The sequence below is a fragment of the Anolis sagrei genome, chromosome 2 (genome assembly GCF_037176765.1).
Source record: "Anolis sagrei isolate rAnoSag1 chromosome 2, rAnoSag1.mat, whole genome shotgun sequence".
Classification (NCBI taxonomy): domain Eukaryota; kingdom Metazoa; phylum Chordata; class Lepidosauria; order Squamata; family Dactyloidae; genus Anolis; species Anolis sagrei.
The window spans coordinates 63138216-63425441 of record NC_090022.1 but is presented as its reverse complement, the minus strand read 5'-3'; the positions used below and the strand labels follow the sequence as shown (position 1 = coordinate 63425441).

Sequence of the window (287226 nt, the reverse complement as noted above, 5' to 3'; positions counted from 1 at the left end):
CCACATTCTCTATAGATTTTTGATATATAGAAAAAGAATATAGTGATTAAGTGAAAGAAAAGTTGTATGCCATGGTAACCAAAGGGAATTCATATGTGCAAGTAGTATCTCTTTGAATATCAGAGGCAATGGACATCTTAATATGCTGTATGTCGAATAGCTGTTCCTAGAAAAAAAAGTTGGATTAGGTGGAACAAAAATGTAGTTTTATTAGAGCCTATTTCTTTTGAAAGTTTACTTACGCTATATACTATTGCACATCTGCCAACACTTTTTGGGGGATTAATTTTTACCAATATTCATTCCATTTGTTTCAGCTAGTATTCTAGACTTCTTTTCTCTTCTGAATGTATGAAGATTGAGAGCACTTTAAAGTAGTTCCAAGAGATGTTCAAAGGGCAGTCCTGATAGCAGACTGGGAAAACTGCTTATACCAGCCTTCCCCAACATGGTACCACTAAATATGTTGAAATACAACTCCAATTTTCAGCATAACCCATGGTTACTGAGGAATATTCAATACAGTTGGAGGGTGCCTGGTTGGGGAAAGTTCTTTAAAGAGATGTGCATTATAAAACAAAATTTCTTTAGTTGATACGTTTAGATGTTTCCATAGTATCTCTGCCCTTTCTAATGGATATAGATGCGTATTCAAGCCAAATGATTGGTTTTAGTAACACCCGCTAACCATCTGTGTTTCAGATGCTGTGTAAAAATGTGCTTTCTTGCAGATTTCTCCCCACATTTATTGACTCATAACTGCTGTGATGCCTAAAGGAGAGTCAGAAGGCCTAATGTTTTTGGTTCTTTTCCAGTGACATTTGCTGCTCCTTTACTGCCAATACATTAAACAATATAATATGTGAATTGCTTACTTTTTGAATCTCTTTGACTAGTATCTGAGATTAATGCCTGTTGATTAATATTTGCCTAAATGTATTAAAAACGAAAAGGGAAAAAAGCCTGCAGTTTTTTGTGATACTTCATTTGGTGTCTTCTCCATTCCAGGTATAAGGCAATAATGGTCATGGACAAAAGAAACTGAACAGCATTATCTGAAGCAAATATCCATGGGAACGCTGTACCCATGGAAATCATCATGTTCCATTCATTGGTATACCTCTGACTTCAAGGACAACATTTCTATGATTCTGTATATGTACAACTGTGACACCTAATAGAAGAGATAGCAAGAGAAAAACAGCTCAACATGAGTTCATTCTATGGTCTTCATTGCAATGACTGATAATGGGTTAGCATAAAAGTCAATGCTTTTGTAAATCCTGGTTTAGATAAAGTAACCATATGCTGTGCCAGGACCACTGAGGGATGAAGTCATGCCATGTTCTTCAGTGGATGCCAACAATTGCCTTTTATACAATTCTCTGAATCACCCTATTGTATAAATCTCACCCACTATAGTCTTCATTTGCAAAATACACAGTAGGGATGCAAAATGATAAAAAAGAGGCAAGAGAATACTCATTCCTCCCATCTCTGTGGCTCATTCATGTTGCGCATATGCCAGAGTGTATTGTCAAGAGGAAAATAGGTATCTGTGCGACATATTTGCCATTGAGAATATATTTTATTATCAAAAACTAAATGTATTGGCATTAGTAGGTAAACTGTGAGTTCAAATCCATTGTAGTTTGACACTTCTGACTTTATCATCCAGCTGGCTAGAAGGAAGACAGGAAGACACATTCTAAGAAGAACTGTTGTGTCAGTAATCCTATGAGTACAGTTGTATTCTCTTTTATAGTCTCCTTAGGCAATAGTGAATTACATGGTCTTGCTTGTGTGTTGTTGTTTATTCGTTCAGTCACTTTCAACTTATTGTGACTTCATGGACCAGTCCACACCAGAGCTCCCTGTCAGCCATGGCCACCCTTAGTTCCTTCAAAGTCAAGCCAGTCACTTCAAAGATATCATCCATTCATCTGGCAACTTGGTCTGCCCCTCTTCCTTTTCCCTTCCATTTTCCCCAGCGTCATTGTCTTCTCCAAGCTTTCCTGTTTTCTCATTATGTTACCAAATTACTTCATCTTTGCCTCTAATATCCTTCTCTCCAGTGAGCAGTTGGGCTTTATTTCCTGGAGTATGGACTGGTTTGATCTTTTTGTGGTCCAAGGCATTCTCAGTATTTTCTTTCAACACCACAGTTCAAAGGTGTCTATCTTCCTTCACTCAGCCTTCCTTATGGTCCAGCTCTCACATCCATAGGTTACTACTTGCTTGTGTATTCATCATGAAATTGGTAGTGTCCCCTCCTCAGGAGAGAAAGGTGTTCATGAATGTGGAACACAGAAAGGTTTATCGGTTTCTCTTTCTGTTGCTTGAGCGGAACTTTGTAAGAAGTGTTCAGATATTTTGCTCTGCTGTTACTATTAGCTCTAGGCAGCACTGCCAGCATTTATGAATTGGCAAGTTGAGGTGGAACAACCTCTGGAAGGCCATTCCTGCTCTAGATTCAGCAGTACATCAGTACTGTGTTGCATTACACAGTCATGTGTTTAGGTACTTCAAAATCAGTGGTAATTGTGTTGAAATTGCATATGTATCAGTATAGTCTACAAGAGCTGAGTTCTCCCTTGTGATTGCTCTTCAAAAGTGTCAAGCTATTATGGCTTAATTTCTACATCCAGGCCTATTGCTATACAAAACACACAGAGAAAGAAGAAAGTGAAATGACAGTTCTTTAATAGAACATTAAACACTTTTCTATTGTGCTGTCTCATTCAACAGAGTCTGGGAGTTCCTCTAATGCTCAACAACTAGTTTAAGAACAGGAAGCAGAGAGTGGGAATGAACTGATAACAAGATTGAGTTTCCTCAAGAATCTGCATTGGCATTGCAAGTTTTTAACATAAATGCTCTAGAATCACAATTAAACAGTCAAAAAGTTAAGTGTTTTGACATCTAATTACACAAGATGACAATAATAGAGTTGTGAAAGACCTCTCTTACAAAAGCATAGTAAATAACATGGTAAATGTAGGCCAGTATAACTGTAAAGTGAGATAGAGTGGTGGTGGTGGGAAGACAAGCGACAATATTTGGGGTTTGGATGGGGAGTGAGTGCACACGAAATGGAATTCATTTGCTCTGTTGAGATAGTAAACACAGTACAGAGAAAGTTACCTCTTCATGATAGCCCGGACTCACTAATGCAGTAGAAGGGAAGGAAACACAACACAGGAAAATAAAGCATACTTACACTGTACCAAGAAGAAGCAGAGATAGCAATCAACTTAGATGTCTATACAGTGCTATACATGTCTATACAACTTAGATGGCTATACAACTTTGCTATACATTGTTTGTTCTCCTCTTCAAAGGGATGAAAGGGAATTTGACAAATTGGTGAAGAATAAGACTTTTCAATGGTGACCACTAAATGCTGCTGCTCACCAGTTCCTGGAAAAATAACAGAAGGGGGCTTTTGTCCTCATTGTAGGTTCAGAGGTGCAACACTGCTTGGCTGCTGTGGGAAATGAGGTGCTGCTTCAGATAGGTCTCTGGTCTGATCCAGCAGGGCTCCTATATTCATTCCCTTGTGTTTTGAATAACTTGGCTAAAGAAAAAGCAGATTAGGAAAAATCAGTACTGATCAGCATATGCATTGTTGGAAAAGTGTTGTTCAGCTATCAGTTGGAGAGGATAGAAGAAACATGTTTGAAGGCTTTGTGAACTCTTGTAGCATGGATTATGAAGAATATTTCTTGTCTAAGTGAAGCTATATTTGCTTGCCAGCAAAAGGAAAACAAATACATGATACTGGACAGAAGAAAGGCTATGTGCATTTTCCTTTAAAAATTATATAACTTGATTAGCCAGTAATTAATTTAAATGGATACTTGAATTTTTTAAATAATGTTGGGCAAAGAAGCTAGAAACAATCACTCTAAAGCTGTGGGAACAATATCATTAATACTGTATATTTATCAGAGATGGGTGACATGTAAAAATTAAGGAACTATTGTGTTATTTACTGTTTTACCCACTAAGTCATTTAGGATGATTGGGAATTTGCCCTCATGTTATTTCTTCTTTGCGAGTGCCTTTTGAGCAAACAGTAACTTCAAAACCACAAAACAATCAGTTAAATATGTGTGGATAAGGATTTTTCTCCTTCTTGACTATTAAGAGCACCGTTTTATGTGAAAGATTGGAAGGGACATTGGCTATAATGTGGTTTGTTAGGTTATAACCTTTACTTGCTAAATCAAATATGGTAGACAGGAACAATCAGTTCTAAATATTTCTCTGCTTACTTCATGCTGCTCTAGAATAGAGTCAAGTACAATGTTATTGACTTATATTGATGTAAGACTGTTACTCTTTTACCACAATTATTTCAAAACTCATAATAAAACTTTCAACTTAATTTTCCCATCACAGAAATATGTGTGCTGCATGCTTCAATTTCCCCACTTGCAATACTGTGCCTTCATTGATAAATGATGCACAATTTATATATTTTAACTAATTGTTTTCATGATTTTAAATTATTGATATGCCTGAAGTTATAGCACACTTTCATTTGTTCACAAGAAATGTTTAAACACAATTAAACAGTCAAGGATCACTGAAGGGGAAATATAGACTAAGCACTTTGTGCAAGCCAAAAAATAATGCAGGATTTTGCTATACATTGTTTTGTTCTCCTCTTCTTCCACTGTAATTGGATCTTTTTCAGTTCTGCACCTGAATCGAATATGTAGTGGCAGCAGAAGAGTCTATTGTATTTTCCATTTTTTTGTTAATACCACAAATTGTTTCTCTCTAAACTTCTAAGACTTTTAAAAAACAGTTCTTCAGTTGAGGGTGCTTTTTTCAGTGTATTTCAGTGTCAATGTTGACTTTTGTGGAGATGTGGCTGCCAAGATAGTGGAAATGGTCAACATTTTCTAATGTTACACCATTAAGCTGTATTGCTGGCATTGCAGAGGGATTGGCTGGTGACTGCTGGAAAAGCACTTCAGTTTTCCCGATGTTTACTGAGAGGCCAAGCTTCTCGTATGCTTCTGCAAAGGTGTTTAGAATGGCTTGCAGGTCTTCTGAATGTGCACAGACTACAATATCATAGGCATATTGGAATTCTGTAACAGATGTTGTTGTGACCTTGTTTTGGCTTTCAGTCTGCTGAGGTTAAATAGCTTGCCATCTGTCTGATAGATGATTTCCACTCCAGTGGGAAGCTTCCCGTCAACAAGATGAAGTATCATAGCAATAACACATCCCTGTTTGACTCTAAGCAACTTCTGATACTAGAGAACATTTCCTCATGCCAGAGTAAACTTGCAGATACATGGAACATTGAATCAGCGTGGTTTAGAATGAACCAGTGATATTTTATAATTGATAAACAGATATCTTACTGAAGACATATGCCCTGTGTTCACTCTTCATTCTCTTCTCATAGGTTGCTAGGCATCAGAAATAATTTTATGTTTTGGAGAACAATAACGTTTTAGCATAAGTGGAAGCTGGAGTGCATTGGCAATTAGTAACTTGTTTACATTCATATATTTTGTAGAAAACAGCACTAAAATTTTCGAAAGGCTAAAACATTGACTGAAATAAATAAAACTGCAATAAATAAAAGCCACTCTTGTGGTACAAAAACAATCTTATTCCATTACTTTAGTATCATGAGATATTTGGTGATGACATTGGTGCTGTCATCACCAATTAGATTAGTATTTCCGTTCAGTAACTGAAGCATCTGTGTGAATTGTTAGCACAGGAGAATATGCTATACATTTGGAAATAATCCATTATTAACAACTTGATCTTTACATTCTTTCTCTATGTATTTCATCAGATGTGCAAGGTTGAAAATGCCTTCTCCCACCATTTATTTCTGATTCAGGCTGTTTCACCCTTATTCTTTGCTGAGAAATGCTGTCACACATCCTTGGCTAGGTATAGCATCCTGCTATACCTAGCCATAGTTATTAAGGCAGTCCCCTTGGATAACTATGACTTTATCTGTTATCTTTTAATAAACAACTATTTGTAATACAAAGTCTCCATCTGCTCCATTCTCTGTTGCTGAGAATCTTAGCAAGATCCCAGCATTATCCATGATGTAATTATCTGGAAAGGATGCAAGTTTTGGAACAGCTCTTCTGAACAGACAACAGGAATATTATAGAGTGAAGAAGCGCCTAATACATTCTTCCACAGATCAATTGGTCCTGAAGGGCTCAATTAATGAACATAACCTTCCAATCCACCCCCAATCCCACCCCACCCCCAAAAGTGAAGAAAATGATGCAGTCTTGAAAGGTTCTATGCTTTAAAGGCAAATCTCCATTTCTGATTCTATTTCAAGGAAGAGGTTAACAATGGCTTAACAATTGATACCAGGCAAGATTCTGGAAAAGATTGTTAAGGAAGTGGTCTGCAAACACTTAGAAACAAATGTGGTCATCGCTAATAGTCAACATAGATTTATCAAAAACAAGTCATGCCAGACTAATCTGATCTCTTTTTTCGATAGAGTCACAAGCTGGATAGATGCGGGGAATGCCGTGGATGTAGCGTACCTGGATTTCAGTAAGGCCTTCGACAAGGTCCCCCATGACCTTCTGGCAAACAAACTAGTCCAATGTGGGCTAGGTAAAACTACGGTGAGGTGGATCAGTAATTGGTTAAATGGACGAACGCAGAGGGTGCTCGCCAATGCTTCCTCTTCATCCTGGAAAGAAGTGACAAGTGGAGTGCTGCAGGGTTTCGTCCTGGGCCCGGTCCTGTTCAACGTCTTTATTAATGACTTAGATGAAGGGCTAGAAGGCATGATCATCAAGTTTGCAGACGACACCAAATTGGGAGGGATAGCCAATACTCCAGAGGACAGGAGCAGAATTCAAAATGATCTTGACAGATTAGAGAGATGGGCCAAAACTAACAAAATGAAGTTCAACAGTGACAAATGCAAGATACTTCACTTTGGCAGGAAAAAAGAAATGCAAAGATACAGAATAGGGGACAATGCCTGGCTCGAGAGCAGTACGTGTGAAAAAGATCTTGGAGTCCTCGTGGACAACAAGTTAAACATGAGCCAACAATGTGATGTGGCAGCAAAAAAAGCCAATGGGATTTTGGCCTGCATCAATAGGAACATAGTGTCTAGATCTAGGGAAGTAATGCTACCCTTCTATTCTGCTTTGGTTAGACCACACCTGGAATATTGTGTCCAATTCTGGGCACCACAATTCAAGAGAGATATTGACAAGCTGGAATGTGTCCAGAGGAGGGTGACAAAAATGATCAAGGGTCTGGAGAACAAGTCCTGTGAGGAGCGGCTTAAAGAGCTGGGCATGTTTAGCCTGAAGAAGAGAAGGCTGAGGGGAGATATGATAGCCATGTATAAATATGTGAGAGGAAGCCACAAGGAGGAGGGAGCAAGCTTGTTTTCTGCTTCCCTGGAGACTAGGATGCGAAACAATGGCTTCAAACTACAAGAAAGGAGATTCAATCTGAACATGAGGAAGAACTTCCTGACTGTGAGAACCGTTCAGCAGTGGAACTCTCTGCCCCGGAGTGTGGTGGAGGCCCCTTCTTTGGAAGCTTTTAAACAGAGGCTGGATGGCCATCTGTCAGGGGTGATTTGAATGTAATATTCCAGCTTCTTGGCAGGGGGTTGGACTGGATGGCCCATGAGGTCTTTGTAAACTAGATTACACAAATGTGTCTTTAGAAGCTTTTTCAAGGGGAGGAGAGAGGGGGCAATTTTTAGTTATTTCGGGAGGAAGTTCCAGAGGTGTGTGTGTGTGGGGGGGGGGGGGGGGAAGAGCGGCCACAGAGAAGGCCCCTCTCTCATTCCCATCAACTGTACTTCAGACAGGGGTATTTATTTTTTAAATAAAATAATATTTAATATTTAAATAAAAATTAAATTTGTATGAAGTGTGAACGCAGCACACCAGTCAAATACCATGTCTGCTGGGTGTCTGAGAGATCATTTGCTGCCTTGGATAAATAGCAAAACTGATATGTTTTTGAACACCTGATATATTGCTGCATGTGGTTGGTGTTATTGCAAGCACTGTTTTGTATCCTGCTGGAGTACACTGTATTCAGGACAATGTCATTTTTATAGTTTTCTCAACAGAAGACCCATGCATATATGGGTAGAAAAAATGTTAATATAATAATATCGAGGATAGTTTTGATGGCGTGGTGAGGGAATTAGAACCAGACATCCTGAGGAGTGAGGTTGAATGGGCCTTAAGAAGCATTGCTAACAACAAAGCAGCAGGAGACGACAGGATCCCAGCTGAACTGTTTAAAATCTTGAAAGATTTTGCTGTCAAGGTGATGCATGCCATATGCCAGCACATATGGAAAACACAAGAATGGCCATCAGACTGGAAAAAATCAACTTATATCCCCATACCAAAAAAGGGAAATGCTAAAGACTACTCAAACTTCCGTACAGTGGCCCTTATTTCTCATGCCAGTAAGGTAATGTTCAAGATTCTGCAAAGAAAACTTCAGCAATACATGGAGCGAGAGTTGCCAGATGTACAAGCTGGGTTTAGAAAAGGCAGAGGAACGAGAGACCAAATTGCCAATATCCGCTGGATAATGGATAAAAGCAGGGAGTTTCAGAAAAACATCTATTTCTGTTTTATTGACTATTTCAAAGCCTTTGACTGTATGGATCATAATAAATTGTGGCAGTCCTTGGTGGTATGGGCATACCAAATCACCTTATCTCTCTCCTGATGAATCTGTATAAGGACCAAGTAGCAACAGTAAGAAACGACCATGGAACAACAGACTGGTTCAAGATTGGGAAAGGCATACAGCAGGTTTGTATCTTCTCACCTGACCTATTCAACTTGTATGCAGAACACATCATGCGATATGCAGAGCTTGACAAATGCAAGGCTGGAGTGAAAATTGCTGGAAGAAACATTAACAACCTTAGATATGCAGATGACACCACTTTGATGGCCAAAAGTGAGGAGGAGCTGAGGAGCCTTCTAATCAAGGTGAAAGAAGAAAGCTCAAAAGCTGGGTTGCAGTTAAACATAAAATAAGCAAGATTATGGCAACAAGAATGATTGACAACTGGGAAATAGAGGGAGAAAACATGGAAGCAGTGACAGACTTTGTATTTCTAGGTGCAAAGAATACTGCAGATGCAGACTGCAGCCAGGAAATCACGAGACACTTACTTCTTGGGAGGAGAGCAATGTCCAATCTTGATAAAATAGTAAAGAGTAGAGACATCACACTGGCAACGAAGATCTGCATAGTTAAAGCAATGGTATTCCCCGTAGTCACCTACGCATGTGAGCGCTGGACAATAGGGAAGGCTAAGTGAAGGAAGATAGATGCTTTTGAACTGTGGGGCTGGAGGAAAGTTCTGAGAGTGCCTTGGACTGCCAGAAGATCCAACTAGTCCATACTTCAGGATATAAAGCCCGACAGCTCATTGGAGGGAAGGATAGTAGAGGCCAAGATGAAGTACTTTGGCCACATCATGAGAAGAAAGGAAAGCTTAGAGAAGATAATGATCATGGGGAAATTGGAAGGAAAAAGGAAGAGGGGCCAACTAAGGGCAAGATGGATGGATGGGAACCTTGAAGTGACTGGATTGACCTTGAAGGAGCTGTGGGGTGGTGACGACCAACAGGGAGCTCTGGCATGGGCTGGTCCACGAGGTCACAAAGAGTCGGAAATGACTGAACGAATGAACAACAAGAACAACATGTTTTTAAAAAACTCTTTACATTGGGATTTAAATAATGACTGCTTACTATTTTACTACTTGGTCCTGAGATATCATACAGAAGAATATAAATAGTCATCAGGCACAATCACTAGTTTTCACTTAAAGCTAATTGCTGGATCACCTCTAAATGCTTTATAGCCAACAATGCCATGTCCATGGTGCTTCTTATCCTAGTACAACATTGATTGATTCTAATGAATGAAAATTTCAGTTCGGTATCCTGGAGAGACATTATAGATTGGTGTGAAATATTTTACCAGCCTCAGTAACTTCTCCATAAATATCAGGAAGCTACTTCAGGAAAGGCATCACAGACTCTTCATATCATCTGTGGAAGGCTCGGTCTATGAACAGATAGATGTGCTGGGTTTGGGGAACAGGCCTTGGTGTATATCAGATGGGACACTATACTAGCAAGATAACTCTTATCAATTCACGATAACCCATAGTCACTAGTAGTCAATGAAAACAGAAAAAAGTGTTCTTCTAAACTGCATTGCTATAACTCTCCCTGTTTTGGGAGATTTTTGTGTATCTCAGAAATATATCACACTGTCAGGCTATGCAAGGCCATGGTGACAAAGCCTGTAAAAGTTGTTTCTTTGCATTCCAAATTTCATGCATTTTAACAACTGTCAAAGGATTGGTGATTCGTAGATTATTATGGGGGGGGGGGGAGGCAGTTTACATTGACTATAAACATTACCTCAGTGATATTTTGCTAGTATATTCTACAACATCTATTTTTATGTATATATTTGTGAGCATTCCTCATTTTTGAGCTGCCAAGGAATTATTAAGGGGCAGAGGAGCCCTATACTTTTTTCAGGGAATGTCAAGTATGTTCAGAGTTTATACAGAACAGCACAGTTGAATGCTGAACCTCATTCTGCATTGACACGTGCTTCTTTAGAATACTCTTTTTTCTGAGGCATTTGCCATGGAATTCACTTTATCATTTCTCAACTACAATATTACCATGCAATGCAGACAATAGGCATGTTGAATATGGCTCTTTTCCTCATTGTTTAGAATCATACCATTTTGAATTATTGACAACACATGAAATTGGCAGTAAAAAAATGTGACCCTCCATTCTTCTTTCTATTAACCAGACAGTATATCTTTAAAATAAATGAATGGAATCAAAACATTGCATCAATAAAAACATATTTTGGAATTGGAAGTATATAAGACAGATACATCTGTGATTCTCTCTAATGTAAAGCTCTAATCGCAATTCAAATGTTTATTCGGCTGAGCCCTTATAAAGTTTATTCCATACTAGTGTTATATAAACTTGGAGCAGCAGGCAAATTTAATCCCATTATACATTTTTCAGAGGTTTATGAGAGGCAATAATATGACAAAGAATACTGGCTGTGGGCAATATTGCAAAATGTTATTGCAGATGGATTCAGTACAAATTCTGCCAAGGCAAAATAACTTGAAGATTGCATTTTTTTATTTAGCCTTAATTTTCCACTGTATCAAGATATAGTTGTTGATATTTTTTGAATTCTTATATTTGGTTGTACTCTGAGTTTTTAAAACTCAGTTACTTCTAGAGAAACTGGTACTTTGGGGAATATTGCTTATGGTAAAACCGTATGCAAGGATTGTCTCATGTTTCTTATCCTGCTAACTGGCAGGCTGCCTTTTTTGTATTCTACCTCAAGAAAACTTGCTGCCAAAGTCAACTTTCTTCCTAACGGATTGGTAATTAAGGACACTAATAGCTATTTCATTATTTAAATCCATGGTCTAAATCATCTGTGGTGTAAAAACCGGCTCTTTGAAAATATACTGTGAATAAAAGTTGGTTTGTGCCTCAAGGATCTCAGGTCTATTGTTTCTATCTATCCTCAGATGTCTCCTACTTTAATCCTTCTCCCCAAGTAGAAAACCATGCATTGTATTTTGTGAAGGAATGTATATGTGTGGGATTCTCTGCTATGTAAGGCATATCTTGAAAAAAGCCTGAGCAGCATTGGTTCTGAAAGGAATGTTTTCTCTTTCTGCTCTGCTCTTAATGAAAATGGCTGGTTGCACTAGGAAGAAAACATCAATTGTTTCAAATGAAGGCTTCTCACCTGATTTAAACAGCAGCTGGGGGAGAGGAAGTTTTCCATTCTCCTATTGTAACACACCTGCTATTTACAGTTAACACAATGCCTGATTTGACCCTAAGACTAAAGGCAAATGGGACAATAAATGATCAACTAACTATCAGTCATGGCTGAGTTTTTCCTTAAAACATTTACCTAATGGGATTAAAGGCAAAAGGGACATTTCTTACCCCATTTGCCTTTATTCTTGGGGTCAAGTCAGGCATTATGTTAACCAAATGTTTTAGGGAAAAGCTCTATCCTGATAGATAGCCAGATAGTTCCCTGTCCTGCTCATCTATAATAATGAACCAATATCTACCATAAATAACCAGCTTCATTTCTAATTCCATCATTATCTATGCCCAACTGTGGGGGTGCCACTAAGCAATGATTCAGTTATGAATCCTATACAGAATTCTTCATCCAAAAATAATGTCTTGAAAAAGAAAAAAGTTTTTTTTTTGTGTTGGGACTATGTCCAGAAATTGACCATCTGAGCAGAGTGCTGAATCTTAATAGGCAAGGGAGCAATGTGTAGTTGATTCCTACCTCAGCAACTTCAATTGATCCACAATCAGATAAGTCAAATACCACTAGCTTGTAGCTTGTAACAAGTACCTAGGATATTATTTTGTACTTCTAATACCTCTAAATTTTCCTTTAGCATAATGGTTCTCAACCTGTGGCTCCCCAGGTATTTTAGCCTACAATTCCCAGAAATCCCTGCCAATTTATCAGTTGTTAGGATTTCTGGAACTTAAAGACCAAAACATCTGGGAACCCACAGGTTGAGAATCACTGTCCTAGTGCAACACTGATTGATTCTGATAAATGAAAATTTCAGTTCAGTATCCTGGAGAGACATTATAGATTGGTGTGAAATATTTTACCAGCCTCAGTGACTTTTTCATAAATATTAGGAAGCTACTTCAGGAAAGGCATCATAGACTCTTCATATCATCTGTGGAAGGCTCGGTCTATGAACAGATAGGTGTGCTGGGTTTGGGGGAACAGATCTTGGTGTATATCAGATGGGACACTATACTAGCAAGATAATTCTATCAATTTAGCACGTAGCTGCCTCCCTGTGGCCCATGGGGCTATTTTGGCCATGTAAGCACCACTATATTTAACTCTAAATATCAGCAACAGAAGGAATGGGGCTAAATTATTGCCACTTTTGTTTCTTGCACATACTCTGAAAATAGTGTCTCTCCATTTCCCCAATTAAAATACAGGTTTCAATCCATGATATTTACAAAGCCTTTTCTTCCAACCCAAAGTTAACAAATCAGTGTATCTAAAACTACCATAAGACATGTTCTTCAGGGCATTTCAGGTTTATCTTGTTGTTTCCCATTCACTTATCCATATATAGAGACTGAGACTGAGATATTTGTTTCTTTAGAGTACATTGCCACTTATTCATCCTCTGAAGCTGCAATCATCTGGGTCAGCATAATCATCTCCATGGCAACTAAACTGATGAAGATACATACGTCTTATCTTCCTGGTAGTGCAAAAAATATCCCAAGGAGAATTCATTCTGCACCCCCATTGTGTTCCTGTATTCTAAAAGTTTGTTATCCAACTACAGGGAAATGATATAGCTATTGCACACTGAAAAGGCAAGAATTAAGGGGTTTGTCAGTAAGTCAGGAGCTTTTTTGTGGGAAGGGTGGATGTGTCTACTTTATATGTGCCTTCAGGTTATCTGTTGACTTGTGGTCACCCAACAAATTTCATAAGGTTTTGCTAGGCAAGGAATACTCAAAGGTGGTCGACCAATTCATTCCTTTCTCTGAAATAGAGCACCCGGTATTTATTTGTAGTGTTCCATCCAATGCTAATCAGGGCTGACCTTGCTTAGCTTCCAAAATAAGACAAAACCTAGTGCCTTTAGGGTATTAACCTGTTTGTGTTTATATACATGGTAAAAATATGATAAAGCATTTGCGTGCATCAGGAATAATTAATGAACAGGCCTTAGTCTGGGGTGTAAATGAATCTTATCAGAACTGTTTGACTTATTGCAATTAGCAATCATTGTTGAACATCTGCTCCCCCGTTTATTTTCATCTGTTTACATTTCCAAATTGGTCTCAAGGTTCACAGCTGATCTGTTTGCACTAGTAGTCAGTAGCTAGATTACTTTTCTTTGCTAACAATTGAAGGAAGTTGGGAGTGGATATAGGGATGTTTTTCAGTGGCAGCCCAAAAGCATTCTGGAAATTCATGTCAGTCTATGAATTAAGTTAATGCACATCTGTTTTTCACAGTGGTGTTGTATTTTCTTTTCACTGTTCATTACTGGCATATTATAAAAATACAACAGCAAATGCTTTTATGTTCATCTTGAAATGCAAGCACGTATTTTGTGAAAATGCCTCATGTTTCTTATTAATAAGACAGAGTTGAAAACCTAAAGGCCATGCAAGAGTTATTTTATATGATATTGAAAGTATCAAGGATAATATACAGAACATGTGGAATTCAGAAAATGATTTTTTTTAGTGAGAAGAAGATCTGAGATGCCTTAATTGTTCAATGTATTAGAATCACAATTGGATCTTGAAACATGACATGAGACAATCTTCCACTTATGCAGATGATACCACTTTGATGGCTGAAAGCAAGGAGGAGCCGAGAAGCCTTCTGACCAAAGTGAAAGAAGAAAGTGCAAAAGCTGGGTTGCAGTTAAACATAAAAAAATCCAAGATTATGGCAACCAGACTGATTGATAACGGAAAATAGAGAGAAAATGTGGAGGCAGTGACAGACTTTGTATTTCTAGGCACAAAGATGACTGTTGATGCAGACTGCAGCCAGGAAATCAGAAGATGTTTACTAGGCTTGTTTTATCATGGAAAAAATAGTTCAAAACTCATTTTGGATGTAAGGGGTGCTGGTGATTCGATCAGTAAATTATTGCCAAAATTTCCTGGAAAAAAGTCGGAATTTTCTGAATTTTCTGAAATTTCCAAATCACTTTGTTAATGGTGGGTGCAATTGCCCAATACACGAAAAACTGCTTTCCCAAGGTAATTTTGAACAGATAAAAGCAGATTTGTAGTTCCCACTAGCACTGTGTGTCTCCCAAAGCAGGGACGCCTCAAGGCAAGTAGTGTTGGGTGGTTCACAAAGGTAATTTTGAACAGATAAAAGCAGATTTCTATCTCCCACAAGTAAAAAAAGTACAAAAAAGTACAAAAAATTCGTGTGCAACCCCAAGCAGGGATATTATTATTAGAAATTATTATTACAAATTATTTGAAATTGTTAGCAGATAAGGGTTATTCTGAAAGTCCAAAGGGACTTTCTGGGATCCCAGAATCCAAGGTCTCTAGAAAGTTGAATTCAATTGGCAGACAGTGGCAGACAAGAGAAGAACACTTCTCCTAGTTGCCCTTTTGTGCTGCCCTGCCCTTCTTCCCTTCCCAAGCAAGCCTCACAGGCAATGGGCCTGCTACCAGCTATCCTCTTCTCCCCAATTTGTTGTTCCCTTCCTTCCCTATCCATAAACCTGTTGCTTGACCACATCTTTCCCACCCAAGCTGCTTTCCTGACCCGACCCGTTCACATCCCCTGCTCGCAATGAGCCCACTAGGCACGCATGGCCCTTTTTTAAAGGGCAATGGCTACCATGCCATAGCCCCGCTCCTCCCCACATAGTTTCCCTTCATTGGCTGGAGGCAAGCATCCCAGCATGCAAACTGCTGCTTGCCTTGCTGTGTGCTTGCCTCCAAATGCTGAGTCATTTCCGATTCACTCTCTGACTCAGAACAAAGATGGCGACAGTGGCTTTGAAAGGGCAAGGATACTTCCAGGTTCCCAAATCACTTAGAAATCGCTTCAAAAAGGAATTTGATCCAAATTTAATCCAAATTCTGAGGATTCTGAACAGACCTAACCATGCCTAATGTTTACTAATAGGGAGGAGAGCAATGATAAAATAGTGAAGAGTAGAGACATCACACTGGCATCGAAGATCCACATAGTTAAAGCAATGGTATTCCTGCTAGTAACCTACAGATGTGAGAGCTGGACCTTAGGGAAGGCTGAGTGAAGGAAGATAGACGCTTTTGAACTGTGGTGATGGAGGAAAATTCTGAGAGTGCCTTGGACCGCAAGAAGATCAAACCAATCCATATTCCAGGAAATAAAGCCCAACTGCTCATTGGAGGGAAGGATATTAGAGGCAAAGATGAAGTACTTTGGCCACATCATGAGAAGACAGGAAAGCTTAGAGAAGACAATGGTACTGGGGGAAATGGAAGGAAAAAGGAAGAGTGGCCAACCAAGGGCAAGATGGATGGATGTTATCCTTGAAGTGATTGCCCTGCCTTTGAAGGAGCTGGGGGTGGTGATGGCCAACAGGGAGCTCTGGCATGGGCTGGTCCATGAAGTCCCAAAGAGTCGAAAGCAACTGAATGAATAAACAACAACAATCTTCCACTTTAACACACAGCATCTCACCTGTCCATTCTTGACAGTGTATATGCTAAGTAGGTCAAGGAGACCTAGTTACAAGGAGTATAAATAAGATTGCCTCGCTAGTCAAACATCAGCATTTTCTTTCTAGAAAAGACACAGGAATGTTGTCAGAAATAATAATAAAATAAAAAACAAAAAACAAATGTCAATTCATGCTTTCTCTATACTTTTTAAAATTTTGTTGGTGTCATAGTCTGCCTTCAAGTTGTTTCTGAGTTATGGTGACCCTTAGGTAAACCTACCAAGGAATTTTCCTGACAATATTTGTTTGGTGGAAGTTTGCCCTTGCTGCCTTCTGAGGCTGAGAGAGCATGATTTACACAAAGTCACCCAGTGGATGTCCATGGCTGGTGGGGATTTGAAGCCTGGTCTCCAGAATTGGAGTCTACACTCAAACCAGTAAACCATGTTGACTCTCATGAATTCAAAACTATTTAAAAAGTCCTAATTGCCAATATATATAATTACCCACCTCTACTTGAAATTAAATCATTAAAATGATTTTAAAATTTGTCTCTCTACAAAGTAATGTTAATACTCTTTCCATGGTTTAATACAATAAAATGGTTTGTGATTGAAAAGTTATATTTAGGAAGTCCTACATCAATTTTTCTTTGATTTAGAATTGAGAACTGGAATAGACACTCATGTTAGATTTACTCAAGTTATTTGATTTTCTGGTCGGGAAGATTTTACTGCACTCTTCTTTCAGACATGTGATTCTGACTTGAGTGTCATTTCATTATTTTCATGAACTTATCTGGCACTTATTTTCAGAGACCACTTGATGCATAAAGTTATCTGCCTTTCAGAATGTTGTATTTTACTCTGGTTATGCCAAATCCAATTCACAACAGCCGGTTTTCAATCTTTCTCTTTCAATATTTGCCCACAACACATATTTTTTTCTATAATTTGAGTACCCTGTTGACAAAACCGGTAGCCTATGAAAGGTGGCAAGATACTTCTATTTACTAAAAACATAAGATGAGAAAAAGGCTTGTTGGGTTTAGATATCATGGAACAATCGTTATTTAATATTTTCTTGCCCCTGGTGCATGGGACTTGTGTTACCAATTGAACTGCACAAATGCAACTTTCCTTTACACTGCACTATGCCAGGAAAAGCTGTAGCATTATTTTTCCCCATCCTGTAAAATGCATTGGCAGTTTATCTAATTTGTATGCCAAAATATATGTTGTGTGTCAAGAATGACTTTGGGTGTCACGAAGTCCTACTTGCATGTCAGATCAAATGTCAGAACATCTTAAAATTTTGCATACCTGTGTAAATGATTATCTCTATCCTCTGTTCCTTTTGCAAGCTCGTCCATTCCACATTTATGATGTAGATTTTTCACTCTGCTGGAAAACAGTTTTTCATACTCATTCTGCTCATAAAACTATACTAAAGTACCTGACCACAAATATTGTGTTCTATCAATGCATCTGAAGAAGTGGATTGAAATCTCCCCCAACCATGGTAACATAGATCAGTCTTAAAGATGCTGCAACATGCTTCATTCCTGAGTTACTACATTTATTATATTTGAAAGCAGATGAAACTGCAGTCCTAAGTAACCTGCAGATTCCTTTATGACATTCATATTGAAACCAACAATCTGCCATGATTTGCTTTGCTTTTCTGTTATGTACCATAATCAAAATAAACAGTTTTAACCAAAAAAAAAACAAAACAAAAAACCAAAAAAATCCAATAAGGCAAAATAAATAATAATAAAAAAACATAAACATAAATCTAGAAAACACACCCCCCCCAAAAAAAACCCCCCAACAATCTGAGGTGTAATACTTTTTTTAGACCACCCAAGAAATGGACAGTTCTCAACTTCTTAAGAATGTTTCATCAGGCTGGTGTTACACAACTTGGAGAAGCAGCAAGAAACAGACACCTAAAAATATTTGGATAAATATTGGAGTCATTGGGTCTGTAATTAGACTTGCCAATTCGGATGATGGAGATTGCAGGCTGGAAGAATAGGCTTCAGGAGCCATGTTATCAGGCTGCAAGTTCAGAGACATAGAGTTAATGGTTTCACATCATCTTTGTAAATGAAATACATTGGTTCTTGCTTTCAGGGTTGTGGATCATGCTACTTATGGGTTGCATGTGGGCTCTTGGAAATCAAGAGTGGAATTTGTCCCTAAAAGCTCTGGCACCCTCAAAAGGCTGGCAAACGTCTTCAAAAGAAAAAAAAATCCTTTGTAGAGATGTGACATGTTTCAGGGGTCTCCCTACCTCAATTCAGCCATAGCCCCACATCTCAAATGGCCCAGGAGGTAATTAAAACTGTGTAATGTTTTAGCTACTGGTATTAAATGTTTTCAACTAAAATATGCTGGTGCTGCTCACTTCCAGCTGGCAGAGTAGCACCCCGAATGATATATCTTTCCACACTGTGCCCATCCCTGCTATATTGTCTCAAAGGAATAGCAATTATGCAGCAAGTGATACCAGTACATAAAGAGTACACAGAGAGATTAAATATACAGATTTCTAAATGTTGTTGTTTTAAAAGTCAGTTGAAGCCAAATTATGAGTGTTACATGTCCCAATGGTGGCAACCTCTTAAAGGCCAAGCCTGGCTGAAATTTTAGAGAATAGTGTTCCAGTTGTGAATGGGCCAAATACAATCCCAAACGGGAGCACATTTAGCTTACCGTCATCATTGTGTATATTTCACCTCTGTCCCAGTTTGGGATTCAAGGAGCCTTCCGTCAGTGAAAACAAACTTAGTAAAATTTTAAGCATACTGTTTAATAAGTAATTAAAATTTAAAACATTAAATAAAAGCATGCTGTCCAAATAAAAGTTCATGCTATTCATGGACTTTGCATATCAAACAAGATCTGTTCCCCCTAAAAATCCAATTTTCAATAGCCTGCCAAAATAAAAAGGTCTTTACTTGTTTGCAAAAAGATAGTAAGAAGGTTGCCAGCCTAGCCTCTCTGTGAAGGGAATTTAGAGTTACACAACACATGGAGGTTAATAACATGTACTATGTTTCACTCAACTTTCCCATGAGTTTGACTTTAGGATAACATATAAAATATGAAGAAATATTTTCCTTCCTGCTACTAGAAGATGTGAAACTGATTTTGTCCAGATTAGTCCATTGGTGTCCCCAAACTTCAAACATCAAACTTGAAGCATAATGCAGTGAGATTTAAGTCCATCACTTGCTTTAAATAAACCTTTAATTAGCTGCAGCCAGCCAAAGACATGCAAGAAACAGATGGATCTCACCAACCAAGGCAAATTTTTCATTTGACAAAAATGATTATCATAATTGTAATATAATACACTGCTCAGTATAGTGCAGGAGAGTGCCATAATTGTTGTGTTTTTACTTGCTTTTGTCTCCCCTCTGAGCACATGAAGGACTGAAGGCAACACAGAATTACCATTTTCTTCCAGTTGAAAAAGAACAGATTGCATTCAACTATGAGGACATTTCAATTGTCATTACTGTCATTATTTTTAATGAGTTCTGTCTGAAACAAGCTAATGCAGCATTGTTGGGGGTGGCAGTGGCGGGGCATGCATGCTTTTCTGTTCCTCAAAGATTTGTTTGCTGCTGCTTTCCCAAACATCAACATTATCAGTTGTGAAAACTATTTGTTTACTGTACTAAAAAATTGCCTTAAGCTGTGGCATTTGGGTTTGGTGAAGGGGAATGGTGTCCTTCAAAAATATGAGTATATGTTTCTGTCTGAAAGTCTACCTGTAACAATGGAGTAAGGCAAAATTGGGACATCACTGGACTAAAAGAAAATATTTAATCAATGTGGGCTTTGCCATTTTACTCTTCATCCAGGTAGATGGGGAATTTATTTCCTCAGAATCACATTTTATTTAAAAAATAACATAAAACTTTTATTTTTTTCCCTTGAGGAATTTTAAACAATGTCTTCAAGCTTCAGCCACATATCATGCACAGATATTTTTATGAGGCAAAACCAATAGGATAAAAACATTCTACCAAATATATTGCATTAGTATTGGTTACAATCTTTATAACCTGGGAGGATTTGCAGCAATTTAAAATTCCACTTCATGAGTTTTTTTGGCTCTGTTTTTATATATATATATATATATATATATGTTTTAGAATAACCTTCATTATGGGTCCACAAACATTTCTGCAGACAAAGGAATTTTTATACTCCACCATATATATTTTAAACTGTAGAATTCTCATTGTAGTAAAAAAAAAATCCAAATTCAATTACTCAATAGATTTTTAAAAAGTACTCCAGAAAGGGTGAAAAGCAAACAATTAAAATGAACATATTCATTTATGGATGTATTTGCTGGAATCCTGAGAACTGAAAAAGGAAAGACATGATTAGATTTCAGGTCTGATCATATATCTTCCTTTACCTCCCACAATTCCTTTCATGAGGCTCCTGCTGCTCCTGAACAGCATGAGATAGGGCATAGGGAGGTGAGGGTGAGATAATGAATATAGGCAGAGGTTAACTTCTATTAGTAGAACTCCTTTTATGTGAGGTGCCTCTTCACCAATATTTGGGAGATGCTACCTAGACTCCATATCTCATGCTGCTCCAGAGGATCTCCAGCATGTTGTTAAATGCCTTCAAGTCATCTTTGACATATGGCAACTCTATGAATGGGAGGCCTTCAGGGCAATTTGCTATTAACAGCCCAGCTGACATCTTGCAAACACACAACCGTGCTTTACTTGAGTCTATATACCTGTAATGCAGCTGTTTTCTGCTTTCCACTTTACCAAACATTATTGTCTTTGCTAATGAGTCCCTAAGTAGTGGTGCAGCAATTTGAAGGCTTAATTATTTTACGAGTTGGGTGGAACACAGTCAGAAAAATGTGCATATTATTTCCATTGGGAAGCACAGAACTAACATTAGTATTTTCCCAGCATCTACAATTCTTTGCTTCACAGATAAATTCTATGTTTTATAAATATTAGAGCTAACAGAAAATAAGCATTTTTGAAAGACTAACTAAAAGATAAATATTATCAGCATGTTTGATTTTGTATTTTAGACTTATTTAAGCCTTCCTGACTACAGGGAATAAAATGAAATTTCCCTTTCTGCCCTAATAAAAAACATTTTTATTTGAATATATATATATATATATATATATATATATATATATATATATCAAAAGGGTTAATACATATTAAGATAAAAAAATAATTAGCAAAGTTTGTCATTTTTAAAATAAAATATTAAAATAAAAAAGAAAGAAGGTTTTGTCCCAAGTGATTTATGCTTCACAGTGAGTGATCCAGTCTGGATCAAACCAATAACTTACGCTAAAACATGAACAAGAAACAGAATTTGATATCCTCATTATCTAGCAGCATTGCCTGATCTGAAATCTCAAAGTGATGCTTTCTAATTTAAGGGCCACAAAACATGAAGGCCTTTCTTTGTCCTTGACTTTCTGGCTTGTGGAACTTTCTCTGTGCTTCCTTCTCACAGAGCCTTTTGGATTTCCTGAGCTTGATGTTTTCTCCCTAAGATTAAGCCTTTTACCCCTGTCAAACACACATACTCTCTCAGGCAATCTATCTCAGCCTTCCAACCCTTTATCAGGACTTTCTAAGCTATTTGTAGGTGAAAAGTCGTCTCCACCATTCACTGTATCTCCCTGTCTGTTGGACTCCAAAACAGTTTCATTTTCAAGCCCCATTTCACAGACAGAATCTTGATCTAAAATCCCTTCATTTCTCTCAGTGAAAGAACCATCCATCCACCACTTTCCAAGGCCCTCCAGGCTCTGGAATCACAATCCCCTCATCTTCATCTATTTGAACCACAACACAATTGATAGATCTGTGCAGGCACATATATGACTCGTGTGATGATGTAGATGACCACTAGAAAAATTACAGGTAAGTAACCTGTTCTTATGCTGTCTTAAATATTTAAAGAGTGAGAGGAAGATACTGAGTATTTTGCATGGTATAAACAAACCTTTAATCACCTCCTTTTCCATGAGATACCGCACTGTATGTTTAGTGTGAGAACTCAGCCAGCGCATTTATACCTGTGGTAGCACTAGCCTCCAGATGAATGGAAAGGCAGCTAAACTGCTCCTCCTTTAGCTCCAGAGGTTTCCCGGCAACATATTATAAAGTTCTTTGCCAGTCTACCTAGTGTCTGTCAGGTAGGGGGCAGAAATAGGCTCACCAATCTTCTAAGATGACTGCTCAGTAGTGTGATCTTCTTCACTGAGCTCTCACTTCTGTTGACTTTTGGATTAGTGACACTATCAAACTTATCCCAAGGCAGGGCCCAACTTTTTTCTAAACATTGTATGTAAATTACATTACAAGCCTTGTTTTCCCATCGTGAAATATTCAACTGAAATCTTAGTTATGTAAAGTTCTTTACTGAAAATGCCCTTTTATCAACTTTTCCATCTGGTGCTGTCACACATCTTAGTTGCCTACAAAGAAATTATTCTTGAGGAAAAGGTGATAAATAACACTTCGTCTACTGGAACGTTTAATAGGTAGCGGCTATGACAAGAACATTTCAAAATCCGATGGCAAGGTAAACAACTTTGTGTTGAGTTGCATTTAAGAAAGAGATGCCTTTGCAAAACATTCCTATTGAAAACAAACTATGGCAATTTGTCATGCATGGAGTGTTTAAAGTACAAACTAGATGTTAACACCAATTGTGAGGCAGGCAACAACAATACTGATAAATTGTCAGTTTAGAATCCTGCCAAATATCTTGTGTATTTTACTTCATTTTTGTGTGTGACATAACATTCTCTTTTGCCACTGCTGTTTCTGGTGGGAGCTTAGATACTAGGATGACTCAGTTAACTTTTGTTGGTGTCTATGGAGAGGGACAGAAACCTGGCAATTCTTGTTGACAGCCAGAATTTAAGAAGCATATTAAATATGACCTTAAGTGCTTTTTCTTTCCTGCACCCACTAGTTACCTCCTACAAAAGTCCATTTGGCTGTTTTCTCTCTCCATATGGGCTTATTATAGACTAGCTTGGGGAAAATGATAAAAAGAGTCAAGAGAAGGATTTGTGGAAACAAATTGGTTTGTGGAGGGGAGAATTGGTAAATTTCATCCACTTGTTGATTGTTCCCTATAAAGAAAGCAGGAATGGATAACATAATATCTGAATGCATTTTCATGATGTTGAATCAAACTTCCTGGGGCAACAAAGTTTATTTCCAACGTTTAGCCCTATAACTGGGAATCCATTCAAACTGCAAAGTTGTAGTACTAGAATCTCACTTTTAATGGCAATTGCAACATCCCATGGGATTGTGGGATTTGCAGCACTGTGGGGGGAATTTAGAATACTCAAACAGAGAGATCTAGTGCCTCATAAATCTACAAACCACAGCATGTCATGGAATGAAACCATGGAATAATAGTGTAGCAATTGTGTGGTATAAAATCTGTTGGCAGTTCTTTGTGGTTTTCCTGCATGGCAGGGGGTTGGACTATATGGCCATGTGGTTTCTTCCAACTCTATTATTATGTGATTCTATGAAATAGCCTGGTGTTTCTCTTCAAGCAAATTTTGGTATTCTGTTCATACAGATTGTTATAGTTTACTCTAGCTGTACAGATCTTGTAAAAACTGGGTTAATTACAATAGTAGCTATGATTTCTGAGATTGCTCAATTCTGGGTCAGCTAGGGAAATAGGCACTATATAAATATGTAATCAAAGAGGAAACTCTATTTTTCCTTTTGGATTTTTTTTGCTATCAATGAGACTCCCCTAATTCAATCAAGATGAAAATTTGGAAAATTAGATATCCCATTGCCATGCTGGTTGAGGGACACAGAAAGTTCTAGCCCAGAAAACTACATTTCTGAGATAGATACTCCAGTACTGTCTCTTGTTTCATCTGGTTCAACAGTATGAACTGTGGAGGAGGAAGGAATATAAGATGGAAGTTGAAAATGAAATATTTTCTTTTTCTTAAGATTTCCTACAAACTTTTAAGCTTTCATAATTGCAGTTGCCCTTATTGAAGAGGTTCCCGTGGATATTAAATGAACTACCAGCAAAGAGAAAATGCATCTGAGCAAAAGCTTCAGAACTTTAGGGCTTGTGGATTATGAAGTGCCTTTGGAAACTGAATATAGCATCTGATTATTTCAGAGATTGGTCGCCTGAGAGCTTCTCCCTTTAAAATGGCAAAATTATATCTTACATGTATGTATGAAGTGTGGGAGAAAGTTTAAAGTGGGATTAGCATATTACCCATAGAAGTGGGAGAATATAAACAAAGATTTTTAAGAACCATATCTGGTCCAATTTCAGTTCTCTTAAAGATAATCAGAAGGCATTTTGTTACCACTGAGAATGAAACTCTGAAATTTCACCAAAAGCAAAACCACTTTGCCTGTTCTCACTATCCCAAATCTTTCTGCTTATTGCTTAAGTTCCAGTATTAAGAAAGATAACAAAGTGGACCTTGGGCACATCTACACTGACCACTTCCTGCAAATGGCCCTGAATTAGCTCCTTGGAGGCCAAATGCTACAATTCCTCCTCTCATCCTCCCCCTCCAGTTGCTCCATTACCACAGAAGACATCGCTGCAGGTAATAGGCAACAAGCAGGACTCATGTTGTACCTGTAGACCACCATGATACAGAGAAGGGAAAAGATGGGAAGGGTGATCATCTAGCACCACCAAATGGGTTTCACATCATTGGGTAGTGAGGACTCCCTCCTGCCGCAGAGGTCGTGGTTGCATAAATCATTCCAGAGCTGATCCGGCTTACACTATGCTCAATAGGTCAGTGTAGATCTACCCCATAGTTTTAGATAATTCACATTTCCTTATTTTTTCCTTCATTGGTGCAGTTGTTGGAGATAAGAGACAGGTCCTTCTCAGTGGTGGCCCCTCGGTTGTGGAACTCCCTCCCTAGTGGAGTCCCATCAGCCCCCTCCCTCTTGATCTTCAGGGGGAAAAAAACGTGGATGTGGGACCAAGCTTTTGGATAGTAAACTCTTAGTGCAAGTGAATGTGGAATAGTGCAGCGACAACTGAAATGGCCTCAGACTATGATATTGGATTACATTATTTTAATAATTCATGTTAACATTTGACATGTTTTTAGCGGTTGGTTTTTAATGTATATGTTTATTTTGTTGGATGTATGTTTGTGTGGCATCAAATTGTGCCTTATATGTGAGCTGCTCTGAGTCCCCTTTGGGGTAAGAAAGGTGGGGTATAAATATGGCAAATAAAAAAATACATTTCTAAAATACATGAGTTGAAAAAAGTGATTATTCAAGTGGTAATAGAGGACTCAGCTGGGAGCACAAAACATTTGGAAGTCCGGTAGTCAAATGGAATAGTAAAATCACAGAATTGGGACTGCAAGGGCCATTTACTCCAATGCCATATCACACAGGAATATGTAATTAAAGCATTCTCAAAAGAGGGATATCCAACTTCTGTTGTTGCAATTGCTATTGCTGTTGCTATTGCTAGAAACTCTTTTCTTTTAATTTGAGTCTGTTGGTTTGTGTTGTAGAACTCTGGAGCAAGGAAAAACAAGCTGGCATCATCATACACATGAGATACCTTCTAGTATTTAAAAATGGTTATAATATCACCTCTCAATCTTTTCTTCTCCAAGCTAAACATGCCATTCTTCATAGGGAAAGTGTTAGTCTCATTTTTAAAAGAAACACTGCAGGATCCAATAGATTTGTATGAAAAAAACCTAGAACATGATCTGAGAAGAGAAGTAAGGATAACACTAATGTTGGTAACAAATTAAGGGGGAGGGTGAGCTTGTGAAGGGGCATTTCTGTGATCACTGCAGAACTTATTTCCAAAGCAGATGCTGCTACAAGAGAAACCACAGATTTGGAGGTCACCACTATAAGCTATTTTGTTAATACAAGCTCATGTGGAAGAACAAGGTCCCAACTCACAGAAAGAAGCATCGAGATCTGAGAAGAGGTTCAAAGTGAATGCCAGGTCTTTTCCTGTTTTATTTAGGGATATATCTTTTATATTGGCACATTCTTGCTTATTGTGTACACTGCAGGCAGGTGTATTTGATATTTGATTGAGTGTGTTTTGTTAGAATTAGGTAAGTGCATCCCACTGAGATTTCATCAGCAGGCTTTGATGATAAAGTTGAACCTTAGGCATTTTCATTGCCATGCAGAACAGTGTGAAGCTGCTCTGGTATTGAAATCATTTAGAAAAGATCTATAAACATTTGCTGTAAACATTTAGATCTGAATTCAAAGTCCTGTTGACTTTTTAGAACTTAAAGGATACTGCTTTCTCCATTTGCCATGTCTTATGTGAAAAGAGCATTTTTCTCTGTTGAAAAATAAAATAGATGCACATTTTGCAGGTCAGTTCTATGATTAAGTGCAATAAGGAAACCACTGCAACTTGTGGAATTTGCTCTGAATCTTATTGGTATTCCCAGGGAGAGTAAATCCATTCAACTGATGGGAATTATATAAGTATTGATTCAACTATTGATTCAACGGATCTCCTCTAATTGTGTCATGATAAAAATGTGGATGCGCTGTATGGTTTGAATGGAGTTTTATGAAACATGTATGAATGAGAATAATTTTGAAGATACCATCCTAAGATCTTCCGGGGAGGTCCTGCTCTCAACCCACTGATCTCACAGGTGCGGCTGGTGGGGATGAGGGACAGGGCTTTCTCAGGGGTGGCCCCACGGCTGTGGAATTCCCTCCCGAGTGAGATCAGGCCAGCCCCTTCAATCCTGACATTTAGGAGACAGCTAAAAACCTGGTTGTAGAACCAAGCATTCAGTCCATCACAGGAATATTTAAAGTTAAAGTTGAAGGTGCAGTGACCCAGGACTGTTTACAGACAATGGGTATAATGTTTAATGTTTTAATAGAGGAGGGTGAATTTTAATGTTTTATACCATTTTTATCAAGGGCATTGAATTGTTGCCAACACTGTGAACTGCCCTGAGCCCCCTTCGAAAATAAATAAATAAATAAATAAATAAGAAATGAGGCCTAGAAAACTACAAGAAGAGAGTGAAGAATTCATGGACTATAATTAAAAGTTGCTGATGAACTGTGACAATGATTAACTGTTGAACTTTTGGGGACATGTTTAAATTAATCAGAGATAATGGCTTATTAAGTTAAGGATGTTAAGAAGGAAGTCAACACAAGGCCCACACCAATTATGAAGACTCAACGTCTGCCAGGAAACTGAGATGAAGCCAGGGTGTCTCAGGATAGAACACATCTTATTATTAATTTACAACTTTGGGACAACATCAGTGGAATATTCCTATAAAAGACTCAATCTAAGAATTCTCTATTGTGACAGACAGGGGAGCTGTTCACCTGTCTCTCTGGTCCATGGGAAGGACAGAGATGGTCTATGGGGAGTGTCAGATTTGCTATGGGAAAGCAAGATTCTGTACACTTTGGGCTCTTTTTCTCAAGGAAAGAGAAAGAAGTGCGTTTTGGAGTCATGATACATTTGCAGGAAATCAGGTTCTACTGTATGGAAAACAGGGATCCAATCCTTGGCATTTTGGCATTTTAGAAGCAATTTGGCATTCTGGTAGTTTTGGAACTGAGCATTGACAGGCTGCAGGGAAACAGGGTCTTGTCTAAGAGGTGTTCTTCTCCAAGGAGGTAGAAAGGATATGGTAATATTTGTATGCTTGGTGATGGATGCATGTACATGTATGTGAATGTTGAGTAAAAATGTAATCCTTCCCTCCCTCCCTCCCTTTCTTTCTTTCTTTCTTTCTTTCTTTCTTTCCCAATGTAACTTAAATTGTTCATGGAATTTAACGTAGTTATATAGAATCTGTATGTCTGTATGTCCAGTGTCGTTCTTTGTGTAAAAGTGTAACAGTTCTGCAAAATCCTGATACCCTCTCTCTTACTGGAAAATTGCAATGAACCTATGCTTTAAAGTTATTGAAAAGTTATTCATAACAATTGTACTTATATTGAATTTTCTATCTCAAGTCTCTCTTAACATTGCCAGTTTTGGGCCCTAGACATTTCACTTTCACCTCAGGCAGCAAAATGACTTGGACCATCACTCCAATAAGGAAGACAGTCCTGATAGCCTGTGACTTGTAGTATAAATATGAATTTCTGGCAGCCAGTTTTTTTTTGTAATGGTTCCAACAGATATGCTTCTAATAATCCTGTCCATTTAAACTCACTCCTTTCTTTTCCTTGACTTTCTTCCACTGTTTTTCATCAAAAATCAATGTTATGCCAGTTTTGTTTGCCCTCAGTTACCACCTCTGCTCAGCTTGTTCTTTTCTCTGTTCTCTTATTGTTTGTCTTACTAAAATGTCAAATAATCAAAACAGAACATGCAGTAGAATGTAAAAGATACTGTGGAGAAACGGCAGACAATCAGGATAACAAATAGAAGCAAGACAATAATAGTCAGATGATTAGGAAGTGACTGAACTAGGCAGCAGCTGCATAACTGTTGTGAGGTTTTGTTTCAGTATTCTCCAGCTTCCAGACATATGTAATCATGGAAAACTAGACACTTTTGCAATTATCATATATTATGGAGTGCTTGTACACAGAGTTATCTTTCTCTAGAGGGCTGTTATTTGTCTTAAAAACTAGACTGGTCAGGCTAACAATAGAACTGTAAGAGCTTCAACATTCCCCAGACAGCTTAGCTGTATGACTTTTGCTGACGAGAGTATATTCTGAGAAGTCTAGCAATGTGATGTTTCCTGCATGGGACCTCTGTGGAAAAATAATTTCAACTCAACTTGATCATGATGAAGGCGCAAAACAAAACAAAACACAGAATCCCAGAAGACAAATGACTGATTCTGTTTTGTTTTCTTAAAATGTTGACTCGGCAAACTGCCCAAATGGTGCTGACTTTTGTTGGCTCAGGGCCACTATAATACCTGCAAATTTAACAATGTTCTGAAGTGTCTTTCTAGATGATGACCCTCAGTTAGCTAGAACTTTGGTAAAAGTAGGCCAAAGGGCAACTTCACCCTTAATATAAAGAGGAGGGGAGCAGTGGAGATGCAACTACCAGTATTCACTGTTGCATTTATCATGCTTTGGATGGAATCCTTTTATAATGACATATGTACACACAAGTGTGATTTGCCTGTCTGTATATCACCTTTTGGACAGTGTACAAGGAGGTATTCTGTAACCTTTTGTGCAACATCCAAAACTTCTCCCTTTCACAGCTGGACTGCTTCTAGAAGGAACTGTGGTGGCAATTCAGAAGTTGTAGCCCTGAGGCTAAAGAATAGGAGGATGCATGTTGTTTGTGTATGTCTTCCTCCTCTGTGTCAAGGCAACTTTGTAATTCTTCTGACTTGCATCCCTGCTGCAACTCTTATCAGCAGCCATGGAAGCAGCAGCCCCCATTAGGGCTTGACGACCATGAGATTTTAGAGGGATCACAAAGGGTTAAAGAATAGTTCCTTACACCCCATTCAAACTCATGCGATAAGTGGGCCTATATAGGTAAAAGGTTACAATCTACCTGCTTGATGTAGGATCTCAGCCCTTAGGAAAGTATGTAAGGGGAGAGGATTAAAGTAGAAATCAATTCACAGGTAAGTGATGTGAGAGGGCATGCTGGTCTCAGTCTGGATGGACTATCTGCCAGATTCTGGGTTATTGCTGTATTAAGACATAGGACTCTTCCATACAGCCCTATATCCCAGAATATCAAGGCAGAAATTCCCACATTATTTGAGCGTGGATTCAGATAACCCAATTCAAAGCAGATATTGTGGGATTTCCTGTCTTGATATTCTGGGATATAGGGCTGTGTGGAAGGGCCCATTGATACACAGCTTAAACGTGGCTGATGAGAGGAATTGTAACTTTCTATGGTAATATCTTTATATGGAAAAGGATTTTATGTCCAAAATATTTAACCCAAAGAAGTGATGTTTAGCTAGTCTTTTTTAGCTGCAGAATATGTTTTGACAGATCAACTTGTGTTGATACTGCAGGCATTTCCCCCTTCTTAATCATGCTTTGCTTTCAATAGATTTATCCACCAAAATAAATCCAGAGTTTTAATGTGAAATAAGTGCAAATTCTTTGAAGGTCACAGGCCACAAAAAGCTGATTTTACCCATGTTATTGGAGAATGGCATTTTTTTTTAGCCAGTCCATGTCCTGAGAAAAGAGAGCCAGCCAGAAGCTGGATCTAATTAAGCTTCAATTTTTCTTTTCCAGGTAAAATGGTAAGGCAGTGTTTTCTGGAAGATTTGCTGGATTATTCAAGACAAGAGTATTGGTCAGCATTCTGGAAGAAAATTTTATTAGGGGAAAATGTTTCGAAAAATAGGAGAGGGACAACATTTATTGACACTCCCTACTTCCTATTATAATGTTGTTCAGTACGTCCTGGTTCTTCTCTTGAGTCTGAACTTTCAAGGAGGTGAAACACCCATTTCACATTAATGTGCTCCTCTTCTTGGCTTTTGGTTATACTTTGCTTGACTGAGGTGCACTTACACTGTTGAATTAATGCAGGTTGAAACCACTTTAACAGTTGTGACTCAATACTATGAATGTTGTAATTGGTGGAGCATCTGCCCTCTTTGGCAGACAAGGATAAATGCCTTGTTAAAGCATAACCCATGATTCTATAGGATTGAGCAATGGCAGTTAAAGTAGTATCAAACTGCATTCATACTGCAGATGCACCCTAATGACAATATTTTGCTAATAGTAGGCTTGGTAGATTTGTCATGATGAGGACAAGCAAATATTATTTATTTGTTATTTGAGGTATTGATGGTTGAAAAACTACATGTATTACTCAACCTGTAAATATCTACTCAGAAGTTAGTCCTACTAAATCCAATCAGTAAATTAACTCAATGAATTGAGTCTTTACATTCTAAAAGCATTATATACATATATACAAACATATATAAAGGTGAATGTTTCCTCTTGAGATTGAATGTAGTTGAGTCTGATTCTGGGGGTGGTGCTAATCTCCATTTCTAAGGCAAAGAGTTGGCATTGTCCATAGACACCTCCTAGGTCATGTGGCCGAAATGACTGCATGTAACACCGTTACCTTCCTGCAGAAGCAGTACCTATTGATCTACTCACATTTGCATGTTTTTGAACTGCTGGGTTGCTGGGGCTAGCAACAGGAGCTCATCCAGTCTCACAGATTTGAACCGCTGACCTTCTGGTTAGCAAGTTCTGCAACTTAGTGGTTTAAGCTGCAGAACTTGTTAGCAGCCCCATAAAAACATCTAGACATACATAAAAACAACCTGATGTTGCTTATGAATTTCCTCATTTTCTATAAGTGGAATTTTTCAGAAGGTCTGATAAAAGTACTTGGAACTGTGTAGATTAACTGCCAGATATGGTTCAAAGAAAATGTGTTATAAGGCAGTCTGAATTTGCAGGAAAGCGGCAACACTCTTTCATCTACTGAAGCAGCAAAGTTGGTACAGACAACCTAACTTTTGCAGTTTGTTGTTCTATGTGTCTCCAAGTTGACTTGACTTACATTATCATGGAGTTTTTCTTATCAAGATTTATCCAGAGGAGGCTTGCTATTGCTTTCCTCTTATGCTGAAGGTGGTTCTACACAGCCATTTAAACTGAGTCAGGTGTGGTATAAAGTGAGTTGATTTGCTGTGAAGCATCTATATAAATGGTTCCCAACCTTTTGTCCTCCAGGTGTTTTGGACCAACTCTCTGAAATCCCAGCCAGCTTACCAGCTGTTAGGAATCATGGGAGCTGAAGTCCAAAACACCTGGAGGACAAAAGGTTGGGAACCACCGATCTACATAGACACTCCAGGTACCAGATGGAGACTGAGATGGTGGCCACAAAGATCTGTTAAATGTGATCAGTCTGAATCCATGTATATATTTTTGTATCTTGTCAGGTGGGATGTGCTGATGGGCATTGCCAAACCCAGTGCTGATGGGCAGCAGCATGTCCAATGGGATCTAGCATGTCCAATGGGGATCTTACTACCAACTGTACCCAGATTCAAATCCTAAGTAACTTTTTTTTTGTCGTGTCAGGAGTCGCTCCTGTTGTGAGAGAATTGGCCGTCTGCAAGGACGTTGCCCAGGGGATGCCTGGATGATTTGATGTTTTTATCATCCTTGTGGGAGGCTTCTCTCATGTCCCCGCATGAGGAGCTAGAGCTGATTAGAGGGAGCTCATCCGCCTCTCCCCGGATTCGAACCTGCGACCTGTCGGTCTTCAATCCTGCCGGCACAGGGCTTTAACCCACTGCGCCACCGGGGGCTCCTTCCTAAGTAACTTTAAGAATATGACTATACTCACAAATGTTTTTAGCTAGAACTGCAAGACACAATTACTGTAATTTTTAACATATCACACAGTAGATAGCTTAACATACCCAGCTGCCATGAAAAACAATGGCAATTTGTAAATATTAGACCCGTTTCAGAGTCACAGCTGAAGAGAACTATTTGCTTGTATTGCCTCTCTTGTATAAAATATTGCTGTATGTATAATTTCCCCTCATTTCTGCAACCTCCTGTCAGCATTTAACATGATTGGCTTCACCAGAGTGTTTCCGATGCTAACACAGTGTTTCTAAAAAAGTTTGGAAAAAATGTTACACATTTCCCGTCATTTATCAAGATAAATTTGTTCCATTGCTATGTGAGAAAGGCTCCATCCATTTATATGAAGTTGAAAAAGCAGGAGAGGAGGCACTTGCGATATAAGAATTATATAATAGCTTTTCTCAGTAAACTTTTATTTGCTTTTCTTCATTCTGTGTTTCTGTTTAGACAATCTGTTTCAGCCATGTCTCCCCCAACCTTATGAAATAGGGTTGGGCTTTTGTCAATTTGATGCCATGTGTAGTTTTGCTATTAACAACATTTATTTATTTATGGTGTCTTTCCTAACTTTTAGGTGATATAATACAAAAAGTAAAAAAGCAAGAGCTGACACATTTGAATAATTTATCTGACATTTCCAAACAACTGGGTTTACCATCCCTGAAAGAACATAGCACATATAATTTTCATCAATTGCTGTCCCCATGTCTTCTACAAGCAGTTAAAGCTTTGCTATTAAGAAAATGTCAGTACCCCCATCCTTGCCATCTACTATAAAAATAAAAATGTAAAGGAACTATTGATACCATGTGATAAAGACTTGGACCAATGGTGGGGGAGGGAGATAAATACATTGCTCAGTAATAGGACTCTTCTTTTATATAGTTAACCATTTAGATACATTTGTGGTTGATGCATTTTGCTTCAGCAGTTTTGCATCTTAGTGACCTTTTTGGTCATATTGTTCCATTTGTTTTTGAATTTCCATGTCTTGTATTTCAAAATTCAGTTGAAAGATGGGCAAGTAAGAGATAATTAGGTCAAGGAGAAAGCCAACATTTTGCAACAGTAATTCCTTTTCAGGAACTGGAAGCTGCTTTTAAAACTAACCAGTAGATTATCTTTTTAGGAGTGGAACCTGCTGCATTGAAAAGGTAAACAGTATGTGTCTGTCTTTGTTTCTCAGACTTGAGTGCACTTATACATGACACAATTACATCAGTTTGATGCCACTTTGAGCACAAAAGCCCCAGACTTTGTTCCTGTTTTCCTTTTGATATTGGATTAAAATAAACTAACATGGGAAGTTGGTATAAGAAGTTTCTGGTTGTACTGGGAGCTACAGGAATTATTGTAGCATAAACAAAATATATACGAATCTCCAGAAAAACAGGAACAAAATTTGAATTTTGGGTCTTTTGAATCAATTTGAATGTACCCTTTGAGTTCCATAGATCCATCTATAAGACAGAATCCCTTAGAATTCTCTGATGGCAAGCTCTCAAGGCCTTTCCAGACAGGCCAGCATCCCAGGAGGAACTGGGTTATTTTAACCCAGTTCCTACTGGGTTTGTGTCTCTACCCCCAGCCCAAAGCCTGGGCTTTCCCTTGAAGGGTGGCTAGATGCTATTCCTGGTCAACCAAAGCCCCCCTCCGCCCCCTCCATTTTCCTAAAATTGCTTATCCTCCACTGCAGCAGGCCCCTCTGCACAGGAATCCTGATGCAAGAAAATGTTGCATCAGGAGGTGGGGAGGGGAGGGATTTCTCTCCTCTGTAGAGAGGCCTACACTATTGCCAGGCTCCTTGGGTAAGTTTTTTGGGGGGAAATGGGGATGGGGGAGGATGTGAGCAGCCTCTGAGCCCAATGAACCAGGATGGCTGTGGGGATTGATCCCACAGTTTGCAGAAGCAGCCCTGGGAGTCAATCCCCACAGGGCCCTCGCCTGGAAAATTCTAGATCTTAGTTTAAGGTCCAGCTCATTCCAGATGTTTTATTAATCTAGAGCAAACTGGGAAATCCCAGATTTCTCCAGATTAATTTGTATTGATATGAAGCGTCATTGGAAAGCCTCAGGAAAACTGAGACAAGTCCCGTGTTTTGAGCTTATTTGGAAGGGCCCTCAGTAGTTGAGAATCCAGTTATTTATCAGAGATTTCTAAGGATCCTGCTACACTGAAAAATCTTCAGATTCCGTTGCATGGAGTTATGGTTGTTAGTGTTAAACTGCTATAACCGTCTAGCATTTTAATGAAGAAGAGATTCGGTAGGTCATTTGTGTAATATGAAATACCTGAGTCATCCAGAGAATAAATGCTGTCTGATTCTGCTCAGAAAGGTCAAAGTAATGAAAAAAAAATCTTCTTCTTCTACTAAGAGGTCTTACTGTGTTACACTATTCCTGATGGGCAATGAGCATAGTAATGTCTTCAGTTGAGCAAAATTTCAGCTTTGATTATTCAAAATGCCATAATTAAACACACTAATTCAACTGAAAAATAAAACAACACAGTATCATTCTCTGAGAACATTTGTACTGGCAGTGTTTCATTGACTGGATGTCTGTGGAACATTGCTCTCCAGAAGAATGAAAATAATGATATGTTCAAAATCTTCATAACTAAGAAGTATTAGGATGATGTTTTGGACATTGAAGTATAGCCCTATCACTATTTAGTTGTGGTTGGATTTAGCATGTGAAGCATACCAAATCTTTTTAAAAGTAACTTTTCAAGCTCTGAAATAGAGTTGTCATGTTATCGGCCCCATAATAATGAAATAATACTTTCCCCTTTTCTAATACCAAAGAAATTTGATGCCCAGCCACAATACTTGCTTCAAAGAAGAAACAAGCCCTTCTTCTTTTTTCTTTTGAAAGCTATACTATAATAAAACAAGCCATATTAAGAGTTTAGCAGAGGTACTACTACTGCACCAGGAACAGCATGTTAGAGTAAAGCAAAAGGAACAGAGCGTGTTCTTGACAGCTGGATTTATTTATAGCTTCTGGTCATTTAAATTATCAGCACAGCCTGAAATCCCCAAACTTATTGCACCTCACAGCCATATTGAATTTCATCCAGCTGAGACACACTGATGTCTAAGTGGCATAATAAAATTCCAATCATGTGCAGTATTATGTAGCACTAAACCTGGAATTCTATGGTCTACTATTGCCCTTTTGTCTCAGGCTGCATTCGCCTTAAAAATCTCTTCCAATAATTTTTGACATCACATTTCCCACCAGTTTAATGGCAGCACTTTAATCCCATTTTAAACGTATGCCTAGGTTTAACTATGTCTTAACTGTGACCAGGAGGATATTTATGGCGTTAACTCTTTTAGGCCTTTGCAGTTTAAACAACTTGTTAATTTGTTTCATGCTTTCACTTGCTTAAATTATTTTGTTGTTTCAAATTTGGAATTGTTCAAAACTGTTTATATTGCTCTACATTGCCTGACATTCCTTCAACTTTCTGTCATAGCATTACATAACTGTACACAAAAGCCAAGCCACCCTTCAGCACAAGATATTGTGGCATGCCATTCCACCTGGAAGGAACTGGAGATTCTAATAATAGTTGCACATTAAAAACAACAACAACAGAACTAAAATAGGGACAGTTTACAGTGTTATTTCAGAACCTCCGGATGACAGCTGCAGGAAGGTCAGATCAAAATTTTGGTGTCATTTCTGATGTTTATTGTCACACATAAAGTATAGTGCCTGTTGTTGAAACAGTCAGAAGAATACAACTTCTTCTCTATCTCTGTTGTCAATCCTAATAAAGTACACTTTTGATTCCCCCCCCCCCCTCTTTTATAAGAGCCATTTCCAGGCAAACCTCATTCCTTTGCTTGGCATACTGGGTTTTGCTTTATAATGTAAAAATTCTATTTCACATTTTTAATACACCCACATCTCATGGATCAATTATCTTTTAAAGCTGAAATATGTCAGTTTGTGGGTGCAATACAACATTTATCGCACATAAGGTTGCTTTTAAGTTTACATCAGGCATCACTATAAATATTAAAATGTTGCCTGCAGTGATTTTTTTAAAAGTACACTCCAAAGAAAGAAGCTATCAGACAAAAGGTAGAGAGATGTAGTGAACTCTCAAGCCACACAATTGTCTTCCCAGTGTTGTTAGAAGTGGCTTTCATTCTTTTCTTGACTTCAGTGTTTTAAGTAACTATTATTTATGCAAACCATTTCAATTCCCACTCTGTAGGGAAAAGTTCCCAGAGTCACTTTTACCACAAAATTTAAAACAAAAGTTTAAACCCAGAACAGTAAGATCAAATCAAATAAAATTCAAATTAAAAATACATCAAAAAGGCTAGGATCTTATTACCTGGCAGTGAAAAGATTACGGGTTTGATGCCAGGAAAACCAAACAAAGACATAGTCTGGAATATCACTATGCAAAGGGATTTTGTAGCATCTTTGAGACTAAAAACATTATCAAATGAAGCAGGCAACCCGGCATTGAAGCTGATGTGACTTATCCCACAATGCCATGACAGTTCCTATCACATGCCATGCACATCCTGTTGCTGGTTTTCCTCCTCCTCATGTTTATCCCATCCCTTGCTACTGACAAGCAAAATCTGTCAATAGCTTGCAATACCTCAATGTTCCCATCGTCCAACATGGTGTGTAGGGTTTGTTCTGCTTCTGTGGCAGCAATAAAGTGACATGAAGGGCAGGATTCGCTTCCTCTCCCACAGAAGTCCCCGGTGGTGCAGTGGGTTAAAGCACTGAGCTGCTGAGCTTGTTGATCGAAAGGTCGCAGGTTTGATTCCAGGGAGCGGCGTGAGCTTCCGCTGTCAGCCCTAGCTTCTGCCAACCTAGCAGTTCGAAAACATGCAAATGTGAGTAGATCAATAGGTACCGCTCTGGCGGGAAGGTAACGGTGCTCCATGCAGTCATGCCGGCCACATGACCTTGGAGGTGTCTACGGACAACGCTGGCTCTTTGGCTTAGAAATGGAGATGAGCACCACACCCCAGAGTCAGACATGACTAGACTTAATGTCAGGGGACTACCTTTACCTTTACCTACCCCACTTTGCCTCCTTTTCCAGGCTAGTCCCAAGATACATGTTTTCTGTTTAATTAATACTTAAAAGTTATATTTGCCAAAACTGTGAAATTGCTCCTAATAAATAAACAAAATATGAATGGAACTGCATAATGACAGGTTTATGAGGATATGCAGAAGTTTTATCACATGACCATGGATTGTTGAAATTGCACATTTATGCAAATCAGGAGAGATGCAATATTGAAGGTACTCATTCATATTTATGATCGTACGGCTGCAGTGGAATAGTAGCTTTGTGTGATAAAGTCCAAAATGAATGAAGTTGGTAGTATAGGAAGCAGACTTAGTTATGAAAGCTCATACTACCAATGTCATTCTTTCAATTAGTCTCAAAGGTGTAACAAAATCCCTTTGCATACTATCAACAGAAAAAAATCCAAAACGGAGGTGCTACCAACTAAATCAGTATATGTCTGGTTATGGCTTAGTTTACCTTTGAGAAGGTACTGCAGCTCTGTGTGCTCCCACAATCTTCTCTGGAGTGTTGGGGGCCCTTGCGAACTGGATGGGAGGATTCCTGGAGCCAGAAGAGGAGGAAGAATTGACAGATATCCTAAGACATCTATCCAATGGCACCCAATACTTCTGTCAACTTCTGTCAACGCTTATCTGCATGTGTGCATTATTCATCCAACTTATTCCTGCTTTATTGCTGTATCATGTTTGTTTTTAATACTGTGTTGATGCTTATTTTTACAATCCATTTATTTTTTATGTAAGAGAATTAAAACATTGTCTTGAGGGGACATTGAATGGATTATATGGATTATATACATTATTTTTATAGCACATGAGCCATGTCTTCAAAAAGCAGTAGGATCACTAAAATAAATCTAATTTGAAGTGTCCTCACTTGTTGTTTCTACATTCCTCCTCTTCCGCCCTTTCCTTCTGTTCTAGCAATCTGAGTCCAAGTCAGAATGCATTCACCCTTGGCTCCAAACTACGAGGCAAGAAATAGCTGTCCAGTCATTAGCCCTTTTCTTTCTGATCTGTTGCTGCCCCCTGCAAAATGCTTAAAAAGCCTCATAGGAGGTGGAATCAGTTCAAGGATGATGTGGAAATCCCTTGGACTTTGCACTGAACATATAGCCAGCCTTCTGTTTCTTTTTTGCTTACTTCCTACATTTCCTCTTTTAATATGCATAGAAGCTGACTAAGTATGAGTTTAGAACACTTACATTTTCACATTGCAACTCTGTGGATAAAACAATAACAACAACAACTACAAAATATAATACTATCAAATGTAGAAGGCACTTTACACTATAACATCAAAAAACACGGGGTCCTGTGAAAAGCATACAATCTAAAATATATATGTATACTCATACACACAGAGGGAAAAAGGAATAACAAATCACAAAACCGTACAGTGCAATTGCAAAACAAATAATCCAGATGAAATACATGCAAAGACCCCCAAAGCAAACTGACAAAAACATGCAATCCAAATATTCAAGACTACAAAACAACATCAAACTAAATATCCAAAGCTTTGGAAAATAAAGTTTCCAATTGAGATCTCTAAGCAAAGACGGAAGAAGCAGTCCACAAATATTAAGGGAGGCAGTTCAAAGAGTATGGGCACAACAATAAAACCAAAAGCCATTATAGATTCATAAACAATGGCAAAACAACAATAGAAGGGTGTAATTGAATCTAGTGGCAAAATAGAATGAAAGAAATATTTACAGCCAATGTAAAACAAACAAACAATTGTAATGAATGCAAAAATACACCATTAACAACATGAGGGCAAATGTATGTGAAGTACAAACTGTACAAAAAATTACTTTACTTGTGAATGTGCATGTAGAGTGTTAAAGAGAGCAAAATTGGCTTCCTCACCAAATGCATTTTTCATTCAGCACCTCCACTCCTTCTGCAGAGGAGCTGATTGCTAAAATCTATGGGCATGCAAGTACCTTGCAATGGCTATTTAAATGCTTGTTGTTGTTCATTCGTTCAGTCATCTCCGACTCTTCGTGACCTCATGGACCAGCCCACGCCAGAGCTCCCTGTCGGCCATCACCACCCCCAGCTCCTTCAAGGTCACTCCAGTCACTTCAAGCCACTTCATTTAAATGCTATTTGACTATAATCTTGATTCTGGAGAAGTGGGTGCATTCTTTATTTCAGTAACTAAGCTACCTGCTCAGAGAAGAAATTGCCCGCAGTCCTTCTCACACTCAGCTATTGTGCATCCGTGCACTTTCTAAATTTGAGAACACTTCTTAAAGTATTGATGAAGGTGTTCTGAAGAGGGCAGTCATTGTGCACAAACTTCAAGCAGTCAAGTCAGCTACTGAGAGTTACTCAAGAGCTATCTTTTGCCACAGCCCAATGTTCTCCATTCAAAGACCAGAGTGAAAAATCAGCCTTGAAAGCTTTGAAAGAAAATGAAAAATTATTTGATTTGTAGGATCTCTCCCTTTCCACTCCTGATACCAGAAGATACTGGTGCTTTCAGGTGGTCAGATTTCATGCTGCATTGATAACATTAGAAATGGGCAATCATATGTTGTTCAGCTCTTTTCTACTCCAAATTCATTCTACTTTAATAATGCAAAATGTGGTAATTCTGCTTATCCAATTGCTAAATAGCTTATGGGTAAAAAAACAGACAGATTGTCCTGAATCCTTTGTCATGGTGTATGTTATCTTTATGTATACATAGTAGAGAACCTCTGCTAGTGAACTGTGAAGATGTGTAATAGGTCACCGGGAAGTGTCCTGGTGCACATCAGGAATGCCAATACCAATACATATTGGCATTGGCTTTCCTTATCTGGTGTCCTGATGGACAACAGGGCTGATGCACATCAGAGTCAGTGGCCAATAACACTGACTTCTTTCATTAGTAAAGCTACAGAAGTCTTTTACAGGATATGGATGTTACAGACACGTCCAGTTCTAATTCTGCAGATATAAAGTCCACTTGCAAAGATGTATGTTGCCAACAGGATTCCAAAGTAATTATTTTACTAAAGGAAGATAGAAAATTTTTAAATGATGACATCAGGTTCCCAAAGCAAGTTTTTAATCCAAAGATCAGTCATTACCAATATCCAAAATACTGCTGTGACACATTTTATCCCAGGAGTCAATGTGAATTGTAATTGTTTTTGCTTTTTTTCTATAGGATATTCAATATACCTTAATGTGCTTAAGAAAGAAATTACCTCATGCATAATATTACACTGTTGCATAAGTATATGGTAATAATTTAATCAATCAGTTGAAGATTCCATGCATGATTCCATAATGGAACATCCCACCTGAGCAAATAACAATATAACTTAGTTACAATGAGGATTGTGATGATGCTGCCACCAATTAATATTGGTGATAAATGGGTCAAAGAGGAGAGGAGTGTGGTTGTGCACCTTTATATTATATATATTTGAGAAAGGCTTGACTTTTAAAATGCTTGTATGTGTCACTTTAATGTGTAACCCAGTACTGTAACCTGTATCCAGCTCCAATACGATCTTCAGTTGTCTTCCTGTAGAAATATCTTCAATTCAGTAACTTGACACAAGTCTTTATTGTAAGAATCGAACAAAGAAATGTTTATTTATGGATTCTCAGGCACATAAAGCGTAACAGTTACACAGTCTTTTCCATCACAGTACTTCCTAGATATTGCTACAATCGATCTTTATTATTATGAACGCATGAAACTGTTACTATATAACATTCAGAATGGTTTATCTTATGCCAACTTGGTTTAGTAACTTCCTTTTACTTTAAAATGTAATTCTTTCTCAGTCTCCTGACTGGGTATCTTAAATCTTGTAGTTTCTTCTTTTTATCAATTGTTTAACTGTAAATTTATTTCTCAAAGAACATTTTCCTCCTCAGTCCCACTGACTGATAACCTATGCACAGATTATCCTTTATATCACTTCAGTTTGCCACTGAAGACACAATATAATACTGGGAATTCTTTCCCTTAGCTCTCAGGCTAGATTCTATTTCAAAAATTGGTTCCTTTCACACTTTAAATATCAAGGTTGAAGAATTTAACCTAGAATAGGAACCTCCTTACTCCAGCTCTCACATAGCCAGAGACATCTTCCCTTTAGCTCACCCGGCTAAAGATTGGCTCATATTTTAAAATGTTCACTCTTCTGTTGTCAGTTAGCTCCACCCCTTTTTCATCCTAGCTTTTCTGAAATGGATACATTTCTACTGCAGGAACTTCATTACTACGGCAACGCATCAACCCATCAGCTAAGGCTGGCCTGTGCTTGCCATATACCAACATTAATAAAAAACATTCAAAACTTACACTATAATTACATATTCTGTTACAATTATGATAAATAATCTACAAATGTATAAAAAACAAAATAGCAAGGGGGTTTGAAAAAGTTGACTATGACTGGAGGAATATCAACAAGCTTAGATTTGAAGAGAATGTATCCATCTGGACTTTTGTTAGAAAGCAGTGATGACGTGCATTTTCAAAGAAGAAAGGCAAGTGTTATGTGGAAAAGGCTTTGCTCTCAGCAATCACATCAAAATAAATAAATAAATATGCATTTGGCAAGAGGCACCAGAAGACATTCAAGATCTAACAAAATTTAGATATTAATTTGGAAAGATTTGCTTGTTGCATTGTAAAGATTTCAGGTATTTATTTGTCAGCTTTTTAGAAATTAGGTACGGTCAATCAGCACTTTGTAGCTCTCAGCCAACAAACTCTTGTCTCAGTTTCCATATTTCTTCCTGCCTCTCTCTCTCTGAACCATCACACTAGTTTCACTTAAAAGAATAAGCAAAATTATTTACAGTGTAGTCCTATACATGTCTACTCAGATGTTAGTTCTGTTGACTTGGGATTTGCTCTGAGTTAAATCTGTATACTCTATCAGGGTGAGCAATTAATGGCCTCCTAGATGTTGCTGGGATGCATTTCTCATCAGCTGTATCCAAGTAAAGAATCTTGGGAGATGCAGTTGAATAACATCTGGAGGGACATATGTTTCCCATCCTTATTGTACAGGACCATGGCCACAATGCCCACCTACTTATTTACTAAGTCTTATCCAGTGCCATGGATATTTGGATATTGTGCCCAGAAAAGAAGTGACTTAAACTAGCAAATAATACCTCTCCTCATTTTTTTGTTTGGTTTTCATAAAAACCTATAGCTAGGTTAGTTGGCAGGATACAGCTTCTAAGTATAAATTATTTTTTAAGCCCACACCCATATATCCCTGATACTCCATTTCTTTTCATCTCTCTCATATCAAGTTTTTCTCACTTTCACTGTGAAATCTGGGACTTTTCACCTTATGGAGTGTTATACGATGGTATGAAGGAGAATGATGAAAGATGAAATTGTACTCAGAATTATATAATAATTTTATCTATCTTAAGCAGGAAAACTATCCTTATTTTGTTGTGGCATGGTTGATGAAACCACATCCAATCCCTGGTGAGACTCAAGAACACCCACTATGCTAAATTACACTGCATCCTTATATCTAAGCTACATGTGAAATGGGAAATTAAATTCATTATTTCAACCTAAATAAGTCTCCATGGCCAATATCTGTCAGCAGGATATTTTGAAGTTATCTTTATTTAAACAGACCTGAATGCTATAGTTAATCCTGAGTAGCTCCATTGAATCAATAAAATTTAGCTACATATTGACTCACAATACAAGTTCTTCAGTGGGTTTACTCTATTTCATGTTAATCAATAGGATTTAGGTGCATAGAAGATCCATTCATCTACTATGTGCTGTAATTATTTCTAAATGGACACAAGGGTTCTGACTTGTGTACTGATTTCATTTACACTATATCCAGTCTTTATCCTTGCCTTTCCATGTTATCTTTTAAAAACCATCTCATTCAGATAAGAGCAATGCACAAAACCCTTGCAAGATCCAAATATAGGTCAGACACATGTAAGAATTCATTAGGGTATTGATCTAAAAATGAAAAGACTGTAATCAGAGTCTTCAGTGAAGTACTTTCTTCAGATATTTAAAACTTGAAATAAATATGCATTTTCAACCAGTGTTCAAGGAAGTTTGACAGCAAACTGTATGTCAGCTGTTTTAAACTATCACTGAAATGAAGGGTGGCTGCCCGAGATATTTATAGCTACAGCTAATGGTTACTAAGAAGTGGCAGAACCATTTAACTACATTCATGTTCTGTCTGGAATAATTTTTTAAAAATGACCAACAGAACACTTATTACTTCTTAAAGTCAAATTATGTGTCTCGACACTGCATTTTATTTTATTTTTTTCTCAGCCCCCACAAACTATGTGATTCATTATGTTTTCCAAGAATGTAAAGAGTGGGTGAGAAAATGTAGCATTTTAAAAAAATCCACTCCAATGTGGAAAATGACATTAAATACAATTTACTTAAAGGAATATCATTATTTTTATTTTTAAAATCCATTGATTTTCTTTCACCAAATGATAATTCCAGGTACAGGAAGATTTCTGGAGCAGATAATTAAACAGACAATGGCTGTGCACCTAATAAGGAATGCCGTGATCACTAAAAGTCAACAATGATACCATGGTGACAATGCTGTGGTCATCTATGCTATCCTCAGATACATGGCAGGCATGAGTTCCATTCCTAAAAGTGGAGATGTGATCTCCAGATTGTATGTTGTATAATAAATATTATTATTTATATTATTATTATTATTACTTATCAGTTACTACACAAATATAGCACTATGCTTCCACTTTAAATATATGGGATTTTGGATTTGCAATTAGGAAGGGGAATTTAGAAATCCCAGCCAGAGAGTTCCTCCAGTGCATCTTACCAAACTATAAATCCTAGGATTCCATAGGATGGCTGATAAAGTCACTACCTCTGAGGATGCTTGCTATAGATGCAGGTGAAACGTCAGGAGAGAATGCCTCTAGAACATGGCCATATAGCCCGAAAAAACCTACAACAACCCAATTGTGTTATAATTGTGTACTATGAAAGGCCTGCTGCTCTGATTGCATTTGATCCCCACCTTCGCAGTGGTTTAAACTAGCAAAGAACAAAAAATAGCACAACTGGAATTTTTCTCTAAAACACCAAACAATTCCCAGCTCATTCAAGTTAACGCTTTAAAGTCCTTGCAGTGCACATTCTTTTCAAGATGTTATATATATGCTTTGTTTTGATTCATTTTTATGGATTCAAGGAAAACCATGTGGAAGGATACCTAGGAAAAACAAAACTTCTTAGTATCTGAAATGTTGCAGAGGGTTTGTAAAGGAGTAGACAGAAGAGGCTTTACTATTGTGCCAAATTTGTCTGACCTCATTACGGGAAAGAGCTTCTTTTTCAACAGAGTTAACTTTGCCTTGATCTTTTGTGGCTGATTGCTGATTATGGTGCAGACAAGCACTCTGTTGAAAACCACGTCAAAGTCAGATAAATTTTGTGATAAGAACAAAATCAATGTTTAACAAGGTCAGTTGCTAATGTATATCTAGAGCTGCAGGATACAATCCAAAAGCAAACTACAAATGCCTCCTTTTGCTGCTTAAGATTATTTCAGCCCCATATTTGTATATAAATCTTTCTAGTGCCTTTGTACATCTCACAACAGGCAGGACACAATAGTGCGTCTTTGTTGGCAAGAATTGGCAAAAGAAGTCAGGAGTGGTTGCTTCTCTTGACCGCATTCCCAATGGACCCCCAAAACTGGCTCTGAAGGGCTGGATTGGTGTCAGTTTTCAGGCTATACAAAGGGATGCAATGAGGAGAGGAAACACCTCAAGTGTTCTGACCGTGGAATGTCAGATGGAGCTCACGAGTGTATAAGAAACAAAGCACTAAATTGAAGCATGATAAATAAAGCATGTTAAAGTATTTCTCTCTGAGCTTTATCACACCAGCCTATTGCCACATCACAATCATGTTGTTTAAGCCAATGGAAAGTATACTGTTATTGCAACAGTATACCTTTATTGCAAAAAGTATACTTTTTTCACATCTTGGTCTAACTGTGCAATGCTGCCATTTGTTGATGTGAATTCCAGCAAACAGTCTTTGGCATAATCTTGCCTGCTATCTGTGCTTGCCCTACCTAGCACACGTGCACTGTGTTTTTTCTTTTCTCCTCAAATTTTATTGCAACTGCTTAGTCACACCGTTTCAGTATTCTCACAAGACCTTCATCTGCTTCTTAATACTGGGACTTGCAATTGATGGGTTTTTTTCCTGTCAATGAAAATCAGTGACCAGATCATGATTCAAGTTCAATGTGACTATGAGACAACCAAAACATTGAGGGGTATACCCCCTCCCTTAATTACATTTTAGCAGCCTTGTAGAATAAAGTTCTCTAGCCCTCCATCAAAATACATGTATGCTGCTGGAGCTTTCTGCTGCCTTCTTGGGGCTCTCTTTACTCTGGGACTGCCACTTAAAACAGGGAGTGGCATAGTAATGCATTGCTATTTCCTGCAAATATTGATGCATAAAACACAACATGGAAACAAAACAAAATCCTTGTCATGAGTGAATTCTTCTACCTTATGCAGTGCATAATCTACCATCACCCCATTTGGCGTATTTTCCATATAAGTGTATAAATACAAGGTCATGTGTTTGTGCAAGAGAAGACATGAAGAATGATCCTAGTAATACTGTGCATACATTGCTTTTTGTATTGTTATTCTAGATTATTTATTGTACATCTAGCCAGATACCTAGTAATAATAAGAAATGCCCTGCCCAAATCCTTAGAGTATAAAAGACACGACACACAAATGAAAACAGAATTTAAAGCTTATAAGGAGGTTGTTTTTACCCTTGTGTAGATGATGCTTAACAAAATCTAAACATGTATTTTTTTAAAAACCCTCATATATATAATCAGCCCTGAACGGTATTCTCAGAAGCTGCAGCATATGAAAATGTAACAGGGGAGATAAAAAGCTTATAGCACACAGTAGTTTTCCTCTGTGCCAGAGGCAAAGTGAAAATGAATGTTCATTATGGATCCTATAATGCACAATCGTAAACTCCAGTGCTCCTGGATAATGACGATATACACTTGAATCCAAGAGTAATGATGAGCCTTTTTACAATATATGGTGCTAAATATTTATTGGCCTGCCATAAATTGGAACAGAATTCTTTCAATTTCAAAATGCGATGTGCACATATACCATACATTGCTTTTCAAGAGGACAGATACTATACAAAAGAACACTTACATTACAATAGATTATGATTTTCAGATGGCTGTTGCTTAGCAAAGTTGAGATTTGCCAGGTGTTTTTCTGTTAGTGATGGAAAGAAGGGTTTAGGGTCAAATGAGACAGAAGAGAGATCCTTTCACTTACTACTTTAAGTAAAAAAAATCAAGGAAATGGATTCTAGTGATTATATCTGCAGACAGTATGTTGTTTAGCAGAGTGCTAACTTGAACCTTTTGAAACTGGTGGTGCATACATCTGTGGTCCATTCCTTCCTTCAGATCCATTGTGGGACATGTAGTCTCTAAAAGTAACTGTTCTGAGCTTTATCCAGCAGAGTCATATTTTCCTTGTTCTTTCTCCCCTCACTTTTCTGGCTTGTTTTCCTTGTACTCAGAACATGAACACATGAAGTCCTCACTGGATCATTGAAGAAACTGAGCAGAGTTGCTGGTCCCCTAAGTGCATTTTAATGCAGGAGGTACATCAAAGATTGCAAGATTTTAACATGCCCACTTAGACACTTTAGTTTGCATGAATTAAGGTCATGTTCTTCAAGGCAACTGGTTTCATTGCCAATGTGTTGAGTTGAATGGAACTGCCCATTGCCCATCATCAGGAATTAAAGGTTTTGGCAGGGCAAAATTCTATGTTTCATGACCTGCTGTTCTAGTGAGATTTTCTCCTTTGTCCCATGTAACTGCTCTACAGGCTCCCATGACCTTCAGAAGCAGAAGACGTGATCATTCCTTTCTATTCTGCTAAAGGAAACACCTCTATTAATGGGATGAATTATTTGGATATTTTGATTTTAAATAGGCCTGATTTCAGGTTATTGCTTAGTACTTGTCGAGGGCAGCATCTGTAAAAAGTATTTAGTTGTTCTTCCTTGTTATTTCCCTCCTCAGAACTCCATCCACTGCAGCAAACCTTACTTTGGATCCAGGTTTCAGTAGCTCTACTCCAGTCTGAATCCAGCTCTTCACCATTTTGCTAACATTAAGATAGGAAGGTATGTGTTCACTTTAATGTATTTTAAAATAATTCTTTGTACTTTGACAGCAGTTGTACAAAAAAAGGAGTCCTTCGTAGTGGCTTTTATTTTTTTTTCTTGTTAAAAAATAAGGAATGGTTAAGAAATGTGATGCTTTTTTAGTTTTGGAAGAAGATTAATAAGAGAGCACATGAAAAGAGATTTATCAAATTATGGGTAGAGTGGAGAACAGTAGATAGTGACAATTCCTTTCTCTTTCATAATGCAGCAATTCAGGGACATGTGGCGACATTGATTGATAATAGATGCTGGACGAACAAAAGAATGTACTTCTCCATACAGTTAATGTGCTGCCACAAAATGACTTAATAAAGACTAGACAAATTCATGGGAGAGGAATCTACAGACAGCAATTAGACAGGACAGCTGAATGAAATGTCCCAGGGGGAGTAACCTTCCTAATACTAAACAATTGGGACAAGAGCCAGGAGAAAACTTTCTGTCTTCATAACCATTTAAGATGTAGGCTGAGTATGCCATGGCTGGACCCAATGCTGAATTTCTTTTAGACATTTTTTTTGTCATGTCAGGAGTGACTCGAGAAACTGCGAGTCGCTTCTGGTGTGAAATAATTGGCCGTTTGCAAGGACGTTGCCCAGGGGAAACCTGGATATTTTGATGTTTTATCATCCTTGTGGGAGGCTTCTCTCATGTCCCTGCATGAGGAGCTGGAGTTGATAGAAGGAGCTCATCTGTGCTCTCCCCAGATTTGAACCTGTGACCTGTCAGTCTTCAGTCCTGCCAGCACAAGGGATTAACCCACTGCACCATTCTTGATATAATGGTTATGCTTTGGGAGGGTTTATGATAGACAACCTGGGGGAATGTCTTTAGCTTCATTTGTTATCCAGGAGGGTCATGTGTTACTGTCCACTGACTCAATCTAGTTACTTCCTTCCCTTCCCAAAAGGCCTTTAAGAGCATTCATTTCTCTAAACCAGGGGTTCTCAAACTTTTTCAGCCGCTGAGCCTTTTTGATGTAAAGGTTTCTCGTGGAGCCCCAATAAATGTTTATATATTATAGATTATAATATTATATATGATGTATATATAACCAGGCATGAGCAAATATTTCGATGCATTGTGTTTTAAAATTTTACAGATGGGCTAGGCTGGTGGCAGACGGATGGAGAATGAACTAAATCAGTGGTTCTCAACCTGGGGTCCCCTGATGTTTTTGGCCTACAATTCCCAGAAATCCCAGCCAGTTTACCAGCTGTTAGGATTTCTGGGAGTTGAAGGCCAAAAACATCTGGGGACCCCAGGTTGAGAACCACTGAACTAAATGAAAAAAATGAACAAATTCCTATGTACACTGCACGTATCTTGTTTGTAGTGCAAATATCTCATTTGTATGCAACATAAAGTTAATGGCATATCAGTGGATAACAGCAACAACAAGAACAAGAACAACAACAACAGGAGCAACAACAGGAGCAACCCCAGGGGACAGCCAGTCCAACCCTGCCCAACTCCTGAGTGGTGGGAGGGAAATAGGGGTTTGCTTTCACTTCATGGTATATGCAAAGGTAATGACAACAATCAAGAAAAATCCTCTTAACCATAGTTGTTTGATTAAAAAAAAAATTCCTTCAGTGCATCTGTGTGGCTTTATCTCCAGCTCAGATCCCACCTTCTGCAGATTGGAATCACATGACAGGCAGCATGTACTTCTAGAGATGGTGACATACAGTCACTCCGTGCATCTGTGCTGTAGAATGAATGTAATTTGGCACCACTTTAATTGCCATTAATCAATGTGATGGAACCATGAGAATTGTAGTTTTAGGCTGTTTTCTTTGCCAAAGAGTGCTGGTGTCTCACCAAACTACAAATTCAGGATTCCATATCATTGAGTCATGGCAGGTAAAGTGGACTCAAACTGCACTACTTGCTGGAGGCCCTACCTTTTAGTTGGATAATAGTAGCTCAAAGCAAAGAGCTCATGTGAAGTTCTCAATGATCTGGTAAATCAAAATCTAGGGGACGTGTTCAGAACATATACTCTGAATTCAGTTTCAGTTTCTGAGTTTTCAGCAAAGAGGAGAGAACCATTTTCTGTTCCCCAACCCTTTTCAGAACAGAACCAAATAAGCCTGCTCATCTCTGGGTAGCAGAGGGTCCTCTGGGAGAGGATTTATTAAACTATGATTTGCTGCAGCCTCTTTGTGCCTAATACATTTTTTCTGGAGTGTTGTACCAACCCAGGATTATGGAAACTCCTATCTTACTTCTGAGGGCACTTCACACAATACAGTACAGTAGAAGTCCTCATGCCTTTAAAATGTAACATATATTTCAGACATTTTGTGGATTAATTTAGATCAGCATGACTCCTCCAGTACAGAGTCTGTAATGAAGGAGATGTAGAATGACTGTAGACAAACACAGAAAAAGGCCGTACCAGGTATTAATAACAAGCCTTGGCTCCCATTTTCCATTAAAAGGGCAGTTTTCCAACTATACAAATGCTTTCTCTGATATCTCTCATATTTATAAAGACCAAATACAGGCTGCAATCCAATATCCTCAAAGCATAGCGTAAATATCCACTCATGGTGTCAGCCACTTTAAGTCTCAGGTGGTATATAAAGGGATGGATGGATGGATGGATGGATAGATAGATAGATAGATAGAGAGATAGATGATGATCTAAAATTAATCTAGTGTCTAGAACACATAGCACATTTTAATCTGCAAGTTCATATTTTGCATTGTGTTTCGTGAAGTTTATATTGTCTTTTCCCCAACCATGCCAATGTATTCCAAAACCCATCCTCATGAGCTGTATTTTAAAATGTTAAAAGAATGAAAGTCTCTGCTTGCATAAAATCAGCTCTTCTGTAGTCATGTGTATTATTCATTATAGAGGATTACAAAAGAAACAGGGATGTGGATAATCCCAGAATAAGTCTGAGAAAGTCCTAGCCAAAGTGGGGCAACCACCATGGAGCAAGCCTCCTCGCAGGGATGGGAATATCACAACAGAAAAGCTGAACATATTTACCATGTGATAGCTGGCAGAGAGTCAAGGCAGAGCAAGGCTAGATAGTAATTTAATGAATGGCTCTCAGAAAGGTGACAGTGGAGGCATAACCTGAGTGAAATTAACATAGAATAGCTTTCCCCCACATTTTCTCAATCTGTGGAAATGCCAATTTTGCCTAATTAAAGTTAACTTCAGGTTTTTACTGTGCTTTTCACGCACACATACCATGGCAGAATCAGTGTGCAGGATTTAATTCTAACCCCTTTGGCAAAATGGTTCAGATCTGTCGCTAAGGATTTATAGCCTGAACTAAACTGTGATACTACTTACTAGAGGCAATGTAGTTTCTGAAATGCACATTAAGCAGAACAACTTGAACTTCTCCTGCCTGATTCATACTCAGAAATGTAAAATGTGCGGAAGTGAAACAGCCAGATATTACCCACATGCCTACACCTTAACATGTTTTACTTGGGAAACAGATTATGCTTATGCAGTTACCAGTGTATTGTGTAAAAGCCAGTGTCGTGTAGTAGTTTGAGTACTCAAATAGGACTGAAAGTGATGGTCTTGAGTGTTGGACTAGGACTCTAGGAGACCAGGGTTTGACCCCCTATAAAAGATAGGGCTTTATTTGGAAAATAATAAAAATCCCAATGCTGTTCCACCAAATTAAAGAATTTATTTGATAATAAAAATCCCAAAAGCAGAACACGTTAGATTGGAATGAGGCTTCTGTAATTAAAAGCCCCAAAACATAAGCTGCAAGGAAAGCTAGAACTTTTTTCTGGCCGAAAACCCTTTTTGAAAGCCCACTGGCCGCCACCAATTTAAAAGCACTGATAAACCTTACTTTATAAAGCTTACTTGAGGTGCCCCCCCCCCCAACTCTGCCATGGAAATGCAGTGGGTGACCTTGGGCCAGTTACATTCTTTCTGCCTCAGAGGAAGGCAATGGCAAACCCCCTTTGATCAAACCTTGCCAAGAACATACAATGGTAGGTTCACCTTAGGGTCACCATAAGTTGGAAATGGCTTGAAGGCACATCAGATTACTGTGTTTTCAGTACAAGTATAACTCTGGCCGCTTCCACACAGGCCTAAAACCCGATAAAATCTGGCATTTAATATGCTGGTTTCTCTCAGATTTGTGGCCAAATAGCAGCCCCAAACCCCACCATTTTGGTGGGGTGGCAACTAGATATCTTCCTGGGTCGATCTGAGATTGACTCGGGGAGTATCACCACCAGCCACCTGTTTACCACCAAAACCTACTGCAGAAGCCTACCTCCATTTGCAGGCCTTTTGTAGTGGGCTATTGTCACATCAAAATTATGCACCAGGAGCTTTGGAGAGAGAAAAGGGAAAATCTGGAGCCCAGAAAGTGAGATGGCTGTGGGATTAATCTCCAGGATCGCAGATGGCAATCCTGAGGGTCAATCTCCACAGGTCCCATACCTGGGAAGGTGTAGGCCTCCCTGGAAAGTCTGCCACACACATTGCCAGGCATTTTTTTTAACTTGGAGTAAACCTAGATATCCATATTCCAGATTAAACTGGATTAGCCCGAGGCATCGTTTCAAATGTCTCAGGCTAATCCGTTGCCCAGCCTCCATTAAAGGGCTGTGTAGATTGGGCCTCAGTTAACAAAGCAGATGATTTCTGGGCATTACTATTTTAACAAAAACTTTGGTACCCGAGGCAGTAAAACAACAGAAAGAATAGGGATATGTTCCTAAACTACAAAAGTCAAGAGCAATTCAACAATTTTTGGAAAATGGCTTATCAATTTGCACATGTGAAATGAAACAATTAAGCCAGGGAGGTCTTGCATAACTTAAAAAACAGGTTTTGATTCTTGTAGAGACCACTTGCAAGTTTCTAGTATTATTTTCTCACTAGCCTCCACATTTTGTTACCACCTTATGTATGCCTTTTAGCATGCTGAGGATGGCTGTTCAGACAGGCATATCTATTTTCCCATTTTACTATTGATGCATCTGAAGGCAGTTGCTGCTTATCTTATCTGTTGTAGACAGGCACAAACTGCCATACTAGGATCTGCTACAGTAGAATACCGTTACCAGCTCAAACTTTATTGAATGGTTTACTGCAGACATGCTGCTGCTCTCTTGATCAAAAAGACTGTGCTTCCTCAGGGGTCCTTCACATTCTCCTAATGCTGATTCTGTTAAATACTTTTCCAGGTAGACAGAGGACAAGAAGGAAAAGTGAAAGCTGGGCAGATATAAAACACTTTGTAACCAGGAGCTTCATTGTCAGAGACTTTGTTAACTGAGGTATGTCTTTCTCCAAGTTTCCCTTCAAGTTGTAAAATATTTGGTCTGCAAGAGTTCACTCGAAAAAAAAAGATTACATTTCACCCTTTGTTTCTATGTTGTCCTTTCCCCTTTTATCTTCACTGTATGCATCCCTCCAGTTGTAATTATATTATGGAAAAATGGAATGATAAATGGTCACATTTACTTCAATGGAATGATTTTCAAAGAACTCTCATGTGTTTAAAGCACATCTTTATTACTCAAAAACCAGGGAAATTTAAATAGCACAACCAAAGTAAAAAAAACAAAAAACAACCTTGCTTTACAATATAAAAGTAAAATGTGTTCACAGGATTGTTTATGTGGTTTTCAAAAATTTCCACACATTCAGAAAGTTACTTTTGGGGTGGAGGGTGCGGAATGAAGTCACAGTTAAGCAGATAGTTCACAGTCAAATATTCATACAATTAGTCCTAACTACTCAATGATTTTAGGCAGATGGGTCTTTGTATTGGGGCCGCCATGGCAGTTCCTTAACAGTGAAAGGAAGCACTACTTCTGTGTATGTGGTGCAGTTGTCCTGGGGAGGAAGGCTACATACTCCATGTGAAGAATAGGGCCAGAATGGGATCTGTTGGAACCAGACGTATTCTGTTTCCAGGAGAAGGCCCCAATGATGTCCAATTTTATAACATAAATAACAATATTTATCAGTATGCATCTAACAATTGAACTGGCTGCATTTATAAATCCCTGAGTTACGTAGTCCCCTGGCAAAAAAAAATCGGCTGTTTGAAATCAGCAGTAGCTTTGCATTACCTCTAGTAATGCTAGAATAATACATAATCTTTAACATTACTGAAAACATTAAAAATGAAATATTAACCATTATATGAACTAGCTGGTGAGAACTGCGCCATACTTTTGTGTCTTTAATTCACATTCCAATGATATACAGATTTATTCAGTATTTTAAGCATCACTGCTAATCCTTGTCACAGGCACTGATCAGAAGATGTACATAGAGATTCAATTTTTGAGGTATTTAACATTCGCAAAAAACTAATTTTATATTAGCAATTTTCAAACATGTTTAAAATATTTTTTCTTAAAAAATAGTCTGCATCGTTATATAACAACGTATCATTTAAAAAGTTGAGAAACAAATGTGAGAGTCTTTGTGCTCCACCAGCAACTAGTGAAGTGGTAAAAGGCAATTATGTTCCAATTTCTATACAAAAAGGCACAACTATTCATAGTTATTATAAGCATAACTACTTTCTAAACTAGGAGATTCAAATGATTTGTAAGGCTAAATAGTGCAAAACTGTGTCAGTGCAGCATGTTCATTCCTGAGTCTCAAAATAAATTAATAAAATCTGAAGCTAAGCTAAAATTTAAATCCTTTAGGAGTGCACATACTTTCATGTTTTGGCTCATGTTTTAATTATTATGCCTCCATTCTTTGCTAGCCTCAAGCCTCATTACAAAACTATAAAAATATTATTTCCACAGGAAGTAATGGGCAAATGAAGTGTTGTATATCTATACTGACAAACAAAAGCTATATCGAAAATGAACTGAAGCATATAAATGGTGGGGAAATAGCCAAGCTCATTCAATCCAAATGCTGGACAGGACCTGAGTGATTTTCTGCTCTTCTCCTTCATTTTCAAGAATAATGAGAAGAATGGCAGATCATGAAGCAGGAAAAGCATGCATATTAAGATGTATGCCCTAATTATATTGCATTCTTGAAAATGAAATATATTCATATGCTTAGCAAAACACTTAAAGATTGGCAAATTCCATTTGATATTCAATTAGCTACTAGTAAAGGCACTAGCATTTTAAAATCAAAGTAGAAATCCTTGTGTAGAAAACCATCTTCTTTAATGTGAAGCATAACCTGGACTCCATAACCTAGTGAAAGAGACATTTTCATTGCTCGAAGATGTAGGACTGTTAGAACTTGAAGATGTGAGAGAAAATCCAGCATCTATAAATGAAGAAAAGAATGATTATTCATATACAGTACAGGAGAATGCTGTTAACAGTTTTGTGTAGGCTTGATGTTGTAGCATCATACATACTTGATTTGGTATTTAAAATATACCTAGCAGAAAAAGAAGTACTCTCTCTCTACAAACAAATGCTATACATTGACTTTTCCATCACAAGTAGTTTGGAAAATAAAGATATATCTGACTAAGAACAGATATTGGTAAACAAAGATACAACTCAAGCCCTGCATATGCTGCTTGACATCACTTTAACTATCATGACTCAATGCTATGGAATCTTGGGAGGTGTTGTTTGGTGAGGCACCAGCATTCTGTCCTAGAGAACAAGGCTAAAGATCTTGCAAAATGAAAACTCCTGTGATTCCATCGCATGGATCCATGGCCATTAAAGTGTCAAACAGCATTAATTCTGTAATGTAGATGTCTTCACAATCCAGGAGCACTTGTATATGAGGAAGCTATTTCAGTGACATTGTCTGTCTGCAGGTAGATAGGATGCCTTCCCACATAACTTGTTTTCCCAGCACTCCTAGATTTAGCTCAAATTCTTGCCTGTACTAGCACTGTGCTCTGTTCCATAACCTTGACTACCCTGAATGTTCTTGTTTTTGCCAGAAGTCTTTGCTGCTTCGGTATGGTGCTTTGCCATTTTTCACCTGGGGGCTCTCCCAGAGGATTGCTAACTGCAATCTGAGGGCTGTGCTGCTATCTCACCTTTTCTATGTTTGCATTTTCATTTTTATACACAGGTCACTCTGCCTTTGATTCTGTGGTTTTGGCCCTTTCTGTCAGGAAGCCAACTCAGACATGAGAATCGACTGATTATCCTGACATGGAAGGCCAAGGCTGGTGGAAAGGGAGGGAGAGACAAGGAGGAGAGTTGGAACAGAGATAAGGCTCATCTGGCTTGGTTGTTGTGGGAACCAGAGAGCTGAAGATGGTGGAATGTAACCTGGTTTAGGGAGGGTGACATTTTACTGGAGTATATAGTAGGTGGCATAGAATAGACTGGTAGAATTCGGACACGGAACAATGGCTTCAAACTACAAGAGAGGAGATTCCATCTGAACATTAGGAAGAACTTCCTGACTGTGAGAGCCGTTCAGCAGTGGAACTCTCTGCCCCGGAGTGTGGTGGAGGCTCCTTCTTTGGAAGCTTTTAAGCAGAGGCTGGATGGCCATTTGTCAGGGGTGATTTGAATGCAATATTCCTGCTTCTTGGCAGGGGGTTGGACTGGATGGCCCATGAGGTCTCTTCCAACTCTTTGATTCTATGATTCTATGAATTAGCTTTATTGAATTCTGGCAAGAAGGAAAATAAAGACTTGTTTCTAGTGATTGCATTGTGAGTGTCTTCATTCCAAGACCTTCCAGATCTTACACTTTTAGCTTCTGTAAGAAGTGTTTATCTTCTAGTAGAAAAACAAATGATGACAGCATCCCAAAGTGTATTGGGATACATGGTATATGGAATGAATTGTATTTGCTGGGGGAAAAACATGGGCAAGGATCCCCCACAAATATAAGGTTGTCGATATCACCTGCTACTAGAAGCATCATGGAATATGATCAATCAAAAGTTCAAATACAAGTAAAACTGAAGGTCCATCTGGATTTCCACACAGTTCAAGACGGTTCCGGAGCAGCAGTGGTCTACTGAACATGGATTCACACTTCCTCTAAACCTCTCTCTGGATTTATCTGACAACTTACCTTGCTGTGCAGCCTTCAAAACTGTTTCCAATTTACGGTGACCCAAAAGAAACCTATAACTAGTTTTCCTTGATGAGGTTTGTTAAGAGGGGACCTGCCTTTCCCTCTCTCTGAGAACGGGAAAGTGTGACTTGCCCAAGTTTATCCAGTGGGAGTTTCCATGGCCAACTCAAACCACTACAACACACTGACTCTATGGATTATTTTCTATGAAAAGTTTTCATTTTAGCTCTCAATGGAAGAAGATAGGGCAATTACTACTTGAAAGTGGGTGTCTGTGGAAGTGAAGGAGGTAGACAATGGATCAATGTCATTAAATTTAAAAAAGCAAGGAAACCTATTATTTTATTTTTTTAAATGTCAAGTTCTCTGTATAAGAGATATGTGAGGTTGTAGACTTGACTTTTTTGAAGTATGTTTTCATACAATATGAATTTGAGGGATTAGATTTAAAATATAAGTAGGACTCAAAATTTAAGACTACATAACTGCTTTGAGAACCATTATGACTGTAAACCGGCACAAGGAGCTTATGTGCAAAGTGTACTTCAATCAGTATGGGAGAATCTTTGCCATAACAAAAAAACCCCTTGTGCACATTGAATTTTGCACTGATAAATATAAGGAACCACCAGTATGCAGAGTAGCAGAAGATGAAATTTTACGTAATTCAGGATATTTTCTCTAAATTCTAGATGATGACTGATTTCAGGACTGACATGTGGTATTGACTTAAAACTCTCATCAGTCCCATCCAGCATAGTTAATGGTGAAGGATATTAAAAGGTGGTGAAGGATAAGGTTGCCCATTCCTCTCTCATTTGAATAAGAACCAGCACATTTATTCCATCAAACAGCTTTAGGGAACAGAAAACGCTCCAAGAATGGTAAAACGAAAAAGCAAGACACATGTATTTGTGCTTACATGAAAGCAGTAAGTTAATCTATTAAAGCTGAAGTAGGAATCCTCCAGATATTTTGGTGCACTGCAACTGCTTGGAGCTACAGTTCAACAACAACATGGTAATGATTACAAAACCCCCACTACTGGTCTGAAAGGGATTATTAAAGTTTTCAACTGGATTGAATCTGAGCTAAGCGTAGCCAACCTAATAACTATTTTTTACTTGAAATGCAGTGACAATGAACCAAAGTAAATCATGGCTGATCCAGTCCTTTCCCATCCTGGAGTTATTACAGAGTTTCACAATTCACAGACTGCAGCAGAGTACAGAACTCTCTTCAGTCCAAAGAAGACAGAGAAAGGCAGGCAACGGGAATAAGGAAGAAACAGCATTAAACAGCTTGTGTTTGAATGGAACTGATAGGATTTTTAAAAGATCATATCTTAGGAACATTAATCTGATGACAAATCACACTCACGATTTACGCTTGCACTTTTGAGATATCAGAAAATTGTGGATTGGTTTTTAAATATCAATATTATTCAGTGACTCACCAATCAAGGGAGTGGGTGGAAATTATGATGAACTATTTCTTTTAGAAAAATTGCACATATTAATCATCATCTTGTATTTATGCACTGTTGAAGAAAGGGTTCATTATGTGCTTATTGACTTAATATGAACCTCACATGAAAGCTGTATGATGAACCAAAAGAGAGGATTTGGTTTACTCATCCAACTCTCATTATATTGTTTTCTCAGCATGGACTGATCCTGGCAGCTAGCTCCAATGAAACTAGAGGAGCTGTATGTAAGTAACAAGGCAGTATATAGGGAGAAAGTGGGTAATACTGGTAGACTTAATGGCCAAATTAGTAGGCTTGCCCCCCCCCCCCCCAAAAAAACATGGTGGAAAATTATGCTGCCAAATTTTGGTGGCAAATGAAAGCAAGCTGTTCTAATCCAAGTAAAATTTTGTTTGCTTTATATGGCTGGTAGTGGTTCACATCCAAGCTTCAAGACACTCTAGTTAAAACAAAAAAAAGAGAGAGATTTAAATGAGTATTTCTTGACTTGCAAATGGCAACATGATTTGCACTGTATTTTGATGGTGTGGATACAAAACTGCTTGGGGGTTACATGTAGGCTGTGGACAGTACATTGAAGAAACAAATGATATGATACTATGTGTCCTACAAAAGTCCAGTAGTGCTAATTAACTCAGGGTATCATCTTTAAAAGAGAAACACACAATATCATTCAGTTATAAAACGTGAAAAGTTTTTTAACTGATTAACATCTGCTTACGTTGTCTGTGCTGAGGACTTGTCCTTGGGATGAAAGCTGGATGAACTTGCTGTTCTTTTGGTGAGAATACAGTGTAATGCACTGAAAGACATTATAGAACGAGTGATAGCATCAAAGTTCAATTAAAGCCACAATTAAACATTTTGAAAAATATAGGGAGAAATAATTCTCAATCATTTGAACCTCTTACCTATGATCATAACAGCCATCCCTGCTAACAGGGCAAAACAAGTGAAAAACATTGCTTGGTAAGAGTCAAGGAAATGTTGTAATAAACCTGGTCCATCTGAGAAAATGAAGAAATAAAATAGTGTCATCAATTATAGCAACGTACTTCAAATTCATAACCAAATGAAATGTAAGTAGAAAATTTTCTTCAATTATGTACTGTTAGTTGGGAATATTTATGTAAGCCACCATTTACATAGGTGTGGGTGTGTTAATCATTGAGTTGACTGTTGACTGTTGACTTATAGAGACCATGAATTTCATAGAGTTTTCTTACACAGGAAATACAAGGAAAGCTGCAACCTCTCTCTGTAACTTAGTCTTGTTCTTTGTAGTTCCCCCATCTAAGTAACCTACCATGCCTGATCCTGCAACCAACATGTTTTTAAAACAGCATGGAGCATGTCATTATGGTAGAAATTGTCTAAATTATATTCAGAAGAGCTGCACACATTACTTGAATGTGAATGCTATCCTAAAGATGTCAAAATGTGAAACAATAGTATAATATTATTAATAAAAGGATTCATATTTAATAAAGGGCACAGAGAAAGAGAAACTTACGTCTCACAGATGGAGTCCTGTCAGACACATGAATAATTGTTACTGGAATAGTAATAGACTGGTCAATCATTGTACTGGATATTATGAGCATGGTAGATAAGGGCCCTCTGCTTGTGAGTCTGGGGTCTGACAAGGCAACAGTGTATGTTACATAACTGGGCAGTCCATAGGATTTGTCTTTCTCAAAAGCCATTACCACCGGTGAACCAGGTTTTACCTGTAAAATAAAGTATGCATCTGAATTCTGTAGCAAAAACTTTGAATAGGTTTTTTGTTCTGAACACAGGCAAAAATGATTGATAAAAATGGGATTCAAGACTCCATTCCCTCTCTGGCCATTGTGAACTTCATGAATCCCTGTCTGACAGAGGATAAAATAATAAAGACAGATCTATCTTGATCCTTCAATGCAATTCTTCCTTTCTCCTGTGATGCCATATTTTCCTAATGAGAGAGCTGATTCACATGGCAATTAAACAACTCCTTGATAGCCACTCCTTCTTCAATACAACCTAATTATGTGGTATAGGGTAGTACACTGTCCCCCTGATTTAGTTCAGAGTCCAATTTCGGAATTCACACTTGAGCCTGATTTCATCTAGACTATGAATCCAAATAGAGATCCAGGAGATCCAGTTCTTCCCCAATGATTTGCACCACTTTAGTGTTTGTGTTGGAAACACACATTTTAGCCTTTCTCCTGCTAAAGTGCTTTTGACAGAGTCATTCCATGCCAGAAACAAAGGGGATCAATCCGATTTGAGATAGGCCTGGTATAAATTGGTTTGCATCAGCCTAATTTACTTTCTCATTTGGCCTAATTGGTTTCATAGTACAACTATAGCGATCAACATGTGTACATGTCTAGAATACAATGTAGGATTATATTTTCTCTCCTTCTCCTTTCTTTTTTCACAGCTTTATTATCATATCTCTGCTTTGTTCTAACCTGCTGAAGAAAAACTCACCTTTCTCTGTTACTGTGCAGCTCAAATAGCTCAGCTAAAATGGTAATGACAATTTCTACCAGGTACATGAAACTGAATAAATATCTGGGAAAGTTTGAGTGTATGTTCTATATCCACAGGAACAATTAAAGAGATTTTAACAAGAATTAATTAACTTCGCTTTTTAGCTAGCTAATTATAACTAATAGAAAACACATTTGTGGTAGGTGGCCAAAAATCATCCAATAACATGAAATAAAAATAGCAAGTTTGTGAGATATGTATGTAGATAAAAGCCCGAATCCACCCAACTTAATGGCTGCTTTGCCTTTATTTCACAGGCCTCTCTAGTGAATAGAATACATCTCAAAGTGCTTGCCATTTTATTTTAAACTTTATGTACAAGACTGGCAATATAACTAACATAATGTCTTTGTACTTTTGAACACATTTCTGTTCTTGGTAGAAATCCCATTCATTTTGATTTTCTCTTGTCTTGGCTCATATTGATTAGACTAGAGTATCAACATTTTCTAGTGACACATTTAGAGTAAATATTTGTTATTACTTACTTCAAGATTTTCAAGTACTTCAATGGCTCCAAAGATCTTCACATCAGAACTTGTGTGATGATTACTTAGGATAATTTCAGTCTGATTAGCAAAAAACCCTGGATTAAACGGCACTTCGGCACCAATCTGCTCCATGGAAAAATGATTGTCCTGGATTGAAGCTGAAACAATGATAGCTGTTTTGCTCATGCTGAGTTGCTTTAGCTGTTTGTCGCTAAGTCTCTGTACCACAATGGAACAAGTATAGTGTCCTAAAAAAAAGAAGAGCCAAATTGAATGGTAATAGCATTTTCCCAGCTTCTTTTTTGTGTGTATTATATGCCTGTTATGTGTTCTATACTCTAATCTGAGCATGGGTTATTCAGAAATGGATCCTATTAATGCCACCAGGAGAACCTCAGTGTCAAAACGTTATTTAGAACTACAAGATGTTGTATGGAACAATGCTGTGCTACTAAAATGTGGTGGTGTATGAACTGTTATTGGTTCCCAATCCATTGGCAGACAAACTCTGGAACCTTTGCAAGAAAGAAAAGGAAAATTTGTAGTCAACAGATAAAATAATGATACTGCTCCTGGGCACCAGACTCTGACCTCCCATATAATTTATTTGCTTTGCTTAAACTATGTCAAAGTAATTTGCTAGATAGATTTAACCTTTTCACTGTTTTTGTAACACTGAGATAGGAGGGTGACTGCTGATACTGAAAATCAAATTTGCAGCCTCCTGATGAGTTGTCTTTATTTAACATGGCAATTCAAGTCATCATCAAGCTTACTGGCTATACCTGCATTTATTTTATTTATTTATTTATTTCGAAGTTTTCTATACCGACCTTCTCAATCTCATTGAGGGACTCAGCCCAGTTTACAACCATAAAAACACATACAATCATTAAAATATCATAGTTCACAATTACAGTAACACATTGAAAATAACAATATATATAAAACTACGGTGGTCAGTCGTCATATTAAAATCAGATATACATCATCTTCCATCCAGAATCCTAGGGTGTTGTCTCATTCATTGAAAGCCTGTTTCCACAGCCACGTCTTCACCCATTTCCTAAATGTCAGGATAGACGGGGCGGTTCTGACCTCCAGTGGGAGAGAGTTCCAGAGTCGCGGGGCCACCACCAAGAAGGCCCTGTCCCTCGTCCCCACCAGACGCGCTTGCGAGGCCGGTGGGACCGAGAGCAGGGCCTCTCCAGACGATCTTAATAATCTTGATGGTTCGTAGGGGAGAATACGATCGGAGAGGTAAAAAGGGCCAGAGTCGTTTAGGGCTTTATAGGTTAACACCAGCACTTTGAATTCTGCTCGGAAGCTAATTGGCAGCCAGTGGAGCTGGTGTAACAGCGGAGTGGTGTGCTCCCTGTACCCAGCACCCGTTAGTAATCTGGCTGCCGCGTGTTGGACTTGCTGCAGCTTCCGGGCAGTCTTCAGAGGAAACCCCACGTAGAGAGCGTTGCAGTAATCTAAGCGGGATGTAACCAAAGCGTGGACCACCGTGGCCAAGTCAGACTTCCCAAGGTATGGGCGCAGCTGGCACACAAGTTTTAGTTGTGCAAAAGCTCCCCTGACCACCGCCGAAACCTAGGACTCCAGGCTCAGCGATGAGTCCAGGAGAACTCCCAGACTGTGAACCTGCGCCTTTAGGGGGAGTGTGACCCCGTCCAGCACAGGCTGTAACCCCATACCTTGTTCGGCCTTACGACTGACCAGGAGTACCTCTGTCTTGTCTGGATTTAGTTTCAATCTGTTGTCCCTCATCCAGTCCGTTACAGCGGCCAAGCACCGGTTCAGGACTTCAACGGCCTCCTTAGTAGCAGATGGAAAGGAGTGATAGAGTTGGACATCATCTGCGTACAGATGACACCGTACCCCAAAACTCCGGATGATCTCTCCCAACAGCTTCATGTATATGTTAAACAACATAGGGGACAGTACTGAACCCTGCGGGACCCCACAGTACAATGGCCGAGGAGTTGAGCAGGAGTCCCCTAGTGACACCTTCTGGGAGCGACCCTTGAGAAAGGACCGGAGCCACTGCAAAGCAGTAACCCCAAGACCCATTCCCGTGAGGCATCCCAGAAGGATACCGTGGTCGACGGTATCGAAGGCCGAAGAGAGGTCCAGTAGAACCAACAGGTTCCCGGCGAAGATCATCCACTAAGGCGACAAAGGCTGTCTCAGTACCATGCCCCGGCCTAAAGCCCAACTGCGCTGGATCTAGATAATCCGTGTCAACCAGGAACTCCTGGAGTTGCGAGGCCACCACATGTTCCAGGACTTTGCCCAAATAGGGGAGATTGGAAACTGGCCGAAAGTTGACGAATTGAGTGGGGTCCAGTGATGGTTTTTTCAACAGCGGTTTAATAACAGCTTGTTTTAAGCTGGCTGGAATATTGCCTTTACCCGCTCTGCCAAACCCCCTCTGGCTTCTTTTACCAGCCAGGAAGGACAGGGGTCTAGGATGCATGTGGTAGGCCTCACCTCCCCCAGAGCCCTGATGACCTCATCGAGTTGAACAGATCGAAACGAATCCAACAAAACTGGACAAGCAGATGCTTGTGTATCATTACATTACTACTTCCATACTGGATTAACATTTTTGTTTTCTTAGCTCATGTAACAGACTAAAGGATATCATAATGGACTTGGAAGTTGTTATGAAGGCCAAAGCCATTTTTCATTTCTATTACATGATTGTAAAACAAACTAAACAATTCAAACAACTTAAACCTCCTTTTAGCTATAGTTATAACAATATGATTATGCTTTAGGTACCATGGCTATTTCTTATGGAATTCCTGAATTGGTAATCTAGTGAAGCGCTAGATTTACCTGGCTGAGAATTCTAAACAATGCTCCCTAAACTGCAAATCCCAGGATTCTGTAGGATATTGCTATGACAGCTTAAGTGGAATCAGAGTTATATTAATGTGCAATATGAAAGAGCCCAGAACATACTTGCTTACAAGTAAGAACAAGTATGGAAATATGATCAGTTTAAATATAGAACTTAAATGGCAATGTTTCTCTGTTTTATACGTGTAGATGGTTACTTTCAGTGCTGAGTGTTTTAATTTGTATAGCACAAACACAAATTGCTCAGAAAACAGGAATTGCCTTATGAACTTTGAGAACACCAAAATCTTGATTTTACAAAAGCACAGACCTCAGTTCTTACATAATTATGATGAATGAGATTCAAGAAAGATTATTCATGTACTGTCTTTACTCGAATCTAACACTTATCTTTTTGGCAATGCACCTTGCCAAAATTAGGGTGTGCATTACATTTGAGTAATACAGTCATCTTTGTGCTGAGCCAAGCAATAGGGGAAGGTGCTTCAAGAGCACATGGAGCTCCTATTTGAGGGATGACATTTCTAATTTAATGGACAGGGATTCATGCTATGCTATCCTGGCATTTGGAGTTTAGTGAAGCACCAGCACTCTTTGGTGGAGAAGGCCCAAGACCTTGTAAAACTACTGTCCCTAAGATGCCACAGCATTGAACCAAGGCAGTTAAAGTGGATTCATTCTACAGCATAGATGCACCCCAAGGTTTTGAAAATTAAGGTGAGCATTAGATTCAATAACATATTAGACTCGAGTAAATATGGGTAAAACTTGGAGTGATCCAATGAACCTGATTGTCAATAGATTCAGAACAGATAAAAGGAAACAGATAAAAGGTGCGTGCAACTTGTTCAATACTAATCTTGAGAAAACATAGTGAACAGGAGAACTGAAGGATTTCTAGAAGGAGGACCACAGTTCAGTAAAAGCTCTTGTTTGGTAACCTGAGTCACCTGAATATGGAACAGGGGCAAGCTGTTCCAGTCATATGCAATGGCTGTGGGATATTCATCTTCTTGACAGATGAGCTACATCTGCAATGAATGCAAACAGCTCACTTTAATTGAAGAGAAGATCCAGCAATTTGAGACCCAGATCAAGACACTTATGGACCTTAAGGAACTCAAGTTTTTCTTAGACACAGCTCAACAGACTATTCTAGATACACAACCCACATCAAATGAACATTCAGAGCAAATGTGAAGAATGCTGATGCTTGGAAAAATGTGACATTTAGAAAGAGAAAGAGGACCAGGCATCATTCTGTTAATCCTTCTATTAATCTGGAGTTACACAATCACTTTAAAGTTATCTCATCAATAACAGATAATGAGAACATACAACACCCCCCGGGAGGAGGAGAGGTTCTTAGATACAACAGTGTGGACCATCCTTGATCAATGCATGGGGGATGTCTCTTGGGAGGACAGTTTACAAACATGGAATTTGCAGTCACAGAATGAAGCAGAGTCTCTTTCCCAAATCATAGATGAGATAGAGCATACTAGAGAGAATGAAGGGGTCTTGGGCACTTCTGACTGGATTCTCCTTGATGAATGCAGGGAACATGTCACTGAAAAGGAGGCCAGTTTAAAGTGACACAATCTGGTTTATCAACAGAGTCAGTTTTCAGGAGATCTGCAGAACACCTTACAACAGTGGTTCTCAACCTGTGGGTCCACAGCTGATTTGGCCTTCAACTCCCAGAAATCCTAACAGCTCATAAACTGGCTGGGATCTCTGGGAGTTATAGGCCAAAAAGCCTGGGGACCCACAGATTGAGAACCATTGTGTCACAGAAAAAGGACCATGTCAATCCTCAAATGAGATGGTTGTTGGTTGTAAGTGATACCCTCCTGAGAGGAACAGAAGGAGTGATTTGAAAACCTGATAGGATGTCTAGAGAAATATGCCACATAATCCACCACATAACTCAGCAGCTGACAAGGCTTATCAAGTCCACTGACCCTTCCCCTTTCATGTTGGTTCATGTAGGAACCAACTATACTGCAAAGCATAGTCTTCAAAAGATCAGAAAGGATTTTGAACCCCTTGGAAAAAAGCAAAAAGATCTTAATGTACAGGCGGTCTTTTCACCTCTTCTCCCCATTGTATGATGCAGTCCAGGAAGAGCAAGAAAAATAGTAGAGGTGAATAACTGGCTCTGCAGATGGTGCCAGGAAGAACAATTTGGCTTCCTGGACCATGGTGTGGTCTTCCAGGAAGATGGCTTACTGGCACAGGATGGGCTGCACCTCACCGAAGTAGTAAGGAATGTTTTACTCAGAAAAGGCTTAAAGAGAGGATTGGTAAAACACAACAAGTACCTAGCAGCGAGGGGACAATAATCTCAAATAAACAGCTAAGGGGGATGTCCCACAGGCTTAGATGTCTTTACACTAATGTCCAGAGCATGATAAATAAAGAAGATGACCTAGAACTCCTAGAACAACAAAACAGTTATGATGTAATAGGCATAACTGAAACCTGGTGGGGCAAATCCTATAATTGGAGGGGTATAATCTATTTCAGAGAAATAGGCCAAACAGGAGAGGGGATGGAGTAGCATTATATGTCCAAAATATTTACACCTGTGAAGAGATGCAAGACCTCAGTCCTGAAAACCAGGCTGAAAACATCTGGGTAAGAATTAAGGGAACAAGCCAGATGGAAGAAACCTTCCTTGACCAGATGACCAAAAATGCAGAAAGGGGAGACACAGTGGCAATAGGGACTTCAAGTACTCTTGTATTTGTTGGAAAACAAACTTTGCCAAGAGTACAAAGTCCAACAAATTCCTCACTTGCCTTGCAGACAATTTTATAGTTCAGAAGGTAGAAGAGGCAACAAGGGGGTCAGCTATTCTGGATCTGATCTTAACCAACACTGAGGATTCCACCGAGTGGAAATAGTGAGTTCCTTAGGTGGGAGTATTCAAGCAAGTTGTATCAGTATGGTGAAAGCATAACAATATCCAACATCCAGTAGATAGCATTAAAAGCAGATAAAAATAAAAAAAAGTGTGCGTGCAATATAGTATTAGTGTGCTCCAAAGGAACACTGTATGATTTGAGGTCCTGACACCACCAATATCTTGCAGGAGACTGTGTGTATATATGCAGCATTACACTTCCTCCCTTTCCTGCCTGCAAACTGTGCCCATTAGCTTGGACTTTCAGAAAGCTGAGTACCCTTAATACAGTGTGGTGTTTCCATCTTACCTGAAGCTACATCAAACCCAGGTTCTGCAGTAAATACCTCAGAAGCAGGGAAATCAAATATATCACTGTTGAAATTAACTTGGCAACTCATAATAGATTGAGGCTTCATTTCTTCAATTACGTCAATTTGAGCAGGGGAACATTCTCCTAAGGAAAATTGAATAATATTGATGAAATATCACCAAACACAAACATCAGGCTGATAAAGCACTATGGTAAGAAACATTGCATAAAAGTGTAGTTTTCTTTTGATTTTAAGCATCTAAAAACAAGAGCTGCTGATCAGAGTATGAGGACTTGCACAGTTGAATTTTTTCAGCTGCTGAAGTAACAGTGAAAACTACAACAATCATTACTGAGAATGAATACAGAATATAGTTGGGTGAGAGGTCATATTAAACTGCATGAGATTTCGCTTCATTTAAACTTCGGATCAAGGCCTTGCAACCCACTAAGCCTGGCATACTATGGAAGTCTCACTAATGTGTTTTCCAGAGATAGTCAAGAAGATAAATTGTGTCATTTATTACTGAATTGAAATGGGGCATTAGTTCCCTTGGAAATATTTTCAATACATCAGAAACTGCTGAGTGCTCTGAACTGCCTTGTTAAAATACACTTACATATAAATCATTAAAAATTTGTCCTACCACAAAAAACTATTACCGATGCCACAATAGAACACACGTTTTCAAACAACAACTTAAGGGACCACCCCTCCAAAGAAAAAATGAGAAAAAAATGATATGTTAAGAGGTCAGTTGAAAATACTGACCTAGAGATAAAAAAATGCCTTGCTATGGTAAAAAAGAATGAGTGTTTTTTTTCCCTCTCTACTGAATATTTAAATGAGGATATCTATGGTGGAAAAAGGATATAAAAACAAAAGAATCCCAATTTAATCATAGTCTTTCCTTAGATGGGCAAAATGAGTCATGAGGACAAATGCAATCCCAAATCATCTCAAAACTTCTCCCTGAATTGCTTCATTTCTGGTAAAGATATATGACTGCAAATGTAGAATAGGTGGGGATTAAGGGATCAATGGAATACATAAAATCAAAGTGTTAGAAGAGACCTTGTGGGCCATCCAGTCCAACCCCCTGCCAAGAAGCAGGAAAATCACATTCAAACCACCCCCGACTGATGGCCATCCAGCCTCTGCTTAAAAGCCTCCAAAGAAGGAGCCTCCACCACACTCAGGGGCAGAGTGTTCCATTGCTGAACAGCTCTCACAGTCAAGAAGTTCTTCCTAATATTCAGGTGGAATATACTTTCCTGCAGTTTGAAGCCATTGTTCCACATCCTAGTCTCCAGGGCAGCAGAAAACAAGCTTGCTCCCTCCACCCTATGACTTCCTCTCATGTATTTATACATGGCTATCATGTCTCCTCTCAACCTTCTCCTCTTCCGGCTAAACATGCCCAGCTCTTTAAGCTGCTCCTGATAGGGTTTGTTCTCCAGACCCTTGATCATTTTAGTTACCCTCCTTTGGACACATTCCAACTTGTCAATATCTCCTGTCAATTGTGGTACCCAGAATTGGACACAGTGTGATTCCAGGTGTGGTCTGACCAAAGCAGAATAGAGGGGTAGCATGTCTTCCATGGATCTAGTCACTAGACTTCTATTTATTTAGGCCAAAAATCCATTGGCTTTTTTTTTGCTGCCGCATGACATTGTTGGCTCATGTTTAACTTGTTTCCATGAGGACTCCAAGATCTTTTTCACACGTACTGCTCTCGAGCCAGGCATTGTCCCCCATTCTGTATCTTAGCATTTTGTTTTTTCTGCCTAAGTGGAGTATCTTGCATTGTTCACTGCTGAACTTCATTTTGTTAGTTTTGCCTCATCTCTCTAATCTGTTAAGATTGTTTTGAATTCTGCTCCTGTCTTCTGGAGCAATGGCTATCCCTCCCCATTTTGTGTCATCTGTAAACTTGATGATCATTCCTTCTAACTCTTCATGTATGTCATTAATAAAGATGTTGAACAGAACCGGGCCCAGGAACAAAGCCTGCGGCACTCCACTTGCACTTCTTTCCAGGACAAAGAGAAAGCATTGGTGAGCACCCTCTGGGTTCATTTGCTCAACCAATTACAGATCCACCTAACTGTAGTTTTGCCTAGCCCACATTTGACTAGTTTGCTTGCCAGAAGGACATGGGGAGCTTGTAGAAGGCCATACTGAAATCCAGATACTGTATGCTACATCCATGGCATTCCCCCCATCTACCCAGCTTGTAACATGCTTCAGCTGTGGCAGAATAAAATGCTTTTATTTTTCTACAAGATACACATGTTCCACTAAAATCTATTCCATTAAAATCTTCATTGATCTAGCTAAAGAAAATTGGATATATACTAAAAATAATTCCTTGGGCAACTTCCCATAGTTAAACTTAACAAGATGAAGACAGCTATTTTATTGCAATATTTATTTACACCAAAATTAATGTTACATAAAAAGCTCTAGAGAAGATAATCATTTTTCTATTAGTTCATGCTTGCACAACTAAATATAAAGTAAGTAAGCCAGTATACCTTTCATATTTTTACTTCTCTGTCCAACTTTAATGAAAACTTTAGAAGATGATGTGTCTTTCAAATTTGTTTTTATCCCACTCGCATGTGTTGCTACAATCCTTTCGGGTACATTAATCGACATCTTAAAAGGAAAATATTACAGTATCACTTATTTAAGATTGCATGCATGCTTACTTGGACAAGAAACTCCTTCCAACAAGACAAACCTGCATATCAGGTAAACATAAGTGTAAATGAAAAATATAACAATTAAACCAGGTGACATTGTGTTTTTGACAATAATATTGGCTGGAATGCAAAAAGTGCATGATGATAACTTTGTGAAAGTACTGTCCATTTTCAGTATTATATTTAACAATGGAATTTGGCTTGTATTTGTGTTGGTATACATGTTTGTGGAATATCCAAAAAAGATCTCAATACACTTGTTAAACATACAGAACTTCACAAAGAACATGGAGGTTCTGAAGCTAATGAGCACAATATAGAAGGAGCATGCTACACAGAATATCAACTTCTCAAACAGATTTCAGATGTTTCTCACCTCCCTGTATGTCTTTAGTAGTCCAGGAATCTCATAATATATTGTCACAGTTCCAAAACTCCTTGCTACTGCTACTCCTGTTTTTGGATCAATTTGAAGAATGTTGTTCAAAGAAGAACTCCATATGCCTGACAAACCTGTAAAAAAGTCAATTTTAAAATGTTATATTTACTTTATTGCAAGGCTTGCTTTTATTGCTAAATCATTACCCTTAAAAACAACAATGGAGAACAAAAAGCAAAAGAAGCAGCACTATAATTATAATTGCTTCTAAGGAGAGTCAAGAAGGAGGAAATTATAGAACAAATAAAACATGCAGGAGACTTCAAGCCTCCTATAGTATAATATTTCACAGTAGCATTTGCACATTGCAAAGATTGGAGGAGTGGGGAAATGAGGTTTTTAACTTTGGTGGTATCATGGAGAAATTCCTTCCTCCATCGACATCAGCCACATCTCTGACAGGAACAGAACACAGGAGCCATAGGACTGTCACTTTTTCTAGACTAGGTAACGTAAAAGGCAGCTTCCCATTAAAATGACAACTTTTTAAAGATAGCATTTTAGTCTCACATGCACACACATCCTTTTCTGATATAAGGGACTTATTTAGTACAGGTCAATTTGCACCAGCTTTAACTGGTACACCAGCCATAGTAGTTCATACACTGGCAAATCTCTGATTAGACTATTGTAATATTCTGTGTGAGGCTGCCCTTGAAGTGCACGTGGAAGCCACAGCAATCGCAAAATGCAACAGCTTGACTGCTGACTTGAATACCATACAGACATAATATAATTTCACATATAATTCCAATCTTTAGAGAATTACTTTGTCTACCACTACACTCCTATTCTGAATTCAAAGTGCTTGTGGTGACATTCAAAGTCCTAAACTGTTTGGAACTCTACATGTGCCTGTCTAGCAACTTGGTTTGCTAGTGGACCTCTCCTCTATGCTCTGACAGTGAGGTCAATACAGTATGAGAGGACATGAGAAAGAGCCTTTTCAGCTGTGGTATCTTGACTGTAGAATTATCTCCTTTTTGAGGTCCAACTGGCACCAGCCTTGGTTCCAATCATGATGAAGTAAAAATATGACCATGTATGACCATGGCCTTTGAACCTTCTGATTACAGCAAATGCTTTACACAAGTATTTTAAACTTTTCAAATATTTTAAGCTGTTTTGTTCAATATGTATTTTTTATTGATTATCCTGTTAGTATTGACTTTACATGTACTCCATCCTAAGATTTCTTGATACAGGGCAGGATGGAGATATTTCAGTATATAATACATAAAATTAGTGGCTAAATCACATATTCTGCCTTGTGACCTAGAGAGCATAAAACTGGCCAGTCTCTTCTTTTTCATTTGCATACAAGAAACTGCAAATATACTTAATGTACTATTTTAAAATATATAAAATATATTATTTTAGCTGTGAACAGAAACCACAATTCACAAGAAATGGTAGATTGTTTTGATATAATTAAATACAGAGGAGATTATTAAATCAGTTCATCTTGTCAGCAAGAACAGGGAGTTGACATTTGATAGTAACAACACAATGAATAATGCAGTTGGTTGTTTTGAAAATGCACCATGCATACAACAGTACTAAGTTTCCATGGCAATTTAATAGAGATGGAGACTCTTTTATTCAGTGTAAAGTCAATTGTCATTCAACAATGTCTTACCTTCTTGGTTTACCAGTGAGGAAGTTAAGCAAATGATATCACCTATGATAATATCTTTGAGATCTGGATAGATTACATGTTGTACAGGAAGTGGCACATAATCTGCCATACTGTTGTGCTCAATATCCCAAACCTTAAGCAAAGTGAGGCCAACATTCATTGTTCGCATTATCAAAGTGTTGTTAGAGGCTCCTTTCCCAACCTGTACGAAGTCATCTCTGTAGAAAAAAAATCCTTTTAAAAAAGTAGTGCCTAATTTTATTACGTCTCTGGATACAACATTTCATTGGCTCTCTGAATATCATGGCTCCTGAAAAGGTCATACCACAACAGGTCAAAATAACCATATATCTCACATATGTCTAACATTTCACAGTAAGATGTGTCAAGTTAAACTTTATAATGATTCTTTAACACCACTGTTCAGTTTTTTACATAAACTGCAACTCCCAGAATACTCCAAACCATATGTCCATGAGCAGACCTGCTGAGCATGACTGAAAACTGCAATTCTCAGAGCTTAATGATCATTTCTAAGTTCTGGGGTTGAGTGGATGATTTTTTTTAGAACAGCATAACTTTAAAGTAAGGATATTAAGGAATGCTTTTTCTACTTTCCAGCATACACAATTTTGTCAACCAGAAGAATCACACTGAATATGTTCCAGGCTATGCCATCACCAGCTCAAAACCACTCCCTTCATTTTCTCAGTCTGTTAATTTATGCCCACTGGAAACATCAGTTGTGGAGGTTCTAATTAACCAAAATATTGATTAATCTATAGCTCTTATAAAGTTAAGGTGACATAAATTACCTGTTGACTGCAAAGCCAAGCACAGAACTTTGTGAATGGAATGTATCTCCAAAGTTGTCATGGAAGTGGACTATCAAAGTAAATGTCATACCCAATGGCAATGCCATCAATGGCTCATAGTTTTGAGTGTGGAAAACTGGGTTCATGGATATTCGCAGGTAAGCAACAGGAGCCACCTGTATAATGTCGAACAAAACAGCAGAGAACAGAATATGCCATTGTTTTTCTTTTTGCAAGAGAAGCATATAAATGTTTAATCTTTTCCAAATATAAAATGGTATAAAATTTGATTATAAACTAAAAGTGGCATTTTGTCATCCTGATAAAACAGAATTAGTAGTTGCTCTTTACACTTCATGTTTTCCCAGGTGAAAACTTCCATTATTTTCTCCAGCTAGAATAATGGGAAATTACAATTTAGAACACCACAAATGACATTCTTCCTGATGACATTCTAAGCTCAGTGAAAAGAATTGAAAAATATCACCTTGACAGCGACAATAAGAGTCTGGTTGATTCCGAATGGCTCTTGTGAAATTACTTCCAGAGTTGACAGGCCTATCAGAGATCTAGATTTAAGAAGGCCACTCTCATCAACCTGGACCACAGGGACTGTATTTTGACCATTCAACACACGGTAACTCAGAGATGCAATTCTGTCCCTTGATAAAGCAAAGATGTAAATAAATAAAATCATAGTAAGACTCTTAAAATGCAAGCATCAATGTATGAAGCATATCATTATAAAAACTGCATTGCCATTTGTTTTCATACACTTTGCACCTTCACTTTTTTGTTACATATACCCCTAAAGGACTTTTATCTAAAATTCATAGATTCAGATTTTGAGTGAAGTCTCCTTGTAAATAGTCTTATCTGTGGTTGTGCATATAATACAATTTACAATACTTGCTTCCTGCAGTAGCAACATTAACTGATCTAAACTTGATTCAGAATGCTAATGGATAAAACTACAATGCTAATGGATAAGACTACATGCTGCCTTCAGAAATATTTTCTCTAAAGTATCTTCAAAATGAGATTAGTCTGCTAGGCTCAACGTAGGTGTCAGTGATAGAGACAGGGCCATGACGAAGCAGATCTCAGCTGCTTCCTGGAAATGATTTGATTTTTTAAAATAATGCCTCTCCACGGGACTGCTGTATTAACTACACACAAAACATAAGTAATAAACAAACTTGTGATATAAATGACACATAATCTATAAAACACATAATATTACTAGCTTTTTATTTAGCTAAAAATATAGATTTTCCTTATAAATGTAACTACCTGTCAACATGCATAACCTAAAAGCAGTGCAAAATAAAAACAAAAGAGCTTTTTGTTTAAGAAACATTGTTTTAAGAAGCACTATCATTCCTACAAAATATACAGGACCACTCTCCCCTCCCATGTCTAGAGAATATTCCCCAAGCAATGTCATATGTTCCATCTCATCAGAGTAACAAAGATTACATAGACACAATAAGGCTGTACTGGACCATTTGTCCTGTTTAGCAACGCAGACAATGGTTACATAAACTAGTAGCATAAATAAACACAGGTAATGGGCAATAATTCCCTCAAAACCATTGAAGAGGACTCAGAAGAGTTCTGTATACCTGTGCCTTGCACAAGATTGTCTCAATGGTTTTGTGGTAATTTGCAGTACATTCTGTTGGATTACTCAGTTGTCACTTACATTTCTTAGAACAATTTGGCTCTCCCCTTCCTTTTACACATTTCATTTATTTACTTATTTTATTTGCCCATGACCAATAATTCAGCTAAACAGAAAAGAATAAACTTATATATTGTTCTAAGTAGAAAAATATAATTTCTATTGGTTTTTAATTTCATATCAACAGAATTAAACAATGGATTGAGCTGAAAACTTAAAACTAAACCAGAGTTTCTCAGACACTCAATATATGGAGCAGTCTATCTTTTAAAAATGTGCTCATAAATTTATGCATGTTTAGTGAGTACATATACGTATATTAATTTTGTCATTAAAAATTTATGTTTTCCAAAATCCAGAAAGATTTATAGTAGATTATTTAACCTATTGGTCTATATGTGTGAATTTGGAAATCATATCACTCATTTATTTGTATGATATTCTTTTGGAATTGTTCTTTCTTACAATTCTATAGATAAGGACTGCTAGTGTACATTTTCTGGAACATTATATATACAAATACATCAGTTTTTCCATTGGTAGTATAACACTGTTTTCTAAACTTTTTTTTTTACTATGGATTAAGAATCAACAAATAATAATCTTGTGTTAATAATGGATGTTATTTACATTTATTAGTCATCCTCTATAGATATGCTCCAAATGATTTGAAAAAAAATATATAAAACCAATATACATAAAATGAATTATCTCAAAATCACATATCAAATGCAGGCATACATATCCAGAAATTGCTAGCAGGAATTGCTGCCAAAAAGGTGCCCATGCACCTATGAGCTCCCCATGGCCATCACATACAATATGATGCTCCTTGCTCCCCTCGGAAAATTGGGCTTTGTGAGGCAAGGTAGGTTCATTAAAATTGAGTGTTATCTTTTACAAGTAGGGTAATTCCAGGAGGCCAACCATGTTAGTCCTTCTGTGTTGCTACCATTACCACCATCAGGGTTGTCATCTGAATTCACATGTCTTATGTAGAATCTATTCCATTAAAGTTTACACAACAATAAATCTGTTAGGTGTCACAAGACTTCCAAGACTGATTTTGGCTGAACATGTTTCAACTCAATAGCGAAGAAGTTCTCCATTAACTATAGTTTCTCATTTTATCCCAAAGAAATGACAAACTGTAGTTTAATGGCTTTGTATAAGTCAAGATTATGAAGCCATGACCTTGGGAACATTTCATATCCTGGTTTCTTCTGATGCCATTAATCATAAACAGAATACTGCAGATAATTTTTGGTTTGTTAATTCTCCTTATGAACAGATGAGCAATTGGACAACACATTCACTCAGCAGACTTTTATTTCTCACCTTATTATAATTTTTTGATTTCCAACACCATCTTCAGGTAATATTTTGGTAGACTTGATATCAAACTAGTGAGACTTCATATTTATCTATAATGCCCTACTACAAAATTTTAATTTGAAATACATGGGCATCACTTACCTGTTGGTTTGGACTTTAAAAACAGAGTTGGGTGACATTAAGATCTGTCCTATTTCTACTCCCAGAATAATTAAATTTTCAAATACCTAGAAGATGAAATAATTTCATTTAGATTTTTCACTATACACAGTATAAAGCTACACAGAATATTTCACCTTCAAAAAGTTTGGCATGCTAAACAATAAAATAAAATATAGAAAGATGACTCATCTCTGTTGCCAAGCTTCAGTTCAGAAGGGAAATGCAAAGGACTGATGTATTTCTTAAATAAAAGTTAATCAATTCACATAATATCGGTTGACTGATTTGTATGATAAATATATGCACAGAACTTTGAAGAAAGCCCACCATAGATAATTCTTATAGGCACCTCCAAATGTTTAGGCACCCTTTTATATTATGCTCTCAACGAATATTTTTCTTTCCAAATATTTTCATTTACAGCCAAAATAATTAAAGGTTGAGGATTCTTTATCTAGGAATCTGAAATCCAAAATACTCCGAAATCCAAAAATATCCACATGGGTAGCTGAGAGAGTGGCATCTTTGTTTTCTGACATAAATCTTGTTTCATGTACAAAATTATTAAAAATAGTCTGTAACTTTACTTTCAAGTTTTCTTTATAAGGTATATATGAAACATAAATGAAGTTTGTATCTGGACTTGTATTCCAGCTCCAAGATATTTCATTGTGGACATATAAGTAAACACAAGGATTCCAAAATCGAAAAATTTTCAACATCCAAAACACTTCTGGTTCCAAGCATTTCAGAATAGGGATAACCCACTTGTAATTCTCTGTATAGCTTAAGAAGTGAGGTTTCCCCCTCTTGGTGAAATGAGTCACATTATGTTTGATGGCTATGGAGAAGAAAGAACTCTTTATACCCAGCATGACCAGCTGATAGCCATTAGAAACAATTGTAGTGAACAGATTGGATATGTGTGGAAATATATGGGAGCAGGCCAGTTAGTCACTAGTCAGTGAATCTACTATGGTGTTTAATATGATTTCCCGCGCATAGTTGCAGTGCTTCGGACAGATTCTTTACATTTTACACTAAAACCTGGAGAAGATTTACCACTCCATTTAAATTAGAGTCACCATGTGAGGGAAAAAAAAGATGTTTAAAGAAGGGAAAGTAGTATTTCTGTGCTGCCCTGTATCCTATTACTTCTGCTACCGTATTTATGACCTGGAAACTTTGGGCATGGAAATACACATATTTTTATTGAATCCATATTTTAAAAGGCTCCTATAAACCTCCTTGGGTCATTTTAAAGGGCATATTATAACAAATGATTCTGCATTGTTGTAGACACCATAAAGGTATTTCAATCAATAGGTTAGTGATTCTGACCCACATAATTTCCAAATATAATTTGCTGTCAGGATGTCAAAGTCCTCCCATGAGTTTTACATCAGTATTGTGGGACCCGCAATGCTTTTGATAATGCTTTTATCTACCAGTTTGATGCTTGATTTTTTTTTTTGTATGGGAGTTGAACTTCAAGTATAGCTGTGCCTGGTGAAGCCCGCTTCAAGGCCATTCCTGTTGCAAAGCTGTGATATGAGAGGAAGAGGGGCATGAGCTGGGAAGAGAATGTTCTGCTCTAATGGCAAATGAGAGGACAGACAATGAAAAGACTGCTTATGCTTAAGTAAGTGGTGCAACTGAAAAGCCTTTCAGTTCTGACATCTGTGAAGTGATCAAGTCTTGCTTCCTGGATAAAGTTCTCTGAACCTGCAGAAAATTTTGTTTATGAGCTGGATTTTGCCAGTACATTAGATGGCAACTCCAGAAAGGCAACTCTGGAAAGCTGGAGTCCAAATTTTAAGCACCTGTTCCCACTTTCAATTTTGATTTTTTTTTTTTTTTGGCTTTAGGTCTTTTTGGAAAAATGGAATTGTCTCTTAAAACTGGCCTAAGGGTCATTATTCACTGCAGCAAAAAGTCATAACTACATTCTTACCACCAAGATGAACTAAAGTGGTTGTTATTGAATATGTATGGTTTATTGCCATTACCTATAATTGTTTTTTTTTTAAAGATACCATGTTTAAAGTCAAAAGGTATTCTGAAGCCTCTCTGATTATTCGAAATGTGAATTGCCATAATTGAAAAACCAAGTGCATAGGATCTTGGAGAGCAAATCCTGAAGAACTGAAAGTGATTGTTTAAGGCTCGTCTAAGAATAGTTTCTGAATTGAAAAAGTATTCTCTCAATACAAAATGCAATTCAGGTATTTTCTCTTATCTCATGTTAACCTTTGTCTTGTTTTGTTCCTATAACTGGCTTCTAGGTTTTGTGGGTATCTTAATAGTATCTTAATACGACCTAAAGAATATATAGCACAAACAAGTACAACAGCCAGGCAAGGGAGAAATACAGAGATGCAAGTGAAACTCGACTGTCTTCATGCCCTCTGCTCAATGGAAAAGATATTTTTTCATACCCTTGTCTTCACTGAGCAGTTAATGGAATACTTGAATAACTTAATCAACATTCCCATAGGATAAAAATTGTAGTCTTCAAATATCTTCACTGGGGCAGTAGTTTATGTATATACATTTAATCACTAGATCTAGAGGCTGTTTCTACCCTTTCCCTCTACAGTTTGTAATTTCTGGTTTTTTGACAATACAATTTGGAGTCTTGGGGTGTTATGAACACAACGTAGAGGGTTCTGGAGGCCTTAGTGTTCATTTGTAAGCTGGGTTTTTTAAATGTAGGGAAACAGATGACAAGGTAATAATGTCAGGCAAAGTGGAAAGCAGCAGGAAAAGCGGAAGACTATATTACAGGTGAATGAACTGCCTGGGTCTTGCAAACCCTGAGTTTCGAAGACCCAAGCAGGGCTCTGAAAAACAGGTTGTCTTAGAAGTCACTCATTGATGGAGACATCATAAGTCAAATCCCAACAACAATGACAGTAGCAGCAACAGCAGCAACAACAGCAGCAGGGGAATGCACCAGAGGACTCCATGTTGTCCAAAGGCAGCACTTTCCCCAGCCCTGATTTAAAGGGACCCATTCCAGGATGCTATTCATACTCTTCAGGCGTACTTGCAGAAATTTGCTAATTTGGTACATATATATGAGGACAATCTCAGCCTTTTCATATAATGGACATGTACATTATTCAAAACTAAATCTGATAAATCTGTATTGGCCTTTAAGATGATGGCAACCATCCAGATTGCATTCACATTTCATAGCCAGCTTTAATTCTGCAAGTTATTTAGCACCTTGAAAATGCCATTGCAGCATCATTCATTTCACTACAATCCTAAGCACGCTTTCTTCAAATTAATATCCAATGAAATCAATGAGACTAAATTGCATTAATTGTGTTAAGACAGAGGTGCCAACTCACTGAAGAATTAGCTGCTGGATATAACTGAATTGTTATCCGAATAACCACAGAGCCACAGAATTAGTACTACATGTCAATTTGATATGGACTTAGAACGTTTTTGTCAAACATTGTAACTTTAAATGCAAATTAACATTTGAGAAATCTGAAAAACTGTTGTTATTTGGAGTCCCTTTTTGATGTGTACAGGATTACAGTGTGTACACTTCAAGTACATTTTTACTGCAATTTTCATTTCTCTACCTATTTGTTATTACAATAAAGTAGGGGTGAAAATGTATTGCCCTTCAAACGTTGCTGCAGTTTCCAGAGGATGTAGCCAGTACAGTCAATGGTGATGAATATGTAACAAACCTTGATATGATGCCTGCTGTCTAACTACTGTAATTATACAGTTAGAAGTGAAATGGGAATTCTGCTGAACTCAGTTTATATGTATGGATCAAGAAAAGACGAAATCTACAATTTCTGCTTATGCAGATTAAGTATACTGCCATAAATTTACTTTCTACAAGTATATTATAAATACTATTTTAGGGTACAGTGGAATATAAATAAAAAAAATAAAATCAATCAATCCACCTCTGATATTTGGGGTTGGACTGTTATATGATAGTTATGTCACATCCACCAACCAAGAGCTAATTGAAAATTTTAGCAGCTCCTTCTTTTATTATTTATTTATTTATTTATTTATTGCATTTCTATACCACTTTTCTCACCCCCGGGGAGACTCAAAGCAGTTTCAAACATAATAATGGCAAAATTCAATGCCAAACATACATATGAAAGCCAAAGCCTAATATCTAGACAATAACATATAGCTATGAATTAAAACCATTAACCATATTAAAACATGAGGCATAAACAAACATTTAGACATTAAAATATAGAATTTTCAGCTTATTCTCATAGACACAGTATAAACAAACAGCTTCAGATTCTCATGATGGCAAATGCTACGGCCTATGCCATTTTTCTCTGCAATAATGTATTTATCATTTTTATCAAGGACTAATCTTATGATATAGAATATGCACCCCAAGGTTATTGGGCTGGTAAATATAATAAAACAACACATTAAGTCAATTATAAAACCAATAAACATTACATAAGCATCCTCAAATTATGGCCCTGATTCTTTTTGGAGAATTCAACTCAATCCACAGCTAGCTGACTACCCCTACCCTGAGTAGGTTTACATCTCACCTTTACTATCTTAGTCTTTATTTTATTAGCTCTTCTGAAGTGTTCTATGGTAGCCAGGCATTTGGAATTGGGGGAGAGAGTATACTGAAATATATTTTAAAACATGTGACTATGTTCTGCTCCTCACATAACAAACTACAGGATTCCCCAGTATGAACTACAAAGATGATACCTGTATTTGGATTTCATCAGATAATTCTGTCATGTGGTAAAATTGTCCAGCTGAAGGATCGAGGATTTTGACAACAACCTTCAACCGTGTTCTCCCTTTACCTCTTCCATAAACATCCACAGAAAAGTTGTTTTGGATGGAGAGCTGAACAGAAGCCTGAAAGACAAAATATTAGTTTCAGCACTAAAGGTGTTCAGCATGAACTTCATATTTTTCATTACAAATTGTCTATAACTCTTCATAAAAGCAGTCTCTCTATACAGTCACAGATGTGAAATGATCCTAAATCAGTGGAATGACAAAAATCATCTTGTGCAAATCCCTGTCAACACAGTAGAAATGCTACTTTGCTGGCCATAGAGGTGGACATCTATCATGTGCTTGGAGTTGTTCAAATTCTTGCCATCAGTGGAATTAAAGAATTTACTGTGAGTACAATAGGTACTGCAACTCTCCTAGCAACAGTTAACAGGAGTGTTTCTATTTATACATGAATGTGATGGGCTCAATGAAAGGACACAAATCTCACAATGCTGCATATGTTCTCATGTAATAAGCAACCAAAGTAGCCAGTTCACAGGCAAAAAGACTTTTGTTATCCCTAATCAAGATCATGCTGGGTTGTTGTAGGGGTGTTTTGGGCTATATGGCCATGTTCTTGAAGCATTCTCTCCTGACGTTTCACCTGCATCTATGGCAGGCATCCTCAGAGGTTGTGAGTTTCCAAGAGACCTCACAACCTCTGAGGATGCCTGCCACAGATGCAGGTGAAACGTCAGGAGAGAATGCTTCTAGAACATGGCCATACAGTCCAAAAAACCTACAACAACCCAGTGATTCTAGCCATGAAAGCCTTCAACAATACAAGATCATTCTTTTAGGACACCACAACCTGCACAGAAACCTGAAGGTACAATTTCTTCTATATGCCAGGCAAGGTTATATTCCTATACTGTAGAGTGTGTATGATATCCAGTGACAGTATGCTATTAAGTTGGGAGACTGACACAGAGTGCATCTACACAGAAGGTAGTATCATAAAACTAAATGAAAAGTGTGCACCAGATATATTCTAGACAACAAAATATAAACAGGAGATTAACACAACTGTACTAGGACACAATGTCTGTAAGATTAAGAGCCAGACCATGTGCCAACATTAACAACTGACCGCTTTTGAAATGGAAAAATACCTGAAGGAAAATTATGTATTTTACAAACACAACAGAGTGGGGAGTCTGAAACACTAGAATTGGCTTGTGTTTCTGACATCTAGATCAGCTACCAGAAAACTGTACATCAAAGTAAATATACCCATGGGAAAAGAACACAAAATATGTGAGTCAAGTTTTCTTCTAATCTTACTCTAACAAATTTAGCATCTTGACAAAGTTTAGAAAACAAATCATAATGTGAAAAGTTTACCTCACTGAATCTTGATTTGACATCCAGGATATCTCTCTTACTGACAGACCAGAGAAAAGTTAACCCAGGCACTGCACTGCCAAATGAAAAAGGAGTTTGGTTGCTTGTAATTCCCATCACATACACTGGCATCTAGAAGAAAAGTATTCATTTACCTTGATTTTCAAGAGAATTCAAAATTAAGACTGAGTGCATCTTTATCAACAGGAAAAAGATAAAACAATAAGATGTAGTGTCATCACATATTATGTTAAATCAGCAGTCTGGTATTTGAATGTAACACTTGTTAAAAATCAGCTGAATCCAAAACAACAGTAATTTGCTTTACCTGTGTGCCAGTTTTCATTCTTGTAATGGGTGCATAGATTCTAACAGCCTCAAGCTGAATTACTTCAACTTCAACTTTATCCTAAAAAAAAAGCAGTATACCTTACTTTTATTGTGTTTTAGACATCTGCTCAGAAGACTCACAATTTTAAATATCAGAACTGCTGCAACGAACAGTATGTTTAGAGCAAAAAAAAATTAACCAGGTATGCACAATCATGAACAGAAGATATTAAAGAAGGGAAGCAGTCTCTTGAAAAATATTTTATAAATGAGACCTGCAAGAAAACCTATCACCAGTTTTTCCAGCTAGTCTGAAACAGGAACATTGTAGTCCTGCTCTGCCCTGATGGATGAGGGAGAAATTTCAGGAGAAGGTTTTCTGATACCTTCTCCTACGATTCTGTGTATTATTACAGAGCTCTGACTCCAGAGCTCTCCGTCCTAGATATGAGTGTTTTATATTTATGGGGGAGAGGGAAGGAAGAGTGAAAAAAAGGGAAATGCAAAAAAAAAAAGGAAACACTAAAGACTGTTCAAACTTTCGTATAGTGGCACTTATTTCTCATGCTAGTAAGGTAATGCTCAAGATCCTGCAAGGAAGACTTCAGCAATACACGAAGAGAGAGTTGCCAGATGTACAAGCTGTGTTTAGAAAAGGCAGAGAAATGAGAGACCAAATTGCCAATATCTGCTGGATAATGGAGAAAGGCAGGGAGTTTCAGAAAAACATCTATTTCTGTTTTATTGACTATTCCAATGCCTTTGACTGTGTGGACCATAACGTGGAGGCTGTGACAGACTGTATTTCTAGGTGCAAAGGTTACTGCAGATGCAGTCTGCAGCCAGGAAATCAGAAGACGCTTACTCCTTGGGAGGAGAGCAATGACCAACATGATCGATAAAGGAAGAAAAAGTCAGTACAAAAATATCACAAATTAGGTTCATACATTGGTTAGCAGATTATAAAATCAAGCAAAATTAAATGATAGAGTTAAAACCATAAGTGATAGAATTAAACAGTCCACAGCCATGTCCATTCACAAATCCATACAAAAGCATGACATATGTTCAGCATACTATACTTCCATTTTGGTTGGAAACTGGATGATTCAGTTTACCAAAAACACCATACATAAATATTTGCAGCAAAACCACAGTTTTGCTGCAAATCATGCATATACATATTCAAATACAATGATTTTCCAGATTTTTAAAAAAAATGTAAACAAGTTTTAAGAAGACTTAACTGAGTTATATCAATAGTGTATGAAACCACAGAAGTGATCTATAAATCACAATACTACAGAAACTCAATAACAGATCAAAGTCAGTTTAATATAATGTATGTTTCCATAAATCACACATCAGAATATAGCCAAAAGTAGCAATATATCAGTACAACAGGACTTAAGGTATTATAAAAGGAGACTTTAAAATGGGATATTAGATTCAGAGGCACAGATTTATATAGACAGTTAATTAGTGCTTACTATAAAAAGTAAGTAAGTACTATAAAAATAAGTATTTATGGGATTAAAGAGGGTCAAGAAGATATGTGATTCAGGATAGATTCTTAATCTGAGCCAAGATAAAAGTTATGTCAGGTGTTATGTTTGAATCAAGTCTTAGCCCAGCCATGAAATTAGTGGACAACTTCGTCTATATTAGTCAATAGTTGCTCCCTATTGGAGACAAGCTTATGATGTATTGCATACGTTTGTTCTTGAGATGAATGAAATAAGGATTGTATATTCACTAAATAAATATAGATTCTATGAATGAAAACACAGCAATTTACTGAAAATGTGTATCTTTTACCATGTGCAGCTTAAAATGTCAGCTATCATATATAATAATCTCGTACTGAGAATATATACAAAGGCCTAAAGGAGAAGCTTCTCTGCTGCAAGTCCATTGTCAAGATTTGTAGCTTAATTATTATGGCCCATAGAAGAAACCAGAGAAGCATCTTAAAATGCTCAACTGATGAATGTTTTATTGGAAAAAAGCCCGAAGTGTTTTGGCTTGAATCTTCTCTCAAAGGCCCTCTTCAAGGCCATATATAATCACAAAAATACATAATAAAAACATTATATGAAATCATTATTATATCTTTACATTGTCTATGGCCTTGAGAATATATATAGGGTGACATGTATTCAGGTTTTTTTACCAGTAAAAACACCCATCAATTGAACACTTTGACATATGTCTCTGGTTTCCTTCCATGCATTTTATTGTATTCTCCCTGGCTTTTGCTTACTAAATTATTATGGTGCCCGTTGAATCGTAGGCATAACAAGTGGTGAATGGCACTGAAAAAGGATATGATAAAGAGATTGTTCCTTTGAAAAGATGGGCAGGACAAAAAACTGAAACCCAGTGATTTATGCACCTGACATACAGTAACAACCATTCTTTATGTTCCCAACTATCCTTGTATTATCCTTTCCCTCTTTACGTTTTACAGCATTTTACTTCAGCATCAGGAGTAACCAGTGGTGACGCATTGTTGGAGAGGTAATCAAATACCTGAAGGCTCACATGTTGCCTCTCCTAATGGATTTATTCAAGTATTCTATAGACTATTCCACAAATACCACATTGTTATAGTTGTGATGTTTCCCATTTTATATTTGTCTCCAAGACTTAAAGTAATGCCATTAATTTTTCATAGGGCTTTCTTAGGCAAGAAATATGCGGAAATGGTTCACCAATTATTTCCTCTGCAATACAGTCATCATGAAAAGCCTCCCTCTATATTCCATTTTTCCTGGCTTGATCACCAATATCAAGAAACAATTTGGTTGCTTTCAAGGTTGTCACTTTGTGAAAAGATAGTTGTAATCTCAGAACTATCCCCTCAATGTGGCATTTGTTCCACAAGTAAAAATACTGGATAAATCTCACACATTTTTGGCTTCATCTTTCTAATTAAAACTGAAAAAAAAAAACATTTTCAGTTTGGCAATCTTGAGGAAATGTGACATATTTATTAAACACTTTGACTCTTCGAGCTCTATGTGTATGATACAGATTGACAGATCCATAACTTTCATAAAGTTGCAAGGTTCTCATTCTCATATGCCAGTCCAGATTTCTCCAACAGTTAAAAAGTCCAAAAGAAGGGAACTCTATTGGATTGTACAGCATATCTTGGACATGGAATTTACAAAGAGCTGGAAAAATAATTTGAAATATTTTTAAAAGGCCAAAAAGCATGTTTCTCAAGTGCCAGGAATCCCTGTTGAAGAGAATTCTGGATTGATGAAAAACTCCATCATTTGGGACATATTCTGAATAAAACTGGCAGAGGAAGCAGTATCTCCTGTATCTGAACCCATTTTAGCAGAAAAATACTGTTTTCTGTACAAATAACCATGTGTGACATTTGTGCAGAATACATCTCTAAGTAGAGCACTTCCTGTGAAAGAAACAATTGCTTTCTCTATAAAAGAGGCATGCACACATTTTGTGCCAAATAGGTCACAAATATAATTTTCTGCAGAAAAAAAAATGTTTCTTGCACACAAATACTATTTTCCACACCAAAAAACCCAACAGATACATTTTATGTGCAATATGTTCTGAACTGTAATTAGTTAGAGAATAGGACAGAACTATGGACCTTCTAGAAGCTGGAGAAAATTGATAGAAGTTCTTGTTGCTTCTTTCCAAAAAGATCGTAGAAAAGAACTACACTGATATCAGACACTGCCCAGTACATTTAGAAAGGAACTACGCTTTCCGCACTTGGAAGTATCAATAGTGCCAAAAGACTACACTGCTCTGTGACCTGTTGTGATGGTACTTCAGTGCAGAATTATGACCATTTTGAACTGCAATAATTCATTTTTTTGTTTTATAGAGCAGAGCCACCACTATGTTCAGAACAAGCCAGCTCTGTCTGCTTCCTAATACAAAGTGCCTTATATTCTGCGAAAACCATCACAATTCTTATTTGCAATTTTCAAGTGTAGTTATGTTTTAAAATGCTACATGTAAAATAAATATCTAAATGTCTTTGCTTTAAAATTGTAAGTGGGACTTACATATACAAGAGTAACAACAAGTTCTAGTTCTGGACTACAAACCACATCTTGAAGAATTCAGACTTACAGAGCTTTAACTTTGACATAGCCCCTTACGTTTTTCCAACAATGTTAGAACAACGAGCAACAACACATAGAATCATATTACACATATTTAATAGTTACCTGAGAAACAATCACAACTTGGCCAGTTTCAGCATTAGCAGCTTGTACCATCCCTGTTACAGTGCTGTTGCCAACCGATATGCCTGATATAAGGCCACTATTGTTCACAGAAGCAATACTGGTATCGCTGATAGAGAAGATTATGTTGGACTGAGGCTGTGGTCCCCCCGCAGAGGTAATCTGTTGTTGGTAATGTATAAAAAAGCAATTATTGACAGTTACTAATTATACAAGATACATTAGTTTTATCTTCTGCTTTTAAACTACAGAGGATCTGGGCAAAATGTAAACATCTCTCTTCACCAATCCATGCCCCTCCCCAAAATACTCCTAAAACTTCAATAAGCCATCATGATACAAAATTATTTGTGAGCTCCTTGTTTAAAGCAAGTTAAAGCAAGTAGATTATCAAGCAAAATATCCAAAGTGCTTTGGAGGTGAGTCTACACAGACGTGTGTTTTCCATTTTAAGACATCCTAAACTCTCCAAATCTTGAAAAAAGGGGGAATTAAATATTTTGCAAAATTTCTTTACATGGAATACTTAAAAGCAGTATGATTGCCAGATTTGTATTGTCGAAGGCTTTCATGGACAGAATCACTGGGTTGCTGTAAGTTTTTTGGGCTGTATGGCCATGTTCCAGAAGCATTCCCTCCTGATATTTTGCCTGCTTCTATGGCAGGCATCCTCAGAGTTTGTGAGGTGATCTCACAACCTCTGAGGATGGCTGCCATAGATGCAGGCAAAATATCAGGAGAGAATGCTTCTGGAACATGGCCTTACAGCCTGAAAAACTTGCAGAAACCCATTGCCAGATCTTTTTTTAAAGGATTATTCCTCAAATTCTAGCATGCTTGTTTCTGAAAATAGACAATGAGGACCCCTGGAACTGACTATCAGTGATTACCTACACATTTTTAGCTTTAATGCACTATATAAAGAAGAAGATAGTCAGAGGTTGTTTTTCAGTGGCAATTCAGTACATGACAGTGTACAGCCTGAGTGTAAAACCATATAGAAAGAAATGGATAATGTGCCTAAATCCAACATGATGTTTGCGAAGAAACATTCATTAACATAATTTGTTAGTTACACCAGCAGGGCATGTCTGTTTTTTATGGTTCCAACAAGTAAACAACTGGTTGTGTATTTGAAAGTGTGATTAAAATTACTGTGCTTAATCAAGAACAAGCCATCTACAAGGAGTAGCAGAATGAAATTGCTAGACACTGGTCATAACTATTATCTATTACATTTACAGTAGTTGTTTTCTTAGAAATAATTAGTTCACAACAATCTTAGAAATAGCTCACTTGAATCACTGCACCTATTAGTAAGGTGACTTTTCTTGGTGTCAGTCTAAAAGGTGGAAAAACCTATAAGTGAACGAACAAGAATAGAAAATAAAAGTAAAATTAGTTCTAGTGGATTACATAACAATTTTATTAAACAATGTATCTTGCTGTTCATTTACTTTTTTGTTATCTGCCTTCAAGTTGACTCTGTTTATTGCAACTCTATCCAAGGTTTTCCTCTGGAAGTTTAGTTATAGTCAATTACCATTTGCTTTCTCTTAGGCTAGAAGAGGAGAGTGAGTTGTCCAATGTGATTCAGTTGTTTTGCATTAAGAGAAAGGTACGGATCCTGGGAAACTATAACTTGAGCATTCATGCCATAATGTAAAAACACCAAAGAAGGATATGGACCCTGGGAAACTATAACTCCCAAGACTGCAAAGCATGGAGACATGGCATAATAATAGTAATAATCGGTCTCTCCCAGCTTTCCCATGCAACACAGGCACAGACATATCAAGGAAGGAAGGGAAGGAAAGGACCAAGAAAGTCTATTAAAACAAATTGTTCTGGCAAAGTAAAAACTTGGAGAGCAAAAGGCAATGCTTTCCCTAACAAGGGTGCTTTTGGCTCCTCCCACAAATTGGGGAAACGTTTCATTGTAAACCTAGGAGCAACTAATGTTACCACATTACAGAAATGGCCAAACATCCAGAAGATTTTTTAAAAAAAATCCACTTCCCCATCACCTCTTGAAATGTTTTAAAAGAATGCTGGCCCTCATGCTTAAAAAACACAAAGAATGCTCTATCCTACACTCGAAGCCAAACTAATGTGATGACAAAAGTGGCTTCCCGGATTTTAAGTGTAGCACTCAGTGGAATTTAGTAAATGTGATGAAGTGGCTGAACAAACCACTCACATTGCCTTCTCCTTTTCCATGTGTGCTCCTGATATCTGGCCTGCTCCTCTTGATGATGAGATTTTTACTTGTAGTGAAGAATGTAATGGTAGGGTGGATTACCTTCTCTATGATGCATATAATTCTCACTTCTCAGTCCCTCTGCTCTTCCTCTCCTTTGAAATGCAATTCTTTAGTTTTCTGCCTTTCTTTGTGACTGCAGGTCTGCCAATTCCACAGCCTATTTTCCTCTTTTCTTTCTTTTTTGAATTTACTTTCTGGCCTCTACCAATTTCATACTATTGTTAAGTTTCAGCATTGTTCACAGATTGTACCTTTTCAGTATTCATCTTCATATTACTATAGCTTTCATAATGCATGTCTTCTTTATCTTCCCAATTCTTCCTATATCTCCTGCTTTTGTCAACAAGATTATCCTCCCTTTGTCTTTCAGTCCTCATCAGTCTTAACAAACAAAATTGAAACAGATTCCTGAACTCAAACTATACTGTCTCTTTTCTTTACACAAGATCTAAGCTCCTATTGCTTCTACATTATTAATAAAATATAAGCTGAGTACTTGGAAAACTTCAATTCCCACATTTCTGCTTAATGTTGTTGTCATTTTGTTTTTTAAAAAATGATAATACTATTTTCAGGAATATTAGTCATTTTGAAGAATAAATTCTTTTATTCCATCATAGCATGCAACCCCAGAAATGATTATCTAATAACAATGAAAATGTTTACTTCAATCTGCTGTAGAGCTGAACTGATTTTCTCTCCATATTTGTCAGTGACGGTAGCAGTAAGACTGGTTTGACCTATGGCAACACCATGAACTAGAAAAGCAGCAGTGTATTCATCAGAAACCTCGCTGAGGGGTCTGCAGTAAGAAAATACATTAATTAGATGCATGAGTTAATGTAAAAAGGAATAACAAGAATTTTTTGTAGCAGGAGTCCTATCTTGCATCTCTAGGTGTTCCTGGGTAATGATTAAGTTCTAAGCATACAAAGGGTTCAGTTAAAAGGACAGATGATGCTGGCTGAATTTTAAGTTGATCTTTAACAAAGATAGGTCATTTATATATCAGTAAATAATATTATCAATCACAGTGTGCTTAACAGTGCCGCTATGATGTTTGATACATCAAATGTATTTTAAAAATTGAAAGATTTAGAATTTGAACAATGCAAGACAAGAAAAAAACTTGATGAGAAGGCATGATAATCTGAAATTATTAATTTTATACACATGTCTACAAGATTATTTTTATTACACTCATCCAATTGCCATGACAAGTCCCGATAGTTATTTCTTCTCAGAATTCAACAGTTAAGGGCAGAAGCTGCAATTAGGTGTATTCAAAGATACTAAATGATCACACTAGCATTTAATGAAATGTTTTTACAAAACAAAAGGCTTAAATGTGATGTTGACAGTCTTTAAAATGAAAAAAAAATCAAGTTCTTGAAAGAAGTTTCAGGTCTGGGAATTATAACAAATTTTGGGATGCTGTCACAGTAAGAAGTCAAGAAGTGGTGGGTGACTTGAAAGCTGAGCGATCCAGAAGAAAAACTATTCATATAAGAGAACTGTTGTGAGTTTCCAAGTTATTTCTCATTTATGGTAACCCTATTACAGGGTTTTCTGGACAAGAGATGTTCAGAGGTAGTTTTGTATATGCCTTCCTCTGACTCTGAGAGAGTAAGGCTTGCCCAAGATCACCCAGTAGTTTTTCATGGCAGAGAAGGGGTTTGAAATCTAGTCTCCAAAATAAAAATCCATTAAGTTATAAAACTAAAGTCCCTTGTTCTTGTGACTTCAACAAAATGTCTAAAATATGGTCCTACATGGCCAAAACGGGGGGGGGGGGGGGGGGAGTGCCTTCAACATTTTTTCTTTTAAAAAGTGAGCTCTGTGGGAACATGCGATAGGTATGCCTGCCCAGATCTATAAATCCCTCTATAAAGTCATTTTATTTTAAATCTGAACTATTTTTGCTGTCGTGTAAACAAGCAATTGTTTCACATAGCATTTTTCTAATCAACCCATCAGTATCTACAGACTTTTTAGAATGTTATTTCACTTTTATTAGTAGCATTCCAAGCGAATGCATTTTGCTCCTTTATAGTCCTGACCACAGCAAACATGTTAGAAAACACAGGAATGTAAAAATAAAATCAATGCAGATTATTATAATGAAATAATATACTATCCCTAACACATTATTTTATTAGATCATATTATAGTATTCATGATCTAGTATTAATGCATATATTACTACTTTTTATAATGAACACACACTATTATTATGACCCTTCTGCAAATTCCTTGTTATTTTTGTTTCTCCTGCATATAACAGGGTGCAACAAATTAAAATAGCACTTACTTTAAGGAAACAATCTGAGATGCTGCATGAAGGTTTAAGTTCATGAAAGAGAAGTATTTAGTTGGAAAGTACTTTTTGGAAGCATCCAAAACTCTGACAAAGGCTTTAACTTTTTTGCCAATTTCCACCTGCAATAAATTTGATCATAAGTAATTGATTTTCCTCAGAAAAAAAAGAATGTTCTGTTTATCAACAATTTTATCAATACTTTACAATGATCAAGTTACTAATGTTGGGATCAGAACTATATTATGGAATTTTAAAAAAGCCAAACTTGTTCCTCTCTAAAAAACCATATTTTCACAATGTAGTTTATGAACAACCAATCATCTTTGTTATAGGTGGGATATCTGAAGGGCTGAATTGTAGCTGAAGATTTTTGAGAAAGAAAAGAGTTTTTGTGCATTTTGAGACTAGCTCTGACTTAGTGAGAGCAACAGTTGAAAAGAGAAACAGCTGAAAAGAGAAACCTCGGAAATCTTCAACCTGTTAAATGAGAATGCTTGTCAGAGGTTTAGTTTGTCAGAGGTTGTGTCTGAAAACACTGGGAGCCCTTAGAAATGAAGACTTAGACCAATCTATGAATTTGCAATTGCGTGGCTGAATTCATGGTTCAGTTCTGTTTACAAGTTATGCTAACTTCCAAGTTTCTTCAACATTGGGGTGTATGTGTTTGTGTGCAGGTAAATTTGAACTCAAAGGCAGATAAAATATGGATTCTGACAATTCTTAAAGTCTTCCAGACCCCTGAAAAAAACGTATTTTGGAGGGGAATGAAAGTTATGTTGAAACTACACTCCGGGGGGGGGGGGGGGGGGGGTCAAGGCAGCCTGAGGTAGCAATTTGATGTCATAATTTAAAATAAACAATTACAATTTCAACCAAACAATTAAAACATGCATTATTAAAACTTTAATCAAAATCACACCATCCAGATCATAATCCAAGGCCGTTCCATTTGCCAATCACAAATCACCACTGAGAAGGCTCTGTCTCTCGTCCCCACCGATCGTGCTTGAGAAGGAGTTGGGACCGAGAGCAGGGCCTACCCAGACCATCTTAACCAACCCACTATCTGGGATGAACCCTACAGAGAACTACTCCTTGTGCAGAATGTCTCATACCTCCAATATAGTAAGAAATTATACTAACCTTGTCAACAACTCCCAGATGTACTTCATATATATCAGAAACATATATCTCAGCTTTAGCAACGGTAGTAGACGCAAGGCATAAGTCATGGATCATTACAGACACTGAACCTGGATATAATGGATGCACCTAAAACATACAGAATGTAATTCTTAACAGTTTGTTTTTCTCCTACTTAAAATGGAATCAATTGTTCTTAAGAGAAACCTACAAATGGGGCACTGAAAACTACAGACTGATGACTATGAAATGGTAGTGTAGGTCTTGCATTCATGTGGCAGCTCTGATCTGGCAATGAGAATCCAGGTTATGCTGTGATTTCCCAAAATATTTTCTCCTTTCCCCCTTGCACTGGAAGGCTGGAAGGAGAGAACTTTGCAGGAATGCACAGTATAAGCCTGGATGTGGAACTGGCAAAGTAATAGAATTAATATTTGAAGATATTCAAAAATCAGTTCAAAGTGAGTTTCCCTATGAGAGAGAATATGCAACTGACAAGAATCTTCAGTTTGGGAATTCTTCTGTGTAAAATTTGCACATGGCTTTTTTTTTTGCACTAAAAGCAGCATTTTTAATGTGGGACACAACACTTAACAGAAAGGTACCTAAAATGTATTAAAATGCAATTCTTAACCATTTGGATTTTGAATTCCTTAAAATAGAACATGCTTTTGTTAAGAGTGAAAACAAGAAATGGGGGACCAATACTGTATACTACGTACTGTTTTTCTGCTATAGATTAGCTGTCCTTGCCAAGTAAATCTATAAAATATATTTAAACAGTGAGAATTAGTGCAAAGGGCTGTAGCTAGCAATTGCACTAATGGATCTTTATGTAGTGGCTAGTCTCAAGTCCTGTATTCCTTCTCTGATTCTAGTCATACAAAAACAAAGCACAACTCATAGAGGGAAAAGTGCCATTATTTTGTAAAAAGACAATGCTAAGAAAGAACAATCAATCCTCCCACCTCCACATAACCAATCAGCAGTATTTTATTTTTAATGATTCCTCATGAATTAATAGCACCTTACCTTAATGATGAACCATTTAACATTTCAGTGAACAGTTAATCGCAATGATATTTTGATATACTTTGCAATGTAACAGAATTGTCTACAATGCCATGAAACTATTCTTTTAGTATCAGCTGCAACAATAGCTGAACTGTGAAAGCAGATATATTGTACTAAAATGTAACAATTGCTAAAAGCTTTTGTCTAATTCTACTACTGGAAGTCAAGAGAAAAATCAAAAGCAGTACAGCTCAAATTGGCCAATTATTTTTCTCTCTCTCACTTCTCAATTAAATACTAACTTCTAAAACAAACATTACTTTTCTTATTCTTTTTTTAAAGGGAGACAATAGGTATAGATAATGGACTGTCACTATCCCCAATATTTCCAAGGAGTAAAATTATTTATAATTTGGTTACCTACGCATACAACCTTTAACAAATACTCAGAGAAACAAAATTTTACAAAGGCTCTTTGTGCCTTTCCAAAACTCCTCCTTTCCTTCTCATCCTATTTCTACCCGTTTAGCCACATCTACATTGAAATGGATGGCAAAGAAGGGATGGAGAAACAAAAACATTTGGTGTCACATTTTGTAGCAGTTCATCTACAGTAAACAATGCAATAAAGCTTAAACTGGGAAAAAGAAAATTCTACACTGGATCTCATTGCAGTTATATAGCAGCTATCTCTCGAATTCCCCACTGATCATGTGAAAACAGCAACACAGAGAGAAAAGGTGAGTATGTGTTACACATTAATAAGCAAAGATTTGTAAGTTGATGACCAAACTGGAAAGCATAAGAAAAAAGAACAGAAAAGTTCATGGTTTGATTTTTTTCAGAAAAGTTTTCAAATTGGCTCGATTTACTTGAAAATATTTATGTCAATTTATGAAAAGCTTAGTTAACCTGGTTGTTTTATTTGTTAGTTCTAAACAAAAAAAGTTGAAACATTATGTGTGTGAAATACAGGAACCTATTACTTTTATTCCATGTGATTTCTGTCTCTGATATCAAATTTGCTGTTAAAGAAATACACATCGACATTGTTAACTGAGATACATATAGCTCGAGAAGTAAACCTCAGTGGGAAATCTAAGATTATTTGAATACAACATGGTTTAATGCTTCTCCAAATCTACTTTGCAGAAAACTCTGATGTTTAAATGATTATCCTCTGCACTGAGAAGAATATTTTTGCTTTTTGAGACTTACCGCAACACGAGCTCGAGCTTCCTCATAAGCCACTTTTACAATGTTGACAATGCTGGTATTAACTGAAAAATATCCAGAACCCTCCATGATGAGCAGTTCAGCCTGCCAAGAAAAGCATAGACCATATAATGTATATCACATTCACATTTCATTCTACTACAGAATATATAGGTTGGGGGGAGGGGGGTTGGACAGGGGAACAGTCTTTTACCTTTGTACCTTGGTGATTATAGATGGTCACTTCTTTAGGACTGACTTTTACATCTTCCACAAGTATTAGTTCAATAGTTGCAGATACAGGTGTAAGTGGTTCATACTGCAAGGAGTCATGCAGTGCAGATAATTAAAAATTAATATTTTGAATTTGACATGTGAGAAAACACTTTGTAACATGTATAGAGAGGCAAACAGACAATAAAAGAGGAAGAAACAGAAAGCTTCATTGAAACTAGATGCACAAATGATGACTAACTTGCCATCATTGACTACTTTATTTTCATAGAACATGTTTAAATATATCACATTTATGTATGCCTCTGTGTGTGCATATACTGTATGTGTCTGCATGTTGCCAGTTGACTTATGGTGACCCCTACTTTCATAGGTGACTTGAAGGCACACACACATACATATTCAATCAAACTGATTGCTGTCCTCTTTTCCATCCTCTCTTTCCATGGTCAAACTTCAGATCCGAAGTGTGAGCAGAGATAAATGAATGATGCCATAAAAAAATTATGTTTTGAAGCAAAAGCATAAAGTTCAGTAATGTCATTAGTAATACATAGGTAATTCAAATTGTCTTTTAATGAGGGCACACATGAATTGCAACTACAAAGTGCAACCTTCCAATCTTACAAAAGATTCAGTTTTCAAATATGTGACTAAATGTCGTACTGTATACATTCAAGCAGTAGGAAGGTTGCAACTAGGGAGTGGAAAACATTATTTTGAATACACATGTTCTAAGATTCATTTCCTGGAATCTCCAGGTTGGGAAAGGAAAGGCACCTACCTGTCACCTAAAGAGTGCTTCAGCAGTGTCAGCAATTTTGAGTTTGATGGAAAAATGACATATTGCTATCTTCCTACCCATGAGGAGCTAATTTATTCTAGCAGTGGGTCAGGGCTTGATGAATAAGGTGACAAGTGTGTGTGTGTGAGGGGTGTTTTTGGTATATATGAAAATAGACACTTTTGTATGTTTCTGATTTATTTTAAAATGTGTTATGAATTGATTTTAATTCCTTTTAAATTTTATTGAAAACATTTTTAACTTATTGGGCTTGAAAGTCACCTTGAGTCCTAGACTTGGGGCGCATCCAGACAGCCCCTTTAAAGCGGGATTTCCCACACTTTCAACTGGACTGTCTAGATGATAGTCCACAGAAAAATGAATTCATTCACCACAAACCAGGAAAATACTGGTTTGTCGCAAATTAATTTATTAGTGGGTTTATTCCGTGCCTTCTTGGAAGGCGTGGGACAAACCCACTACTTCTGCTGTCTGGACTGTCCCCTCTAAAGTTCTGGACTTTTGAGGGGGCAGTCCAGACAGTAGTCCTGCATTCTTCCAGGCTAAATTAGCCTGGAAAACAGCAAAGACACCAACCCTCTCCCCAAAAACTCTTTTAAAAATAAAAGAACTTACCCGGCCTCCATTAGTGTGGTGCCAGAGCTCTCCTGGCACATAGGAATGATGCACCAGGAGAAAGGGGGGGGGGAGGAGAAATCACTCCCCCCCCCCCCCCCCCATCACCTGCTACATCATTCCAATGAAGCAGGAGAGCTCCGGCACCAAGCTAATGGAGGCTGGGAAAGTTCTTTTATTTTTAAAAGAGGTTTTGGGGAGGAGGTTAGGGTGTCCAGGTGTTCTCCTAGAAGGTTCCAGGAGCATATCTGGACACCTGCCCCAGAAAGCATGCACTTTATGGGGCATATGTGGATGAGGACCTGGGAACGTTTGGGTTTTTAAAATGGGAATGATCCCTGTTTAAAGGACTGTCTGGATGTGCCCTCTGGGAATAGTGGTGTATCAAATAAATAATAAAACTATGGATAACATTATTTTAAATAGTGCACATGTAAAATCCACAGATTTTAGAGACCATCTTTAAAATGCATAATAATAATTTAAAGGTGAAACAACATCACAAACAATGAAGAAATAAATGACACGTTTGCCTTTGTTCCATAGATAATTTTTTGCTCAAAGTTCGAACCTGGGTGTTCCATCTGCATGCAGAAAGGCATCTAAATCCAGTTGTTCTGAGTTACTGTTTTGCTGTTAGCAACTTTTTACTTGAAACAATTAGCATTTTAATTATTGCAATAGTAATCTATCTTGAATGAACAATCATTTTACAAAACTGAGAACAATTTCAAAAACAGTTTACAGGAATGATTAGGTGGACAGGACAGGAGGTTAAAACGAAGTCGAAATTCTCACCGGAGTCAATAAAGAAGTTTGTTGGACTTATTACAGGCCTCTGGATAATCATCATTGAGTTTCATTTTGGACTAGTACCAACTGAAACCACTAATTTATTCCCCAATAAAATCAGAAATGCATTTCCTTTGCAATAACATCTGCATTAATTATTTTAATATGAAAGATAAAATTTTACTTTTTAGATAAGTGAAAGTGAAGACCAAAGACTTGTTTAGAATGAGCATTCAATGTATAATAATTTATTTAAAATATTGTAAGGAATGGGGTGGGAGTGGGGAGTAAAGCTCTAAAATTAGGTCCTCAAAAAAGTGTTATTTCTTGCCCACCTCTCCTTCTATTATGATGAACATTTTAAAACATTACTAAACTATATCAAATTATATTAAGGAAATGGCAATAGCAAATATACATCATTGCACTATTATATGAAAATCTTAAAGAAAATGTCATTACTGGTTTTTTCACTTCATTGGCAATGAGATGAAAGTGTTCATATCCTACTGCAGTGGCAGATATAGTCGTTGTTCCAGATTTATGATGAACTAAAACAGTTTGCAAACCTAAGAAAAAAAGGAGAGACAAAATTGGAAAAGCAGTACTTGTGGTATGGTTATTCATTGATTTACAGGAGCATGGAGGTCAACTTTTCAAATTTTACTCACCCCTCTACTTTTCATAGACTCTTGCACATTAAAAGCATTTTTTGAGACAAATATTTATTTCTTCCAAATTCTGACACTGTATAGCAGGAAAAGCTATGGTGGGGAGGTAGACCTAAATAATTTTTTGGACCTGGCACTAAACCCTCAAATTATAATAAATGCAAATAAACAAAATGATTATGTCACAGTGTACCTTGCATTTTCTTCTCACTGCTTCCATGATCTTTCGGAGTCATTTCTAGCATCATGCTGTCCTCTATGCTTGCTAATGAATATTTTGCAGATTCCCAGACAATATTAAGGGAAGTAAAATTATCAAATTTACGCCCCTGTTGATCATAAACCTCCAGCTCTAGTACTGGATTGCGATAAGTTGAGACAGGAACCTGCAACAGAAATAGTTTTCATTTATGTGTAGAATCAAAGGAAGTTATTGCGTATTCTAATCTAACAGTCTAAATCAGTGGTTCTCAACCTGTGGGTCCCCAGATGTTTTGGCTTTCAACTCCCAGAATTCCTAACAGCTGGTAAACTGGCTGGGATTTCTGGGAGTTGTAGACAAAAACACCTGGAGACCCACAGCTTGAGAACCACTGGTCTAAGGGTTTTTCTCCACTGTATTGTTAATGCAGTTTGAGACTAATTCTACTGTCATGGTTCGATGCTTCGGAATCCTGGGAATTGTAGTGTGGTGAGGCATCAAACTTTGGCAAAGAAGGCTAAACATAAAACTACAAAGCTTATGATTTAATAGGATAGAGTTAAAGTGGTATCGATCTGTATTAATTTAACAATGTACATGTACTCTTAGTTATGGTTTAAAAATGTTTTATAAGGATTATGGGATGAAACCATCAAAATTGCTATTGTAGTAGCTAAAGGATAGCTATGAAGTAAAGTCTACCTTCTTTCTTTACAAACTTACCCCTTGCTTGTTTTGGTGAAGAAAAGGACAGGAGAGACCTAGTTCAGGATTTGTATATATAGGTGACAAGGTGAATCGGGAAGGAGTGGCACAGATCAACCTCACAACAACAGATTCAACAGCTGGAAAAGGATTCATAACTGTGCGCTTGTTTCCGATTGTTAATGATATTATCTACATGAAAAATATGAGAAACCATTAAAAGAGCAAACAAAGGTTATGTTTAGAAATGTTTCTTTGATGGTAGTAAATAATGAAAGCCTCCTTTTTCATGCATAGTTCAAAGAAAAAAAATTAAGGCAACATGATGTTACATTAATAGCCTGCATTGCTAAAAAGATTAAATGCCAGTATGGTGCACCTTCCTTCAGAAGAAGTTCCAGTCCATTATCTTGACAAAAGTTCCATGCTTTTTCCTGTATTATCCAATTTAACATAGAAAAAAATCTTCTTTTGAAACAGATGGCAGAGCTCTCATTTTTCTTCAAGAAAAGCAAAAACCACAATAAACAACAATAAACAAAGTTTATTTCTGAGCACAATGTGAAGTGTCATAAAACTCACACAGGAAAGGTCCTCCTTTTGGTCCACAAGCTCTGTTGGTGGGAATACAAGAGAGGGCCTCCTTGGTGGCCGTACCTTGATTCTAGATCTCCTCCTCCTGCTTTTGCTCCTTATTTATACCCTGCTTTTCCTGTCCACAACAAAGACTCAAAGTAGCTCAGGAAGCCAGAATGGCCCCCTTTCTGCCTTCATTCCTGCTGCAAGCTAAAACCTTTCTTTTCAGACAAGCTTTTTAAGAATGCGCCAGAGGGTGCTGTTTATAGTGTTTTAATTACATTAATTGTTTTTACTGGTTTTATGTAATTTTGATTAATTTTAACAATTTTAGGGTTGGTTCTATTTTAATATTTATATGTTGTAGGTTTTAAATTGTATTGTCTTTTAACACTGCCCCTGACAAACTTTAAGAGTAGACTTCTTACTCAACCTCACTCTCCAGGAACAAGGACTTAAAGAAGCCATTCCAGAGCCCTATGCTGCACCAGAAGATACATGCTGCAGAATAGTTTTCCAGTGCATATAACACCAATTAATTATCAAGGGATTATTACTCAGAAATAAGGAATAATATTTAAACCCCTGGCCATGTATGAAGATAGAGACCTTCATTCTAGATAGAGGAATGAATGTATAGTCCTGCACTGCTTTTATTCGCCATCAGATTGACTGTGATTTATGGTGAGTCTATGAATGAGAGATCCCAAGTCATCACCTGCCTTCTTCAGGTCTTGCAAACTCAGGGCCATGTCTTCCTTCATTGAATGAATAACCTGTTGTACGTTTTTCGCCTTTTCCCATTGCCTTTTTTTTTTATCAAGCATCATTAGCTTTTCCAATGAATCAGGTTATCTCAGAATATGTCCGAAGTACAGAAACCTCGATTTAGACATTTTTTCTTCTAGTGAGAGTTCAGACTTCATTCATTTGTCTTTTTAGCAGCCCATGTATATCCATAGAACCTTTCTCCTTTACCCCATTTCAAATGTAGTGATTTCTATCTTGTTAGCTTTCCTGTCTGCTATTATACTGTCACACAGACCACTAAAATTTTGAACAATTCCTGTAAATAAGCATATTCAAAGAAACTTTTAATATTGCCGAACATTATTGGGCGAGTTGTCCAGATATATTAGCTAGCCATGAATGTTTTATTTTGCTATTGCATGAGATTATATTTATAATTGCATGCTCTATCTGTAAATTGTTGAAATGTCTAGAAGACACAACTTTGTCACCTCCCCGCCCTCCAATATATATGTAGAACTTTAGAGGGGAAAATCCAATAATTAAGTCAAATGGATAGAAAAGCAATGGATTGATTTCACAGTCTGGTGAAAATAAACAGTGGTCTTATATAATCCTTGTAATATTCTGAACTTTCTAATACTTTTTAATGACATTAGCATACTGTAAAAAATACTTGCAACTTTAGCGTAATTTAAGATTGTTTAATTCTCAACAGTCATTTCAGACTCATAAGAATACATAAAGAACAGAAACCAATGCATGCATTCAGGAATACTACTGGGTTACTATTTGCACTGCAAACTTCAAAGGTTAGCTGCCTACAACAATGGTTTTTCTCCATTACTGGGCCCTTATAATGATGTTAAACAACAGTTATCACATGAATTTGTCTCACTTACTTGTTCACCCAGGGCTCTGCAAGATGCCCTGACCCCGTGCTGGAAAGGGCTCCTAGGTATTGGTGGTTCTACCAAGGATAAGCCAGTATTCTCTGGAGGTTCAGCACTAACTTCCCTGAAAAACTTAGATGGTTCTTGAACCCAAGGTCTGGGTCCACCTTCAAACAGTATATCTTTGGAAGAACCCAAAGTTACCAAAGCAGAAGCAACAGGATCGATAGTCTAAAGGGGGGGAAAGCACTGATTAAAATATTACCGATAGAACTAATGAAATTTATTCATATCAAACCTTTCTCTCATGACAGCCTGTACGTTTCATCTATATAAACAGGAAGGCCTTATAGATATTTTCGCTGATGTAACATAGTGATTGTTTTAGCATTTCTTGTGTGGAGCTCCTGGTGACACAACAGGTGAAACCCTTGTGACGGCTAACCTGCTGACAGAAAGGTTGACGGTTTGAATCCAGGGAGTGGAGTGAGCTCCTTCCTGTCAGCTCCAGCTTTCTTTTCAGAAGCCTCCCACAGGATGGTAAAACATCTCAGCATCTCCTGGGCAAGGTCTTTGCAGACAGCCAATTCTCTCACATCAGAAGCAACTTGCAGTTTCTCAAGTTGCTCCTGACATGAAAAAAAAAGTATTTCTTGTTGCTTTTGTCATATTATTTACCCCTATTCAGTGTTTTGACCTCCTCAGGGAGGAATAGCTTGATAAAAATATTTTAAATGTTTTCATATCATAACAAATACCTTCAGTAAACAAGGAAATGTATGTATTAATAGCTTGAAAACGTAATGCAATAGTACAATTAAAAAGAATTCCAAAAGCAGGTATACTTAATCTAACTGAAAATATATTTAGCTGTCAAAATAAGCATCATGTATTGAACAGACTGCTGCAAGTACATATGCTTTACCATTTTAACACATCATCAAGTTAAATTCATTTTCCTACAATTGCTTTGGAATGAGGTATGAAAATGAGGTGATATCAGAAGCCTCTAATGGAATATTGGAACAAAACTTGCATTGATTTCCTAGCTATGGCACTAAAGAATCTTTCTGCAAGGCAGGTGAGCTATTTCATACTCACTTATCTGATAAGCTTCACCGATTAAATGAGGCTTACTTCTGAGTAGGGATGCAAGAGAATGTAGATTATTCATATTTTAAGTGTTCTAACTTTATTCGATTTTTCCCAATTTCATGTTAATTGCCTGGCTGTTTGAGTATTTCTGGCAGGTGATGATAAGAAAGCCCTCAAGCTTTAAAATATTTTGTAAAGATAGCATATTCCTATGTTGTTACAATCCATCCACAATATCAAGATGCATACTTTATTTTATTTAGACACCAATGGAAATAATTAGAAAGGCAGAACTTTTAAATATATGCCTTGACAGCATTTCTCTTGCACAATTAACTGTAAACTATTATTTTTTTAATGAAGTTTATGTATAACAGTTTAAATAAACCAGTTAATCCTTACTACACCCTCAGAATCAAACAGAAAATGGGGACACTGACATTTTGAAGGACTCTATTGTTTCAGTGGGGTATTCTTTTTAGATTTAGGCCTATGGACTTGCCTAAATGGCTAATATTTTCATGATTAAAGCTGAAAATATGAAAAATACATTTAGTAGTTCCCATATTACTGTACTTTCGATATATTCTTAAATTACCTAAACATTTTGTTATGACTTAAATTTTGCTTCTGATTAGATGCATGACTATTAATCAGTATAATATTTTCAATCATGAAAATCACTTTCAACATAGAGTTTAGAAAAGCAGATGGCCTATTGCATTCCCATTACTGGTCTTTATTTTTAACACGTTATCATGTACATAATAACAAAGCTTATGCAATCAATATAACAAGCATAATATCTGGAAATCTGTGTTCCTAATTTAAAACTTGTGTTACTTGAGTCTATTGGATATTTTTGGTCATTTGACTCTATGAAAAGGTCAGATTTTTAATAGTTATTAATTGTCTAAAGGCAAAACTTTTGGTATTAAACACCGTTCCCTGTGTGAGTAATGAAAAGGTTCATTAAAGACAAGACAACAGTGAAACAACCTTAAACCAGAAGACTGAGTCTGAAAATAAATCACCTTTGGAATGGAGATCTGTCTGCAATAACAACAGTAAGCTTTTGTTTATATATGTGGGTTGCAAGTGGAGAAAAAAAAATGACCAAAAGCAGAAGTTGCAATGCAGTAATTCACAAAAGAGTCGTAACCCTATTTCAGAGGGTTCTTTCCAAGTATATCCCAGTCTGAAACAACTACTTACAGTTCACAAAGATAATTGGGACTCATATAAGTACTAAAACATCATACCTAATTCCAAAGGAGTAAGAAGCACATCTGTTTATGAAAGAAACCAGAAAATCTTTGGCTGAGACTGAAGAGTTGTCAAAATACAGATATCAAGAGGGAAATAAAAGCACATGTATGTCTTGGAATGAGTGACAAAATCACTCCACTGGAGTGATTTCCCCCAGTCTACTTAGTTTTGGGTGAGCTAAGCATGACTGAAAAATTGAAATAAGAGAATAAACAAAAAGTATAGACTTATTACAAAAGAGACCAAATTTCAATTCCTGAGTATACTAAAGCCAACAAATATTAGAAAAATTAGGGAAGCAAATTCTTGCAGTATAGGATTTATTTCCACACATTGGTGGCACAGCGAGTTAAACCACCAAGTTGCTGAACTGCCAGACCGAAAGGTTGGCAGTTCGAATCCAGGCAGCGGGGTGAGCTCCCATTGTTAGCCCCAGCTTCTGCCAACCTAGCAGTCCAAAAACATGCAAATGTGAGTAAATCAATAGGTATTGCTTCTGAGGGAAGGTAATAGACCTCCATGTGGTCATGCCAGCCACGTGACCTTGGAGGTGTCTATGGACAACGCGGGCTCTTCAGTTTAGAAATGGAGATAAGCAATGGGGCCCCCACCCTCCAGAGTTGGACATGACTAAACTTAATGTTGGGGAAACCTTTACTAAGCATGACTAGGCTTACCTTAAGTGGTAGATAAGAAGCTATGGTGATACGTGCACTGAGGTGAACATGATCATGTGTATAACTGACTACAAGTTCAGTGTATCCTTGACCTTCAGCTTTAACTTTGACCCCACTGCAGAACTCAAGAGTAGGCTTCAACCTTCCTATCAATAAAAGTAAATATGGTGTTATATACAATATTTCTATTACAACTTTCTTTTAAGAAATTACATGTCAATAAAAAAGTATTTCAGTTTAATTTGGACAACCAAACCATAAATAGCAAGTTAAAAGAAAGTCAGAAGAAAAGCAGACAAAACTGTTCTTTACATAGTTTATAAAATAGTAGTATTCAAGATGGATATATGCCTTGTGACAAAACTGGAAAGACCTCAGGATTTTAATTTTTTCCCCATTGTTTTTTTTTATATATATATAGAAAGAGAGAGAGAGACTGAGTTCAATTTTTTTAAAACATAATTAGATCATAGCAAGATTGCCTCGCTGCTATATCAAAAAGATACATAAGTATATACATTGCCTGAATGAAAGGGAAAAGAAAATGCATACAAACAATCTATGCATTCAAGAGAAATTCCACTACATAGTATATGGGCCATTCCCAAGTTGTGAACAAGACAGGTTCTGAATGAAAAGTTGGAACAGGTACTTTAAAAAGTGCAGCCCCTGTGGTGTTTGTTTTGCTGTCTGTGCCTCTGTTCAGAAGATTTCACCTCACTTTCTGTCCCTGTGATACTTGGATTTTTTTAAAAAAAAGTTTGTTGTGGAAACAAGGATTGGCGAGAAAAATTCAGCTGAAACACCTATTTCCCATGATAACTCTTTCAGGAGTGAATTCCCCATTCCAGGGATAGATTTCTCTCACTTCATGTTGTGTCATCCCTGCTCTGATGAGTCAGATGGGACTGCCTGCATATTATGCACATACAGTTGATGGCAATGACTTTTGTGCTCAGGTTTTGTACATCAATAAAAAAAGGTTTTGTCTGGTATGAAAAAGGTTTTTTTTAATAAATTCTTAAGAATTTTTGAGGCCATAGTATATAAATAATTTATTGATAAAGAAGGTCTGACATGATAAATAAATAACCATATACTTTTGTTATGCAACTTCTAATTGTTCCTTGAGAGCCAGAGCCTTATCTTTTAAGGGATTTTTCTCCTTAACTGTACTAGAAAAATTAGGCTACAGCATGTGTTAATTTTAATAAGAAACATGTAAATATTTGCTATTGAGAAAATAAATGTTAATGTATCAGAAAATAGACCACACATTTGCCTTTGTTTATTTTGAAAGCTGAAGCAAATGAATTAATTGAAATTACCTTCCAATTGGCTAAACACACCATGGTTCTCAACATCAACCACTAAATCAAAATGTGAGCAGTCACTCAAGGTGACCATCTGACTGGTTTCCCCATTCATTAGGCCATTTATTCTCAGAGGCAGTTCCAGTATCTCACCCACACGAGCCTCAACTTGACATGGTGTGAATTCCATGCTACTGGGTTCTGTCACATAGACCTATGAAACAATAATGAGATCAGACACAGAGGCCAAGCAAGAGATAATAAACAAGATTTGAAGTAGAAAATCTGAAGACTGAAAAAATGTCATATTTTTACAGCATTAATTGCCCAAAGACAAAACTTTTGGAATTCATTTTTTAAAACTTGCATATCATAAAAAAATGTAGGAAACACTGTTATAGTCAGAAATTACTTTGATATATAAGTCTCTCAAAACTCTGGGGACACACTTTGGTCAAAACACTTCATGCATTACAAAAATGATTACAAAGAAGCAGATTCGTTCTTTTTTTTTTACTTCTCAGAAGACTAGAGCTTGGAAAATTATTAAGAGAAATAAATATAATAACATGCAGAAGACATCCACAACATATCAAAAGTGAGAGGATTTTCAGGTGGAGCACTTCAATATGTCATTATATTCATTTTAAATATGCAATTTTCCAAAAAGCAAATGTAGGAAATTTTGAGAAATATGTTTTTGTGAGCACCTAGGGAAAACACCTTAAACCACTAAGCAGACAGTGGAAGAATAAACAATTTTCCAGGAAAGGTCAAAAATAGTTCCTGGACCATCTATAGATTTCAGTTTTGACATACAAAGATGATAGATAACGTGTGTGTGTGTGTGTGTGTGAATTTATCCTTCTTTCTTTGATTCTTTGATTCTTCAAATCTCTGAAATTTAGACTGTTTTTTTTTTACTTTCTCATTTTGTGGAGGGGAGATACTTCCAAAGGTGTAAGATAACAGCCATGTTTTAATATTTGAAAGGATGTCACCCTGAGAAGGGTGACATCCTTGTTTTCTGCTGATCTAGAGACTAGGACATGGAGCAATGGATTCAAATCACAGGAAAAGAGATTCTATCTAAAAATTAGGAAAAGTTTTGTGATGCTAAGAGCTCTTTGACAGTGGAATATGCTGCTGCCTTGGAGTGTGGTGGTCTCTTTATCTGGAGGTTTTTAAACAGAGGCTGAATGGCAAACTGAAAGAAGTGCCTTGATTGTGTATTCCTTTATAGTAAGAGAAAGGACTTAGGACCTCTTCACACGGCCCGGGGTGGGGGTGGGGGTGCCATTGTGCTGGCAATTGCTGGCAAAAGGGAAGGCACGTAGGGTGCCTCATGGTGCCCGTGCACCCTCCTTTCCCTGTCATTTGGTGGGAATGGGAAAAGACACATTGACACCATATCCCTGTCCCCATCATATGGGAAAAAGGCATTACCCCCATCATATGGGGTAAAAGAGAGGAAAGTATGGGTAGCTTCACTTTCCTCTCAATGGTGCAGGAAGAAGCCCCTTTCCCCTCTACTTTGGGAGGAATGTGGGCAGGGCCTGCCATGCATCATCTGATGGTGCTCAGCAGTCCCCTTCCAGGCTGCGAAGAAAAGTGGCAAAACAGGGCTATTTAGCCCTGTATGAAGAAGTCCTAGATGGTCCTTGTGCTCTCTTCTAGCTCCATGATTCTATGGATCACTATTTCAATAAATAGGGATTTAAAACAGTGAAAGTGAATCATACGGACTGATGGTTGCATGCTGCTCACATAAGGTCTTTTCTTTCTACTAGAAAAGTGGAAGTTTCCTGCACACCATGGAACATATATGCGGTGCTGCCCTGCCCACTAATGACCTGCCTATTAAAATGAATGAGGATGCTTGAACATGCTGAAGGATTCAGGCATGCTTGTCAGATCATTATGGATTGCGGGGAAACCTCCTATGACATATTTTCTTTGTTTGGAACTGCAGTCTCAAGCTGAAGATTAGCAGATGCTTGAACTGTGTGTTTGCATTTTATTCTGAGCTATCATTAAAGACACCATCACAGATGGATAGCAACATTTCATAACAACTGCTTGATCAAAGATTTCATTTGGCGTGTCTAACTTTTAAAGCCATCTGTCTACTGCTTCAGGTTAAATTGCGGACCATATGGTATGGTGTTAAAAATGTAATCCTCATGAAACTTATAGACTACTTGCATAACCTGATAATCAAGGTCAGTAGACAGATGCTTGCTTCAAATGCAAGATGCAAAGCTTGAGCAGAGACAGTTAAAATCGTAACTTGAAGCCACATATTTCATGTAATGCTTGTTCCTGCGAGTTCAAATGGGATGAAAAGCACTCCTACTGCTATGTGCTCCGAATCATGAATCGGAGAGCAACATTTTAATTAAACACATCATTTCTGAGCCTCATGCAGGCAACTGTCATTTGCTAAAAAGAGACATCTTTGGGACACAACTATTGCACAATCATGTGAGATTGGAAACTAACCACTGCCTTGGTTTAATAACGATTTAACAGGCAGGAAAATATTTCAATTTCATATTTAACCACTGCACTAAATGTCCATTTAAACTACATTCGGTGGGATAGAAATACTGCTTAAAATAAAAGAAGAGTAAACTAATTTACATTTACAAGATATCAGGAATGTAATTTGTGCAGTAGTTATGGTGAGCTTACTCATTTAATTCTCTTAAATCCCAAGAATTTTGATGGCAATGCCTTAGGCCTCTTTTTTTTTTTTTTTTTTTGCCTGTAGCAAACTGAGCAGAAGTACTCTCCAGTTTTCTACCTAAATTTTGAGCATCACTACCATATTTTCTTGGATCTGGTACACCATCAAATGTAATGCGGACCTCAATTTTCAAAACCCTGAAACTCCCAAAAGTATTTGCTGGTGAATGTAATGTGCAGTGGCAAAAATACACTCTTTGTAATTTGGTCAAAAAGGTGTGCATTACAATTTTTGTCTGCTTAGAATATCTTAGGACACCAAATCTTCCAGTAATTGAAAGAAAAACCAGAGAAACAGAAAGCCCTCAAGGAGCCTCTACTGTTTTTTCAGTGTCAACTTCTTTGGGTAAACCTATGCTGTAGAATTAATGCAGTCTGACACCACTTTTACTGCCTTGGTGCAATGCTATGAAATCCTGGAAGTTGTAGTCCCATGAGCTCTTTAGCCTTCTCTGCCAAAGAGGGCTGGGGACTGATTTATGAATTTCAGAATTCCATACAGTGATGGTGTTCTAAGTGTTATCAAACAACATACATTGTTACAGTACTGGCGCATCACAGGTGATTCCAAAGTCCTTCGGTGAATCTACGTTGGAATTAATACAGTCTGACACCACTTTCATTGCTATGACTCAATGCTACGGAATCATGGAGGCAGTAGTTTATAAGGTGCCTTACCACACTGGTGCTGAAAGAGTAGGCAAAGAGTATGTATCCCATCTGAAATCCTGTGGCTGCCTCCAGCAAAATTCTGGGGCTTGTAGTTCAGTGAGATCCAGTACTGCTCTGTCTCAGCATTTTAAAGGCTACTCCTCTAAACTACAAGACCCAGTATTCTCTCCTTTCTCCCTCCTCTCCCACCCGGACTTCTTCCCCACCTGAAGCCAAGTCTTTTGTTTGGCTTCAGGAGCAGTCTAACTTTGGGGCATACTAATAAGATACTAATGCACACCCTAATTATATTTTTATTTATTTATTTATTCAACTTGTATACCTCTACTCCCAATTTGGCTCGGAGCGGTTTATGTTTTAGCGAAAAAAAGATGCACTTTGAACTCGAGAAAATAAGGTATTTGGGGCTCTACCAAATATCCTTTACAAAGTGTCCAAGGGGTCTCCAATTTTCTTATTTCCATTTCTCTACCCCAGAAATGTTGCCAGATGTACAGCAGAGTTTCCTCTGGTTTTTCTGACTCAGGAATTTTAGCTGTACCTCAGGGAACTCCCTTCTATTATCTAACATATTTTTATTGATGTTAGACACAACTCTCTTTTTTGCCTGTAGAAGCAAATATCTCTTTGGAATTTTGCCTTAGAGGTGGCTATAGGAACATGAAAAACAATCTGAAGCATTCATCATTATATATGATGAGTGATGGTTGGCATACTCTTTTGCTTCTAATTAGCCCCTTCCTTCAGAAGCTGGCAACTGGAGCTTAGGTAACATCCCAGAACAATTTTTTAAAAGGACTGTAGCATGATATCACAATGATTTATGGTTAGAGATGGAAAGTAGTGACTGCATAATGACTTCTCTGTGTTCAAGTAAGACTTCTGGGGAACTAATACTATAATAGAGATTGTTATAAAATCTAGGTTTTCCCGAGATTCAGGGAAATGTGAAGAAACTTCCTGAGATAGGACCATGATTAGAAACAAGAACATTCCTGTGTACACAGAAATATGTGTTCCTTAGGGATTGGTACAATGCATCTTTAACAAATGTTCATTTGCTTTTAGCCTTCTAGTGTGGCTACATGATAACTTTTTTCAAGGTAACAATACCGTGCAATCAGGGTTTTTTTCCCCCCCAGATAAACCCCTTCTCCTCTTGTACACTGCTCACACATTCAGCACCTTGTTTTGCATGCATGGTGATCCTTACTTAATTAGGTCTGCAATAAGGATGGTCTTCCTTGCTGTCTTTCCATTAGTAAGTGAATTTTTATTGAGATTTTTAGGAACAGACTATAAGGGTTTTAAATTGTGTGTTGTTATGCCACACACATCTTTTACTTTTTAAAAAAATGGTTGCAATTCTTTGGATAGTTTAATTACAATGTACCAACAGTCTTTTCTGTTTTAACTATGTCTTTATCTGTATTGCTTTTAAATTTTGTAAACTACCTAGAGTTGCAGTTTTGAAGAAAAGCAGGATTGAAATGAATGAATAGTAGTAGTAGTAGTAATAGTAATAATTGCACAGTGCTTCTAAGTAAATGTGCCGAGAATGGTGCTATAGTTTTGCATATGCATCTCTTCACTGATTTGAATCTCAGTCAAGGCCAATCATTTATTTAGAAAATTAGAAAAGATTGCAAGAGAGAGGAATCCAGTTTCTCAACAGGTGATAAGTGCACTTGACCATCTGTTTGGCATTTGAATATGCAGAAGGGTTTGTGCACAGCAAGGTGGATCAGTCATTATATATAAATGCAGCTGAGAACCAGGAAACTTGGCTCTGAAGAAGCTCTAAAAGTTTATGATTTAACTACGGGGGAAATATAGATCATTTGGTAAACCTATTTGGAAACCTGCTTCTTTTCTTTCTGACCAAAGAATGCTTCACATAAATCAATCTCTGTTTTTGTGCCTTTATTTTAACAATATGGGTTTTGCAAAGGCTGTAGAAAGAAAGCAATTATTTCAGCATCCATTCAAAATTTGTCTAGGATTTTAATCTTCTATACAGCCACCCATAACAAGGCTAGTAAACATGTGGCCCTCTGTAAGTCAAATTACCATTACATCCCTGGCCAATGATGAGTGCGGTAATTTATTTCTCAACATCTGGAGAACCACAGGCTTCCTTTCCCACATCAAGATGAACAATAACATGTAATATAGATACTAGCACATAAAATCTCTAATGAGAAAACTTAACATTATCTATCTGTATATTTATTGCTGGTTATATGAAGAATTTCCATGGTCTGTGATCTGCTAAGCTTTGAACTTTACCCTGCTTTTCTTGCTTTGTGGTATTTTATACAAAAAAAACTCAACTTCCATAATATTTTAAGTATAGTTTCAAGTTCTCATTCTAAAGTTGTAGCTGCTTCATAAACATAAAGAATGTAGGAAAGTCCCTCATGTGAAAATCCCAGTATGCGAGTAATCACAGCAAGATTAACAGCTTAGTAGCTTCTCCACTTCTTGACTAAGAACCCAGTACATCCTTTTTGCAACTCATGTAATGAAAAGTCTTGTTTACCTTCATTTCCCCATAATGTAATGGATTCTGAACATCAATAGCACGTATTGTACTGACACCAATCTCATTTCCAGTTGTCATTACTCCTTTGACTGTTACCGTTGCAATGCTTGGGTTAGATGTAGACCAGGTAAAGTTGCCACTTCCTCCATAAGCCTAGATGACAAACAAAAAAAACAAAGCAAATTACAATGTTGATTTTATTACTAAGGCTATCATTGCACTCAGGTATATCCTTAAATTAATCATGCAGCAAATTACTCTGACAAAGAGTATATTGTAAATTGCTAGTTAGACTTGCTGGTTAGAATTGCTATTAAGTTAGAATTATAGGGATCCAACCGACCATTGCATGTTAATTCTGCAATTCCCTAAACAGACATTTTGTTCATTACTACAAAAAAATCTTTGGACCTATGGTTGATTTTGATACTCAGAGATACTTCAGTGATTAATAGAGCCTGTAGTCAGCATATCATTTCACAAGTCAGCACATAAGAGCTGATATAACTGCTGTGTTTTTTTGGAACTCCGATTAATTTCCTTTTACTGAAAGCTAGAGACAGCCAACTGAATGTTTTAAGTCTCAGTGCAGCTAACCTGTGCACTATTGAAAGTTTTTCCGACCAATGGGAATTGCTAAGATGTATAAATGGCAAAGAGGAGCAGAGAAAAGGGAGAAATTGATTTCTTGCTGTCATCATGTCTTTATTTTTAGCCTTAAGGGAAGGTGAACTGCACATACTCGTGGCTCCAGGAATTCATCAAAAGTCAGTCACTAACAACAATGAAGAGCGCCTGTATTTACCATGACTCTCATAGAGGTCTGAACAATTTTGTACACAAAACCCTTTGTATCTCCAAGGATTCAGCAGTTATACAATCTGTGTCATCACATCTAAGTCCTTTCCTAAAAATAAAAGTTGTTTTACCGAAACCTTAGAAATCTAACACTTATTTCCTTTTGTGAGTTATGCAAGAAGATTCAATTTACACTGTTTTTACAGCCTGTGACTATGGAAAGATGAATGACCTTGCACATTAAGCAGCAAGGTAGCTCTGTATGCTATGGATACCAGAGATATATACCATCTGTTTCATAAAAATCCAGAAGCACAGAGCTTCTGTGCCACCACAAGTAGCATACTGCCAATGTCAATCAGATCTGCCTAATTAATTATGGCGAAGAGAAAAACAGTGAACATACAGTCCAGTATGTCCATTTTTCCTTAACAATTCCCTTCCCTTTCAATACAATGCTTTAGCATTTAGCATTGTTTCTAGCCAGCCCTATCTTCTTCCTGCCTGCAGAGAACTGAACATACTGCAGCGAAGGGGGAGGTTTGCACACATCAGGAAAACATACTTAACAATTATTCTGGAACAGCATTACATTGCAGAAAAAAGAAAAGGAGATTAAAGCCCAGGAAGTAATATAACTTTTCAAAATTTATTGTCCATATTTTCTTGGTCAAAATTCCCAAAAGAATTAAATTTACTTAAGACAATGAATACTATTTAAAGCATACCATACTGTGTACTGCAGGAAAACATGCATTATGCATTTGTCAGGACCCATGTCAGCCATTGTTTGTAGTATAATGAATTTATTTTTAAGTATGTAAAATCTGTTTTCTTGCAAACAATACTTCAGAGCCATGAACATAAAAACTAACCATGCAATCCAATTAAAAGAAATATACAATTCTAAATATTGGAACAATAACACTGGGGTGTACACAATGTAAAAAAGCTGGGATATATACATTAATTTGACCTTCAAATACTTAAGCAAGATGGGAAAAGGTGAATAATACCGTGGGTGGATAAATCTCTTCCAAGCATCTTGTACACATCTTAGCAACATAGTTATCTATAGATTAGCATACACTACCCCAGGTTTTGATTTTATTTTAAGAGGAATACATTACAGCCAGCACTCCATATTTGCTTTGATTGGGGTAGCAGATATTGACCACAGAGTTGCACTGCACGACCTAGAGATTCTTAGAGACCATATGATTCCAATTGGGGATAATCAAATGTATAGTGTCGACTCTAGAAGGTTGACTATAATACTTACACTGCAGAGTTAATGCAGTTTGACACCACTTTAATTGCCATGGCTCAATGCTATGATATTCTGGGATTCCTTGTTGGATGTGGGACCAGCACTTTTTGGCAGAGATCCCTGTACAACTGCCATGATCCCATAGCAATGAGTAATGGCAGCTAAAGTAGTGTCAAACTGCCGTAATTCTACAGTGTAGATGCACTCTCAGTTTTAAGCATACTGAAGTGCCACTTGATAACTATTTCTTCAGAAATATATTCATGGGGTGTACTCCAAGCTAGGTTTCCCACAGTATAAAATTAAAGATAATTTTGCTTGTTTCCAAAACTCTTTAACTTTATAGGTTGATCAGAATGAAGCTTCTGATTTCAGTATTTTAAGTCATTCCAAGCAAAACAACATTTTTTTCTAAGTTTGATCCATATTCATGTTTTTTTTGAAGGAACTAATTCTTATACACAAAGGATGAACAGCTTTGTAAAGAGTTTTAACAGACTTAATTAATTTACCTGCATTATGAAAAAAAGTGTGCATAACAAAATTTGCTTACCATGAGAAAGGACTATGAAAAGATGACTCTTGTAACTCTATGTACTCATGTTTAAGCCGAGAAAATTTAGTCAAAAAAATCAACTCCCCCCCCCCCAAAACCACGTCAAATTGACTACTGTACCTCAACTCGGTACATCAATATATATGAATTATTTCCCAGAGTGACTAAAGGCAAGAGCTTAGTCAATTCTGGGAGAACTTCTGCTGCTTCTGGATTGTTTTTTTTAAAATGCCTGAGTGGAGAAATGGCAGCAGGACCTGTCCCTCTGAAGTGACACTGGTGATTTCTCTTATCCGTGGAATGACCCCCAGCTTATCTATGGGTCATATCAAAATCCAATTTTGCTCCCAAAACCTGAAGTTGAATTATATACGACAATATACAGGGTTAGTCAAAATGCATAGGCCAATCTGCCATTCAATTGAATGGCAGATTGGCCTATGCATTTTGACTAACCCTGTATATATATGGTAGACTGGCACCACAAAGAATGTGTGAAAAGTCCCTGTTCCCCCAAAAGATAGCCTGGGCTGGATGATTATTACAAATAATACTGTGGCCTCTGTCTTCTGATAACAATGTTACTCCAACAGTGAATTAAGCAGACGAAGTGAAGTATGCCAGTGGCCAATGCTCCAGGTAGATACTAATTCTTCTCAGGATATCTTTGTGGCAGTCAATTGAGCTCCTGACTTATAGAATCCACTAAGCCACAGACATTTTTATCTGTTTTTCATTGTCACTTCGTACTATTGAAACTTATGTCCTGCAATCATACTTAGTTTAAAAGGAAGGCTCCTTAATAATAAGAGTCTGCCATTAAAAATGCAGTTTTTAAGAACAGAAGGTACCATATTATAGATGAATAGTAAGACAATCCCATTTCCCAATAGAAACAGTAATGTAGCTTCAAGTGTTAACAACATACACTACAATCATAAAATGCTCAGTAACTGGACTTTTTTTTCGCATTTAGATGGTATTCTTCAACACTTACCTTTATTGTATACTGATATGCTCCTGCATTTGGCTGCCATGGAAACGTCAAAATGCTTGGTAAAAGTGAAATGGGAACATAAATGTCTACTTCTTGTTCGTTTTGTATAGGAACTGGTAATGTGTGAACACCTCCATCCTATTAAAGCAAATATGCAATGTTTGTTTAAAAAAGAAGGAAAATATTGACTTGATGTTAAAATATATGATTTCAGAAGAAACTCAGGGCTGCTTAATCTTTACATTATATTTTTATGTATAGCTAAAATCCTCAAGTCTCTTTTGTACCCACTCACCCACCGATGTGTGTATGCTGCCATCATAGGTCTCCTCTAGACATGGGCTATTCAGATCAGGTGGGTGGCAACGGGAGAGACAGCCTTCTTGGCAGGGGCTATATCATTTGAGAATGAAGGGAGGATTCTTTGTTTGAATAGTACCACATGCATTTAAAGTTGTTGTGAGATGTTGTTGTTGTTACTATTATTATTATTATTATTATTATTATGCATCTCTTAACTATCCCTTTAGAGGACATCTGCAACCTAGCTTCTCCTAAATTGGATGTTTCAGTTTGTAATGATGAACAAGATAGGTTCTGTAGGTTTGTTCTTAAGTTGTAAGTTGCAACAGGCACATTTTAAAGTGCAACTCCATTCAAAAAGATAGATAGATAGATAGATAGATAGGGCACTTGGGGTAGCATAGGGGAGGGTTAACACCACTGTAGTGATTGTTTTGCTGTCTATGCCCCTGTTCAGAAGATTTCACCTCACTTTCTGACCCTGTGATAAGGATTTTGAAAAATTAGCTTGTTGTGGAAACAAGGATTGGTGATAAATCTTCAATGGAAACATCTTATTCCCATGATAACTCTTTCAGAAGTGAATTTTCCTACATGGGGGTAGCTTTCTTTTACTTTCTGTTGTCTCACCCCCATCCTTAAGTATGAATAGTTTGTAAGTCGGATGTTTGTAACTAGGTTACTGGCTGCACTTTTTCTTAAATCATCCACTTAGAAATAAATCCTAGTGATGCAAACAAAACTGTTACCACTTAGTCCTAAATTTATTTAACGTAAGTCTCATTGGCCAGAACCCGAACATTCATTTCTGGTGTATCTTGCTCTTTCTGCCACAATCACTCCTTCTCCTTCCCTTTTGCAGGCTTTTGCAAGGTGCCTTATAAAACTGCTCCAGAAGACTGGGAAATCCCTTGGAGGAGTTTTTTGGCACCACAAAGGGCTGAAATACAAAGATGAAGGGATGAAATAAAAGCCCAATTCTGCTGACATTGGATATGGAAGGACTCCATTGATTCTTGGCAACTGAATGCAGCTGGACTTCCAAGTAACATTTTTAGGAATATACTGCAAACACACAACGAGACAACTGAAAGCAAGTCCAATTTGACTTACTTTAAATAAATATGCTTAGAGTGGCAATGTAGAATGCTTTCTTATCTCCAGTACTTTAGGTTTATTTCTACATTGCTGAAACCTCAAATTATTTGATTTGTTATCTACTATAAACAGTGCAAGTATAAGGTTCAATATGAAATACATTCAATTCCAAGTTTTCCTCTTCATTTAAAGAGCTATACCTGATCTACAATAGAGATTAATGTAGCAGTAATAATGGTGTGTCCCTCCTTCATCACTTTCACGTAATGATATGAGCCATTCAAAGAGGACTGGAAAACCTTGAAGTATTCCCTTGAGAAGTGCACATCAATTCGTAGATTCTGGAATAAAGAAATATTGCAATATGCGCTGAATAAAATGACAACAATATATTATACAATTTTTCTGATTTCTTTGATACAAAATCATTAGAAGCACTTTAAAGTCATTAGAATTCACTTAATCAATATCTGTATCTTATGCACTACAATTTCCCTTCTTTTCTTGTTATACTTTTAAAACCTGATGAAATTTAATCAAGTTCAAGCAATGTATTAATATGATTACTGTTCTACACAAAAGGAAAATGCAAATATAACCTAGAATTTTAGTTGGCCACAGTAGTGTTTAAAATGATAGCACAAATTGGAATAGATGAAAACAGAAAGCTTTTTCTAATTTTCTTAAATGCCAATACTGTGAGGAAAGTAGCAGTAGAATAACACTGGCTAACACACATTTGGAGGTCTCAAATGATAGGTCTGATTCTGAGCGTATTTGCCCTGATTTCAAAAATGGGACCAGTTTTCTCCTATCGGCTCTAGTTTGATACAGAACTTATGTCACTCGTACTAGTCTTCATCTGCTTCTGCAGAGAAAACCATGATAAACATAACTAAGAACCTAGAGCTGATTCTGCCTATCCAATATAGTTTTCTCAATCAGTGTTGCAAATAACCCCAGGAAAAGGCATAAAAACTAAGACAACAATAAACTTTTTTTGCTGGACTGTGTAATGTCCTCTTCCTATTCAAGATGCCTATCACCATTACACAAATGGAAACCACCAGATCTAAAACACCCACTGTCTCTTTCAAAGGAGGAAATTAGTATCCTTTTGAGCTACAATAACCATACTAGTCCCCAAACTGTTTGGCACCCCATTTGAAAAATTGGAAGGCTGCTTATGAATCTGATTATTTTTCTGAGTTACAACTTTTTTTGGAGGTTTTCAGAAATTAAGACCAGCCATGGTTTCTTTGGGTCTTTCATACAGCACAATTAAACACATGTTGTTATGGCAATAAAATTGCCATAACAACATCCTATGGAATTGTGGGGTTTCACACTAGAGTTTTTTTTGCTCAGACTTCTAAATCCCTATTCCTATATGATTATTCCCAGGACTACATAGGATACAATCATGTACTTAAACTGTAACCATAGTGCCCCAATTGCATAGCACCAAGGGCCCTTTGTCCCTCAATAGATAGAACCTAGTATCTACACACATACCACTGATTCGTTCAGTCTCAAATTCTCATGCTGAAACTGAAATATTGATTAGAATCTTTCCTACACATTTGCAGTTCTTACTTTTGAGATTTTAACTATTCAAATTCTATTAAAATGTTCTCCTGGGGATCTCTGGGTCTTCCAGTGCAATTCTATGGATAGCTTCCAGTGGATGTTCACCAAACAGTCATACTGGAAGACCTAGACATTTCTAGAGAGGTGTTTTCTAAAGTAAAAATAACAACAATTTCTTTGTTCGTGGTTTTTCATTGTTATGGAGGTTCTGGACCCATAACGCCCAACAAATGTGGAGGGCTGACTGTACTCTCTTCCCTGATTGAAAAATATAGTGGAAATAATGTGGTTTGTATATTTGTTATAGTCATTTCATAGAAAATTACTGGTTTTATGTCTACATGTGATGCTTCTTATTCAGAAATGAATTAGTTGGTTCATTATTTATTTTTTTTAAAATCTAAAAAAAGATAATTATTTGCCATTATTTCTTTTCTCCTTTTTAGTTTTTTAAACCTTGCTGCCTTATTTTCTTTGATCCTTCCCTAGCCTCTGTTTTATATGTCCAGCTATAGTAATTTTTTTCCTTCCTTTTCCTCTTTCAGAGTTCGAGAAAGATGAGGAAGAGCATGCTTAAATATTCCTAATGGCACAACATTGGCCACAAAGGTCATGGTTTACAGAGATCCATCATTTAGCAGTATTCCAGCTACAGTTTCCTCCAAGCATCCTTCCTTGAGGGCCCAGTCCTGCATTCAATGCTGGCATTTTCATTAAACTTAGTTTTTAAACATAATGGACCACTGTATCTACAAAAGGATCAGGTGGTGTCAAGATTATATGTAGCAATGCAGGGGGAAAGAAACAATGGTGAATCTTAGGTTGCACCCACACTGTAGAAATAATACACTTTGATACACTTTAACTGCCATGACTCAATGCTATGGAATCTGGGAGTTGTAGATTGGTTAGGCACCACCATTCTTTAACAGAAAAGGCTAAACGTTACACCCCATGATTCCACAGCCTTGAGCCTTGGTTATTAAAGTTTATCAAACTGCATTCTATATATTCCTTCTCCTTCCATCCCTTGAATTGAATATAGTTATCTTCCCGTTTAAATAAGGAATGTTCTAAGAATGGACAGAGAGAGGAGTGATGGTGGAATCTTCCAAATTAAAACTGAAGGCAGAGGGAAAACCTAAAAGAACAGAGGGAGCAGGGAAGGAAGCAGACCTCAAGGTGGTAATTGAGATAGTAGGTTGATTGACATCTCAATCTGTGTGTGTTTGTGTTATGATTGCCTGTTTTTTCCCTCCTTTACTTTCTCTCTATGTCTTAACATTCTTTAATTCAATCACTTACGTTTCCCATTGTGTCAGACTGCTGCTAAAGGTTCAGAAAGCATAAAATATGTACTGAAATCTAGTATTATGATATTGTATATAATTTGCAACAAAATAAGTTAAAATTTAGAGAATAAAGAATAAAAAAGCCCACTTTTTCTATTGTTTTAAATTAAGTTTGAACATATAGACAAAACCACATTTATGAGAAAATATATACCTTAATTTACTTACATCAGATAAATACACCTTATTGCCTGATTTATCAAACACTTCGATAGTGATTTCATAAAATCTCTCTGTTTCCAAGACCCAACTGTCACCTGGATGAATTAAAAATCCTGGAAAGTACATTGAAAACCATAGGTTAAATCCTATTTCCTATATAGTACATATTTGATCAAAATAGGATAAGATAATAAGAATATTAACAATTATTCTATAATATGGTTTTCTATCAAAATAGATTTGGGCGTTCAAAAGATTTTTTTTAGGGATCTGTAATTTGTTAGCAGCTCAGGAGTCATCAAATTCTGAGACTGCTTTATATCTTTGTTATTTGTTTTAATGTTCATTACCATATTTATCAGTAATAAAGAGGAATATAGAAAACAAAGAATAAATGCTGACATCAATAAACTTTAAATAAATAAAACAATAAAGCATTAAAAGCAGAGAAAAATGATACCTCCAGAGTGACAAAGCTTTTAGCTTATTTATTTTGCTGTTTTTAAATTAGTTATTTTAATGTTATTTGAAAACCACCCTGAGATATTTTTTATATAGGGTGAGGTATAAATGTTTTAATAATTAACACAGGAGGAAATACTGTATAATGGCACAATACTAAAGTTACTCTGGATAAAAATTAATACCAAAGTGGGGCTACTAAAAGAGTGTATACAGCTATTTATTTTGTTGTTTTCAAAGAAAATCTGACAGAAAAACAATAAACATCCAATACCAACCTAAATATGCTGGGTGCACGACATAAATTGTGCCATTTGGTAACTTGGAAGCACCTTGCATTGAAATACTTATCCATTAGTAAAGGAAAAAGGAGTTATTTGAAGACTATGCACATACTAAATTAAAAACAGTATGAAAGAAAATGTATGAGGAGGAACCACACTTAGTACATTTGGTAATTTGGAAGTACCTTGCATTGAAATGCTTATGCATTAATAAATAAAAAGGAAGTTCTATAAAGATTTTATTACATTAAAATAGTAGAAATTAAGGGGAAACAACACTGTTAATAAAAAGTTCATTTACCCTGTCTTTTTCTGATGCACTAAAGTTTAACCAGTCAGTCAACTAATGGCGCTTTCCCCAAACAATTCCCATCACCCTTGCACAACCAATGGAAAGAGATAATGAGAGGTTTATTTTCACCTAATGTTTGAACAAACTAGTACCCAAACGACTAACCTAATGGGTGCTTCTGAAAGTTGTGACTTTGCAAGATTGAGGTTTTCCACGGCTTGTTCACATAGCAAACAATTCCATTATATCTGTATTAGACTTATATCTTAAATAGTAACATTTTTATCTGGAACACACACATAAAATATTGTGTGATAACATAACCAAACTATTATGTGGGTGTACAATTAACGGTAACTAGTTAAGGCTGAAAAACACTGGTGGTGCTGGACTTGCTACAATGTAGAATTAAATAGTTTAACAGGCAAAATGTCTTTATTCAAGCAGTGCAAAAATAGTATTATGACTCAGGAATAAATCCCTCTATTGTAGCATATTGATCTGCTGAGTCCCCTTTAACATCCTATGAATGACACTATAATCTGCCACATCTTGACTGCTCACCAGGACAACATCTTTTCTCATGGCAGAAAGGATCAAAGAAATCACAATAATGGAATATTATAGAAGCAATCCGTACTGTTGTTGGCAATTATGGTATTTACTGAATACTATAGATTGTATGAGGAAATCTGAGGTAAGGGGTTGTCTTTTGATTTTAACTTGCTTTTAACAGGTACTACAGTCACTTAGAGGCTTCTGGAGACATGGTAGCTAGTTCATTGACTGATGTGTGAACCAAGTCTCCATATTTTATCAAGCCTCTGGGCTGAAGGGAAATGTCCAGCTGGCCTGAGGAATGCAATGTGAAAAGGATATTTTTGTGGGAAAGTACAATATTAGACTGTCCTCGCTGAAGTGCAGTAACTGTGGATGTTGCCTGGTCTAACTTGGCAACAGGCCAGGCTGGGTCTCCATCAGGGCTGAACGAGTTGTTTTGAAGTTGTAGTTCATAGTGATCAGAAGGCATCATTAGTTCTGCACAATAAAAGAACAAGTTAGAAGAATCAATAAAAGCAAAAAGGGGTCAATATTTGGATCCTCCCACTACAAAAAATAGTTATAAATTAATATAATAATAATCTTTATTTCTACCTCTCCACCATCTCCCTAAAGGGACTTGGGGTGGCTCACAGAAGCATAATAATATGCACTTAGCATACCTTTAGCCAGTGGTTATTTAACAAAAATAAAATGCTTGTATCACACTATAAAAATGACTTAATTTAGTTCTTAGGAGAAACCGCAAATGCTAAATTGTAACAGTGTATATGAAACCTCAATAGCCGAACAATTTTATCATAATAATGCATATTATTCATAAGCACAATCAAAAGAATGTTTACTTATAAAGCAAGAGGCTCTTGAAAATGACGAAGTAGGAATAAAGAGATTCACATTCAATTTCTATTATTAAAATCTATGTGCCATAGCCAGGCTCTTAACAAGAGGGCATCTTGTACCCACTTTTTGGCCCGGCCCAGTTTTATTGTGCTTTAATGTATTGTGCTTTGCTTTATTTTGTTTTTAATTGTTTGATTTGCTTGATTGTATTGTTATGTTGTGTTGTTGAGGTCTTGGCCTGTGTGAGCCGCATTGAATCCTTTGGGAGATGCTAGCGGGGTACAAATAAAGTTTAATAATAATAATAATAATAATAATAATAATAATAATAATCTTATGTCTTCTCAAAACAGAAAACCTCATTCTTTTATACATCGGTGTCTTTCACTTTGCTTTTACTTTGCTTTATTTTGTTTTTAATTGTTTGATTTGCTTGATTGTATTGTTATGTTGTGTTGTTGAGGTCTTGGCCTGTGTGAGCCGCATCGAATCCTTTGGGAGATGCTAGCGGGGTACAAATAAAGTTTAATAATAATAATAATCTTATGTCTTCTCAAAACAGAAAACCTCATTCTTTTATACATCGGTGTCTTTCACTCTAAGTCTTTACAAGGCATATATAACAGTCTCTGCAGGTTATTAATGCTATCCAATTATCACAGCTTAGATTCTTTTAAAGGACAACCAGAATTTTTGAGTGCAGTATAGCTAATGCAATGGAAAAGTAGTCAGACACACCAATCAGGATGCTTTGCCTCTGCTACCGTGTTACATCATTAAAGTTATTAAAATATATCATAGGTAAGTTCTGCTGCTGAAAAACTTATTTTGCAGCAGCACACAGATACATGTTGTTCCTTCTAGTAATTCATTCAGATTCATCTGATATCATGTAATTGAAACCTTCTTTCCATCTAGAGAAGTTTTGGGATAGGTCTGCTCTACTGAGTAGGTCTGCTCTACTGAGTACCAAAGGACACATCAAAATCTGAGTCAGTGAACACCTCAAAGACTCTGTGGAAATCTTACTTGACTTAAATATGTCTATAGCCACACATCAGTCTATAAATACACATCATATAAAAGATGGAAATAAAACAAACCTGTCATTTTCCCTCTCCTTATTTTCTCAACTTTATATCGCACAGACATTCCTACCAAGAGGTAGACATCATAAGCTGGATTTAGAATGATGTTTTCCAAAATAAACAATCTGACTTCAGCAGCAGGAACATTCTGTTGATTAAAATTAAATTTTAAACATAACATCATACATGGAGTTCCAAATAAATAACTAGCTTTATCATAGATAATTAAACTTTGAGACCAAGAAAGAGTACACCTACTCTAACAAGTGTTTGATGGTAAAACTATCCTATAAAATTCTACCAACTTAATTGGTATGGAAGATATGACCCTTCCAGTCCTGTCTTTCCTTAAAGGCCTAGTTAGCTTGTAGACAGGTTATGACACCACATTCTTTTTTATTCAAACTGTTTTGTTTTCACCTCCCAGGTTTTTGACAGTATATATGGCCTAAAAACCTGGACCCTCTTAGGATATCCATCCAGTTCTAAAGGACATCTTCATATCCCTTCTCCGCTTAGGGACCAGATAGTAGCAATTTAAAAAGAAAATCTGAACTACAGAAGTCCTAATATAAAATTTGATCATGACTACTCTAATAGTAGGCAACAATATAAATTAGAGTGGTCCCTCCAGATCCATGGGCTCTGGGTCCGCAAATGTATATGTCCACTTTGCCACCATTTAATAATACAGCCCACATTTTTATCCATACAAGGTCCTGAACCAAGCCCCCACAAATCCAAAGGAAACAACACAACACTCCAAAGCCCAGAAACACACAACCCTCCAAAGCTCAGAAACCACACGATGCTCCAAATGATATATACACTCCAGTCTTTTGCAAATAAGTTCCAAGCCGCTCTGAGTCCCCTTTGGGGTGACAGAGGGTAGGGTATAAATATAGTGATATATTATATAATGAATAGATTTTAATATTGAAAATTATTATTGAAATAAATATTTCATATTTTTAATTTTTTATCAGGCAAGTGGTGACCCTAAAAGGCTTTTGCATGATGATCGTTCAATGGCTGTATAGCTCTCCTTTGACTTTTTATTATTATGTGCTATGAATTCAGTTTTGACATATGTTAGCCCTATCAATGAGAGATCCTATCAATTAATCCTACTATTATTAATTCTGTTTAGGTCTTGCAAATCAGGGTTATGGCTTTCCTTCTAGAATCAATCCATTTGTAATATGGTTTTCCTCTTTTCCTACTGCCATAAAATTTTGCCAGCTTTACTGTAATTTTCAGTAAGCTATATTTATCATAGTATATCCAAAGCAGAGTAGACATCATTTCATTATGTATTTATTTTTGCTTCTATTGGCATTTCAGTCTTGATTTGATTAAGATGCTTTTCTTTGTATTTTTGGTGAGTCCATCTCAATGTATTTGAAAGCCCTCTTTTTTGAGAAGCTGAATGGGGTGGATGACTCCCTACCTACCAACAATGATATATTGAAAAAATTAATGTATTTGCAATTTACAGAAAGAGGAAACGAATCTAGAATTCAAACAAATAGCCAACACCTGTAGGGAAAAGCTCCGCAAGGCTAAAGCAAAAAACGAGCTCAGACTTGCCAGGGACATTAAAAACAATAAAAAGGGCTTCTATTCTTATGTCAGTAGAAAAAGGAAAAACAAAGAGGCGATAGGACCTCTTCAAGGAGAAGATGGGGCAATGCTGACAGGGGATAGGGAAAAGGCAGAACTACTTAATGCCTTCTTTGCCTCGGTCTTCTCACAAAAAGAGAGTCTTCAACCTCAGCAAGATGGAGTGGATGAGGGATTGGAGGACATCCAACCCCAAATTGGAAAAGAAGTCGTCCAGGAATACCTGGCCGCTCTTAATGAGTTCAAGTCCCCAGGGCCAGATCAACTACACCCCAGAGTATTGAAGGAACTAGTGGAAGTCATTTCGGAACCATTGGCAACCATCTTTGAGAGTTCTTGGAGAACAGGAGAAGTTCCAGCAGATTGGAGGAGGGCCAATGTGGTCCCAATCTTCAAGAAGGGAAAAAATGATGACCCAAACAACTACCGTCCGGTCAGCCTCACGTCGATACCGGGCAAGATTCTGGAAAAGATTGTTAAGGAAGCGGTCTGCAAACACTTAGAAACAAATGCAGTCATCGCTAATAGTCAACATGGATTTATCAAAAACAAGTCATGCCAGACTAATCTGATCTCTTTCTTCGATAGAACTACAAGCTGGGTAGATGCGGGGAATGCCGTGGATGTAACGTACCTGGATTTCAGTAAGGCCTTCGACAAGGTCCCCCATGACCTTCTGGCAAGGAAACTAGTCCAATGTGGGCTAGGCAAAACTACGGTGAGGTGGATCTGTAATTGGTTAAATGGACGAACCCAGAGGGTGCTCACCAATGCTTCCTCTTCATCCTGGAAAGAAGTGACGAGCGGAGTGGCACAGGGTTCCGTCCTGGGCCCGGTCCTGTTCAACATCTTTACTAATGACTTAGATGAAGGGCTAGAAGGCATGATCATCAAGTTTGCAGACAACACCAAATTGGGGGGGATAGCCAATAGTCCAGAGGACAGGAGCAGAATTCAAAACGATCTTGACAGATTAGAGAGATGGGCCAAAACTAACAAAATGAAGTTCAACAGTGACAAATGCAAGATACTCCACTTTGGCAGAAAAAATGAAATGCAAAGATACAGAATGGGGGACGCCTGGCTCGAGAGCAGTACGTGTGAAAAAGATCTTGGAGTCCTCGTGGACAACAAGTTAAACATGAGCCAACAATGTGATGTGGCGGCAAAAAAAGCCAATGGGATTTTGGCCTGCATAGTGTCTAGATCTAAGGAAGTAATGCTACCCCTCTATTCTGTTTTGGTTAGACCACATCTGGAATATTGTGTCCAATTCTGGGCACCACAATTCAAGAGAGATATTGACAAGCTAGAATGTGTCCAGAGGAGGGCGACTAAAATGATCAAGGGTCTGGAGAACAAGCCCTATGAGGAGCGGCTTAGGGAACTGGGCATGTTTAGCCTGAAAAAGAGAAGGCTGAGAGGGGATATGATAGCCATGTATAAATATGTGAGAGGAAGCCACAGGGAGGAGGGAGCAAGCTTGTTTTCTGCTTCCTTGGAGACTAGGACGCGGAACAATGGCTTCAAACTACAAGAGAGGAGATTCCATCTGAACATTAGGAAGAACTTCCTGACTGTGAGAGCCGTTCAGCAGTGGAACTCTCTGCCCCGGAGTGTGGTGGAGGCTCCTTCTTTGGAAGCTTTTAAACAGAGGCTGGATGGCCATTTGTCAGGGGTGATTTGAATGCAATATTCCTGCTTCTTGGCAGGGGGTTGGACTGGATGGCCCATGAGGTCTCTTCCAACTCTTTGATTCCATGATTCTAGTTTTAAGCTTTGGAAAGCACCTTTTGGAGAGGCATCTCTAGGGAATCTGCTGCTTTGGATGAAAGCGCTACTACCTACTCCTTCCTACAGTTTTTGCAAATAAGTTCCAAGTTACATAAATTTTGCAAATGAGCTCCAAGTTACATAAGTTCTCCAGTGATTTGTCCTTTAAAGGAAACTAAACATGGTTCATAACTGGCCCATAACTTCTCCCAGAGTGAAGTGGAGTACGTGACAGTGTTTCCCCCACTATATTCTTCTGCCTTTAATAAATACAGATAGCTTAACACAAGGGAAAAAAGATATCTCAAATGCAAAAAATACTCGACTAAATATTTGAAAAATTCCCTTGCCTAATTTTTTAGAGAGGAGATAAGTTGCTAAATATTGTAGTTATAATTACATTTTTTCAAAGCAGAAGCTCTGGCACTTTGGGGAAAATAAATGGAAGCCAACTTGCACAAAAATAGATATAGTATATTGAGTGCTGCAAGTTAACTTAAGCAATAGTGTTCTGCATTATCACACTGGCATTTTGAATGAAATATTGTTTTCAAATTGCGCTGAGGTTACACATAGTTATGAAGCAGATAGTGAAAGGGTACTCTTTAACAACCCCTGTCAATTTTCCTCTACACTAGTAAACTCAGATAGGAAAGACATAGAAAACATGGGCTGGAAAGTGCTTCATTAAATGAAGGGTGGAAGAAGAGAAAATGACATACCAATGGTTAAAATGGTAATGAAAAAAGGCTTGCTAAATGGAAAACCAGATTTAAATTCACTTAACATTGTAATTGTCAAAACTTAATTAATCTTAAATTAATTAAATTTAATATATGCTAATTTTTAATTTGCCAATTTGATCAGCATTGAAGCTGAACATTTTTAAAAATGGCATGCGATTTTTGCATCTGGCCTTGTTATTCAAAATGCTAGCAAGAGTGATAGAGGAAGTTCCAGCAGCAAAATATCAATTTGGCTGCCTCCTCTGTGAATGAGAGGTATGGTAGAAAACCTTCCATCTGGGCTTCATGAAGTGAAGGAAATGAATGCCAACTTGCCTTGGAAAAATCAGCAAACACAATAATCTTAATGGGCTGAGAAAGTTGCTACACATCAGGAAGATAGTGCTAGTTATACTGGAACAAAAACTGGGTTCATAAACCCAGATTGGCATTCTCAAAGATTTAGGTGTCTGAGCACCTGTCTTGTCTTTTTCTTGGGAAATCAGGGATAGAGAAAGGGCCCTGAGTTTGGATAATAAAGATGCCTGTTACTGCTCTCCAAGATCTTGCCTTCTAAACCTACTACAGTCACCAGGTCTGCTGGAATAGATTCTATAGAGCATCTGCAATCTACAGAGCATGTTAGATTTTGCCAGGATCTAAAGACCTGTACAAGCAACCTGTTGGTTTAACAGTGTAATTTGAATAATTAAATGCCACAAACTCTCAGATTAGAGTCAGAGTATCTATAAGGTGACAACAACAACAACTTTATTTATATTCTGCCCTATCTCCCTGAGGGGACTCAGGACGGAAGGGTGCAGGCTAAAAGGTAGCTTGTACCCTTCAGGAAGGTGACCATGTGTGAAGAACTTCTCCTAAAGCTCTAGCAAGATGGAAGAGAAACAGTGATCTGCAATAAACAGATTGTTTCCTAATAAATACTGAATATGCTTTTTAAAAGTCTTAATACAAAATCACCCTGCCATTTTCTTCTTTTTTCTCCATTTTATAATCCCCTGCTCCACTATATATATATATAGAGAGAGAGAGAGAGAACAGAAGAAATATGCAGATACATATACATATATATCGACTAAGAGAGACCAATAGCAGTCACACATGTTTTGTATTATAGCAAAGCTACAGTTAAATTCTATTGCCATATACTAATAGAATTTTCCAAATACTGAACCAGTCTGTGCATTCAACCAACCAACGATGAGGTTAATTTAGTGGGAATAAGCAATTAATTAATAAAATATATTCTTTGATATAGAAATCTCATTCTGATTCAACTTCACATTATTGGAAAGCCTACATGAAAACAAGTTGAATGAAGAATTCTTTAGACAACTAATGGGAGCATGGGGCTAAAATAGTAGCAGGTGAACTGGTAAATCAGAGTAGAAAATGTTTGTTTTTTGTTCCATCACCTGATAAACTTAGAATCATAGAATCATAGAATCAAAGAGTTGGAAGAGACCTCATGGGCCATCCAGTCCAACCCCCTGCCAAGAAGCAGGAATATTGCATTCAAATCACCCCTGACAAATGGCCATCCAGCCTCTGCTTAAAAGCTTCCAAAGAAGGAGCCTCCACCACACTCCGGGGCAGAGAGTTCCACTGCTGAACGGCTCTCACAGTCAGGAAGTTCTTCCTAATGTTCAGATGGAATCTCCTCTCTTGTAGTTTGAAGCCATTGTTCCGCGTCCTAGTCTCCAAGGAAGCAGAAAACAAGCTTGCTCCCTCCTCCCTGTGGCTTCCTCTCACATATTTATACATGGCTATCATATCTCCTCTCAGCCTTCTCTTCTTCAGGCTAAACATGCCCAGTTCCCTAAGCCGCTCCTCATAGGGCTTGTTCTCCAGACCCTTGATCATTTTAGTCGCCCTCCTCTGGACACATTCCAGCTTGTCAATATCTCTCTTGAATTGTGGTGCCCAGAATTGGACACAATATTCCAGATGTGGTCTAACCAAAGCAGAATAGAGGGGTAGCATTACTTCCTTAGATCTAGACATTATGCTCCTATTGATGCAGGCCAAAATCCCATTGGCTTTTTTTGCCGCCACATCACATTGTTGGCTCATGTTTAACTTGTTGTCCACGAGGACTCCAAGATCTTTTTCACACGTACTGCTCTCGAGCCAGGCGTCCCCCATTCTGTATCTTTGCATTTCATTTTTTCTGCCAAAGTGGAGTATCTTGCATTTGTCACTGTTGAACTTCATTTTGTTAGTTTTGGCCCATCTCTCTAATCTGTCAAGATCGTTTTGAATTCTGCTCCTGTCCTCTGGACTATTGGCTATCCCTCCCAATTTGGTGTCGTCTGCAAACTTGATGATCATGCCTTCTAGCCCTTCATCTAAGTCATTAATAAAGATGTTGAACAGGACCGGGCCCAGGACGGAACCCTGCGGCACTCCACTTGTCACTTCTTTCCAAGATGAAGAGGAAGCATTAGTGAGCACTCTCTGTGTTCGTCCACTTAACCAATTACAGATCCACCTCACCGTAGTTTTGCCTAGCCCACATTGGACTAGTTTCCTTGCCAGAAGGTCATGGGGGACCTTGTCGAAGGCCTTACTGAAATCCAGGTACGCTACATCCACGGCATTCCCCGCATCTACCCAGCTTGTAGCTCTATCGAAGAAAGAGATCAGATTAGTCTGGCATGACTTGTTTTTGATAAATCCATGTTGACTATTAGCGATGACTGCATTTGTTTCTAAGTGTTTGCAGACCGCTTCCTTAACAATCTTTTCCAGAATCTTGCCCGGTATCGACGTGAGGCTGACATTGGATTACTTTTGAAGCAAGTTTTGAAATTCTCTCTCTCCCTCTCTCTCTGTAGGTGTATGAAACCCTTAATTCTTAACGCCTTTGGTAAAAGTACTTTTTAAAGATTTCTGATGACATTGTCCTCTGTTACTCCAAATACTTTCTTTTTATATGTATTTAATCTTTATTAGAAAGAAAAAGTATTTAAAATTGTGTCACAATAAAAACATCATATGGATAGATAAAGTGTAGAATAGAGATATAGGGTACGATAGAAAAGGATATAGCATGTTAGGGGGGTATATTAGGGAGACAGAGGGGGAAAGATAGCTGGAGTAGTGTATGGGAAGGGATGCGGGTCTTTAGAAAGAAAATGGTATTTAAAAGAGAGAAAAGTAGTGTTTCTTTCTTAAATATGACTGAAGAATAACTATAAAATGTCAGCATTGTACTGGTACTACTTTTGAAAAATCATGTAGATAATACAGAACATAAAGTGTAAGAAATAAAGGTTGCTCACCTGTAACCGTATTTCTTCGAGTGTCCATCCGTGAAATTCACACCTATGGGTTCTCCCTGCGCATGCGCAGCAATCCGGAACTTCTAGAATATTCAATGAATTTTTAAATGATTATTTTAATGAATAAACCCAAGCCCCGCCCACTCTCCGCCCCCCCCCCCCCCCCGGTATATAAGCCCTGGCGTGCGCCTGAGAGGTAGTTCCCATAGCGCCAAATAGATGGTAAAAAGAGGCATGACAGAGGGGAGGATGGGCGGGTTGTGTGAATTTCACGGATGGACACTCGAAGAAATACGGTTACAGGTGAGCAACCTTTATTTTTTCTTCGTGTCCTCCGTGAAATGCACACCTATGGGTGAATAGCAAGCTACTGACCTGGAGGTGGGTCATGCCACGCAGGAAAACAGTACGGCTCTGCCGAAGGCTGCATCCTTCTTGGCCAATACATCCAGCTTGTAATGTGATGCGAACGTGGATGGTGTAGACCACGTCGCTGCTCTACAGATCTGGTCCAATGGAACTCCATGCAAAAAAGCTTGGGAAGTGGAGAGAGATCTGGTTGAATGCGCCACCACACGAGGTGGTGGTTGCTTTCCCGCCAAATGGTAGGCTAGTCGGATCGTAGAGACGATCCAAGAGGCTATACCCTGGGAGGAGACAGGGTGCCCCATCATGTCTTTCCTGTATTTTAAAAAGAGCTTTGGAGATTTTCTATGAGTGGATGTTCTATGCAAATAGAACGAAATGGCTCTCTTGACATCCAAGGAGTGGAGGGCCACCTCAAGTGGAGAAGATGGATTTGGGAAAAAAGCTGGTAATATGATGTCCTGAGACATGTGGAAGTGGGAGACTACTTTAGGTAAGAAAGTGACATCGGTTCGCAGGACGACCTTGTCATCATGGAATCTCACGTACGGTGGGTCTGATCTGAGGGCCGTGAGTTCACTGGCCCTTCTGGCAGAGGTGATGGCCACCAGGAATGCTGTTTTCCAAGAGAGGTGAGAGATATCATTGGAGGCCATGGGCTCAAAGGGCGGCTTTGATAGCTGGGATAGTACCAGCTCTAGGCTCCATTGTGGGGGAGGGGGGGGGCAGGAGGGTGGACATTTTTGTATCCCTTTAGAAACAATTGAACCAAATGGTCCTGGAAAAGGGACGGCAAGCCACGTTTCCTTCTAAAGGATGATATAGCAGCTATATAGCACTTTACTGAGGAGAGGGAGAATCCCTTGTTGGAAAGGTGAACCAGGAAGTCTAGTACCACCGGGATGGGTGCCGTGGTTGGATTGTGTCCTATTGAATTAGTGTATGTTGTGAATAATGACCATTTGTAAGCATAAGATTTTGTAGTGGATGGTTTGTGAGCAGCAAGGAGTATGCGTGACACTTCATCTGATAGATTTAATGTGGTCTGATCCTCCATGCTGTTAAGCGGAGGGAGGGAAGGTCTGGGTGGAGAACGAGCCCGTCTTCCACCGAGAGAAGGTCTGGCAAGGGATTGAGGTGGAAGTATTCCTTGTTGGATATTAGTAGGAGTGTGGCAAACCAGTGCTGGCGTGGCCACCAGGGGGCAATCAGGATGCAATCTGTATTGTCCTGGATTATCTTGGCTATGACTGGGGATAGCAGGGGAAGGGGTGGAAAGATGTAGACGAGGTTCGGTGTCCATCGGAAGAGGAATGCGTCTCCGAGACAACCTGGGAATGCGTGAGGGCGGAGCCTTGCGCAATATGTTGGGCAGTGAGTGTTCGATGGGGACGCAAATAGGTCTATTGCAGGCATCCCCCATCTGTGTGTGATGATCTGGAATTGGGACGTGTGTAGGTGCCATTCGTGGTTGTTTTTTGTTGATCTGCTCAGTGAGTCTGCCAGTATGTTGTCTTGGCCTGGTAGATGAATGGCCGTGAGGAGGATGTTTCTCTGAATGCACCATTCCCAGATGCGGGTTGAGATTTATTATTTGTATTTTATTTGGTTTACTTTTACCCCGCCCTTCTCACCCCAAAGGGGACTCAGGGCGGCTTACACATCCAAGGCACAATTCGATGCCCATAGCATACATAATACACAATAATAAGCAATAAAACAAAATAACAAATTAGCAAACAACAACAACAACAATACATTGCATCTAAAACCGTTAAAACCAATAAAACCAGTAAGATTTCATACAAACCGATACAACCACTTCTTCCTTCTTGCCAGTCAGTGTTCGCTATCTCATGGTTCAGAGTTTTCTTCCACATTTATCAGTCCACATATATCAGTCCTGCCGGTCCTAATTGCCTGGTTGTCCTATCTAGTTAGCAGACTGCCCGAAGGCCTGGTCCCACAACCACGTCTTTGTCTTTCTCCTAAAGGACAGGAGTGATGTCGATGCCCTGATATCCACTGGGAGTGAGTTCCACAGGTGGGGGGCCACCACTGAGAAGGCCCTGCTCCTCGTCCCCACCAGCCTTGCTTGAGAAAGCGGTGGAGTCGAGAGCAGGGCCCCCTCAGATGATCTTAAATTCCGTGGTGGGACGTAGAGGGAGATACGTTCGGACAGATACGCTGGACCGGAACCGTACAGGGTTTTATAGGTCAAGACCAGCACCTTGAATTGGGCTCGGAACTGAACCGGCAGCCAGTGGAGCTGACACAGCAGAGGGGTGGTGTGCTCTCTGTATGTCGCCCCAGTGAGCAGCCTAGCTGCCGCTCGCTGTACCAGTTGAAGTTTCCGAACCGTCTTCAAGGGCAACCCCACGTAGAGCGCGTTGCAGTAGTCTATTCGGGATGTAACAAGAGCGTGGACCACTGTGGCCAGATCAGACTTCCCAAGGATTGATGTTAGTATTTGAGATCGAGTTCCTCCTTGTTTGTTGATGTAATATTTGACTGCAGTGTTGTCCGTTACTATTTGGACAACGTGGTTGGAGGTGATGCGGGTGAAGGCCCGAAGGGCCTTCTCCACCGCCATCATTTCTAGTGCATTTATGTGGAAGTGGAGTTCCTGCGGGAGCCAGTGGCCGCTGATTTTGAAGCCCTTGAGGTGTGCTCCCCAGCCTGAGTTGGAGGCATCTGTTGTCAGGGACATGGATGGGTGTGGCTGTATGAATGGCATGCCGAGGCGAACATTGCATGCTTTTGTCCACCATGTGAGGGAGTAGAGGACACTGAGTGGTGGGTGAAGGATCCGGGATTGTGGATCGTGGAGTGGGTCGAAGGTTCTGATGAACCAGTTTTGTAGAGGCCTCATCCGAAGCCGAGCGAAGGGGGTTACACTGGTGGTAGCTGCCATATGGCCAAGTATAGACTGGATAGCCCATGCTGAGGCCTGTTGTGAGAGGATGAGAGAGAGAATAGCCTGTTGAAGTTTCGTGAAGCGGTCTTCTGGGAGGAAGGCCCTTTGGAGTGTAGAATCTATGATGGCTCCTATGAATTGGATGCGTTGAGTTGGTTGAAGATGCGATTTTTCGTGATTTACCACTAGGCCGAGATCCTGTAAAAGAGATAAGGTGTAATGAATATCTGTGTATAATTGGGACTTTGAAGTACAGGCCAACATCCAGTCATCCAGGTACGGAAAGACTGTTATACCCTGTTGGCGAAGGTGCGCGGCTACGACCGCCATGCACTTTGTAAACACCCTTGGGGCAGAGGAAAGACCAAAAGGTAGAGAATTAAACGAGAAATGATAATTTTGAATCGAGAAGGCGAGGAACCTTCGGTGGGAATGTCTAATTGGGATGTGGAAGTATGCGTCTCGTAGGTCTATTGTTGCTAGCCAAGCGCCTTCGGGAATGAAGGGGAGTATGTTGGGAAGAGTGACCATACGAAATTTGCGTGGGGTGATGAAAGTGTTAAGTTTGCGGAGATCCAGAATGGGTCGTAGTCCGCCATCCTTTTTGTCTATGAGAAAATAACGAGAATAGAAGCAGGTGTTGGATGTGTGTGGGGGTATCTGAGAGATCGCCCCTTTAGCAAGTAGGGAATGGATTTCATCCCATATGGTCTGGGAGGGTTGTGTGATGATGATTCTACCCACGGGTGGGTAATCATGAAACTCAATTGCATATCCTCTGTCAATTATATCGAGGACCCAAGCATCTGTGGTGATGGCTTGCCACTGTGGAAGGAATGAGTGTAATCTATTGAGGTAAGTGAGTTGTTGAGTGGGTGGGGGGGAAGGGGAGGGAACGCTAAAAACGTCGTCTGTTGTTGTTTGAAGGTCTGGTACCACGGTACTGACCTCTTGAGGGAAGCGAAGGGCGTCTTGTAGCTGCGGTGGGCGTATACTGCCGTTGTCGTCCCCTGTAGAATGAGGTGTTATAGGGTTTATTGTAGTATTGAGGGCGATAATAGTAGGAGCCCCAGCGCTGTCGTTGATAAGTGTACGGTTGTTGGTCATATTTGTACACTGTCTGTTTCATCTCATGAGAGTGTTTCAGCTGTGAGTCAGTCTCAGGGTTGAAGAGGCCTGCCTCGTCCATAGGGAGGTCTTCAATAAGAGAGCGTTGTGATTGGGAGAGAATCGCAGCTCTAAGCCATGCGTGATGACGAAGGGCTACTGATCCTGCAATTAGTTTACCAGCAGTATCAGCTGTGTTTCTTGCTAAATCTTTTTGTAATTTGGCTAAGAGGATGGCTTCCTGTTGGAAGGCTTTAGCTAGTGGTTGGTCAGTTGGTGGCAATGACTCTAGGTATGGGGATATCCTGTTCCAGAGAACAGTCTGGTAGACACTCATGTAAACCCCATAATGAGCCATGCGTGCGAACAGGCATGCTGAGGAATAGAATTTTTTGGCCATAGTATCTAGTTTTCTCCCTTCTTTGTCAGAGGGGGATGCTTGGTTTCTTTGTACAGGTTTTGGTTGAGCATCGGTCACCACAGAGTTTGCCTTAGGCATCTTAGAGAGCCATGAGGCTGTGGAAAGATCAATACGGTACAAATTTTCTGCTCTTTTAGGAGTTGCTGGAACCAAGGCCGGGGCAACTCCTGTATTCTTAAGAATCTTTAAAAGGAATGGGAGCGTGGGCAATGTAGTAGATGTAGGTGTCTGTTGTTCAGTAGAGGTAAAGCATGGATCTGCAACAGTATCTGAAGGTTCAGGGGTGGCAAGATTTAGGGCTTTTGCAAGTCTTATCAACAGAGCTGAGAAATTTTTAAAATCTTCTAAGTGTTGGGGGGAAGGGTCAGGGTCTGGTTGGGGATCTTGAATCACTGGTGTGTCATCTGTGGATTGTAAATCGATAGTGTCTGTTTCCAGTTGGGGGGGCATGTTAGGATCTGTAGGAAAAGCCTGGGGATCCAGCTCCTCCTGGGGATCTGGAGGTCGAGATAGTGTGGCTGAGGGAGGTTCACGTGGGGGTTGGGGAAAATTTGGATCAGGATAGTGTGTAGGATGGGGTCCCCTGAATGAGTCAGGGGGGGGGTGGGTAGTAAAAGGGATAAACGGGGAAGGGGGGAGGGGGAGGGTACATATGGTAAGGGTACTCTGGGTACCCATAAGGGTGTTGATGCAACGGAGGCGCTGTGCGCATCTTCTTGGGCGGGGGAAAGGAGAGGGCTGTAGGCTGCCGCAGAACCGGGGATGGCGAGCGGCGGCGGCGCCCGGTGGATTGCGCCGAAGCGCTGGGCTGCCGAGGGGATGGTGATTCATCCGGTTCCGGGCTTTGGGGAGGGCTGGGTGAAGGAGGGGGTGAGTTTTGAGAGGGCGGGAGAGGAGGAGAGAGGGAGGGGTCAGCTGGAGGCTGCGGTTCCAGCTCCATGTGCTCTAAGAGTTCAAGGGGAGGAAGTTGGGAGGGATCCTCCATGTGGAGGAGAGTGGGAAGCGGTTCCTGGAGTTGCAGGGTGGAACCGGAGAGAAAAGGCACCTTTTGCAGTATAGGAGGACTCAAGGGCTGAACACCAGTGAGTTGCCGTCCCTTTTTCTGTTTGTTTTGTTTTTCCTTTGATTTAGCAGACTTCGAGGTCTGTTTAGGTGCTTTAGATTTCTTTTTAGGCGGCTCCCCAGTGGGAGTGTCTGCCTGATTCTTATCCCGCCTATCTCCAACATGTGGAGAGGGAGGCTGGGAGGTTTCTTGAACAGGGGAAGATTGGGAGGGGATAGGAGCCGTTTGCGGGGCCAAGGCCCGCTCGTAAAGCAGTGCTTTAAGTCTGGCGTCTCTGCCTTTACGCGCCCTGGAAGTAAAACCTTGGCAAATTTCACAAGTTTGGAGGTTGTGAGTTTCTCCCAAACATAATAGACATTTGGAATGTTTGTCTGCTTCGGGGAGGTTAGCCCCGCAAGCTGAGCAATTTTTAAAACATAGGGAAGACATCTAGCCTGAATGGAGAGTCGTCGGTCGGTCCGTGGTCGGGGAAGGAGAGGTCTGGTAGTCGAAAAAGCAGTCCTGAGTCAAAAGGTCCGAAAGAGTCTAAAGGCTAAGAGAAGTCCTGGCGATGCTGCCTGTTTGGCGCGGAAAAAGGAACTACCTCTCAGGCGCACGCCAGGGCTTATATACCGGGGGGGCGGAGAGTGGGCGGGGCTTGGGTTTATTCATTAAAATAATCATTTAAAAATTCATTGAATATTCTAGAAGTTCCGGATTGCTGCGCATGCGCAGGGAGAACCCATAGGTGTGCATTTCACGGAGGACACGAAGAAAAAATGTGTAACACAAATGAACAAAGGCATGTACCCACACATCTCAACCTATCATAGGTGATCCCTTGTGGCTGATCTACTTGCACGCATACAAATATGGAAGTATTAAACAATTAAGAAAGAATATATATATATTAAATGCTCACTATTTTGGAATTGCTCTGGAAAAGAAAACAATTAGTACCTAGTAACATCGCTGTTTACAACTAACACCCACTTTATTTACTTTTTCAAAAGACCAATTAATCCAAAAAGACCCACTGGTACTTTGTTCTATTATTCTATTATTATTGGATGCCGACATTTGCTGAAAGTGTTCCAAATTTGTTATTTTAAAAGTTATTCATGACTAATTCTTAGCAGGGATAAATGAAACAATTTTTCATTGATATTTCAGTCATGGTGATTTTTTACTACTGAAAAGGGGATGGTAGTAATGCAACAATACATCTAAGCAACCCACAGAAGCCTTCCATCTGGCCTGATGGTGCCCACGCTCATGGTACTGTGTGGGTTCCCAGCCTGCTGCCTCGCTGATTAATTATCACTTATGATGGGAATATCAGCATACCGAAAATAAGTCTCCCTTTGCACTTTCCTCTCATGCATAATTGCATTCTGTAGCAGCCATCAAACAATTGTTTACTGGGCTGTGCACCATTTAAATGGAGACCATATACAGAGAGACATCTTCACATACTTCTCTTCATTTAAAGGCTGCAACTTCCCCCACCACCTGAATGGTGTCACTAATATAATAATTCTTAGCACCATGCTTCTGGAGCAGGGGTGATGTTCAATGAGATCTCAATATACAGAGAACCAGGGGTTTAAACCTCTCTAGCCTATCATTTTGAGATAGTGTGTGTTGGGAGTAGATGAGGGATGAATGAGTATGTGTTTCTTTGTTTGCCCAATGGTGTCAGTGCCTCTGTATTATTGAGTCTCCAAATGCCTACAATGTTGCATGTAGGAACAAAGATCCCTGATATAAAATGATAACATGCCTCATTAAATGGCTAAAAATTAAATTTGAGAGTAAATCATATTCAGTTTTTCTTTTTTAACTATTGGTAACTCTGAAACTACTTTATACTACAACTGAAAAACTGTGTAGACTAGAATTCTGTGTAGACATGCATTTTACATTGGATTACTTTTGAAGCAAGTTTTGAAATTCCAGCTGATTCAAAATACAGCAGCCAGATTGGTTACAGGAACATCCAGGAGTTAACATATTACACCTATTCTAAAGTCACTCCACTTACCGCCAATTAGTTTCCAGACATAGTACAACGTGCTGATTTTGACCTTTAAAGCCCTACATGGTTTGGGCCCAGGTTACCTACAAAATCACCTTCTCCTGTACAATCTGTCCCGAACACTGAGGTCCTATGGGCAGGTAGTTACTCCAGCCCAATAGAACCCGGCTGGCAACCTTTTCATCGGCTTCCCCAAGACTGTGGAATGACCTGTCGAAAGAACTCCGACAGCTAAATAAGCTGTCAAAATTTAAAAACCAACGAAAGACCTATCTTTTCCAGCAGGTCTACTCAGCCAGTTTGAAGCATGAATTTTAAAGTCATGTCTTGTGTTTAATCTCTGTTCTTTATATTTTAATATGTATTTTATAGAAATACGGTTTAATATGTATATTTTATAGAAATAAATTTAAATATTTATATTTATATAATTTTTACAATGTTTATGTATTTTAATTAAGCTGTAACCTGCCTTGCGCAGTAAGGAAGAGCAGGTAAGAAAAAAATGTATTATTATACTGACACAAATACACAATATGTCACAGCAAACGATATATATATGCTGGATTTTGTAGTATTATTATTACTATTATTATTCGAAGAGCAAACAAATCTGGAAACTAAAGTGACCATATTACTTTTAATTATGGATTATTGAACCTCTACTGGTTTTCTTTTCACAAACAATTCGATAGGTCTTGGCTTTTTCCAAAAGAAAATCCTGCCACTAATCCCAGATGGCAGCCTCACAGGATAATACAGATCACTGACAATGAAGAAGTGTCAGTCAGATCTCCATATGCCACTGACTGAAAACCTGGAAATAGCTTGATATGGTTCTTTTTGTTGTACATCATACTGACATATTCTGGGATCTTACTCTCATTGAGTTTGTGGGATATAATGAACTTTCAAACACTTTGTCTTCTTTCCTGGGCTAAACTAAGAGTTCTCAAACTTTTTTAGCCACCGAGCTCTTTTTGAAACAAAAGTATCTTGTGGAGCCCCAATAAATGCTTATATATTACATATGGTATTATATATAATGTAAATATGTCAGCCATAGTCCGGGTCAGTGGCAGATATATGGAGAGTGTTTGTGTGAACTAACTGAAAAAAGAAACGAACAAATTCCTATGCACACCGCACACATATTGTTTGTAGTGCAAAAAAAAAAAAAAAAAGGAAAGAAAGAAAGAAAAATACAATATTTAAAACGAAGAACAATTTTAGCCAACACAAACTTAACAGTATTTCAGTGGAAGACTGCATAACTTTAAAATTAGTTAACATGAGAGGTCTTGGACCACATGGAAGAAATCAATACTAAGGCTTTTTTAGCAGTGCTGTGCATGACAGACCATGGACCATGCTTTTGGATTTATTTATTTTTCTCGTGTCAGGGCAGCCAGTCAATTATATTACATTTCTAACAGAACAAAGCAAACAAACAGAGAAAATACAGAATGTGTGAGTTTGGTAGTTGATTAGATGTCCTTTGACCAGTATCTGGCCACTTGGAGTGCTTCTGGTGTTGCTGCAAGAAGGTCCTCCATTGTGCATATGGCTGGGCTCAGGTTGGGCTCAGGTTGGGGGACATGAGAGAAGCCTCGCAGGATTGCAAGACATCCGGGCGTCCCCTGGGCAACGTCTTCGTAGACAGCTGATTCTCTCAATCCAGAAGCAACCAGCATGCTTTTGGATTATGTGATTTCAATGTTTATATTAATATTTTTAATCCCTTGTTTTAATGTTTTAATGTATACATTTTATGATTTAATTGACAGTTTTATGTTACTGTTGTTTTATGTTAGGTTTTCATGTTTTGTAAGGCATTGAATTTTGCCTTGAATATGTTGAAAACTGCTTTGAGACCCCCTCCCTCCCAGGGGTGAGAAAAGCAGTATATAAATGAAATAAATAAATAAACAGTGATGTTGTTGCTGAGAGAAGCTGTAACATGGGTGCAAGTGACCCAGATTTTAACTGCTCAAGAACTGCATGGGGAATGGTTCAAGAGAAGTGGGCAGAGCTCAGAAGAAGGAATGGGAATTGATAAAACATATCAAAATTAATATGTCAGGAATTTTTTTAAAGGTAAAGTATTTATTACAATAAATATGTTTAACATTAGGAAATAAAATTGTCTCAAATTTCTATAAGAATTAATTAATTACACTTGGCCCTCCATATTAATGGATTCTGAACCCACAAATTCAACCACCCATGGTTTGAAAATATTTTTTTAACAATTTTCAAAAAGTGAACATTGATTTTGTCATTTTGTAAAGGGGACACCATTTTATTATGCCACTTTATATAACAAGTATCTATGGGCGGATCTGGAACCAAACCCAGTAGATACCAAGGACCCACTGTAATTGCTATTTGACTAGATGTATTTGAATGAATTAAATGTGGCTGCATTAATTACAATTAATTTAGGATTAAAAGTAATTCAGGACAGAATACATTTAATTCATTTTGGAATGTTAGATAATTGCAAAATTAATTAATAAATCCTTAATCAACCTTGTAGAGCATGAACTCTGTGCAGAGTAGCACAAGAAGTAGTGACAGGAGAAGCAGCATCAACTGGCTGCTAACATTTGATATGTTTGCAGAACCAAGGTTTTATTGCAAATAAAACGTTTTCTGTTTGAATCAATGTAACTGAACACATCAATCAATTTCACTGGGTTGCAAAATTAAGGTTCCGAAATAAAAGACTTCCTATTTGAATTATGTAAGCTAATTGACTATGTTGACTATATTGGGAAAAACTAATGCCCCCCTCCATCAGTTCACCAATTGTGCTCTTTTAATGCTAGTCAATTACATTGTTAATGCATTTAGAAAGTTGTTACTGAATTGTAACACTGATTTTCCAGACAGGGGTGCTAATTTTTCCTAGTTTGCTTTGAGATCTTCAAAGAGGGCCGTTTGCCGGGCGAACATGGCAGTGGGTTCCTTTTATCTACCATTGTTTAGACTAAATGCCACTATTGCAAACATAAGGGAAGAAGAGGCTTTTTAAAAATAAAGGCATGTAACACTGAATTTCAAAAATCAGCATTACTAGAATTGCTTCTATTTCTTCCTCCATTTCAATATTGTGCTAGTCCTAAACTCTAGGGGAAAAGAGCCCTCTAATGCCCACTTTTTAGAATCCTCAGCAGTATTCTTACATGTTACACACATTCCATTTTTTACTATTTCATAATTTCCTGATATCACTGCCCCTTGATAACTCTCAGCATATTCAAATGATTGCTAATGGATGAGCACTATGAAAATTATCAAGTAGCCTAATAACTAAAAACATCAGACCCCAGCTTATCTTGGAAGCTAAGCAGGATCAGTTCTGGTTAGCCTTTGAGTGGGAGATGATGTACCCTATATCTGAGGAAGAAACTGTCAGAACTACCTCTGAATATTCCTCCCCCATATCAAAATCATAGAGTCATTGAAAGTTTACAGGCAACCCTAATCTGTAGCCCACTTGAAGGTGCACATACACAGACTCAGCTGTTTTATAAACTTTCAGTATTAATAAAGGAAACAAATAAGTGTATTTCCAGGCAAAGTCATACAAACATACATAAATCCACATTCTGCATGGTAGTCATTGCTGGGTTATGTAAAGTACACTTTAAAAATGTATTATGTTCATTCAACTTCCAGAAATAACACTTAGTAGACTTCCGATTTTAATGAATAGTGTATTCAAACTATGATATGAATAACTAAGTGTTTAATTTTTGGAACATATTCACCAGTAAGGAAAAAACACTATGTGATTTCAATTATGTATGCTATCAGTTTTCATTAAATGTGGAGTGATTTTTTTTAGTTCTACTTTATTATTATTAATTTTGTTTTTTACATATGTTGTTTAATGTTGTTTTAAATTGCTGTTTAATTGCTTTTTATTGTTGTTGTTTGGACATGGATAATGCCAGTTATGTAAGCCATCCTGAGTCCCCTTCAGGGTGAGAAAGGTGGATATAAAAGTCATAAATAAATAAATAAAACAGCATAAATACATATAGTTCTTCAAATCATATTCAACCAGAAGAGAATCCTTTAAAAATGTTAATGTTGGCATTGCAAAACTCACATTTGTTATTTGTGCTTATATTTATCTGCCTAGCATCTGAATATGCAGAGGGACTGTAACATGCAGAGAACAATGCATCATTTTACAGTTTTAATCTTTGTCAAGACAAAGCCTAGGGGTCTATAACCTTTACTAAGAAAAATGTATGCACTTCTTCTACAGGAGTTCCTCCGAAGCCTGGCAATCTGTAGAGAGAAAAATGATCATATCTGAGCACTGAAGGGAAGCCTGTAGTAAGCTACTTACCTTATAAACAGGTTCCTGGATCCTTGCTTTTAGTTTTGAACTCCCTGTTTTCATCCCAGATACTAACACAATGTCTCCTTGTCTGGCAACTTTTTCCATCTCTAATATATAGGAAGGTGGTATATATGTTGATTCTGAAAACTTCAGGATCCTATAGAAATGAGTAATAATATGACATCAGCTAGTCCTCCCTAGTTGAAAAAATGAGAAGCATTTAGTGCTGAGCTTAAAAGTGCTTTAGATTTGACACTATGACGAACATGCAGTTTAGGAAATGCAAAAGGGACTCACTTCAGATGAAGATGTCACTCCCCTTAAAGAGTTTCCCTTGGCTCTGAAATAGGCGATCCAAAGCATCTTGAACCATTTTAGCCACTGCACCACAGACATACACACCTTGGTAATGCCTAAATATTTTAGTATTCTATACAAAGAGCTGCCAGACAAATGTCTGAATGCTTTTTTTTTTCCAGAAAATGAAACAAAGCAATTTAGAAAACCACTGTTTCCTAAAGGTCCTAAAAAGCTTTGTTCCTGGATACTTGAAAGGGCTGCTCGCTTTAATATCAGCCTCCATATATGTCAAGAATTTCAGTAAGAACCTGTTCTGAGCATGTTCTCCTTCAAAAAGGTGGATGGAACAAAACGATTTTTGGACTTTCAAATAAAAGATAACATTTTATATAGAAAAGCGGCACAAAACATATGCATCTGAATTTTAAGATATGTTATTTTGTGTTGAGGATTAATCTGGAAGCTTTACTTTACCTACATTACACATGAGAAAGAATTCAACTGATTGGTCCCCAAAAATTATTCATCATGTCTGATTATTTTATATTTCATAATCTGCTGTTAGAAATTTTCTCAGCATACAATTCTGTCTTAACACGGCTCTGAAGAATTCCAGTAATCCCTTATAAAATGAGGTAACCTAAAGTTAGGCATCCATCTTACATAGCTGTGCCCATTGCAGAACACTCTTTCCTACAAGCATATCTGCTACGGGATTACTTCATTATTCTGTAACCACATGTCTTTGGTCCTAAAAGGTTTTTTTTTTTTTACAATACAATGCACCCATTTGAGATTATTTTTCCTCAGGCCTACTGAGCTCTGCATGTGCATATGTGCTTTCAAGTCACTTGCTGACTTATAGCAACCCCACAAATGGCCTATTAGTATGTATTTTTGTGGTTATTCATGTTTACCAATATACTCTTTGAAGTACTTGTTCATGAGCAACCCTGAAGACTGAATTTTAATGGAAAGGCAAGACAAAAATATCTTGAGAGCTGTTCAGCACTGGAACTCTCTGCCCCGGAGTGTGATGGAGGCTCCCTCTTTGGAGGCTTTTAAACAAAGGCTGTCGGGGGTGCTTTTAAGGCAATTTTCCTGCTTCTTAGCAAGGGGTTGGACTGGATGGCCCATGACATCTCTTCCAACTCTATGACTCTATAATTCATGCAAATGTAAATGGATTTAAGGTTTATTTATTTCAGTGTGGAAGAGATTGGTAAATGCTCAGCTTTCCTACTGTAAGTATTCAGACACAGGCTTTGTTTCAGCTGTTATCTTCCTCATTTTAAAACCAAATTGTGAACCTAAGTTGAACTTTGCATTTACTGTGCTTCTGCTTCTTTATGATCAATATACTTAATGTTCAACTTGGCCCTAATCAAGAACATCTGTTTATATGAGGGAAAAAATGATTCGGTGTTTTATGTACTTTTTTGATGTGGCCAGAAAGACTCAAATATATAGGAAAGGTAGTTTAGTGACTCAGTGAAAATTAAACAAATGAAATGCCTGTTGTTTCATTTATTATGATGGATAGTAAGCAAATTAGGATATACAAATACATTCAGGTTCATTGAAGATCCATTTTCAAAGTGTCAGTATCAATAACAGAGATATAGTAAGACATGAGAGGACTGATGTGAAAAATATTGAAAGAGATACTGCTTCTGGGAACCATTTCAAGCTGATGAATTTTAACCAAAATGGAAAATGATACACACCATTATATCTCAAAGCAGTGAAATATATATTTTTAAGAGTGGAAAGCACAAATGTATTTCTTCTTTTAACCATTTTGCATAGCTAGTACATGCAGTTTAACCTCATCCATGGTAAAGCATATGAACCAAACGGATCAGCTGGGCTTACAATTCTGGGGTTTACATGTTTTATAAATATGCTTCGATAACAATATCTGAGGGTCCTAAAAAAAACACCCCCTACATGCTTCAAAGCAATGAAAGGAAACAATTTCCATTCCTATTTTTCGACTTCTCATATGTTTCCTCTTAATGGAAATTGCTAAACTGATATAAGGTTAAATAAAGCTCCAACCAACACACTGAAGGAGTCAGGCATGAAAAGTTAATGTGGCTTAGACCCCGTGTGCCATAAAGGTTTCTGTACCCCTTATGTCTCACTGTGATTTCATGTCATCAGGCAATACAAATAAAATCAGTAAACTTTCAATTCACCTGTTACTTATACAATTGTAATATTCCTCATAAGATTTAAAGTTAGAGTTGGAAGACGAAAGGAAAGAAACAAATTTTTGAGACAAGTAAGGAGTGATTTTAGGAAAGAATTTTATGATGCATGCTCTGCAGAATTGGGGGGGGGGGGGGAATTACCAAGTTATTTTTCTCTCTCATTACAATAGATATGCCTGAGTAGGTTTATAGAAATAGCAGTACAGAAATATGGGAGAACAGATATTCTGTTCCTTTGTATTGTAGTATACAGCTTTATTATCTTAGTTTTCCTTCATTTGTTTTAATTTCTGTCAGAAGGGTTGCAGAGAACATGTATTACTGGGTGACATACCAACTCTGTAAATATAATTGCTCAGAAGTGGAACACAAGAAGAATGGTTGATGGAGATCTATAAAAAATCAAAATGAAGAAATTGACTACCTTGAAATCTCTGGCTAACTTTAAGAAAAAAATGGGACCTGTTCATTATCTTTTCACAACAATGGGGACTCTATTAATTCAGGAATTAATAGTCGGGTTTCAAGCAGAAGTGTAGTTATATTATTGTTTAAAGGGAGCGGACTAATAAGGGATAATAACCACCAGATATAAAGAAAGAAATTAATTAAAATAGCTGTTGTGTATAATATGTAGCTGTGTAGTAGTTTGTGTATTATTTGGTGTTTTTCTTCAATAGGTTCCCTCCCCCCACAAGAGTTTAAGTGCAAGTTGAATTTAGAAGGAAAATGTCAGTCAACATTAATTAATTAATTAATTAACTTATTTATCTTACAATATTAAAAGAATGTGAACACAAGCAAAACAATGTTTTGAAATTTTAATGAATTTTATTAGAATTATTCAGGCTGCATTATGCAGTGAAATTAGAACTATATCTTAATACGATTACTCCTCAAAAAGAGCCATTGGATCTCAGTTTTCATTACAATGATGCAAACCAGGGTGTCCTTCATTTCTAGAGTACATAATTATTCCCTGAATGACTTCAGTTAGCTAACAGCATGTAGAAGAAATAACCTTTAGTTTATGGTTACTTTGTGGATTAAAGTCATGGACTATGCTATTGTACTGATTCTATTTTAATTATGTTTGGTTTTTAATGGAATATGAGTGTGCTGAGAGTACTAAATTGAACATGCCATTCTTATAAATGTAAGTTAATTAACTCATGATCTGTACTTCAGGTGCTTCCAGTTTCAATGGAAAATCAGCAAGACAAAAGGTTATTTCCCACTATATAAGCATCTATAGTTCAAACTTGCACAACTTTTGATTCAATTAGCTGAAAACAGCTTACCAACCATCCATGAAATTCTATCAGCACTTAGCATTTAGACAATTTGTTCCTCAACTTTCCTGCAGATCACAACATCTTCTCTATTCACCTCCATTCTATTTTGAGCACGAGTTGACCCATGTACCATTGTACAACCATGTTCGTCTCTCACATTTTATGCCATATGGAATGAATCAGACCAATGGGTAGGAGGATGACCAAGAGATCTCATCCATCTCTGCAGGTACCTTTTTTTCATGCCAGGAGCAACTTGAGAAACTGGAAGTCACTTCTGGTGTGAGAGAATTGGCCATTTGCAAGGATGCCCAGATGTACCAGGTTGCTGTGACTGCAGCACAATCTACAAAGTTGTTTCAGACTACCTTCATCATTTGCATGTTCATCTTTAATCAAATTAACTGATTTCTGCTATAAAGATTACTAAGCATGCTGGACAACTATGTTGTGATTAAGTCTGCAATCATCAATGAGTATACATTTATCCAATCAATTACAGCCTCCTATTACAATTTCCAGAACAGCAGAAAAAAAGTTTAGGTGAGATGGGAACACCTTGGTGTACACCTTTCTCAAGAAGAATTAATGTTGTTGTACATCCATTATAGCATACTTGGATGATGTTGAGGTACTCTGCCTGTACGCCTTGCTCCCTCAGACAGTTCCATATGTACTCTGGTTGCCCATTGTTGGATGCCTTCTTGTTGACAAAACTGAGGATGAGTGGCATCTAGTATTTGTGGGAGGCTCCCAGTATTCTATTAATAGTAAGGATATGATTTTTTTTTGAGGAAATAATGTGCAAATGTGATTGCCTGAATTGGGGAATCAGAGTAGAGGAAAAGAACAGTGAAAGAAAAAGAAACTGGGAAAGGATAAAAAGAAACAGCATGAGAAGGGGATGGGAGAAGGCAGTCTGTAACCTAGGCAGGACTGATATAGATTGACTGGGTACCAGGGTCGAGAGAAAAGGGAAGAGATCAAGAAAAACAGAACATCAGCACAAAAGAAAAGAGGTAGAGGAAAAGGTCAGGACGAATAATAGGGTGAGATGTAGCACGTATTTTTAGTAATGCATAAAAGAAAAAAAAGTAACGTAAAAACAGACTTACCGGAGTGCATTGTGAGAATCTGAGAATTCATTCATTTCTGGACCTTTCATGACCATCCACTCAAAAGCAAGTCCTGCCAACGTGCTAAAAGTGTTTCCTTTAAATAATTCAAGAAACTAAGTATCAGAATTGCAATATATACTTTTCAAGCCTTGGAACTGTTGCATGCACCACATCTGAAAGGCTTGGAAATTACAAGGAGCAGGAAATAGAATAAGTATCTTACAAAACAAGAGGGATAAATTTAACCTACAGTCAAAGTAGGTTGCAATACTAACATTAATTGCGAAGGTGAAATGACTGAGATAAAGTAAAAAAACTGGTAACCTACCAAAAATAAGAAATCTACACAAGATGCTATGATACTAATATTGAAATTCAACCCCACACTGCCCAAGTCTCAAGTCCTCAATGAGGAGCAGTTAGTTAGTTTAGTATAGGCTGAGGGAATTTCCTTCCCCCATGAATGTCAGTTGAAATGTATTTATTTTGTTCTCTCTCTCTCTCTGTTTCTACTCTCATTCTGATTGGTCGTGTACAATGGATACTTTTTTACAGAAAGCCTTTTGAAAATCTGACTTATAATCTCTTACATCTGTGTATGTGCTGTGTGCCTTGAGATCTCTCTCTCCGTGTATGTCAGAGAGATGTAGTGATTGGTGTTTTTTCCTTCTCTTTGAAACCTCAGAAGACATAGGTGTCAGAGTAGCTCAGGCCCAGTTCTTGATTATCAAGAAATGCAATTATTGATCCTTATTATTGTAAATAAACCTTCTGTGATTTTTAAATATTGGACTCTGCATTTTTGCATGCCTAAGCTCTTAATTCTTTACAGCCACATCACAGGGTACATTCACACTCTGATTGCTAATGAGCTGGTGCTCAACTTTTGTATCCTGTTTGTTTTTGGATGCCTTGCTACATATTTTAGGGTAGTTTCCCCCAACAGCTAATACCTGTGAAGTTCAACCATGCACATATTGGGTATATTTGTCATGAAAATTAATATAAATTAATTAAGGAATTGAAATAGCAGTTATGCAAAATATCAATACACAATTCAACTGTAGGAAGTAAAATATGAAGTCTATGATCATTTAAACACAGGGGTTTTTTTTATTCAGCACTGATTTCAGAGTCTTACAATATGTGAAGTATGTGACAATTCAATTAAATTTAATATGCAGATGCTCTACATCTGATGTCTGGCTTTTAAAAGCCAAGTGCTCTTCCTTGCGCTCTTAAGTATGCAGTTAGTAAGAAACTATGCATGTCAAGGATGTTCTCATCTTTCTAGCTACTTTATAACTACTTGCAAGTACTTACTTTGTTTCCAGTTACTTATTGGAAACAAATTGGTTGTTTCAAGGATACACTTGCCCTGCAAAAGATGGTTGTACACCTGAACTCTCTTCCAAACCTTGCTATATAGATTACTACAGTTAAGTCTTGGTGCCTTCCCTGAAATCTGAGTTTCACTATCATATAAACATCAATAAAATCATCTAACACCAATCTCCATGTGGTTGAGAAATAGTATTTAAAAAAAAAAAAAGAATTATTCAGAACCAGCTTTTATCTTCACTCCCAATTCAGCTCCATGCAGTGTTAATTCGATCGAAAAGCTTTAATTGAAAGCATACATTACTTAGCAGTAATGAACTTTAAAAAGAGAAGAATGCAGTGGTGTCCTTTCCACTTCTGCACAAGACTGTTGTTAAAGTGTCTGTTTGGGAAGAGAGCATTTGCACTTGCCTTCCTCTAAGGCTGAGAGAATGTGGCTTGACCAATGTCATTCAGTAAGTTTCTATGGCCAAATGGACATTAAAACCCTAGGCCCCAGAATCCGAGTCAAATGTTCAACTACTACATTGTGCTGGATCTCTTTTTGAGACTTCCACATTACAATTTGAGATAAGAGCGAAAGGGAGAGCACGGTTGCCTGTGTCAGATTTGGAAAAGAATTGAAATGACTTGAAGAATGAAACTCAAATACTTGAGTGCATGAGTTGTGTGGCCTACAGAAATTGTGTGACTACAGTTCAAAGCATTCCTTCCAAGTGGCTACATTGACAAGGGCTCCAGAGATCTGCATGCAATCTAACATCCAAAGAGTTGCATGACTCCTGCTATATCCATACTCAGCTGAGAATAACCCACCAAACTTGGTGAGACTTACTTTTGAAGAGGCATGTAAAGAATTGTGTTGTTAATCTAAAATACCCTAAACTGAAACAATTTAGTAGGCAGGTTTGGTATATTCACAAATAGTTTGTCTATATTCTTTAACAACATTTTCTACATTATCCTGTTCATTAGTTTCTTCCAAAACAGAAATGGATGTTTCAATTACATGGTTTTATAATTAAGTGATCAGATACATTCAGGAATCTAGGAGACTTTTTCTTGGCCTGATAAAGTTACGTACTTTTAAAAAATTCTAGTTGTTTATTTCATCATTATTAAAATCTATGTGTTTACAGTTTAAACACTGTATTTTAATTTCATTGCCCAGCTGCTAGAATTAAGATGATAATAACATACAAAGACACATGTTAACCTTCCTGTAGTTCTTCTCAAAGAATGATGCATTCACATCTCCTTGGGGATTTTATACATTTTTTTAGTTGTAGATGTCTAAAACAGAGTGGAAAGTGCTGTGTGTTTCCCCTCCACCCTAAAATCTCATATTTTAAAATGCAGTGTACCACAAAAATAGATTTCAGTGCCCAAGGGTATTGTATACAAGATGTACAATCATAATTGGTCGTTTTCATGACACATGATGTCACACTCCAAGGCTAAAATAAATCTTCCCACAATGTTGCTGAAACAAAGGAAAAGCAAATAGAATATTTGTTGTTGTTTTTTTTAGAGGAGAGAAATGTAATAGCGCTGAAGCTGAAGGTTTACAGCCAGCACCATGCAAAACTTAAATTCCTGCTGTGACATTGGCCACAGCAGTCTCACAACACATGTACTACAAGAACACCATGTTCAGGTACCAGCTTGACTCCTTTTGAAATCAAAGCAAATATTCTTCAAAGCAGCTTTACTTACTGATATGAGGATATACTCATTAATCCAGTTAATGAACAAGAATCTCTTATTCATTATTGATTGGCTGTGCATATGCTATAATATTTGCTTCATCCCCACTCCTCATTTTAATCTTCAAGACAGTACACAGATGGAAGTGCTTTCTAACAGTTTTATCATCTATGTGAGCATTTTCGTTTCCTGGAAAAAGCCGGAGTTGGCTGGGATAATCTTACTTTGATCACTTCTGAGTTAATTATAGTGCACTTTACTTTCAGCTCTCAGAGAAGAGTCTTGAGGTGCTTCAATTGGTTCAAAATGTGATTGACAGGATTATGATTGGAACCATATGATCAAATCATGTTACATTAATCAGCAAACAGAGGTGAGGAATATGCCACCCACAACTTTTATGTAGTTTCTCAAGACTGTTTCAAGGCCTCCACCCCCTATTTTTTCAAATTTTCAAACTTTTTTTTACATTGGAATACCCTCATTAACACATGCAAAACCACAATCTGACTAGATAGAAATAAATGTATTTGAAGAATAACTAGCTTAAAATCACTTGACTAATGTTATCAATGATTTTGGATTTATAAAAGAAAATATATTAAGTATACATGAAATATAACTAAAGCTTGGGTTTCCTGTTCACCCTATCCATGGATGAATTCATAGAAGTGAAATGCTTTGTTGGATAGATCAGAATGACTCTTACCTTCAGAATCTAATGCTTGGATTTTCAATTGCAGTGGTGAATCCTCTAGATACAGTTCTTTTGTAGTTGACACAATGTGGATCTCATGAATGATATCAACTATAGCATCACAGCGAAGCACCTGGCCAGTGACTAGATAAGATATAAGAAAATAACAAATGAATTGACCCTGCTGGTCTCAAGAACCACTGCGTGGTATTCTTATGATGACTTCATGTCTCTTATAAATGTGTTCAGATAGCAGACAATTATCTTAAGCGATTAGTATCAAAGCATTTATTGAAAACAAAAACCAACATTGTTATAGCATCACACCAGAAAAAAAATAGGCAGAGGAATGGCATGATGTTCAATATATGTTCAGCAACAAGCAACCCTTGTTTTAATATTTTTTAATAAAAACATGAGACATTCTCCTTTTACTTACCACAGTGGGTCTCAACTTGTGGGTCCCCAGATGTTTTGGCCTCCAACTCCCAGAAATCCTAACAGCTGGTAAACCGGTTGGGATTTCTGGGAGTTGTAGGCCAAAACACCTGGAGACCCACAGGTTGAGAACTACTTGCTTGCAGGTTTAGATTCAGTGAGGCTCTGACAAAAATGATAGACTCAAAGTGACATTTCTACTCCTCATCACCTCAGCCTGTAAAATGCCTCTCATGAGGACTAAGAAATCTTTTTGACTGGGGTGCATTTTGTCTCAGGAGACTAAAGATGAAGAGAATGGTCCTCATGTTTAATTGAGGTACAACCTATGGCTTGTGGGGGGGGGGGGGGGGGGGTCTGATGCCTCTACCAGAATGTTGTCCTAAAAAATACAATGCGACACACCACTACATCTCTTGGTCCCGAGGAGAGACTTTTTGAAAAACTTGGGAAGTAGTAGGAGTTTGAAGTCACTGCTTATCTGGTTTTGCTCCAAATCCAGGTCACTTTGCTCAATTTTTAGGAGAGAAAATATCAGAGTGAACATACTAGTTATGCTCAATTCAATAATCAGCAAAATCCCTTTATGGTTTTTGTATTCACCTGAAAGTAAGTCATACTGTGGATGTGGGGTTTTTTTTTTTGGGGGGGGGGATATAATATATGAGTTTCAGGTGATGGTTTTCTGTACTACATACTTTTAAGCCAAAACGAGTAATCAGCATCTACCAATCTTGTTCTCTTCATATTTCATTACATTCCCAAAAAATAAATTAGTCCAAAATAAACTAGTTCATGCACAGATGAATTACTTGGGCTTTTCCAGCAATATAACATATGAGTAAATGAAAAATAGTTATATGGAAAATTTTAAACTGAACATATTTTCAATTTCATCTTTCTCCTATAATCTATTTTTTCATTTTGGTTTTCATTCACTCAGCTGACTTTATGTATTAAATTCCTTCCCTGTTTTCTACACTTTTTCTTTTAGCAGACAAAAGGCATTTTACTTCTTCCTGTTCCTTAGCAATACCTTGCTGCTTTTCTTTCCACTATGTGCATAGATCAAGTCACCTCTTCTTTTCCATCTCCATAGGAGGCATTTACCTGAAGTTACTAACTTATTATCTTGCTATCAAATAGTAGAAAACCTTGGGTTCAGAAGATTCTTTACAGAACACACACACACAATTGATATGGGAAAGAGGTCATACTTGTCAGTAGAAATGAACAGGAGGAACAGGTGAACTATATTTCATTTTGAATTCTATATTTTTCTCCTTAACAATTTAAAACTTCACACACACATGAAAAGTAAGAGCATATATTCTTATACTTCAGCAGCAATCCTGTATGTAGCTAGGAACAAACCCTATTGAACATTTCTTTAAAGAAAAACATGCACAGACTCACACTGTTAGTGTATCCATTAAGATTCTCATGGGAACTGGTATAAAATGTACAGATTCTACTATACCATAGAATTCTTTCAGGTAAAACCTTCTAAAACAGTGGTTCTCGACTTTTGCCGCCTAATGCCGCCATCCCTTAATACAGTTCCTAATGTTGTGGTGACCCGCAACCATAACATTATTTTCATTGCTACCTCATAACTGTAATTTTGCTACTGTTATGAATCATAATGTAAATATATACAGGATGTATTTTCATTCACTGGACCAAATTTAACACAAATACCCAATACACCCAAAATTGAATACTGGTGGGATTGGGGGCGGGCAGGGAGGAGTTGATTTTGTCATTTGGGAGTTGTGGTTGATGGGATTAATCATTCACTTACAATCAAAGAGCCTTCTGAACTCTGCCAATGATGGAATTGAACAAAACTTGGCGTACAGAACTCCCATGGCCAAAGGAAATTCTGGAAAGGCTTGGTGGGCATAGACCTTGACTTTTGGAGTTGTAGTTCACCTACATACAGAGAGAACTGTGGACTCAAATAATGATGGATCTGGACCAAACTTGACACAAATACTCACTACGCCCAAATGTGAACACTGGTGGAGTTTGAGGAAAATAGACCTTGACATTTGGGAGTTATAGTTGCTGGGATTTATAGTTTACCTATAATCAAAAGAACATTCTGAACCCCACAAATGATAGAATTATGCCAAACTTCTCACACAGAACCCGATATCTTGAAGAGACTTGCTGGCTTTCTGATGGTTTTCCGATGGTCTTTGGTCTAGGTTTTCTGACGGGCACAATTCAAAGTGCTGGTGTTAGCCTATAAAGCCCTAAACGGTTCTGGCCCTACTTACCTCGCCGAACGCATCTCCTCCTATGAACCAACTAGGACATTAAGATCATCTGGGGAGGCCCTGCTCTCAGTCCCGCCTGCATCACAGGTGCGCCTGGCGGGAACGGGAGACAGGGCCTTCTCAGTGGTAGCCCCTCGGCTGTGGAATGCCCTTCCTATAGATATCAGATCGGCCCCATCCCTATTGGCATTTCAGAGGAAAGTGAAGACCTGGCTGTTTGAACAAGCATTCGATTAAGCAGTGTAATGACTATAGGAACACGGATTAACGGATGATGAGATTGGATTCTGATTTTACTGATGAGACGCTAATGATTGTTATATTGATGTTTAATTGTTGATTATGCTATTGTTTTAACTGTCCCATAATCGTTTTATGATGTTTTGCATTGAATTTTGCTGTTGTTAACCGCTTTGAGTTGCCTGAGGGCTGAGAAAAGCAGTACATAAATGAAGTAAATAAATAAATAAATGGTCTTTGGCGATCCCTCTGAAAACCCCTTGTGACACCCAGGAGTCCCAACCCCCAGGCTGTTCCAAAACATTTCTGTACAAGAAGGGAGCAGAATATTGTACTCACAAATATCTTCAGCCAAAATAATACTTGTTAGACGTGCTACTTGGGATGATTTTGCCAGAACGATAGCCTTCTGTGAGCACTGGCGGTCATCTTTTTCTATAGCTTCTATGCTGGCAACCTCTGGTCTGGTAGAAGTCCTTTTTAAACAACAACAAATTTTAATTTTTTACAAGTACTGAAAGATAGCTTAAGTATGATTTCATTCCAATTGCTTGGTTTTCAAATGTTACAAAGCTTTTTTGTGCTTTTTAGAATTTTACAAAAGATTGCATAATGTCATGCGATTTTTGTTGCCACCTTGACCTTGTTCTCCATTTCTGTTCTGTTGTAGATATGTTTCTGCATCTCTCCTTGGTGCTCAGACCCTCCTTCATTCCTCTTTCTGCCACCCTGCATCTATTCACCCCCTTTCCAGTCATCCCCCCCCTCCAAAAACAAAGAGAGAACCAGTGAATACCACTGCTGCTGCTTCCTGTCTGTGCATCTTCACTAACTCACTGCAGAATGACTTCAGAGTTCATCTGTACTTTTTAAGGCATGAGTACTAGCAATTTAAGCGGTTACTCGTATAAAAAAACCCAACTATCCCCTCATTTTTTATTTTAACAACTGGAAGATTTCATGATTAAAATTACATAAATGAAAGAAAGACATTCACAAATAGCAAAATTGTTTAACATACAGGAAATTAGTGCAGTGCAGTGCTTTGAACATTAGACTACAACTATGGAGATTAGGGTCTACCTAATACAGAAACCCATTGGTTGAATTAGGACAAGTCACATTATGTCAGATATGTAACTAAGTCACTGTATAATTACATATTATGTCATTGATACAGGACCTCAATCATATTTGACAAGTTAAAATGGAAAAATTCAAAAACTCTCAGGTTATAGAATATTCTGCAAGTGTTTGTTCTTGAGATATGTATACCACTAAAACGTTTAGATATCAGTCAAAACAACGTGCACATATTAGATAAATGCACAGCTGCCAGATTGACAATAATGCAGGACTGAGGGGGGAAATGTACTTTTATCATTAAATGGAACCTGTAAGAGTTAAGTTACGTTATTACATTGACAATAAGTGATTAGGGTTCTGGGGCTAAAACCATGCTGAATATGGAAGGTGCAGGTGCCAGGTCATGTGGCAGACCTAAAACGCGTTGGCTCAAGCATTGAAACACGACATGGCTCACAATGAGAGACGTGATCAATAGGAACAAGTTGAGAACAAGAAGCAAACAAGCGTACTCTGCAAATTTGTGGGGCAAATGCTAGGAAGAAGAAGAGGAAGAAGAAGAGGAGGAAGAAGAAGAGGACAAAGATATCCACAGCATATTATTTGAGAACACAGAAATGCTGGACCACTCTAACAACTACCATGTCAGACTACACAAAGAAGCCACTGAAATCCACAAGCATGTGGAAAATTTCAACAGAAAGGAGGAAACCATAAAAATGAACAAAATTTGGCTACCCGTTTTAAAAAACTCTAAAATCAGGACAGTAAATAAAGAGCAACACTCAAAAAACGGGAAATCCAGACAAGAATCAAGCAGGGCCAGCTAACAACTCCAAACAATGGATTCCCCTGGCAGGAATCAGCCAGGCTTTGTAGCTGCAACGCCATTAAATGCCAATTAAGTTTCCAAAAGATTCTGCAACCTCTGTGGATGCCTGCCATAGATGTGGGCAAAATGTCAGGTGAGAATGCTTCTGGAACATGGCCATACTGCCTGGAAAGCTCACAACAAGCCACGAAGAATGCCACAGGAACGTAAAGCCAACATCAAAAACCCATGACACAGTTCTGCAAAGTATTCATATATTTTAATAGTTGTCCATGCATTCAGAGAAAGCAGTTGTGGAATGATAGGCTATTTTTCTTTCTTTGGAAATTAAGTCCAGAGGGGGGGGGGGGACTACTCTTTGATAGCCTGGGGGGGAAATGTGCTGCAGTTTACTAATGTTTCTGAAGTTGAGTTGACTACACACTTAAGCTGATAACCTCCACATGTATGAAGATGGTTTTAAACAGTTGATTTTAAAATCAATGTAAGTGATTTTAATGTTTGTGTCTATTTATAGTTTACGTCCCAGCATTGAATGTTTGTTGTATATATGTTGTGCTCCACCCTGAATCCCCTGCAGGGTGAGAAGGGCGGAATATAAATGTTTTAAATAAATTAATAATAAATAAGTAAACCCAAAACAATATGGCTTGTGCCACCATCATTATTTTTAAAATCCTGCCTTTTCCCCAAGACTAGGACACAAGGTGGCCTACACATTTATAAAGATTACAATTAAAACTACAATTACATGCTCAATCATGCCACATTGCTTTTCCAGCAATGACAGTTTTGGTTTAAAAGCAATAAATAAATAAAATCCATCAGGCAGGAGGCACATAGTAAAAGTGCTGTGGGCATGTGATTATTCTTTCCCATGCAGAAAGTAGCAGTGTGTCCCTGCTATGAAAGAGGGACAGATACAGTTGCCCCACATGCATCCAAGTATCCTGCAGGTCTCATCCTGAAAACAAAACACATTCCCCTGTTCTCTGGCAAATCTAAGTATGCACACATCTGTTTTCAAAACAGATGGTGCACAACTGTTTTTGCTCACAGCAGGAATGGCTCCATGGTTTGTTGGTCTGTTGTATCATGTGGCAGCATCCAGCTCCCCTTCTCATCTTTATTTCCTCTCAACAGACCAAAGAAGTAAGCCAAAAGCAAAAACCTGGAATCTTTCTTTGGTTTGTACTTGGATAGGACCAACCAGAAAAGGGAAGTTCCCTGCTGCAAGAGCCATGATAAGCTTACTACTCCGCACCACGGATTGTTCAGACCCTTCTGTTCCAAGTGCAAACAATTAAGTAGTATGCAGCTCATTTATAAGTCAAGGTTCCAATGGCACTCTCCCTTGTCATACAATGTAAATGTGCCCAGTCTTTCTTTCTCTCCCAAAGAAATGAATTCCAGGTGTTTGTTTCTTCCCTGCAGCAGCTTCTCCTCCCAACACTGTCTTTTAAATGTTTAATTAACCTGCAGAGGATAAAACAGTGGAAGAAGGGGGTTTTGGAGTTACAAATTCAAGTCCTTAAAACTTATTTTCCTCTTCCTTAAAAAAACCCTGCTTGAGCTTGAATGATATGTAACAGTAGCTAATTGCCTGACAGGTATATGTAAGAATACATTCTCAGGATGGGGCTGCCAAAGCTCTTTAGCTGCTCTGAGTTCAGGACAAGGATAGTTCTGGGAGAGAAAAGCAAAGGATTATATGGGGAAGCAGCTGTGCACACAGAGAGGAAAAGAAATAAATTGAACACTGCCCAACCTAATACTGAAAATGATGAAGCCAGCCCTCGTCTGCCAGCCCATCAATCAGACCTGAAGTATTTCCAAAGAGGCCAATAAGCTTTGCCAATGCCATTCAGAACTAGAGAACACACACTTTCACTCAAAATTTACTACAGGCTTTCTCAGCAATTCACTTTAGCTACTACACTCAATTTTCTTGAATAAGCAAGACTTTCTTAATTATAGCTTACTGAAACAAGCTTCAAAGTATGATTTTTAAAACCAAGTTATTTCAATAAACTAAAGCTAATAATAACCAAAATTTAAGGTTTGGACAAAATATTGAACTGTGATTAAATGAATGATAAAAAGAGATGACTGGGGTCATAATCAGAGAAGAATAGGAGGATGTGGTCATGAGTCCAACACTCAAAGGTCAAGTTGCCTGGGGATGATGGAAGATGCAATACAATCAATTTGTAAGATTATGTTAAACAGCGATAATCAACAATTATTAAAATGTTGACACCCTGCCCTAAATCATAAGATTTCAAAGCAGCATTCAAGTAAAATTGATGTAAACAGATTAAGACTTCTGGTAGCAATGGCAATGTACTGCCTGACCCTTCATTAAGCTCTCAAGGGAAAAGTTATCATGTGCAGAATACACCAATTTAGAGGTACTTCAAATTGATGAAAGTTGTTGCTCTAGTATTGTGAACTCTAAGGCAGTTTGCAGGGCTCTTCCACTCAACCATATAACCCAGAATAACAAGGCAGATAATCCACAATATCTATTTTGAACTGGGTTATCTGAGTCCACACTGTCATATAACCCAGTTTGGTGTGGATTTGATACAGCTGTGAGATTCAATTCCTGGATTTTGTGTTTTGCTGAGACATATCTCTTGGTGGCACACAAAAGCAGAGGGAACAGTGAACAAGACCTGCCACATCTAGTGGTTGCTTTTCACAGCAGAAGTGATGCCAGTTAGCCATTTTATTGAAGAGATTGGGAAGATTCATCATGTGACAAGCTCCTGAGTTGTTGTGAGTTTTCCAGGACATATGGCCATGATCCAGAAGCATTATCTCTTGATGTTTCGCCTACATCCTCAGAGGTTGTTAGGTCAATAGGTATGTGCACATCTACTGAGAAACACTTCTACTTACTGCCAAAAGAAAATTTGCATTAGTACCAACCAAGTATCTAAGGTGTTTCACAACCAAATTGTCACCATTGAAAGGGATCTACATGTCTTCATATAGTGTAATGGACTCACTGATGGGACCTGGAAAACATACTCTCCTGTAAACCTCTGCCTTCAGGTACATAGAGAGAACCTCTCTTTTCAATATTTCAATAATTTAGATCTTTAAATGTTACTGCAGTTATTTTTAATTGAGACCAGAAGTTTACTGACAGCCAATGCAATTCTTTTAAGCCAGTGATTTTGGTCAGCAATCTAGATAACCCTAAGTCATCTTCAAGGCAGACGCATGTTGAGCACATTACACTAATCTATTTATTTTTATTTACTTTGTTTTATATCCCACCCAATCTCCTTCACTGATGGACTCAGGGCAGCTAACACTCTGCAACGATTTGATGCCATTCAATATTAACCGAAAATACAAAAACCTGCAAACACAAAAATTAAAACAGCAATATATAAAACATGATAAACAGCATTACAACTATAGTAAAAACCAATTATATTAAAACCAATTGTATTAAAAGCCAATTCCATCCCTTTGCCATAATTCCATCTTATTGCTATAACAGTGAAGATATTGGGTTTATATGTTTTTAAAGGTCTTATTGTATGTACTTTTAAATTCTGTTTTAAATGTGGTTTAAAGTGTATATTGGTAAGGCATCAAATGTCTGCCTGATTGTAAGTTGCCTTGAGTCACCTTAGGGTTTGAGAAAGGTGGGATAAAAATATTGTATATAAAATAACTAAATAACTAAATAAATAAATCTAATTGGAGAGTTACCTACAAAAGAATGACTGTGACTAGACTATCACTGTCCAGAAACTGCTATCGCTGACAGACAATCTCCAGCTGACCCCAGGCCTTCTGAGTCACTAACTCCTCTTAAGAGTCAACTGACAAGGTTTTCTCTCAAATGTTTTCTCTCAAAGAGCCCAGTAAACAGAGCTAGAATGTTATGCAAAAAAAAATGTCCTGCAAAAAACAATTAAACCATAGGGCAAGTTGAAGGTATGGTATACTTCAGAAGGTATGGTATACTTTTAGCTCACATATAGTACTATATCAATTCCACTGCCCACAAAAATTGTAAAATTGACACTGAAACTGTAGGAGTTAGGAATCTTCACCAGAAAATTATGAACTAGCATCCCAGGATGCTCTGAAGAAAGGCTTAAAAGCTAAATGAAATAAAATAGATTTATATTTGTTGTGCAGATGTCACAGGAAGCTTAGAATTAATCATCCATATCCTCTGCACTTGTCTTAATTGCAAAATTATCCTTGTTTCTGTTAAAGAAAAAAATGGAAATGTGAAATTGCTGTTTGACATAAATTGCAATGCACAACAGTATGATTCACTTCTGAATCCACATGAATAGGATTGTGTTGTTGGTGCCCTCAAATCTTCCCACCTTTTATAATCAAAATACAATGCTGTCACCCACACATCCTGCCTGTGGTGCCTTAGAAATCAATCTGAAGACAGGACCAGAATACTTATCACATTGTGTATGAAAGAACAGCCTGCAGACTCAACTTCAAAGGACTAAAATGTGCTTGACTTGAAGATGGAAACACAAAGGACTAAAGAAACTAAAATGACTTCTGATAGATTTATGGCCGCTTGTAACTATCACTCTTCATTGCTATAAATGGGTTTTTGAACATCTGTTGGACTGAAGAACTTGAGAAAATAAATGATGTGATCAGCCCTACCACAATTTGACATCTTGATAAATATAAAGACCTACTTCTGCTTCCCTAACTGAAGGAACATGATACTTCTGAGATACTGACACACAGAAACATTCACTCTTCAAACTGCCTCTATTTTATTTTTGTTGGTGGTGGCATCTCTTAATTGCTGAAGCACATTACTTTGGCTACTGCAAAGCAGAAGCAAGCTACAAACCTAAATAAGTCTAGAGTGATTCAGTTCAAATACATGGCTAAATTTTGGTGGTAATCTAAGTATTATTATTATTATTAACTTTATTTTTTATCTTGCTTTTCTCCCTATAGGGACTCAAGGTGGCTAACAATAACATGACAGAATACAATAGAGTTTAAAAACAAGGCGGGTACATATACATATGAATATAAAAATTAAAAATAATTAAATTTTTGTGTCATTAGTGTAAAAGTTATAAGACAATTAAAATAATTAAAATATAATTAAAATAACAGTTAACAATTAGATAGCCTCCCAGAATCCCACTCACAGCATCCCCAGAAGCCTGCTCCTCATCAATATCTAAATGACTAATGGCAGAAATATGTCTTCACCTGCCTGCGAAATGCAAGCAGGGGTGGGACCATCCTGGTCTTTCTAGGGAGGGAGTTCTTAGGAGCCGCTGAAAAGGTCCTCTCCTTTGTTCCCATTAATGAGCTTGAGAGGCTGGTGGTACAGAGAGAAGGCCCTCTCTAGGTGACCTTAATGTTCTAACAGGCTCATACTGAGAGATGTCATGTCAAAATCATAGACGCCTTAAAGGGCCAGACTCAAAGTTAGTTTCTGAACAGAGTTTACTGCAACAAAGGAAAAGTAACACAGAGACACTTAAACTCTGTGCCTCTGGTCCAAACTCAAAAGTTAACCAAACCTGGTTCAAAAAAGTAAACAGGAATATAATCTGGATTAACCGGATAAAAGAACAAAATAAAACGCAGTGCTTCAAAACCAAACAAAATGTCACAGCATGCAACAGCTTAACAAAGAGGTGAAGCTGCAGGGAGAAAAAGCATAGTCAGCCGAAATCCAGGGTCGTAGACGGAGAAATCCGAAGTAGCATAATTCCAATATCCACAGAAGCAACATCTCAGTCAGGCCGGTCCAGGTCCAGGAAGGGAGAAATCCACACTCACAAGAATCCAATCAAAGTCGAAAGCACACACAATCAGGAACAGTAACCTGCAGATCCCAAACCAATGCTGAACACAAAGCAGGCAGAGACAAGTCCAGACAATACCCAATGCACAAACGTTCACCAACCCCTTGCCTTCTGCAAAGGTCCCCCATCCCTGAACCCACTTTTATCTACACATCATCATCGGAAGATGAACTGACCACCGCCCCATCATTATCCCTTGCAGCTGTTCCCAACTCTTCATGTGAATCCTTACGTCCATCTCTCCATCTTCTCCATCTCCTGTCAAGACTTAGATCCCCCCAAGACTCAGTTGGATCTCCCGATTGTCAGTCTTCACCCCCAGATAACCCCATAAACATATCACTAAATGTTGGCTCTGCACAAATAGCTTGCACTTCTTTTATCTTAGTCCAATCCAGTGTCATCCCCGTTTTCTCCACTCCGTGACCCATCATCCCCAGAGAATCCCTCAAATGAATCCTCATCTGTAGGTGCCATAAGTATATCCCAAATCCTCTTCCTCTGCTGCTCCTCATCAGATTCCTGCTCCTGAGTAACCCTCTTTCTTTCCCTATTCCAAGCCATGGTGTCTCCTTCTTCTCCTTCACTCATTGACCCTTCATCCCCAGAGAACCCCTCAAATGAATCCTCATCTGTAGGTGCCATAAGTATATCCCGGATCCTCTTCCTTTGCTGCTCTTCATCAGATTCCTGCTCCTGAGTAACCCTTTTTCTCCTTCTGGCACCCATACTACTGTTTGCAATGTTACTCACAGGCTCTACTACAACATGTGATACTTCAAATAACCTGGACCCAAGCCGCAAATGATGTAGGTCAAAAGTTTCTCTTAACTGTGATTCATGATTGATTCAACCAATTTTCTCCTTTTTAATTTTTTTTAAAAACGCACAATCGTGCTTAGGGGCTGTTACCAAATGTTGCTTTTAGCCCTTAATGTTGGTAGATCATAAAAACAGTGAGGAAATACCAAGCTTCTACACCTCTCAAGGTTGAGTCAACCTAAGGTCTTTCTTGCATGCACAATTTGAAGACGGTTTAAGTTCAAGGTCTATGTGAGTGTGGTCCAACCTAAACCAACTTTGTATGGCCTTTGCTCCTCATTTTGAGGACAGAAAATCCACCTTCTTGGACTGCTTAAACAAGCTTTAAGGGCAGAAGGTGCAAAAGCAGCAATGCGTCAGTAGCTACATACTCAACCAAAGGCATTTTTTGCTGAGGGCATTTAAAGTTGGTATTATGCTAGGAGAAATGCATCATAAAGGAAGCTGACAATGTAGAAAAAGTAATGTAATACATTTTTTAAAATTCTGAATACAAAAAGTGTGTAGAAGTGCAGAAACTTTGTGAAGAATAAGAAAAATATAAGGCTGTCAAAGCTGGACAGTGAAGAAAGCTGATAGGGAGAAAATCAACTCATTTGAAATGTTATGCTGGAGAATAGCTTACTTACTTACTTACTTACTATATTTATATACTGCCCCTCTCAGCCCACGGGCGACTCAGGGCGGTTTATAGTCAGCACCAAAACCATAAAATACAATTTAAAACATTGTTATAAATATAAAACCAAGTAAAATCAATAAAAACATGTAACATTAGGGTCTCCTTGTTCTATGGATATTATGAGTGGCTAAAAAAGCAATAAATAACTCTTAGAGCAAATTAAGTCCAAACCTTCCTTAAAAATTAAGATAAATAAATTGAGACTGTCATATTTTGAACACATCATAAGAAGACATGAGTCACTATAAAAGTCCTTTTGGAGAGAAAAAGTGGGGTGTAAATAAACATAACAACACTATGTAATACGATTTTTGTTCCTAGGTTATAAACATCATTTCATAATTGGTTCTGTCATAAAAACATGGAAAACTGCAAAAACTTTGTTTTTACGGGGCATCCTGCAGCACATTTTGCTAAAGTTTTTTAAATATTTCATCAAGTCTCAATCAATTCAACACAGTTTGTAGTAGACACAAAAGTGACGTTCCTGAAGTGTAACAACTACTTTCAAACTAAGTACTGTACAATTAAACAGGAAATAACACTTTCAATCCAGGAACAGATTTTCTTTTTTAAATTTTATTACATAGTGTAATAGACAATAAGATCTGGTAAGGTTAAAAGGGAAAGGAGAAGACTGCATTTCAGATGGACAGATTTAGTCAAGACCTGAACAGGGTTGTTGAAACAGGATAACTTGAAGGCCTCTTGATTATGGAGATGCTAGATGTCAACGGAGATACTAGATGTCAAAGACAATCAATAACAGTCTTTTCACTAGTGTAGCTTGGAGTAAACAGGTTGCTTCTGAGCGGATTGTACAAGATTGCACAATAAACAGCACAACGAAAAAGCAAACATGTCACTATTCTAAAGGAGCTCAGCGTGAAGCCACATTCATACTTTACTTGTTTTCTTTCCTACATATAGAATATAATACTAAAAGCACTTGTGAAACAACTGCGTTTCCTGTTGTTTTTATATGCAGCAAAACCTTTTTAGACAGCCTTATCAAACAGTAGAAACATACAAGACTAAGAAGCAGCAAACATCATTATAAGTCCAGTGCACAGAAATTTGTTGAGTGCCTTGAGTTTATTGACAAGAGTACAAATGTGCTCCTGGGAGACATCTTGTCATCAATAAGGGAATAAATACCCTAACAAAATAACTAGAGTTAGCTACAAAATCACACTGGAATAAATGCCAATACTATGATGAACACGTTTCAAGACTGTGGCTCTGCTAAGCAAACCTACATTTTCAAGGGATCAAAAAATACAATTTAAATGGAGATCATATATTTCAATACACAATCAGCTATTTATTCAACTGCACCTTTAAACTAAATTCGGAAAAAAGACCAGATTTATAGGTCTCTAGAGAAAGTTCTGAATCAAATTGACTTAACAAATTGGCTTGTCTATAGGCCAAAAGGCCTGGAGTAGCTAGGGCCCTTTTCTACATTGCAATATAAAATCCAGATTATCTGCTTTGAACTGGTTTATATCGCAGTGTAGACTCAGATAATCCAGTTCAAAGCAGATAATGTAGATTATCTGATTTGATAACCTGCATTACATGGCAGTTTCGAGGGGCCCTAGATCACTCTTAGATGTCTTTGGCTCCATCTACACTAACCATTTAATGCAGTTTGGAGATCACTTCAAATTGTGGTGGCCAGGTAACAAACTCCCACTAAAACTGCAAATGAAAGTTCTGTGGTTTGTGTAATCCCTACCCGGGCCTCAAACTACTTCCAGAATTTTGAATGTAATCACCTGCACAGTGAAACCACTGTTTCGATATCAGTTTGAAACTGCATTAAATGGTCAGTGTACATGGCCCCTATATAATGTCTAGGGACTTTCAGTCTTTAATGGAGGTCATGCTAAGGAAAGTCGGTTAATAATTTGCATGAAACCCTGTAGCAGCCCCACAGTTTGGGTAGAATGTTGACAGCTCAATAGGCTCCAATATACCTAGTCAGTGTAGATCAGGTAAGGGAAAGCTTCAGCCAATTGTGGGAGTAGAAGTTTAAAACACCTGGAAGGCCGAAGTTTGCCCATGCCTGGTACAGATCAACCCTTGGAAACCAGAAGTCGTGTGATTGTTTTTGTTTCTTTTATGGGCGGCTGTCTGGGTACACCCAAAAGGGTTACAAGGTTTCTTCAATTCTAGTCTCACATATATAATGGCTTCGATATATTTTTCACTATTCGTAGTCCTTAATCTCGACCCCTTTCCCCTAGATCTATTTTTAAAAAATGGAGATGAAAGAGGCCTGAATATGAAGCAGATTCATATCACATATGACTTACACAATTTATTGCAATGCTTATAGATCTAGATGTTCTAATTTCATATCTCTTTAAGTGTATTGTTCATATTAATGGTTATGCAAAATAAGATGCTTCTTTTTGAAAGCCCACACATGTTACATTGGGAATATTCATCTGCTATGAAAATCCTGACAGCCTGAAATAATACTAACATCTGTTCACATTTCTGAAGCCTGCCGAATTCACAGGGACTAATTATGCTTCTTGTATTCACTAAACATTGTCAGGTGGCAAATGTTGGGGGAACTGAGCACATGTTTAACTCTCTCTCATTGAATCAATGCCACCAAAGTTGCTTAGGCACCTTCTACATTGCCGTATAATCCTGATTATCAAAGCAGATAATTCATCTAATCTTCTTTGAACTGGATTATACGAGTCTACACAGCCATATAATCCAGTTCAAAGCAGATAATCAGGATTTTATACGGCAATTGAGGATGGACCTACATAGCCCTGTATCTCAGGATCTGATCCCAGATTACCTGTTTTTCCCATATTATCTGGCAGTGTAGACTCATATAATCCAGTTTATAGTAGATAATCTGGGATCGGATTCTGTGATATAGGGCAGTGTAGAAGGGGCCACAGAATGGGTCTTAGGCCCCTTCTACACTGCCACATAATCCAGATTATCTGATTTGAACTGGATTATATGAGTCTACACTGCCATATAATCCAGTTCAAATCAGATAATCTGGATTTTATATGGCAATGTAGAAGGGGCCTTAGAGATATCTGGGGTTTGAGATATGTTTTCATCAAATGATCAGACTTTGATTCTGACTGTTCTAGATTTACAAACATAAGATCATTTGGCAGTATGTATGTTTTCTTTGAAAGAGTTTGTTAAAAACACTATTGTGTCAATTGTCTTTCAAGGAATTGGCCCAATCACTCAATTATGTTGATTATGTAAGGCCTGCAACAACTGATCTTTATGCTACTGAGACCAATCCAGCATACAGTCACTCTTACACACATGCCAAATGCCTAACAGATTTTATAGGGGGACAACAGTCATTCTTGTTCATATTCTATTACTTGGCATTAAACATGTATGTGCAGAAGAAATCTAAGTATATCAGCCAGTTGTGCTTAAACATGAAAATGGTATTAGAATGGCCAGATGAAGTTGACTTACTTATTTAGATATCCTTTCAAGTTTCCTCTATATCCCATAGCTTAATTTCAGAAGTTCAATGAATTATTTAACCAAAAGTGACTCTGCTAAAAGATTATGCCATGCTCAGAGGGGGTAGAAATACATAACATAGAAGGCAAAGTAATAATGATGTTTTAAAATATTAACTTCATCAAATGACACTGAAGCCCTAGCTAAATACATGTAACATGCCAGTTTAATAGCAAACTTCTGTAGTATGGACAGTGGTACAATTCTCACCCACCTGTCTTGCAAAATAATTAGTTTTTTAAGACAAGCTTTGCATGTACATTTTTCAAAATATAGAACCGAACTATATGTAAAGTCTACAATGAAGAGATGCAGCAAGACATTAGATGTTTCTTATACAAACAAGGCACAATGATTCCACTTTATCAGGGCTGCATCCTCTGGAATTATGAGATTAGTAGTTTTGTGAAACACTATTTATTTATTTATTTATTTATTTATTTACTACTGTTGTTGTTCATTCGTTCAGTCGTCTCCGACTCTTCGTGACCTCATGGACCAGCCCACGCCAGAGCTCCCTGTCGGCCGTCACCACCCCCAGCTCCTTCAAGGTCAGTCCAGTCACTTCAAGGATGCCATCCATCCATCTTGCCCTTGGTCGGCCCCTCTTCCTTTTGCCTTCCACTTTCCCCAGCATAATTGTCTTCTCTAGGCTTTCCTGTCTCCTCATGATGTGGCCAAAGTACTTCAACTACTAGTCTCTAGTAGTATCTACTACTGCTATATTTATATACTGCACCTCTCAGCCTAGAGGCGACTCAGAGCTCATCCGACACTAGAGCTCATCTGAAAATTACAAATGTCCCTCCCTAAACTATAGCTGCCAAACTTTCATAGGATAAACCCATAGTACATAAAGTATGCCCTCTAATGTTTCACAAATGTAAACTGGAGCATGTGAGGTCAAATGACATCAGAGTGTGGTCAAGATGGCAAAAGTTTTTAACCAGGAAAACTAGGATGGGACTGCAGCAGTTATTTCTGCCTGACCTTCAGCTAAAGACAAAATTATGTCCCTTCCTCTCTTCACTCTCTTGCTGAAATACTAAATGAATTTTTCTTGCACTTTGGACTTGTTTTACAGTAACAGAGGGAAGCTGAGGGCAAATGCAGAAAGTGAAAGGAGAAGATATTAATTGGAGCATTTTAAAAGCAGCTAAAAAGTGAGACAACAGAACATTAATCAGGAGTGTCCCTACCATAGTGGGACAGTCAGAAGGCATAGTATCAAAGTGCTATAATTTTATAATGTGGAAGAAATATTAGTTAACTAAGTTCCATCAGACAAATTTCTATTTAGTAAATTAAGTTGCTATCAGACAAATGTGCAAGTACAATGCTTAATCTCTTTTCACGAAGGTGCAGAAAGCAGTCTCAGAAGAATGACTGCTTGCAAAACTGCAGCAGAGGAGGAAGTGGTTAACTTCTACCTTCCTGCCAGCCTCCCTACTATCGAAGCCTTCACAAGCTACCATTCATACTTCAAAGAGGCATATTACACAAGAAGATACAGTTTGGCCTTTAGTAATTCACATTCTATTATATTTTATGTATTTCACAATTCTTTTTGCTAGTCATCTTGCAGATAAATACTAATTGGTTATTTGTAGCACACAGGCAGTTTGAAGAGGAGGGACAGGAAAAAAAGAACCAGTTCTTTTTGCTTGAAAGCAGCCCCCCCCCCCCTAATTCCCTGCTGCCCTTCCAATGACGGACAAGCAATTTTTTTATTTATACAGGTTTTGGCAAGTCATTTTGGCAAGTCATTAGGTGCTGAGAAAAGGGCTTTTATCCACTATGCATTATATCATTTTTGCTGATGTGCTTTTTAAACTGCTTTGAATTTGGCTGGGTTTTTTTAATTACCTGGTTAATTGTAATTTAATGCTCTAAATTGTGTTTTTATCCATATCTTCTTTAATCTTTTTGTGAAGTGCCTTGAATCCCAATTTAATTGCCGAATCTAGATGATATAAGCTTGCAACCCTCCAGATGTTGTTTGATGGTACCCCCAGTCAATACTAGCTCATACAATAAAGGATCATAGGGCTTTCAGTCCAAATGTTTCTGGAGTTCTGTGCATAGGCTCTCTCTCCTTAAGGTGGCCTTTCTGTGCATAGGCTCTCTCTCCCAGTAAGGTGACCTTTTGCAGCTGGCAGATGGTAATTTTGTCAGCGGCGATTGTGTTTAAGTGCAGGCCAAGGTCTTTAGGTACTGCACGCAGTGTGCCAATTACCACTGGGACCACCTTGACTGGTTTGTGCCAGTCTTTGCAGTTCGATCTTTAAATCCTCATATCGTGTCAGCTTTTCCAGTTGTTTCTCTTCCTTCCTGCTGTCACCTGGGATTGCAACATTGACAACCCATACTTTGTTGTTGTTGTTGTTATTTGAAACACAACAAGATGAGTCCACAGCAAACATTCTGCTGGCTGTTGTATTGGATCACATGTCGGACACTTCCCAAGTGCCTAGGACTGTGTGATGTATCAGTGAATAATGTGTGCAGATCCCTGTAAGGTGGCCTTTTGCTTTTGGAAGATGGTAATTTTGTCAGTGCTGATTGTGTTTAAGTGCAGGTCAAGGGTGCAGGAGAATGCCTTCTCCTGCACCCAGTGTGCCAATCACCACCAGGATCACCTTATTATTATTATTATTATTATTATTGGGTATTTACAATGTTGGTTGATTAGAAGATTACTACCCTTTGTATAACTTTTATTTTAAATCCAAAGTGTTAAAAAACTGTCTTCTCTCGTGTTTTCCTATAACTGCTAGTAAACATTCCAGTGCCGGGGAAGAGATGATTTCTTGCTGTCTTTTATCACCCCCCTCTCTATAAAAATCAAAAATTGATGTGTCGCTTGACTGACTGTTGGTTTGTAAAGAGATAAGATAAAACCTTTCTCCCCCTTTATCTGAGTTTCTTTATGTAGTAGGATAAAAGCTTGTTTCATGATCTTCTGGAAAAAAACAAACCCTTGTTGATGGAATGCCTTCTCCTTTTCTTCCCCAAACTTCACTACTCCCTTGTTTGTCCCTTTTGTGCTTCAAAACCTGGCTTGGCTTTGCTCAGGGTGTGCTTTTCCCATTAGAGGAGATACTCTGCCATTCAAGGTGAGGAGTTGAGCTCCTCCTTGCCTTCAGAGACCACAGCAAGGGGCTGCTCACTTGGGAACTATCCCGTTTGGAAACGAGGCAAACTTTGAACGGCCCAATGGCAGGCCACTCCAGCTAATTCCGCCTGACCAGGAGATTGAAGGTGAAACTTTCCCGCCACAGATAAGGCCTGGGGACGCACGCGCACGCGCACTGGACGCTGACAGAGCAAAAGGAAAGACAGACATGGACAAACTTCGGCCCTCCAGGCGTTTTGGACTTCAACTCCCACAATTCCTAACAGCCGGTAGGAATTGTAGGTAGGCTGTTAGGAATTGTGGGAGTTGAAGTCCAAAACGCCTGGAGGGCCGAAGTTTGCCTATACGTGCTGAGTGTAGAGCCAGACTGTCTGCTGAGGGCCCAGTAAGGTTTTTGCCCCGCGTGGCTTTCCCACGTGCCAGAGCCGGGCGCCTGCCTGCACCTGCGCCCTTCCAGGACTCACCAGCGGTAACAGCCTTCGCTCGCCTCCAAGGTGAAGTTGACCTTAGTGCTGCGAGTGAACGGGAGCAGCACTTTGGGGATGTTGAGTTTGGAAGGCCCGACGGCTGAAGGCAGCAGCAGGAGGAGGAGGAGCGGGAGGCAGCGAAGAGGTGCCATGCTGCCCTGGCGCTGACCCCGGAGCCCAAGGAGAAGCAGGAAAGGCGCCTCCTGGCCCTGTGACACTGGCTCAAACCAGTGCGGCCAACCTCCTCTCCGGAATCGCCCGCCTCGGGCTCCTATTCGAGGGACGTCACCCAAAAAGAGGGCTTGGGAGGCGGGGAAGGAGACCACGGAGAGGGAGGAGCGGCAGCAACAGGTGCCCAGACGGGCCTCACGAGGGCAGAGCGCGCGCATGCACACACACGCGCGCGCGCGCCTGCTTGAATGCCCGCCCCTGGAAAGCGCCACCAAAGACGCATCTACACACTGTAAGATTAATGCAGTTTAACACCACTTGAGCCGGCATGGCTCAATGCTAAGGAATCCTGGCAGCTGTAACACTATGTAACGCGCTTTTTTGATCCTGGGTTATAAATGCCATTTCCTTTTTAAAAAAATCTTTTATTTGAGAAAAAATACAGTTATATACACGTCCTGTACATTTCCCTCTCTTTTATTTACATTCACCCCCGTGCTCCCCTTCTCCAGAGCCATCTTTTCTTCCAAAATCCCACCAAAAGTTCAAATCTTCATCTGGAGGTAAATTCCCATCTTCTTTTTCCAATACTTTTCTAGATTTTTTCTCCAAACACTTTAAGAGTCATTTTTTTTACACAGTCCTTTCTTTACTTTTAAGTTTGTAACACTATGTAACATGCTTTTTTGTTCCTGGGTTATAAATGCCATTTCCTAATCTAGTGTTTCTCAAATTTCCCAATGTTGCAACCCCTTAAAACAGTTTCTCATGTGATGACCCCCAAGCGTAAAATAATTTTGTTGCAACTTCATAACTGTAATTCTGCTACTGTTATGAATCCTACGTAATGTAAATTTCTGATATGCATGATATATTTTCATTCACTGGACCAAATTGGGCACAAATACCCCATACACCCAAATTTGAGTACTGATGGGGTTGGGGGGGGGGGGGGGCAGATTGATTTTGTCATTTGGGAGTTGTGGTTTGCTGGGATTAATAGTTAACCTACAATCAAAGAGTATTCTGAACTCCACCAACAATGGGATTGAACCAAACTTGGCACACAGAACTCCCATGAACAACAGAAAATATTGGAAGGGTTTTGTGGGCATTGACCTTGAGTATTGGAGTTGTAGTGCACCTACATCCAAAGAGCACTGTGGACTCAAACAGTGATGGATCTGGACCAAACTTGGCACAAATCATCAATATGCCCAAATGTGAAAACTGGTGGAGTTTGGGGAAAATAGACCTTGACATTTGGGAGTTGTGAATGCTGGGATTTCTAGTTCACCTGCAATCAAAGAGCATTCTGAAACCCACCAACAATAGAATTGGGCCAAACTTCCCATGCAGAACCCCCATGACCAAAAGAAAATACTGTGTTTTTTGATGGTCTTTGGTAACCCCTCTAACACTCTCCTCGCAACCCCTCCCCCCCCCGGCGTTCCAACCCCCAGGTTGAGAAACGCTGCTGTAGGATTAATACAGTTTAGCTGTCATGGCTCAACACTAAGGAATCCTGGCAGCTGTAACACAATGTAATACACTTTTTGTTCCTGGGTCATACATCAGTTCCATTATTTTTTTTAAAAAAATGAAAAAAAGTTTATTAAACTGCAGAAACTTTGTTTTTGCGGGACATCCTGCAGCACATTATGCTCTCATTCTTCAAGGGATATCTTTCAAAGCCCCCTTCGACATAGCTATATAAAATCCTACATTATCTGCTTTGAACTGGGTTATATGACAGTGTGGACTCAGATCAGGCATGTAACCGGGGGGGGGGGGGCTTGGGGGGCTTCAGCCCCCCCCCCAAATTCTCATGGTGGTCCGCGAGAAGGCCTTACTGGTACATTATTTAAACTGTTATGTTTATTCATATCATGATCTGATCACTGTGCTCAATACATCCCATATGCATGGGGGTATATATAATACAAAAGGTTTGATAGGGTAGACCCTCTTTCACTCAGACTCACCCCCCCCCCCGAACCAAACTCAGCCCCCCCCCCCCCAAAACAAAATCCTGGCTACGGGCCTGACTCAGATGACTCCATTCAAAGCAGATATTGTGGATTATCTGCCTTAATATTCAGGGTTTTATGGCTGTGTGGAAGGGCCTAAAGTCTCCACCAATTTAACATAGAATTCAACTCTTAGGCCCCTTCTACACTGCCATATGATCCAGATTATCAAAGCAGATAATCCACATTATCTGCTTTGAACTGGATTATATGAGTCTACACTGCCATATAATACAGTTCAAAGCATAATCTGGATTTTATATGTATAGAAGGGGCCTTAGTCTCCAGAGTCATAGTGCAGCACTCAAACCATCTATATAAATAAAAATGTAATGTTTGTTTGTGGTATTCACAGAACTCGAAAACCACTGGGGGAATTGACACCAAATTTGGACACAAGACACCTAACAACCCAATGTATGTCCTTCACTCAAAAAAATGATTTTGTCATTTGGGAGTTGTAGTTGCTGGGATTTATAGTTCACCTACAATCAAAGAACATTCTGAATTCAACCAATGATGGAATTGGCACACAGGACTCCCATGACCAACAGAAAACACTAGAAGGGTTTGGTGGGCATTGACGTTGAATTTGGGAGTTGTAGTTCACCTACATCCAGAGAGCACTGTGGACTCAAACAATGATGGATCTGGACCAAACTTGGCACAAGTATTCCATATGCCCAAGTATGAACAGAGTTGGAGTTTGGCAGAAATAGACCTTGAAATTTGGGAGTTGTAATTACTGGGATTTATAGTTCACCTGCAACCAAAGATCATTCTGAACCCCACAAACGACAGAATTGGGCCAAATTTCCCACACAGAACCTCCATGACAACATAAAATACTTAAGGCCATCCAGTCCAACTCTCTTCACCAGGGCAAGAAAATCTAATGAAAGCCCTCCCGACAAAGAGCCATCCAGCCATAGATATAGATAGATATATATGATACACACACACACAGATATAATATCATAGATTTGAAAGGGACCCCTAAAGAAGGAGAATGATATGTTGCATATTTTGGAGTAGGCAAACCAGACACTCTCCACATCAACACTGACAAAGGAACAACAAGAAATACTGTTTCTCACAAGCATAAAGAAATTACATAGATTAGAAACCATTACTTTATTTTCCAGATCGCCAGACTGGGCCACAGCAACGCGTGGCAGGGGACAGCTAGTTATACCATATTAATTGTTTGCTTGTTCACAAACAGTATTTGTTAGAATTATTCCCCCATCTTTCTGTCAGGGCTTCAGAGTCAGAACTTAAACTACTACACCATTTGGCTGGTGTTATTATAATATGCAGTGGTCTTACATTGACATGCCCTTACAACCTACAAAATGAACTAAAAGTTTCAAAAGTCCACAATGGCTTTGTGAAAGACAAATGCTTGGTGCACTCTGATAAGGATAAGTAGAAACCATTCATTTCAGTGAGTAACGGTGATATTGTTCAAGGGTTTAAGATTCCAGATTTAATGCTTGAACAATATAATGTTCATTTGTAGGAGCCTACACATTTATTCAAGTGCACACAGGCAAAGCCATAACTCTTAACCTCCTTCTGTTACAATTGTGTTCGGCCAGATCCCAGTCAATGCACAATTGTTTTGTGAATCTTGATCTTTTAAAGCTTTACATTCCATACCTTTCCTGTGAAACCAGAAAGTCTGCATTGCAATCTGATTGTCAAAATAGTGGAAGAATGAATGTTATTTCTTATTCACCTGAATAAGAAATAGCCAATCATGTCAAACTTGAAGGCAAATACTAATTTTAAGTGCTTTTGAGCAGTTGGAAACATTGTTGCTTCTTGTTGTGTGCCTTCAGATATGCCTTTTGTTGATCCTATCACGAGGTTTTCTTGGGAAACCTTGTTCAGAGGTACTTTGCTTTTGCCTTTCTCTGAGGCTGAGAGAGTGACTTACCCATGGTCACCCAGTAGGTTTCCATGCCCAAAAAAGGATTCAAAGTATATCTATAATATAAAAATCTTATATTAAATATATGCTTTATGTTATAGACCAGTGGTTTCCAACCTTTTTTTGACCAGGGATCACTTTAACAAGGGACCATTTGACTAGGGACTACTTGACAAGGGATCACTTTCACCATTAGTACCAAAAAGGTTATGGATCAGGTTTTGGTCAACTTTTGATTTGATTTGGGGTGCTGATTCAGAAAACTGCATTGGATAGACCACATCGACTCTAGTTTCTGATACAGAACATATGCCATGGTCAGCAACAGGGAAGGAGTGGCAGGTAATGTGAAAGGAGTGGAATAAAATTAATTAAATAAATAAATAAAGAGGAAGGAGTCTTGTGGCCCAGATTTTCATCCTTGCGGCCCACTGATGGCCTGTGGCCCACAGGTTAACAACCACTGCTATAGACAGTTAATGATCATAACATCAGTTATAGAAATGATGACTCAGTGGTAATTGAAAAGAAATATTAGCTTTTTAATAGCCATATTGTCATGTGCTAGTATTCCATGAGTTTTACTTATTGCCGTACAAGTCGAGCATTCCCTCATACATTTTGTAACAATAATACAATTACTCCACTATATTCTAAAATATTTTTCCATTTATTTTCATTTCCTGTGAAACACAGTGTAAAAATAAAACAAAATTACAGCAAAAGTTCAGTAAAACATCCAAGTGAAACTCTTTCCTTTCTCCTCTTTCCTCCCCCCTCCCCAGGCTAACTTGCATTTTCACGACATCACCAAAGAATACAATATAGATAGGTATGCTTTGAGAATGCCATAGAAAAATCCTGTTTAGGATCTATACACACAGGTAGTGTTACGATCCATAGGGAAAAAATAAATAAATGACAAGTCTTCAGCTATTTCCTACAAATAGTTAAATATGAACCAGAGCATTTTAAGGATTGTGTAGGTGTGATTCACCCATCCAGCCATTGCTTTATTTTTTGGTACCATACAACATTGTCAGTGGCTGAAACTGTTTCTATGTGACTTCTGTTGTTGTGTGCCTTCTGACTTACAGTAGACCATAAAGAAAAGCCATCATGGAGTTTTCTGCGTGTGTGTGACTTACCCAAGGTTACCTAGTGGAAATCCATGGCTGGGGAGCAAATCGAACTCTGGTTTCCGGAATTATAGTCCAACTCTGAAACCACTATGTCACATTGGCTCTTACCAACTGATAATATAGTTTAACTGGCTATTTTAAGACAATGGTTGACAGTGTGCTTATTCTCCTCTATACTAGGGAAAGGGAAGGATATGGACAATCAAAAAGAGCATGAATAACTCTGACTGTTTTCTTATATCCTTCAATTTTTTCTTTTAAAAATATTGTTTAATTTTAAAAAAAAATTAAAAAATTTTTTGATTGTGACTAACAGTCTTTTCAGTTGAAAGCACTAGAAAATGAACCATTGGATATCAGAGAAAATTTTTCTGGAAGCCATTTGAGCTATGCTTGGCTTGGGCCACTGATGTATTGAAGTATGTTTAAGCTATTAACACTTTGGTCCACATGGGAGAAATGAATGATATAAAAAATAATTAACAGGATGCAGCCAAATATTTGAGGGCATGGACTAACAAATGCCAGTTCCCAAATTACTGGTTATGGTTTTCTTATCATGGTACAGTATATGTGGATTAAGCATCTGCCCATTCTGCATGGTGAATGGGACTTGCTTCAGAGAGCAAGCCCCTAAGAATAGGGCTGAGGAAAAGCTATTATTTGCAAAAATATTTTGACCTACAGCTTAAAAATCCTGGAAACATAAAGTGCTGATGCCTTTTTTTAAACAACCCTACAGATTTCATTGAAAAGTGTAAGCAGAAAAGAGAACAAGCAATCGACTATTTTAGAACTTGATTACAGGCAAGGGACTATAATATTTCAGTGGAAAACATGGAACAAATAATAGATGTATATTTTTTGCTGTTTAAGGAAGAAACCAAATTAAGATAGATGCAATTCACCTAGGACTTTAAAAAGACAGATCTGTTTTAATCAAAGGTGCCAGATTAAAGGGAGCTGAACAGTCCTATGCAGAAACTCAGGAGCAACATACTACTTTTCATAGTATAATAAAGATACTTTCAAGTCAGAGGTGCTTTCTGATTATTTTTTCTGTCCAAACTCTTTACACATTTATGTGATAAAGCAGTGCCTCTCACGTTAACCGATATGTGGACAACTGACATATTTTATTTTCTAGTATGTCAGGCATATTTGTGCCACCCTCCTATTTGTTCCTTGGAAAATCACTACAGACTGACACCAATCTGGTAACTACAACTGGGAATAGCTTTGCACCAGAGGACACTACTACTTAGTGAGCCATTTAGGATTGCAACTCCCAGAATCCCTCTGCATTGGCTTTGCTGTTGGTTAGAGAGTTTGCCCTTTCACTGTTCAAGGAAGAACATCAGATTCCTAGCCCTGGAAAGGATTTCATTTGTGTAAAATCTGTAGAGGTGCTGCAGGCTGAAAATGATCTCTTGATAATCCTACAAGAGCTGGCAGGAAGATTTGTATTCAATTTTAATCAGAAATTTTGATCAGAAAGTCTTACATTCTGTATACATTTAAGGATAAATTTATCCACACAACCCATTTTTCATTTCTCCATGAAATCCTTACCACTTAATATGTATTATCACAAATAATATAACTCTCATGTAACTTAATTACAAACATGGGCAGAATGAATTACTCATGGGAAATATTTTTTTTTAAAAAAAGGAGTATTCCCAGGTATATCTGTCCCATGCCACATTTGAGCATGATGGGCATGTCTGAAGATTGCTTTTGTGAACCAAAACACAGTTGTCTAATTCCAGCATTGTGCATGGAAACATGTGTCAGTCCTCTTCCTGGATGGCATCTTAAGTGCAGAATAAAGTGCTAGATTGGTGAGCCCTATTTGGGGTATGTGTCTGTGAACTGAATCAAGATCTGTCTCAAGCTCACATTACTCATATATTGTTTAAAGGGTATGCGTGCCATTACTATACAAGTGAACCTTAGTAACAATCTCTTAAAATTCTATGATCATAGTATAATGGCCATTTATGCACTTACTTCTTGAACTAGTGAAAGTTAAGTCAGAATCCTGTGCCAGAATTCATAGCCAATCTGAAATCAAACTGTTACAAGTAACACTATAGATCTTTCCAATATAAACAAGCATGGTATAGTGGTTTGAGCATTGGGTCCTGATTTTGAATATTTGCTCAGCAATGGAAACTTATCAGGTGACAATAGTCAAGTCATATTCTCTCAGCCTCAGAGATAGTAAGGACAAACCCCCTTTGCACAATTTTTTTGTCAAGAATCCCCCATGGTAGATTTATTTTAGGGTTGCTATATGTTGGAAATAACTTGAAGACACTCAACCAATGAACAAGAAAGCATAGTCAGTATGTAAAAAAGAGCAAAATCCATGGAAGCTAGGGGTGTACGAAACGGCAGATATCTATGCTGTTTTTGGATGCCCCCTTTTTGTTTTCAGGAAAATTGTGGAAATTCGGGAGGGGGTTGGATCCATAATTTGGGATCTGGAGTTCTGTTTTCATTCCTGGAATATTTGGTCCATTGACACAAATGGGGGTACTTTAGAGACTCATCTCTCCATCATTTTTATAGTTATCAGGATGAAACTTGCTGTACTTGTAGAATACATTTACGTCTGCAAGCTCCCAAGTTTCAATTCATTTTGCTAATCCACTGATTTTTGAGAAATTTTAAAAGTTTTTACCAATAACAATTTAAAAAAACACAAAAGGGGTTTTGAGGATTTGAAGTCCAAACCAGCACCACAAAAGGGGAGGAGAATGGACCAAACCAGGCCTTTTATTGGCTGAGAAATGTGCTTACAGCTCAGCCCCATCACCCCCACCACAGAGAGATTGATGCTTGTGCTTGCAAAACAAACAAACGGTCAAAACAGTAATGTGAAATGTAAGTCTGAATCAACAAATCTTTCACGAATTTTTAGTTTTTTGATCTGGGAATCCTCCCTGGTCCGTTTCCAGTAGCTCACCTACTGGATCTCTGAAATGGTCAGAAATCTGTATGGAATTTCACACATCCCTAATGGAAGCCAGTTCCCTGTGTCCACAATTCAGAAGGATAAGACAACTTTGTGGCATAAAATTTGCATTTGAATTGTCTTGCTGAGAAATCCTATCTCATAATAACAGATTCATTGGTTCTGTGTGTTCTGGTAATGCTATTGGTGGATCAATGTGTCTAGTACAGAGTTTTCCAGAGTTTAGGAGCTGCCACTGAGAAGGTCCTTTCCTGTTTTACCACCAGATGTACCTGTGTGGATAGTGAGACAGGGAAGAGGAGTGGATCATGCACAGCCAGGCCCATGTCTTGAGGCTGTTATCTTTGTATAATTCTACTTTATGTATTTATAACATATGGACAGACCTACTAATTATTGCAATGTGTGCTCTACCAAATGGTAGAAGTCTGATTAGCCTCTGGGCTTTGGAAGGCAGTACAAAACTAACCAAATAAGGAACTTCATTCATAACTAACACTAGATTAAACTGACAAGTATTTTGTCAAGGTTCAGGGAAAGTGATTATCTTTATTGCCGTAGTTTCTTTGTATGGTACATCATTTCTTGATTCATTATTGGGATATTATTTGTACTTTCATCTAGACAAGGATGCTGTTGAAACAGTGTTTACTACTAGATATACTTAATCAAGTTTGAAATGGCAGTTCCTTTTCATAAACCACAGATACTCACCTTATTTCACATATAGCACTTTTTTTGACCCTACTCCATTACTGAAATAGAGCAATTTGTGACCAAGCCAAAGCTGAGAATGCTGTATTAACAGTACAGCCTTTCATGATTAACACCTTTTATTACTTCCAATATTTTTACTTACACCATTTTTCTTATGCTGGGCTGTTACAGTACCGTATAATCTGTTGTTATAATGTCACTTCAGGGAGAAACTGTCCTATTCTGCAACCTTCCCATAATCTCTCCCTCTCCTCTCTTTCTCTCTTTCTTTCCCCTTCTATATTATGTCTAAATTGAGACAATAACATGACTTGTATTATTTATATATGATTCCATTTATTGATATGCTCCTAGATACATTTCTGCTAACCTTTAAGGGGTAAATGCCCAGTTCTCTGCAAGATACCATCACTCCAGAAATATTTTTTTGTTATTATGACCAGGGGACCAGCAATATGACTTTTGTAATTTTACTTTCCTCACTGTCTTTCTTATTAAGTCGCATTCTTAATGATACTGCTGGTATTTTTTAGAGTCTACTTAAATATTTTAGTGTCTATAGTTTGTAAGAAGCTAGAATACTGGTTCAACTGAAACTTCTAGCAGTGTCTTCTGTACATTGTCTCCAAACATTTTTTTTTTCCTGAGGAGTAATAAGAGTTAGTAAACTCTCTCTAAATCAGTGGTTCTCAACCTGTGGTTCCCAGATGTTTTGGCCTACAACTCCCAGAAATCCCAGTCAGTTTACCAGCTGTTAGGATTTCTGGGACTTGAAGGCCAAAACATCTGAGGACCCACAGGTTTAAAACCACTGCTCTATATAGTTTATATATGTTTAAATTAATTTACTGATTTAATACCTCACAGGATTTAATCTAGCTGTTGTTCCTAACATGAATAGAACCCAGAATAAATGAAAACTGGAACGGCCCAGGATGATTATTTGGATGGCATGATGTTAATTGAGGTTTTAATAATTCATGTTTTAACTGTTTGGTTTTTAATTGTAATTGTTTATTTTATGGACATATGTATGCATGGTATCAAATTGATGCCTGTTGTCAAGCCACCTTGAGTCCCCTTCAGAGTGAGAAGTGCAGGGTACAAATGTGATAAATAAATAAATAAAACTTGGTAATGTATGTATTTATTGTTGATTCATTGGATATAGTTGGGACTAACAACGGAGTGTGTAAAGGCTACAGAAAAAAATAGAAAATATATTATCTTCTCAATTAGTAAACTCTTGAATGGACATAATGACATAATGACTACTTCACATCCAGTAGCTAAAAGATGGTATTTATTTCTCGTTTCAGGGCAGCCAGTCAATTATATTACATTTCTAACAGAACAAAGCAAACAAACAGAGAAAATACAAAATGTGTGAGTTTGGTAGTTGATTAAATGTCCTTTGACCAGTATCTGGCCACTTGGAGTACTTCTGGTGTTGCTGCAAGAAGGTCCTCCATTGTGCATGTGGCTGGACTCAGGTTGCATTGCAGCAGGTGGTCAGTGGTTTGCTCCTCTCCGCACTCGCATGTCGAGGATTCCACTTTGTAGCCCCATTTCTGAAGGTTGGCTCTGTATCTCGTGATGCCAGAGCGCAGTCTGTTCAGCACCTTCCAAGTCGCCCAGAACTCTGTGTGCCCAGGGGGGAGTCTCTCATTTGGTATCAGCCATTGGTTGAGGTTCTGGGTTTGAGCCTGCCACTTTTGGACTCTCGCTTGCTGAGGCGTTCCAGCGAGTGTCTCTGTAGATGGTTACTACCTTACAGCAACTCAGTATGCAATACTCATACTCAGAGCTTCAAAATCATTACGTTATCCCCAACACTTCTGTGCATCAGAAACTGAGCAGGAAGGAATATAATATAAGGGATTTTCAAGAAGGGCTAGGAAAGATATTTGCCTCAAAAAAGAGGGAGGGAAAGAGATGGATAGAGAAGGAGATGATGTGGGTGTTAGCACACCATGATGTTATATGTTGCAGCCAGAGGAAGTTCCCAAATCGGGACTGGAAAAGGAGGTGAGAGGCAATATTTAGGATTTTCTTGCAATCCCAAATTGGAAGTGGGGTTATATATAGAACAATAATATCATATATTAAATCCCAACTGAAGTTTTTATAATTATGATCTAATTATGATCTAATTGCTATTTCTCTGTTACATGCCATAAGATGCTGCATGTTACCCTTCTATGCAGCATACTGATCTATACTAACATAATTATGTCTAATTTCTCCTATGGAGTGTAACAGTACCAGCATCGCACCTCTTTGACCTTATAAATGCTGTGTGAAAAATTTACAATTGAATTCAACACGGCATAAATTGCACAATTACAATCACTCATCAATATGTTTAAAAGTGCAAATAAGAGCCAAGGGTAAGTCTGAAGCTTGGGACCCTCTCAGGCTGAGGCAAGGACAAAAATAGTTTTTCCAGAGCTGTTATTTGCATTTCAAAGGAATTGTCCCTTGGTGTCAGTTTTGGGAAGGTGGTTTTATTTGAAGCAGAATTGAAAGACATTGAAACTTAAACTCGTCTTTGCATCCTAAAGTTTTGAGCCTGTGCAGATATCCCCTTAATTGCTACATATGCAATTAAGAGCTGAACATTACCTGTAGTCACACAATTTATTTGACATCTAGCATGGCCTTTAGGATAGCTTAAACCTGCACAATTTGAAGTCCTTTTCTGTGGGGTGGAGCAAAAAGAGGTGCTTAGTTGTAATCTTAATTCAGAAAAGGCAAGATGATAAATAATAGGGTAGTTATTACTCTTCCCCAGATGAAGGAAGAAACAAATATCGTTCATGTCTTGTTAATTCTATAACTTCTTTGCTCTCCTTTGTTTGGAGTGAAGATGCCAAGTAAGTGTTCTTTAACTCTCTTGGACATATAACAAGATTGACGTTATGGTCTTATCATAGTCTGAACCCAGGGTTTCCACTGTAGAAAAAAAGTGACCTGCAATGCAAACGTTCCCTTTTCAACTGATTTTATTTAACAATCAAAAAGGCAATCTCATTCTCTTCATTCATCTTATCACAACAATGTTAATCACATGCTAGGTGAGCGATGTAATTTATTTTAAATTATTCCGATTAAAAGATAATTGCAATGTTGCTCGGTATAAATAGATATCTGAAATGCTAATTCATGGAAACAGGAATAAGGTTTCAAAGTTACTTGGCAGCATACAGTTTTCCTTTGTGATTTTTTTCTTTGTGTCCTTTATGCATTAATTTCACAAAATTAATTACAAGATGCTAGTTTCTGTTTGGCATTTGTAAAATGTAATCACATATAGGGTCCCCGGTGGAAAATGTGTTTTGTGTAAGTCTGATTCATAGAATAGTTTTGGCTTCTGAAAAAAAAATGAACATTACTTTTTATTAACAAATATGCTGATTTTCACAGCTGTAAGTGTTTGTAGTCCTTGATTATTTAAAGCAGTTAAAAAATCTATTTGCTTTTATGTTGTGCCTCTGATCTAAGATTAATGTAAATGCCTTAAATCAAAATACAGGAGTCAGTTACATTTGGTTTAATTATTTCCAAATAATTACACAAATAAATTACTTTTACACAAATAAATTACTTTTCAAAAATAAATTACTCTCAAACAAGCATCTTGGTGAGTATTTTACGAAAAATACATTTTTTCATTAAAAATATATTTTCTAGTTCTTTTGAAACCTCTTCCATATTGCAATTGGAACAAAGATTATATATTCTTTCTGCACTATTTCTTCTATGCAGATAAAGTTTGTTTGCATTTATTTTTATTGGGTGGAATTTCTAACAGGAAAAATACATTAAAATAATAGTGAACTGATAAAAGAATTAGCCAGCAGATAGCAGTTTTAACAGAAATCATTTGTGCACACACTTCCAGAAAAGATTATGAAATGCCAAGTTGAACATGACAATATATGCAAATATCAAAAACAATAAGTTATATGATCATGCATTGAAAATAGGCATGTGTGATCCATTAAAATGTTTCTAAACAGTGCTCAAAAGTAGGGGGCACTAGCACTTCTTCTTTCTGAATTTTTGGGGTAAAGGTTTCAGAACTCTAAAGAAACTTACGATTTGTAAGTACTTCATTAATGGCACTTGCGATAGTGCAATAGGGAAAACACTGGCCGTGGGGAAATTTCAGGGGCTCTTCTCTCCCTCATTTTTGGAGCTATCATGATGAAACTTGCTACAGTGGTAGAACACATTTACCACTGTTAACCCACTGAATTTCAGAATGTTTGACTTACCCAAGGATTTTTTTGTGATTTTCTTTTAAAAAAACAACATTAAAAAACTACAAGAGCTATCTATCTTCTTGAATTTTCTATCCAATGACACAACAGGGGATCAATCCCCCCAACTTTCAGAAATACTAATACATCTACTGATTTAAGAGATTTTTTAAAAGTTTTCAGAAAAACAAACTGTTTCGGGGGAGGGATAATTTTCTCTCTCCTCTCCTGATTAGCACATTCTGCTTCTGAGGCATACTAGGAAATGTAGTTATGCAGTCTCTACCATTGGGGGACTGGTATTCCCAAAATACAGTTAAGATGGCTGTGATTAGCCACGCCCACAGCACCTCCCTTATGGCAGTGCTGGCGAAGATGGGGCCAAAGGAATGAGTCAACTTTCGGCCAGTTTCCAATCTTCCCTACTTGGGCAAAGTCATGGAACATGTGGTGGCTTCACAACTCCAGGGGTTCTTGGTAGACACTGATTTTCTATATCTGGCACAGTCTGGCTTTAGACCAGGACATGGTACTGAAACAATCTTGGTCGCGTTAGTAGATGATCTACGCTGGGAGCTAGACAGGAGGAGTGAGTCCCTGTTGGTTCTGCTGGACCTCTCAGCGGCCTTCGATACCGTCGACCAAAGTATCCTTCTGATACGCCTCACAGAAATGGGACTTGGTGGTACTGCTTTGCAGTAGCTCCAGTCCTTCCTGGAGGGTCGGTCCCAGAGGGTGTTACTGGGTGACACCTGTTCGGCTCCACAACTATTGTCTTGTGGAGTCCCTCAGGGTTCAGTACTGTCCCCAATGTTATTTAACATCTACATGAAGCCGCTGGGGGAGATCATCTGGAGTTTCATCAGTCATCCAATGAGGTATTTCAGCTACAGAGAGGTTTTTCTTGCCATCTTCCCATATAATGCACGGTTTAAGTCCAGTGTTTTTCAATTCACAATTGACTTGGAATCATAGTTCAAATGTGTAAATTGTAGCAAACAAATATCTCTGTTAATATCCAGCTTGACCCTGAAACTGCACTTGTATACACACTTACCTGAGTACAATTGAATTCAGTTGGATTTACTTTTGAGTAGATTGCATAGGTTGCAGTCCAAAAAGGAATAAGTATCACTAGGATATGAAAACTAAAGCAGCTTCAGTACTATAAAAAGAACAGCTTTTTCCTGCACTGCTGGATTATAGAAATCAATAGTTGAACATTTTCCTCACACAGTAGAAATAGGTTTCTGATCTAAATCATGGCATCTTGTAAGAGATAAAGGCATTGAGGATCAAAGGGGTTTAAGCAGAGCAGGTTCCCTAATTAAAGATACCTTTGAGATTCATATAACGAAGCTCTACAGGGTAGCAGAGATAGGAAAGGAATATATTTTGTATATTGCAAGATTTCCCCCTTTTCTCCTTCCTTTAAATCCGTGTGCAGTTTATTGTTAACATGTTTGAAGGGAGAAACTTGCTCAGAGTAGCATCTCTAATTGGCAATGCAATTCTGCTTCAGATGTACAATAAATCATGTTATATATGATAAGGTCCCTATGCAGTCACCAATGAGTAGGTGGCCTTGTAGACGCCATTCTCCAAGGCTGTACAGCTTCTCCAACCCACAAACTAAGCATAGGGCATAGAGAACTATAGCTGTCAGGACTTTTCACGTAGTTCTCTGCATAGACAGGCAATCTAGGGGTCTTGGATCCTGATGTCTCAGGCAATTCTACATTCTTCTCTGCGGTTGTCACAAGTTTTTACTTTTCTGTTGCTACAACAAATTGGCTGTGAAGTGGAGGCCTCTTTTCTAGTGCACTTTGTGGGAGGGATTAATATCATTCCTACTCCCTTTGCTTGGCATTTTGTTTCAGACACATTCGTGAAGAAGAAGCCAAAATTTCTAAGTGGCAGAAGACAAGGTAGAAGCATGGAAGAATGACAGCAGCAGCAGAATAGAATAATTTTATTGTTGTTGTACATCATACAATGAAATTAAATGCCATCCCCAATCACATTTTATATGAACAAATTACAAAACAATGCACCCATCCTTCCACATTCTAATTGTACAGCCCCTAATGCAACATCAGTGTGAAACCCCAGAGTTAAGTCAAATCACAGCTTTAGGATAAAAGCTATCTCTCAGCCTATTTGTCCTTGTTTTTATCATCCTATACTGTCTGCCAGAATATCCAGAGTGACATGGATCCTTAAAAATATTTTGAGTTTCCTACACAACAGTGGCAGCTTGAATAGTATATGCCAGATATTGGAAAACCCCAGAGATACCTCCTCTTGAAGAATGGGAAAAATATATTACACATATAAAATAACTGTATTATTAAGAGGAGAACTATTAGATAACTTTGTTAATGAATTGCAACCAATGATTCAACACCTCAATGTAAAATAAAACTAAAAATGTATATAGAGGATCCTATAGGAGTGTAGACAAGGAGGAAGCAGATTTTAAACAAGAATCTATGATACTTTTATATGTTATTTATATGTCTACATATACATACACATACACATGTATGTATGCATGTATGTATATTAGACTGTGCCCCCTTAAAGGAAATATATTATCTGAGAAATGATTATGGAACACTAATAGATGGAAAGTATTGCACTGTACGCAACAAACACTTGCAAATGTTTGTCTATTTGGATCAGTAAATAAACAATAAAAACAAAAAAAAATACTTTGAGTTTCCTTAAGGCAGTAGGAATTGTGCAGTTTTTTCAGAGAGGGGAAGAGGGCAACCAATAATTCTCCAGGCAGTAATGATAGCCCTCTGTAGCTCCTTCCTATCTACCACTGTGCAATTAGCAAACCATATGGAGATACACAGTCTTTATAGCACAGGGTTAGAAGGTCACCAGGAGTTTCTTATTCAATTGTTGACTCCTTAAAAGTCTTAGATAATACAATCGCTGCTGCGCCCGCTTAAGTAATGCTGCAGTATGAATGCCCCAGATCAGGTCTTCCTTAACAGTAACACTCAGGAACTTAAAACTGGCCACCTGCTCCACTCAATCTCCATTTATAATCAAAGGATAAATTTCTGATTTGTTCTTTCTGTAATCTACTATCAGCTCCTTGGCCTTATTGATGTTAAGGACCAAATTATTGTCCCTGCACCAGGAGAGCAGCTGAACCACCCCATCCCGGTACGTAGACTCATCCCCTTCAGAAATGACCCCCACCACTGTTGTATCATTTGCAAATTTGGCAGTGATATTACTATAGTGAAGGGGGTGCAATCATATGTATAAAGAGTATAAAGTAGAGGATTCAACTCACAGCCCAGTGGTGTACCAGTGTTGAGGATAAGAACTGAAGAGATATGACTACCTAGTCTAATGCTTTGGGAACGTCCAGACATGTATCATTATGGCTGAATCATTCTCTTCTATGGACAGCTACCATCTAAAAGCACAAATCTTTTCCCTTTCCAGTAAAGCTCATAAGAGTATTTGATAACCACCTTGAGTTACGTGCACTCTTTTATTCTGACCTCCATTAGAAATCTAGGTACAGCTCTCTCTTCTGCCTGGATGATAGGGAGGTCTTTGGGACCAAGCTGATGGAAAAAGTGGCTGCCAGCATCCTTATTCTTAGTAATGGATAATTGTGAAATATTGTGTAGATAGCACAAAGATAAACTGGCACTGTAAATGTGTGTGTGTGTAGAAAACTGGAACTGCAAATGTTTATGTGCACACACACTAGCAGTTACAGCTCAAATAATACATACAATGCAATAATTTTCAGAAGGCTAGCAGTTGTTACTTCATTGAAGCAGAAACAAAGAATCAGAAATTAGGGAATATTAACATTTAACATGTAGTCCATGAAAGTTTACACCAGAGTTAAGGAGTTAGTCAGTAAAATGGCACAATGTCTGTGTGCATGTGCCTTCAAGTCACCTGATGACATGGCGACCCCATGAATTTCATAGGGTTGTCATAGGCAAGGAATCCTCAGAGGTGGTGTTGGCAGTTGTTTCCTCTTGAAAGATTGTCTACAGCACCTGGTATTTGTTCGTAGTCTCCCAACCAAGTATTAACCAGGGCTGACTCTTTGCTAATTGTAAAATAAATAAAATTAAACCCTAATTAGGAACCAAATTAAGCAACTAGCAGTAAAAACACACACAAACACTGCTGTCCCCAGAAATGAGCCACTGTTCTGAAGTACCAGCATTAAAAGTTGCCATAAAATGAGATGTTAATTAAAAGATAATGTCGAAGGAACAGAATATATTCCGAGGATAATTGCCCCCGTTGCCAAATAAATGCCAAGGTGAAGCCCAAACATCCATCAAAAGTAAACATTAACACAAAGGAAAGAGGTTTTAAATTGGAAACAATTTATCTGCGGATGTCATGGTAGGGCATCATTTACATTCTGAAAATAAAATGATAAAGCTTTCCCATCACTCCTTTGATGGATATTGTCACTGCTTGTTGTTAGTTGCATATTCACTGATTAGATGTGCTCACAGAAGAGAAGTTTCCTTCCTTTTAGTATATATGCGAGAAGGTTAAACAATGGCATTTAAACTCTTTAGGCTGCTGATGACACTGCAGCACTGAAAGAAATAAATGCTTTTCTGTACTTTATTTTGGAAGACAAACTTCATAACTACATGGTTCCAAAACTTTAATTTTCAGTTCCTCTGTTGGGTTATATTCACCAGCAAACTTAATTAAAATGTACAGTATCTGTTGATTAACACGAAATAATTTTAACCCTCATTCTTCAATACTCAGACTCTTCCATGGCCCCTGTACAAACACCAATATCAAAATATGTATTTCATACCGAAACATCTAATTTTATTTATTTACTTCATTTATACCCCACCCTTCTCACCCTAAAGGGGACTCAGCGCAGTTTACAAGTAGGCAACAATTCAGTGCCGCATAAACAGACATACAAATAAAAATATATACATTAAAAACACAAAAACTTAAAAACATTTAAACATTAAAACTACTAATTAAAACCACACAATCCAAAATCATTGTCCAGCATCCATTCTGGTTATAATTGAACTTGTTCCATAGCCAATTATTGCATTGAATTATTGTTCCACAGCTTGGTCCCACAGCCTCCGTGGCAAATCACCAGGGTGAGCCTGGCACCCTGTGCCCCATCCATCATGCAGCAATGCTTTCCCATCACATGTGAGGAAGCGTCACTGCATGGCCTGTCCCCATGGGAGCCCCATTGTTTCAAAAGGAATCCAGGGAGGCTTCTGTGTTGCTGGCACAGTGTCATACCATGCCGCCACCTCAGTTGTGCAATTAAGCCCTGCCAGAAGTGAGGCTACATCATGTGATGGGCAGCGTGGGGCTCCAGCACTTGACTAGGCTGTTGCATCTTAGGACACTAAGAAGTTATTGTGTGATGAGGCCAATTATCTACAGGATTCTATGGTATGATTCCAGTGGAAGTTACAGGAATTCTCAACCAGATCATTCTACTGCCTAAAGAAACTAAAATCCCCAGGATTCATTCAGATGCAGCCATGCCAGTTAAAGTGGAATCACAAAAGTATAACTGTGTAGTGTGACAAGACCCTTAGAGTTTGTGTGTAACTAACATGCATTAGACAAAAGGGGAAACATAAATGTGAAAAATGAACAACCATACTAAACATAGATTGAGATTAAACTTAGCCCCATGCCAAAAAAATAGAATACAAATATAGAAAAGGGAAATAAGGAGATATTACTACTACATGCTACTTTTCTTCAAAATTGCTACTGAAATAATATGGAGAATACATAGTGACTTACTTAGATGAACAAGAAATGTAGTCAAAGGAGCTCATCACATGGCTCAAAATAAGTGTCTCAGGATGCTTCTTTCTTTATGTACGACATTTCTGCCCCGCCTTTCTCTACCCCAGAGGGGACTCAAGGTGGCTTACATGTAGGCATCCATACGAAGCCATAGGATGTGTACAATTACAGATATTTAAATAGAGTTATACAATAAAACAGCTTAAAACATATAAAACAGTACATTAGAAGTTTATCACATGATCCTTAAATGTAAGTCCCCCCAGGGATGAGAAAGGCGGTATATAAATACTGTAAATAAATAAATAATCAGGCTGTTCCCATTAGTCAGTACACATCAACCATACCTGTCTATTTCTTAAGTTCTCCAAAAGCTTGGTCACAAAGCCAGGTGTTTACTTTCTTACAGAAGGTCAGGAGGGAGGGGGCTGATCTGATGTCCCTGGGGAGGGAATTCCACAGCTAAAGAAAGAAAGAAAGCTTAGAGCCTTCTTCATCAACATTCGAAAAGTTACTTTTTTTTCTGCGACCATACCTTGTGAAGTTTAACTTGACCATGGTGGTCCATGCATTAGTTACCTCTAGACTGGACTATTGCAATGCACTCTATGTGGGGCTTCCCTTGAAGATGGCACAGAAACTCCAATTGGTCCAACATTTGGCAGCCAGACTACTAACTGGGGCAAATTACAGGGAGCGGTCTACTCCTGTTTAAGGAGCTCCATTGGCTGCCATTCATCTTTCAGTCACTTTATCTCTGTGATATTAAAGCCTATTCAGGTTGCTATTACGACGATCTAGGAAGTAATCTTAGGCTGGCATGTCTTTATGCTGTTATGGATTCCTAAAGGCAGTGGAGATTTATTTACCTCACCTAATGATTCATATTAGCCACACTGTTATAGTATGATTATTCCACCCTAAATTCCACTCCTATAGAAGTATGGGATTTGTAATTTAGAGAAGGGCACTTTCAGCCAGAGAGCTCTTGGGTCTCACTAAACTATAATTCCCAGAATTTCATAGTGAATGTGGAATATAAATTGCCATAACAGCATAATGTGATGTGGATCTTAGTATAACTGTACTGGCAATTGGAATGGTGCCTAGAAATGTTTAAATCAGGACTAGAGAACCTGTGATCTTTCAGGTTTCATTTCAGATCCCATTAGCCATTGCTATCTTGGTCAGTAGTAAGGCATGATGGGAGTACTACTTCATAAATATCTGGAAGGATGAAGGGGCCTCAACCTGATTGTGAAGTTGCTTGACCCATACATGTTTCTGCTGTTGTGGGACTCAGGTATTTACAGAGATGCACCCCAGTGTATACAGCTAACAATATAATTCACATTTCTTTTTGCAGTAGACTCCTAATTGTAGTTCCACAAGTCTAATTGCATTTCAGTTACATATCTGTGTAACCAACTCTTCATATTACCCAGATGTTGTCCAGTGTTTATCGGCTTTACCGCCACCTGCTGTTCATACATTTCTATATTTCTAGCCTAATTCATAGCAGGAATTTCCAGGTCAGGGGGGGACGGGGGACGGGACACAACAGTTTTATTTTAACGTACATAATAATATAATGTGTTCTACATGAGAAAGTGTTTGAATGCTACAAGTCAAGTTAAATTTGGCAGGCGGATTATTGTCTGATGTGCCCTTTAAAGACTATGGGTGCATCTGCACTGTAGAATTAACACAGTTTGACACCACTTTAACTGCCATGGCTCTATGCTATGGAATCATAGGAGTCATAGTTTGCTGAGGCACCAGCACTCTTTGGCAGAGAAGGAAGAATATCTTGCAAAACTACAATTCCCAGGATTTCATAGCATGGAGCCATGGTAGTTAAAGTGGTGACAAACTCTAGTAATTCTGTTGTGTGGATGCACCATATATGCATTCCCATTTTTGTACTAACTCTGCTGCCCTATAGTTTGGTCCTCAGGTCAATTAAAGGTCTTAGTTTTGAACCATAAAGCAGGGGGCTAGCATATCAGAAAGACCATGTTCTTCCCATATGAGCTTGACTACAATTTTAGATACTCGGTGAATGTTTTTTTTGCTACCCAAGAAGCTATGTTGGTGAGGAGGCAAGACAGGACTTTTCCCTCTACTGGCCCTTCATTTCTGGAACTGCCTCCCAGGAGAAGCCAAGCTGGTTCAACCCCTGTTGAGCCTCTGGTTCTCTGCAAAAACAGCATGGCTTCATATGGCTTAAAAACCATATGGGGGCACTTTAAATTGGTTTTGTTCATAACTGGATTTTAAAAATTAAAACTTGTTCTAAAAGTGTTTTTATTTGCTGTGCAGCTCCTTTGGAACCCTTGTGGGTTGATGGCAATGCTTTCAGTCACTGCAATCAGCAACATCACCATCCTCATCCTAAAGCACTGGGTGCCTGGGCAGTCAGTCAAAATAGTAGTTCATGAATGAGGTAATCATAGAAAGACTGCACAAATGTAGGACCGATTGGGTCCATTGAGACCTACTTACAGGTGAGTGCAGACTTTCAGTCTAAATTACAGAGCAGTATAATCAGTTCTTGGCTCAACTCAAGTACTAAAAAGTACATTTCACTGAAATCAATGGAACATGCTGTTACACAAAATTATTTGTATTGGAAAGTGAGCTTTGTTATTGTGTAATATTCTTTCACATTTCACAGAAGAGAAATTCATCTAAATATAATTAGAGGAAGAATAAATCATTTTGGGTACTATGCTTATCTATCATGATTCTCTAGCTGCAGGGAGAACTATGGGAGAATGTCAGTGATATTAAGAGACTATGGTCTCTGCCATTTTAGTCCTTACCTCCATATGACACAGAGCTTCTGTCATTCTGATATTGTGTCTACTCTGTAGAAGAAAAGAAATAACCTTTTGACCAAATAAAATGTGGCAAGTCTTTAAAGCAGTGGTTCTCAACCTGTGGTTTTGACCAACAACTCCTAGAAATCCTAGCCAGTTTATCAGCTGTAAGGATTTCTGGGAGTTGAAGGCCATAACATCTGGGGACCCACAGGTTGAGAACCACTGCTTTAAATGGTTCAGTAAAATCACATAATACCGTGTATAGGTGCAGGAAATGCTATCTTGACAACTTAAATATCATGGTACATTTTAGTAAGTTGATACTGCAAAGTACAGAACCATTTGTCTTATCTCAAGTAAAAAGGGAACATTTCTCCTTCTAAAGAGAGAATGAGTCAGCAAGTATAGAGAAAAATAAAACTATAAGGAGCAAACAATGGACACCCCACTGAGCCAAGTCTCAGTAATGCAGATACTGGCAATCTGATTCTAAGCATTTTTACCTGGAATTAAATTGACATTGTTTGGAATTTATGCCCAAGAATGTGTGCATAGTAAGTAAGTAAACTTTATTGTGGTCGATGACCAGATCATAACGGGGACCCAGTCCCACATAGAATGACTGCCCCAGACAAATCATTCTCCTAGTCTAGATTTTAATCATTGTACAGGAGAAGGTATGATTTTATACTGATGAATAGCTCTAAAGTGGCTAAATGTCTTCTATAACAGGAGACAAACATCATGTTCTGTATAAGAGAGGCAAGGAGATGCTTTGTTTATGTTTTAGCTAATTCGAGGCTTGGAAAGAAAACACAGTTTGGAGTTGTTTAAACCTGATGTGGCTAGATGGAAACCTTATACTTTGGACTTCATCACATGTGTCTTCGCAAGCATCCTAGGATGCTTTCATCCCATGTAAGGAAGAATTCCATCTACAGTATATGGATGATGGAATTATCCCTCTGGCCTTCTGCCCAATAGCTGTACCTAGACAAAACCAGGACACAGATAAGGGCAAACAGAGTCAGGTACCTTTATTGGTATCTCAGCATTCTTAAGTGAACTGAAAATGCTTAGGCACTAGAAGGCATGAAAGCCTGAAATGGGAGTGGGAGTGGAAAGTCAGCTTTGGCATGAAGGGAGGAGAATGAACTGATGAATGTACTTGATTTCTAACAGGAGGGTTAAGGGCAATGCATGTAATAAGTAGAAGCAAAACAACAGACATTTAATAGATTTATTACTTCAGGTTGCTTCATCAGCTGCATGACTATTTCACCCTGAATTTGTATATATTCATATCTACATATTATGAGGGAAGGTTGTAAACACTTGGGGTCATTTAGCTATAAGATATATATGACAATTGCATTTAAATATATACAAGATAAAGACAAATCCACTTATAACCTCTCAGTGTGACACAAATTGTTCCAGACTGTCCTTTTTAAGAAAAAGAAAGATTGATGTCACGAAGGACAGAAAAGAGATACCCCCTTTAATAAGTAGGAAAGGCTTGGCTGTTAAGTCAGTGAACCAGCCTCATTCTGTTGTTGAAGAGAATGTTCCTAAGAGACATACAGTTTGAACTATAATAGCATAGATTGCAGCCATAACTATTTGAGCTAGTTGTTGGAAATATTCTTGTCCTCCACATGTAGAGAAATACTTCTTAAAGTATTTGAACTCAGCTAAAATGGATGAGTTAATGGAAACACTTGCCAAAAGAGCTAGAATACAACAATCAATCACTGTTCCAAATACATGGGTTAGTTCTATTGGTTATTGGGATATGCTTTATATGAACATAAAATAGAAGAATAGTCTGCTTTTTACAAAAAGTGTGGTTATTGTATTTAAAATTTACCATATATACTGAAAGCAGAAGTCCAAACATTTTGGTCAAAAAATTACCCCCAAAAGCCTGGCTTGACTTATCCATGGGTCAATGTGAATATTGAACCTGAACTCTTATTTAAAAAATAATCATCCTCTTATGTGAGTAGAGTAGCGAAAGGCAAGAGCTTAGTCCATCCTTAGAGAATCTAAAAGAAATACTAACCCACTCTGTTCTTTCCAGCCTGATGCTGTTTCTAGATTTTCTGAATGCCTGGGAGGTAAAATGGCAGTGGAGGCTAGGGACAGCTGGCCCCTGAGGTGGTGTTCATGCTTTCCCATTTCTTTGGTATGACTTTCAACTTATCCATAGATCATATCAAAATCCATAATTTTGGCCCTCAAAACCTGCCCTTGACTTATACAGGAGTATTTATGGTACTTGAATTTTTCTTTAAATATAGATGTACATATAAAACAGGAACCCATCTCCCTGGGCCCTTCAACACAGCCCTAAATCCCAAAATATCAAGGCAGAAAATCCCACAATATCTGCTTTGAACTGGGTTATCTGAGTCTACACTCAGATAATGTGGGATTTTCTGCCTTGATATTCTGGGATATAGGGCTGTGTGGAAGGGCTCCCAATCTAAAGAAAATAAGGAAATGAGCATGCAGGAATTGCATGAACCTGACCTCCAGAACATGCAATCAATCAAGTTTTAGAATCAAATTGTCCAGGCATGTAAAAGAAATATGTAAAAAGTCATGTAAAACTCCTAGGCTCAAGCTCCCAGCAATTCCCTTTAAATGTTTGGGAGAAAAGTAGGATAAAGATCAGAGTGATAATAATAAAACTTCCCTGAGTCCCTTCAGGGAGAGTGGGCAGGTTATAAGTATTATTATTATTATTATTATTATTATTATTATTAATGCCTGATCTGGTCATTGCCGTCATCATTGCTCTTGTTACATCCCGGGGTTGGGGTTGCCTTTGAAGACTGTTCGGAAACTTCAATTAGTCCAGCGGGCGGCAGCCAGAATACTCACCGGAGCGTCATACAGGGAGCATACCACCCCTCTGTTATGTCAGCTCCACTGGCTGCCGATCCAGTTCCGAGCACAATTCAAAGTGCTGGTTTTGATCTACAAAACCCTATACGGTTCTGCCCTAGCATATCTGTCCGAACGCATCTCCCTCTACGTCCCGCCTCAGAGTTTAGATCTTCTGGGGAGACCCTGCTCTTGGCCCCGCCTCTATCACAAGTGAGGTTGGTGGGGACGAGGAGCAGGGCCTTCTCGGTGATGGCCCCTCACCTGTGGAATTCACTCTCCAGGAAATTAGATCATCGACATCTCTCCTTTCCTTTAGAAGGAAATTAAAAACATGGATTTGGGACCAGGCGTTTGGGTAATCTGGCAGATAAATAAAGGACAATGACGACTGATATTAATTGACAATGTGGAATGAATTTATGGATTCTGAGCTGGCGAACGTTGAGCATGAGATTGGCTTTATTGACTGTGATATATAATTGATTGTTTTAACTGTTATAACTGTTTTAATTGCTGTTTATATATGTTTATCTGTATTATTGTGTAGGCATCGAATTGTGCCTTTTGTAAGCCGCCCTGAGTCCCCCCTCGGGGGTTGAGAAGGGCGGGGTAGAAATACGCAAAATAAATAAATAAATAAATAATTCATGACAGATGACAGAACTGAGAGAATCCTGCTCCTTGTAACATGCATGCGAGGTACAGCAGACAGTAATGAGCTCCATCTCTTATTTGTTATATTTATATCCTGCCCTTATTTCCAATGAGCTCAATGTGGCATCTATGCATCCCCACTCCCACAGCCTTTATCTTTATAACAACTCTGTGAGGCAGGGTAAAAATAGAGGAAAAAAGTAGCACATCAGTGTCTAGAACCCAGATCTCCTAAGTCCAATACAATACTATCACTATTTGCAGTGGTGTGACAAAACTTTATTGCACAAAGCCATACTGGCATGAACATTCTCGCTATCACCTGTCTCTGCATTTGTGAAACTGTGTCAATTAACACTTCTACTTTCTGCATAATCTCATAACTCCTCCATCCTTCTGCTCCATAACTTTAAAAAAAGTATTTTAACAAATGCGGGTATCGTAAATTTAAAAAATTGAATACATTTTAAAGCTTCCTTGATATTAATATTGGATGGTGAGGAGAGAGGAAGTGGAGGAATCTGATGTCACTTCTGTGCCGGTATGCTGATACAGAAGCAGAATGGCCACATCACACCAGATAGATGATGGGAGTGTGATGTGATCAATAGTTATAAATGGGGTTTGCCTGTCAATACTGGGGAATGGGTTTATCACTGGGAGAATGCAGGCCGACATCCAGATGCACACAGTTTCATTCTTCAATGCTGGTTTGCCTGCTTTGCAGGATAAAGTTTTTAGTATCATATGTATTCATATTTGAAATTTGAGTATACATCCAAGTATTCTTCTTATGTTCAGGCTTTGTGTTTATTTATGTATTTATTTACTGCATTTTTACCCCACTCTATCTCTACCCCAAAGGGGACTCAGAGTGACTTATACACAATCTTGCAGTAAGACCTATTGAAGTCACTGAGTTTCTGAGTCAGTTTGTGTCAGATTGCTCTGACGATCTATTTTGTGGGCAATCATTGTAAAAAACATGGGGCAGCATTTTTTTTAAGTTATGGGACAGGATAATAATTTGATTTCCCTAGGCTTGTAAGCAGATGAGCTGTCTTCTAGACAAATGCTGCTAGAAGCTTATGCAAGAGGAGATTACAAAAACAAAGCTAAAAATGCAGATGCATTGTGAAAGCATCTATTACAAAGGATATGGAAAAAGTGACAAATGTTCCTCTCCAATAATCCAAATTAAGGAAATCTCTTTGTTTAGGAAAGTAATGCTTTATACAAATAGATTTAACAGAAGTAATAAAAGCAGAAAGCCATGACCTTTCTCTTTGGCATTTGGCTTCCACCACATCATGCTTGTTCTTTCACTCTCTTGCATGTAACCTCATTCTTTTGGCCTCTGGTGTCCTAGAGGGCAAAGGCATAATCATATGGGAAATACAACAACTCAGCTTATTCCATCTGCAAATGATTTTTTTTCTTACATTTATAAATATTATGTACATGCTTTGGAAACATTGACATATCACATCATTTATTTCTTCATCAATAATTTAGGTCCATAGTGCCACATTTTTTATGAAATGGCTCAAGGCTCAAAGGATTGCACATTGTAATTTCTGAGACTGAAAAATTAAACCCATGAGATTTCATGCACTATGTCTACTTGATTCTAGACAGTGAGGGAAAGTAATACATAGCTTTGTGGTTAAAAAATAAAGCAGAATGTATTGATGTTTGTGGAGAATGAACCTAGGCTTGTGCTCTCTATGAAGATAACTTCCAAGAAATCACTTCATAAGTTCTGATCTCTTGCTCTTGTTGTCTATAATACAGATTTATAACTTCATCACACTAGAGAATGAATCCACTTTAAATCTGGTTTCTGCCTCTTGCAGAATTCTGGGGTTTGTAGTTTAGAGATGCTATTAAAAGTTCCTCCCTAAACTACAAACCACAGAATTCTGCAGGGAACAGCAACCGGATTTAAAGTGGATTCATTCTCTAGTGTGATGAGGTCCTTAACTAGATACTTACTAGGGTATCTTTAAACTATATGGTTCTTAATTGGCAAATACTTCATTTTCCATTAGACTTGTAATTATAGTAGTATCAAAACTCAAAATGAAAAGTGAAATTGTAATGATACTTATTAGCATTCCAGAGTCACGCTTGTCCTTGATGCTTTGGTGTCCAGGAAAAAAAAGAAGACAATGTAGGAGATCATTCTGAGGTTACCTTTGCACTGAATATGTCTGGCTGACTGTCACTGTAGAAGAATGACAGTATTATAGTGACAGGCAACATATACCACCAACAGTAGCATATAGGACTGACTTAGTTCTTATCCATGGCTTTAATAAAATATCTTTCTCAGCCCTGAGCTATCTTTTCATAGATAAGCTCTGGGGAAGAGCAGAACTGCAGTATTAAGTCTTTCCCCAATATGCTTCTTGATGTTTTTCTCTAGATTATAGCACAAATTTCCTACAAGTTCAAGCCTCGGTTTATTTATTTATTTATTTATATTTCTTGCATTTATTAACCGCCGCTCTCAGCCCTAGGGCGACTCGCGGCGGTGTACAGTACAAAAAGACACTTTACAAAGAAATCAGAAACAACAACTAACATCACTAGTACATAACATCTAATTTACACTAAAACATCCGCTCCGTCATATTATGGAATCATAGTCAATTTATGGGGCAAACTACATGTTACAATGAATGTGATTTTACCAAATCTATCCTTTTTTGTCTGTTTTGTCTGAACAGACTGTGCTCTGGCACTATGAGATGCAGAGCCAACCTTAAGAAATGGGGCCACAAAGTGGAGTCCACAACATGTGAGTGTAGAGAAAAGCAAACCACAGACCACCTACTACAATGCACAATGGAGGACCTCCATATAGGAACACCAGAGGCACTCCATGTGTCCAGCTACTGGTCAAAAGACATTTAGTATAATGCCAAGTTTTTTAAACTTTGTGTTTTTAAAACACATTACAACTGTACCCTCGATTCGCTTCTGATGCAATTACAAATTAAATCATTTTTGCATGGTATGTTGAACATAAGAATCAGGTTATAGCAACACATAATTAAACATAAATACAGGGTAGTTGGTTCATATATTTGTCAGCTAGCCAGTTTAATAGACAAGTTAATATGTTTTTGAAGCCATAGTGATATACTATTTTTGCTGAAAGGTAACTTTTAGGAGTCTGTTGTTCTTTCCCAATTGAAACTTTGTTTCATTTCCACTGTTAATTTTTCCTGGAAAATTGGCAGAAAAGACAAAATATACTCAACAGGTGTTTAACAACTTCAACAATGAGCTCAATCACGTTTACTTCTCTGTTTTTTTAAAGGGAGGTATAGACAGAAAAACCACATGATTCAAACCAGTAGTAGTTTTGTGGATCGATGCAACTGAAAGAACGAGGGGAAACACACCTCAAAATTGAACTTTGCTGGAGAACTGTGCCAGATAATTTTCAATGTCTGTCTCTATATCTTTCAAACAGATCTCATGAACACATAGGAAATATTTGATTCTTATTGTTATCCTCAGTGTCCTTTGTTGTTCCAGAGCTTGTAAGATTATTTTTATACTGAAGCTCCCATTATAAACACTCCATTCTTTATGACCAATGAGATTCTGAGAAGTTTCATTCATAGAAGTAGTTCTTCCAAGCTGACATTATTAATCCAGCTTTTAAAAACTCATATTTTTTATAACTCCTTTTTCCATTTTGTTTTTAAATGCAGAAAAAACAAACGCTCCCTTTCCCACTTTACACTCCAAAAATATAATTAAAATTGTCGTTAGAATGTTTTGAAACTTTTTCAGAATCACGCTAGCACTTCAACATTTTTCCTCAAGATTTTTCAAGAGCCAGAAAGAAATAGGAACATTAACATAAAAGATTAATGACTCTAGTTAATCATTAATAATATTCAAAATAAAGTTCAAATTATTTATCATTTATCTTTTACATTATTTGCATTAAAGGGGTGATTAGTCATTTTAATTTTGAATGGCAATTTAAATCTCAGTTACATTTCTTCGCTACAAACTTTGCTGGAATGAAGTTGAAAAATTTCATCTGTGATTTTATTGCCACTCCCACACATCTTTCATTTTTGTTTTGAGCTTGGTAGAGAAGGAAACAGCTGTGTGAAAGGTGAAAACCCAGTTTTTCATCCATCTTACTAAAAGCTCTTTTTCCAGCTTCCCTCCCTCCCTTCCAATCTCATCTCCTTACCCTCGCCTTTTTATCTTGTGAGCTAAATTTTGTAATGCCCCAGACCAAGGAACTCATAAAAAGAGAAGTGCCGGGCCCCGGGGGGGGGGGGTAGTTTTGTAAAAATCCAAGAGAACATAGGTGAAAGGTCTTCTGGGAAATGTAAAATCTATTGGTCTTTTAGGCACTACCTCACTCTCTCTCATATAACTGGTGAATAATTTAATAACGTTATTCTGGAATTAAGTTAATTATGAAAGTCAATCACTTTAGTTACAAAATAAATTATATTAATTTACTCTTTTTACAATTTAATAGATTTATTTCAACTTATTAGTTCCTATCTCACATTCAAGCATTTTCCCCTTGAAAGTCACTGCCTATATTTGGGACCCCATCCCTGATTTCATCTCCATATTTAAGCTCCACATTCTTTTTTTTTTTTTTAAAAAAAATCTTTATTAAAAAGTTTTTAAAGTTACATTAAAAGTAAAAAAGTGAATCAAGAAAAGAAATACAGAACAGAAACACAAAAAAATCAAGGGGAAAAAAAGAAAAAAAATAGAAGACCCCTGACCTATCCTTTCCTGGCCAATCTTGTTATTACTGTGTTTGATTTATTGGGAGATTTCAACGTGTATGTTTTTAAAGCTGTGATTATGTGTTTGTAAAAGCTGCCTAGCATGCGTAGAGTTAGACCACATAAGTTTGAGTTTTTCCTAGAAGGACAAATGTGAAATGATTTTCCTACTTCCTCTGATGATGACTTTGGTCATCAGAAAACTATTTGAGAGGTGTGCCGTTACTGATTCGAGAAGGTTGTGATCGCCATCTTGCCAAGGTGACTTTGCCAGAGCAGACGTGCTTGCTCTGTGCTGCGATGTTCTTTGTGTAAATAATGTAAATAAAGCTAATTACTTTATAGCTGCAATCCATCAAAGTTTTATTACTGCATTGACAAATCTTTCCTTACTTTTCAATAAATTTTCTCCATACATCATCGAAATTATTTTGTTTCTATATTCCTCTTTTAACTTTTAATTTACATGTCAGCTTATTATTTATCGTCAATTTCCATACTTCCTTATACCATTATTTGTATATTTTTTCCCTTTACAGTTCCTTACTATAAACAGTCTTGCTATTGTCAACAAATTAGATATTGCATCTTTTACCTCTTTTTTCAACTGTTTATTATTATATAATGATAATAAAGCTATACTAGGACTTCTTTCTATTTTGATATTCATTATATCCTCTATCTCTTTAAATATCTTTCCCCAAAACTTACTTACATATTTACATTGCCACCACATATGTATATATATATACCCACTTCTTGACATACTCTCCAACAGTTTGTCTCCATTCCTTTCTTCTACATTATCTCACTTCACACAATTCTGCATTTCTCTCCCTTGGACTCTGCCGCTAGCCCTGTATTCCTTCCTTACCTAACCTCTTGTCAGTGCCATCTCTTCCTTGTACCTCTTACCTTGCCTGCCACTATGACTCCAGAGGGATGTGCTTTTTTAAAAAAATGTTAGGAATTTGGGTAAATTAATAACATGTAAGGGTATCAGGTGGCATCTAAACTCAGGGTAAAACCTGACCAACTAAACAACATGACAAGCTATTTAAAACTCTTTGAAAACCCATCATCTGTACCCAGCCCTAGTTGCAGCCCAAGAGGAAATGCTAGAAATTATGTTTAGACAGAAACTGTTCTATGTTTAATAGAGTGACAAAGGTACAAAATCCCCAGAAATTCATGATATTTCATCATACAATCCTCTGGATATCTACTCAAATCTGTTAAAGGAGTGGGCAAAATTGCAGTCTGAACTGTGCAGACTTTATTATGTGAAATCCCAATTTTTCATAGTTATTCTAGTCCCATTTTATGGTGTGTTTTTTTTTGTGGATCTTGTGCTATCCTTCTCTGTGCCTAAACGGCTGTATTTTATCTGCTTCCTAAAATATGTGTTCACAAGATGGCTTCCTATCTCAGGAAATAATCTGGTACATTCTTCAGATATGTGGTTGTGCATTTATTTCTCTCTCTTGTTCTTGGGATGTTTTGTTGTTGTTTTTTAAAGAATGATTTCTTAGTGTTTCTTATCCTTTCTGTGAGGATCACTTTCATTTCCATTATTGCTCTCACATTTCTCAGATTTTCCTCTGTTCTGTGTAGATTTTATGTCATGAAATGTTGCTAAGAGCCAAAAAATATTTAAGGAAAATGCAAAGATGTGCTATATGGCTATGTGCTACATGAACAAACTACAAGTACATAACACTGTACAACTTTGGCTGCAACCCTGGAAGAATTATTCTGGAAATATTTAAATAATGTAACACCCTTCCTAGTGTCTTCCAAAGAAACTGGTATCTTTCTTTACAACTTTATTCTCATGCCTTCAAAACAGACCTGTTGCATTTTTGTAAGTTCAGTGGAAACCCATGGATGGACAATTGTGTGATTGCTTGTGCCATTTAAATGTGATAGCACTATATCAATGCCCTTCCATTATCTTTTCTTCAAATAACATACACTTTTTAAAAGGTCAGTCAAATCGATGTTACTATTAGTGTGAAATGTAGAAATACTTACATGAACCATAAGTTTCTTGAACTATGGTAATGCATAAATAACAATTAGTAGAGAAAATACATCAATGCTAATGCTACATGGCCACCTTAGCAGTATAAGGTGTCAAGCCAAGACTAGAATTAACCAGGAGAAAATCACAACTAAGTCATTATGTTTCCTAGATTATTCTGCCACAAGGTTATAATCTAGTTTTTCGTAATCACTTTTAAAATCTAAAACTAATGTTTCTAAGCCCCCTTCCACACAGTTTAATAAAATCACACATTTTCTGTTTTGAACTGGAATATATGACAATGTGGACCCAGTTCAAAACAGATAACACAGTTCAAAGCAGATATTGTGGGATTTTCTGCCTTGATATTCTGGGTTATATTGCTGTGTGGAAGGGCCCTGTAATAGACACACATCATATCCCTTGAAATATCTTGATACATTATAATATAGTATGTTGGTTCAAAGATGTTGAACTTGTCTTTTAAATCCCAAATAGTAAAACTTAGTGGGCATATCATAACAGAGGTAACACATTACTTATATGTCTTGTACTTTACCGTATACTTTCTAATTCTCCTGCAAAGAATCATGGAGAGGAATCCTATTTGATACTCAAATAGGACTTTGAAATAGAAGTTGGAAAATGTGACATTTGGAGATTTTCTTTGGCTACAAAATATTAAACACTTCTGATTTTTTTAAAAAAAATGTTTACAGAAGCATGCATAGTAGCCTCTTGGTTTGATTCAAGGACTCCTAAACTGTGTTCCTCATGCTTGACTGAAGTTTTAAGTTACTCTATTGTTGGAAATTTAGGGATTGACTGAAAATTTGAGTATCCTATATATTCATATATATACGTCTAGAAATTTTAGTTAAAAAAATCAATTTAAAAACCTGAGTTGACATCTGTGGATTAATATGAGTAGGGTACCTTAAATTATACAAAAAGGAACCATTCTATTTTCTGAATTCAGCAGTAAAATGAGAATCAACCCTGGGAGAAAACAAAAGAACCTCCTCCTCTACTCTCTCTACATCTGGCCTTTTTGAATGCCTGGATGGGGAAAATGGTGGCAATTGGTAGGGTTGGTCCCCTGAGTGGCATTCCTGCTTTCTCCTTTCTATGTTCTCCTCTTTGAAATCTTCAGTTCAGAGCAAAATCCATAATTTTGACCCAAAAACTTGCTCTTGACTTATACATGAAGTCAATTTATACAGGAATATATATATTAGATAGAACTCTTTTTTAAAGGGGCATTGGCCTCACTTATCTACACATCTGGAGGAGGCACTCCTTTTCCTTCTCTTCAGACCTCTCACTATTCCCCAAAACTGCTTTGGAAGATTGAGTCTTGCCTCCTGCTTCTTTTTGATGAAAATAAGGGAGAGATAAAAGGGAAAAAATTCTGTCACACTGTTGCTGCATAACCAAGCACATTAGATTTAGACCATTATCTTGTTTTCCTCTCACAGTGGTACTAATTGCCTTAAATTTACAAGGGTAATGGAATCTCACCCTTATTAGTTGTATCATAAATGCCAATTGACCTATACATTAAGAAAGGGCAATTCCTCTCTTGATCATGGTAGGAATGAATTGATTTTCTGTCTTGCCAAATGTGTCATCTGCCAATCCACTCAAATGTGAATGTCAATATTTGTTGGGCATGTCCTCCAATTGGCTGTTGTAAGATGGTTGTTGATGTGAAAGAGTGATAAAAGAATCATTAATATCTATTCAATGCAGAGAAGTTACCTCATTTTTGACAGAATACTTCTGGATGAAATGTTAGCTGACTAGGATGAATTTTTATTAATTTTCATGGATGACACAGAGGACAAATGTTCCTACATTAAATTCTTGTTTCTGAAGATGGCAATTGAATTTCTTTCAAACTACTCGAAAGACTCTGGATTTATTGAATGTCCTGAATGACGCCACACATACAATATGAGTAGTAAAATATCTTTCTTTGTTCAAATGAATATCCCTTTTAGATTTCTGTTCCCCGCACCACATATTTTATTTTTCCCATTCTTTTTTACTAAAAGATATAAGGAAATTATTAGGAATTTTGTAAAAAATCACTACAAATGATACTTTTCAAAATCTTCATTAGTTTGTTGTTTCCACTATGAACTGAAATTTATTTATGTATATGTGTGCACTGGCACTTTGCAAATGTTAAAGAAAACACACATAGTGCATTTTTTGCTTTCACTACTAGGGGTCAGTGTTCAACTTTACATAGCAAATTTAATATTAATTATGAAATAGTAAATTATGGTTGAATCACATAATACCTCATAAAATTGAGTATTTAAAATATTACTCTGAAGAATATATAATATTTTTCTCAGTATGAAATCCTTTTGTTGAAGAGGTTTTTTGATTCAGCCCAAGCTCCAGTGCATGTTAAGGGTTGCTCAGTCCAATTAGGCTTGATTTTAAAGTTGATTCCCATCCCGAATAAGATCTTAGGAAGTGATGGATTCACTATATATTTGTTTACATAAAAGAGAATGGGAAGCTGAAATGAAAATGTTCTTGGTCCTTAATATTAACATCCTACCAATAATTACCTAGAACAACTTATAAGGAAAAAGTAACAGTATATTAAAAAGTAAATGTGCAATGTTTAAATTATGAGTGTTTATATTGGAAAAGCCATGGAACCAGAGGACCAATGAGACTAAAAGAAGGGTGAGCATGTTTAATCAGAAGGTGAAGAGGAAATGTTAGATTTTGCAAACACTGAGATGAAAGAGCAATCGGACCTCAGAGGAAGAGAAAGAAACAAGTAATGGACTTTAACAGGCAGCTATGTCTCCTTGACATTGACAGATAGCTTTGGAAAATGGGATAGTATAACAGTTATAAGACTCTAAAGAGATTGTCAGCTGTATTGTAGCTCTGGCATTGTGAAGGTAACATGGTCGAGTAACAGTCATTGCTTATAATGACTTACTGTAGGAAATAATAAGAGGACAATGGTGTTCCCTTTTCAAGCTAATGCAGTGGCTTCCCAGTCATTGATTTTTATTATCATATTTGGCAGTTGGTAACTTACCTCACTTTGGAACTGCCTTGCTGTAGAGGTGGAACTGCATGATTCTGTGAGGCATTGCTATTAGTTGGGTCTTGCAAAACAGGCAATTTTTGTTGAGCCCGACACAATGTGCCAAACAGGGACTGGGAATTTATCTCTCAGAGACAATGGCAGTAGCACTTTAGCTAATTCTAAAGGGATTAGTACAGCACAAAAGAAGGCAATGATCAGTACCAGATTTACCATTGTGCTTAGGTGTGTTTAAGCATAGGGTCCTGTTGGCCAGTGAGGACCATCTTCCTGCCAAAAAACCTTTTTTATGATGGATTTTGCTTACATGGTACAATTCTAAATTCAAAGGTGTTATGTTTCAAAGACATTTCAGACATAATGATTGAGTTGATAGTCTATGGGAGTGTGCCACAAAGCAGGCAGTGTAGGGCTACCAGGCCTATCTCCTAAAGGGCCCAAGGGAGGGGCCTCATAACGTAACTAGCACAGGGCCTCATTTGTCCTGAATCCAGCACTGGCAATGGTACACCACTCCGAATGCTTTCTACCTTGAAAATCCTATAATGATGCAATCCACAATGTTCTTGGAGGTCTCTCATTCATAGAGTTATCCTAAGTCATGTTACAGCACATAATAAACAACCCCCCAACATTCATTTTGAATGAGAACTGAGAGGAGTGTCTTAGACCACTTCTACACTGCCATATAATCCAGTTTCTGATCCCAGATTATCTGTTTTTGAAACTGGATTATAAGACAGTGTCGACTCATATAATCCAGTTTAAATCAGATAATCTGTGATCAGATACTGGATTATATGGCAGTATAGATCCAGCCCTAGCTGTACAAAAAGTTTGGGGTTTTTTGTTTGGTGGGAAGAGGTGTCTATTTTTAAACTTGTAAACAAAAGTTCTGTGTCCTCAAGAGAAGTGCAAGATCCGGATCCTTGCTTCAAGGACAAAATGATTAATAGAAGATGTGGTGCCTGAGTACTAGACTGTCCCTGGGATGGTGGAAAAACTGACAAATAGAATGTTATAAATCACTCCAAGGTGTTTGTTCTTTAAGTAACTCAGACTAACTGTTATTAAATGGGATTCTTTCATGGTGTGTACTAGATGACAAATTGTCATATGGAATAATCCCCATTTTAAAAAAAACTTTGTAGGATATAAAGAATGAGCTGAGGAACATATTGTAATCAAGTAAGTTCATGTGGATTTGGGCTTAGTCAAGGAACAAAATTTAGACACTTGAGATCTGGCATGTCCAACATGTAAGTAAAGTAGCATGTCAGGAGGTCATTAGTACAGTTCAGCAACCTAAGAAGATGTTGTGAATTGTGATAGACAAAATCATAAGCCATCAATTCAAGCCTAGGTAGAGCTTGTAACATGGCTAGGCAGAACATCATTAGATCATAAGGGCATTTCATTGGCTTTTGTCTGCAGAACCCACTTTGTCTTTTTAATAATAATAATAATAATAATAATAATAATAATAATAATAATGTTATTTCTTACCCACCTCTTCTCATAGCTTGAGGTGGGTTACATAAATGTAGGTTTCTGGAGCTAATCAAGTTCCTGGACCACCTTAACAGCATCCACCCAAATATCCAATTCACCATGGAAAAAGAAAATGAAGGAAAGCTGCCATTTATAAATGTCCTAGCACAAACCAGATCAACAATTGGGTTACTCAGTTTATAAAAAACCTACACACACAGATAGATACTTACATAAAAACTCCAACCATCGCCAAAGTAAAAAAAAAGAAGCACAATAATTAAAGTCCTGGCAGACTGTGCAAAAAGAATCTGCGAACCCCACCTCCTCCAAGACAAACTGAACCACCTAAACTGGGCTTTACAGGCCTATGGTTACTCCACCACAGACATCAGAAGAGCTGCAAGACCGAGAACAAGCCACAAGAGTAAAGACAAAGATCCAGCCAGAGGAAAAGTGTTCACTGATCACATAGGGAAGCTGATGAGGAAACACAACCTACACACAATCTACAGACCCACTAAGAAAATCCAACAAATGCTATGTTCAGCAAAGGACAAGAGGGATCCTCTCACCTCTGCAGGAGTCTACCGTATACCATGCAGAAAACTTGAAATATTTCAAATAAAGTTTTCCTTCATGTATAGTTTTTGAAAATGCTTTTAAAGATAGCAACCTAATATTTAAAATTAAAGCAGAACATTGGGGTAATACATGGAGGATTTCCTCTCCCCCATTTCTGAAGCATTCAGCTTTTATGAATATACACCACAAAAAAGAAATTGCTTTCTTTGTGATATACAGATTATACAGACTGTTCCAATCTGCAAATTGTTGATGTTTAGTATTCACATAAATGATGCTTTTAAAGAAATTAGTTTTATTGTATAGCGTGATATAGATTTTTTTCTTTAAAATATGCAGTAATATCATTTTTCTTACATTGCCTAAAAGGAGCATGATCTGGATTTTATTAAGTTCTAAGACAAGTGCTTTTTGAGTCTGTTTAAATATTACTGGAAAAAATACATATTTAATAACTAAAGTGTGCCCTTGGTATCTGCTGGGATTTGGTTCCAAGTAATCCTGGAACCAGTGCTAGTTGTGCCTGTCATCGGTATGCCTGTACTATACTAGACTAGACACAAAATTGTTGGTTTGTGTTGCTCTCTAGGCATAAAAGTACAGCATTTATTTATGTCAGGTTCTTGTTTTTTGGTTTTCCCCTCCTCACACCCTGTCTTCCTGTCTTACTCTAACCTGCAGCCACATTTTCTCATCTTGTTTATCTTTCTCTTCTTCCTAGGACCATGTTATTGATTATGCAGAAGTAAGTAGTAAGTATATTTAACAAAAAAAGTGAAATGTGTTTATTCTCTGCCAAATTTTAGATATACAAGTGGATATTTATTTATTTAAAGGATTTGTATCCTGTCTTTCTCAACCCCCGAAGGGGGACTCAGGACAGCTTACTATTGGCAGTCATTAGATGCTGACAAAGAAACAGTTAAAGTTCAATTCATTCCTCCGAAATCGGAGTCAGTGCATGGAATATATGGACCAAGTTCCCCTCTCCTATGCGGGGTACCCCAAGGTGCAATTCTCTCCCCTCTTCTTTTCAACATCTACGTTAGACCCCTTGCCAGTTTGGTTCAGAGATTCGGCCTGGACTGCTATCAATATGCGGATGATACCCAACTCCTGTTGCGCTTGGAGCCTGGAGTAACATCAATACCTGACAATTTCACCTTATGCCTGGAGGCGCTGTCGGACTGGCTATGTGCTAGCAGACTGAAGGTGAATCTGGCGAAGACTGAGATCCTGTGGAATGGCCGCCCGATAGGTCCGACCCATCCATTACCTACCTTTGATGGCGCTGCTCTGTCTCCATCGCCTACTGTTAAGAGCCTTGGTGTCATTTTGGATTCGCAGCTGATGATGGAGGCTCAGGTCGCTGCTGCCAGCAAACAGGCTTTTTTCCATCTACAACAAGTTAGGCAACTGGCACCTTACCTGTCGGATCAGGCTCTGGCAACAGTCATCCATGCCACAGTCACATCTAGGCTGGACTATTGTAACGCCTTGTATGTTGGCCTTCCTATTTCTATGACCCGAAAGCTCCGTATTGTCCAGAATACTGCAGCCAGGTTACTCACAAAAACACCCATGAAATGCCATATAACACCAGTGCTGCGGCATCTACACTGGCTCCCAATTGAGTATCGTGGTTTGTATAAGATGCTGGTCCTGACCTTTAAAACTTTATATGGCCAGGGTCTATTGTATCTTAGAGACCATCTCCCCTTCTACCATCATCGGAGGTCGCCACGACCATCCCAACGCAACTTGCTCTATATACCGGGTCCTAGGGAAGTGCACTTGGAAAGCACCAGATGCAGGGCCTTCTCTATTTCTGCCCCTGCCTTATGAAATTCCTTGCCTCCCTATTTGAGAGCGATGCGTGACTTAGGGCATTTTATCCTAGCACTTAAGACCTGGCTTTTTACTAGAGCATTTGACCCATGTTAATTTTAATATTTGTATGTATGTGTTTTATCCTGTATAATGTCTGCAATGTAAATCGCCTGGAGCATCTCAGATGGAGGGAGATAAATAAGTAATTAAAGATGATGATGATGATGATGATGATGATGATGATGATATTGGTGCCTGCCAATATTTGCCAAAACACCTGATTGATAAGATTATATCTATGCTTCACATCTATAGGATCCTGATACCATATAAACTCTCATTGTTCCATCCTATGCTGAATTTTAGAATTTGGTTCTTTCCTTTGAATGCTTTGTTAGGAAGGTATCATGTAGGTAATTTAATTAGATAAGTAGAATCCAACATTCAAAGAAAATGGTTAGAAAATTGTTTCTCACCAAGCCACAAATTCAAACATTTTATAGGCAACACAATTAAAGTGGCCTCAGATTCCTGCAACTGTGTATAAAGCTGATGTTCCATACACACTTACCCAAGAGGAAGTCCTATTAAAAGCAATACAACTTATTTCTGAATAAACATGGGTAGAACTGCATCCCCCATTCTTCAGCCTTACATTTCTTTTGCTAGGCAGTGTTTTTTATTACTGTGCAAGTGATAAAGATGGAAGACTGATACCTTGTTAATGTGTAGGTAACATAAATATTTAGTGCCTGTCTAGAACCAGTAGTCTAGATTTGTTATTATCAGGTTAGATAACCCTACATAAGCACTCTTTCTATGGGTAGGTTCAGGCAGGCCTTTGAAATTTTAATTCTGGAGCTGTAGCATAAGGATAATGTGGTGTTTTCAAATTTTTAGTGAAACTATGATATAAATATGTTGTGTTTTTAACTATGTATTTGATTATGCTGATATTTGATTTTCTTTTAACTTGTGTAATCAATATTTAATTTTTTTAATTATTGGAAGCTACATTGATACCCATTTTCGGGAGAAAGGCAGGAGTACATCTAAACTGTAAAATTAATGCAGTTTCACAGCACTTTAACCACTATTGCTAAATGCTATGGATTCACGAGAGCCATAGTTTCACAAGATTTTTAGCATTCTCCGTCAAAAAGTGCTGGTGCCTCACCAAACTGCATCTCTCATGATTCTGTAGCAATTCAGCCATGGCAGTTAAGATGGTGTCAAACTACATTAATACCACAGTGTAGATGCACCCTTGAACTTTTGTTCATTTTTTAAAAAATATAGACAATTACTCATAAGTTTATTGCTACTGTACAGAAGGAATAAGATACCATCTGATCTTGTAAGTTAGTCAGGGTCAGCCTTAGGAATCATATGGATGGGAGACCATAAATGAATACCAGGTGCTATAGATTATATTTCAGAAGAAGGAGTAGGCAAAATCACTTCTGAGTATTCCTTGCCTAAGAAAACACTATAAATGCATGGGGGTCACCATAAGTTTACAGGTCACTTGAAAAAACATGTGCACAAACATACACAAAATGTTAAGTTTCAAAATATCCTCACTTTCCAAACTGCCTTCTTGGTTTATTTTTTTACTGCATTCGAGCTTTGATTTGAAAACAGACAAACAAAAAATAAACACAAGATGACTTCTTGCAGTGCAGGAGCAAAATGTAAATGTGCAGATGTCAAGGATGTGTAGGAGTAAGAGAAACATGGTGAATAAAGAAGGCACAGATTGTATCATATAAACTCAAGCAGGCAGCAAGAAGGTCTTGCAAACAGCTTGCTCAAAGACTGGTCTCTGCCTGAATCCCAGTTGCTAGGGAACCACAGCCAGAGAGTGTTGCTTGGGGGCTTCTCTTATGCATCCACTGAGCCATTGTGGGAACAGAGCATGGGCTAGATAGGTCTTTGGTCTGGCTCAGCAGGATACTTCTTCTTAGGTTCTCAAGAAGAAAAATAAATGAATACGCCACAGGACTGGATCAAAAAATTGGCTCCTGCAAAGGGCAGATTTCACTTGTCTATGGAAGGCTTGTGCTCTGGCAGAATAAGGGAAGCAGTGGTTCCTAGTCTGGCTCTCTGTTGTTAATTGCCATCACACCAGCCTTGACTTATGGCATCTCTATGAAAGAGATCTCCAAAACATCCTTCTATCAACAGACCTACTCACATCTTGCAAACTCAGGGCAGTGGCTTCTGCAGTCTCCCCCATTTCCCATTGACATCTGTTTTGCCAAGGAACAACAACACCAATTGTGGGATCACAAGCCTGAAAAAGTTACAGAAAATGAATACATCAAACTACTCTGGGACTTCGGAATTCAGACTGACAAGAGTTTGGGAGCATAATACTCGTGACCTCATGATCATGTTAAAAAACAAATTATGGATTGTCAATGTTGCAACCCCAGGTGACAGCAGGATTGTAGAGAAACAACTGGAAAAGCTGACAGGATATGAGGATTTAAAGATCGAACTGCAAATGCTCTGGCACAAGCCATTAAACATGGTCCCAGTGGTGATCGGCACACTGGGTGCGGTGCCTAAAGACCTTGGCCTGCACTTAAACACAATTGGCGCTGAAAAAATTAGCATCTGCCAGATGCAGAAGGCCACCTTACTGGGATCTGCACACATCATTCGCCGATACATCACACAGTCTTAGACACTTGGGAAGTGTCTGATGTGTGATCCAATACAACAATCAGCAGAGTTATCTTGTCTGCTGTGGACTGATCTTGTTGTGTTTAAAATAATAATAATATAACAACAACAACAACAACAACAACAACTTTATTTATACTCCACCACCATCTCCCCAAGGGGACTCGGGGCAGCTAACATGAGGCCAAGCACAACAATTAGAATAAAGCAAAATAAAATACATACAACAGATAAAAACATCAAATAAAATTTAAACAAAACCAAATACTACAATAAGGTAAACACAGGATATGAAATAAAATAATAAAAAGTTGAGCAAAGTGGGCTGGCCAATTGCAAGGGATAAAATTGTTGTCTTACAATGCTGTTTTTTCTAATAATTCTTATTGTCCCGTGCTATGGCAAAGGTAAAACACTGTTATTTTAATCATTTTGACCTCTGGGTAAAATTCAGGCATGTTTTGCTCTCAGATCCATTAATTTACTTTTTTGGCAATCCATGGTCTCTATAGAACTCTCCTCCAGCACCAGATTTCAAATGAGTTTCTTCATGAGAATTTTCTTCACTGTCTAGTTTTCACAATCATACCTCAGATGTATGATGATGTGAACAATTCTGACTTTGGTATTCCAAGATTTATTTTTGCACTCAAAGATCTAGTTCTTTCATAGCAGCTCTTGTAAGTTTCAGGGATCTCTGTTACCTTAACAGAGTACTGGAAGCTTTTCCTGCAGATCCCAACTAGAGTCCAAGCTCCCCTTCGTGTAGTTGTGGCAGAAACACAAGCCACCAGACTCCAGATGCTCGTTCCATATACAGAAAGGCTTTATATGTTCAGTTGCAATGTATTAACAGCAACACACAGCTCTCTCCAAACACCAAGTATGTAACCAAACCCCACACTCCAACCAAACTCTCCAAGCACTCAGAGCACATGGGAGATACTTCCTTTTCATATCCTTTCCTATTCCATCAGCAACCTTCCTAATATCACATGACCCCAAGTGACTATGCATATTTCCATGTGGCTAGGTCTCAGTTTCGGTTTCTATTTGCCATCCAAGATTCCAGTATAGTTGCAAATTCTGACAGTAAATCCTAGAGTTATTCTATTTATTGAATTTAGTGTACATTATGATTAATGATTAAACCAAGATGTACAAAATATTTAACTCATTCAGTTTTGGTAATAGTATGATACCTGGGTCCGAAAGCTCCGAGTGTTACACTGTTTCCGCTTCGCACCTTCGGGAGCGCTGTTTGTGCAACGCAGAATGGAACACAGATATTATAGAAGGAATGTAAGAGTTCTTTAATGATAAAACCCTAACCCTTATCCGAACTCTTATGCTAAACCTTACCCTAACCCTAAGCCTAAACCCTAACCCTAACCCTAAACCTAAACCTTACCCTAACCCTAATCCTAACCCTTACCCTACCTCAAACCCTAACCATAAACTTTACCCTAAACCTTACCCCAAACCTCATCCTAAACCTTCCCTCCTTTCTATCTTTCCATCTCAGTGTTCCCCTCTCCTTGCTGTCACTCCAGCCTCTCTCTGGACCATGTGATACCTTCCCTTATTCACAGCTGCCATTGTGGAATGTGTGTAAGGCTCGGAGCTTCTGGACCCAGCTATCATACTATCACCTCAGTTTAATCCACTTTGAAGTTCTAAGAATCATCTTAGTCACTTTTTAGTGTTCAGCTTTAACCCTCTTTTTCTTCTTCTCAGAGCATTCTTAATGGAACTGTTTAAGGTAGTGTGCTTAATGGGAGGAAAATGCAAGATTTTACCTACATATAACCCAAATGGTTTTTTTTGTTAATAAAGCTGAATGCCTAAAAATTCATGAACAGTAGTGACATAATTAATTGGGCACATATAATTATTAAACAGTCAACTATTGCATTTTTATTATTTACATCTACGGGTTCAGGTTGGTACACTCCTTAGTCTTTGACTTTGGAGTTGCAGTTAATTAAAGAAAGACTGCGCACATTTGCATTTAGTTTGCTTTGCAGCTCCATCATGTGGCTGGAAAGTAATATTTATATATATATATATATTCTAGTTTACTATTAGAAACATTTCAGTACTTTAGGCAATCTTGCTAGACTTGCTAAAACACCAGCTAGTCTTAAAAAGAGAATTCTTAGCTCAGCAGGCATAATTGCTGGAGCTCTTTGTTTGACATATGAGTTTGACCTTCAGTACTAAAGGACAAATAGTAAATCTACTATTTTTAATGTGCCCTTTGAAATGAAATCTAGTTTTGTGTAGATAGACTTCAGTTAACGGAGTGGATGTACTCCTGGCCATGACTTCTTTAACAGAAAATTTGGTGCCAGAAATAGAAATAATATGTTCCAGTGATTTTTTAATTCAAAGCTAACAAACTGGCCTGTGAAATAAAACAACCAAGCCAGGTAAGTTTTGCAGAAGTAAACAAAAACATATTTGCAGGGAGCTATTTTACGACACCATAAAAATGCCAGTGGTCATAGAGTAAGGAGGAAATACAATCAAATGACTCAGTGTCATAGTGGATGAAGCAACAGCTCCCCCTGTGACCAGAATCGAGTATAACCTCCAGGCACCAGGCCAAATGCTAAATGTAGAAATGCCAAAAATACCTCTATCTGACTGTTTGTCTGTGTATCTAGAAAACGGCATTTAATGTTTGCTGTGTATGTGTGCATTGTGATCCATCCTGAGTCCCTTCGATGTGAGAAGGGCGGAATATAAGTACTGTAAATAATTAAATACATGTTATTACATTATTTGAAAATACATTTGAAGCATTTGGGGGCCTTAATGACACAATAGAAACAAACAAATTAAAGCTTATTGGGAATAAAATCCTTCCCAAAATATTCTATGGAGCCTTATTTTTACACAGGAAATGTCCAAATGGATTTCTGGATATAGAATTCTCTTTTACAATGTATCTAGTGATCTTTAATTTAAAAATTTACCCAATAGTTTAGAATCCAGTAGGCTTTCTAGTAACCTATACTGTGTAGGTTACATGAATTCAGGTGAAAGAACCAGTACAATAAAACAATATAATAGAATCCATAATGATGTTAGAATTGGATTTTTAATCAGACATCTCTACTATATAAATGCATTATAGAAAAAATATATTTCTTTCTCCATAAAATGGATCTTTGTGTCATCCTTATGGAAATTTAAACTTTCAGATTTTCTATGATGCTAGAGAATCTCAAGCCAAGCTTGAAGTATCTGCTATTATAGAAAATCCCTGAGAAATAAAGATAAGGCTTCGAAGAGATGACAAAAATCATTGAATGTTGGCTTTTCTGTGGACTTGGTATTATAAAAAAGTCAGAATCAGTTTCTATATTTTCTCCCTGAAATAAAGATGAAGGAAAAATAAAAGAATATCTTTTATAGCTTTTATTTTGATTCAGGTTTTATTGAGGAGATTCACAGAAGTGCAAATACAGTGATTAAAGAAGATTCAAAAATATTATTCAGAAAATGAATGAAATTACAGACATTTGTATAAATATATAAGGCAACCTGTAGGTTCTTTTGAGTCTCATTTACAGGATATAAATACAAAAGAAATTGTGTTATATTATTATAATTACACAAATTACGAAACAGTTAAAATCTCATTAAATATTTATTAAAATCCATATAATTCTCTCCTTGGGATAGTGACTTTATTGAGGCTAGAAGTATGTGTACTTCAGATGTTTGTTACAGGTGATTGCAGCATGATCTAAACAATGAGACAAAACATTGGTTCAGGTTTTCAAATTAACAACTTCAAAAATGCTAATTTAAATGGGCTAGAATACGACCTCTTAAACTCTCCTTCCAGTACAAATTCCTGTTAATCTGAAAAGGTGGACTATATCTTTGACATTTTATGATTTTTGGTTGAGTTCCCTCAATTGCATAATAAATCCATAAAAGCATATTTTTTAACCTCCCCTCACCCCGCACCCCTCACCCCCAAACCAGCATGGGCAGATACCAGGCAAGTCCCTTTGGAGTAGGCATTTCAGAAAAGATATACCACAATTGCAAAAGCTTCTTTCTGAATTGTAATCTATTTTGCCTCAGATGGTGAAGCATTTTGTGAAAAGGGTCTGAGGATATTCTCTAGAGACTCATGCATCTTCATTTTTCACCAAGGCAGAATGGATTATCTTCCTAGACTCCACAGCAGCATCATGCAAATAGCTGTATTATGGTATTCAGCATGGCAGAGCTAGGAAAGGATTACTGTAAAATCATAGTTGAGCCGCAGGATCACTGAATGTGGCCTGGTTCAACTGCTGTGTGACACATGGCTCAGAATAGGGTGATTTTGTTGAGTGCTTTGAAGCTTTATCTGATCCTATTGAAGCACAGGTTTGTCTTATATCTAACAATTGCCACTGACAAAAGTAACATCTGATTATCTGACATATCCTTGTTTACAGCTGGTCTTGCAAGAATGTACATGGCTGGCAACTGAGTTCAGCCTCAGCCACATTCAGGCATTCATTCATTGTGAACATGCAATCCCACATTTGTTAATCCATCAACCTATCTGTGATGAGGATAGGGTCCTGTTTGCCTGCTAGGATGTGTTGAAGTCTCAGAAAATTGAGAATCCTAAAGTAACAGAATTCCTAGATGGACTTCTTCAGGCATGCAAAGAATCTTCAATAAAAGTTCCCTTAAGACCTCCCCATTCAGCACAGTTTGTTGGAGCATGTAAAAATCAGTTGGTGAGTGTGTTAATTGAAAAATGCAAAGCACGAAGCTGATTGGTTGAGCCACACCCGAGAGGCTAGCTGAGCCTGGGAGTTTTGGCAACAGTTAAATGTTTAGGTTTTCTGTGCAGGGAGATTGCCAAGACAGTTTTGTATTTCTGCTTCTTAGCTGTTGGAAGAAGATCCTTCACATGGACACCCAAGGACCATTTGAATATCTCTCAAAGGACATTGTTTGAGTCAATGCAACTGCTCACAGGACTGTATATATGTTGCTCTGCATAACAAAGAGTAAACATCTTATTCTTTACTTATCATCTGCGTGGCATATCTTTTCTCTAGCAAGACAAGTGTGGATTGGTAAAGACGTGAACTATGCATGATTTTCATTCTGCCACACAGTTGGAGAAAAGTAAGGAATTGAAGTGTTGGTCAGAACTTGTTTCAGAACTTGGTAAAACATTAGCCATAGGACCTAGCAGAGTCTGGAAGTTGTAGTTTACAAATGTACCTATTTCAGGGTCTGGACTGTTTGTACATCAGTGTTTTCCTCCCCAGTTTGAGCACTTACCTAAGCAGCATACAGTAAGGCTATAGAGAGAATTCCTAACAGCAGCAAAAAATCTTGAAGGTCACACAAAACCTTTTAGAGTTAGAATATTTAGCAGACTGTTGGAGGAAGTATTTGCGTACTGTTTGCTAACTTGATTGATTGCAAATAATTATGATCACACTTGCCAGCTTCTGAAAATCAAAACAACAACATTTCCTCTCCTTGATCTCAAAGCACTCCTGGTTTCCCTGATAAAAACAAAGGGAGACATAAATGTTTATTTAGATCATATTCCTGAGTGCATGAAAATGTTTAAGGAAGCCATGTGAAAATTAAAGGTTTGTTCCTCTGGCATTTTCTCCCAGGTAAAGATCATTTAATGCTTTTAAATATTAATTGCTTTTTTCAGTCTTTCGATTCTTTTCAGTTATGTCCCTGGCTTGGGTTTAGTGTGGCCATACAGTGTTTTATTGTATGGTTCTGGACATATTTTTTTTTATTTTGCTACAAATGACTCAGACAACCTTGATATAAATACTGTAAATAAAATAAAAGTTGCTTGGTTCTTTCTGTCTATTCCTTTTTGGTGAACTCTTGTGGTGTCATTCTCTCTTTTAGGTCCAATGGTAAACAACAAAGAGCAAATTTGTATTTACTCAACCTTCATAGCACAGACTGGATGGAGAGAAGGCAGATGAATGCTATCTTCCAACATTTCTTAAAACAAAACCTGGACATGACCATAAAAGTTATTAATGATGAAGAGTATACAAGCCAAGCTCAATGATTTGGGTTTACAAAGAAGGGCTCCTCTCCAGTTCCTCTTCCTGCAGTAACTAAGGTCTCATCTACACATGCTGTAAAATCCAGAATGATGTGGACTTAAGAAGTAGAGGTGGCTAGAATTCCCCACACCCCTAATGTGTGCTGCAACACACATTTAAATGTTTTAAAATGTCAGAAGGTCTGAAATCTTAAATAAAATGCACTGCAGCTGATCAGTGTATGGATGCTGCAATAAAATGCACTGCAGCTGATCAGTGTATGAATGCTGCAGAGCAGAAATATGGGAAGAACATGTGCAGCACTCATGTAAACAGTGCGACCTGTGAAAAATTTGGGCAAAGGAACCAGATATAACACTCTCAGGAAGGTAAACATTTTCCCTCCTTTCCTGAGAAGAAAATGCTTTCCCCTTTTTGTTTGTTTGTTGGAAGATGAGCTCCTTTGCTGACTCTCATCTGATGGGCTGGTTACAGATCAGCACATTTCTCCCAATGGTGATAAGGAAAAATATGTCATTCTGTTGGATTGATTTGTCCTGAGGGGAGCTTTGTGGGTGTCTCAGAGCTTTTTCATAGTTCTTGGGGACATGTGGAGACTCTCCAGAGTGGAAATGAATTTACCTTCTCCTCCAGATAGGGCCCTTAGAACTCGCTCCCCCAGTTGCACTAGCATAGGGTGGCCATTGAAAGTTCCTCTTGGAACATGATGGGAGTTGAAGTATTTCTCTCTCAGCCAATAACAAGTCTGGTGGTGTCCATGTTCTGATCAACTGAGGATGGACACAAGCTGTGGCTACAATTCCCAGAACCCTCTCTGACGGTTTGTCTTATTTTAAAAAATGTTATGTTTAAAACTTAAAGTAATTATAAAAAATCAGTAGATTGCTGATTTGTTTTGAAACTTGGCAGGCCTGCAGTTGTAAATAGGGTCTACAACTGAGGTAGATACCATACAGCCTTAAAATGGCTGGGGATTGAACCTTTAAAGTTTCCCATTGTAGCCAATGGGCCGAATCTCTGCAGAGTGAAATGGAAAACACCCCTCCTCTTTTGGATAACTTTCTAGTAAACAAAATAAGTCAGATGAAAACGGACCCAAAAACAGTATGCCTTTTGGCCCAAATGCACATGACTACTGGATGTCTTTGGGCAAGTGACAGCACATAACATGCTCAGCTGGAGCATGATTTAATGCCCTACAGGGAAGTGAGACCATCTGTGGGAGCTGGGCATAGGTACTTGAGAGAGAGGAGTGTAGCTTAGGGCAATTATTTAAGAAAGGCAGTTCCCATTCTCTGTCTCTCCAATCTTGGTGTTGATTCACCAACTCTTGCAGCAGTGTGAGTCTGAGTAGTCACCTAGGTCACCTAGGGGCTGGGAAGGTATTTTTTCCCCCCTATCACTGCCAGGTCTTTGTTGATATGGAAATTTGTGAACACCCATGGCACCTGTTTAGGGTGGAAGGGTGTCCTCTGGAATTATATCTTTAAGTCTTGGGGCTGTGGAGGAAAGGTTAGAGACTCTTCTTTTGGAGTGACCCTGCAGCTTATTTCCCCAACTTGGGAAGGGGGAGACTTTGGGGAAGCCTTTCAAATGTAGGCTGTCTGGGGAACAACCCAAGTTTGGGTTTAGCTTGGAGCTCTGGTGTTTTTGCCCAAGTTAGGTGGTGGGGAGGTTTAAGGAGATACTTGCAGCCCCACCTTTTCCATATCAGTATACTCACCCCCATTTTTGATTAAGGATACCTCTGGTTCACAGTTACAACAATGAATTCAATAAAGATGGTCCAGTTTACCTAATGTTCTTGTGTGGTCTCATTATTTCACTGGTGGGTCATCAGCTACCATTATTGACAACAAAGTTGAAGTTTGATCCTAGAGCAAAATACATCACCAAATTTCCCTCTCTTTCCTCATATAAACCAAATGCTACTACAGTAGGCTTTCCATATCAATGGGGTTCAATTCTGGGATTCCTCATTGATGGACCCCCCCCCCCCTCCGCATAGATGCCAAAAAATGAGTGATCACATCTGATATTATTAACTGGCAGTGATGTGTGTGCCAACACTCCAGCACCTTCACATTCGAGTTGCCACCAAACAAGTTATGTATAATAAGTGATGATTTGTGGTTGGTAGATTTTACAAATCTGGAGGGCCCCTCAGAACTTTCCTTTAACACATTACTTAGGTTTAAGTTTGGATGAGAAAGACTGAAAAGTAAACAAAATTAGTTAATTTTAGAAATCCTAGTGCAAATGAACTGCATTTTACATGAACAACTATATATACTTAAAAGAAATCTATTCTTGTGTTTTCCTATTTTTGGTTTTTTCTAATTATGACAAACATATGCATGCTGTAATTATAATTTCAGTTCAAATAATACCAAAACTCATGTAGACATGTTCTAATTAAATACGAAATGAGATGTCATGACATATGCTCCCATTTATTTGCTTCCTGTTCATCCCCCATTGTTTCGTACTGTTCCTCTAAGACAGCTATAAGACAGATTCTTGAACAAAAGTTAGAGGAGGATGTCTATTATTCTCTGAGCATGGACCTATTATTGGAACATAGTTTTATGTTGCGCTTTACCATGTACAAGTAATATTTACAAGCGGTGCTTATTGAAGAATTGGATATGCTGAAATCTTACACAGAAGCTGTACTACTTTTTGGTCTGTAGATATACCAACATTTATTTTGTAATGCATTGCTTGTTTTCTCACAGAATAGGCTCAAAGAGCCCCGGTCCTCCAGAGGGCTGGACCTCAGGCATTGTGTTTCCCATCCTACCAGTCGACCCTAGGTAGGTAAGCAAAAGGAAAGTGACTGAGCATTCTCCCAAGACTAGCCCTAGCACATGGTAGGGTAATAAGATTGCCTTGGATAGAAACAGTCCTTTTTCCCCCAGTCACCAGTGATTTCTCAGTTTTATAAGCCAAAGGTGTATATGTTACACAGTGCCGTAAGCAGCATGCTGACATAGGTTGCAGTATCAGCCATCAATGTTGAAGATCAACTGTAAATGGAATTGGGGAGGAGGCATAATCTTTTTCCATAACTCAAGCATCAGGAGTGTGCAGCTACTCACACCTAGCTCTGTGTTTAATTTTTATTGCTTGACTTTGTGAAAATCACAGACCCTTTCCCTATCCTCACTGTGTCCACTCCTAAATGGTAGGAGGGGCCATTAATGTGCAGCTTCTGTGGCAAGACTGTGTGTGAAAACAAAACTATGATATTGAACCCCAGATGGTTTACAACATCTTTCCCTTCAACCCTCCCCATGTGTCATCTGTGGTTATGTCTCTTGCATGACATGGTAGGCGGAAAGGGCAGTGGTTGGATAAAGTGAGGATCATGCAGAGGGTACATGGATATGGTCCTTTTTCACTAGGTAGGCTGTGAAAAAAATGAATATCCCAGGTCACCTTTCAATTTTACCTTGGCAGGTTTAGGCCACCTAATCACCGAACATATTACTGTGTCATGACTCAGGACTCACAACTCTGAAAATGAGGAGAAGCCTACCTAATGAAATGGCAGCCTGAGGAGATAAAGAGCCAGGAATCACCTGAAGATGATCCAGCATAGGAACCTTAACAACTGGTGCAGCAATCAGATTGGCATGCTCCAAACCCGTGGAAGCAGAGAAGAAAGCAGAGGAATACTGATTTATTAGGCTCCCTGTCAAACAGCAGGGGGAGTGCTTTTGCCACTTTATCAAACTGAGAAATTTCTCAGTCGTAGGACACTTCAGCCTCTTTTCAAGCATGGAGAGGCACTGAGCTCATCACATGAGTTAAGCTACTTCTGGTAGTCATGCATAGCCCTCCAGGGTTGAAAAGTATGCTGAAAGGAGGGAACTCCTGCAATCAACCTCATCACATTGAGAAATTTTCCTTTGGTATGACACTTTAGCCTCTTTCTAGCATGGAGAGGCACGGAATTCATCACATGTTTCAGGGTTGAAACGAGGCAGAAATGTCCTGAAAGGAGAGGAATAATAATAATAATTATTATTATTATTATTGTATTCTGCCCTATCTCCCCAGAGCTGCTACCTCTTATCACACTTTACTCCAATCTTTACAACTGAAAAACAGGTGGGATTGGGGAACCATCAAAGTTTCCCCAACCTGTTGCATTGCCCATGTGTCAGCAGTTGCGTGTATCCTATGGAGTTCAATGCATAACAATAGGATCTGATGGAAAGCAATGGTTTAAACCTGGATCACTGCCCTTATCATCTGAGGTTCCATGAAGATCAATAGGATCCTATAGAAAGCAATGGTTTTAACCTGGATCCCTTCCTCTTGTATCCTATGGGGCTTAGGGCAGAACCATAGGATCCAATGGAAAGCAAAGGTTTTAACTTGCCTCTTGTATCCTATGAGGTTTGTGGCAGAACCATAGGATCCTATTAAATAAGTGGTTTTAAACTGGTGCCAGTCTCTTTTAATGTAAAGGGATTTGGGCATGGTGAGGGATCTCTTGGTTTTCGGATACTGTTGCTTTTCCTGGTTTTAAAAAAGTAATACTGACCTTGTGATGAATGTAAAATATGAATGTATTGCCAACTCTTACGTTTCCATGTGAGGCTAATGCGGAGGCAGAACTCCAAACAGGGCGATTTTCTCCCTTAAAGGGACAGTCATTCATGCTTTCCACCTAAGGTAGATGTGGTTGATCACAGGGAGTTGATGGCAGCCAATTTAAAAGATAGCTCTGACTTGTTTCTTATTGGAAACAATGGTCTGTTTCCCAGATCCAGCTTGCTGTTCCCACATTTCTTCTTCTGACTTCTGAGATCATGCCCATTGGACCACTGGACTGGTTGACCCTGCTTGACTCGCAAACCTTGGACTGGTTTGACTTCTGTTGTGCACACAGGCAAAAACACTCTCAGATATTTTTGTTGATTATTGCCCTGCTTTAGCTGTTGTTGCTAGGAAGGGAACACTTAACTCTGCTCTCTGCTAGATAGAGGGAGTTGTAGGAATGTGATTTCCAGCCAGCATCAGACTACATTCCAATAACTCCCTCCACTGTTCATATTGTTGATTTTCCATATCAGAAGAAAAATATTTGATAGATAGCAGTGCAGGCATATATAAGTATTTACTGGTAAACATTCAGCTTGAAGCCAATGCATTGTGAGTAACTAGGATGATTTGTTAATTTTGCCTATAAGGTTCTAGCCAATACAAGAGGTACTGATATTCTTTTATTAAATGCAGAGCTTTGTAATATAAAAATGCTTTCAGGCAGTGACAGCACCCACAAAGTAAGAAAAATGAGCTATTGGGAGGTGGGAAAAACAATGTTATATTGAAAAAAAAACCCCCCAAATTAACATCTATTGATCTTTCAGAGCTGCCTAAAATGCTTCATGTATTCATGCCATGTCCTACCACTATTATCTTAAATTTGTGTCTTCTGACACCTCTGAAGTAATTATTAAACCAAAAGGACAAAGCAACTTTGTTATAAAGCTTGAAATTACAGAATGCAAAGCTAATGTACTAGTGTAAAAATGTGTTTGGAGCTTGTGAATCACTGAATGCCACTTCCTTCTGCTAGCTGTTTAAAGGAAGTAAAATTAAACCATGATTAGTTGCCTGTATTTGGGCTCTGTTGTGTTCAATTTCCCACTGATATCCTAAAACTCACACTGTAGTTTTAGAGTTTGACAGAGCTACCTTTAGGTACAGTTGTGCTGTGATTTTCAGCTGCATTTGTAAAAGAACAAAAGCGAGATCTGCGTGCAAAATCCAATTAAAGAGTAAGAAACAGCTTTAGGAGAAACAAAAACCAATATAAACTTTATTATAGGGACTCCATTTAAAGATAGGAAACACTTGGGATGGCACGTTAACTAACTTTATTATTGCTATTCCTTGTTGGGTTTCTTGGTTCTTCATGCAAAGCACTTGTGTATGCTTTTTCACTTGCAGCATTTTCTTATTTTCCTTGGGACCTTCTAGTTGTTCAGCCAAGATTGTTTGCCTTCATATAGTTATAGGGGAGGAGGAGGCACATTGACAGAAGGAAAGGGACCATGGACACTACAGCAACAGTGATAGTAGTAGTGAATATCTGATCTTCCAGGAGCCAAAACTGTCCTGCCTGCTTCTGAGCAGCCCTGGAATCATCAAGGCAGTTTTAGTTCCAGACAGATACAAATTTTGCTGCTTTGTCCCAACCATAAGTGCCCCTCAATTGAGAAAGGAGGCACAAACACTACAGCCAGCAAATGTGAGACTTCCAATGGCATGACTAATTAACAGGATCCCAGTCTTAGAATTGCCATCCAGTCATTTTTGGCCCATTCAAAATGTTAAACCTTGATACCTTAACCCTGTAATTATGAGGAGTGCTGGGAACACTTATAGGGTTAGAAGTAGTTTCCTAGGATATTAAACCTTGGGCTGGGGGGGGGGGGGGGATTGACAACTGAACATCAGAGGTGTTCAACAATGGAACTCAGAGTGCCTGGGAGTGTGACAGAGGATCCTTCTTTGGAGGCTTTTAAACTGCTGGGTGACCATTTGTCAGGGGTGATGTAATAGTGAGGCTGGTGGGGACGAGGAGCAGGGCCTTCTCAGTGGTGGCCCCCCACCTGTGGAACTCACTCCCGGGGGAAATTAGGACATCAACATCCCTCCTTGCCTTTAGGAGAAAGGTAAAGACGTGGCTATGGGACCAGGCCTTTGGGCATCCTGACAATTAGATATGGAATCCAGATGGATAGGACTGACAATGTGCGGAAAGTAGAACCTAACTATGAGTCTGTTAAACGCTGTCCAGCAATGAGGTTTGTATTGCTTTTACTGTTTTAATTGTTTTAATTGCTTTTACTTTATGGGTTTTTTGGATGTGTCACCGATAATAATGACTGCTTAGGTTAATTGTTATCATTGTTATAATTGCTATTGTTATTGATGTTATGTTTTGTTGTTATGTAATGCGGGCATCGAATTGTGCCTTGTTGTGTAAGCCGCCCTGAGTCCCCCTCGGGGTGAGAAGGGCGGGGTATAAGCGACTGTAATAAATAATAATAATAAATAAATAGTGCTTTCCCTGCATGGTAGAATGGGGTTGAACTGGATGGCCCTTGTAATCTCTTCCAATTCTATAAATCTATGATTCTATGATTCAATTCAGAGACAATAGCCTTTAGTTTACAAAGAAATGCACTGACTCACCTGCTTATTTCTCTAAGAGTATCATCAGCAAAATAAGGCAAGTAGCCAGTATTTACATTATATAGCTGAAAGGTTTACTAGTTGCACTCAAACATATTCTAAATTTATGTTGCCTAAATCTTTAATAACATAGAGGAAAGTTTTAGGTAGCAGAGTTGCTCAGCAGAGCTGCCACTCACCATCTTCAAGGAGGAAGTCAAAGAGACAGAGAGAGGAGTCATTATGGCCACAGACACCAAGTCTTCTCTCCTGGAATATTTCACAAGCAATTCCATAATTTCAATGATATGAATGATCTTCCTTTCAGTGCTAACCACTATTACTATCATGTTGTCTCTGACTGGAATGGCTTGCATGCCTTAATAGTATATGGATGGAATTGCAACCCTTCAAAAGGCTCAGGTTCACAGTCTGGGTGTGCTCCTGTCTTCATAAGCAATCCTGATTCTCACCTGCCAGAAGGGCTTTTGCACAGTTGAAAATAATGTGGCTGGAGATACCTTATTTGGCCACAGTTATGCATGCTTTAATTATAGCTAGTTTAGATTGCTGCAATATGCTCTGCATGGAGCTTCCTTGAAAAGTTCTCAAAAATTTTAGCTGGTCCAGGGTATTGCCTGGGGCTGGGTATAGGGCAACACATGTTCCCCTCATTGTTGCAGATTCACAGGCTAACTAGCTAGTTCCAGGCATAATTCAAGGATGTGGTTTTATTCTGTACAACTTTGATTTATGCTATTTGAAGGACCTCAAATATGGGTTTGCCTTGTTTTTTTGTGGAAAGCCCTACCCATTGTGCTGCCACATTCACAAACACATTTGGTGGAAATATTAGAGAAGCACTTGGTGCTACTCCAGGTTGTGAAACTCCCTTCCAAGGGAAGTTAGACAGAAGGACCTACACTGTTGTCTATTTCTCAGTTCTTGTGGGTTTTTTCGGGCTATATGGCCATGTTCTAGAGGCATTTCTCCTGACGTTTCGCCTGCATCTATGGCAGGCTTCCTCAGAGGTCTATTTATTGTTGTCTATTTATTGAGCAGTAATAGACCATTATATTCAGGTGGCTTTTTGGCAATCCTTTATTTTTACAATTTAATGTGTTTTATTAAAAAAATACTACAATCATTTAATTATATTCTAGCATTATAACTTTATGTTTCTTTGTATCTGTATCTGTTTTAATTTTGGTAGGAGAGATTTAAAGTCTTCGCCCTTATATCCTGAAATGGGTCAAGTTAGGATCTTTGGTAGGCCCCATACCTACCACTAAGGTTAAAGGTAGCATGAGGCTCTATGAGATTTTGGAAAAGATAAGTCAGTTTCAATGATTAAACAAATATAATATTTATATTTATTAACAGAACTATATGGATTTACATTTTTGAAAACTTACAATAACAATAACTTACTATCTCAAAGTATAATTTTATAGTTTTTATCAATGCATTTTTTTTTCAGAATCTTCAGCTTAACTAAATCATTTGTGATGCCCAAAATTGCTAGATGATTAAATTAATCTTGACTAGTTCTGCTTCTTTGCCATGTTTTCAATGAATTTGCCTGACTGCTGTATGATCTTTTCAGCTGAAGAAACAGTAACTGGTACTGTTTAATTGCGAGGCATATATTAGCAAATATAATGTGCAGGGTTTTGTTTTTCTTCTTCTCATAAATTGCATTTAGATCTAATTGGACTTCTTTCAGTGCCAAAACTGTCTTGTGAATACTTCTAAGGGGAAGGATTTCAGAAAGTCTTCAAACTGATCTTTCTCATGTGCACTTACAAGTTTTGCTGCACATGTTGTCCATGAGCATAAATAAGAGTATGATAATGATACATGACAAAGACAAATAAAAAATCAGTATAATGAGAAAATGATGTAATGTGCCTAATAAAATAATTACCTTTAGTTGGATGGGGAAAAAGTCAATATTTTATAAAGTTACTTTCTCATCACCTCAGTTAGCTGAACTACCTGCTACTCTGGGCCACTCTAATCCTGGGCCCTCAGGCTAGAGCCTTGTCAGCCCCCCGTCCCATCTTATGAGGACCATGCTTCAAGATTTTAAAGACAGGGCAAAAAGACTATTTCCTCTAAAGTCATTTTCTTTACTTGATGAAAATTAACAAGAATTTAATACAGATGGTCCACAAATCTTTGTTTCTACTTCAAATTTTAAATTCAATTATGAAGAGCTGTGATAGTTTACCTTGCGATTTAGAAGAGTGGTATTTTACTACTACTCTTTAAAAAGACAATGGGACATTAATATTTTAAAAAGCCCATGGGACATTAAGCCTTCGACAATACATTGGACATTAAGATTTTTAACATAATGCAGCAGAGCTAAGGCCTTTATTTAAGGTCACTGAATCCAAAGCTGGTCTACCATAAGACAGCAGTACTGTTGTGGAAAAGATTTAGACAGGAAGCAGTTGTTTCCCATAGGACTTTCTCATTGGCAGAAGTCCTTTTTGGATGTTCCATTCATGCACAGTTTTGTTCACACAAGGGGAGAGTACCACTAGCTGAGACTTGGCAAAGGATGAATTCAGGCAGAGTAGCTGCTTAGATTGTTGCAGCTGCTCAGAAGGAGTAGGTTGCCAGGGCAATGTGTTCGAGAATGGTGACTGCTGTTTCTTATTTCTCTGCTCTTGTTTGGTCTCAAGACTTTTGTAAACATACCATAGCAACAAAGATGCACTGAGAGGAAATGACTGTGAGATGTGTTCCTTGGAGTACAATTTTTAGTTTTCTATTAAAGGCACTAAGTGGAAATAATGATGTGACTGCATTGAGAGAAGGGTTGTGAAGTAAATCAATCTGCTTCTTCCTCTCTCCACTGCTACCCTGTGCTCTGTGTTCTGCTCAATGTTTCACACGGATGGCAAACACTAGAGTGGATTCTTACTACTGGAATTAGCATGCTTGCAGAAAATTGCTTCAGAGAAGTCTCATCCAGGTGTTTTCGAATTCAGCTTCCAAAATCTCTGAACATTGGCCAACGCAGCTGAGGCTTTTGAGATGCGAAGTTCAAAAGATTGGTAGGACTAGGGTTTGGGAATTGCTGCTTTACAGGACACAAAAGAAAAAAATCTTGGAAAATGGTGTCAATCTGTAGATTGGGATTGAGCATTTTGTCACACTGCAGATGTTGGGACTGCAAGTTTCTGCTTTTCTGTCTAGCATATTAGACCCTGGATGGAAGTTGATGTAGATCCATCTTAATAGGACGACTGACCACTGTAGTTTTATATATAGTTTTTAAAGTTGTTTTTGTAATTGTGATATATGATATTTTAATGAGTGTATATGTTTTTTTATGGCTGGAAACCGGGCTGAGTTCCTCAATGAGGTTGAGAAGCTCGGTATAGAAAACTGTGAAATAAATAAATAAATAAATATTAATGGTAAGAGAGGGTAGGGGGATGCAGTCCAACATTGTCCAAGATCATACACTGGGAAACAACTATTATATGGTTTCCTAATTGTATTCAAGAAAACCTACTTTTAACCTACCATAGTGCTGCCCTCCAGCAAAGGATCACTGCCTTGTCGGGGCGCTGGAGCTTGAGCACCTCAATGATGTCATGAGCGAAACCGTGAAGGGCCACCCAAGACGGGACGGTTGTGGCAGAGAGGTCAGACCAAGCGTGATCCCTGGGGAAGGCAATGGCAAACCACTCCAGTATCCTTGCCAAGAAAACTAAATGGACCAGTACAACCAGAGATATGTCGGTATGCCATTGGAAGATGGGACTCCCAGGTCGGAAGATGGCCAAAATGCTACTGGGGAGGAGCAGAGGATAAGTTCAACTAGCCCCAGATGTGATGACGCAGCTAGCTCAAAGCCGAAAGGAAGGCTAGCGGCCGACGGTACTGGAGGCGAACGACGAATCCGATGCTCTAAAGATCAACACACCATAGGAACCTGGAATGTAAGATCTATGAGCCAGGGCAAATTGGATGTTGTTATTGGTGAGATGTCAAGACTAAAGATAGACATTCTGGGGGTCAGCGAACTGAAATGGACTGGAATGGGCCACTTCACATCAGATGACCACCAGATCTACTACTGCGGACAAGAGGAACATCGAAGAAATGGAGTAGCCTTCATAATTAATAAGAAATTCACTAAAGCGGTGCTTGGATACAACCCAAAAAATGACAGAATGATCTCAATTTGAGTGCAAGGAAAGCCTTTCAACATCACAGTGATCCAAATATACGCCCCAACCACAGCTGCTGAAGAAGCAGAAGTAGATCAGTTCTATGAGGATCTGCAGGACCTACTGGATAATACACCAAAAAGAGACATTATTTTCATTACAGGAGACTGGAATGCCAAGGTGGGAAGTCAAATGACAACTGGGATCACAGGCAAGCATGGTCTGGGAGAACAAAATGAAGCGGGACGCAGGCTGATAGAATTCTGCCAGGAAAACTCGCTGTGTATAACGAATACTCTCTTCCAACAACCTAAAAGACGGCTTTATACATGGACCTCACCAGATGGTCAACACCGAAATCAGATTGACTACATCCTTTGCAGCCAAAGGTGGCGGACATCCATCCAGTCGGTGAAAACAAGACCTGGGGCTGACTGTAGCTCAGATCACGAACTTCTTATTGCCCAATTTAGAATAAAACTAAAGAGATCAGGGAAAATACACAGACCAGTTAGATATGATCTCTCTAACATTCCTAGCGAATATACAGTGGAAGTGAAGAACAGATTTGAAGGACTAGATTTAGTAAACAGAGTCCCAGAAGAACTATGGACAGAAGTCTGCAACATTGTTCAGGAGGCGGCAACAAAGTACGTTCCAAAGAAAAAGAAAACGAAGAAGGCAAAATGGTTGTCTGCTGAGACACTGGAAGTAGCCCAAGAAAGGAGGAAAGCAAAAGGAAACAGTTAAAAGGGGAGATATGCCCAGTTAAATGCGCAATTCCAGAGGTTAGCCAGAAGAGATAAGGAACTATTTTTAAATAAGCAATGCATGGAAGTGGAAGAAGACAACAGAATAGGAAGGACAAGAGACCTCTTCCAGAAAATTAGAAACATTGGAGGTAAATTTCAGGCAAAAATTGGCATGATAAGAAACAAAGATGGCAGGGACCTAACAGGAGCTGAAGAGATCAAGAGAAGGTGGCGAGACTATACAGAAGATCTGTATAGGAAGGATAACAATATCGAGGATAGCTTTGACGGTGTGGTGAATGAATTAGAACCAGACATCCTGAGGAGTGAGGTTGAATGGGCCTTAAGAAGCATTGCTAACAACAAGGCAGCAGGAGATGATGGGATCACAGCTGAACTGTTTAAAATCTTAAAAGATGATGCTGTCAAGGTGATGCATGCCATTTGCCAGCAAATATGGAAAACACAAGAATGGCCATCAGACTGGAAAAAATCAACTTATATCCCCATACCAAAAAAGGGAAATGCGAAAGACTGCTCAAACTTCCGTACAGTTGCCCTTATTTCTCATGCCAGTAAGGTAATGCTCAAGATCCTGCAAGGAAGACTCCAGCAATACATGGAGCGAGAGTTGCCAGATGTTCAAGCTGGGTTTAGAAAAGGCAGAGGAACGAGAGACCAGATTGCCAATATCCGCTGGATAATGGAGAAAGGCAGGGAGTTTCAGAAAAACATCTACTTCTGCTTCATTGACTATTCTAAAGCCTTTGACTGTGTGGATCATAATAAATTGTGGCAAGTTCTTGGTGGGATGGGCATACCAAGCCACCTTGTCTCTCTCCTGAGGAATCTGTACAAGGACCAAGTAGCAACAGTCAGAACTGACCACGGAACAACAGACTGGTTCAAGATTGGGAAAGGCGTACGGCAAGGCTGCATACTCTCACCCAACCTTTTTAACTTGTATGCAGAACACATCATGCGATGTGCGGGGCTGGATGAATGCAAAGCTGGGGTGAAAATTGCTGGAAGAAACATTAACAACCTCAGATATGCAGATGACACCACTCTGATGGCCGAAAGCGAGGAGGAGCTGAGGAGCCTTCTAATCAAGGTGAAAGAAGAAAGCGCAAAAGCCGGGTTGCAGCTAAACGTCAAAAAAACCAAGATTATGGCAACAAGAATGATTGACAACTGGAAAATAGAGGGAGAAACCGTGGAGGCCGTGACAGACTTTGTATTTCTAGGTGCAAAGATTACTGCAGATGCAGACTGTAGCCAGGAAATCAGAAGACACTTACTTCTTGGGAGGAGAGCAATGTCCAGTCTCGATAAAATAGTGAAGAGTAGGGACATCAGACTTGCAACAAAGATCCGCCTAGTCAAAGCCATGGTATTCCCTGTAGTCACCTACGGATGTGAGAGCTGGACCTTAGGGAAGGCTGAGCGAAGGAAGATCGATGCTTTTGAGCTGTGGTGTTGGAGGAAAGTTCTGAGAGTGCCTTGGACTGCGAGAAGATCCAACCAGTCCATCCTCCAGGAAATAAAGCCCGACTGCTCACTGGAGGGAAAGATACTAGAGACAAAGCTGAAGTACTTTGGCCACATCATGAGGAGCCAGGAAAGCCTAGAGAAGACAATTATGCTGGGGAAAGTGGAAGGCAAAAGGAAGAGGGGCCGACCAAGGGCAAGATGGATGGATGGCATCCTTGAAGTGACTGGACTGACCTTGAGGGAGCTGGGGGTGGTAACGGCCGACAGGGAGCTCTGGCGTAGGCTGGTCCATGAGGTCACGAAGAGTCGGAGACGACTGAACGAATGAACAACAACAACAGTGCTGCCTATTGCTGTTTGTTCTGCCAGGAGAGGGCTGGGTGTGTCACCGTTCCATGCTCTGTTCTCCAACATCTCAGAAGCCTTCTGTTGGTGGGGCTGCTTGGCTCAAAAGGTAGGTTTTTGGGAGCCACTTTTGGTGACTGTGAATAATTACAGTGTAACAATTCCATCTAACAACACCATGAAGACAGAGCAAATACCAGCCAAAGAAGGGAGAGCTGCACAATTCCAGCCCTTGTGATGCGAAAAGAGATAAAAGATATTGTTGAGAATTCTGCATTGGGAGATATATTTCTGGTGTGTAGCTTAACTTCTGCAGCTATGTCTCCAGGTGCTACAACCCAAATCTAACCCTCATGTGACCATTGTCATATCACTGGAGAGCAGGAGGATCATTGGCAAGAAATCCAGGAATTTTACTTATAACTGGATGTGCTACAACAAGCATCCTCTGGAAATCCTCAGGAAGTCCCTGCAGATGATATTCTTACAGTACATTCAGCTAGAGGAAAATAGCCAGACACATCTCTGCTGATTTTTCATCTACTCCCAAGCAAAATGAAAATGTTCATGCTGTTGAAGCTGCCTCACTTAAAAGGTGGATTTGGGGCAGATTTTGATCACCGCCTGATAAGTAAAAAAATCAATTCTCATCAAAACTTCCCAAAAAGCCAGTATGTGTGTGTTTATGGTAGCATACATTGGACTTATAGTGGTCTCTTGGTAAAAAGATGATGGCCCTTATATGTGTACCTCGAGCAAATATGCTATCCACCAACATGTAATGATGCAGGTTTGTATAATTGCTTACTCTCCTGTTTTCAAAAGGGAAAAGGCTCAGGAAATGACCCACCTTTTCCACTGTTGTCACTGCCCATTGATTTATTATCTCCCATTGACCTTCTTCCTTCTTTACCCAACACTTCTCTTTAGCGAGAGATGCCAGGAAGTAGTCAACAACAACAAGGAGTTCTAGCAGAAGCACCATGGGAAAAACAGGGAGAGCGTTTAGAAGCAGTAGGCCCCTGCTAGCATATGAGTCTCTGTAAGTGTTACAGACCTGGTTCCTATCATGTTCCAGTAGAAAAGTATCTGAACTGCACAGTCTTGATCAAAATACTGGGGTTCTTGATGCTTTTTAGTGTGGATCGAAAGGCACTAGATCCTGCCTAATCTTGAAAGCTAAGCAAGATCTAGTCCTGGTTAGTGCTTGAATGGGCCACTGTCAATGAATACCAGGTGCTGAATACTATATTTCAGAGGAAGGAACTAGCAAAACTACCTCTGAATATTCCATATCTAAGAAAACCCTACATCATTCATGGCATTTCCATGTCAACAGGAAACTTAGAGGTACATGCAAACACATAATGTATATTTGCCTAGAATTTTTTTACATTTGTATCCATTGTTATTTTTTAGTGGAGAAATTACCCCCCCCCCCCCAACACACACACATACAGTTACAATAAATAAGCTTTTGTAGACAGTAACTGTTTTTGCAGATGTCTAGGAAATGAATGTATTTGGCAGTTGTCACCCTGAACATGCTGTGGTTCTCTCAGATGGTTTCCAGAGACTTTATCCCCACCATTTTACAAGACGTTTAGCTGATCATTTATTCTGCAGTAAACTTGAAAGGACAGACTTATAAAAAGTCTCCATGAAGAGAGATTTCTATCGGTGTCATGGACTGCTCTACGAAGCAATAAGTAAAAAGATACAATAAGGCAAAAACACACAATTAGAAAACATTGATCAGTAAGGAAAAAGAATTGTGATACTGCTTTAAAACAGCTCTGCTCCTGATAAGGAATATTTAAAGAAAACAATTTCTTGTCTGTACTTGACTACAAGAGATCCTTAGCCATTTGTCTCAAAAAATATAATCTTCCTCACAGTGTATGTTGGTATGCATTTTCCTCAATTCTCAGAAGTGCTGTAAACATTTACCATGAAAGGCTCACTTTCCACTCAGGTGGGAAACCTTTCAGTTATATGGTTTGAGGCTGGGAATGAGAAATTGCATGGCCAAAAGCTTCTCTGATTTGTAATCTTCCCATAGAGAAAGGGTTATGAAAGAGACGTTCAGGGTCAAGTGGAAGGATACAAGTTGACCTGAGTAGAACATAGCATAAATCCAAGAAGAATTGTAGTTCACCACATCTGCAAAATAATGAGAAACTAAGTTACCCTCTGTGTTATTTCCAAGCTCTTGGAAGAACTTGATAACAAAATGGATGTATAGTTAACATGATCCAGCATCACTGCACATATCTATTAACCCATATTGCCAGTAATTGTACTGTATTAAAAGTGTTGTTACTATCTTTGCTGTTTTAGCCTCAGATTGCAGTTTCGTTGTTGTGGCATATGGATTCAGTTTTATGCACACATGTATTCACTTGATTTAGCAACAGCAGCCAGTCTTTAAGAAACAATGCACAGGAACAGAACTGTAATGCTGACCGCACTCTTTGGAGTTCTTGGGCCTTGTATCACTTGCACAAGTTCCCTGAACAGTTCCCTGAAATGGTTGTTCAATTTGTTGTTGTTGACTGACTTCAAAGCTATTTTCAATTTATGGTGATTCAAGGTGGATCTATCATGGGATTTTCTGAGGCCCAAAGACACCCAGTAGGTTTCCATGGCTGAGTGGGGAATTGAATCCAGTGTTCAAATAACTATGCTATGCTGGCTCTCTTATTCCATTCACACATTTGAAAAAGGCAGAAATGCTATTTGGCCCAATCTGAGGTGGGCATAGCTGTTGCCAATGTGTTTGATTTATTGTGCAGTTCTTCAGCAAGAAACAATACTCACAAGCATAGATATGATTTACCAGGCTTCCTGGAAATAGAGAGTTTGGCTTTTCCTGGAGACATATTGCTAGGGAAAATATAATTGATTTCTACCATAAAAACATTCTGGATCAATAATACATTCAGAATAGTCATACCAACAAATTTTGGACATTGTCCAAAATGAATACTCCCTGATACCTCTGTGCTGGTTACTCGTACTATTCATCATTGCCAGAAGTATTTCTCATCAGTGCATCTTTGGGGACAGAAAAAGATGACCTGTTAAGGTTTTTGCTATTTCACAAAAGTGATGCAAAACCAGAATGCGTCATTCCCTACTTACATACACATATATGTATGTGTTAACAAAATAACACATTGGTCCACATCTGTTGGTCCATTATTTATTTATTTATTTATTTATTTCGAGCATTTCTACCCCGCCCTTCTCAACCCCCTGGGGGGACTCATTCATCATTGTTTTTACCTGCTTTAGCAGGCAACTGCCAAATAAGGTGAAGGAGGTCTGTTCAGAGAATGACTGAGTTGCATGGACTATGGCATTTCCGCTTCATCTAACCCCTTTCTGCTAGGCTTTGGCAAGAACTTTCAACAAGGCCTCAACTTCTGATAGTTGAAGCTTCACTGTTGTAAAGCAGAGCATGTGTGGAAACAGCACCCTTCTGCATTCCAGTTGCCAACTGAATGGACCTCCTTTGCATAATTCAACTGCTACCTAGCAAAGTAATTTTGGGAGAGCATTCATGATTATGGTGATAGTTCCATGGTGGTGATTGTGTTGTGCCCATGGATCTTTAACTTGAGGTTACACATGCATACTGAATTCTAGTCAGTTTTCATAAATAAAACAATGCATGAAGTGCAGTCTAAAGATATAATTACTTACATCCAAGCATGCTTCAAAGTGTGTTCTCAACCTATTTGTTTTTCTCACTGAGGTAGACCAGACCATCCCACAGAAAACATTAGATCATTGCCTGAGGTAGCTGCTCCACTTTGTGTAATGGCAGAGTCAGTCCTGATTACAGAGTCAGGTAAGATACCAAATGTTCTCTCATAAATTTCCAGCATAGAGGTTCAGAAGACATTTCACAGGTGGAAAAGGAGACAGTAAACATTTATCTCTGTGGACAAATGATGGAGTATGCAATGGGGAGCATACAGGTAAGTGTGGTCGATTTAGGGGTATAAGTAAAAATAACAGCTGAAATCCTGAATGGTGGTTATGTCTTAAGTAGACTTTTGTATGCAGGTATTAGAATTGCCTTGTATCAAGTAGAGAGCTGCTTTTTATGTGTTATGTAGTAGAGCTGTCAACATGTCTAATGTGTATCACACACCTGCATTGCACACTGTTCTGTATCAGTCCTGATGCACATCAGGGTCTATTGATAATGTCCAAATACACAGTTTTGCAATTCACTAACAAGGTATCTTAGGATTTCTGTTACTTAACTAAGTATATGTAAAGTCATGTGAAGTTAAAAAAAAGTGATACAGAATTCTGACCAACTTCAAATCAAACATAAGAGTTAACAAGCGGTGACAAGTTTTGGTAGAGATCACGCACAGAGATGGTGGTACATCATTGTGGGAACTAATCCTGGGTGAACTTTAAAGGAGCTATCCAAGATACTAAACCCATTTGAAGACTGTAATCTACCATGTTGGTTAACTCTTTAAAAATGTGGAGTGAATTTGCCACTCCACTGATGTGGGGAATCCTTCTGCTGTCACAGCAGATTTCCCTTGCACTGGCAACAAGGCCATTAAAGTTTCAATTTGCAGGATTTGTCCTCATTTGATCCTTACATTTGATTGCCTACTCTCAGAACATAATTATTGGAGTAAAAAAAATTCTAAAAATAATATAAAAGGAATGATACAAACTAATAGTTCTTACCATGCAACTGTAACTTGCATGTTTCTCTTGTATCAGTGTACACTGAGGGGCAGTGAAACAGAGGAATTTACCATCAGCGGTCTACAAGTATAATAAATATATAAGTACAATTGCTTCTGGATCAACTTGTGCTACTTGTTTTTACCCTGTATATGTCTTATTGGTGTCATGTACACTGCAATCCTGGGCTCAGTTATGTTAAGAGTAAATCCTAGAGAATTCAGTGAGATTTATTTCTGGACGTGTAATAATGAAGTGCTAAGTGAATGCATTCAAATAAATATATTTTAAGAATCTTAATCTCTAACTCTCCATTTTCTATCACACAGAAGAGCTAGAGTTAACAAATAATAATTCATGATGCTGATGTATATATATATATATATATATATATATATATATATATCTATAATATAAATCTGTAAGGGGCGTCGTACGGAGCCGTATAACTCCACAACCCCCCAACGAAACTGAACCAGAATTGCCATGCCCCTAGGACAACCCACTCGGTACAAACTAATGTACTCCAAATTAAAAAAAAAACACCACAACAACGACAAAAACACCGCAAAACAACTGAACATGCGCACTGGCGCAAACTCCCCGGCACGCGCGCACGCACGGCCCCTCCCCCCCTCCCCCCGCGCGGCACACACACACGTGCGCGGTGCAAACTCCCCGCCAGGCGCGCACGCGCCGCCCCTCACCCCCCCCCGCGTGGCACACACAAAGGGGTGGGGTGAAGGGAGGGGGCGTGTCTAACCGGAGAGGGAGGGAGGAGGGAAGGAGTGAGTCACAGAGGAAGGGTGGGGCGAAGGGAGGAGGCGTGTCTTCAAATTCGCCCCCTCCCTTCTCCCCACCCCTTCCCTCCCTGAGTCACTCCTTCCCTCCTCCCCCCCCTCCGGAAAGACACGCCCCCTCCCTTCGCCCCACCCCTTCCCTCCCTGATTGACTCCTGGAAGGAAAGGGGTGGGGCGAAGGGAGGGGGCGTGTCTTTCCGGAGGGGGTGGGAGGAGGGAAGGAGTGACTCAGGGAGGGAAGGGGTGGGGCGAAGGGAGGGGGGCGTGTCTTCAAATTCGCCCCCTCCCTTCTCCCCACCCCTTCCCTCCCTGAGTCACTCCTTCCCTCCTCCAACCCCCTCCGGAAAGACACGCCCCCTCCCTTCGCCCCACCCCTTCCCTCCCTGAGTCACTCCTTCCCTCCTCCCATCCCCTCCGGAAAGACACGCCCCCTCCCTTCGCCCCACCCCTTTCCTTCCAGGAGTCAATCAGGAAGAGAAGAGGTGGGGCGAAGGGAGGGGGCGTGTCTTTCCGGAGGGGGGGGAGGAGGGAAGGAGTGACTCAGGGAGGGAAGGGGTGGGGAGAAGGGAGGGGGCGACTTGGAAGACAACAATGATGGATCCGGACCAAAGCATTCAATACGCCCTAATATCCACACAGATGGAGTTTGAGGGAAATAGACCTTGACATTTGGGAGTTGTAGTCACTCAGATTCAGAGTTTACCAAGACTCAAAGAGCATCCTGAACCCCACCAACGACAGAATTGGGGCAAACATGCCACACTGAACCCCCATGACCAACAGAAGATACTCAAGTTTACACACAAGCATAAAGAAGGGGGAGGACGGAGGGATGCCAGAGAGAGAGAGAGAGGGAGAGAGAGAGAGAGAGAGAAAGAGGGGAAAGGAAGGAGTGTGAGAGAGAGAAAGAGGGAAAGAGGGCGAGTGAAGGAAGGAAGAGAGGCCAGGCACAGACTTCAAAACTCTTACTAAAGGCCACAGCAACGCGTGGCAGGGCACAGCTAGTATATATATATATATGCAAGAAAAGAGCAAATGTGATATGAAGAAGATACCCAATTAGTTATGGACATTTAAAAAACCAAGCAAACACCAGACCTCTATTCAAAAGCCAGCAATGTAGACAAGTGCTTTATGATAATAAATCTCTCGTGACAAGGCACAATTATTTATGTTGGATAAGTATGTTATTACCAAGTCTGTATGTTAAATAGTTTTGTGTTTGGATTAATTAACTAGCTAGAGTGGGAAAGGCACATGAACCAAAATGGCTCTGTAATAGCTTTGATATGTGGGAAGACTTGAGGCTGAAATATGTAAGAATGCAGACCTTTCAAAACATTGGCAGAGGGAAAAAATGTATGATTTAGTGTTTCCATTTTCCAAGAGGAAATAGCAATATATGGCTTGATCCAAATGATACAATCATTTAAAGATTTACTTCTCCAAACTGTATAACAGATGAACGAGAAGATAAGATAAATTAAAATAACCTCCTGAATAGACAATATATATCAAAGTTAATTTCAAGAACTATTTTTATTTTAGCCCTTTTTTGGCATCTGAAATGTTTATAATTTGAAAATCTGTGGGCAAATGCATGCTTTCCCATTCCATCTATCTTATGGAAAGTTAGCTATTCAGAGGGAAGATCTGCATATAGAGCTGGACTTTGTTCCAAAATTTTTGTCATTTCACATAAGGGACACCAGTTTAGTACACCACAGAATATAATATTGGTATCTATGGTGGGTCCTGGAGCCAAAACACAAAGGATTTCAAGGGCCCATGTATATCTGCAATAACATATTAGAAGTCATATTTTTTCTAAAATATTTTCCCCACATTTGCTTACTTTTAGACAGGAAGTAAAACATATTTGTTCTGCTTGGCTTTTGATTAATTAATTTTGATGCATTTCAATATATTAAAATGCATTAAAACCAAGCAAAATAAAGTGTTTTACTGCCTGTCACAACTATGAAAAGATGTGGCTGGGGAAAGAGAAAGATTAGGGGACTTAACAAACATTACATTTTCCAGAATCAACCAAATAGCATGGTCAGTTTCTTTTTAGAGGCATGCTATCCAGAAGGTTCTGGGATTTGTCCAAAAATAACATTTGTAAGATTGTGGAATTTGGAATGCTGTCACAGAAAAGGTTCTCATCTTCCTTTGCTCCAACTGACCTTTATTGCTAGTCAGTTATAACTATATAATAAAATCTCAAAAGGGGGGGGGGGTCTAATTTTCAAACAGATTTCATATGAGAGGAAGTGAATCCTACTTGAATTGTCTTTCTGGCCTTGATTTATATCATATTATTAAACCAGGAGGACTTTCCACTACAAAATTAAAGCACTAGTGATTCCATTTTCACTGTCATAGCAATATCCTGTGAAATTCTGGGATTGGTAATTGGTGATGCATTAGAAGATCTCCCTGACTGAGAGCTCTAAGGGCGCTTCCACACATAATTCAGAACGGGTTAAAAAGATGGGTGGCCAGATGACGTTTGTGCTAAATGCATGCTCAATTGCAGCAATGAAAGGAAAACCCAAATCAAAAGTTCCTCCTTTATCCTGGTTCTGGGCAAAAAAACTGGAGTTTTCTATGACTGTGTAGCCCTACAGTCAGGGGCGGCTCATCCATTATGCGAAGTAAGCGGTCGCAGAACACTTTTTTTGCCAGGGGCGCATAGGCGCCTCTGTAAATGCCCCTCGACCACCACTTTAGGAGCGCCCCCTCCGCTCACAACAGCCCTAGCAGTCCGGGGGGAGGCTTGGCTTTCTTGCCTCGCTGCCGGGCAAACCTCTTCCCAAAGGGGCCGGGCCCTTGAGCCTTGCCTAGCCCCTCTCGTTCCTGCTCCACCCGGCCACCGAGTGCACGAGCAAAGCCGGTGCTCAATCGTTCTCCACGTTTGATCCCTTCCCCATGACTGGCTCCCTTTCCCGATCCCCTGGTGCTCCACCCGCCTCCTCTCCTCTCCCCAATCCGCGGGTGGGCCCAGGGGCAGAGCTGCCGCGCCTGGCCCGCTTCGGGTCCAGAGACGTGTCTGAAGACCCCAGCGTGCGCACCAAAAGTCGCCTCTTCTCCTGACTTTCTCTTCAGCCATTGGGACCAGGAGAGAGAGACAGCCCCTCCGGCTGGAGGTATCTCCCACCTCCGCTCCCTCCTTTGTTTTTGCGCCTACTTTCAGGAAAGGTGGGCATCTCCACCTCTCTCTCTCTCTCTCTCTCTTGGTCCCAATGGCTGAGGAGAAAGTCAGGAGAAGAGGTTACTTTTGGTGCACACGCTGGGGTCTTCAGGCATGCCTCCAGACCCAAAGCGGGCCAGGCAAGGGAGCAAGTGTGGCAAGTGTAGTTACTGGGATGTATAGTTCACCTACAATCAAAGAGCATTCTGAACTCCACCAATGATGGAATTGAACCAAATGTGGCACACAGAACTCCCTCGATGAACAGAAAATATATATCAGTGATTGGTTGAGGGGTGGGCGCCAAAATACTGTTTGCTTACCATTGAAAATTACCTAGGGCCGCCTCTGCCTACAGTCATATAAAGTTTGGGATTTCCCACTTTACCCCCTGTGGAGACTTCTTCCCAATAGTGCCAGTTTTTAAAAGCCCGAAGCAGCTGATCAGCTGTTCAGACTCCCTTGGAGACACAGCTGGTTTAAAGAGAGGAAAAGTGGAGAGCTATTCGAGATCTCTGAAAATGTTTAAATCTATTTAATGTTATAAATAGATTGTGAATAAGCAATTGGAGAAAGAGGGAAATCCGGTGGCATTTTAAAAAAAATCCCACCATTATGTGCTGATACATATACACACAAATGAATCTCTATTTGTATTAGGATATTCACATGTACACATATAAGCATCAACACATAATTGAGTGATAAAAAATTCCTTGTTTGCCCTCCATTTTATCCTGACCCACAGAAGGTATGTGAAGATGGCGGGGGAAGAAAGCCCGGGACTGGTACGTCTGTGTGGGGACCTGCTCTGAAGTCCTGGGTTTGTTTATCCCACATATTGATCCTGTGTTTTAGTGCAGTCTGGAAGCACCCTGAATGCCTCTCCCTCAACTGGAAATCCCAGGATTCCCATGAGAGCTGAAGTGAAATCACAGTTCTATAATTACTTACTTGGAAAGGGCCCTTTGTTTTTATATTCTAATGAAGAGACCTTTCAATGCATTTTTCTCAATGCAAAATGTATTTTATTAATGTATCCTATTTTTAAAGTGGTCTTGTGCACACTTTTCAGAGATGTTGTATTTACTGGTGTAGACAATGATTTCTGCGGAGTTTGAAAAGGAACAGAGGGGTAAAAAGAATTGGGCTTGCAGGACTTCTTGGTGATGACAGCAAAGGGCTTGACAGAAAGTATTAGGGGAATTTGTCCACCACAATTTTAGTTAAACAGCAAGTCACACAGGAGGAAGCTGAGAAAGCATTCATTGATCACTGGCTAGAGGGGGTAGGGGGCACAGAACCACTAGGGAAACATACCCTTTATAAGAAAATCCCTTTAGAAGGTATACAAAGTAAAGCTTCCTTTGTTAGGCAGGACTTGCAACCTTTAAATGCTGCATTTTGACATCATTTGTACAAATTTTCTAATACATTCTTATTTTCTAACCTTTCCAACCCATACCCATTCTTGGCTATCGGAAAGGCTAAAACTTGGGGCACCCATGAAAAAGTATCAACAGGATTTTAAGAGATATGTGTGTTGTTTATTTTGCTTTATTCTGTTTTTAATTGTTTGATTTGCTTAGATTGTATTGTTGTGTTGTGTGTTGAGGCCTCAGCCTGTGTAAGCCGCATCGAATCCTTCGGGAGATGCTAGCGGGGTACAAATAAAGTTTAATAATAATAATAATAATAATAATAATAATAATAATAGTGTTGCAGATCATAAATATGAAAATTTTGTGGGTTTTTTTAAAAAAAATCAGATCATGAGAATTTCCTTTCACTTATCCTAGTCCTTTCCAATCTCCTCATACCTCGGCTCAACTAGGCAGCAACTGCTACCTGGATTTCAGTTGTTTATCTGGAGAAGGTAGGAGTGAAATCCCAAAGGTGACTTTTGCCATTTTGATAAATGCATCAAGAGTTAAGAGACAATCAAATGGGTCAAGCCTTACTTTTGCCTGCATGGCTAGGCTACAACCTTCCATTGTAATATATATAGGAATGGGGATGTGTCTTGAGGCCCTTTTCAATAACGGGAATGATTCTGAAGCCAAGGCCAGGGAGTGGGCTAATTAAGATGGAGCCAGAAAACAGCTAAAACTAATTCTGCAGCCATTTAATTTGCATTTAGTGACTTCTTAGCACTGCCCACACAATAAACAATGAGAATAGGCATAATGTGCAAAAGAAACCTTTCATTCATTGGGAGCAACAACTGTGGCAATCCAGTTCTTCTTGTGCCAGGTCAAACATATGCAGTCTGATTCAGAGCACATCACCTTTGGCTGACACAAAGCAACCTGGAATGAATTGCAGCTGGTATGGGATTATTGAATCATGTTCTCAGAGAACTTCCTTTATACAACTCCCCACCTCCACCACTTCCAGCAGTCACAAAATCAATCTAAATTCATGGTGAAGCTTTTGTTATATTTGGCTCAGTCTGGAGGTAAGTTAGTTTAGTGCTAACCTATTTTTATAATCCTGAGTTTTGGTAGAAAATGAATCTAGAGAATAATAATATTTTTAAAACATTTATCACTGGAGGCGAATGAGAATAGTACAACAGTTAAATATATGTTGTCTGTGTCTACTCCTGCTGGAATGTGGAGCCATTTTATGAGAAGAGATTACACATATTGGGACATCTTTGCGTAAACTGGAACTTTGAGTTTGTAAGCTAAACTATAACTTTGACTTTGTGGTCATTGGCCCACATGCAAATATTACCAAATGGATAGCAGCAAGATCCTTGAATTAATGGACAAAATTTCAGAGGCGGATCTGCCAAGCTCTTTGTCATTTGACTTTAGTGGATTCTCTCTCATTCCTTTCCAAGCACATATTGTCACAATTAGCTACATTAAACCAAAGAAAAGGCTATCGCCCACAGTGCTTTGTCTATATAGTTTCATTTACTTCTAAACAAGTTGTAGAGATACATTGAGATGAAAGCAAAATAAAATTGCTTAACAGAATTTTATCCACCATTGATTTCAGTTGGTGGTCATTAATTCTGTGCTTTATTCTGCCAGTGAAATCAGTGAAATGTTGCAGTAATCTATATGGCATGTATCCAGAGTGTGGACTATTGTAGCCAAGTCTGACTTCCCAAGGTATGGGCGCAACTGGGGTTCCAGGCTCAGTGATTAATCCAGGATCACTCCCAAGCTGTTAACCCCTTGTCTTCAGTGGGATTGTAACCCTGTCCAACACCAGCTGTAACCCTATACCCTGTTCAGCCTTACGACTGACCAGAAGTACTTCTGTCTTGTCTGGATTCACTTTCAATTTGTTCACCCTCATCCAGACCATCACAGCTGCCAAACACCAGTTCAGGACCTAAAAAGCCTCCTTAGCAATAGTTGGAAAGGAATAGTAGAGGTGGACATCATATGTGTACAGATGACATCGAAATCCAAAATTCTGCTGTAGACTCCTCTTCATTCACTTAATCACTGACAGCTCCTCGTTGAATCAAGGAGATGGTTTAGCTCTGCTACTCAAGAGGGGATGTTTCAGAGCAAATGTGTCTATTGTCCTAGTCATCTCCCTTTTCCAGAGAGTGACCAGAGCATCAACAGGATCAACTACCGAGATGGCAGGAAATTCCCCAAGAGCCATCAGGAATCCATCCAGATACATAAGCCTCCTGGGGTGGACTGTTCTAATAAGTCCTCCATCCCTGCAGAGGTTAGAGGATTCAGTAAGCCTAAACCTGATCAGGTGATGGTTGGTCCATTGCAACAGAGCAATGGTCAGCTATTCCACACCGCCATCTTCCTCCCATCCCTGGCAGAAAATCAAGTCTAGTGTGTGTCTGGCTCTGCAAGTTGAGAAAGATACTAGTTGGCACAGCACCATGGTTGCCATGGTGGCCATGAAGTCCTGAGCCACTCCTGACAGGGTGGTCTCTGCATGGACATTGAAATTCCCCAGCACTATGAGTCATTGGGACTCCAACGCCAGGCCTGAGGTCACCCCAACTAGCTCAGGCAGGGAGGCTATAGTGCAGCAGGGTGGTTGGTACACTATCAAAAATCCCTATTCTGTCTCAGTTACCTACCCTAAGGTGGACACACTCAAATGTAGTAGACTGTGGGATGGGGCACCTGGTCAGGAAGATGAAATCTCTATAGACCACTGCAAGCCTGCCTCCCTGCTCCCCAAATCTTGGCTGGTGGAAACAGCTGGGTGAGATTACCCCCCCCCCCCCCCCCATCCAACCAGGTCTCTGTTATACATGCCAGATCTCCACACTCATTCTGGATTACGTCCTGGATGTAAGCTGTTTTTCTGTTGACAAATCTGGTGTTTAACAGCACCATCTTTAATCTGGAGGGATTATAGCATTGTCATCAAGATATTTACAGATGGACTCCTTTAATCTCTTCTAGTACTGTTGCTGATAATCAGGCTAATTATTCTGTTTTTCTTGGAATATAAGGACAAATCTTTCTCATCTCAAGTTTTCTGGCACCTTACCTATTCCCCAAGCTTTCTCAAAAATGATAGCAAGTGATTCTGCAAGTGTGCCAATAAGTCCAATCAATGCTCTGGGATGTAGTCAACCTTGAGAATCCTCAGCACCACATTTCACCCCACACTCTGGACTGGAACAGGATAACTTGGAAAATTTTAAAAGGCAGTGGGTTGGACCCGCGTATGTGGAGAAGCACTGATCCTTTGCCCTTAGGATGGAAATTCCCAGCATCAGCCTATCAGCAAGAATGTTTGGACTAGTGAGGTAGAGCAAACAGTAAAACCATCTTGTGCTCTTATGCATTCTTGATTTTACCAACATGGAATACCTATTGTCAGCAGACATATTATAAATTAATCAGCAATCAATTTAAGTATTTCAGCATAGGAAATTCACTTATTTTCTTACATCTTGTTTATTTCTGTGAAAGATATGTAATTTAATTATATTCACATGAACATGTGCTTTAATCACACCTTTCTCAATTCACATGCTTGGAGGTGCCAGAAAAAAGTGACCAGTTATTAGTTTTGAAATCCACTTCAATCTTGTATTATTCTTTAAGGCGTAACCTTCTTCTCCAATTTCAAATTAAAGAACTACTCTGGATCCAGGTGCACTATAGTCCTTGAGCTATAGTGAAATGAAAGTACATTTTATGCCTCTTTCTATAACACACAACAATCTATTTTGTGTTGATTTTTTTAAAGCAAGGAAATAAAGAACTTCTATCAGTTAAGGTTATATACACCCCCAAATGGTGATAGATCACAGGAGAAACAGGCATTTTGTTATTGGCTAATAAGCTCAAGGACTTTTCAATACAGCATTGTAAATAATGTCCATTTGAATTATGTCTGTTATAGACTTCTAACATGCAGATTCAGAGGTAAGATCTGCCATGGTATTTCTGTAATAGTTAATGGATAATAATTTAATCCCTTCAAAATATATGCAGAATCAGGCTCCATAGGTTTAAGGGAAACCTTTCATGCAAAACTAAGATAATATAACACAATGAAACTGGAGAAAGTGAAATCTGCCATGGTTCAATATTACCATTTAAAAGAGCACTATATAGCATGCATATTTGAAATTAATACTTGAACTCATTGTAAAATTGGTAGCTTTCCAAATTTTAATCAGGTTGCTACATGGGAAACATTTCTGTGGAATACACACGCACACACACACACACACACTGGGAGAGCTGGAATTTTTCATACCATGGTACATATTTCCACATTGCTACTTCAGCCAAAATCAGCAGGTTTCATTCATTGTTAAATAGTTCTCATGGGCATTTGCAGTGGAGACATGAGTTCTAATCTTTTTTCAGGTGAGCCAAATCCACCTTCCAAATTCCACACCGATTCAAGAGACATTTCTCGAATATAAATATAAATTCACACGTCTGTGTAACAAAATATTTCAGAAACGACCTTTTTTTTTGTAATACCAGAACCAAAACACATCAGAATTCTATCATGGGATAGAATTCTAAGAATATTGGTTGTCAGAATAAAGGTTTGACATAAGAGGCTGCTTGAAGACTGTGGTATTATTATATGTTGTGTATTATTATTATTATTATTAGTAGTAGTAGTAGTAGATCTTGCATTTAACTATTTGATTGAGATACAAAGTGGATCACAACATTTAAAAAAATTAAACAACATTAAAATTAGAATTAAACAAATTAGTTACAATAATTTAAAACATATAAAAACATTAAAAGAATTCACATTCTTTACAGCTAGCTCTTAAAAACTTCCTTCTTTAAAAGCCAGCCTGAATGAAACAGTTTTAGTCTGTTGCCAGGAGGGTAGCAGGGAGGGGACCACTCTGGCTTCACTAGCCAAAGAGTTCCAGAGCCTTGGGACAGCCACCATGAAGACCCTTCTCAAGCATCCCCACCAACTGTGCTTGTGATCATGGTGGGATTGGAAGAAGGGCCTCTCCTAATGGCATTCATTATGTTCTACAGAAGAGTGACCCTGGTATAGCAGAGTTCCACTGCTGAACAGCTCTCACAGTTAGGAAGTTCTTTCTAATGTTCAGTTGGAATCACCTTTCCTGTGGGTTGAAGCCATTGCTCCGTGTCCTAGGGTCCTTCCACACAGCCCTATATCCCAGAATATCAAGACAGAAAATCCCACATTCTCTGAGTGTGGACTCAGATAACCCAGTTCAAAGCAGATATTGTGAGATTTTCTGCCTTGATATGCCGGGATATTGGGCTGTTTGGAAGGGCCCCTAGTCTCCAGGGCAGCAGAAGACAAGCTTGCTCCCTCCTCCCTATGACTTCCCCTCACATATTTATACATGGATTTCATGTCTCCTCTCAGCCTTCTCTTCTGCAGGCTAAATATGCACAGCTCTTTAAGCAGATCCTCATAGGGCTTGTTCTCCAGACCCTTGATCATTTTAGTCACCCTTCCGTGGACACATTTCAGCCTGTCAACATCTCTCAGAAGCTGCATAAGTGACACTATCAATATTCCAAACCTCAAATGCATTAACTCATGAACTACTGAATTACTTCACATGTTGTTTAAACTAAATGCTGTTTTTACTCAAACATCAAAACACTGACAATTTCTTTCTCCAATATGTTTTTTTAAAAAAAGGTTCACCCTTAAAAACAGGCATTTTAATTATTTTCTGATGGTTTTCTTTTGGGATTGTCAAGACAGGTTTAGCAGGTCATCTCATCAAGGTTCCTGATCCTCACTAAGGGCCCTTCCAGACAGGCCCAAAATGTGGGACCCATCTCACAGGTATTTCTGGTGTTTAATGTAAACCTGCTTTTTGCAGGTGTGGGCCCTGTGGAAACCTACACCTGGAAGACAGAAGGAGTCAGATGGTGTCCCCTTGCTCCCATCCCAGCCCCTCATATACCTCCAAAATGTACCTGAGGGGACTGGCTGCATGCCAGTTAAGTTTTGGGGGTAAATGGTGGGAGGGGGGCTGGAAGGCTCCATGCTCTCCCAGGTCAACCTCTTGTTAACCTGGAAGGGCATGTAGCCCCCTCCCCCAAGAAAGCCTGGGGTTTGAGAAAGGTATGGGATCTCAATACTGGTAAGAACTCATCAGAAATATTAAAATTTAACTAGGTATTTTTAATTACAAAAATGTGAGTCAAGCACTGGAGTTAAAATGGGTGCAATAACTCAGCAAAAGCTACAGTCCAATATAAGCAACTGTGCCTGTTGCTTAGTCAGCCCCAGTGTGAGAAGGCCTGGTGTGAAAAGCTTTGGTGAGAGAAGCCTCAGGTTGAAGCTCTAGCGTGAAGGCTGCTGGGCATGAAGCTACTGTGTTTGAAGCTCCTGTGTAAGTTTGTTGAGAGAGGAGTGAAGATGGAAGCCATTTTTCTGCATGAGGAAGAAGTCCAGCAAGCAAAAAAGAAAGAAAGAAAAAGAGAAAAAGAAAGTATAAAGAACTTTATATGTGTTATAGTGTAAATAGTGTAAGCGTATTATTTTGCTACAAACAAAAGTCCAAAGGAAGTTATAACATTGGTCTGTGGTTTTTTTGTTCTTTTCATTACTTTATTTACATCATTTTTATCCCTCCCATTTCAGCCCAAAGGCGACTCAGGGTAGCATACAAACTGACAATTAGATGCTGTATATAAAAACATACATAAGTCAGTTAACAATTTAAATCACAACCTAAATACATATAAAAACATAACAACTATAAAAAACGATAAAAGTCTATTAAAACAGTGTCTTCAATCCAATTCCTCATCCATTTACATCGTCTTTAGCCGTTCCGTATTCATATTCCAGATTGTGTTTATCTGATCACGCTGAAGTTCCAAACACCTGCTCAAAGAGCCATGTTTTCATCCTTTTCCGAAAAGTCAGGAGGGAGGGGGCTGATCTAATATTCCTGAGCAGGGAGTTCCATAGCCAAGGGGCCACCCTGTCCCTCGTCCCCACCAGAAGTGCCTGTGAGGCAGGCGGGATCGAGAGCAGGGCCTCCCCAGATGATCTTAAATGTCTAGAAGGATCATAGGAAGAGATACGTTTGGATAGATAAGCTGGGCCAGAACCGTTTAGGGCTTTATAGGCTAAAACCAGCACTTTGAATTGTGCCCGGTAGCAAACTGGCAGCCAGTGGAGCTGACGCAGCAGAGGAGTTGTATGCTCCCTGAGCGCAACTCTCATTAGTAACCTGGCTGTCACATGCTGGACCATTTGAAGCTTCTGAACAGTTTTCAAAGGCAACCCCACATACAGCGCGTTGCAGTAGTCTATATGGGATGTAACCAGAGCATGGACTACCATGGCCAAGTCAGACTTCCCAAGGTGCGGGTGCAGCTGGTGCACAAGTTTTAACTGTGCAAATGCTCCCTGGTCACCACCGAAACCTGGGGTTCCAGGCTCAGTGATGAGTCCAGGATCACACCCAAGCTGTGAACCTGTGCCTTCACAGGGAGTGTAACCCCATCCAGCACAGGCTGTAACCCAATGCCCTGTTCAGCCTTATGACTGACCAGGAGTACCTCTGTCTTGTCTGGATTCAATTTCAATTTGTTCACCCTCATCCAGACCATCACAGCGGCCAAGCACTTTTGACTACTAGTGCTGAGTCATGCTGCTGCTAATAAGTTACTCTGCTGTGCATTTATGGGGAGGGTCTTTTGTTAATAAGTCCATTAAGTCAACAGAACTGAGATAAAATATTCCAGTTCCTCCTGGGATTGAGGCATGTCAGGAAGGATCCTTAGGAAAAAATGACTTGGGAGTATCAATAAAACCATTTACTTAAATCTCTTGAATAATGGCTGGGACAACATACAACTCCAAAATGTTTAGAAACCTTTTCTGATGAATCACACAGGTTCTCTTCTTAACTGATGACTGCTAACATAGCACACTGAAGACTCAGAGTATTCACTGGCCTGCTTTCTACAGTCCTTCAAAGTTGTTGAGAGGATCTCCTGGTTTGAAGCCAACTCCAATAAGTGATGGTATGATCATGGGGAAACATGATACCTCAAAGGCTTTAAGCAGTCAATATAGATACAATACGGCATTTTGTTGAGAAAGCCATATGTATTATATCAAGTGTACTTTTATGTTTTCCTATAACATCCTTTGCTGTTGATATGTAGCAGTTTCCCTTTGGAATAACTTTAATAATCAGAATACCCTTCGCACTCCATAAAATACACAATGCAATGATTTTTTTTTAAAAAAAATAAAGGTTTAATATGAAAAATCTGCTGTGGCTATGCAAATAATGTCTGAAATTTTGACAAGGAGAAACAACATGGTCCTCTTGAGATGGAAGAATGTATATAATGCACTAAATATAATCCAGGTGGAAAATGGCCAAGAAGGATAGCACCTTGAAGATAAATTTTGTAGGAACGATCTTTCAGTTTATGTCTTCACTGAGAAGATAGTTATTAAATAAATAATATGTCTGTTTTTGTTTTCATATATGATAAATGTTTATTTATTTTCTGTTTCAAACCACTACTTACAACAATCAAAAATGGGATGCTGTCAAGTGACAGTCATTTAAAACAGAAGTCTCTAAAGGTTTGCTCTTGATTGAAAGGCATCCAGATGGGAAACATATTTTTGACAGAGTGAGGCATCAGATCTGAGTCTCTGAAGCATCTAAGGTCAAAACATGTGAGACAAACAGAATATTGTTTGGGAAGAATGGAAGATAAGACAGTACAATGTAAGTAGATGTGTATGTGTATGTTCATTGTTACTAGAAAATTCTATAGCATAAGAGATCCTTTCATTCTTTCAAGCTAAGAACACAAAACACTGTATTAAACACAGTCAGATCCTTGGAACATTTACCCCAAAGTATCTATTTTAGGTATTGGAAACTTTGGGCCTTCTAGTTGTTTCGGACTATAGATCTGCAGTCCCTTACCATTATGATAGGAAGTAAAAGTAAATACATCTGGAAGATCTGTGGTTCCTTACTCCTACAGTTATAGGAGTGGGGTGTCTGCTAAAAGTCTTTCTTGGCCATTCAGAGAGAAGCCAGACACTGAACATGGGACTTTAATGCATGTCTTTGCTAAACTATAATCTAAATGAAAACAAAGGGTGTATCTAATCAATAGAGCAAATATAATTTGACCCCACATTAACTGCCATAGCTCAATACTATGATATCATGGCAGACTGTTACAACCTTGTTCAATGACTGCTCGAATTGCCATGCATCATGGCCAATCCAGCGACCCTTGTCAGGGGGCCCGGCGAGCCTGCCACCCCACGCCTCACATTGTCCGGCTCCTGAGGAAGCTGATCCCATGGGGGAAAGCATTGACCACATGGCTTCCCCCCATGGGGAAAACGGAAAATTTCAAAATTCAGAAACATGAAAATATTAGATAACTTACTTACTTCCTAATCCCCTACTGACAGTTAACTACTGCAAGCTATTTCATTCCAAACATGTTTTATCAATTTGTTTAAATAAGTACTCACTGTTATCATCATCATCATCAAGTGTGCTGCTTTCTCTCTCTTAAAGAAGACTCAAATTTTATTTATTTATTTATATCCGCTTTATCTTTCCATACAGAGACTCAAAATATGCAAATATACAATAATAAAACAGTATATCATTATATATTATTACATATTATTAGTAGTAATTATATTTAATATATTAGTATTACTATATTACAATATTATTATTATATATTATATTGTATTATTATTAAATTAGTAGTATATTGTATTATATTAGGAGCTCCTGGTGGTGCAGTGGGTTAAACCATTGAGCTACTTAACTTGCTGATCGAAAGGTCAGTGGTTCGAATCCAGGGAGTGAGGTGAACTCCTGTTGTTAGCCCCAGCTTCTGCCAATCTAGTAGTTCAAACACATGCAAATGTGAGTAGAACAATAGATATCACTTCAGCGGGAAGGTAACAGCACTCCCTTCAGTCATGTTGGCTACATGCCCTTGGAGGCATCTATGGACAACACCAGCTTAGTAGCTTAGAATTGGAGATGAGCATTACCGCTCAGAGTCTGACATGACTAGACTTAATGTCAAGAGGAAACCTTTACCTTACTTTTATTGTATTATATTATAATATATTATAATATAATACAATATAATACAATACCTGGCAGCTCTAAATGAATTCAAGTACCCAGGGCCAGGTCAACTACACCCAATACGCTAGTATTGAAGGACTAGTGGAAGTCACTTCAGAACCACTGGCAATCATCTTGGAGAACAGGAGAAGAGGGCCATGTATAAATATGTGAGAAGAAGTTACAGGGAGGAGGGAACAAGCATGTTTTCTGCTGCCCTGGAGACTAGGACGCGGAACAATGGCATCAAACTACAGGACTTCCTGACTGTGACAGCTGATCAGCAGTGGAACTCTCTGCCCCAGAGTGTGGTGGAGGCTTCTTCTTTGGAGGCTTTTAAGCAGAGGCTGGATGGCCATCTTCAGGGTTGCTTTGAATATGATTTCCTGCTTATTGGCAGAGTGTTGGACTGGATGGCCCACGAGTTCTCTTCCAACTCTATGATTCTATGATCAATATTATCTGTATATAAATTATATTAGCATCACACAATGTTAGTATTGTATCTTACTATACTGTACTATATCACTACAATATTATTAATAACATTACATATAATATATAATATACAATTATATTATTATACTATTAGTATAATACTATATATTTTATATATATATACAAGTTGTAGTGTATATATATAATATATATAATATTACAGCATTAATATTATATAATATATTAGTAGTATTAGTATTATTACTTTACAATGATATTATTTCTATATATTATAATATTGAATATATTGCAGGAGACACGATGGAGCTGTGGCTTCCTAGCTACCCCATCTTCACTTCTTAATTTCAAAATAAAAATGGCAGTTTTATACTGTGCCGTTGCTTTATTGTTATTTTATGTGTTTAATCATATTTTAAAACACTTCCATATTGTCATTGGAATGTGAATCAGCCATTGAAGTACTATGTATACATTTCAGAAATCCTTATCATCAACAACATCATCACTTCACAACATGCAATACAGTTATATTGTCTCCTTTGATCTGAAAAAGGATCATATTCCTTAAGCCCTATTCTTTGAACTAATTATATTGACGTAAATGAGCCTATTCCAGAACAAGTGGCTTGAGACCTGCAGCCAAGACATTACAGTGAAATCCCAAGACATATAGGCGGCACATTTTATAAAGTCCATCTTTTCCATTATAACTTTCTATTTTCATTGCCAAGATGCTGAAGGGCTTTTTTCTTTTCCTGCAGTAATGTATTTTCTATGTAATCTGTTCCCCCATATTCATGTTTCTAGAACTGAATCTCTGGCATCTTCGAATGTGTGAATAAGTGCTATATCCATAATGTGTTATGACTGCACTGGGAATTTGCTTGTATGTATCCAAGGCATTTTTCCAAGGTATGTCTACTACAAAGAGATTTATTATGTTCTTCTGTCTTGAATGGGCTCAGAGCAATACATTATCAATTATTTTGTGACTTTACTTTCCTCTATTGAAAGTTCCCTCAGTCTATATTTTTAATGCAATAACATCCATACCTTAATTTATTTTCTTTAAAAAATACCGATATGAATTTCTTATACATTTTTCATTATGCTTATTTAGAGTTTCACTTTTTTGTTATTTGTAACCATATATTTTCCAGAAATCACAAATGTTATCTATTTGTACAAAAATATCTTGTATATTTGTACTAATGACAAATAGATTCCCCTTGGTAAGAGGCAAAATTTAAGGACTTTTGCAAAAGGTCAAGACTCATACATCTGTATGCATCAACCTCATCACAAAGGGCTTAATTCAGTAGCACATGCTGGTTTAGTCCAGGTCATCCATGGAGCCCACCAGCTCCCATCAAATGAAAATACCCATGTTGCCATTAGAAGCAATGGGGGGAAGCCATGTGATCCATGCTCCCTACCATGGGATTAACTTATGCAAAAGCTGGGTGATGCGGGCCATGGTGGGCTGAGTTTTCCATGCCCCCCAACAATACAGGGTGATTCTGGTGGCCATGTGACATGGTCGTAGGTCAAACCGTAGTTACTCACATGAGGACTCACAACAACTACATGTTGAAAACATTTAGCTGGTGGTGTGTTCTACACCTGAGTAAGAATATTAATGTGACCAGGAAAATAGGAAAGGGTGTAGGTACATAAAGACCAATAGGTAGCACAGAATGTCAGAAAAATTGGTAATATACAATTTGCCATAATCTTGTCTCCAGTTAAACCAGCATCATGCTTGGAATCATAGCCAACCACTTTGACAAAAAATTAACAGCAGCAGTGAAGTCTTTCATGGCCCAGAGAAGAATGAACACACAGACAGCTTTATACACGGCATAAGCGCCAGTCACAAAAAGACCTCATGTATCACTTTATCTCCCCTGCCAGAGCTTCCTACCCTCTCTGAGGAACCATGGGAGCCAGAAATTTGGGGCTGGGTAAATAACTAGACTTGGAGCAGACTATGATACTAAAGTGAACGCAAAGATGTACTGAGCTCTCCTGGTGGTTCCCTAGGCTGAAGTTCACAGAAGAAACAATCACAATGGGGACAGTATTATCAAATGCCTTTCTCAAAAGAATCAGGTACATATAAGCCACTTGAAAGATAAATATTTTTCACAGATCATTCCATTTTTCATGACTTGCTGAAAAGTTGGTGTTACCTAATTGCTAAAAGTATTTTATTATATTGTGAGCTGTCTTGTTCCATGGGGTATAAATTAAATCAATCAATTAATCCATCAATCATGCAGTCTAGATTTTTGCAGTGAGATACAGTTCATTCTACCTATGTGCCTTTAGAAATTATTACTAGACATTTTGCAGAGCATCATCAATTGTGTCTGTTTACATTCTTAATGCTGCATTTCACACTGTGGCTTTGGCTCTCTTCCCTCCTTCCTTCCCGCCTGACCAATTTTCCAAGTTGCCACTACATTTACTAACATTTGCATTAACCATAATCACAGTACATTTAGTCCAGGATAGTGTTTGTGTCTTTGTTTTGCTTTGCTGTCACCATTCCATTATGTTATTCCACTCTACTCACCGACAAAATTCAAGTATAGCTTTCTCGCTTTTTAGATTTCATGGCTTTTACACAGGTCAAAGTCCCCAATGTTTCTTTGAGTGGAAGAGCTGGATCAAGAGGCAGAAGCACAATGGAGTTTTATTTCAGATTGCTTTGCCTAAGTCTCTCTTAGCAAAATCTGCAACATCCCACTGGAGGAAAATAACAAGTGCTGGTAATAAAAGCCTCTTTCAAAACATGGCCTCAAAATCCTCCCTTTGTTCTACTGACACTGCCATTGTTGCAAAACATCAGGAGATGCAAGGGATCATCTGCAAACTTTTTAAAGCTTATAATAAAGCCCAGCCACTTGAACTGTGGTTGCTTTTCTTCTCCATGGCATCCCAGAAAGCTGCTGGCAGTCTTCCAGGTGTCAGTGTGTCAAACTGGCTGTCACAGGGGAGCAGCTCTCATGCTCCCAAAGTGAAATTCAAATGGAGCTTCCTTGTATTCCCCATCTGATGGGTTTTGAAAGTGTCAAGAATATATTTCCCATCAAATAGGTTCAAGATGCACCAAGAAGGCATCTTTAGCTTTGAGTAGAACACAAAGGGGATACGTGTAACGGGATTCCAGATCAGTGAATCCTGCATTGAAACCTGTGTTTTTATATACACATAGAGCGGATCTTGGAAAGGTGACTGTTTTGGATTATAACTGCCAAGATGTTCCATTTAGCATAGATAGTGACCAAGGCATCATAGGAAATGTAATGTAGGACTATTTTTGTGGCTCCATGCTCTGAATTCCTTCTCTTCAAGTGAGGTCATAGGGGACACCTTACTATGCTTAGACCAAGAAGAGCTTTTTTTCTAACAGGAAGTGAGACAGATATTAATTTCTTGATCATGTCATATTATACAAAATTCCTCTCTTAGGCCAAAATAACACAAGAAATCAAGAAAGCACCGAGAAGAGGTTCCATGACCCTTAGATGGTGGTGGAGGTTGTTTGAAGCCAAATTTTTCAATAGGTTTTTTAAAAGATTTGTATTGGTGTAGCACTGTGACATCTTCTTGGGACCCTAAGGCCCCAAAACTTCCCAGCTTTGCTATAGGATTTAGGATGTATGTATACAATATAATCTACACATAACAGTTAAAGAAAGAGAAGATTGCTCTGTCCGCAGATCTTTTGTTTGGTCCTTTGAATTTGAATTACCACAGGATTTGACATTCTTGATGTCTATATATTTTTGATATCCCAAAATAATGCACAGAGGACTAATGTACACCACTTGTCTAATTGGGAGTAGCAATTTTCCTTTTTTTTTTCCTTGATTGGAAGAATATGAAAGGGAATCATCTTTTATATTAAAATGAAATTATTACATTTTGTATTAATCCTTTTATAAAATATACCTAGAAAACTGTAGATCCTCTAGAAAGACAAACATTTTAAACCAGGATTTGATTCACATCCCCCATCCCAGCAAATATTAACTTTAATTGATTTCAGAAATCAGACCTTTACACATGACTGGGTATAAATGAATAAAGAATCACTGAACAAAGCCCTGGGTTTGAGTTTCCTTTTTAGGTTTTTTCCTCTGCACTGTCCATGAATAAGAACCACATGTCTACGCATTCACATAGTGGATGTTTAGCATCATGCATGGAATTATATTTCCTTCTGGGCTTCATGTTGAGATACAAAAAAAAAAAATACTTTCAGATGTTAGTGTCCAGAAGGTACCATACATGTTTTCAAACATAAGTTTTCAAAAATAAGTTTGCCCAATGCCAAATACCCCCATCTCTTATAAATTAGTAATAACGTAAACTGTGCATACATTACTCAAAAAACTTGCAATGGGCCAGTCAATTGTAGCTCAAATTTAAAGGAGCAATTTAAGGGAAATGAAACCTATCAAGCTCAATGACCATTATCCTTCCTTTGAGTCCACAGGCAAACCTGTGACACCACAAACAGAATCTTCAGGCTATCATAAGAAATTACACAGTTCTGGGTTGGAAACTGAGGGACCTCGATGTACAGGTTGTCATTTCATATCTCATCCCAGTTGAAAGATACTGACCATGAAGGAAGAGAAGCTATGGGTCCTTCCAGATGTGGGACCTGTCTTGTTTTTACCTGAGGTGTCAAATGGTGCCTCAGGTTAAAGCAAATACATATGGTTGTTGTTCATTCATTCAGTCATCTCCGACTCTTCGTGGCCTCATGGACCAGTCCACGCCAGAGCTCCCTGTCGGCCGTCACCACCCCCAGCTCCTTCAAGGTCAGTCCAGTTACTTCAAGGATGCCATCCATCCATCTTGCCCTTGGTCAGCCCCTCTTCCTTTTGCCTTCCACTTTCCCCAGCATAATTGTCTTCTCTAGGCTTTGCTGTCTCCTCGTGATGTGGCCAAAGTACTTCAACTTTGTCTCTAGTATCCTTCCCTCCAGTGAGCAGCCGGGCTTTATTTCCTGGAGGATGGACTGGTTGGATCTTCTTGCCGTCCAAGGCACTCAGAACTTTCCTCCAACACCATGGCTCAAAAGCATCGATCTTCCTTCGCTCAGCCTTCCCTAAGGTCCAGCTCTCACATCCGTAGGTTACTACAGGGAATACAATGGCTTTAACTAGGTAGATCTTTGTTGCCAGTCTGATGTCTCTACTCTTTACTATTTTATCAAGACTGGACATTGCTCTCCTCCCAAGAAGTAAGCATCTTCTGATTTCCTGGCCACAGTCTGCATCTGCAGTAATCTTTGCGCCTAGAAATACAAAGTCTGTCACGACCTCCACGTTTTCTCCCTCTATTTCCCAGTTGTCAATCATTCTTCTTGCCATAATCTTGGGTTTTTTTATGTTTAGCTGCAACCCAGCTTTTGCGCTTTCTTCTTTCACCTTGATTAGAAGGCTCCTCAGCTTCTCCTCGCTTTCGGTCATTAGAGTGGTGTCATCTGCATATCTGAGATTGTTAATGTTTCTTCCAGCAATTTTTTTTATTTTAAGTACCTTTTCTTTTTAACAATGTCACAGAAAACTCAAAGAAAAATATTTTTTTTAAAAATGTTTCTTCCAGCAATTTTTACCCCAGCTTTGCATTCATCAAGCACCGCACATCGCATGATGTGTTCTGCATACAAGTTAAAAAGGTTGGGTGAGAGTATGCAGCCTTGCCGTACGCCTTGTCATACGTACATGTGGAGAAAACTGGAAAACTGCTCTGCATTAATTAAACACCTTAAGCTAGGTTCCGATCTTTCCAGATGCTGGGCCTGTGGTTCAATCGCTATAGCCATCCCAGTTCTTTGGGCTTCTGGAGCCCAAAGAAGCAGGATGGCAAGAATGTGGGAGGGTGCCCATCCCTCCCCTCCAACCCCCCCCCCCCCCATTTTCCCAAAAAATCTTGCCAGAGTGACCTGCCAGCAGCACAGAACCCTTTGTTGAATTCTCCTGACATGCGGAAATGGTGCATCAGGAGGTGACATCATTTTTGCACATCTTTTGACATTTGACATAATTTTTGCATATCAGAAGGATTGTGCAGAGGTGCCTGTGCTGCTGACAGGCCCCTCTGCTGCATTTTGGGGGGAAATGGGGGGGGGGGCTACAGGGTGGGTGGATGCCATCCTGGGTCAACCTTGTGCTTGTACAGACCCCCCAATTCAGACTAAGAACTTCAACTATGATATTCTGAGACAGATGACCAAGCATTCAGAAAGAAGAGATGTGGTAGAGGTGGAAGTTTTAACTATCTTGATATTTGTTGGAAGTCACTGTTGAGAATATAAAGTCCAACAAATTTATTATTTGTGAGTTACAATGGGCATTCCATCCCATTTGCGAACTGTGGGGTCAGTTCCAAATCATAACTGGCCTCACTGTCGACACTCTTCTCCCTGAACTACAGGGCTGCTCCAGAGCTTCTGGAGCATAAAGGCATTAAGTGGCTGGGTCCTGCATTGGGGATGAGATGGCTCATTACTTCATGTAAATACCACAGAGTCAATTCTTGCCCACTCAAGGTATAGTGTCCAAGCAGATGTGTCCACAGATTCATTGGACTCATTCAGTTAGATTAAACAATCTTAATCTAAAATTTGATTTGCCATTACTGTGATGGATGTTGACCTACTCTGGCATGATTGTCCAAATGCATAGTTGTTGATTGGACAACTGAGGGAAATCTCAATGTAGTTACTCCTCTGTTTGGATCAGGTAGATTATCTTTCAGACAGAAATCCAAAATCTGAAAAGCTCCAAAATCCAAGATTGTCCATATAGTTGACTGAGATAGTGACACCTTTCTGATGGCTTATTGTACACAAATTGTGTTTCATACACAAACGTATTAAAATACTGTGGATAGAATTATCCTCATGCTATGCGTATCAGGTATATACAAAGCATAAATTGGATTTGTGTTTAGACTTGAGTCCCATTTCCAAGATATCTCATGTGTGTGTGTGTGTGTGTGTGTGTGTGTGTGTGTGTGTGTGTTGCAAAATCTGAAAAAGTCCCGAATATTTCTGATCCCAAGCATTTTGGATAAAGTACTTTCAACCTGCATATATATATGCCTTAATTTTTCATAGTTTAGGTGGTTTAGTAAAATCATATCATTCTTTACTCCTGGTTAACATTTCATTTATAATCTTAACAAAGAAAATATTCACATCACAACAGTTTTGTTATTTTCTCTTTTGGAAGGCTACACTCTATTTATATGGTTAATTATAGTGACAGGAGTTTCCTGATACAGTGTCGTCAAAAAAGTGAAATGGGCAGGGAGTGCGCATAGGGCTGAGCCCACAGACAACAAGTCCCGACTGGGACTATTTTGTCTCTGCCTTCATTGGAAAGGAGCAAAGCACTTCCCTGCCCTCATGGTGAGGTCAGGAAAGGAATTATTGATGTATATACATTATAGAAGAGGTGTAACTTGTACTGTGAAATCTCGGACAGTGTTATATAGTGTGGTATTTTATGATTTTTGTAATGTTTCTCAAAGGCTATAGAAAGTCATTTTGCCTTCTGCTACTTATTAGACACCACTAAAGCCCTTTTTTGAGAAGTACGTCTTATTATTCTTCCTTTCAAACTTAATTTATGTATTTAACAAGTCATGCTAAATGTGTAACAGATTAATGTAAAAATGTTCATCTTAAAATGAACATCTCAAAAAAAGTCATTAAGCATTCTTTTCATTTTTCTTATACTTGCTTCAAAAATTACTTCCAGCTTTTATATTAGAAAGACATAATTTTCTTTAAGTCTGAATAGTACAAAGATGTACAAGATCAATAAAAGATCCAAATCTTCTAAAACTAATTCACTAGGGCTCTGCATTCCATTTTAAAAGAAGAAACGTTATGAAAATATTTGTCCTTTACTCAAGCAGGGGAAAAATAAGGAGTAATATATAAGATGCTTGGTGTAAAAGAGTTGGTTGTGCTTGAAATAGTAAGTTCAAGCATATGGACTTGCCATTCAGTAAGTTACTACCTTATGTCTTGTTGTTTTCAGTTGGTCTACTCTAACTACTACTACTAATACTACTACTTTATTCTTATACCCTGCCACCATCTCCCTGAAGGGACTCAGGGCATCTTACATATGGGACAGAATGTCCACAAAACATAAAAACAAAACATTCATTAAAGCCAAAACACAATAAAATAAAAACATAGTAAAATATAACAATCCAGATAGAAACACAATTAAATAAACATACGAATATAAAAGAGTAGCTTTCAAAGTCCATCAAAACAATGCTCAACAGAAACCAATAACCAGAAATACTAAAATAGGCATGAACAGGCTATAAAAAGGGCCAGGCATGGGATAGTGCAAAGCTGTGTACCATAGGGCAGGGAAGCTGGTTGAAGTAGAGAAAACAAAGTACTATCTGGCAAACTAGGGACTGGGCATATATTACTAGGGACTAGTCATTCTCAAATGCTTACTGAAAATCCAGGTTTTCAAATCTCTATGAAAGGAGGACATTGTGAGGGCTTGCCACCACCGAGAAGGCCCTGTCCATCTTCTCCTCTAAGCTTAACAAATCCTGGATCAAATCCTATGCTTTCACTCTCTTTGCTTATCATATTAGCTACTGTATCCATCAACCTAATACATTAAACTAACAGAAAGTAGAGTGTATCAGTATAAGCAGCACAAATTTTCATTGTCGCTATTAGCTGTCAAGTTGGTGTTGAGGTGCTCCTTTTAATTAGAATCCTCCAACGTTCATGTCTTGCAAACTCAGGGCTATGGCTTCCTTTACAGAATCAGTTCATTTGGATGCAGTATACAGACACAACATGTGAATGTCAATATTCTATCTACAACTATACTGTATGATTGTATAAGGTAATGTTTCAGACATGTAGCTGTTTCCCAATTATGCAATTATTATGTATTTCTTAGTTATTATCAGTTTATCTTATGGATAGATTTAGAGAGTTGTGCTGTTGCTGTGATTTATCCCAGCCTGTCAATACCCTTTTCTGAAATTATAAATTCTCAGAATCCCTTAGCTCCTGGCTGGAGGATTCTGGGAGCTGTAGCTGAAAAAGTTACTTTTGCAATCTTTAAATTATGCCAATCCTTCTATATACTGACAATTATATGGCAGATTGCAACTCTACTATCTTTTTAATGGGAAGATTTTTCCCCCATTCCAGTGCTATTTGCTTCTTGGCAGCCAAGATAAGACAAACCAACCTAGCAGATGGTTTCTCTGGGCTTTGCTCTATCAACTTTATTACTTTGCATTCCCATGTGTCCTCTCAGAGCTGGTTTCTCCTCTCCCGTCCCTTTTGTGGACAAAATGAAGACATACAATATATTATTATTGTGGCTCTATCTGCCACGTGCTCCTTTCCCGTTCTTTCCAATAAAGCTGTTGGGCAAGCCATTTTTCATGCTTTTTCTTCTCATAGATCTCTCTCTCACGAGAAGGGAATAGAATACTTTGGAAAATGTCAAGGCTACTTTCGTGCCATGGGTTCAGAGGTTTATAAAGGAGCTGAACAAGGAACATAAATCTTGAGCGAATACTGGTGCATTGGATATAATGCCTGACATCATGCATTGCTGCGTGAAGAAATATTCTTACAGGCAAATGGTTGAAATATATTAGAGGTGCCTTTGCATCCTATAGTCAAAGTTGTTAGCTACTCAATAGAGAATATCTGTAAAGTAAGAAAGAACAAAGAAAAGAAGTATCAACACATAAAATGCAGTTTGAACTGCATTGAACTGCATTAAATGGCAGCGTATATCTAGGTGCTCCTAGTCATTCAAAAGACAGATATGGACATAGCCTGTGTTATGTCAGATCGTATCTAATTCGTAAGTTTTGTATATACAAACAAAAATTAAAACACACTGGGATGGGATCGGCCACACAAAAACTTAAGAATCAAAACTCACCCAATATTTTTTTCATTTGAATTCTGTAAATCAGTTTCAATTTCAGCACAAGCGAGATGAAGCCCAAAAGGCTGCCATTCCTCTTTAAATTAAGAAGAGATAGGCTGCCTTTTGCCATGAGGAGAGGAAAGCAGCAGGGTGGGACGAGCAGAGTGAGCTGGGAAAGAGAGTGAGAGAGCACAGAAATCTGGGAAATATAGTTTGGGAAGGCTAGGAGCCCTATGGCAGAGAATTCAAAAGTCCCTACCCTAAACTACATTTTCCCAGAATTCTGCTCAGCATCAGAAAGCCCCAGTTAGGATAGAGGAGAGTTTTTTTCCCCTCCTAACAGTAGCCAGAGTTCCAATAAATTTTTGAATCTGCAAAGAGGAGGACTGATACTTCAATACCAGTAAGTAAATCTGGGAGCTGGGAAGGAATCCCTAAATTGAAGTTATATCGGTTAAAGACATTCAATGAGAAAGATGTTGTGGCTTTTTTAAAAACCCATTTGTTGTCAAAACTTCTTTAAAATCCCCCAAATCAGCAAATGTATGAATATTTCTGAAACTTGGGAGGAATGATCCCCTATTATCTTGTGTAGTTGTATAGAAAATTCAAAGAGAGGGGGATGGAGCCATGCCTCTCAGATGGCTGGATGCTGATCTCGGAGCTCTCTCTCCCACAGGGAAGTTTATAAGAAATTAAGGAACAAATAATAAACAGTACCACAGTGAGTACCTCTCCCTTGACTAAAGCATGGGATAAGCTAACTGCTAAGCAATCTCATTATTTTCTAAATACCAGAACCAGACTGTAGAGAAATGTTTATTATAAAGTGTTTATTATACTGTGTTGAAACTGTATTTATGTTTTACATTGGTTGCCGTGGCCTAGCTGTGAGAGATAGGTTGCCATGGTGACAAGGCAGAAGAGGAGGTGGGCGGAGCTTAAGGAGAAAAAGGTTTGAAAGTGACAGTTAATTTTCAGTCAGGAGGATGAGACCCTGAGAAGAGGTACAGAGTCAGATAGGACTCTGGGGAAGTAGCAGAGTCAAGTAGGGACTCTGAATAAGTAGTTTAGTCAGGAGGATGAGACCCTGAGAAGAGGAGCAGAGTCAATTAGGGGCTCTGTGGAGTGAAGCAGTATAGATTCAGTTAGTTCTTAGTATTTGTGAATATTTCTTCAGCAAGGGAGCTGAAGGTGAAACCTCGTTAGATTGCTTGAGTTAAAAAGAATCTAACAGAGGGGTTTTTAGGATCGCCAGTAGTGGAAGACTGGAGATCAGTGGTTTGATCCGGTATAGGACAAACAGTGTGAATATTCACAACAGGGAACACTGAAATAATAAAGCACTTCACTGAAGAAGGAGTTTATAAGATTGTAACATCAGAAGCCTGAATGTATCTCAACCAAGCCATATTGTAACCATCAAGCATATGCCAAGCTCAACATCTCAATATTGCAACAATTACGCTTTGTTTAACAATAAACTTGTTCTCTTTGTATTTTAAACCTGCCTCCTCCATTGATTTTACGTTCGGTGCATTCCACTCTACCAAAGTTACCTCACAACGCAAATAGGGAAATATAGAGACTTTAAGACCAGCGTCTCTAAACATATTGGTGGCAGTTTAATTTAATAGCAGTCTAGGAACTTCCTTACATTTTTGGTAATCCCATTTGGTGGGATTAATGCACGTCTTTACATTTTATTGGTGGCGTTGATACGTCTTTACACAGACCTTCAGATAAGAGCTTAGACAGACTGTCTGCCAAAAAAGTAGTGGAGAGAGTGGAAAAAGGAAAGTTTGGTTTTGAGAAAGATGACACGGGTGAAAAAATGACCGTGATGAAGAAGGGTGAGCCGAAAGACATCTCAAACAGTGAACTGCTATCACCAATGAAAGAAATGATAGCTATGAACACACTGGAAATTATCTCCAGGATAAAAACTCTAGAATCACAAACAACCTATTTACAAACAGCTACCCATGCCTTGGAAAATAAACCAGAGTCATTACAAAGCAGGGCTTCTGATGTTGAAAAAAAACTACCAGAGCAATTTCTAATGAGCTGAAAGAGATCCAAATCACCATAGAAAGGCATGATTCGAACTATATAGCTTTGGCTGATTGTGGTAGATGCTTAAACATCAGAATAAAAAAATATATGCCAGAACTACAAAGATGTTATGGACTGACATTACTAGGTAAATTAAGGACTTTATTTAAAAAAGAATGGGAATATTACTGCTTTGACAGAATCCACTGCACAAATTATAAAGGAGCAACTCCATTACCAACAGATATCTTGATTAGTTTCTCAAGTTATTATAACAGAGAGATTCATGAGAGTAGTAAGAAATTTACCCTCTTCACCCAAATATTTAAAAAAGTCAGTCCAAATATTTCAGGATTTGTGTCCTGAGACTTTGAATTGAAGAACTGTGCACCCTTGTACAACAATTTTACACAAGAATGGAATTCAATACAACGGGGGCAATCTAATTTTTTTGATATTTCAGTCTCAGGCAAGAACTACAGCATCACATCAGTGAAGTAAGGAATGAAGTTGCTAGAAGAATTAAAATTGACTACAGATTCAGAACAGGCAGAATTAAATAAAGATGCAGCAATGGGGAGAAATCAGATCTCAGAAAAGCCAGAAGAGAGAGGAGAAGAAGAAAGAAACAAGAAGCAAGAGAAGAAAGAAGAAAGATATTCAGTTGAAGACCAGGAATGATAAACTCTGCAAACCTAAACAATAAGAAACAAACAAACAAAAATAATATTGGAAAAATAACTTTCATGTGTGTGTGTGTGTGCACACACACACACACACACACATGCACACATATACAAAGAGAGGATGATAATAAGAAATATATTTATAACAAGAACCTGGCCTAGAGATTGATGCCCCCCCCCCCCCCACACACACACACACACCGAGAGGCTTGGGGAAAGCCATCCTTTGGCATTTTGTCATAGGGCCTGAAGTGAGTAGGAAGTTTTGGAGGGTTGGGGGAGGTGGGTAAGTGAGGGGGGAGGGGAGGATGGGGTGGGTTAAGGAGCACATAAGGGTGTCACACTTTTCATGGACCAACCCCACTGTTACATCAGCTCCACTGGCTGCCATTCTGCTACCAAGCACAAATCAAAGCGCTGGCTTTAGCCTATAAAGCCCTAAACTGTCCTGACCAGGTTTACCTGTCTAAACATATCTCTTCGGAAATTAAGATCATCTGGGGAGTCCCTACTCTGGATCCTGCCTCCTTTGCAAGTGCAACTGGTGGGGGACAAGAGACATGGCCTTTTCAGTGGTGGCCCTTCAGCTGTGGAACCCCCTCCCCAGTGATATTAGAGCAGCTTCCTCCCTCCTGGCCATCACAAGGAAAGAAGAAACCTGGCTCTGGGATAAAGTTTTTAGAGAATTAACTACAGTGCAATAATAGCTACAGAACTATGTACAGTGACTTTTGGAACAGCCTCAGATTACAATTATGGATTGCGCGGTTGAATAAATTGTGGAATGGTAAATCCTATTGATGGGTTTCCTTTAGAATAGACTAACAACAAAATCCAGACCAATATTCATAGAACATGAAATGAGATTTTAAATTTTATGTAAAAGAAAGAAAGAAAAGAAAGCCCCCCTTTCTTTTCTTTTTTTTTCTTTTACATAACATTAAAATCTAATTTTATGTTCTATAGCGGGAAGAGACAGATGACATATTGGAGCCAAGATGCTCTCTAATGTATGATTAACTAGTCTAAACTTTTGTCCAAGTGTTATAGAAAAAATTAAATCATGCTGCTTTCACCTTCATAGCATGTACCTCAAAATGTAAACTTCCTTAAGTGCATATAAAGGTTTTTGGCCTTTTGGCTTCACTCCATGATAACGTCAGTGTAAGACACACCCATGATTTGGCCAAGTCTTTGCTGATGTTCTCACGCTGTCGTCCATCAGCACAGATGGACTCAAGCATTACTATTCTATTTATGTTAGAATCTTTTTTCTTTAAAAAAAATGGCAAACAGAAGGGGAAAATGTGCCCACTGTGAACATTTGGTTCATACAGGTCTGCATGTTATTTCAGCTGGAAAAAGTGACAAATATGAGTCTGCAACAATTCATCTACATGAAAGCATGAAATGTGCACACATTGCTTGCTTATTGAGCCAATTTTCATTTTAGTGCATTGTGTTGTCAAGAGAGTCAAGCCAACAATTTAATAGGCAATTATGTATTATTCTCTTACACAATACAGAACATGGGGAAACATGTAGTGTACTCTGCCTTTTAGCAATGGATCTATTTCCTCTAGAAATGTCTCAGATAAAATGTGTTTCAATTTTTCTCTAGTCAAATGCAGTACTCCAGAGACAAAACTCATAATATTATTGTCTTGAAGATCACATCAAGTTTACTCACAAATACTGTAAAAACATTGGTCTTTTAAAAAGTTTAGTAACATCCCTGGACTCTCTATTTTCTTTTGCTCTGGTCCAGAAATTAACTTCCCCAGGTTTTCTTAATATCAATAGTAGAAATGCAGGGGTGTGACTGTATTTTTAAAGAATCATATCCCCAAAGAACTTGAAAGCTGGTTTAATGAAAGTATAGCACATATGAGAATTGTTCTCCTATTTCAAGCATATGGTCAATTTATGTAATGTTTTCCGTATGAGTGTCTATCCAGAATTGTTGCAGTATTCAGGATTGGGTACAAATATCCATAGGCATGGAGCAGGGTGTTATTAGTATGCTAATGACAACCAGATATATTTCTCCCTGCTAGCACCCGACTGGCAACTGTCACCTAGAGAAAAATTTAATTGGCTGGACCAAGACTGTGGAACAACCTTCCAGAAGAGCTCTGACAGCTAAATCAGTTGTTAGGATTTAAAACCCATATAAAGACTTATCTCTTCCAGCAGACTTATTCAGCCAGTTGTAATCATGAATTTTAAACCTGTGTCATGTTTGATCTTTGTTCTGTGTATTTTGATGTGTATTTGTAGAAATATGTTTTAATATCTGTATTTTGTTTAATGCTTTTAGATGATTATGTGTTTTTAGCAATGTTGTAAGCTGCCTTGAGCCACAAGGAGAGGGGAGTAAGAAATAAATGTAATAATAATAATAATAATAATAATAATAACAACAATTCCAATCTGATCAGAGGCAGTTCTACCAGAGTCTGAATCAGCAGGTGACTGTGAAAAATGAAAAATCAGAAAAAATATCTACAAATGCATTCTGGAAAGATTTGTGGGAAACAGAAAAAGGTTACAACAAAAAAAGCTGAGTGGATAAAAGACTTTGAAAATAAATTTTCAGAGAACAAAATGAGAACCTTGGAAATAACAACAGAAATGATCACTGAAAGAGTGAAGAAAGTCAAGACCTGGACATCACCTGACAATGATCAACTGCATGGATTTCGGCTTAAAAATCTGATTAGCCTGCACTCAAAAATGGCCAAACAATTTAATCAGATGTTGCAAACTGGAAGCATCAGCAAATGGATAACAACTGGGAAGACATATTTGATACAGAAAGATCCAGCAAAAGGGATAATACTAGGAAACTACAGACCAATGACATGTCTGCCTACAATGTTCAAACTGCTGAGAGGCATAATAGCTGATCAAATCCAGGATTACTTGGAGGAAAATAACATCTTGCCACTAGAACAAAAAGGCAATAAAAGAAGAAGTAAGGGCATGAAAGATCAGCTTCTAATTGACAAAATAATACTGGAGAATTGCAAAAGCCACAAAACAAACCTCTATACAACTTGGATTGATTACAAAAAAGCATTTGACACCCTGCCACATTGTTGGATTATCAACTGTCTAGATGTCTAGAAGTTCACCAAAAATGCAATGAAACAATGGAAAACTGAGTTGTTCATGAACAATGAAAGCTATGGAACTATTAACATCAAGAGCGGAATTTTCTAGGACGACTCAGTGTCACCACTGCTGTTCATCATTGCAATGATCCCACTGTCAGCAATTCTACAGAAAACAAACCTGAGCTACCAAACAACAAGAAATTCACCAAAAATTTCCCACTTGCTGTACATGATTGGTCTAAAGCTTTATGGAAAATCAGAAACTGAAATCCAGTCACTGACCAACACAGTAAGAATCTTCATCACTGAGATCAGTATGGAGTTTGGCCTAGACAAATGTGCCACAGTGGCATTAAAGAAAGGGATAATTACTCAGAGCAAGGGCGTAGAAATGCCAAACGGACAAACCATAGAATGCAATCAGCCTGAAGACTATAAAAAATATCTGGGCATACTACAGTTGGACAATATCAAGCATGGGCATGTGAAAAATGTGGTCAGCAAAGAATATATCCAAAGAGTCAGAAAGGTTTTGAAGAGCAAATAATAATAGTAGTAATAATAATAATAATAATAATATAGTAATTGTTGTGAACTGGCCAGTCACTCTGGACTGAACCCTCTGTAGCACTACAAGTGACCCCCTCCATCTTCCTGGTTACATGAATGTCCTGTTCTGACATCAGCAAACATGACTGCAATGGTAAAGTATTTGTAGCAAGCTCTGTGGCTAGAAATGATGGCAACATGGGGATGGTTGGTCCCCCTCTCCTGTGCTGATGAGGACAAGGAAAGGGTGAACATGGCAGTTCTGTTTGGACAGGGATCAGGCATAATACCGTTGCTCAGATGATTCATTGGAATCTCCAAACAGCTGAAAAGCCCACAGATACTCCCGAGTTTCCTGCAAAGTCTGGAGTATCTCCTGACTTTGCCTAAAGCGGAACAAAATTGTGTTAAGGCAGAAAACCCAGGATACTCACCAGTAGTCCCAAGCATTGGATTCAATGTAAATCCACATTTTTTATTTCTGTAGACAAGCTTTCAGTGATGTTATATCAGGCATAACAGGTTTATCCTCAGCTGTTAACATATATTTCACTAGTTTCATTATTTAAGTTCAATATGAGATTGAATATGAATGTTTAACTTTCCTTATACAACTTTTTTCCATCATCAGATAGTGCTATTGAAGGTTTTCAATGAATTGCTCTCTTTTTCTGAGTGCAATTGAAGACTGGGAGTGTTGCAGCTGCAGTAGAATGGAAATGTATGGGGAAATGACTCACCTCCCAAGGGCTACACTTGGATTTTCAACCTGCAGGAAGAATGACATTAGATTTATAGCACTGTTAAATTTTGGGAGATGTTCAGCAAAAACACCACTTATTTTGTTGCCACTGCTGGTTTAGACATATTTCTTAATTATTCTGCAAGCTATGAAGTTAATCAAGAGACATCCACAGTAGCATTATGAAAACTCAAGTACCAATGGGTATCATGTGAACAGAATTATATTAATGTATATGTTGGTCAGTGGGTTTTTTTCATGAAGGAATGCCTTTGTGCTACATACCCTCCAAACCAGCCTCTGGAGGACTGGGAAATCCTTCAGGGCAGATTTGGGGATAGAGTAGAGGGTTGCCAAGAATAATGGGTGTGGTTTTGGATTCTAGTCATTGCATTCCAAAAATGAAATAAAGTAGAACTAAGTGAGACTCAGACTAGCATTGTCACAATTTCCATTGTTCTTACTGGAAACTCCCCAGGTCTATCCCACTGGATTCCATTAACGTAAGAACCTAAAATGAAACAAAACATAAAATTGTTTCTATGGCTCAGAATATGGTACTTCAGAGAATTGAGCTTTGAAATGTAACAAACTATGGATTAATTCTTATTTATGAGAATTCAAATAACAAGAATGGAGACTTTGTAATTCACAGCCAGTCAGGGCTGGAAATAGCAGGGGCAGAAGAACCAGTGGTCTATCTTCATAAAAGACAGATTAATATATTTGGCTTTATTGTGCTTTAGAAAATCTGCATGATATGATTTTTATGCTATCACATACTATCAGATTTTATAAAATGCTCAAAAACAGTTTTAATAACACCACTATGCATCTAAGAACCAGGAAAATTTAGTTCAGGGAATAAAGAAGAAAGTTGTTTGCAAACTTAATTTATACCCCAGCTTTTTCCTCCATTGAGCTCAAGGAAGTTCACAATCTAAATTAAAACACATTGTATGAGTTAAAACTTAGGACTTCATCACACTAGAGCATCTATCTGCTGTAAATCCGGTGCTGCCTCCAGAAGAAATTTGAGGGTTTGTAGTTTAGGGAAGGGCCTTTAAACTGCTTAATTAGAGATGTCCTGAGCCTCACTAAACTGCAAACCTTAGAATTCACCAGGAGGCAGCAATTGGGTTTAAAGTAGATAGATGCTCCAGTGTGATGAAGTCCAGTTTTAAAAAGTAAAGAAGCTATCATATTAAAGCATCAATTCTTAAAAACAATATCAAATCATTAAAACATTGAAATCTAAGTAATAACTTGCATGCCACATTTGGTCATAGTTATTCATATCTTGATATAACAAACTGTATTAAAATGTAGGTGTTGTAAACAGATAGTAAATGCAATACCTTGAGAAGATGTGTCATATACTGTTAGTATGTGAATATGAAACCTTCTTGCAGCAGCCTCAGTCTCCAGGCCAGCCATAAGGGCAGTAGGAAATGGAACACATTGTAATAGTCTAACCTTGAGCTTATTTATATGAGAACTACTGCAACCAAACTATCTCTAAGAATAGCTGAAGTTGACATACCAATTAAAGGCATTCTCTGCTTGAGAGGTCACACTGGGGCCCCTTTCACACAGCTGAATAAAATCCACATTATCTGCTTTGAATTGGAATATATGGCAGTATGGATAACCCAGTTCAAAGCAGATGCAGTATTGCAGAATTTTCTGCCTTGATATTCTGGGTTATATGGCTGTGTGGAAGGGCCCTGTGTGAATGGCAAAAATTAATCTAGGCGTGCCTATGGGCTGCACAACCCTCTCTAGAATACTTATCCTACCAATCTCCCAAATGTGAGAAGAAGGTCTCTGGGTGCATTCAGACAGCCACTTTAATCATCATCATCATCATCATCATCATCATCATCATCATATTTAATTACTTATTAATCGCCCTCCATCCGAGAATGCTCTAGGTGATTTACAGCTAAATTGTAAAAGATAAAATACATGCATACAGAAATTAAAAATTAACAAAGATCAAATGCTCTAGTAAAAAGCCAGGTCTTAAGTGCTAGAGTAAAAAGTCCTAAATCACGCATGGTTCTCATATAGGGTGGCATACGATAAGGTACAATGGACCCTGGCCGTAAAGAATTTGAAAGGTCAGAACTAACATCTTATGCAGGCCACGGTACTCAATTGGAAGCCAATGTAAATGTTGCAGCACTGGTGTTATATGGCATTTCATGGGCGTTCTTGTGAGTAACCTGGCTGTCGCATTCTGAACGTGGGAATAACCACAATAAAAAGGGGACTGTCCAGATGACGTCCTGAACAAACCCGAATTAATTCACCACAAACCAGAAAAACCCTGGTTTGTGGGTTTATTCCATGCTTTCTTGGAAAGCGCAGGATAAACTCACTATTTCCGGTGTCTGGACTGCAGTTCAGACAGTATTCCCATGGTCTTCTGGTCTAAATTACCCCATAAAACTATGAGAATACCAAGCCCCTCCCCCAAAGCCCCCCAAACCAGTGTAAAAAAACCAAAAGAACTTACCTGGACTCCATGATTCAACGATTCAACAATGTTCCTTCTCCTCTCCCCCTTTCTCCAGATGCATCATTTGTATGTGCCAGGACAGCTCTGGCAGCTCTCTCATGGAAGCTGGGCAAGTTCTTTTGTTTTTTGCACTGGGGCTTTTGCAAAGAGGGTTAGAGTGTCTGGGTGTTCTCCCAGAAAGTTTTGGGAGAACCTCTGGACACCCACCCCAGAAAGCATGCACTTTTGGGGTGTGTGTGTGGATAGGGTGGTGACGGGGGCATGAACATCTGGTGGACAAAGAAGGCCGAAGAAATCCAACACCTGGCAGATACCCATAATGCTCAGGGATTTTTCAAAGCCACAAAGGTCATCTACAGACCAAGAAACCATGGCATACAGCCTCTACGCTCATCAGATGGAACCAAACTCCTGAAGGACCAAAACTCAATTGCACTACGTTGGAAAGAACACTACCAAAGCCTCCTGAACCGCAGCTCCAATGTGGCTGAAGAGGTCCTCTCACAAATCCCACAACAACAAACCAGGGATGAGCTTGCAGCACTGCCCAGTTTGGAAGAAGTCAGCAATGCCATCAGCCAACAGAAGAATAACAAAGCCAGTGGACCAGATGGGATCCCTGCTGAAATCTTTAAAGAGGGAGGACCTGAGCTGACACACCAACTCCACCAGCTCATAGAAAAAGTGTGGGTGACCGAGAAAATCCCAGCAGACTTCAAGGATGCCACCATCATCACCCTCTTCAAAAAAGGGGAAAGAACAGACTGCGGAAACTATCGAGGTATCTCCCTCCTAACCTCTGCTGGGAAAATCCTCGCAAGAATCCTTGCAAACCGCCTTCTGCCCCTCTCAGAAGACACCCTCCCAGAATCCCAGAACGGCTTCCACCCCTCCAGAGGAACCGTGGACATGATCTTCACTGCACGACAGCTCCAAGAAAAATGCAGGGAACAAAACCAACCTCTGTACATGGCATTCATCGACCTTGCAAAGGCATTCAACACAGTGAATCGCAGCGCTCTCTGGAACATCCTCCACAAAATCGGGTGCCCAAGCAAATTTGTGAACATCCTGCGGCTCCTCCATGATGACATGATGGCAACAGTCTTGGACAGCAATGGCTCCCAAAGTGACCCATTTAAAGTGGAATCCGGTGTCAAACAGGGATGTGTTATTGCCCCAACTCTATTCTCCATCTTCATCGCTATGATACTTCACCTTGTTGATGGGAAGCTTCCCACCGGAGTGGAAATAATCTATCGGACAGATGGCAAGCTATTCAACTTCAGCAGACTGAAAGCCAAAACCAAGGTTACAACAACATCTGTTATAGAACTCCAGTATGCTGATGACAATGTCGTCTGTGCGCATTCAGAAGAAGATCTACAAGCCACTCTAAACACCTTCGCAGAAGCATACGAGAAGCTCGGCCTGTCATTGAACATTGAAAAAACCAAGGTGCTTTTCCAGCAGGCACCAGCCAACCCCTCTCCAATGCCAGTGATACAGCTTAATGGTGTAACATTAGAAAATGTTGATCATTTCCGCTACCTTGGCAGCCACCTCTTCACCAAAGTCAACATCGACGCCGAAATACAACACCGCCTGAGCTCTGCAAGTGCAGCATTTTCCAGAATGAAGCAGAGAGTGTTTGAGGACCGGGACATCCGTAGGGAGACCAAGGTGCTTGTCTATAAAGCTATTGTCCTCCCAACCCTGCTCTATGCCTGTGAGACGTGGACTGTCTACAGACGTCACATGCAGCTCCTGGAACGTTTCCATCAGCGCTGCCTCCGGAAAATCCTGCAAATCTCCTGGGAAGACAAGCGGACAAACATCAGTGTGCTGGAAGAAGCAAAGACCACCAGCATCGAAGCGATGGTCCTCCATCATCAACTCCGCTGGGCCGGCCACATTGTCCGGATGCCTGACCACCGTCTCCCAAAGCAGCTGCTCTACTCCGAACTTAAGAACGGAAAACGGAACGTTGGTGGACAGGAAAAGAGATTTAAAGATGGGCTCAAAGCCAACCTTAAAAACTCTGGCATAGACACTGAGAAATGGGAAGCCCTGGCCCTTGAGCGCTCCAGCTGGAGGACAGCTGTGACCAGCAGTGCTGCAGAATTTGAGGAGGCACGAGTGGAGGGTGAAAGAGTGAAACGTGCCAGGAGGAAGGCGCGTCAAGCCAACCCCGACCGGGACCGCCTTCCACCTGGAAACCAATGCCCTCACTGCGGAAGAAGATGCAGAGCAAGAATAGGGCTCCACAGCCACATACGGACCCACAAGGAAATCCATAATGGAAGACCATCTTACTCGTCCAACGAGGGATCGCCTAAGTAAGTAAAGTAAGTAAGTGGATAGGGTCCCAGGAACATTCTCGTTTTTTAAACGTGAATGTTCCTGGGATAATGGGCTGTCTGGATGTGCCCTCTGTCTAACTGGGATTTGCTCTCAATTTATTAGCCTTCATCCTTCTCCCATTTCATCCAGGCAGCCATTTGAATGAGAAGTGGAGCTGGTGTAATGAGCCTTAAACCTTTTCATAGGTAGTATCCATATTACACAATAATAGTAGTTTGACAACATGTTATCTGTCATGGCTCCATGCTATGGAATTCTGGGATTGGTTGTTTTGTGAGATATTTACACTTCTCTGTCAGATAGCCACAACAAACTACAAATTCCAGCATTCTATACAATGGAGCTATGGCAGTTAAAGTGATGTTGAACTGCAATAATTCTGCAGTGTGGATGATCTGACATTTTCCTGATGACTACTTCCAATAGCTTCATATGAGCATTGAACACAAGTGACAAGATAGTGCATGGAGGCATTGCCACAACATAGTTGCCTAGGAGGCAAGGGAATGAGAAGAATTTCCCAGTACACTCTCTGGCATGCGTCCTGTAAACTTCACTGGTTACTAGTTTGTTTCCAGAACCACAACCTCATCTGATGAGGGGAATTTAGCATCCTAGGGTGCTTCCACCCTGTCTTGGGCATGGAGCTCCATGCTGGAAATCACATGACATCGTGTGACTTCTGGTGGAGGCCTTGCCCCCAATTGGATGCTTTCCCCAGAACATGGGAGCCTTCCTGTGTTGTGCTGGCTCTAATGGAATCAGCATGGGGCCTTACTGGGGGGAGGGGAGGAATGCTTTCCCTATGTGATGGGTAAAGTGTCACTGAGAGGGAGTGATAGAATAACCTCACTGCTCCCCCCCCTTTCCCCCCCAGTGAAACCAGGTGAAACAGAATGCTTTGTCTGGCCTTTCTGATGAGGCCCCAATTCAATATTCCGGATTTGACCTTTAAGATCCTGAAGTGACCTGGAACTAAGATATTTCAAGAGCCAAGATATTTTAAAGTGGATTTCTATAACTACATAGAATGTTTACGTCTGAGTCACAACATAATAAAACAGAAGGTTTTGAAAATTATAAATGGGGGAAACAGTGATCTAGCTTTAGGGCAATTGAAGTGCACCACTTTAATATAATGGCTTCATTGAGCTTTTATGAGGTGTGCAGATATATTGTGACATCTAGCTCAAGATTGGAGCCAGCCAGTGGTAGGTTTCTAGCTAGGTCACTACAAAGTATATTAATGGAAGAAATATGTTTGGTGGGTTCTTAAATGAAAGCTATCTAATCTGCTGTGACTAAAAGTAAGTAGACGAGGCCAAATTAACCTGATATGGGATATCTCTCTAGGTATTAATTGGCAGTGAGATAGATTGAGCCTGCTTGCCTGTACATGGCATTTGCAAAGTTTCTCTTCCCATAAGGAAACATAAAACTATGAAATCTGTTCAGTGGAATGCCTCCATGTTTGCCAATGATAAATACTTGTGCATTGACTAAAGGATTTTTGGGGTGTATGATTGTGTAAAAATTATAAAGCACCTGCTGTGCCTAAATTATAAATTACACTTGTTAAATAGAGAAAAGAATTGATTTTTGTTTCCTGAAAAACTCCAAGCAAATGCCTACATTCGTAATGTTAGGGATTAACTTACATTTTAAATGATGCAGGAGGTTAGAATCTGTTTGCAATCTGTAAGGAAGGGACTATAAAGTGTTAACAGACAGGTGTGACATTCTACAAACACTTAAAATGTCTCTGGCTTTAAAAACAGGTGGAAAGTGCAGTTAGGAAAATAGGCCAAATAGGTTCTCCAGCAAAGATCTATAAGTCCTTCAACATTTCATACATAAAAACTGGAATGTGCATTACCAGATAACATCAGGGTTATGTGACAAGACATGTCACAGAAGACAACATTGCTACTATAAGATGGCAGTATGTTCAGTGAAGAAAACTTTCTCCTCTGCACACACTGTGTCTGTGGATTCACATCCGGTTGAGCTGTTCAGAGTGGTGAGAGGCTTAACTCGGGTACCCTCTCCTCTGAACCCACAGCTCACTGTGATGCCTTTAATAACCATTTTGCAGTTTAAAATGTCTGACATAAGAGCTGACTGAGACACTATCACTGTGTCAACAATGAGGTGTCAATGAGGTGTCCAGCAACTCTTTGAATGAGATTACACTGGATTAGTTTCAATTGGTGAGTACTATTGATGTGGGCAAGTTGTTGGGACAAATAAGGAGGCCAACCTGTTTTCTTGATCCCTGACCCTCTTGGCTGGTTGTCCAGAGGGGACATGCAATTCGATCTCTCAGGGAGGGGAATTTTCCATCCTGTTTAAAAGAAGCAATAGTTCGACTGCTGAAAACACCCCCCCTCCCTGGATCCCTTGGACCTTAATAATTACAGACCAGTCTCTAACCTTCCTTTTTTTTTTTTTTTTGAGTAAAGTGATTGAGAAGGCTGTTACCTCCAACTTCAGGCAGTGTTGGATGACACACACTTCCTTGACCCATATCAAAACAGGTTCAGAGCAGGATACAGAGTCAAGTTTGTCATGGTCACCTTAGTGGATGATCTCTGTTTTAACACTGACAAAGGGTGTGTCCCCTGTTGGAGCATCTAGACCTCTCAATGGCTTTTGATAATATTGACCGTGGTATTCTTCTGGAATGCCTGGGATCGGGGGGGGGGGGGGATCAGTGGCTCTGTGATGCAGTAATTCTGGTAATACCTCTCAGGCAAATTACAGATGATGGTGCTTGGGGATAGCTGCTCCTCAAAAAAAGAAGTGTTATATGGCATCCCATAGGGCATTATTCTATCACCATTTTTTTAAAAAAAAATTACATGAAACTGCTGGGAGAGATCATCCATAGGCATGGGTCAGAGTGTTATCTTCATGCCTTCAAAAACAGCCTCAACTAAGGATAGTGTGTCTTCTCTGATTGAATGCCTGGAGGAGGCAATTGATGGATTTTTCTTGGATGAGAAAAAACAAACTGAAACTGAATCCAGACAAAACAAAGGTGCTTTCCACCAAGAGTCCTAATCTGAGGATGGAGGTATGCCAACCAGTTCTGGATGGGGTTACACTTCCCCTGAAAGTTTGTGGTTGCAGCTTGTGTATCCTCCTGAATCCCCAAGTGTCAGTCCAAGTAGATGTGGTGATCAGGAGTGCTTATTATTATCTTCAGCTGATACACCAGCTGTATCACGTCCTAGATTTGGAGGATCTGAAGATGGTAGTGCATGTGCTGATAAGCTCAAGGTTGGACTTTGGCAGTGCACTTTATATTAGGCTGCCTTTGTACCATGTTCAGAAACTTCAGTTGGTTCAAAATATGGCAGCCAGATTGATTACAGAAACAGTTAGGAGTGAACATATTACACACATACTAAAGTCACTTTACTGAGTGCCAATTAATTTCTGAGCAAAGTACAAAGTGTTGGTTTTGACCTTTAAAGCCCTACATTGTTTGGGAGCAGGTTACCTACAGAATCACCTTCTCCTGTACAGTCTACCCTAAATGCTTAGGTTCTGTATGGGGTGATTACTCCAACCAGTAATGCGACTGGCAACTATCACCCAGAGGACAGTTTCATTGGCCACCCCAAAACTTTAGAATGATCTGTCAGAAGAGCTCCAATAGCTAAATGAGATGTTGGAATTTAAAACCCATCTAAAGACCTATCTCTTCTGGCAGGCCTACCCAGCTAGTTTTAATCACAAAGGTTAAACTTGAATCTTGTGTTTAATGTGTGTTAATATGTATTTTGTAGAAATATGTTTTAATATATGTATTTTATAGAATGTTTTAAATGATTATGTGTAAGATAAGCAATCCACATTACAATCTCAGCATCAACTTTTACTGCTAGTAGGTATACAGATTTGCTTAATGGGAAATGGAAAGAACAGGGTGGGTATCAGAAATTCATTATGTCAGGGATGACTATGCAGTTTAGTCAGAGATCACCACCTGTAAACCACTGCCAAAAAGAGATAAAAACATGGGATGAGAAAATATAATTGCAGTTCAGCGAAATCACATTTCAGCAACACTTTTTTCGATCCAAAACTTCTGATGCCACTGGCTTCTCACTGTAATTTTTTAATCTCCAGGACTAGCAACAATATTCATCACATTTTTACATACTTTTCATATAAATTTATTTGCTATAGAAGCTGCTTGGAGATAGCTGTTATAGTGCAGCAATATACTTTATAAATGTCTGTGCAAATATGTGAGTCTCCCATGGAAGGATGATGGGTATCATCAACACTTTGACTAAATTCACTAAAAATGTGTTTCCCCTGAGTGTTTTAAAGTAGGGAATGCTAGAATTTTGCCACAATCAAGTGAACTAAGCTTAAGATGAACACACAGGCAGGTGAAGTTTCCCCAAAGAACAAAGATCTATGGTATTTGCACACATGGTGACTGGTGATTTCATTGAAAGTAGGCAGTGAATCCATCCCAGGTTTTAGTCCAAACTTTCAAGGAGCTATCCAAGGTTCTGGATCTATTTTACTGATTTCAATATCCATTCCCCTTGAGAGAATCTGCCATCCTCAGAGTCCAACCTGCCATGTAATAACACATATAAAAGCAGCCTTGACAGAGGACCACCCAGTCTCTTTTTAGAAACCTTCAGTAAAAGAGATTCCACCACACTCTCAACTCTTTTCAACTCTTCCTGTGTTTTAGATTTATATTGATAATTCTCTAATAGCAACACACACACACACATATATATGTTAAATGTTTTTTCTAAGGTTCTATAAATTGGGAATACTTTTCATATTAAATACATTTCATTTCAAATTAATTTTCTACAGACCACAGGACTTTCCCCCAGAAGCTCATTTTAGATAACTATGCAAACAATTGCTATGTAATGTTAGCTGTCTAAATAACGTCTCCTGTGTTCCAAAACATGGCCTGTTTTACTTAATAATATTTTATTCAGCAGCCGACCCAAGAGAAAAAGCTGTTCAACAAATTCATGAGTGCTAACACAAATTAAACATCAGACAAAATAAAAAGGATACTTCTCCCTCTATAAACTGGCTATTCAACTTTTAAAACAAAAGAATTTTGATCAATTCTGAAAACATTTAGAAACTGCACAACATGAAATTGTGCCAGTCTTCTGAGTGATAATAGGAAGCTCAGATCATTTGTGTCAGGAAGGGTGGGCAAAATACAGCCTATGATTTGTTGGCAACATACAAAACTATTTTTCAGACCAAACAAGGCCAAAATAAATAGCATAGATAGATAAGCAGATAGACTGACAGAAGTAAAGGCTTCCATGAGCAGAAGTATTGTGTGTGGGGGTGTGCATGCACACCACATGCATTAAATAAGCCCACCATTAAAAATATGCCCAACCAGTAAAACAAATCTATGTTTTTTAGAGCCCAGTTAAAAGATATATTAAATCTGCTTTCAGTTTATCTGCACACATCCAGTCTCACACTGCATCCAGGTAGTTTAAAAGTTTTACAGCAGCCTTGACATTAATTGAGAAAACATGTAAAACTGAATAGTTTTGGTTTTGATGCTACAAAAAATCCATAGTAATTTCTTCTAAGACAAGGCTTGCCCATTGTCATCTACAATTATCACAACTTCATAAATAATAGAATTTCAGTTTTTAAAAAATCTTCTTAAACTGGGGGTCCTGTCCCCAATGGGGTCACCTTAGCTCAATGTTAGGTTCATAAAACATTTGGCAATAGTAAAAGGTTTCTGAATGCTACCCATTTACATAAATCTGTTAGCAACATTGTGCTGAGTCTACAGTGGACTCTGCAGAAAATGCTTCAACTGTACTCCACAAAAAAGAAAACTAGTTTGATTAACAAGCCTTGCAAATATTAATTTATTATTAGCAAATGGTTGATTTTATACCTGTTTTATATATCCATATACTTGGGGTCATGTAAAAAAATTCCAGGCAGAAAGGGGTTAAGAGTAGAAAAAGCCCTTATCTGGCGTACCTTGTCTGCCCACCTCTTTATTAAAATGGATAAAATATGCCCCCATTTTAGATACAATGTGAAAGGAAACCCCATTTTGAATAGTGCTGTTTAATCAGACTAGTCATGCAGAGGAATTGGTGCATTGTGAAGCCTGAATAATAGTATGCCCTTCAGTCTTGACCCTATTGTTTAATCAGGGGGCAATTTTAATTTGCAATTAAGTTTCCTGTTGAGTGATCTACTGATAGAATTGATGAAAGTTTTCAGTCTCACTGTTTATATCAGCTATTATGTTCTATACCCCTAACAATGAGTAATTATTGTGCTTTATCTGTTTTTGGTACAGTCAGGAACTTCCAGATAATCATCATTTGCCACTGTAATTTCTGGTGATATTATAAATAGGAAATGCAGAAAAGTAATCTGTCGGCAGGATCTTGTTTTGTAAGTAAAATACACTCAAATATCAATTATCCCTGAATGAAGAAGAGAAGGAGGAGGAGTAAGAACAGGAGGAGGAGGGAGTCTTGATGATGCAGAAAGAGAATACCATCATATCAAAGATACAGAGAAAAAAAACCTGGACAGAGTTTGCTGTTATGTGCTCAGTGCAACGAGCTCCTGGCTCTCAGACTATCGGCTATCTGATCTGGAGGCAGAAAGTATCAGAAGTGTCAAGGGACAATTCCACTACTGATATGGAAAAGGAAGGTCTTGGGGGAAAGTTTTGAAATGGTCTTCAGAAAACATCCATTCTATGTGAAATGAAGAGTTATCCTCTCATGTCATCATCTTGCCTTAAGGGGAATACAGGGCTCATGGTAGTCGGGGGCGTTTGACCATTGGAAACATGTATACAGCCGGGTTTAGGGTGTAGGCTGGCTGTGAAATAGCTTTCTTGATGCCAGTGTTGCAGATTTCAGAGCAACGTTTAGATAGCTGAATACCTAGTGCCAAGGTGAAGTCAGTTGCAGTGTAAATTGGTGTAAATGAAATCAGGAAATATAGAAATATGAACCTTTCAGTGCCGAGACTCATTTTCATCTGTGCTACAGTGTTTCCTGACAGAATATTAAAAATTCTGCCAATCACCTCAATCCTGAACAATTTCAATTTGCATATTGATAGAACTATCATTATTGTTCAAATTAATTCATGTTGAACATCAATCAGTGTCATACAAATGGCTTCCTGCTGATGTTACATAAATTAATATTCTTTCCTTATCTTTCCATTTTCCCATGTGCCCTCAAATCTTCTCCACTGGTATCCCCAATCTTTTAGGGTAGAATTGGGGGAGGGGGTATTTAAGCATCTGCATAAGGAAGGGGTTGTTCATTCCACCAGTGATTTACATTCTTTTGGTGGGCTGACACCATAGAATACAGTTAACATGTGCTCCTAAGATTTATTAATAACATAGAAATAAGATTTTCCAGTTCCAACACTTAGCATTCTGGAGCATTTTAGTGTGAAATTCTATGCAACTGTGCAGTTATGAGAAAGTAAAGATTAATTCAGCTGTAGAACACAGCAAGCAAGAGCAAGATACTTTCTGCTTGTTTCCCATTAAATGGGCCATAGGCCACTAACTGATGGTTAAATAAGATGGGAATTCTTCACACATTTAGCTGGAACTAAATTCTGTTGGGACTTACTTTACATTTAAATACACTGCTTCGAGTTGCCAGTATCTTTCTTTTAATAAGCCTTAGACGTATGATGGTGTTATAGAGTGAATAAAAATGTAAAAACAGGAGAAGGTTTATTCACAATCCTTTGCCTCCTTTGACTGTTTTTGCAGGTGTGGGAAGCCAAGAGTGAGTAATGAATTATTTTTATGGGAATGCTGGCACTTGATAAGTCAGCAATTCTATGGGGAGAAGCCCATAGCAACCACACCATCCTGTTAAAGTATGAACCTCAGCCAAAGAATTCATTGTCCCAGTAGCCACAGCACTTCTCTGTGAATTCATTTGTAGTGCTTTCATTTGTAGCCTCTAAGAGTCAAACACATTGTAATGGAGATATTATTTACATGCCTGCTCCATTCATATATAAAATAGGTGGTCATGACCCTGTGCCATGAGCATGTAGCATAAAAGTTCCACAGGCAAAACTAGGCCACATCCCCTGTCTCTTCTCTTTGTAAACCTCACTTTTCCATAATGCCAATCCCTGGAATGTCCATATGAAATCCAATAGAGAGTGGTGGACATCTAAGAAGTATCTGGGTCTGTCCCTATGAGGTTCTCTGGAGGACTTAGAGCATGATTTGGGTATAGGGATATAGGCATTCCCCTGTATTTCGGATCTCAGACATCTCCATGCCAATCCTTGACATGTTCATATAAAATCCAGTAAAGAGTGGTGGACATTTAAGAAGTATCTGGGTCTGTCCCTATGAGGTTCTCTGGAAGACTTAGAGGATGATTTGGGTATAAAGATATAGGCATTCCTCTGTATTTCTGATCTCAGACATCTCCAACTATCTGACTATATTAGAGGCAGGCAGTATGCAAAAGTTGGGTTTACAAGATTTTTCTGTTCATTCTGTGCAGAAGGTAGAAAATCCTATCTTCACAATGACATAAAAAGAGTTTTGCAGATGTTAGCTGGACCTACTATACATTAAAAAGATAACAGCTTGGGACCAATTCATATTATACAGTTATAGTGCTATGATTCTACTTTAATTGCTGTGACTATATTCTATGTAATTCTGGGGTTTGTATTTTGGAATATTCTGATGAAAAATCCTATGTGCCCCTCCCTCAATGCCAATTGTAGATTTCAATTGATTGAAGCATGGTTGTTAAAATGGAATCATGGTGCTCTAATTCTGTCGTGTGCATGGGCCATTGGTATTTGGAATTTTGGAGTCCAGTGCCACCTGTATGCAGATGACACCCAGCTCTACTATTCCTTTCTACCTAAAGCCAAGGAAGGTGTCCTTACCATAAACTGGTGTCTATCATAGAAAATGAATTGGATGAGAGCAAACAAATTGAAACTTGTGTTGTCAAAGGCATTCATTGACAGAATCACTGGGTTGCTGTAAGTTTTCCCGGCTGTATGGCTATGTTCCAGAAGCATTCTCTCCTGACATTTCACCTGCATCTATGATGGGCATCCTCAGAGGTTGTGAGGTATGTTGGAAACTTGGCAAATGGGGTTTATATATCTGTGGAATATCCAGGGTGGGAGAAAGTAACTCTCGTCTGCTTGAGGCAAGTGTGAATGTTGCAATTGACCACCTTGATTAGCACTTAATGGCCATGTAGCTTCAGAGCTTGGCTGGTTTCTGCCTGTGGGATCCTTTGTTGGGAGGTGTTAGCTGGCCCATTTTTATCAGTTTTATACTAATTTATGCAATGCTTTTGATATGAAATAAATAAAAGCTGGCCCTGATTGATTCTTGTCTGGAATTCCCCCGTTTTTTGAGTGTTGTTCAGCAGAGATTTGCCATTGCTTCCCCCTGAGGCCGAATGAATGTGACATTGCCTAATGCCCCTGTTTATGCTATCCAACTATGTGTTAGTGATTTCCACTTCCATAGATGTAAATGGGAAGGACACACATCTGCCACTATCATATCAAGTTTCATTCTTAACTAACTGTAGCTCCCTCATCATTTGGAATTAATTTTAAAATGGTCTTTTTTTCCCTTCTTCCAATGAATTTTAATAATTTCCATAAGTATGCTATTAGTGTATACTGAGCTGAAAGGAACCTAATTATTGAAAAAGGTTGCTGTGACATAATCTATTGTTAGCATATTAAAGCTACTCAGTCATGTTTAATAATGGAATTAGTCCGTAGGCAATTTGGTAAAGAAAAATGAACATTAAAAGAGATTGTTTTTCTTACTTTCCCCCTAGCTTACAGAACAATATTCTCCATGGTATATTATTTGATGGCTGCAAACATGCTATATCACATAGCCTGCATGGGTTTCTATCTTGAGGTTTTTCCTTCCACTTATGGAATTAAGGTAAAGTTCTTTTTTAACACAAAGATAGCAAGTTGAGACTGGAGCCATGAGAAAAGGCGGGTAAGAAATAAAATACGAATATTAATAATTATGTGTTGTCGAAGGTTTTCATGGCCAAAATCACTGGCTTGCTGTGAGTTTTCTGGGCTGTATGGCCATGTTCCAGAAGCATTCTTTTCTGACATTTCACCCACATCTACGGCAGGCATCCTCAGAGGTTGTGAGGTCTTTTAGAAACCAGGCAAGTGAGGTTTATATATATGTGGAATATCCAGGGTGGGAGAAAGTATTCTTGTCTGCTTGAGGCAAGTGTGAGTGTTGCAACTGGCCACCTTGATTAGCATTTAATGGCCTTGCAGCTTCAACGTCTGGCTGGTTCCCGCCTGGGGGAATCCTTTGTTGGGAGGTGTTAGCTGATCCTGAATTATTCTTGTCTGGAATTCTTCTGCTTTTTCAGTGTTGCTCTTTATTTACTGTCCAGATTTTAGAATTTTTTAAAAGCTGGTAGCCAGATTTTGTTCATTTTCATGGTTTTCTCCTTTTTGTTGAAATTGTCCACATGCTTGTGGATTTCAATGGCTTCTCTGTGTAGTCTGACACGGTGGTTGTTAGAATGGACCAGCATTTCTGTGTTCTCAAATAATATGCTGTGTCCAGCTTGGTTTGCTATAGCAGATTACTTCTCTGGTTGAAGTAGTCTGCAGTGCCTTTCATGTTTCTTGATTCGTGTTTGGGCAATGCTGAGTTTGGTGGTCCCTATATAGACTTGTCCGGAGCTGCATGGTATACGGTAGACTCCTGCAGAGGTGAGAGGATCTCTCTTGTCCTTTGCTGAACGTAGCATTTGTTGGATTTTCTTATCATTTGTTATTGTAATAATTATTATTAGTATTTTTTTCCTTGCTGAAAGTGAGTGGAAAACAAAGATGACAAGCATGCAGTCAATAGTTGTTATAATATGGCAGGCTTCTCTCAAAATAATTAATTGGTAGTTTATAAGCTTTGATAATATCAAACCTTATGTTAGGGTGGCATGTGAAGTCATCCAAACCTTTGCACAAGGCCCCAATGGTCTTGGCGAACAGTTGTGTAGTGGCATGTAAGCTTGATTTGCATACGTAGTCTACACCCCTATAACAACTCTGTGTGTTTTAGCATCCCAATCAGTGACATTTAGGACCTTACAAACTGTGAGAGGAAAATCCAAGTCCTTGACCTTTATAGAAGAAAAGTTATTGTAAATTGCAACCAGACTTGATGTGGCACAAGGGACCTTTAAACAACAGCAACAAAGCAAGACAATTCAGCTTAGGAAC

General features: G+C 38.5%; 1 protein-coding gene and 1 long non-coding RNA gene across 2 annotated transcripts; one reads left to right on the top strand and one right to left on the bottom strand.

Annotated features, from left to right (window-relative positions):
• The first annotated feature begins 47960 nt into the window (after positions 1 to 47960).
• On the top strand, positions 47961 to 56417 carry LOC132769247 (uncharacterized). Its single transcript, XR_009630813.2, has 3 exons — positions 47961 to 48060; positions 53299 to 53391; positions 56147 to 56417. It is a non-coding gene; the product is annotated as an uncharacterized lncRNA (long non-coding RNA).
• On the bottom strand, positions 53611 to 171484 carry NUP210 (nucleoporin 210). Its single transcript, XM_060765993.2, has 40 exons — positions 171134 to 171484; positions 155071 to 155207; positions 151781 to 151912; positions 148021 to 148117; positions 143101 to 143251; positions 123433 to 123565; positions 121807 to 121963; positions 120628 to 120698; positions 119894 to 120000; positions 116984 to 117124; positions 115383 to 115520; positions 111759 to 111914; positions 105812 to 106010; positions 104484 to 104629; positions 101452 to 101673; positions 99242 to 99415; positions 98510 to 98702; positions 98108 to 98214; positions 95414 to 95518; positions 95203 to 95304; positions 92971 to 93099; positions 91819 to 91946; positions 90174 to 90309; positions 88541 to 88603; positions 87227 to 87406; positions 83008 to 83088; positions 82680 to 82811; positions 81255 to 81410; positions 76494 to 76579; positions 73821 to 73995; positions 73334 to 73509; positions 72519 to 72736; positions 70817 to 70953; positions 70270 to 70393; positions 67726 to 67872; positions 61634 to 61884; positions 60115 to 60331; positions 59513 to 59608; positions 59323 to 59403; positions 53611 to 55372 (listed from the first exon to the last, which is right to left on the bottom strand). The coding sequence occupies exons 1-40, from the start codon at positions 171286 to 171288 to the stop codon at positions 55266 to 55268; spliced, it is 5643 nt and encodes a 1880-aa protein (XP_060621976.2). The 5' UTR covers positions 171289 to 171484; the 3' UTR covers positions 53611 to 55265.
• Between the last annotated feature and the right edge of the window lie 115742 nt (positions 171485 to 287226).

Bases quoted from the DNA above. Each gene is read 5' to 3' on its own strand.
- NUP210 (XM_060765993.2), bottom strand. From the start codon at position 171,288: ATGGCACCTCTTCGCTGCCTCCCGCTCCTCCTCCTCCTGCTGCTGCCT. The intron at 98,703-99,241 runs GTAAGTTTGTAA...TTTCTGTTGCAG, and splicing joins TTCACCAAAACAAGCAAGGG to GTTCCTGTCTCAACTTATCG. The intron at 73,510-73,820 runs GTGATATTTTTC...GACATTATACAG, and splicing joins CTCTTATTGTCGCTGTCAAG to GTGGCTCCTGTTGCTTACCT.